The sequence below is a fragment of the Cuculus canorus genome, chromosome 8 (assembly GCF_017976375.1).
Source record: "Cuculus canorus isolate bCucCan1 chromosome 8, bCucCan1.pri, whole genome shotgun sequence".
In the NCBI taxonomy this organism is placed as follows: Eukaryota; Metazoa; Chordata; class Aves; order Cuculiformes; family Cuculidae; genus Cuculus; species Cuculus canorus.
Window position 1 is genome coordinate 73,119 of NC_071408.1, and position 271,130 is coordinate 344,248.

At 42.7% G+C, this 271,130-nt stretch overlaps 5 protein-coding genes and 2 long non-coding RNA genes across 22 annotated transcripts; 2 read left to right on the top strand and 5 right to left on the bottom strand.

Moving 5' to 3' along the window:
* Positions 1-4,397: 4,397 nt before the first annotated feature.
* Positions 4,398-50,450, top strand: ABL2 (ABL proto-oncogene 2, non-receptor tyrosine kinase). 5 transcript variants are annotated; one of them, XM_054073698.1, is made up of 12 exons: positions 4,398-4,657; positions 37,635-37,805; positions 38,566-38,861; positions 39,519-39,791; positions 40,570-40,654; positions 42,336-42,513; positions 43,119-43,303; positions 43,569-43,721; positions 44,350-44,439; positions 45,649-45,822; positions 46,458-46,691; positions 47,007-50,450. In XM_054073698.1, the coding sequence occupies exons 1-12, from the start codon at positions 4,495-4,497 to the stop codon at positions 48,143-48,145; spliced, it is 3,141 nt and encodes a 1,046-aa protein (XP_053929673.1). In that variant the 5' UTR covers positions 4,398-4,494; the 3' UTR covers positions 48,146-50,450. The 5 variants fall into 5 exon arrangements, with proteins under 5 accessions (XP_053929673.1, XP_053929671.1, XP_053929672.1 ...); XM_054073699.1 differs by lacking the exon at positions 4,398-4,657 and adding an exon at positions 33,682-33,966; XM_054073696.1 differs by having other exon boundaries at positions 46,458-50,450.
* A 137-nt stretch (positions 50,451-50,587) lies between these two features.
* On the bottom strand, positions 50,588-61,276 carry TOR3A (torsin family 3 member A). Its single transcript, XM_009560154.2, has 6 exons — positions 61,024-61,276; positions 60,545-60,658; positions 59,527-59,792; positions 58,167-58,339; positions 56,024-56,148; positions 50,588-55,516 (listed from the first exon to the last, which is right to left on the bottom strand). Exons 1-6 carry the CDS (start codon positions 61,274-61,276, stop codon positions 55,266-55,268), a joined length of 1,182 nt encoding a protein of 393 aa, XP_009558449.2. The 3' UTR covers positions 50,588-55,265.
* A 4,123-nt stretch (positions 61,277-65,399) lies between these two features.
* FAM20B (FAM20B glycosaminoglycan xylosylkinase) lies at positions 65,400-92,314 on the bottom strand. Of its 2 annotated transcripts, none has more exons than XM_054073273.1 (8): positions 92,228-92,314; positions 83,833-84,363; positions 80,682-80,768; positions 78,156-78,265; positions 75,642-75,813; positions 72,794-72,985; positions 70,485-70,544; positions 65,400-69,037 (listed from the first exon to the last, which is right to left on the bottom strand). In XM_054073273.1, exons 2-8 carry the CDS (start codon positions 84,207-84,209, stop codon positions 68,806-68,808), a joined length of 1,230 nt encoding a protein of 409 aa, XP_053929248.1. In that variant the 5' UTR covers positions 84,210-84,363; positions 92,228-92,314; the 3' UTR covers positions 65,400-68,805. The 2 variants fall into 2 exon arrangements, with proteins under 2 accessions (XP_053929248.1, XP_053929249.1); XM_054073274.1 differs by having other exon boundaries at positions 92,233-92,288.
* Positions 92,315-93,630: 1,316 nt separating this feature from the next.
* Positions 93,631-103,506, bottom strand: LOC128852832 (uncharacterized). 3 transcript variants are annotated; one of them, XR_008450883.1, is made up of 5 exons: positions 103,326-103,506; positions 100,014-100,267; positions 99,034-99,188; positions 98,408-98,559; positions 93,631-96,844 (listed from the first exon to the last, which is right to left on the bottom strand). It is a non-coding gene; the product is annotated as an uncharacterized LOC128852832 (long non-coding RNA). The 3 variants fall into 3 exon arrangements; XR_008450882.1 differs by having other exon boundaries at positions 99,034-100,267; XR_008450884.1 differs by lacking the exons at positions 99,034-99,188; positions 100,014-100,267.
* A 4,970-nt stretch (positions 103,507-108,476) lies between these two features.
* LOC128852911 (uncharacterized) lies at positions 108,477-116,609 on the bottom strand. 3 transcript variants are annotated; one of them, XR_008451026.1, is made up of 3 exons: positions 116,456-116,609; positions 111,288-111,374; positions 108,477-108,567 (listed from the first exon to the last, which is right to left on the bottom strand). It is a non-coding gene; the product is annotated as an uncharacterized LOC128852911 (long non-coding RNA). The 3 variants fall into 3 exon arrangements; XR_008451028.1 differs by lacking the exon at positions 116,456-116,609 and adding an exon at positions 113,695-115,814; XR_008451027.1 differs by lacking the exon at positions 116,456-116,609 and adding an exon at positions 111,523-112,195.
* A 2,320-nt stretch (positions 116,610-118,929) lies between these two features.
* On the bottom strand, positions 118,930-235,467 carry RALGPS2 (Ral GEF with PH domain and SH3 binding motif 2). Of its 6 annotated transcripts, XM_054072705.1 has the most exons (22): positions 235,362-235,455; positions 233,981-234,118; positions 210,381-210,512; positions 206,595-206,702; positions 198,535-198,585; positions 193,564-193,647; positions 186,555-186,644; positions 184,348-184,440; positions 180,297-180,423; positions 179,774-179,797; positions 155,801-155,938; positions 154,810-154,900; positions 152,567-152,634; positions 151,771-151,906; positions 150,950-151,101; positions 141,644-141,698; positions 138,670-138,747; positions 137,001-137,106; positions 136,184-136,276; positions 128,935-129,040; positions 127,596-127,687; positions 118,930-125,298 (listed from the first exon to the last, which is right to left on the bottom strand). In XM_054072705.1, the coding sequence occupies exons 3-22, from the start codon at positions 210,435-210,437 to the stop codon at positions 125,269-125,271; spliced, it is 1,779 nt and encodes a 592-aa protein (XP_053928680.1). In that variant the 5' UTR covers positions 210,438-210,512; positions 233,981-234,118; positions 235,362-235,455; the 3' UTR covers positions 118,930-125,268. The 6 variants fall into 6 exon arrangements, with proteins under 6 accessions (XP_053928680.1, XP_053928681.1, XP_053928684.1 ...); XM_054072706.1 differs by lacking the exon at positions 233,981-234,118 and having other exon boundaries at positions 235,362-235,467; XM_054072709.1 differs by lacking the exon at positions 179,774-179,797.
* ANGPTL1 (angiopoietin like 1) lies at positions 155,957-177,473 on the top strand. Of its 2 annotated transcripts, none has more exons than XM_054072712.1 (5): positions 155,957-158,863; positions 165,429-166,276; positions 170,757-170,950; positions 173,108-173,378; positions 174,525-177,473. In XM_054072712.1, exons 2-5 carry the CDS (start codon positions 165,451-165,453, stop codon positions 174,710-174,712), a joined length of 1,479 nt encoding a protein of 492 aa, XP_053928687.1. In that variant the 5' UTR covers positions 155,957-158,863; positions 165,429-165,450; the 3' UTR covers positions 174,713-177,473. The 2 variants fall into 2 exon arrangements, with proteins under 2 accessions (XP_053928687.1, XP_053928688.1); XM_054072713.1 differs by having other exon boundaries at positions 165,432-166,276.
* Positions 235,468-271,130: the final 35,663 nt, after the last annotated feature.

Here is a 271,130-nt window from a genome sequence, read left to right on the forward strand (position 1 = left end):
TTTCTGCTACAACACCAGACACCCAAGCCCTTTCCTCACCTCACACAGGGCCCTTCGTTTGCTTACTCTCCCAGTGAGCATCAATGTTTAGACTGGTGGCTGACAGGATCAGAAGAGTTGTTTGAATAAGGGTAATGTTGAGATAATAAAAGCTTGATCATGCTGAGGAAAGTGCCGAATTGGGTGGTAGGATGCAGTGTTTGGGGGAAGGTAGGTGTGTATGGAGCTTTGATTTTAGCCACAGTGGAACAAAGAACAGTTACTAAGAGAGGAAATTTCATCTGTAAAGGGCTGCATGTGAACGCTTCTGCACTGTTGGGCAAAATCTGTTAGAAAACCACCCTTCCCCAGAAAGCTTTTATGTTCATAGACTCTCATTGAACAGGTATGTGAGTACCCCAAGGTATCTTGCATGCACTGCCTGTACATTCTAATTTAAATCATAGCAATGATTTGAAATAACTTTTAAGACAGCCCTGAGAACCTACCTATTGTGCCATGAAAGATCTGGTCAGAAAGTACATGTTAAGAATTGTCAATCTGAGATGAAAGGGTGAGAGCTTGTACACGTTGCACCAAGAAACAACATTCTCCTCTGAAATGGCTCGGCACTTACAAGCTTTTGATGTTTACTGCAGGGTAACTAACCCTGTGTCAAAAAGCCTTTATCAGATTGATAAATCTTTCTTTTTTCCTTAATGCCTTTCCCCAGAAACCCTCCATCCACACTAAAAGGTGGCCACTTGGCTTCCAGGCAAGTGCAGCCCTGGTGTCAGAGGGACACTGAGCAGCACTGCCACGGGCCATCTAGTGGACATCCCACACTGCCTCTGCAGATATCCCAGGGGACTTAATGGCTTGCTCTGCTATTACAAGAAAAGCAAAAAAATCCTGACATGTTGCATGCACATATCCCTTACTCTTGAGAATGCTCCAAATGCCTCCATCAGGCCTCTATTGTTGTAGGCACTTAAATACCTTAAATAATGCCATCCAGGTCCTAAATACACCAGTCAAATGTTTAACACAGATCTGTTTCTCTGGGCAGCTTTCATACACCGAAAGTATCTAAGCTGGAAGAGCAACAATTACTCCTAGAATTAATTTTCAAGCTACCGACACAGCACTGCTGGTTAACTTTTCCTGATTTACAAACAGAAACTGCCCAGCTGACTCAACAATTCACTAGGCTCAGGAGCCTCCAATTTGTCCACAGGCTTCTTCTGGTACAGAACCTGAACTTTGGGTAAATGACAGCAGCACTCTTGTGACATGTAATGCTGAGCACATAAGACAGCTCAGCCAGCAATTATTGTGTGATTTTTGGAACACTCTGTGGATGTGGAGCAATGCGTGATCAGTGCTTAGAAGAAGATTCAAGAAGTGGGTATACAGTGCATACTTAGAGTCAGTTCAGAAGCAGCTCTAGAAATACTACATGTCTCATCAGGCATGCTCCTGTAACCTCAACACTACCTTTATTCCTTGGTCCTTTTTATCCCTTACTGGAACAGCTCATGAGATGCAGATTGACTGGAAGCCCCAGATCACCAGGAGGACCGTAACCGTTACTGATGCCTCATTAATGCACGGTGCCAGACCTCTTCAAACGAAACTACCTTCTGAGAAGCAACATGTTCCTGATACTCCACCGGGCTGATCACCTCACAGCTGATAATAGGTAGCATTGCTACAGATTTTACCTCTTCAAAGCACTTTGTTACCTCTCCATGCTGAATAACGATGACATGCTATGAAGTAAATACTAATTAGCCCCCATTTCAACCAAAAGTATCAGTGTGGCTCAGTGTCATTAGTGATTCAGTAGCGCAGATTCATTTTCAGTTTGGGGAGTTCCTTGTTTACACCTCCACTGCTCTTCCAGCAGGCACTCTAAGAGTGGTTGGTCACCAGCCACGGCTCAGCATCCTCTCTTCATATGATACCATAGAAATGCTTTTGAGCATTGGTCCTTTTGAGAGGACCAAGCGGGTACAGTCTGAGAGTACAGCTTGTTTAGCACACAACCAGCAACGGCTGAGGCACTGGTTCTGAAGATTTTTTGATGGGGTAGAGCTTATTCTCAAAATACTGCTGCACAACAGCAAATGGTTGCATGACATGCTGCAGACCTCTTGACCTTGCAACAGGCCTTTTTGGGAACCCCCTGCTGACTCCGTTTCTGTGCGTCAGACAAGTCCAACGCAGTCAGACAGTAACGTAATCCACAGCGAGCTGGTATAGATGCACAAGCTGCTGGTAGAGAGAATGAGGGATTTAATGAGCTCTGAGGAATAAGAACAGCGTTAAAACTGGATTCTCCTTAGTGTGCTTAGTATAACAGTCTTGTGACACTGGCATCTTCTTTTAAAATGCCAACGGGCTTCCTCTGGAGAGTTCTTTGGGACCAGCAATTAAAAGGCATTAGGAAAGAGAAGAAGTATGAGCAGATCTATCCTACGTGGCAACTGCAAATGGCGCAAGGGAGTTCTGTTTGTTGTCTCTCTACAGTCTCCAGAGAACATATATTTTGTTTACAAGGCAAACCATTTATAAATGCCAAACCCTGCAAATTCTAGCTGGAATGAGACCAGGAAATATCTCCATTGCAGAGTTTACCCGTGTGGGCCAGTTCTGCCAGAGGCAGTCCATCCCACAGGGACACCCTCTGCTCATGTGCACATAACCATGCACACATGAGGTCCCAACTTGGCAATACTCACTTCATGCTACACCCCAGATGTTCCCAGTGCTATTTTAAGAACTATTTAGTTGTGTGTTATTAGCAAGCCTGTCTGTAATTCCTGATTTCCCCAATGTATAGTCCATTAATTTAGTGAGCTAAGGCATTTTGGGCTTCACATGCTCCTCTCTCTGTTTACTCCAGCCTGAGTCAGAGCTCACACCAGCCCAGGTGGAGGACCCACTCCTATTTTAGGCAGAATTATGATCGCAGCAGGGTGCAGTTTGAGTGTACCTGACAGTATGGATAGCATTTTGGTAGCACATCATGACCCTGGAAAGGTAGAATATGACCTTAGAACTCCTGTCACTAGGAATTTCATGCCAGAAAGCTGTCTTTCATGAAGCTTAGGAAGGAGCTTCTCCTCACCTGCCACCCCAGGACAGCCACACAAAGGTCAGCCACAGGTTGCTGAGGCTCCTTGGAAGCTGGTTGCGTCTAAGGGTCACCAAGCCAGGTTGTCACTGTCACATCAGTTCTCAGTGATGCGGTGAAGGTATCTGGGATGAGCCACCTTGTGGCTTATCCACCACGAAGGAACATTGCCAAAGCATTGCTGAAAGAGCAACTGGCACTGAGAGTGAAATAATTCCAAGTGTCCAGGCCCTCTACACCACTACGAGCACCACAGTTTTTAGATTGAAACCTCCTCCCTTCTGCTTTGGAGAACCTCAAGCGACTTTTACAGAAGCGCAAAGCTGACAGTTTATCAGTTAGTCACAGAACAGAGTGTAAGTTCAGCCGTCTGATGACAAGACGCTGCTGCCAAGCACACCCGGCTACCAACACACCTGATGTTATTCATACAGCTGTGTCACCTTTTTCCTCCACGCCCTCGGCTAGGAGAGCAGGAGCTGGAGGAGAGCTGGTCCTGGTGGCAGCTCAGGGCCTGGTGAACCATGGGGATGCCCATGGCTTGGGACCAGCCCACTACCGCTCCTCTCTGCAGCTGTTACACAACCCAGCCTTCACAACTCACATCTGATGAGGTTCACAAGGGAACCGGCCCAGCATTAGCCCACAGTGCGCGTGTGGGGCCAGCACCCGGCTTCACCACCCATAGGGCAGCCTCGGCCACAGCCAGAGCACATGGTCAGGTCACACGCCTGGCCTCAAATCTGGCCAAGACGCAGGGCACAGCCCAGCCAGTGACTGAGCATCCTGCTCCTCACCCCACACTTGAGTGTGTTCCCTCCTTGGGCCTGTCCCCGAACCAGCACCCTGCCGGTGACCCTGTGTGTGATGGTGTTCGTACCCCTGTGTGTGACTTTGCCCATAACCCTGCAAGTGATGGTGTGCACATCCCTCTGTGTGACCCTGACTGTGCCTATGTCCCTGTATGTGCGACCCTGCCTGTGTCCACATGTGTCCCTATGTGTGTCCCTATGTATGTCTCTGCATGTGTGTGACTGTGTTCGCCTGCATCTGTGTCACGCCCCCACATATTCCTGTGTGTTCTTGTATGTCTCTGCACGTGCGACCCTATGTGTCCCCCTGCATGCGCGTGTTCCTGCACGTCCCCTGCCTGTCTTCCTGCATGTCCCTGGCTGTGCATGCCCCTGCCCGCGTCCCCATCTGTTCCCCCGCGCGCTGCGGCGTCGCCCGCCTGGGCGGACCCGGGCGGACCGCGGCGGCGCCGCTCTGCGTGCTCGGCCGCGCTCTGTGGTTAAAGATGGCGGCGGGGGGCGCGGGGGCGCGGCCGTGAGCCGCGGCCCGGAGCGGCGGCCGCAGGCGGGATGTGAGGCGCGTCCATGGGGCAGCAGGTGGGCCGCCTCGGGGAGCCGGGCGCCGCGCTCCAGCCGCCGCCGCAGCAGCAGAGGGGGCCGCGGGGGAGCGGCGCGGGGAGGCAGGGCCGCCGCCGGGAGCCTCCCGGGCGCACCGCCGAGGGAGGCTTCAACGTCTTCACCCAGCACGGTGAGCGAGGACGGGGTCGCCCTCACTCCCGTCCGCCTTTTGTTGTCGGGGGGCGGCGGGGCAGGACCAGCCCGGGGCCAGACCGATCATCGGGGCCGGAGGAGCCTCCCCGGGGGCTGAGGCCTGCCCCGAGGCTCGGGGGACCACCGGGGCCCAGCGCCCGCGGTGCTGATGGCTGTCAATGAGAGGGTCCCTTCTCTAGGTTTATTTACAAAGGTAAACGCTGCATGTGCTCTCTATTTCTGCTTACTGACGCGTTCCCGACGAGCCCTCCGTGATCCCTAAGGTGCTCCTGACTCGCCCTCTTGAATGTCTAAAGTGTTCCCGACGTGCCCCCCCGAGATCTCCAAGGCGCTCCCTGCTTGTCCTCGGAGATCTCCAAGGCGGTCCAGACTTGCCACCCCCGAGGTCTCCAAGGCGCTCCCCTGCTTCCCCCCGAGATCTCCAAGGCACTTCCCTGCTTGCCCCCCGAGGTTTCCAAGGTGCTCCCTGCTTGTCCCCCGAGATCTCCAAGACGGTCCAGACTTGCCACCCCTGAGATCTCCAAGGCAGTCCAGAATTTCCCCCCTGCCCCCTGAGATCTCCAAGGCACTTCCTGCTCGCCGCCCTCCCCCCCCCCCCCCCCCCCCCCCCCGAGATCTCCAAGGTGCTCCCTCCTTGCCCCCTGAGATCTCCAAGGCGCTTCCCTGCTTGCCCTCCGAGGTTTCCAAGGTACTCCCCGAGATCTCCAAGATGGTCCAGACTTGTTACCCCTGAGATCTCCAAAGCGGTCCAGAATTGCACACACACACACACCCCCCCCCCAGATCTCCAAGGCACTTCCCTGCTTGCCTCCCCGAGATCTTCAAGGGGCTTCCAGATCTCTGTGTTACTGTGTAGCTCCCGACAGAGCAAGCAGTTTTGATTTGAGCATGGTGTTACAGCCCCTCTGATTCTCGGGTGAAGTTTTTGCCTGTTCAATTCTGTTCTTATTGCTGCAAACTGGTACGAGAAATGTTCAATGCAACACTAGTTTCTGTCATCTCTCTTATGAGGCCCCTGCAACTTCAGTTCCCTGTTTAACTATGGTTTTCTTTATGTACCTATTTAGCAACATCTTAATATAAAGCACAGGTTTTGGAAGGTACAGTCAACCTGTCTGCCTCGACTCATAGATGCACGGATGCGTCTCCAATCCCAAAGACTTGAATCTGCTATGGATGCTGGTTTGGCTTTGGGTGGAGAGAGAAGTCAGTGTTTGTAGAGTGAGGCTGCTTCTGACAATACGTGTTTTCTTTTGCTCAATAGAATGAGCATAGGCAAAAAGATAAAGGAAAATGCAACCAGCAGCCTAAATGTAAATATAATTCGCTATGACTGCTGACACATAAGTATCTATCAAAACAACAGCTCACCACTAAATCTGGTTCTTTAAAATCTCTGTTATCACAGCTTTTGAGCTCGGGGAGCAGTATCAACTTTAACATCAAAACAGAACTCTGCTTGCTGAAACGCCTGACCTGCTATTGCTACAATTAAGACTAAGGATTACTCTTTTATTTCATCTTTCAATCATAGTGTCATCAACTTCATGTTTTACTGTGTCGTCTTTCTATTTTTGTGATTTCAAAGGCACTTTGGTGAAAACATTACTGTAAAATAGACTAACACTGTGAATTCTCAATGTTAGGAGCAGATCTCAGAAGTCATGCACGTACCCTGCTTCTTTTGATGTGCTGAAGGCAAAGTGAAATTGCTGTAGCAACTGTGAAGTGTGACTTAAACTGCAACAGCAGGCAGCAGCACTCCTGCTGATGACAAGCTGGTTTGGTACTGTAGGGACTGTTTGGTTCTTGCCCTCACAAGGCAAGGAGGGAAAGGACGTTTGTCCTTTGGGAAGCATGGTACAGCAAGTGGGGACGTGTAGTTACTTCAGAATGACACAGTTGGGCCTGACTCCAGTGTATCTTTTCAGTTATAGCTGCATGTTTTGGTAGTAATTTAGTTCAGGATCCTGAACAAATCCTTCTCGGTCCTCCCTCCGCCCTACAACATTTTAAAATTAGAAGGGAGGCAGAATTATTTACATGTAGTGGCAGGGAAATGGAGAGAGAAAGGTTTCTTAAGCATGCATGTATACCAAGAAGACAAAGTGTGTGCTCTGGCAGCCCTTCTGCTCTGTCTTCATGGAACTAGAAGCAAGGGTGAGCCTGGAAAGCCAACACACTGAATTTTTACAATTTCTCTGCTGTTTATGTTGCATAGGTTCAGCAATAAGGTAATGGATATAATTTTACTTAGGTTTTTGTTGCTTCTGTTATTTACTTTGAAGACTGTAAAGGAAGATTTCCATTGAAAATCAGATCATAGAATTATAGAATGATAAATGCACATGTACTCTGGCCATGAATGGTCTCATGTTCTACGCAATGGTCCTAAATAATTAAACCACATTTAAAAGTCAGAGTTGGGTCTAAAATATTGTTATTTCATTCTACAAAGTCCAGATAGATTCTTCCTTGGCAGGCTTTTTTATTTAATTATGCAAGAATTGTAAATGATTATCTTTCCAATGACAAGGTGTGTGTTCCTGCTCACAGTTATGTAGTATCAAATATCATGGTAGAATAGATTGAGTTGGAAGGAAACTTGAAGATCATCCAGTTCCAACCTTCAGCAATGAGCAGACATCTGCCACTGGATCAGGCTGCCCAAGGACCAATCCAACCTGGCCTTGAACACCTCTAGGGATATGGCATCCACAACTTCCCTGGGCAGCCCGTTCCAGTGCCTCACCGCACTCATTGTGAAGAGATTCCTCCTTATGTCTAGTCTAAATCTGCCCCTCTCCAGTTTAAAGCCATTCCCCCTGATCCTATTACTCCATACCTTTGTACAAAGTCCCTCCCCAGCTTTCTTGTAGGCCCCTTCAGGCCACTATGAGGTCTCCTCGGAGCCTTCTCCACGTTGAACAACCCCAACTCTCTCAGCTTGTCCTCATAAGCGAGGTGCTCCAGCTTTCTGATCATCCTTGTAGCCCTCCTCTGCCTCAGCTGTTGTTGGCAAATGTCGTACTATAGCAGGAGCAATGTGAACCTCACTAAGTGCTCTCATCGAAGCTTATTTTGAGGGGTTGCTCCTTGTTTATGAAAAGGATGGAAATAAACAGACCCATTTTGCTACAGAATCTTGAGGAACAGCTTGTGCCAAATCAATGAAGTGTAAAATCTCTTATGCTATGCTACCAAAAACCTGGGAGAACAGCATTTTTACACAACTAACTTGAAGTGTAGTTGTCCTTGAAAAATCGAGAGATTGAGTTGAACCAGTTTATCCCAAGCGTGTTTGCTGTGTTGGTTGAAGGAGAGAAGGAGGAGCAGCAGCACTGCATGTATACAGGCACTCCCTGCTTCAGGAAGTATTTTTGGAAGAAGCAAGGAATTTCTGGAAAGAACAAGGAAGTCTGTATTGTGGAACCCCGCTATTCTATCATGAGAACAGACACCTACACTCCTGCGGGTTTCAGTTGACCAGACTATTGAATTCTGTGAGTACTGCAATGAAGTTGAGCAAAAAAGTCCTGCGCAAGCTGGTAGACTGGTCTGATTTGTCAGCCGTGAAGCAGAGTTCTCCAAGGTGTAAAGTATAGTTGTAGATTTTGCAGCCTTTTGCCATTAGCTTTGCAAAGTGTCACTTTGCGAGCATTCCTAGCGTGTACACTGTGACTTGTAAAAGCAAGCACATTGGTTGCTACTAATATAGCAGAAAGGGAGAGTGTAAGGGGAAGGGTTATTCACATGCTATAGTTCCCATGTACCCTGCACCAGAATTAACCAGTACTGCAGGGACGACAACTCCAGAGGGAGAACCTGCAGCAAACACTAGTTATGATGGAATTCTTACTGATCAGAGCAACCAGGAAAGAAAAGTATGTAGTGCCCTTACAGGATGAACTTGCTTTCCCTTTCAGAGAAGGAATACGAGAGGGAACAGAGAAGTAGGTTATCTCCTTATCCTTTCAGTAATTTATTTGAGGGAAGGTACACAACTGATGACAACCAACAACTTCCAGGTTGCATGGGTTCTACTTGGCTCTTCGTGTGACCTTTGAAGAGGGATGGTGATGGGCTCTAATTTTCTTTCTGAAGAGCAGTGATAACTGCCTACTGTACCAAGATATCCTCTGGAATGGTGTTAGCATGCTTTTCATCTCCAAAAAGACTTGCTGAGTGTCATAAAAAACATACTGCAGGAAAATCAGATTATTTAAATCCTGGCTGGGAAGCCTTTGCGATACCTGCTTGCAATGCTGTTGCAGTTGCCTTGGTGATATATTTTGGAGTAGCAGAAGGCTCTGCCACACTTGAGCTTTTGATCCAGCAGGCGCAGGACATTTGTTCCCTGTTTTGCTTTCCAGGGGAGGAGTTCATCAACCTTTTACTGTGTACATCAAGATCAGGTGAGATAAGCCTATACTTTTAAAAATAAAATTATCATTAAAGCTCTCCTAGGGCAGTTGGAGTGCTAAGCCACACGATAAAAACATTCTAAAATGGGAAGAAGCATAAATAACACCATCCCTTTGAAATTCAGTGAAACTGAAGGGCTGGATGCAGGAAAATGGAAAGAAGGAGAGAAAATAGGGGCAGTTTAACAACTGCACTTTGTGAGCCGCCTAAAATGTTCTTTATTTTTCATCCCAGTGAAATGCAGCAAGCTCAGGCCAGAGCTGCTTGCCTGCAGACTTTCCTGTCAGTAAATGCCCTGTGCAGATGAAGTATAATCAATGTATTCAGCGCCTCTTTGTGCTGTAAATCAGAAATGTTGTGGGACCATTATGTATAAATAACTCTTCACTAGTTATTTGGGGAGTAAAGGGTAGTTCAGCTAAGTGTCTAGAGGAACATTTGTTGAAAATGAAATTACGTAGGCATGTTCTCGATCGTGTTGTTCTCCATGTTCTCCTCTAAATTATTCCTGCACATTCAGTTGCGTTCAATACTCATTTTTATACCCTGCATTAAGTTGGGATTTTTGCACACTGTGTGGTGCAAATGAGAGGGCTCTGCCAGCTCAATGGAAGAGACAATGTAATCCCAAATACCAATCCGTTATAATTCCTGGTTTGTGTGTATTCCCTATGTACTTTTCATATAGACAGATACACAGTCTGGAGAAGTTAAGACCAAAATGAAGTTACTTAAAAAGACATTAGTCAGAACTGACTTAAAAGTCCCAACTCAAAGCCCAGGCAGATCTCTGGTATCTCAGTTCTCTGCGTGCAGCAGATGGTATGGTACAAGTTGTTCCAGCAATATTTCACAAACTTGCTCGTGCTTGCAAATACAATGTTTTGCAAAAAAGAAAAAAAAAATTGTGATTTTAAGGGTTTTTTTTAAATAGGGACATGGCCAAGTGAACAAATCGGTGGGAAGTGAACGTGTAAGCTGTTGGACACAAAAGCAAATTGTCACAAGTGGCTTAAATAATCTTTTTTAACGTAGCAGGACTGACGGCTCACATAATTAGAGCTGGAAAGTAGTTGGACTGTCTCCTAGAGATGCTGTAGCAGAGTTGGCTTCAGGAATATTTTATGGCTGGTACTCATTACAAATTCTGGGACAGCAGGCTTGAAATCATGTTTTTACCGATGTTCGGGAGAAGTGACCTGTTCTATGCCCCACTTACTTCAGCATATGTCATGGTTGGTTGTTCTTAAAGCAGGCCAGTCCTTGCTGAAGTCAAATCGTACTTCTTAGATCTTTTTTTTTTTACAGATAAAGCTAGATGATCATTAGAGTGATTTATTCTAGCCTGTTTCTCTTAGCAGTCACAGCTTAATGTTTCTAGTGTACTTGTTATCTAATATCTGCTTTACTAATGCTGCTGACAGCTGACTGGTTTATGCTCATAAGAAACTATGTTAAAATCCAACTAATACAAACCAAGAAACAGCAGTTTATACATGCTCTGGTAGGGATGCATGTGAAAGCTATTAAAATACAGTTAGGTTTTGCTCAGTGACCTACTGTTTGTTTTCACAGAATGGTTTGGGTTGAAAGGGACCTCAAAGCCCAACCAGTTCCAACCTCCCTGCCATGGACAGGGACACCTCCCACTGGATCCAGTTTCTCCAAGCCCCATCCAACCTGACCTTGAACACCTTCAGGGATGGGACATCCACGACTTCTCTTGGCAACCTGAGTCAGGCCCCGCCCGCCCCCCCCCCCCCCCCCCCACCCCCTCCCGCCTCATCGTGAAGAATTCCTTCTTAATTCTAAACTAAGTCTTCCCCCCTCCAATTTAAAGCCATTCCCTCTCGTCCTATCACTTTTGTGCCCATTTAAGAAGTCCCTCTCCAGCTTTCCTGGAGGCCTTTCAGGCGCTGGAAGGCTGCTATAACGTCTCCCCAGAGCCTTTTTTTCTCCAGGCTATTCTCACTTGGTTGTGTTTCAAAAAGCCGGAGCAGCCCAAAGCCTGAATTCCTGAGTTGCTGCTTGCTGGGGAGTTGGTGGTCCTTTCAGCAGTGTGCAATTATCAGTGATGTAAAGCTTGCTAGCTGGGTGTGGATGGCCCCTCGACTGTCTTTGCAGGTGAAAGCAGGCACACGGGTTCCTTAAGAGCGTTCAGAAAGGTGTTAACTGGTCAGGAAATACTTCCTGGGGCTGTTTGGACCACCAGCTCTCTTTTTCACTCTGTGTAGCAAGGAAAGAATCAAAAGCTTGCACTGTGTCGGATGACACAGTTGCCTTGTTAAGTCTAGGGTAGTGGTTCCCTCGCCATCACTGCATCATCCATGACATTTCTCTGGTTTTGTGGTTATGAAATACTTTATTTAAAGGCTGATCTTGGTATTACCCATAGAAATTCTTCTCTTTAGAATAGGAGACTCTTACAAAACCATTGAGGCTTCCTGTTGGTAACACGGTAAACCGCAACAACAAACCTTAGTTAGATTACCCATATCTGAGGAAGTTTCATGTGCTTTGTGGGCTTTCTGTGAAGATGCGTGCATCTCCCAGTAGGAGTGCTGATCTGTAGCTCTATATAAATTAACTTTTTAATAGGTGGCTTTCAGTACCAGGTGACTCAGCACAGGAATTTCAAGAAACAGTCCAAAACTACCATTGCCTTTTTTGAAGAGGAGCCAGAGATGCACAGAAATATTTCATGAAGAATTCAATTGCTTTTATTTCAATCTTCCACTGCTCTTCAAAGGCTGTTTAAACATCTTTATTAAACAAATTCCTTTCCTTTCTCCTGTCCCTCCCTCTCAAACATTGTCCTGAGGATCATAATCTTACTATGATACTTCCATTAAAAATAATTACCTTTGTTAATAAACTTGGAGCTTCACCCACATTGATTTAAAAGTATTTTATGAAGGTAGTGATGTGAGAATTGGGACTACAATTACGTAAAAGAAGTAGCTCTTTGCTGAAGGAAAACTAATTTTCTATAGGAGAATTCTGCATTCCCCCATCCTTTAATTTGATAATGTTACTTGTTTGGATTTTGGGCTCTTTTCTGGTTTCTCTGGTGGGTTTTTTTTTTTTTGTTACTTAATACTAAAGTGAAACTGAAATAGCTGCCTCTTGTTCTAAGCTGTATATGCACAGGCATAGGAACCATATCTTGCTGCTCATAAGGTGGATGAGAACATCCTGGATTTATGACCCTCTGATCTCCTTCCTTTCTCCTATGATAATCCAAACAACAAAGCATCAGGCATCTTTGCTTTTCCTATTTGTCATCATCTCAACTAAGATATGTAGGATAAACAGCTATGGAGATTATCTCCAGAAAGACAGATAATGCTGGAGAGGAAAGAACGGGAACGAGCAACAGAAGAGAGAAGGATAAAAGCTCACAGCTTATCCCTAATAGTGCATTTTGATACACTGGAGATTTTATTTTGATTGTTTAGCTTTGGAGATAATGTTTTACAGTATAGTCTTGGGTGCGTTTATTATGTGTTGATTGAGACAGGATAGCCTTCTGAACTGATGTGTGATGAGTTAGGATTGGGTTGCTGATGAATGTCGCTGTAATGGGCAGGATTCCAGTGGGGGAGTTCCCTCACAACTGGTGACTGATACCAGGCACAAAGGCGAGGAGTTCCAAGCTCCTGGAGCACAACCAAATATTAATTTTTAGGACTATTCATTTTGGAAAGTGTCTCCTCCTGTTCTCTTCTTACCAGAGGTAGAAGCGAGTACAATTGAGTAGTGAATACAGTGAATACTCTTTGTAGTTCATGTGTGGGATTTACAGTGAGTTGCTATAAGATGCTAATGATGACTGCTGTTGCAGGTTAAGCATGCTCAGCATCACAGCTAGTTTTGGAATGGGTATCAGGCTTGCTTCTGGTTAAAAGAATTGATGCTAATTTTGTCTCTTATGGTGGTAGTATGTGGCACAGGTCACCAAGTGTTCCTGGTTTTCAGATTCTGTGTTTAATTAGACCCATAATTTTTTGACAAATTGACTGTAGAGTAGTGTGCCTGTATAGTAGGAAGACCAAAACATTTGGGAATTGCAGAGTGGAGGAACACTTCCTCATCACAAATCTGCACGCACTCCAGTACAGCCTAGCCAAGAAGTTTGTTTAAATATTGTCATATCCAAGTAGATCAGTATTGCCTCCTGCAGTTACTCTAAACATCAGGGGCCTAAACTGTGTTTACAGAACACAGATCTCTTTTCTAGACAAAGCCCAAACCCATTCGTACATTCTAACTCTGTAGCCTCTGCGTTGTAACGATGACCCCTCAAACCTGAGCTGGCGTTTAAATAAATTAACATAATGTGGCTTTCCTTAGCTTACAGGGTCAGCTCAGTTTCTCGAGATTATTTCAAAGCCTTTGCTGCTCAGGGTTCATTTTGCTAACTGGCAGTATCATGGAGTTAACAAGACTGTTCAGTTTTACTGCTGCTATTCAGGAACCTGTGGGAGGCTGCACAACTGATGGGCATATCAGTTTTGTGTTGCTGCTCTATTAGAGTAGCTGAGACCAGAAGTAGAGACAAGATGCAGCTATACCAGTATATCTCAAATTTACTTAATTTTTCCCATCTTCTTCTATTATTATTTAGATTAGCCTTGAAGGGATTTAAAGAGAAATAATTTTGAAGTGTTCTTTCTGGTTAGGCAATCCAATATGTCAGAACTTGCCAATTAATGGTGACTGTTTAGCAAGAAAAACGTCTGTTTTGCAGACTTTTTAATGACTGATACAAGTTTGGTCATCCAGGAAGAGTGAAATGGACTCTTGGAGATCTGAATAATCTTGAAGATCTTCTGAAATAGTCAGTGGCATCGCTTCCTTCTGCCATTAGGTCACTGGGTGCTGCAGAACTCAAGCTGACACTGGCCTGAGCTGGACTGGACTGCCTAAGCATGAACCTACTCACTCCTATTGTTTAATGCAGTTTTTTCTTAGAATACAGAATTTAATTATATATCTTTCTTTATGTCCACCATTGACTATCATACAGGTGAAAGAAACATCATCCTTTGAGTGCTGATTTGTGGTTCCTTTTCTCTTATAAATTAATATTTTTTCATTTATAAATTGCCAAATAAAAATTTTTCATATACTAGTTGGAAGCTCTCAGGCTCAAATTTAAGATATTAATATTAAAATACCAAGTTCTTCAAATTTGAGCTTTAAATTGCTGGATATCCTACATGCGCTCTTTAGAATATTGTTGATATTAATAAAGTTGAGCCTGGGTAAAGTTCTTCTTCGAGTGGCATCTTGATCAAAGCATAAAGACTGTGGCAAGACCTTGAACAGATGCTCTGAAAGTTGTTTCTTTGATTGCTTTGTGGTGATATCACTCAATTCTGGTTTGTTTTCAAACCTGCTTTCTTACTGACTGGCCAATAAGGAAGCCATGATGAGCTTTGAGTAGCCTGGCATAGGTATGCTGTGAAACAGAAATCTGGCAGGTTTCATTCTTGCTTTTGTCTTAATGGTACTGGATCTGGTGGGGCAGAATTTTTTTTCATTTTTTTTTTTTAAATTAAATATATTTAGCTTCTTTAGGGGTAGAGTGTTTGAATCAGAGTGACTTAACTGCATGGTGGTTCCTGCACTTTAGCAGCTAGTTAGAAGTACACATGTGCTTTGAGAAGGTGGAACAAGACACAGTGCAAATCCGTCAAAGCTAAGCTTGTCTGTAGTCCTGTACAGACGTTCTAATTCTTTCTTATTCTGATGTAAGTCTGTGTAGCTGCATATGTTTTATGTGAAATGATTAAGCTAAATATGAATAAGATACTTATTACGTGTCTTTCCATCAGCACACGAGCTGCACCGTCATAGCAGAGGTGCATTGACTTTTTCAGTGTGCCTTGTTAGTGTTCCTGCTAAATAAAATGTTGTTTTTTTCATTTTAGGGTTTGGTGGCAAAGCACGTAACTGCTTCTGCGTCAAGCGTAGCTCTGGGATAACGCTCAATGTTCAGCGTGGTTGCACTCGCTTGCCTGGCAGGCTATGGGTACTGGCATGTCTTAAGGCAATGTAATTACAGGCTGTTAAGACTGGAGCGAGCTGTGCTCTTTTTCTTCCTTTACCCACTGGGAACTGTATCCCCAGGTACTGATTATTTGTGTGTTTTCTGTTGCACATCAGATCTTACAAAGCTACACTGCAGCCGAAACACACAAGGCATTGCCAGCAAGTGTTTTGTTCTGAACAAGAACAGCACTTTACTATAAGGAACCTCTTTCACAGCCTTCCCGCTTTCTTTACCTTTCCCTTCTCCACACAGAGCTCACCTTGTTCTGTTTGAGCTTTGCAGTGTGCTGTGTTATCAGCAGGAGCAGATGAGTGTGAGTGAGCAGGGCAGAACTGCCACAGTGGGTGACGAGCCTGGGCAGCACGCAGCAGGCTGCGGGAGTTTTAAAGTTGGAAGGGAAAAAGAGCAATTGCAGTAGCTTATGGAAAGCATTACTTAGCCTACCAGGAGAGGGGGCTACAATTCCTTCACTTAATATATCTATTGCAAAAATTTTTTTCTGTTAGGAGGAGAGAGGTTTGTTGTTTGTTTTTTTTCCAACATAGCAGTATTACAGTGAAGAATGTTTAAAATAACTTGGTTTATGAAAGCAGGCAAGATCCACTTATCGAAAGGCAGATGTAGCTGCCTCAAAATTTAAGGGAGTAGGCGTTTATTTTGCTTTTGCCTGTAAGAGCTGGACTGCTTCCTTTTCAGCTGTTGTATTTCTGTTAAGCTTTATCCTACATAACTCCATCTGCCAGTAAGAGGTTTTCCAGCTTGATTGTGTGTTAGGGTGAAGGCAACCTTTCATATATGAAAAGCTGTTAAATCTGATACTTCTGTTGGGTAATCTGAGCCCTCAAATTAAGAGTCACTTCTTATTGCTTCTGTGCACTTCTGTCTGTAACATGGCAATAGTGCTTGCTTGTTTTGTGGAGATATTTAGACTTAACTTTTGTGTAAACACAGCAGAGTTATCTGCAAGCTAGATGCTCAGTCACACACTCTTGTCTCATCCAGTGTAGGCTGTTAAAGAAATGTGTTTGTTGTGGTTCTAGCCTGTATTTCAAAACACTTCTGGGATGATAATAGGTCTGAAAGACATTAGTGTTTAGACTTGAAATAGAATCTCAAAGTGCTGTGCTGGGTGTTGTCTGTCAAGGTTCCCTAAAGAGGCTGAAGCTGTGGTGAATTAGCAGATAGAGAACTTCAGTCTACCCCATTTAGTTGATTAGCAGCAGACAGAAGAGTGAGTTATTGGCTGGGAGGGAGGATCTCTGCAAAGAGATCCTAAGCCTGGCTTTTAGGGTTTGGGTTTGTAATAAAAAACGAAATCACCTGACACTGCATCAGTGACTGCTCAGCTGAAGGGTAGTTGTTACACTAAGTTGGGATGCATTTGTGTTTTTCTAAAAAGTCACTTATCATTCCCTTTAATACTTGTCAGTGAAAGGCCACATTAAAAGCAGCAGACTAATCAGTCCTAAACCAGACTACTAGAAAGAAGATGTGAGAAGTTTCAAATACAACTGAGACAGACTTCCTGTCTTCCATGCTGTCGTGTAAACACAAAGGCACAACTTCTGGCATGCTTTTCTTCCCTGCGCTTTCCTAATTTGTTGTGGGGTTGAGGTCTTGCGTGCAGTTCAGGCCTCGGCATCTGGCTTTGTTACATCCATCCACCCATCCATCCGCTAGGTCCCCTCACAGAAATACTAAGCCACTCATCATACGGTTCCCCCCATGCTCCATTCCAGGCTTCTAATGTTTGAAACTATAAAACCTATTATAGAAGCAGCATCTTGTTTTTTCAATAGAGAACCAGGCTTTAGTGTGTTGAATAAACTGCTCTGGTGCAGTAACCAAACAGCAGGTTACCCTGCCAGGGATCGCTCTTGTGCATGGTTTGATAATGATCCTGTGTGTTAGAAGCAACTGTTATGCCATTTGAAATGAGGTTGTTTGAGGCTTACAGGGAAACTGAACTGGATGTCCAGGAATTGCTGCTGGTCACAAATTAGGAAGAACAACTATTTCCTTTCCTGTGAGCATTTAATATTCTTACTCAGCTGCCTGTATCTTTGTGTAGAGCCTCATCTGTCCTGAAAATGAGACAGGTGATGCACACTGTCTTACTGACTCTTTGCTCTTGGGGAAACAGGCTGTTCCCAAATTCCTTGCCTTTGCTGAGAGACAAAGGATGTTGGTTCCTAAAACCAGGAATACAGACCTGCAGGAATTGAAGAAAATTGTTTCTCTCCATGAAGGTACGGTCTTTTAAAAGAAATATATATTAAAAAAAAATTATATTGGCACCAGTTAAAATCCCTGCAGTTAAGAAAGCGTTTCTGTTTTTTTTTTTTTTTTTTGTAGTAGCTAGCTATTTAGTCGTACTTTTTTCCCACTGGTAGAGTAGTAAGTTTTTATAAGGAAGGCTGTTTTATCGTACAGATGAGCGAGAGGCATGAGCACACAAGATGGCTTATGCAGCAAGCCTCTAGCAGAACCACTAACGCAGCGCCCTTTCCACAGGACCATGCTTTCTTTTCCAAGTTTGTTTGCAGACACTTTTCTGTTGTGCTTTGCCCTATGACAGATTTTCTTCCCTTTTTGATGCTTGAACTTAAAGCTACTTGTTTTAAGCCTGCTTCATTGGTGTGAGGAAGTGTAGGAACTTTTGTTTAGAGAGCATCAGTAGTTGAGGCAGTAGCTATTTTCAAAGTGTTGTATGTCTTTGTAAGCAACATTACTGGTCAGATAAGAGAGACAGTAAGGAAAGCTGCAAGCATTGTCCTTGAAGAAGGATGGCTGATTGACACCAATTTAAATCCTGCTCTGCTATAGCTTCCAGTCTGATAATGAGCAAATTACTTTGTTTCTCTGCTTTAGACCACCTTTTGCATAGTGCAGACTTTGCCCTACTCTGTAGGGCTATCAAGGGAGTGAAATATCAAGACTGTCAGGCACTCTAGATATGAAGTGCTACAAAATTACCCCATGTAGTATCAAGTCATAGTATTAGTGCACCCTGAGATTGTTCCTTAGGCTGTGAATTTAACGCATGCAAGAATAAGCATTTACTGCTGGTGAAGAGTACAGCCTGGTTAGCGCTAGTGAGGGTATCACCCACAAAATGGGTACAGCCTCAGCAGAAGCCGTGGATCTGATACATCATCTTTGTTTTCTCCTTAAATTACTAACAAGGTGTTTCAGCAAAGAGTGTGGATCTTGTGGTTAGTTGTAGACATCCAAATAGGCTCAGCTGTTACCTACTAGGGGGGCTGGAAATGATCTTCCTAGAATTCATATCCTCATCGGAAAAATATCATTGCATCTTGTCACAAGTCTAGAGAATTCAACCCCCAGAAAGCAATTACCTAGATCTAGAACAACATTGCTGTTTGGGATGAGATGCTCATGCTGCCATTTCCCAACTGCCTCCTGTGTGACAGAACAGGCCCATCACTGGATGGCATGTGTTTGCCCTCAGCTTTGTGTGCCAGTATTCATGCAATTTTAAATCTGGAAGAATACAACTGCACATCTCCAGCCTGGTCTTTGAGGAGGAATGCTGAGTCCTTTCAGCAGCGTGCCTCTTGGGACAGCTGCACACTTAGACCCTGCGTGTCTGCCAGGGTCTGCACTCTCCACAGTGTTCCCCACCCCACATCTCCAGACAAAACTGGGCGATGAACCTCAACAGCTGCAGAAAGCTCAGCTTATGAATCTTAGTGAGGGTAAAGAGCAATTTGAATTGTTTCTTTTCACAAACCTCTAATGATGGTGATAAGGTCTATCAAGTTGTCAAGATAATGCTGACTTCATTATAGAGGCGGAGTTCTAGATTGAGCCTGTGTGGATGACACCTCCTTCTAAGCAGAAGCACTGCTCATATAGACCACAGTGTTTTCCTGTGTTCTACCAGTGCTCTCCCAGGTCTCCTTTCTCTTTTCCCCTGCTCAGGTTGCACCTTTCTTGCACATGCTGATTTTCCCAGTTATATTTTTTCCTTGGGAGAAGGCTCCCACCCTTACATGATATTCTGCCTTCATAACATTGGCAAAGTGCCTGATAAAACTGATTGGAGACCAGAATGAATGTTTTTCCTTCCCAGTTTAATGGAACAACCTGCATTTTATGTATTTGTCTTAGATTACAGCAGCCACCTGCATGTAGTAAGAACAAAGCCAAGACTGTTGATTTCCCCATAATTATATTATACCTGTCATCATGTAGGAAGCCCTGCCCTTTCTTTAGGGGTAAAATCATTAGATTCCATGTGTTTTAATTGGGTGAATCACTTCATTTCAGTCCTGCTGCTAGACCATATGTTTATTGTGTCTAATGTAATTTCCCTTTAATGAGGCCAGCCGTAGCTGTCTAAAATATTCACAATACATAGTTTCCAAAAGACTTTCCAGGGATTTTCAGAGTAAGATTACTTGCATTAATCTTTTCCTGTGATAGAGAAGGTTTAAGTTGATCTAGGAAATACCTCACCTTGAAGTAAACTTTTACAGGGTGCAGCTGGCTTGAATCTCAATTCTCTGAACAACAACATGATAAGGCTGAATGGATGAAAACTTGTCAAAAGAGCACTTGTCCTCGCTACCACTATGCTCCTCCTTTGCTAGTCCTGGTTCTCACCTGGCGCTGTGGTGAGCCAGTCCTGGGAGCTCAGCCGGCAGTAAAACTTGGCAGTGCTGGTTTGGTTTCCTGACCTGGGTAGATGAAGCGCTTAGGGATATGACTTAGTAGTGGACAAGTATGGTTGGATTTGATCTCAAAAGTCTGTTCTAACCTAGGGCTTCTATGATTTTGCCCATCCGGTGGATGCTTCCCATGTGCTTGTACTTGCAACAAAGGAGCAGCTGGAAGCAAGGGAAACAAACACGGATCTGGCAGCAGCTGTCTGCTGGGTTCACTGCAGTCTGCACCCTTAAAACCTGAGCAAAACAGTTCAGGGTCTTTTGTGCCTGGGGGAGGGCTTCGATTAATCCTGTTTAGGATTGATTAAAAAAAAAAAATCTAACAGACTATACTCCTACACCTAGCATTATCTCTTTAGCAAAGCTACTATCTGAAATGAGACCCTGAAATTTGCCCTTTTAGAATCTTGGAAATTTAGAAATGGGTTAACTGAAATGCTGAGAGAGTCAAAAGCAGTATCTCGTCACAGGACGTTACTTCCCCAAGTTTCTAAGAATAGGATCAGCTCTTACATGGTTCAAGAGTGGTTTTCTTTTACATATATTTTACTTCAGTGCTCATCAAGTTCTTAGCCTTAGTGTCTTTCCTACTGTTCTACGCATGTACACTTTGAATGAAAAGCTGGTTATAACCCAATGCCCATGGACAGGAACTCTCTGTTACTGTCATCGAGTTGGCAAGACTGACAGCTGAGGGAAAACGCTGGCTGTCCTTCAAGCTGAACTAGGTGTGAACTTCAGGTTGGGTAAAGAAATGGATTATTTGACCAATCTTTCTACTCAAAGTGTCTCAGTTATGTGAATACATCTCTTAATCTTGTTTCTGTAGTAATTAGGAATTAAGTTCTTACACTGCTAATCTGCTGCTGCATTTTAATTAGACCTGATTCTCAATATAGAAGTTTTACTCAACAGTTACGGTTGACACTACTGAGAGAACAGGCCGTCCCAGATGCATCAATTCTTTTAAGGGCTGATTCTGCTTGGTGTATTTGATCATGGCAATTTGATGTTTGCCATTACTCATCTTTTCCAGCTTCAGAACCCGAGGTGTGACCCTGTATGTTTAATTTACTTGTATTTTTAGTGAAAAAGAAGACCTCCTACGCTGTGCCAGTCTGTTGGGTATTCACCAGTCTCTCATCTCTGTGTTTCAGTCATGCATTTTTGTGCTGTTCATCTTCATGGGTGCTTCACTTGGTCTTTGCAGGTGCTTCAGAGGTTTTTCTTTTTTTTCAGGGCGTGGGCAATCTACTGTTCTTAATGAAAGCATGACCTTAAGGGATGCTTGCCCCAGAATCTCTGCTGATCCTTCATGCAAGAGCTTCAGCATTCTCACTGGAGGCACTTAAATGTGCTGCGTGCTTCCAGGTTTCCAAGTTTCATCTCTTGGTTCAGTTTTTCAGCCACTGTCCATACAGCCTTTATAAAAACTTAAGATTGTTATGCTTGTGCAGTTTACTTTAGATTGTAGGAGGCTTGGATCTCAAAGCAGTATGTCCATATGAACAGCTTTCCTTGCCTCACTTCCCTCACAGTTTTTGACAATTTTGGCATCTGCTTAGTTCTACAATCTATCTGGGAAACCATTACTTCTAGGCAGCCTGGAGTTACATTGGTTTTAAGTGCTTAAAGTGGCTTGAAAGCAATAGGAAGATTGTTTCTGGCAATGATGTAGATGAGCAGGAATCATGTTAATCCTGTAGATCCTTCAAATAACTTTCAAATATTAAATGGCTTCCAATTCTATACCGTCTTTCTAAGCTGGAAGACCCATGTGAAACCTATATGGTACAGCAGCTTTCAGTCTGGAGTTAGTCGTGTCTGCTTCTAAGTGCTCTGCTGCTTGCTGGACAGCAGTTCTTTAGCTGAGACGCGTGTTATAGTTTTACTCAGGGAATATTTATACAAAGAAATTTCAGAGCTTAATAATGTGTCCAAACAGCAGAGAATTCAATAGAGGACGGCACCTGAAAGGCAGGGGTTTAAGTTGACAATGCAGTGGCATCTGAGGAAGCTGGCAGCAATTGTCTGTCTTGTAGTAGCACTATATAGGTCTCTGTAAGGATGAGAGGGAACCCCTTGGCTGGTAGCAGTACCTACATGGGATGGGAAATGTTCTGCTTTCTAACTACTGTGTGCAGGAGAGCTGCAGTTATTCTGAACACACTTAAATGCAGGATTGCCATAGGTAACTGCTGTAAATCCTCTCCCAAGCTACCAAAAGGCAGCATTCTGTCCCTCTGCTTTAAGAGCCCAAGTTGTAACTGAGTGCGATTTCACCATCTTTTGCTTACTCAGATGTCCAATTTGGAGGAGGTTTGCACTCATGAGGCTCAAGAGGAAGAATGATATTGAGAGGAGCATTTGCAGGGTTGCCTGTTGTCTCAGAATTTCCAACTTCAAGACAGCACCTGGTGTGCTGGTGCAGCAGCACCCTAGTGAGCCCTGGTCCCTAAAGAAGGGCTTAGTGTGGCTGATTCCTGAAGGGATACAACATAGCCCTGTGTAATCTGAGCAACCAGCTGTCCGCACAACCTACATAGGCCAGCAACAACTGGGAATGTTTTTCTATGGAGTAGGAGGAAGAAGGAATGAGGTGGAACTGTCAAATTAGAAAAAGAATAAATCTTTATTTGATAAGATAAAGGGACCTTTCTTGGCCTTTCAGAGCAGAAGCTGTGGGGACGCTGCAAGCAAGTTCCTTTCTAGATGGCACAGTAAGACTTTGGTCTTGATATCAGATCAAAATTCACATTTCATAAAAAAACACTCCTACATTAAGAAGTTGTTTCACATACCTCGATCAAGGCAAGCTGCATGGTATGACTAGCAAAAATCTTGCCATGAGACTGAATGCAGCTGATGTTCTTTTGTCAGAGATCTTAATTTAGGTGATGTCGTCTTGCACTTCATTAACTTCCCTGTTCCTTGATTGATGGCACTACATCATTCCTTCTATTGTCTGCAAGTACTCCTAGGAGTTGTATGCGTGGTTTGATTTCTGCTTTGTATGACTTGAAGTTGTATTTTTGTCTTGTTCACACACATTCTGTATCAGTGATAACTCTTGAGAGGCAGTTTCTGTGCTTTTCTATCAGTCACTGCTACCACTACCGTGTGTGCCAAAGCTCTTATCCATGCCACAAGGGGAAAGCAATACTGACGCCTTCTCCCAGTCAGAATATGCTGTACTCCTTGGCTCTACAGAAAAGCACATTACTATCCACTAAAAGTGATGTTCTAGATGAATGTGATTTAGGAACTGCCCTGTGCTTTAGAGGGAGAGGAGGCAAGCTGCTGAGTGAGCAGCAGTGTTAGACCTCCCACTGGGAATTTCTAGCTCTTTCCCTCTTCCTTCCTCCCTCTGAATATAGATAGAGTAAATAGAGTAGATGAAGCACTGAGGGAGGTGGCACCCAGCAGCAGAGGCAGTAACAGAGGCTCCTGCAGCCTTCAGTTAACAACAGCTGACAATATACTGACCAATCCTCTGGGCATCCCAGTCGTCCCACCACAGATGCTGGCAGCAGGAGATGTCTTAGACAGCTATCCAATATTAAGTGGGAGGAAGGCTCTTTAAATAACCAGTAGTGATCTTATTCCCTGGCTGTGTCAACACCGAGTTGTTGTTTCAACCTCTGAACAGGAAAAATTAGTGAAGTAATTGTATGCCAAGCAAGTGACAAAATGTAGTAAGTTTTGTTTTCTCTAGTTGCTGGACCAGTTTTAGAGGGCAGTGTGTACTTTCCTTGTCATTTTGTGTTTCTGTTCAAAAACCTCCAAGCAACAGATTAAAATCAGAACAAAAGAGGACTAGATTTGGTTAAAATCAGGAGTAGCACGCTATTGGACTTCATCTCTGAAGTAGCCCAAGAAAACACTTGTCAGTGTATTGGCTTTGGAGGATCTGCATTTTGAGGGGCAGAAGCAGAATTCGTCCCTTCCCCCTCTCATTGTTCATCTTGGCAGGCATTTAAGTTAGTGCGCGCAATCCCAGTCTTGAAAAGCCAGCCTTACTCTTATGATATAGCGTGCCCTGTCTCCCCTTGTTCCAGCTGAATAGAAGGCTTTGTGTTACCAGTTCCATAAAATAGTGTTTCATTTAGCTAGGATTCCTTCAATCCCCATTATGATCCTAGGTAAATCCATACAACTATCTTCCTCTCCATATTTCCCCAGCACAAGGAGGGAATGTCTGCAGTGTTACAGAAAAACAGTGTTCGGGTTAGTGTCGTGAATTGGCAACAAATCTTGGCTCTTGTGGGGATTTTTTTTGTTGACAAATTATTAGATCAATTGCAGCCACCTCCTTTCTGACGTTTGTCTTGGGTCAGAGTCTGTCCTTGCTAGCCTGATCCTCTTGCTTGTGTGATTGAAGGCTACCCTAAGCATTTTCAGTGCAGTTGCTGGTTTTTGAAGTGGCAATCTTTAACCTCTTCAAAAGATGCAGCCTAATGTTTCTGGGTAATTAAGTCCTTTCCACACTGATGTTTTGTTTGGTTTTCTTTACTGCTCTGAAAACAAATTAGTAGAAAAAACAAACACCCCCCCAGGATTTTCTACTCTGTTTGCGGTTTCAGGCACATAAGTTTCCCCATCTCCTGGAGTGTTTCTCCCTAGAGCCAATTCTGTACCTTCTTTAACCCATCCCCCAGTTCAGCAGTTGCCTTTACAAAGCCATTTTTTAATGTTCCTCACCATAGGATAGCAATGTCTGCTGGCTTGACCAGATTGTACACTGTACCAAGCACTGATTATAGTATGGAACTTGCTGAAATGTATTAATAGTTTTGTTTAGTGAAGAGGTGCTAGGAATGAAGCAGCTATCAAAGAGGAATAAAGAAAGGTATTTTAGTCAATTTTAACTTTTCATTAATGTACCTGCTTTTTAATTAAAAGCTGCCATAAGACTATGACAAACAATGCGAAGGAGGAAGAAAGCAAATAGCATGATGGTAAAGTTGCTAATAATATTTGGTTATTAAAGACACTAGAGACTAAAGTTGATTGAAGAATTGCCAAAGGCTGAGGTGGTACAAGGTTCAGTGGAAGATGCCACAGAGGAAAACGGTTCAAGCTTTGTGTGCGAGGTATTTAGCTCTGAGCTGACTACTGCAGCAATAGAAATAAATCTTCAAGCTGTAATAAGATGGTATCATGACAACATTTGGAATTCTAGTCCAAAAAGCAGAGCATTGGGAACAGAAAAATAATTCTGCCCCTGCACAAAGCTGTGGTTGGGATTCTGCATGTAATGCTGATCTGGTTGGTTATCTGGAGGGGTCTGTGGTAGAGCTAGACAAAGCTCAAAGAAGCGCTGTTTAAAAGGTGTCCAAAGGTGGCAATATCAGAGTGCCCGAGACAGACTCTTCAGCCTAGAGGAGAGGCGGCTGAGCTAGAATAAGTTCAAGGTCTGCAAAAATCTCAAGTGAAAGCATGAACAGGTAGCAATTGTTCAGCATTGGCTGCTGTACAGACTGAAAAGCATCAAATGAAACCAGCATGTTCCGTTCAAAAGAAATAAGAGCGCATTGCACAATGCGTGGTTGCACTGTCAATAACATTGCAGCAGGGTGTTGTTTATGTGAGTTCAGTTTGCATTGCTTCAGATGGGAACCGGACAAAATAATGGAAGCAGCCTGTTAGGAAGTTATACTACAACGTCAGCTCTGGCTCAGAAAGACTGAGATGCAACGCATTGGAGGCTTGGCAAGCATTCTGGAATATCATTCCTTTCCCCAGGCAGCTCCTGTTGGTAATGGTAACAGCAGGATGCTGGGCTGCAAGTGTTGCAGTGCTGTTGTTGCATGCCTAAAGGATCCCAGTTGTCAGTCAGCAGAGTTGCGTTTGACATTCTGAAGTGTTTTGTTGAATCTAAGAGGCTGGACTTCTTTTTCCTGTCGTATGTCCTTTGAATGCTCTGTTGCTTTGGTTTTAACAATCAAGAAGTACTTGTACTTCTTAAAAAGAAAAAGTGATCTCGGCATCTAACTTCACAGTGGAAGCTACCACTACTGTAGCAGACGTGCACAAAACGCGTATTTGTATCTTAGCTGCATGAAATTCTTTCATGTTGAGTATGTTTGCTTGTCTTACCTCTCCAATGGATTATTGTTAAAACACTTTTCTTCTGTCCGAAAATACTAGATCTACTGGAAACATCCGTCCCAAACCTATTAAATTATATAAGCACTTTCAATCCAGATCCACTTAACTACATGAATAGACTAAGATTATTAAAATTTATCCTTCTCCATAATCAAACTGATTTCATTAGTACACCAGCAAGTCCAACAGTGATGGTTTTGTAGCTTTGATTGCTTTTAGAATAGGCATGTTGAACTTGCTCAGTCTTAACTTTCTTTTACTTCAAAGCTGTATTAATTCTGTCATAACCCAGAAAGGATTTTCAAAAAGCATAATTTCAGTGAGTACATCTTTGTCTTAATACTGGACTTAGACACACAAGGGCTGAACAGTGCTGTTAGATTTGAAAAAGCAAATGTAGTGACAGAGGCTGAAACTGCTAAGCTATTGCGGGTGAGCTGGGAATTCTGCTGCTGCTAAGGCTGGGGCTCATGTTACCCTGGTTGTTCCGCAGCTGTTGGAAACAGCGCTGGTGAATGGGGTCCCTTGTCTGGTGAATGGAGCCAATTACAAGTGCCTGGGTCTCACCAACGGGAAGCGGCGCAACAGGCAGTAGCTAAGTTTAGTGCAGTGGATGCATTTCCCTGACTTCATACGTTCACATTGTCCCCCGGAACAGTGAATCAGCCCATAGGGCTGAGGAGAAGCAAAGCAACCAAAACTCAGGGCTCAGCTGAGCATCAGACTCTGACAAGGATCATCAGGATCTCATCAGGATCTCCTGACAAGCATCTGCATTAAGGGTTTTCCCCAATTCTGAAGTTAACAAGACAGCATGCAGTTTTTGGGCAAGTATTCATGCTAAAGCTTGGCTTTTCTTGGAGGAAAGGAAGCGCTGTTTTATTTTCTAAGACAAATATATTTCAAAGGAGACAAGATCACAGGAGTATTTTAGTCAAATGAAGTAAATATTTAAAAAAGGAAACCCCTTCTTTGTTGAAGAGAAGAAAATGGCTGTGGACAATGGCTCGAGCAGCACATTTGTTGCCGATAATTGAGGCTGCCAGCTTTACGATTTATTTTTAGTGAGAGGATTTGAACACAGGAGTACTGTGTAGCTGTGGCAGTTGGTGCATATTCAGTGTGGGTGGATGGAACTGAGAAGTCACATCTGTGCTAACAAGCATTTTGGGATTGCATTAAAAAATTAAACTCATGTACTGGAAACTGAAGCTCACCTGGGGAGCTCTGCTCTCCGAATACTCTCCGAAAGGTAAGCAGTGCTGCCTCGCCGAGGCGCTTACAGAAATAATTGCTTGGGCCTCAAGTTGTGACACCATTTCAGATTTGGGCTGTTAGATTGGCATGGTCTTTTGCTCCCTAGATTACAAGTCAGTGAGTTAGGCTCTCCCTTCTCCTTCCAAGTTTTCCCTCTAACTAGGAAGGCTAAAAATAAATTTCAATAAGCCAGCTGAGAAACAGTTTAATGCAGTCATTGTTCCAGGTGACAAGTCCTAGGAGAGCACCTAATGCTGCAGGACTTTACTAATGAAGTGTAATTATGTCACTTGAAAAGCAGCTTGGATGTTTATGTCATGTTTACTCAGAGGTGTGATCAGTTAGTGCATCACATCTGCCAAACAAACCTCTTGCCAGCAGGGCTTAGTTAGCGTAGGTATTTCTGGCTCGCTTGAGGGTCGGTTGGGCCATGATTTTTCAAGTATGCTTTTTGCAAAAGAGCCCTTACTGCAAATGTTTGTCTTTACACTGTGTAAGTAAGTAGCTGTTTGTTTTATTTGCATAGAGGTAGATAATATCTTTGCTTTGATCTGGCCAGGATTATGACTCCTCAGGAATTCTGTTGGAGTAAGTGTAACTCACATTAAGCAACTTCTCTCTCAAAGGACTGATTAAAAAAAAAATGCTAAATGGCTTGCTGTAAGCTGTCAGAATGTTTGGCCTTCCCACCTTTCCTGGAGAAGGGCTGGGTGACCTAATCCTCCTTATCCTTCATACTGGAGAGGTTTACTGGAACTGAACACGACAGCAAGGATGTCGGAGAGACTTTTGATCTGCATGTGTGCAGTTTCCCAGTTATCTTTGAAGTTATGGTGCTCCTTCAGAGCACTCCTTTCCCTCAAAGCGTCACTGTGGGAGTAGTTACTCTCTGCTCGAGGCAGGATTCAGAGGAACAAAGACTGGAACTTATCGCATCAGTACTCAATGGAAATAGGTATGTAATACAGAACATTTAAAACTGGTGGTTTCCACTTGTTTCTAGATACCAGCAGCTGCAAGTTGCCTGGCTTTACAGGAGCTGAGCAAATCTTTAGTAACTAAGGTAACAAACTCTTAACAGCATTCGAGATTTTGAGAAGATGTTACACCTGTAGCTTTTTGTTGTAAAATCTCTTTTGTACTTAAGTTTAATTGCATTAAAGTCTTTTATCACTGCAGGAAAGTGCAGTGGGTCTTCTTACTGTTTGTTGGGTTTTGGTTCACCACCCAGAGGCAGTCAAAAGAAGTCAGATTGGTACTTTGAGAAGATTCCAGTGCTTCTGGCCATTCCCAGTATCTGTGGCAGGACACACCCATTGCATCTTTTAATAACTGTTAGGTCTGTCTCTCCTCACATCTCTGCCAGGACAAGTTCCTCACCCTGAGGTGCTTAAGCATATCAAAAACGCTGCATCATTTTGCTAGCTCATGTATCCCAAAGTCACTTCTCTGCCAGAGTTCTGGGAGGACAGAAGATCTGAGCAGTATTGAGAGTCAGTCTATTGACTTAGCAGCATTTGTTCTGAGAATGCGCAATGCTTGATCTGCTTTGAAATTACCTTAAAACAGCAATGCTACCAAATGCTTCAGTAGAAGGTTTGGCGACTTAAAGCCTATGCGGTGGTCAATCTGTCAAGAGTTATGCGTCTCACATTCAACAAGGAATGAATGATTTTCAGATGATTTATTTGGAGCTTGATATGTTTCACACTGGATTCTGCACCAAAAAGGTGGCACTTTATCAGAAACTGGCTGAGAAAGAACTAGGGAAGTGCTGTGTTAGGTTGATATTGGGAGAAATGGAATCACATCCGTCACTGACATCTGAGCAAACAAGGTGAGGGACACCTCTCTCTGATATCATTAGTAACAAAGGGAGGGGGGTAACTAGAACCAGTGGAACAGAACACAGGCAATTCTATCAACACCGGTGTGTTTGGTTTTTAAAAATCTTAGTGCAGCTAACTTCTATGGCTTTCAAGTAGAGAGAGAGCATCTTGAATTCTTCATATATGATGTAACTAAATCAACTGAAATCAGTGTGTCTCTCCTCCTAACAGTTAAAATTCAGTAACACTGAAAATCCCAAACTTTGGATTTTTGTGTCAAGCTAACCAAAACCCACATCTTCAGGTAAACACTCACCATTTTATCCATTAAATAAGCACGGGGTGTGTCACATGAAGGAGTTTATCATGTTGCAAAATAAATCTGCTCCTAAGAGGTGAGAAGTATAGAGAGCTTTTAGGATTTTCCATATACTTCTCTCTCTAATACCAAAAAATCACTACTAACTTTTTCTGTTTCAGATGGATTTTGATAAATGAGGCAAGACAGTACTATCAGTTTGGCTTGAAACATTTCTTTTTATGTGATGTGAACTGTTCATGATGCAATTTTGTCATTGACTCTGAAGTGTCTTCCCAACTCTGTCTCTCCCAGCCTGGGACCATAAATAGAAACCCATTCCTTGCCCATCCCAAGTTCTTAGCTTGGAGCTGTGTTTCTTGGCTTCTTGTAGTGGGTTGTTTACAGCACTTAAATGTTGCACCGCTCTGTGGGAGGCCCAAAGACTAACTATGGGTCTGCACTTAGCTTGAGCAAACCACGTTATTAAGAGTCTGGTTGCTTGCAGGAGAGGAACACCTGGAATGGCATTCAGTTAGGTTGCCTGCATTTTACCAAAGCCATATGCGACTCACCTGGCCCTTTTAAACTGGTGTTTTTCGTGATATGTGTGTCAGCAGAAAGACTAGGTGGTCTGTTTAGGTGAGGGCTGAAGTCTGCTATAAGGTAAGGAAAGCTGATAGGTCTGCTTCTGTGCTACCACATGATTAGACAGTGAGAACTTGGCCTGTTCATCATGGGTTTGCTTTTCAGTCCATAGCCTGCCTTAAGTATTGTTGGTTGGTAGGAAGTGCTGAGACTTGGCTTCAGAAGCAAAGCTACTGTAGAACTTCATACTATTCCAATTGTGTCAGCAAAATAGGAAACCCACTTGCTGCTGCATTATCAATTTTGTTTCCTCATATTCATTAAGGCAGAAATCCTCCCATTAACAAGCTGGGTAAAGATCTTGAAGTCTAGTGATGTAGATTTTCAAGATGAAGTGGAAAGTGTCCATTATACTAGTAAGAATTAATTCCTTGACAGTCTGCTTTCTATGCTCGAAGTTGACCAATGCCTATAAAATGAGTCTTGTGTGTAAAGTAGCAACAGGGATGTTTATATTGGTGTTTAATTTGGAAACTCAAAGTGAAAGGGATCTTGTTGGCCTTGTGTTCAAGCGTCCCTTCGTGACAGAGGCATGTGAGAAGCCAGGAGATAGAAGACCACGTGTGTGTGTATATATACAAAAATATGTACACCCTAGGGGTTTTGGTATGAAATCTAAGTTATCAGATTGAGCCCATACGCTACAACCAGTATTTGCCCTGTAACCCTTTCTCTGTCTCCCTACATGTGACAAACCAGTCACTTTAGCCTGCCACCAGCAACACTCAAGTACTTTTCAGAACTGTATTTCCATTTACACATGGGTTTAAGACAAGTAGACAGTTCATAAATTCAGAGTACAAGGAACTTTTTAGAAGCTCCTTGTGCTGTACCTTTCAAAGCAGCAGCAGCAAGATTTCCTTATACTCAACTTTTTCCCACTGCTGGAACAATTAAAGAAACGCTTCTAAAGGAATCATTTAGGTTGAACAGGAAGGTTAACCAGTCTTAGGAAACAGCTTTGAAGGGCACCACGGGGAATAGTCTAAAGACCTGGGAAGAGCTGCTGTGCCTGAAGGGGGAATTCTTCTTTGGAGGAAGCCGACTGTACCAGAATTAAGATTTTGTATTGTGCACTTACTGTGAAGGGAATGGGAACAGGATGCGGATGTGGTGGAAGCAGATGCCAAGGTAGTGGCCTACAGTACAACACAACTCTAGGAAAATCAGTGTAAAAGAAATAACACTGCTCCAGAAGGTAGAAAGATGCCTGGTTTCACTCTGCCTGGGTATGTTTGACAGGACCTTATCAACAGCTACACGCTGTGCAGGGACACACAGTCTGTCGTTCCCACTAAGGAAAGCCTTCAGGAGGCAGGCTGGAAGGGTGCAGGGACAGAATTGCTCTCTTATGGCCCTCCTATGGCCAAAATAAGACTTGCCTGCACTGCCAGCCAGTGCTGGCCACTGCTTGATTCCCACCAGGAGCTCATTAACAAACCAGCTAGCCATGGGGCTCTGGGCAAGAGTGCTTTGCTGACAGAGGCCAAAATTGATAGCATCCACAGATATATTTGTAAATGATGTTATTAATCCAGCCTAACTTTCTGCTAATCCTCTTTTGTTCCAAATCCCACTTACTCAGTTGTCCTGTTTTAACTAGCAAGTAGATTTGTTATTTCAGCTAAGGCTATCACAGCTAAGACTAACTTAGCCACAAATCCATATGAAGCTTGCCATTCCTGATACCATTTCAGAAACACTTTTACCACAAAAGACACTTTTAGCAAAAATAGTCGTAAAAGCCCAAACTCAAATAGTCTGAAATCAAGTTTTGCTCAAGTTATTACAGCAAGAAAAATAACAAGTGATTAGCAGTGATCAACAACCAGTTAAACAGCAACAGTTTGTAAAGGCACCGCATGTAATCATTACCATAAGAGTAGGTACAGCAATTAAGAGAGGTAACACCCCAGATCCACAGTCACTGGGAGGGCCTTTTGCAGCAGCGATTTGGAGAGGCTCTCAACAACTGGGAGCCCCATGCAGTGCCTCCACTCGTTGGTGAGGTCTCCCCAACCCTTGCTGCAAGGGACTTAGCTTTTGTACCATTGAACAAACCACTTACATCTCCCCAAAAACGCAGAGTCTCTGGCCCCAGCTGCTTACTGCCTCCGTTTTCCAGGCTTTCTTGCACCAAGAATAGCATAGCACAATCACACAGATAATAAAACACTTTCTCATACGCTCGTGTATTAAGAACGGCGCAGCACAATTCTACTGATAACGGCAATATGAAAAGTTACAGATTGAACAGGACGTAATGCAATACGAACCATCCATGGGTCACCCACATTGCTCTAGGCTTGTGAATCGGGCCCTAGCTCTTAACCCACCTAAGAAGTGTTTTTGTGACAAAGCTCATCCAGGTGTCTCTGAAGCCATACTGTCTTTCTCTACAAGCTCTGTTTATTTGTGTATAACAGACGCACTGAGGTTAGCACAAATACTAGTGTAATTATAGGAGTGTTTGGAGCAAACAAGAGGGGAGAAAACAGCCTGCAAGAGGCAGAAAGAAAAAGAAATAGAGCGTGGGAGCTCTGAAGCAAAGGCATCTCAACCCATAGCTACTAGGTACGGCGCTCCAGGATTCATTGAGCTTGGTTTTGGAGAAGTCACCCACTCCTCAGAACTTCAGGAAGACAACACTGTGCAGTTATCCTAAGGTCGCCTAGTTATTTTTTTCCACATACATTAGGTGAGGACGGCAGGGGAAATAACGCATCACAGACCACATAGGGAAAAGCAACATCTTGTCACCACTGTACAGTCACCATTGCATACAGTGCTTTTCCACATCCACAGCCTTAAAAAACACAAATGTTTGAAGTAATGGTTGCTCATTTCTTACCTTTAGGCTGATCTAAGTCTTCATCCCACACTGCAGCTGCCTTTGTCAGAAGAGTGGAGTTAGTTCAGGGATTATAGAAATGCTCCTTTTTCTTAATGGGCTACAACAGCCTCTCCCCCTCTGTAAAGACCAAACCACTTCCTGCTGTTTCCCGGCTGCCTTTTATACCCCTCTGCAGGCCCACCACCCTCCCAGGTGTGAGACTTCTGTGAAGATGGCTTGTTCTTTAACCCTTCCTTGTCCACATGTTAGGAGGAGCCTGTCCTGCTACGAGCCTTTGTTAGAAACAAGGCTCCTTTGTTAGAAAACTAGAGTTTTTAAAGAATTCATCAGAAGAATCTAGTGTTTTTTGAGGGGTAACTTGGTGGTTTCCTTTGGGAAAGCTCTCCTGAGTCTTGCTAAATCTGCAAATAAGTGACTCAGACTGGGTATACTGTGCTGCCCTTGCTTTCTGTTTCTTTCTGAAATCTTGAAATGCTCAAGAGCATTTACTTGTTCAGTGCTTATACATCTCTTAGACGTGTATTTTCACCAACATCGTTTCCTGTTGATTCATGTAAATAGTGCTCCAGCAATGGTATGTGGAGTGGAAAAATGAATCGATCTGGGCAGTCCCCTGAATGAGTGATCTGTTTTGTGATGTGTACAAAGGAATTTCTCCAGGGAAACTGTTCGCTTTCTTCCCAAACACTTTGTTGCGTAACTTTTAGGGGTACAAAACTCTGTCTTTCTAGCTCATCTCAAAATTGTTTCAACTTGCAGTCCAGTCCCCACATCCTCTGTTTGTTCAGTGTTCCCTGGGAAGCTCCACCCTCACTTCCAGTTAATAACCACATTAACCCACAGCTTGATTTTCCCAGTTTCTCCTTCGCCTGCTCGGCAGCACTTGCTTTCTCCTTCGCTGCCAGCCTTGCGAGTAGAGGTCCTCTGCACGTGGTGGCATTTGTGCCGGCAGTGGCCACCCAAGTTTTCTCGGGTCCAGCAGCCGCTTCTGCTTGCTGCAAAGCACGGCATGATTGTGGAGACGGTCCTCTTCCAGTCTAGCAGCTATGGCAAAGAGGGCAAGCTGCTCTGCTGCCTTGGCGAGGGAGCCTCTGAGCCTGGCGTGAGTTTCACAGGTATGGTGTTCAGGGATACAATGCTATGCCATCTCTTTCTTGTCTTTCTCCAAGTGCTTCACGGAGCATGTGGATCCTTCCAAGTCTGTCTTTGTCTTGTAGTATGAGACCAGCTGTGGGCAGAACTGAGATTGCTTGCTTTTCTTTGGTTTTTAGGATTATTAAAATGCTTCAGTTTTATGAGGAGTTACACAGTTATTATTTCAGAAGCAGAGAACACTTCAGCACTTGATAGGATTCTAAAATTTAGGATTTAGCTTGTCTTACCTCCTGCTCTTGGATGGAAGGGATTGGTAACGTGTTGGCATCACAGGGTGGGGGACAAAACACCCCTTAATTGTTGGATGAATGGGAAAAGCCTTCGTATCCAGAGAGAAGCAAATTGTATTGTGAAAATAAAGAAAAGGAAGGAGATGGATGAAGCATAACCTCCTCACTGACTGTGTATTACTTGCCCACTAAATGGTGATACCCATTTTCCTTTGCATAGGAAATGAAAGTGGTCATGTATGATTTATGGTTAGCCTTTAATGGGAGCTGATACAAATCTAAACTTCCCACCTCATTTCCTTACTCATGGTGAATGGAGCTTGCAGACTGTTCAGTTGGAAGGGCGTAATTTGTGATATGCCTTGGTCATCTTAGTTTCCTTCATGAGGTCTGTGCGATCACTGACCTGCCATATCTTCACATATTGGATGTTATAGATCCCACAGTGTACTGAGCAGCATGTGTTATTGTGTAACAGTAGCTTGCAATAGATGCTTTTATGTCCTGGTAAATTCCCCTTTAGTGGATATTGGGTAACCTTTATGGTTACTTAAGCATCCAAGTCACTCTAAAATGAGAGTGAAGAAAGTTAGCGAGACGTGAACTCTTAAAAGCATTTGATTTTTAGGTAGGCACTGTAGCTAAGTGATTGAAGCACCTAATCAAACGTTAACTTCTGCTGGCTTATTTTGGTACATAAAGTGGGTGTTAAGAACATGTGCCAGTCTCCTAGGCATTCCCAAAGAAGTGGTAGTAGTCCCACATCTGCTTTGACTCCTCGTTGGCAATGCAGCACAGCACCACAAACGGTTTCATGTGGGAAGAGCTGCTCAGCACTGAGCTGCGGGTGGCATTTCTGCTGGGTTTGCCTTGGCTCAAGGGCCTGCAGCTGGGCTCGCTGTGGGCAGGTTTAGCTGGCCACCGGATGTGCTGCAGCGGCTCTGAAGCTGAGCTGATAGCTGGCAGTCAGCTTTGCCCATCGAGTGCTTGGTGAAATGCTTAACTCTGTTAAGTAGGAGTTGGATGCTCAATTCGTAGGCTTTTCTGGCTTGAGAAAGAAGCTTGAAGTATGCTTTGGTTTAGAACAGATGCATACATTTTTATTTAAAGCCTTTCACATTTGAGCAAATATATCATTCAAAGTAAGCAGTTATTTAACCACCATTAAGGTAATTTGGAGCTGCAAGGTCAGATATTTTTTTGGAAACGCTGCTGACTTTTGCACTTAGCAGAGATGCACAAGTCAGATTTCTTGTGTAGCACATTTGCCGAGTGACAAAGGCACTAACACAAGTCAGTGGGTATAAAGAATGTATTCTCTAAATAAATGTGTATCTTTACTCCATAAAGAGAGATGGATTTAGGAACTGATGTTCTTTCCTGGTGCTTAACGACTGGTCATGCACATGCACACTTCTTGCCCTAAAAAATTACCATGGGGTGTTGCAGCAATGCTACAATGTCAGTAGCTGAGCTGACACTGGGATTTCCTCTTTTTTCCATGATAGCACCCAGTCTGATAGGTTAGTATATTGTAAAACTAATTGCAGTTGATAGTTAGGAACAAGCAGCTTGTGTAAATATTGTATCTGCAGATAATGAAACCAAAGAAGTGACGTTTTGGCAGCTTAATCTTTGGTCACTTCTGTTCTTGTGGGGAGAACCTTGATAGGGTGCTACTTTGGCAAGACTCAGGAGGTCAGTTATTCAGTAGCTGCAAGATGAGCAGGTTAGGCAAGCAGTTTAACTCTGATTGATCATCAGAAATGCAAGCAAAAGCCATTTAGCTAGATGTTTAAAAACAAAACAGAACAAACTTCAACCATTTACTTTCTCTCATACCTACCATAGAGTGAAAAAATCTCACGTAGATGCTGGGAACACCTCTAATGTCCTCGTTTTCCAGGGCTGAGCTCTGTCCTGTGACACAGATTTGGCATCTGTTTGCTCGTTACTTGACAGAGGCCTCTTCCTGTTTTGTGTCTCACTGACTTCCCAGTTTTCCCTTCCTGTATTGCATTTGAGCTCTTTGTTCTCTTTGAAAATGCCTTCTAGACTAGCTCTCACTCATGAATGTAAGCCCCACGGCAATGTGGGGAGGTGGGTATTGCACACACGTTCTCTGGTGGTGGCCTGCTTAAAAACATTCTGAGCCAGACTTCTCACCCCCTCAGAACTGGGCCAAAGCAATGACTGTGAAGTGAAGAAAGCATCCTTCTTTTTAAAGAGGATTTTTTATATTTGGGTGCATTTAAGTAAACCTTTTTATAGTGGACTTCCATAAGTAAGTTCAACAAGAGAATTTGGAAATGTATATTGGGACAGGAACGTAGTCAGTAACTTACATCAGTTGTGCCATCAGAGAAAATATCTTTACACCTTTACATTTTTTTGCACCCTTGAGCAGCCCATGTGTATGAAACCACATCATCGTGCTTTCTCTTATCTTACTGTTGAAATTTACTTTGCTGCATGTTTCTGGAAAACCTCTCTATGGGTTGGAAAGCCAGCGATGGTCTTGGCATAGCACTACTGTGAAGTGCTCAGGCAGTTTTGCTTTTTCCTGCAGTTCTTTCCAAATCCCTGTGTATTTAGTTTGGTTTTCATCACTGCAGGAGCTCTGGGGACTTCTGCCTATAAAACAAGTCTGATTACTCCCCTCACTTCCTTGTACTATCAAGTTTTCATCAGTTGTCTTTTGAAACAGCAAAACAGGACGGCCTGGGTGTCAGAAACACTGCTGCTAAATACCTGGTGTCACCCTTACTCCTTTCTGTCCCTCTGAGTTTTCTACCTCTTATTTACACCATCTGGAAATGGCAACAAATCACCATCACCATCATTTCTGCTAAGACTGCATCAGTTACTGCCCCAGCCTGTACCCAGTCTCGTGTGTGCCATAATTCAAATTGGTTTACTTGCATTTGTTATCTTGGTTTCAGATCCAGGTTGTCTTCTTCAGCCACTGAAAAAATAAAGATATAACACGCAACATTTCAGCATCGGAAGCTTTCCTTCACTACTTCACCTAATAAAAAAAAGCACAATTAACTTCTCGCCCTTTTTTTAAAATATGAATGCTTAAATACTTTCCAATAGAGGTGTATATAAATAGGAGTATATTTAATACAAAAAATATTAAATAGGAATTTTATATACCTAGCTCGCTACTTGGTATGTATAGGGAGTTAATCACCTTCTCCAGCCCCTGTTCAAAGTAACCTATAGAATGAAGAGTCAGCAAAGTGGGGATTGAAAAACAGTGATCTAAGATGTGCAGCGTGGTGTTCCCTTTCTGTAAAAAGCATGTTGTGCAGCAGCAGCTTTGCTCTGCTCTACACTTGGGTTTGATCTACTTACAATTGTAGACAAAGAAATTTCCTCTTTTCTTTCTTCAGAGGCTCTGCACCGCCCCTACGGTTGCGATGTTGAACCCCAGGCACTGAATGAAGCCATCAGATGGAGCTCCAAGGAGAACCTGCTTGGAGCCACCGAGAGCGATCCCAATCTCTTTGTTGCACTTTACGATTTTGTAGCAAGTGGTGACAACACACTCAGCATCACCAAAGGTAAGACTGTGAATCACAGAGGTTGAAAAATTAGCAACAGAAAATAGAAAGCAGGGTCCTTCTGCAGACAGGAATAGGCATGAGCAGAGTTAGAGAAGATTATTCTCTGAACTGATGATTGTAAACAGACGGTCTCTCTCTCACTTGTGTCGGAGAGACACCTGCTGGGCAGTTCTCCTGCTGAAGATACAGTTTTGTATAATGCTGCCCAACAGTCTAGCCCAGCCAGAATTGTTCTGTCCTAGGTTCCACAGATCACTGGCCCTGTGAGATGCCAGTTATTTTAGGGAGGAGCAGAGGCAAACCTTCATGTTGTTGATAGTAACAGAATTCAGCACTTTCAAATAGGGCAAAATCAAGAATTGAGACTCGCACAGAGGTTTTTCTACTACTGTTCGGTACATATATCAGAATGTGACCTGCTGCAGAATTGTTTTAAATCATGTGCCATTTAAGGCTTCAAGAAGAAGACAAGTCATCCCTCCAGGAAAAGAAAGTCTTTCTAGTTTAAAAAGCTAGATTATAGGAAGCTTTACGAGTTCCTTCATCACACTGCAGTAAAGGAGGGAACAATATCCTAGATATTCTGTCTGAAACTTAGCTTCATAAATGCTTTATATATAGCAGTTTGGTTATATCTGGTGCAGATTTTTGTTGTTAAGTTACAAACCTAGGCTTACTTAGCCGGTAGCAAGTGTCTCCCTTGATGAGACGTAGCAGACTGCACTGTGCTTATTTTGCTTGTTGTTCCTGGTCATAGGTGAGAAGTTGCGAGTCCTGGGTTATAACCAGAATGGTGAATGGAGTGAAGTACGTTCAAAGAATGGGCAGGGCTGGGTACCAAGCAACTACATCACACCAGTGAACAGCCTGGAAAAGCATTCATGGTACCATGGGCCAGTGTCACGGAGTGCAGCCGAGTACCTGCTAAGCAGTCTCATCAACGGCAGCTTCCTGGTTCGTGAAAGCGAGAGCAGCCCAGGGCAGTTATCCATCTCGCTCAGGTACGAAGGACGTGTTTACCACTACAGGATCAATACCACCTCAGATGGAAAGGTAAGGATCTCTGGATAAGACCGTGGGGAGAGGAAATAAGGATACTAATTAAGAGGTGGTACAGAGTGGCAAGTTGCGGACTGTTAACAGAGGGGTGTACATGAGAGGAAACAGGTCCACTGATTGATTAATATCAAAAAGATGCCAAGAGTTCGGTGGTAATTTACTGAACATCACTTTGGGAGAAGTGCAGATGGTACCTGTCCTGGCTGAAAGCAGCTAGGGCGCAAAGCAGTTGTGATTTGATGTGTTATCTTTCCATTGATCCATTTTGAACAAGCAGGGCTTTGGTAGGATGGCAGTTTTGATCACCATTTTGAAACCTTGTTCAAATATCAGTGTAATGTCTTGAGTGATGTAGAAACTGGCCGTTTGCTTGGCTATATCAGTTCCAGTTTCTACCCCTGTAAAGCATAAGGCAGGAGACAGCACTGCTCTCCAGCTATAGCTTATATCTAGCTGCCTTCTGCAGGTAAAAATCCCACAGGTTAATATTCATTTGCCCAACAACATCAGAACAAATACTCTAAGGTTTGGTTTCCTTACCTTCTTTTTCTTTAAGCCTGGTAGAATATTTTTACTGTACCTGTTTTCTAGTGTTACTGAAAGCTTCCAGCTGCCTTCATTTAAGTAGATTTCTTGGTTTGTTCCTAACAGGTGTATGTGACAGCAGAAAGCCGTTTCAGCACACTGGCAGAGCTAGTGCACCATCACTCAACAGTAGCAGATGGACTGGTGACAACTTTGCATTACCCGGCACCCAAGTGCAATAAGCCCACTGTCTATGGAGTGTCTCCCATCCACGACAAGTGGGAGATGGAGCGGACTGATATCACCATGAAGCACAAACTTGGGGGAGGGCAGTATGGGGAGGTGTACGTCGGTGTCTGGAAGAAATACAATCTCACGGTCGCTGTGAAAACATTAAAGGTGAGTTTTCAGATTGTTATGTACTGTTTATGTGGTCACCATTTATGGTGAGAGTAAAGACATTGTAACACTCTCAATTACATCACTTAATGGCATGAATATCAGAAAATGGAGTGTACTATCTGCATAAAATTTATGCTTGAAGGTAGCTTTGCAGAACAAAGCTCATCAAACTTGCAGCAGTGCATGTGGCTTAGAAACAATTTCAAATTTTGGCCCAGCAAGCACCTGCAGAACTGCGTGTCCGAAACAGATCTGTAGAAATGGTTACCAAGTCCACTTCCCTCCCCTCAGAAGAGCTGTGGAAGATATAAAAAAATCAAAGGTGTTGGATATATCTTCTACCGCCTCTCCCCTACTCCTGGAGAAATTCAGCTCCATTTGTCTTCCTTTTCAAAGCCTTCTGTTTGTTTCAACATTAACAGCTACAATTCTATGTACTCCCTAAGTAAAAGATCTTACAAGCTTTATTTTTATAGCAAGGCAGAGGAACCAAATCAGTGATCCCAAGAGTCTTCCTCTCGCCAGCCACAGCTGCTCTGATAGTCATAATATCTACCAAACAAGAAAGCCTAGCACTTTCTGTGTCCTGCAGAGCCATCACTTGGGCATGCTGCAGGCCAGCCAGGCAGCTTTTTGGGGGTATTATATTTTGCTTTGGTAAAAGCCAGAACAGTAGGATGGAGATAAGGATGCCATCATTTATATTCAGCTTGGATATGTGGTGTAAAGTAGACCTCAGTCATGAAGATGAAATTTCCCCTTTGTGTTTATCTAGGAAGATACCATGGAGGTGGAAGAGTTTTTGAAAGAAGCTGCTGTGATGAAGGAGATCAAGCACCCAAATCTAGTGCAGTTGTTAGGTTAGTTAAATTCCTTGCTCTTTAAGTTCTTACTTGAGTTTCTGACAAAATGAAATCTGTCTTGTTTAAAAGCGGTGGCGGATTTTCTGTGCTTATGTAACTTTTTGAATCAGGTCAGGTTATGGGGTGGGATTTTTGACAGCTTAATCCTTTATGTTGTTTTGGAGCTAAAAGATACTAATTTTAAACAAAACATCAAATGTAGTCACTACATTAGTAGACAGCTTTGCTCTTAAGGCACGACTATGCATTGTATAAAAGTTTGCAATATCAGCCTCCCATTAGTTTGTGCCCTTGACCTCAGGTATGCTCCAGGGTTCAGTTATCAGGGTTGGATTTTGCTGCTGTGTTAAATCACATTTACAGGGTTATTTTCCATCACTTATTTTCCTGATAAAACAGAACAAAATGATAAGAAAATTCAAAGTGAAAGAAAACAATTATATTGGAAGCACAACAAATACTTCTCAAATCAGAGACAATTGTAGAAAAAGCTGCACTAAATAGAAAAATCAGTCCATAATTAAGCAGAAGACAACTCGATCGCTGCTGTTGTAAGGGACACTGTATCACCAAATAAGTACAGGAGATTGAGGCAGTGGAGATGCAAGTCAGATCAAACAGGACACAAATGGAAGAAGTCTGCAGGCTTCACAGCTCGGCTGTGACCTGTTTGTCTCACTGGCAAATGCATGAAATGGTCACTAAATAGTCTGCATAGCTCTTAATTCTACATGTACAAAGATTCTTACAGAGACACGCTAAACTAGTGTTTAATTGCCTTTGGACTTCTGTTGCGTTCAGGAGCAAAGCTGTCAAGCCAAGCCTAGGATGAAAGGAGAAATGTGAAGAATGTGAAGGCTTTTAATAATGGCAACTATTCTGTACCCATTTTAAAAATGGGCACAGATGAAGTGTCTGCCCAGCCCTGTCTGGTTCCAGAAGCAGAGACTGAAAGATTTCTCATTCACCGAGAAGCATTTTTGCTCTTTCTGATGCACAGCGTAGTTGTGTTTCACTTCTTCATGTGCGTAAGGACGTAAACAGGCAGCCAGCAGTACTGCAGGGAGAGTTCAGAGATTTAGCACGAGTATCCTGTTGCCCTGCTCCTCTGCTAATGCATACTTTGTACGTGACTGCAATGACTGTAGCAAGTAGCCATGTGAGGAATGTGTGAGAATGCTGCTTTAGGAGCAGGTCCCACCGTGCCGATTGCTTTCCCAGCTAGCACACACAGGAGTGCTTCACATTACTCAGTAGTGACATTTCAGTCTGGAAATCTTGCCAGTTGACAGGTACCTGCTTCCAGTTGGTCACTCTTTAGCTTTATGAATGAGGACAAAGGAAGCAAAACAAATCATAGATGCTCAAAATAACTCCTGTTTCATTCTGTAACCCTCCAAAGAACAGAACCACGCCTGCGTCTATATAATGTAGAAATAGTGGCGCTATTGATAGATGTATTTCTCTCTATCTTTATAGTGGATGGAGAGATAAATAGACATAAGCACTGAATTTTAAGTTTGGCTGCACTGGTCCAGGTCTTGTAGATGGGAGCCTTCAGTTTTCAGAGAAACACTCATTATACAAAATGCAAAAAAGGGGTATTAAATCAGGAACAGCCATAAGCTAGGAAAGAAAGGGAAACTTTATTTATGTGCTCCCTCCTCCTGACTGCTAGGTGTATGTACCCTGGAGCCACCCTTTTACATTGTGACAGAATACATGCCCTATGGGAACCTGCTGGACTATTTACGGGAGTGCAACCGGGAGGAAGTGACTGCTGTCGTGCTACTCTACATGGCCACCCAGATCTCCTCTGCAATGGAGTACCTGGAGAAGAAGAACTTCATTCACAGGTGGGTGAAGTTGGATTGAGCTGGTACAATCTAAGATTGCAATGATGAACAGGCTATCAGCAAGGTTGCCCAGGAATTATTCCTTTTGGGGAGGCTTCTTCCAGAGCTAGAGTTCACACTGGATTATTCATTGGCTGGTTTGATATCAGTACTATCTTAAAATACCTCCCCATGACTTTTATAGTGGGCTTATATCCTAGTGCCTGACAGCTATGAAAGTTGGTATTGCCCTGTTCTGACGTACCCTCTTTGTGCAAGACATTGTCAACCCCAACTCCTATTTTAATCCAGTCAGATAAAGTAGTGACGTAAAGCTGTTACCAGCATGTGATGAGCTGCTGATCTCATCTTAGGAAACATAAACTCATCATAACAGCTATCAATGCAGGGAATGTAATAGAAAGTAAAGAATGAACCCTACTGCTGACTTACCTTATTGCTCCTAAAAATAAGTCCCCTCAATTTCTGACACTTTGCCTTTCCTTGCTGTCTAAAAAGAGTGTTTCCCAAATTGGAAGCAAGGGACAGGCTATGCAACCAGAAGACTGTATTCAAAAGCCCTGCTGTTGCTCCAGTAAAGAAGTGTGTTTTTTTCCTTTATCCAGGGACCTGGCAGCACGCAACTGCTTAGTTGGAGAAAATCATGTTGTGAAGGTGGCTGACTTTGGCTTAAGTCGACTTATGACTGGAGATACCTACACAGCTCATGCTGGGGCCAAGTTCCCCATCAAATGGACTGCTCCAGAGAGCCTGGCCTATAACACCTTTTCAATCAAATCAGATGTGTGGGGTAAGAAAACCCCACTTCTGTGGTCTGTGTTGTTTTATTTTGGTTTTCTTTGCCACCCTAAACAGTAACTTGCTTTCTGGCTTGGGCAGAAGCACTCCGGGAGGAGACAGTTGTGCACCAGCACGTCATGTCTTCACCTAGGCTGGCCTGAAATATTTGCAAGAAAGAGATACTGCCTCAAGCTGCAGTACAGGCCACAATGTAATGAGCTGTACAAAAAGAGGGCAGACTTACGACCAGGAATTCTTTTTTTCTCCTTTTGCAGCCTTTGGGGTGCTGTTATGGGAAATTGCTACCTATGGGATGTCACCCTACCCAGGCATTGACCTCTCTCAGGTGTATGATCTGCTGGAAAAGGGCTATCGGATGGAACAACCTGAGGGGTGCCCTCCAAAGGTCTATGAACTGATGAGAGCATGTGAGTATCTTCTTTGAGTTTGGGAGACAAAGCCTGGAAGAGGTAGGAGAAATCTGTAGCTAACTGAAATCCTTGCTTCTTATGTGCCAGCCAAAGTGGAAAAGGCCCTGTCACCTGAGATGTACCTGGTTACCGATGCAAAATGAGTCCGGTCTCTAGGGAACTAGGATTCACTCCCAGAAACTGTCATCTCCAAGTACTGCTAGATGGCACACTGTGGCAAATTGTACTGGTGTTTTGTTAGTAGAATCACCAAATCAGAAGGAAATGTAGTTCTCTGCAAACACACCACCTGTGCAGGAGACACGTGGTCAAGAAGGCTGCATGAAATGCATCCTCCAAGCACACCATGGGAAGCTCCGCAATCATAGACTCATAGAATAATTAGATTGGAAAAGACCTTCGAGATCGTCATTCCTCCTCTCAAGACCTGTTTGGTAGGGTGACCGACTGATGCTATGAATTATAATGAGATCTGTGAATGACTCTAAAGTATGTGCAATAGTAGATCAGAGTTTCGCTGCAGTTGGGAAAGCTTATGTATTTTCTGTCTCCTTGGAAAGAATAAAAAAAATCATCTCCTACCTGTTTCAGGCATTGAGACTTACTCTGCTTTCTCACATTGCAGGTTGGAAGTGGAACCCACCAGACCGACCTTCCTTTGCCGAGACCCATCAGGCCTTTGAAACCATGTTCCATGACTCAAGCATCTCAGAGGGTGAGAGACCCTGCTGCTTTATTTCTGAAACAGTACTGGAGTTTATCCCCCAGATTGAGGTGTCTTATGGATGGGCTCTTAAGGCTCATCTGGTAGCTGTGGAAGTTGCAAGAGGCTTTGTCCCCTACTTAATTTCTTAACTTTAAGACTGCAAATACATGTTTTTAGTTGGTGCACAAATACAAAATAAACTTTACGCTTATACCTGTGCAGGTGACTGTATAGTAATTCATTGAGCATGAAAGTGCGAAAGAATTAGTTTGGAGAATATTGTCTCCTCCGTTAGAAGAAGCCTCTTGCTCCCCGAACTAGATTAAGGAGTGATGCTGGGAGACAGAGTGTGCGTCCGTTACTGACTGCAGCAAGTAGGTCACTGAATGTTACTCTAGCAGCTTTCATTTTTAAAAAGTATGCCTTAGTCTTTGGATTTTCTACTTAGCCACTTCTAGCGGATCTGTGCAACTCAGCTCTCAAACGTAATCAACTAGGAGGTAAATACTGGTGAGAAGCGTGATAATACGCAGGAGACAAGCAGAAATATCTGAGCAGCTTCTAAATTTTAAATTAAATAGGAAGCTGATCCACCCACTCCCCTACTACAGAAAAAAACCCACCAAATTGAATTCTACCAGGAAAGGTCTATAACAAGCACATCAAGTAGCCCACACAAATGCAGCCTGGATGGGGCCAGGAGGTCGTGGGGCTTTTCTGGATTCTTTTGATCATGTACCTTGTGCTGATGGTGGGAAGGAAACACGAAATCTTCATTTCTAGGAGGGAGGTGCATTGCTTAGCCTCAAGAAAAGCAGCTTAGATCTAGATCCGGGGAGGACACAACTTCTGGCAGAGCCCAGGAACATCAACAGGAGGCACCTTAATTAAAAACAGAGGCAAATGCATTCAGTGCTAGCTTTAGCTCTTGAGCAGCCCTTAACCCAGCAGAGAGCTCTCATACAGATTCTACTACTTTTTTTTTTTTCTGGATTTATGAAGGTGTAAATGAATTTGAAAGCATTATGAAAGACATCTTACTTACCCTGAATGCTTCTGGACTCGAGCAAAAACTAAATCCATAAAATACGTATTTCTCAGTCATGTATCTCTTCTTGCCAGTCTGGATTTGCAGTAAAGATCCAGATTTTGTTTTCTTCTTCCTCTGTTATTCTGTGTTCCGACTATTCCTTTTATTGTTTGTTTTTCACCTTACAGAGGTAGCAGAGGAGCTTGGAAGAACAGCTTCCTCCTCATCCATTGTTCCTTACTTGCCCCGGTTACCTATGCTTCCCTCCAAGATGAGAACACTGAAGAAACAGGCAGAGAACAAGGAGAATATTGAAGGAACACAGGATACTGCGGAGCACTCGGCTTCCAGCTCAGCACCAGGTATGGCACTGGGACAGAGACAGTGAGGCCATGTGTTCTGGGATAGGTTTGCTGCTGATATGAGTTGCCAGAGAAACAGAAGAAAACAGAACAACGTGACATGGGAAGGTGCTTTGCACTGCTCTGTTATTAGGAATATTGACCAACTCTGCATCATAATTATTTACTAGCAAATAGAAAACACTGCACCATATTTAATATTCTTTCAGAAAATTCCTGTGTATTTTTTCTTTTAAATTTGGTGTTGCTGCTTTTTTTGAAACGACAGCTTCAAAAGTAAAGTTGACAATGCAATGAAATTTTCTTTTATGCTTGTGGTGTTTGGGGAAGGAAGAAAGAAAACTGCAGGAAGGGAATAAGGAACTGGAAGAAAAGAGCAACTTCACTTTCTCCTGAACTCTCTCCTAAGTGGCCTTCCCAGTATAGACAACAGACAAATCATGCATGCAGAAGTAGGAAAAAAGTAAAAAATCAAAAGCACACCAACCTTGCATGAAAATAGAAGTGCAAAATTCCTCTCTTGGTCTCTGCAGAATCTGGGCGGCTAAATATGCCAGGCTTATAAAGCCGCTGCAGGACAGGGAGGTGGAAATGGAAATTAATCTTGCAAACTCACTTTTGTTTCTTCTGTCTAGGTTTTATCAGAAGCACACAGCCAACCAGTGGGTCTCCCGCACTGCCTCGCAAGCAGAGGGACAAGTCACCCAGCAGCCTGCTGGAGGATGCCAAAGAGACCACTTTCACCAGGGACAGAAAAGGTGGCTTCTTCAGCTCCTTTATGAAGAAGAGGAATGCTCCCACGCCTCCCAAGCGCAGCAGTTCCTTCCGGGAGATGGAGAATCAGCCCCATAAGAAATACGAGCTGACCGGTAACTTTTCCTCTGTTGCTTCTTTGCAGCATGTGGATGGGTTCTCTTTTGCTCACACACAGCAGGACACAAGCCTGGCGCCGCCCAAGTGCTATGGTGGGGCCTTTGTGCAGAGGACCTTCTACAACGACGATGGCATTGGTACCAGCAGTGGCGGGGGCGTAAGCACTGGTGGTGGGTGGTCGGGCATCACTGGTTTCTTTACACCACGCTTGATTAAAAAGACGCTGGGTTTACGACCAGGAAAATCCACTGGTAACGAAGAAGCTTCAAAACCTTTTCCAAGGTCAAACTCTACATCTTCCATGTCCTCAGGGCTTCCAGAGCAAGATAGGATGGCAATGACCCTTCCCCGAAATTCCCAGAGGTCAAAAATTCAGCTGGAACGGACAGTGTCCACCTCCTCTCAGCCTGATGAGATCACGGGGAGGGCCAATGACCTGCTTCCAAAAAGGTTTGAAGAAGGCCCTACTTTGACCAGAGAGAGACCAAAAGCAAAACTCTTGCCGAGGGGTGCCACAGCACTCCCTTTCCGAACCCCCTCTGCACTGGAAGAAAAGGAGGGTCCAGGCCTAGCAGCAGCTGCTAAGGGCAAAGAAAAAAACAGTGGCCCATGGCAAGGGGCCCTTGAGGATGGTGAGAGACCAGGGTGGTCATCTCCGGTGAAGGCTGCAGCAATACTTCCAACCACTCATAACCACAAAGTGCCAGTCCTAATCTCACCCACTCTAAAACACACTCCAGCAGACGTGCAGCTCATTGGCACAGACTCTCAGGGTAATAAATTTAAGCTCTTATCTGAGCATCAGGTCACTTCTTCCGGCGACAGGGACCGGCCCAGACGGGTAAAACCAAAGTGTGCTCCACCTCCACCACCAGTGATGAAGCTCCTACAACAGCCAGCTGCCTGCTCAGATGCAGCAGAAGAGCTGAGCAACGTGGCGGGATCGCAGCACGGACTGGAATCAAGCGAAGGGAGTAAGAAGGCAGCAGCACCTGTTGGTGGAAAATCTGGGAGGCCAGTGGTGCCTCCACCTCAAGTGCCTCTGTCATCGTCTTCCACTTCCCCAGTGAAAATGGCCAATGGCACGGCTGGCACGAAGGTAGCGCTAAGAAAGACCAAACAGGCAGCTGAGAAAATCTCCGCAGACAAAATCAGCAAGGAAGCCCTGTTGGAGTGCGCAGATCTTCTCTCAAGTGCCATCACCGAGCCGACACCAAACAGCCAGCTGGTGGACACAGGGCACCAGCTGTTGGATTACTGCTCAGGCTATGTGGACTGCATCCCGCATACACGCAACAAATTTGCCTTCCGGGAAGCCGTGAGCAAACTGGAACTCAGCCTGCAGGAACTGCAGGTGTCTTCAGCAGCTGCTAGTGTTCCTGGGGCAAACCCCGTCCTTAATAACTTATTGTCATGCGTCCAAGAAATCAGCGATGTGGTGCAAAGGTAGCTACTGTCAATTGGGGTAAGAGAAATACACACGGCGCGGGGGGGGGGGGGGCACTTTTTTCTGTACTGATGCTTTCAAAAGGAAAGACTGATACTTGAGTATTGTGAAGTACCTCAGATCACTGAGTTCTCCTCACGTTTACAGGTTCATCTCAAAGAATGGGGATGGAGAGGGTAGGTTGAAGCTGTAAAGGACGGAACATCAAGTATTTGTCCCTACTTAGTCAGTCTGATCTGCTTGGTATGGCAAGGGAAGGAAGTTCCTTGCTTCTCCCTTGGAGAGGCAGAAGAATCGATGGCAGGTTCTCGCTCTGGGAAGGGTGGTTTAATGTTTGATAGCTGGAGTACTGGAGTGGCTGCAGACCGCTCAACTGTACAGATCCTTCCCATCTGCACTAACACATGCTTAGGTCTCCTGACAAGGCAAAGGAAAGGCACTGGGGCTCCGTTGGTACCTACTGCTGAGCAGTCCGAGCTGAAGCAACTCTGAAGGGGGAGGTCGTGTGTGGTTGAGGGAAAGGTCTAATGCACTGACAGTATTCGGAGCTGCTGGAGGTGGATGCACTAGCCCAGATGGCTTACTTCCACAGCGCTGCTGCTGATGAAATGAGAACTGCAAAATTAGTTAATATATGAAGCTATCCCTTTTCACTCCCGTCCACCTCATCCATCACACGTTCTCATCTTTGTTGTATTGGAAGCGTCAGGGATGCTGGGCAGACTTACCACTGGACTACCCTGTCCCCGCCACACAGCCTTCACTCAGTTGATACCTATTTCTAGTGGTCTAGCACAGGTGCTGCTTGATGGTCTTTTGTGAGTAGTTTGGGGCTCTTGCACAACTTGCCAGTGTTGTTATTGGGTGGGTGGGTTGTTTTGGCTTTTTTTTTAAGCTCTAGATTGTTTTTAACTTGTTACCAGGTTGACTCCCCAATTCACTTTCACCACCTTGAAGACCCATGGTAGGGAAGGCAGAGCTTCTGCTGCCCTTCGCCGTTCGTTCTCCAAATTCCTTTGGCAGTCACAGCTCAGCGGGGGCAGCTGGAGAGCCAGAGAGTGCAGCCTTGCCTGCCTGCCCCACGCCCTCACTGCTGCAGGATTCCCTGGACCAGTCCCTACTGTTGGTGTAACGCTAACACTTCATACCGATAGCTTCCTGGGCCACCTTACAGTGCTTACTGGTCTCACAGGCTTTCAGCTTCCCTGCATATGAAGGTGACTGGGTACGTCAGCACATGGGGGAATCACAGCTGTAGTTGGGGGGTATTTATTCCTGTATTTTTAAGGCTAGGCCAGAATCTCACGTGGTGGCACAGGGAACATGCACATAAACTGTGCACTCCTCCGCCTGAGATGTGACAACAAATGTTACGGCTCCGCCTCAAAGAGCTCCCACTAGGTTACGGTCTCTGATGCCTACTGCCAATGCTGGAATGACAGCAGTCATGTCGTTGTGGCCGTCTTCCTTGGTCCTAGTGCTGTTTGTAGACTGTCGTGGCCTCAAAAAGCTGGACTTCTGCATATACGCAGAACTCCTTGAGATGTAAACGTATTGGCAAGTAGGAAGACCTCAACTAACTGTTGGCTTGAGAGAGAAAGAAATCAGGCCTGATACCTGGCTCCAAATACGTTACTCTGCATGCTGCTCACTTCACACCATTAGTGATGGTAGAGGACCTGGCTTGCTTTGCACCTTAAATCTTTGATTTTTAGCTAAAACACTTTTTCAACTTGTTTTTAACAAGTGTGACTGTGCTGCTTTTAGTTTGAGCGTTTAGCGTTGAGCTGGGGCACAGATGTGATTTTTAGGAGAGGGGCACTTCCATGTCTGTCTAGAACCATTGCCCGCTGGTGCTTGGGAGTAGGTTGGGCTGTCTCGGTGCACGTCCCTGTCTTTTTTTATGAACATAGCGAGACGGTAGCCTGAAATATCTTCAGAAATGGGTTGGCGTGTGGTAAAGAAGGTTGTGTCACGATGCATGAATACTCACCCAGGGAGCAGAATGTGATGTAAATTTGGCCATGTGAGCTACACTGTCCAAGTAAATGAGATGGCGAAGAAAAAAAAGCAACCCCTCCACTCCAAGTGAGAGGCAGTAAAGTGAATTAATTATCCCTACAAGTTGGTTTTACTCCAGTGAGCTGGTTCCTAAGTGGAGGCAAATGAAAGTACAACACAGGTAACTTATCCTGAGTAACATGCTTTTTAAAAGCAGTGCTCAGCTGTGAGGCAGAATATCAAACCGTTATCTTGTAGACTTTGCTGAGGGCTTTGGTGATTTACCTTATCTCTTTCAGTCATCTTTACTGAAGGTGTACATGGCTGCGCACCAAACTAACTGCCTTTGGAAAGGTGACCTGCAAAGGAAAGGCAGCTTGAAGTGTTGCTTCACTTGGCCTTTTAAACAATCAAAAGGGTTGAAAAGGTATGAGAGCTTTCTTCGGGGCAGGGGGCAGAAAGGCGGCTCTTGTTTGCCCTGCAGACAATCACGTGGTTTCATCATCGTGCTGCTCCTCAGCCTAGGACAAACGGACTGAAACTGGAGTGATTCTCAGGGGAAAGGTATTTTAACCAGAATATTTTAAGGCTATTAGTCCCACTCTGATGAGTATTTTGAAAGAAGCCTTTTTTTTTTTTTTTTTTTGTGAATACCAGCCTTCCAGAAAAGCTCCAGCAAAAGTGACAGAACAGCAATCAAATCCTGAAATTTCTAACTACTAAACCTCCCCTCTTTCAGCCCTTTCTGACCCTTCCAAAGAAACTGTGCCCCAGCAGAGGACTGGTTCCCCCTGGTCATCCCCACTCCCTTTCAGATGCTGCCTGGTTTCTCCTCCCCATGGCAGAGGCAATGAGCAGTGAGACAGGACAGTGGGCAGGGACAGCTGAAGCATCCACCTGCTTTTGCAGAGTCAGAGAATGGCACCAGCCAGAAGGAACCTCTAGCCACCATCTGGTCCAGCCCTCCTGCTCAGGCAGGGACACTAGAGCAGGAGCATGTCTAGATGGCTTTTGAATATCTCCAAGGATGGAGACTCCACAACCCCTGTGGCCAACACAGAAGCCTATTAAGTGCTGATCCTCCAGTGGCAGAGACACAGGACAGTGGAATTTGGGGATTTGCCTGTCATTGCTCCTGTGGAGAGTGGTTTTTTCTGCTCTTACCTGTTGTCTTACTCCCATCAGGTGGGTGGGTCATGGCAGAGGCAGTTCTGACTTGGCTCTGGGGGATTTTCCCCTAAATAGGAATTGCTGCTGCTTCTCGTGCCAACAGTTTTATTCCCAAACTAGAATTTCCCTTACCCTCTGGCAGGAGAGCAATACAGTCATGTCTGGGAAAGCTGGTTCTGCTGTACATTACCGTTCAGCTGTTCTTCCTTCCACAGCTACTCTGCTAAAATTGTTGCCGTTCCTTCTCCCTTTTGCTAGGTCTGGCTTTCTGCTCAGCCTTAAAGGTCTTTACTGTAGCAGCTTCTCTGCTTGCAGCCTTGCACAGTATGTTCAGAGTAGCCCAAGGATAGTGAGCCTGATTATTTGTCCCAGTGAAGAACATCTCTTGCTCCACTCTTCATGGTTGGGACAAGGCATGAGCTCCTGTTGTGACTCCTTTCCTCACCCCTGTTGGGCAGCCTGGTGGGGCGAGGACGCAGTTGCAGCCAGGCTCTCTCACTTGCACTAGTATGGGCCAGAATTTAAAGTAGTTGTCTTTGCACCAGGGGATGGCGTCACATAAGGCCTGGGAATGCCAAGCACAAAGCACGCGCTCACTCGAGTGAGCTGATGCGGGGCACTTTCTCTTCCCAGCTCCTGTGGGGACTCATAGGAGCAATTCTCCTTCTCCTCTTCCTGCACTGTAGACTCTCTGTAACTGCCACAGCAGTGCACCCAGCTGTCTGACTGGCAGCACTTGTTATTAATCATCTTTTTCATTAGTGCTGACAGGAGTGAAACTGAATTAAGAGTCTGGCTCTTGGGACTGCACCAAATTTAGCCGCTGGGAAAGCAGAATTGGATGGAGCAGCAGTGGGGAAGGGGGTTGTCTGTTCCCGTCCTCCTCACACAGGACACTTCTCCTGACCACCACTGGCCTCTGTGGTGAGACACAGCCAAAAACACATGTGCTGACATCCCACCAGGTGTGCTTATGCAAGAGTTTTATGGCACACGGCTCTGCGGGCAGCAGGAACCAAACCCCACAGTGTGGGGCAATAGCTGCACAGAACTGCTGTGCTAACAGAGCAGCCTCTCCCCAAAAGGCAGTGGGTGGTGGACAGGGAGGGTGGGTATACTCTGCAGTCATAAAGAAATCCAGAGCCGGATGTCTGTGCTGCTTACCTAAGGCTTCCCCAGCAGCTGAGGCACTCTGTGTTTTGCTTGTTGGTGCTCTTGGGCATCAGCAGCTGTGACAGGTGCTCATGAATCCAGGTGATCTGGTTGTGCAAACATAACAGGCTGCTATCTTCTCTTTTAAAACAATCAACCTGCCCTGCTGGTAACCAGCAGCTAGCAGGACAAATGAAGAGCAGTGGCTGTGGCAGGCTGGGAAACCTCCCACTCTGGTGCGAGTGGCACCATCTAGCGTGGATGGGCACTGGGGTTGCACCCCTATGGCACATAGTGTGGAGCAAAACCTTCAGCCTCTTCCCTGGAGGTAGGAAATCAGAGGTTATGGGACACCCAAGTTATTTGTAATACCTACATCATAAGAAGTGTCTGTACCAAAGCAGGTCATCCTTCCAAATGCGTCCATTGTGCATGGGAGGTAAAGCCCGATCGGCTCTGCACACTGTTTGTTATCGGTAGTGAACCCGTTGAGGGTAGAAATGGATTAAATGACACATGTTAATCACCAATCACTCTGCCAGTGTTGTCAACTGTTTTTGTTTTTAATTGTTATTGTAATATATTTTGGTTGTTTTTCTAATTTAATTCTCTCACTATCGTCTGACTGTGAACTGCGAACAGTGTTAAACTTGATGTAAATAAGGCCCTTTGAAGGGCCTCTTTGCTTGTCGTTCCACAAAGTTTTGCCAATTTGCATTTTGTTTTAAATAAAGGTTGCAATATTTTATTGGCAAAAAAGCAACTGAGTATGTGCTGGGTTGTTTGGGGTTCTTTTAAGGAATATTTAAAGCTGTTCAGTACTGACCTGAAGTTTTTTTATTTTGGGTAGAAAAGACAAGATTACTGTCAACCTTTAAAAAAGGAAAAATATTTAATCCTGTCAGGTTGCAAAGAAAAGCAGAATCTTTACGCCTTTGAAATCAAACGGCTGTGGAGCAGTGGGAGGAGAGCAGTTGTGGCTGTTGGAGTTGCACAATCAAATCCTGACTTAATTCTTAAGCATATGCAACTGTGACGTGGCAGAGCACAGGGTCTTGCATCATTAGTTTGACAGTTGCCTTAGTTAGTAACTCCACCACCTCCTTAATGAGTGACAGCAAGAATGCTCAACGTGTCAACTTCGTACCAGCCTGCGCTGGCGGGATGGCTGACAACGTGACCCCCTCCCACTCCAAACAGCATCAGTCTCACCTGAACAGCTGAAGATTCTTTTCTGTTTTAAAAATCCCATAGGTTATCCTGGCCTATGCTGCCACACTAATGGTAAGTGAACTGTCTGAACACTGCCCACGTTCTAAAGCAGAACCCGAGCTGTGTCCTGTGGGGCTGTGCCCTCCCTCCCCAGGTGACTTCCCCAGGCACATTTCCCTCTGCTCTTTCACAGGCTGAAGCTTGAGGTATCACACGCATGAGTACGAGATGGTCCATAACCACGTCTCTGACCACAGAGCCCTAAAGCCCAGGTAGGTTTAAACTAACTCTGCATCAGGTAAGCAATAAGGAAGCAGCTGGCTCCTTTTCCTGCCTTGGACAGTGAAGCCTCCTTAGATAACAGAGCTGGTGTGCCAGGAGGGAAACACGGACTCAAAGTCTGCAGAACTAGGAAGTGTCTGGTCAGTCTTTTCCCAGAGGCTGTGCTGCTCATCCCTGGCACCACAGAGAGGTTCAAAGCTTAGAACAGATACAAGGTCCTCGCATGGGGTCTCTGGGGAGCTCATCCCTGTCCTTGGCATGTGCTGTTTCACCTCAGCACTCCAGCATAGCTGTGTTGGAAGGGAGTTTTGACCCAGAGGTCACAAAGTGATTCCCGTAACACGGTTGGAATTTTGTGGTCCTGCTGTAACATACTTATCACTTGGCAAGTACCCAGACAGCAAACAGCCCCTTAGTGTAGTAATGCTGATACTAGCCAAAAATCCACAGCACACAACATTCTGGAAAGAAAAGAGGTTAAAAAAACCCCAAGCTCACTGCATCCCTGAAAATCCAAATTCAGTTGCAGCCTGTTCCTCCAGCCACCATCCTCCTGAACTGCGCTTTGCTCTCAAAAGGGGAATTAAGTCTCCCCTTTTCCGTTTTGCAGAGAAGCAAACGGACTCCTCACCAAACTGCTAGAAAAATGATTTCAGCAGTTCACTTCATCCCTGCGGCTGCTTCCATGCAACAGAAGACTCCGATGAGAGAGGGACACTGCAAAGCGAGAGGCCATGGGCTTGACATCTCCAGAGGAGATTATTCAGGTATTTTCTCTACGTGGGGGCCTCCCTGGACAAACCACAATCCTGGCACGCGTGTCCCTGAGCAGCAGATGCCTTGTGATTACAGGACAGCAACAGAGGAAAGACCTCAACTCCAGCGAAACACTTCTGTGTAATCTGAGAGCTTGTAAAGTGACTGAGAAAATAGGACAGGGATGATGAGGATGTGGCTTCCAGACCATCTCAACAGGAGGAGGCTGTCCAAAGCCTTCATTACACGACAACAAACCAGAGGCTTGGACACCCCCACTCATGTGAAACAAAGCATCACAACCAAATCACCACCTCAGGCACTACCTGCTAGAAGAAGCGACTTTAAAACAGCAGGCTGTCCCTGTGTCCCACGATTTAGGCTGGGCAGGCCGCACCTCCTTCCCTGCAAACAGCCCTCAGAGTAGTGAGGGGTTACACCTGTCCTTGTGCAAGTGCAAGGGCCGGGCAAGCTACTGCCCTGACCTGCAAGGAGAGCAGCTCCTGGTGTGCAGAACCACCTTCACCACTGGTGGTGTCCCACCTGGTGTTCAAGGAAGGAAGTAATTGATGCGTTGGGCTACAGATTTACAGCCCTGTGCAGAGAAAAGCTTCTCCTCTTTGGGGACAAACACCATCATCCTGGCTACCTCGTCAACGGCTGCCTCTGTGTATGGAAGTCCACGGGCCAAGAAGGCATCCTGTACGCAGAGCTTCACGTGGTGGTACTCCAGTGGCAGGAATGGCACGAAGAAATCAATGAGGTTCTCTTTGAGGAGGTGGCTGCAGACATAACCGTTCTCTGTAGCAAAAAGCAAGACAAAACAAACATCAGAAGCTTCCTCTGAGAGCTGGCATCCCTCTGTGTCTCCCGGGGAGGGCTGTTAGAGCTTATCCAGCCAGAGGTGATGAGAGACAGCCTTCCTCTTGTACAGAGCTGGCCAGCACTTAGCCTGAACACAGAACGTCACCACAGCTTGGCCACTTCATGCCAAGAGGAGCCTGAATCCCCAGAGAAGTTTTGACACATTGCCATGGTGTTTGGCTTCCTCTCGCAACATGGCCCTTTTCAGGACAAGCAGGATTCACACCTCACTGCTGCAGCGGCGCTGTGCTCACGTGGACAAAGGAAGGGCTTCACACTGCAAATAACCCTGGGATGTGGGTTTAAATAAAGGCTTGTTCCACAGCACACGTTGTTGTGCAGCAGAAGGTGCCTGGTGCTGTGTAACAAGGAGAGAGCCGGCTTGGAGGGGCGGTTTTGGGGGCAGCCTGCTCACACCACCCCGCAAGAAAGCCCAGCTCTTACTTGCAGGCTCCAGCAGCTCCAGCTGCAGCCGCTGCTCCAAGTACTCGATGGAGATCTCCTCCCGCACCCGGCCTGCTCGCCAGAAGTCCAGGGCTACCTCATTGATAGTATTGCCGCCAAGATTGCTGTGGACACAGAAGGGAGCTCATTCAGTTATGCCGTTGGAGATACTACTGAGGGCTGCCAGCATCCTCTTGGACGGACAGGCCTCAGCAGTTCTGTTAGCAATGAAGAGTTCACTGTGTAGGATCGGCATCTGAAATGCCAGCATGTGGAGGAACCACCTTTCTGCCCAAAGAACTCCTTTCTATAGGCATCGATAAAGCTATCTTCCTTTGCCAGCCCAGAGCCTGGGGCAGCAGCTTTCTCTCAGAGGGTGTGTCCAGGAGCCACTGGAATCCTCCATCTCTGGCAGTCTCCTGTCCTGGATGGGAGGCCATGGACCTCGCAGGTGACACTTGGCTCCACAACAAAGAAACCACCACTGGAAGTCCGAGTTAGAGGGCAGAGCACGTGGCAGAAGTCCCACTAGAAGTAAAGGTCCAGGTTCAAGTCCTGGCAGCCCAGGACTTGGCAAAGCATCCTGTGCCTGAGGGACAAAGCAGAGCGGTTCCCACGCAAGGACTCCACAAGACCCTGACACTCACTGAGGCTCCCGGGGCAGCCTCTCACCCTGGAAAGCAGTTCCAAGCCAGGCAGCCCCTGCATGATGGCAAGGGGTTTGCAACAGCCTCGGACAACAGATCCTGCCCTGAGCGCCCACCACCAGTGAGCTGGCCATACTGGGAACCAGCAGGCTGCAGGGTTTGAGTGGTGGGAGGCAGAGAGGCACTGGGAGACATGGATTCTGCGCCTGTCTTTCCTCTTCTCTTGGAGGCTCTGGACCCATTCCCCACATGGAAGGGAGGCAAACCTAGTAAGATCGCACTTTTCCCCACCACCACCACCTTCTGACCAAGGACAACTGGCCAGTCCCACCCTGTCCCCACCACCCAAACCTGGCTGAAGCTGCAGGACCAGGCTGGTGCCTAAAAGGTGCCCTGAGGCAGAGCCAGCCCCCCCGCAGCATGCCTGTGTCACCCTGCCACCAGCTACGATGAAACCTCCCCCAGGATTACAAGCTGCTACAGTTCGAGGCGCCCTGCTCCCTCTGCTTGATGGCACAAAGAGTCTGACGTCCCCTCTGCATAGCTTGCCAGGTAGGACACAAGGTCACCTCACCGCAGCCAGCAACATGTCCACCCTGCCCTGAGCAATAAGGGACAATCTGCTCCTTCCACCACGCAGGCAGGACTGAAATGTGCTCAGCTCCTCAAGCACTCGGTGCAGATACAAATCTTCCATGGGCAAAAAACTTCCCTGGGGAACCACCAAGATTAGAGTTGAGAATGCTTGCCTGGAACATGGGAGACTGAGAACAAATGCTCTGTCCACCTCCAGCCTGCAGGAACACTTCTTCCCAGAGCTAAGCTGAAGGCTGTAAATCCTAAACTGAAGGGAGCCCAAGCTTCTTGTCTTTCCTCAGCGCCTCTCACTGGCTATGTAAGGCATGTGCCTACCTCACATCTCATTTTGGAGATGTCCCGTTTCTCCGTTCAGATGTGTCCCACCTAGCCCTGGATCAGGGACAGCACTGGGATGCACACATGCCATAAAATCTTTCTCCCCCTTGATGAGCAGGGAACTGGCCTCCAATCACTAAACCTGAGGGTGAGCCAGTGCCAGGGTCAGCCCTCACAGCATAGCAGAGGGATGGCACCCCAGCCTGCAGCCACCCCCATCCCACTCCCAACTAACAGTGCCCACCAAGACCGGCAGCCTCAGCTTTGCTCCCTGGTGTCTGGGATCTCCCTGCTCAGCTCTCCAGGGTGACACCACGCTCACTCCCACTCCCACTGGTTGCTTGTCTCAAAGCCTAGATGCTGGCTGGGGTGTCCCAACTAAGCTGGACCTCAGCTCCTCCTGCAGACGCCCCGTGCCCAGGGAGGATGCCCGGCATCAATAAGCAAATTGACCACGGAGGCAACAGCCCCTTGGACACCTCTTTCCCCTCCTCTGCAGTCTGAGCTCCTCATGTCACACACCTCAAGGGACAAATTCCACCACTTTGTTCCTCCCCATCCCTCTGGGGCCCAGAAATTACCTAAGGAAGAGGAAGATTGATCTCCGGTAATCCATTTTGTGGCCATCATGTCGAGCCATGAAAGGCTTGATGGCATCCAGGAGGCTGAAATGAAGCTTCTCTGCCTCATCAAAGATGAACAGGGACTGCTTGCAGAGCTGCACAGTCTCACTTATCTGCTTCTCCAGCTGAGCCTGCAGAGCAGCGGGAAGGAGTGTGAGAAGCCCAGCAGCTGGCACCAGCACCAGGAGATTGGGCAGAGGGTGAGCCTGAGGGTGGGTTAACCCCGGCCAGCAGCTGAGCATGGGGAATGGCCTGAAGCTCCGCCAGGGGAGGTTCAGGCTGGATATCAGAAAAAAATTCTTCACAGAAAGAGTCATCGGGTACTGGAACAAGCTGCCCAGGGAGGTGGTCGAGTCATCTTCCCTGGAGGTGTTTGAGGAACAGGTTGATGAGGTGCTTAGGGACATGGTTTAAGGGAGTGTTAGGAATGGTTGGACTCAATGATCCAGCGGGTCCTTTCCAAACTGGTGATTCTATGATTCTATGAATCTGAACACCACATCCCTGGCTCATCCTCTCCCACCCAGCAGGACAGGGCAGAGAACAGAAAGAGCAAAGGCATGTAAATATGTGGGTCAAGATACAGATCATTTCATGACTGAGGAAAAGAGAAAGAAGAAAGAAGTCAAAGCCAGTGGTGCAAACGCAATATCTCACACCTACAGCTGATAACCAGCCAGACTGCGTAGTGGCTTCCTACCCCAAAACCCCCTCCCCTCTGTTTTTATTGCTGGAGATGATATTAAATGGCATGGAATGTCCCTCAGATCCAGGCAGCTCTCTCCTGTGTGTACACCCCCCAGCTTCTTCCACACCCCAGCCCAGTGACTGCAAGGGCAGAGTGGGAGAAAGAGAAGGCCTCGAGGCTGTGCCAGTGCTGCTCAGCAGTAGCCAACACTGCTGTGTTATCATACAATCAGTAAGGTTGGAAAAGACCTCTAAAATCATCCAGTTCAACCATCAGCCCAACACCACTGTGCCCGCTAAACCACGTCCTGAAGTGCCATGTCTACATGTTTTTTTGAACACCTCAAGGGATGGAGACTCTACCCCTGCCCTGGGCAGCCTGTGCCAATGCTTCACCATGCTTTTAGCAAAAAATTTTTTCTAATATCTAATCTAACAGTCTTCTGGCACAACTTGAGGCCATTTCCTCTCATCCTATTGCTTGTTACCTAGGAGAAGAGACCAGTGTCTTAACACTGTTCTTCTCACAAACCCCACAAGCAGTACGCTACAGCCTTCTGCGAAGAAAACGATCTCCATGCCAGACAGCCCCAGCACATCTGCACAGCAACACCGTGTTGCTGGCTCTCACCTTGTAAGAGTCCATGTATTTGTGATGGGGGAAGTGGAAGAGTGAGATGAAGACCCTGACACACATGCTCTCCAGCCCATCCCGGTACAGGTGACTGGCCAACAGCCGGGCCACAAAGTTCTTGCCTGTGCCGGACCAGCTGTGGAAGGAGAGGACCAGAGCCTTCTGCGGCTGTGGGCTCTGCAGGAACCCTTGCACTGCATGGATGACGATTTCTTTGGCCAAGTGCTGTCCGTGGAGCTGCCTGTTGAGGTCTGCTTCCAGCCCTGCAGGAAAGAGAGCAAGAGCTCAGCTTGAACTTGCAAGCCCAGCTGCTGCCACTGCTGCAGGTGGGAATAAGAGGAGATAACGTGGCAGGGCACCAAGCTTGCACAGGCGCTGCCTGTCTGAGCACAGCCCTGAGTGGTGCTACAGCCACAGGGTGAATTGGACAGGCTGCCTGTGCCCTGCCCGTGTCAGCTGCTGACTGCTAAAAGACACAGATCTTCCACTGACCCGCTTTTCCCTTTGGGAAGCGGAGGAGGTATTTGATGGCTGGAGAGAGCACCGAAGCCCTCACAAGCTCCCAGCAGAGACTACGGATACCAGAAGTCTCAAGGCAAGCAAAGAGCAATGACACCTGCCCAGGGCTGACACACAGGGCTTCCAGGTACCTGCTCAACTGGGGCTGGATACTGGGCCAGTTTGGATCCCACTGTATATGCCTGGGAGCTACAGGATTGAGGGAGGACTCCTGGCAAACCAGATCAGATACTCAGTACAGCGGGGAGCAAACTGTCTTGCAGTCTCATAACTACAGGTGAATAACAAGAAAGAGGACTTAGCTCAGCCACTTGCCTTCCCGTAAGCTGAGCACTCTGCTCAGAAATGCTCTTTACTTACATCACTTGTTAAAATATACTTTTTAAAAGAAAAAACCCACAACCAACCAACGAGAGAGAGAGAGAGAGACAGACTGCAGCGTGAGGTAACAGAGACAAACGCTGCTCGGGTCTCCCCTGCCCAGCGCAGCACCTACCCGTGATGTTGTTCACTATCCTGCAGTCTCCAGTCTTGCAGCACTTGCGAAAGCTGCAGTACCAGGCAGAGAGGACCTCCAGGTAATCATGGCCCACCAGCGGCAAGCTCCAGCCTGGAAAAGGCACCAATCTGAGCCGAGCCGAGCCAGTGAGTGTCTGTTTTGCATTTTGCGTGGATGCTCGGCAGAGACGTCTAGCGGCAGCCGCCCCGCCTGCACAGGAGCCCAGACACTGCCCTGCCAGGCAGCCCGGGCTGCGGGACAGGGAGAGTTAAGCAGGTAACGGGCTCGGGGGGGAGCACGGGTTTGTGGGACCCCGGGGTACGCCAGGTGAGGAGGCGGATGCCCGCGGCAGCGACTCTTGGGAAGGGCAGGACAGCGTCCACGGGGGCTGCGGACATAGAACCCTGGGGTAGGAGGAGCGGGGTGTTCAGACCCTCTCGGCACGGGAGAGGGAGGGAAAGGAGGAAGGTGGTTACCTGGGCTGCCACCGGATTCTTCCTCCTCCACCTCTTTCTCTTCACAGCCCTCCTGCCACACCTTGCACGCCAGGTACCGCCAGTACTGCTTGGAGAGAGCACCCACAGCTCCCAGGTGCTTCTCGACATCTTCATACCTCGCCCTGCCCCACAGTCCCTCCTCTCGCTCGGGTCCCCGCCGCACCCCTCGGCCCCCCAGCCCCCCCGCGCCCCCCAGCAGCAGCAGGAGGCAGCAGCCCAGCCCTGGGCCCATGGCGCTGCGATCCCGCTGCGGTGGAAGCGGACCCCGCTCCGCCTCTACTGGGAGTTCGCGAGCTGCCAGCCGCCCTTAACCCGCCCGAGCTCCGCCCTCCCTTCCCGGCTGGCGGCAGCTGGACTCGGGGCAGAGCTGCGGGGCGATGCCACGGGCTCGCGCCCGCCTGTCCCGTAGGAGGCTCCGCTGCGCCCGCACCGCTCCTCCCACCCGCGCCGCCCCGTGCGAAGCCTGAACCTCGTCCTCTGCCAGGACTTCCCGCCCTCGCTGGAGAGATGCCGAAGGAAGCTGCCGACACCGCTCCCACAGGCGTACACACGCCTGGGGAAGGTCAATAATCTGTTTTTTAAGTAGATCGTGGCTCAGCTGAAGTTTTGCTGCCACAAATGCGAGAGGCTGTGGCAGTTCTTTTCATCTGGGTCATTTCCGAGGGGACACAAGAGCAGCCGCGTCCCCGCGGGAGCGGGAGGCGGAGGGGGAGCCGCGCTGCCTCAGCGCCTTTGCGCTGCTGCGGAGTCCGCGCCCCAACTACAGCACAGCTCTAGGAGAAAAGGATTTGTCGCTGGCCCTGGGATGGGACGCCGTGTGGCACTGGATGTGTGTCGTTCCTCACGGACCCCTGGAAGTGTTGCTCTTTACACCTTCAAACACCAGACCATCCGAGCACTGACACGGAGGGTGGGCTCCGCTCAAGCGTCCAGGATAAAAACCCTTTCACATCAGCACAGAACCACAGTGAAATCGCATCTGAGAACTGAGGTACAACCCATTACCGCCACCAGGCTCGCTGCCACCACATAGTGCTTTCCAGCAACTCCTCCAGTCAGTGGTGAACCCCTCCTGTGTGGGGAGCAGCGGGCACGGCCACAGGGCCGGCTGCCCATCTGGCAGGAGATCCCAGGGCCTCGTGCAAAGCCTGGCTTTGATTATGGAAACAGGAACACTTCGAGCCCCCAAAGCATAGCTCGTAAGGGCTGCCATGTTAAGTACATGGAACTCGGCTGTATAGGGAGATGAAAAGGGGATTAACCCCCATAGAACCTGCATTTTACCTTAAGCTGTGTCCACTGCTGGCTCACTGTAAGAGATTGACACCACTACATCAGGACTAGTCCACTCTTAACTTATCCTAACCAAGACGAGGCCAAGATACTTACGACATGGAAAGAATTTCAAAGTTATCCCGTATGCTCAGAAAAAATAAAATAAAGAAGGACACACTATGCAATTCATCCAGCCTAGCCCTTCACTCGCTGAGGTGGACGGGAGCAGGATCCAGCCCTGCCAAAGCATGGAGCGGAGCATGTCCCCATCTGCAGGTGGCTGTATACATTACACATTGGATTAAAGATGCTGGCACTATCATCGTCGCCCCCTCCAGCTTCAAAAATGATCAGCGAGGCTAAAAGCTGAAAATCAGTCGCAATAACTTAAACAGAACTAAACCCAGCAGGCATTAAAAAAGGCAATTAAACCCCAAACTTGCTTTGGCCACAGCAAATGAAACCATCAGACATCCTAAAAATGAATTGAAGCACCTGAATTGAAGCATTTACACATATTAATAGAATAATCATAGCTGTAACATTCAAACTCCGCTCTCCCAGGATATGTGCTCCAGCTGAAGATGCTCATCAAAAGGGATAGATTTCATAAAAAATTAGATGTTTCCATGTTTCAAAAGGAAAAAAAAAAAAAAGTTGGAAAAAGCAAGTCTTGAAAGATAAAAATAATTGTCTGACACCACGCCAGCTTCATGGCACCGTAGTGCAATTCCCGAGATGTCAGCCTTGCTCAGACAGGGCGCATCCTAAGAGCCAGAGGGAAAGAGTCATTGCTCAGTAACCTGCCAACTCCACCTCTTTGAGCTGGCTCTGAGATTAACCCGGCACTGAAGTGAGAGGGGAAACCCACCACACACTGAATAATTCAGTTCCCTGTGCAGGGCCTCCTACATCACCTCGTTATCCCCCTCATTAGAAGGGAAGCTGCAGGAGACTGGAAGAGACCCCCGAGAACTCACTTGCAGCCAACCTGGGGCTTGTGAGCATAGCAGCCACTGCCCTAGAACGACTTGCTGAGATTCTATCCCCCTCTTTTTTTCTGCTTTCTTTGCTGAAACACCATAGGATTTGCTTGTCACCAGCTGCCAGCCTTGCAGGAAGAGGCAGCTGCAGGGATCTGCGTGGCCCCTGTGATGATGCTAGGATACAGGACTTCTCACCTCATGTCTGGTTACTCCAAAGCTGTCCTGTGAGCAGCAAGCACCTGAATAAAAAGCCGTGATCTCGGCTCCAGTCAGGTCCCACAGTGCAGGATTCATCTAAACAGAAAGGAAAACCAGCACCATGAATATGTGGTTATGCCTGCCTTATTCAGCACCCCCAACACAACTCGGTGCAGGCAAATACTTGGAGGGAACCTTGCAATTCAGGATTTTATAGTACAGGCTGTATCCATTGGCCAGGGAAAGACTGTGTATCCATCCTTCCATGGTTTTTCCCTTTTCCATACAGCAATTCCTTTTGCACATCCGTAGATGCACTCTGACAGAAGGCAGGACGAGGAGAGTCTCTCCAGCAGCTCAGTAGAACACAGCTATGGTTGATCACTAAGTAAATGACCTGGAATAAAGGGTGTAAGGGGAGTCCTTCTCCATCCTTCCTTTACTTTTTCCCCACAAAGTCCTAGCTGCAGTCTCTCAAAAATATCGAGACTCCACAAAGCAAACACAACAGAGCACCAATGCATGGGCTGTATGAACCAAGAACTTAATGTCTAGTTTTTAGAATCAATAAAAAATTGTATGGAAAGAATTCAGGAATAGTGCTCATTTCCAAAGCCCTTTGGTTTTGCATTGGTTCAGAGTTTTTTCTGCTCATTCTTCTGTAAAATTATGTTCCTTACATAATCAGAAACACTTTAAAATCTTCCAGTTGGATTAATTCTCACCCAGTTACTAAGGCCAAGCACTCTGGAATTACATGGCAGCAATGCAGCAAAGTGCTTGTAAAAACAGCTCTCAAAACTGGCAACTTCAGCCGTTTGAAACTTAAAAGCATCTCCAGTTTCTGCAAGTCGTTCTACACAAGCAGGAATGCTGTTCTGCTCCCTGAGCAAACCAGCACCTCAAAAATAGAGATGGATGTGATGAAAAATTGTCACCACACAATGCTAGGAGACAAAAAAACCAGAACATCCTCCCCCTCAAAACCCCCAAACCAACTCCTCTAAAGCTCAGCAATGCTGAACCCTGACATTTCAGTGCAGAAACTCTAGTTTATACAAAAGCCAGTGCCTTTGGTTGTTCCACACCACCACGACGGTGCTCCGGGCCAGGTCAAAGACCATCCCCATATTCCCAGGAGAGGCACAGCACCTCAGTGGTTTGTGGTATCCTGTCCCCAAGAGCCACACAGAGCCTGGCAGTGGCTCATGCCATCCTTGGAAACACACACCAGCTCTTGGTTGCTTCCTCGCTGATGGAAGCCATCTGGATGGGGCTTTGAGCAACCCAATCCAGTGAGAGGTGTCCCTGCACGTGGCCTGAGGGGACTGGAACTGGATAAGCTTTGAGTCCCTCCAACTCATATCGTTCTATGATTCTGAACCATGAGCATCACCTCCCACCTCTGAGACACTTGCTGCAGTGGGTTATTAAGGAAATACGGGCAAAAAACTCTTTTAGGAAAAGAGTTTGATGGCCGTTTACTTGTCCTGTCCTATCAAAGTGCTTCAGTAAAAGCTTAGAAAAGCCAACAGGAACACTTACCAACTCAGCATTGACCCTTGGCTCCATACAGTACAGCCAACCCATGAGGACATCACTGAGAAATCAGCCCAGGTGCTTGGCGGATGCAGGGCCATGGGATGCACTCTCAAAAGCTCTCTGAAGACCACTTCCAGCCAGGTGTGTTCTTCTGTATAACTTCCGGACACACTTCTTAAACACAACCAACAAGGTTCTTCCAAACAACCCACGCATTTTGCCCCATCCTTAGATGCAGATTACTGGGATAAAAGCCACTGTTAACTGTTAGTGCAGGAATAACTGTAAAAGATCAGTGACAAAACCTTTTAAACATTCAGCCCACCACTCGCTGGAACAAGAGAGGGACAGGAGACAAATGACTTAAATAATCCATTGATGTTGCTTTATTAAAATCTTTATTCACACAATGTTGCTTTATGCGGAATCTGACCCCGGGGGATATAAGTAGAAAGTCCTGATTGCATTCTGTTTTCTTATTACAGCTTCCATTTGTGTGGCTGCTCCCAGGGGCAATCCTCTGACAGCTCCAAGAGGGGTTACATTTCCAGCAGCTCGCTCCAGCTGCCACAGCAAATAAATTACCTTCTTAATAAATTAGTGTTTTTCAGTTGAAATTTGTTTGGCAAGACACACTCCAGTTCATTAGCAGCTGGAAGAGGAGCCGGCTTCAGCATCTCCTCCAGCCCAACTGCTGACTTTGGAAGGAGGAGATAAATAGCAGATGGCTGATGATGCTCTCTCTTTAATTAGTTCTTGATTGCCGTGCTTCCAGCGCTCTGATATTACCATTATCCACAATACAACCATTCTGTAACATCTGGGACCAGCGAATTACAGCCTGCACAGCAAAGAATTGGAAGGTGTCATAAATACTTCACTGACAGAGCACAACACCTGTCTCACAGGTGATGCTATTTGTTAGAGGTTAAAGTAGACCCTGTTTGCATGTGGGTGCTGCTTCCGATTCCCTATGCAATGGTTACAAGTGATTTTAAAATTTCTCATGGTTCCGTATTCAGGAAAAACAACACTACTGCCAGAACCCCAGAGCTTATCACAAGGCCAGAATCAGATCTTCCTGACTTTGGGTAAGAAAGGAATTTATTCTTCCTTCCTGCTGCAGAACACCAAGCTCCAGTGGTGCTTACAGTGACCAGAATCATCAACATGACAAAAACACCAGCCGGTTCTTGCCTCCTCCTGCTGCTGCCAGATGCCATGCCCTTTTTTTTTTTTTCCCCCACAAGTAAACCAGTGCCATAAATCTTTTGAAATTCATACTGGGGAAAACTCATCTCCCTGAGTTCCACCTGATGGCAAAAGCTTCAGCTTAGAGCCCCATAAAGAAGCAATACATATGCCCTGAACACTGATCTATCTAATTTCATAAAGACAGACTTTGTGGAATCCCTTATTAAATCAAATGTACATCATCAAAGAGTGATCATTTATAAACCAAAACTTCAGATGTTGGAAGATCCTTCCCAAAATATTAAGTGCTCGTGATTAAGCTCAGAGAGATGAACAGGTTTTTAAAATGCTGCAGAGCCACTACCACATGCTTCACTGTCTCCCCTTTCTGTATATCATCTTCAGTTTCTTGGGAAACAGTTCATGCCAAAATGCCTCAGTGTGTATTCATTCTGCTTTACAGTAAAAGCACTCCCTAAGCACCTGATTGCTGCCCACTGTGTTTGGCTCAGTCATTGAACCCGCAGGCCGGCCAAGCACCAGGCTAGCCCAGGAGCGGGCAATTCCTGCCTGGCTCCTGCCCATGCTCGCCAGCCACTGAGCGCACTCCCTCTTGCCCTAAGGGAACCCACAAGGCACAATCCACAGCGGTGGGTTAAACTCACTGCAGAACCATGGCTTCCAAAGCATGTGTAAAGCAATAAACAGGCACCAGCTTAGCAGCAGTGTCCTAAAAGCTGTCTGTGCCTTACAGCTCTGGCTGCTAACACCAATAAACAGCGACAGGTGCCACCCTGACTGTGGGGCAGCCAAGGCCAGGAGAGATCCAAAACAACATAAAATTCAATTTCCGGTCAGCAGTTTCATTCTGCTTTCAGTGCTCAGGTGATGATAAAAAGACTTCAACAAAATAAACCTGCATTTATAAAATAAACTCTTTCACCAACACCTCTATGATGAGACACAGCAGCAGCTCTTGACCCACCTTCCACACTCCTGTAGTGCTAGAGTCTCACAGACAAGGAAAAGGCCTTAAAGTGACATTGTGCTGCTCCTATTCACAAGTCCAATAATACATCATCACTTTGAGAAGCGAGTTCTTGCCTTACGCCCAAGGACCACGTAGTCTGAGCTGAAAATTGACGTAAAGCTGCTAAATTTGGAAACGTAATGATGAAGCTGCTTCCCTCCACAGATTCAGACCTACCACCAGGTGACAAGTTTTATGGCCACAAGCTCATCTGCAGTGCAGGGTGATGCAGTGCTGAAAGATGATGGGACTAGCAGTGCTACAAGTCTGCCCTGAAAAGCCAGCTTACACCAATTCTCTCCTATCTATGGCAAAACCATTAGCAGTGAGAACCCCAGGATGACTGCCCCAGTTGGAACATGACAGACAGTAGGGATTACAAGAAGCAGCTGGGGAAGGCACAAAACTTACTGACAGTGCCCACAGCTTCACAGCTCAGCCACAAGCCAGGCCAGGTAGACAGTGGGACTGAAGAACTGCTGGCATCCACACAACTGTGGCTACAACACGGAGCAGCAGGAAGGTCCCTTCACAGGAGATGATGAGGAAAGAGCACAGCTCAGGATTCTCCCCACTCATTGGGGCTTTACCCTGGGCTGTGGGGATGTCAAGCAATGCTCCCTTTTGCCAGCACAACACACCTCAATTCTCCACGCTGATCTGGGTGCACAGCAAGCAGCACACCCTCACTAATCAGAGCCTGCTTCCAAGGACAGGCGCTGTCCTCCTCCTCATCTGCAATACAATGAAGGTTTGCTTACTAGGGACACAGGGCTGCAAGGATATTTTCTCTACTTGGAGCTTGTCAGATTCCCTATAAATGGAAAACAAGTGACAGGACACATGGAAACTTACTTTAACCGCTTACTTACCAAGTGCTGTATAACCACCCTATCCTCCCCTAAACTGCCAACCCTGTGGATAAATCTTTGATAGGACCTCAGCGAAAACACTGAAGCATCAACACATATGAGGCAAACCCCATTCCTAGCCTTTTATCAAAGAAAAGACAAGAGAGCAGCAGGGGTCCCCTTTCCCATCCCTAATGGCATTGAGAAGAACATCCCACCCGTGGGGGGTGGCACAACTCTTCAGTCTAATAATTGTTTTATTCACTGCTTCCTCTTCCTCTGAAGAAACAGTAAACCGCCTAACCAGCTCACAGCTGATTACGTACAACCCTGAATCAGACTGTTCATCTCCGTTTGTCCCCTCTTGATTCAGTCCACAAATTAGTGCCTGTATTCCATACACTTCCACCAACACCAAGAGCCATTTTCATCCAGTGCCATGTCCACTGCCGGCAATGGACACACCACAACGGCTGCGATGCCATTACGGGTACTGAGCCATTCAAGGCTCCAACTTCCCACCCCTCACTTGCTGTCAGCCCAAGGTAAAAGCCAGCATCACCCCTACTCCTCTGGCTTATGTCAGTCCATCTTGGCCACAGCCTTTCCAAACAGATTGTGCTGTTTTTCTATCGCTTTTTTGTTTATTTTTTTAAAAAGGAGTTTCATCTGTGTTCCACCACAATTACAAATGAGACAGCGTCATCCTGTCTTCCACCAGCACAACATCTGACCCAAACTGGTCTGTGCACTGCTTCACTGTAGCCAGAACGCTGAGAAGCCGCTGGTCTAGAGCATCCAGATGAGGGTCCGAAATCACTGGAGAGATAGGGTCATGCGACATAGCAGTTTTTAAGGCAGACTTCAAAACTCCATTCTTCAAGTAATTGAGTCTGTTCCAGGTAGAAACTCGGATGCTGCAAAGGAAAGAGACAAAGATGTCATCACATTGAAGTCCCATCAACAATACCGAAAGCCAACCTCTTGAGGGAGCCTGACACATCATGTCTTTATTTGAACAGAAAGGAGTCTTATTACAAAAGTGGTTCGGGCATGGGAGGCTCCAGGTATAACTGCATTATGTACAATATCCATGTGAAACTGGAAAACAGAAGGTGAAGAAAGAATCTAACGTGGTGTAATTCCTACGTTACATAGGAATGTTTTCAGATGCTAGCAAGGAGTTCTTCAGTCCTGAGGCCTCCTGGACACAGTTTGAAAAATAAAGAAAATTAACAGTCCAATTAACCAAACCTCATGTCATCTCACAAAGAGATCACTGACACACGGGTAATCACACAGGACACGGATCAGTTGACTGAACCTCCACAGAAAGTGAATACCACAGTGGTCTTTACTTCCCTGGCCACTGAACTTGTTCGTGTCAGCCCATCTCAACTGTCTGGTTCTGTGAAGTCTCTTGGGATTCTCCCCCAGATTTTTGTGTTTTGGCATCACTGGTGTAAACTGAAGATTTTTTGATTGCCTCCAAAGAAACCAGCAATTTAAGTGCTGTAACAAGCCTACCGTTAAAACAATTACACATATGACTTCTTATATGGCATTTGTCTGGTATCAGAACGAAAGGAAATGTGAAAAGCAGGGAACCTCAAAGTCTCTGACACAGATAAACTTCTCTTCTGGCTGCATTTGGGGGACTCTAGGTGAGAAAGACTCCAAAAGTTCCTCATAAAAAAAGAAATAAAGAATGCAGTTAAAATTGATGTAGGAGAATTGATGTAAAGAATTTGGAAGTTATTTACTTATTACTTATATTCTTATTATTCTTATATACTTATTACTTATTCTCCACATGGTGCAAGAATGCTGCAGACTGTAAGGCCAGGTGTACTGTAGCACCCACAGAGCCTTGCTTATTAAAAAAAGCCAGAGCTCCGGCCTTCTGCAGATTTCCCAGGTTTCACAGGCCCCAAGGGATATGAGAGACAGAATCCTTCAAGGACAGGCTCGATGAACTCTCAACTAAATGCTTAATTTGGAAGGTTTAAAGGAGTTAATGTTATCTTGAAGTCACAGATGCAGGAAACAGATGTATCAGTATTTTCCTTCCCGGTACTTTTATCTGTTAGTGAGAAGCAGCAATGGCCTGGTGAGAGCTAGGCCACAGAGGACACAAATCAGCCAGTAACAGCCTCTAAAAACAAAATTAACAAACCCACAGCTCACCAGCTGCCTTGGGCAGCAACAATACATCAAACACACACAGTAACTCAAAAAGTAAAGGAGTATGTACCCCAGTGAACATTTTCAGGTTGCCAAAATGCATCAAACTTAAGTATATTACAAACTTAAGGGGTAGCAATCACATGAGTAAAGTGAACAGCATCCCTACGTTTCACTTACATGCAGCACTGATAAAGAGGAGCCAAGATGCTTCTTTCTTCCAGGGCAGGGTTTCCAAAGCTGAAAAGCAAAATTAAAACCAAGTGAACCAGTTGAACTCCTAACGTTGCTCTCAACATCAACACATCTGTAAGGAATTAAGAAAAAAAAATCAATACTGGCCAATTTCATGCTCCAACAGATGAAATAATTTAAATTAAAATATAAACAGGCCATGATCAATTACAGGTATAAGTCTCAACGGCATCCACTAAGGTACCAGATAGACAGAAGCCACACCAGTGTACTCAGTTCTCTATCAGACTAGAGCATCTTAAAAACAAATTTCAGAGGAGTTCAGAAATCTTGTGAAGCCAGGGAAAGGAATAATTGCTCTTCTGGATATAGAGAGTGGGAGCTTTGTCTGTCTGACACAGTTGGACCAGGAACGAACAAAACAGCAGCCATATGCTGCTTCAGATGGCCAAGCTTAGCTCACCAAACAAGGTGATCAACTTTAACACTCCATGATCACAGTTGCTAAGGGAGGCCTGCCAAAAGGATTTAACGGTATTTCAAGCTCTCTCTAAATGCATGATTTTTTTTTTTTTTTTTTTTTAGTTTCACCTCCTCACAAAACTGTTTTCAACAAAGAACTCAGTCTAAGAACCTGGCATTACTCCGCTCAAATAATTCTGTTACTAGTAGCTTTAAAACTGGAACAGGCTCCCCAGAGAAGCAGCCACAGCACCATGCCTGTTGGAGTTCATGAAGTGGCTGGATGATGCTCTTAGTCATATGAATCAGTTTTAGGTAGTCTTGTATGGAGGAGGCAGCTGGACTTAATGATTCTTAAAAATACCTTCCAACATGAGGTCTTATATGATTCTATGAAAAACCTTGTCCCCCTCTTCCTCATCTCAAAGGAGCTGAAAGAACTTTACTTAAGCTTTCAAGAAAACAATCTGTGTCTGGGCCTGTAAAGCCCCATCAGAAATGCTTCCCTACAACTACAAGGATGTACAACAATGCTCTGACATGACCTTCAACCATCATACTCACATCCACGAGTAACACATTAACTTCCGCCCAGCATGCTGCCAGAGTGTTACAGAAAGACAATTTTTGCCAAATTCACCTAACGCAGTCTGAAAGTAGCAGTAATCAAGCAGTCCCAAAGGGGGACACATCCTGCTGACACAGCCGAGAGGCTCTTCCTGTACAGGCTGAGGCATAAACACGAGACACCCAACTCGGACATAGCAGATAAACCAGAAACAAGAGAAGGAAAAAAGGAAGGAATCCACTACACAAAAGGCAAATGGAGAAAGAAAAGGTAACTCCAAGTCTTCCAAGGATCTGTCAAGATCAGAGGTCTCAACTGCTGTGTACACACAAGTGGCATGCAAAGTGCCACAGAGCAGAGCCTGGCACAGGCATCAGGAGTTGGGCCCTTTGCAGAAGGGGAAACTGCCCCTGCAGATGGCAGTGCCCATCAGAAAAAAACTCAGGAGCCTCTGGACTAAATCACGAGGAAGTGAAATAGGTTATCTTTGTTTCTAAGAAAAATTAAGCACATGACTATGATTTAAACAATTTTTTATGTTTAATTTTTTATTTTCAATAGGATTTTTAACTTAAACTATACCACCCAACATACAAAAACTGCACTAAAGACAGAACAACTCACATCTTAAAAACATAGGGTTAAGAGCAAAGTTTAGCCTCAAGGAGGACTTCTCAACAGTTCCTCTCAGTTACCACATGCTTCAGTTTTGTTCGACAGCAGTTAATGTCCACACTCACATCATGACCATATTTTGTTCTCAGTATCAGTTCTATTTCCATTTTAAACTTTAACCTTTTAAAACCACAGCAGACAGGTGCATCAGGCATCGAATGCCAAATTATTCAGAAAAACCTTCTGAAAAGACCTACGTTAAACACTCGCTTATACTCATTAGTAAACGATATAAATCATAATTTTCAAATCTTCCCTTAATTAAAAGCATACAGGAAGGGGTTTATGTGGGAGACACAAGCAAACCTTTGTAAGTTCCTTGGGGAAAAAAGGTCATACTGTGCTAATCTGGGCATTTCTGCAATACGAGTAAGACTTTGCCCAAAACAGTTATATTATCTAAAGCACAGGATAAACACCACAGCCTTTGAAGGACCCTGATATCTGGTGAGCAATTTGTGAAGGAAAGCTTTGGATTTCTAGCATAAAAGGTATTAATGAAAAAATTCATGAGAGAAAATAGAGATACATAGCAGATAAATGTGTGCCCCTGGGCTCACCACTGCCTGGCCACCAGGATATCTCTTACCTTTTGGCATTATCTAAGAGGATGAGCATACTGGCTCCTTCATCATCCTGGAAACTCTCGTAGTGATGTCGGTCAGCATTCCCAATCAAATAGTCAAAGATAGCGGTGTCAACGACATCAAGGAGACGGGGGCCCGAGTCATAGGGTGAAGTCTTCTTCACCGCATCACAGTAGCTTTCATCATACTCCCACCTGGAACCATGAAGAGAAAAATCACATCTTCAAGGAACACTCCACCACTGTGCATCAACAGTATTTGCAGCTGTCCCTTGATGCACTTATGAGTGCATAAAGCAAAGGTGAGTGCAGCAGCCAAGGCAATGTAAAGAAGAAAGACCCAGACAAAAGTGTTTTCTTAAAAGAGTAGATCCTGTATTGACACCCTAGTGTATGGAGAAAACTATGGTTTCAGTGCAAGGTTACACCACCATCTTCTGGCACAAAACAAGGTCAGAGTCTGCCTCCTCACTGTCCAGGCTGCCTCACGTCACGATTACCATCACAACTCACCTCCCCTGATTTCCTAATGAAGCAGTTCAAGCACTGTGCCTACTTCTATTGCCCTGATCTCTTCCATCAGCCTTGCTTTTCAGTCATTCTCATCATGATTACTAACGACCTCCCTCCTCTATCTGGAGAAAGGCCTCGTATCTTTTCCTTCTCCTTCGCTCACAGTTGTCTTCCTTTTCCCTCTTTCCTTTCAGAGCCTCTCGCTTTCTTCTGCGGTGGCAAGATTTCAAGCTTCCCTTTCTCCCCTTTTCTTCTACACAAAACCCAGGCATGTACTTGTGGTCTATAACACAGATGTCACGTCTCAGTTCTCCAAATCCAGGATTTTACGTTCTCTCATTTTCTTCATCACAGTTTTCAAAGCTATTCAACATGACCACCAAACAATCAGGTCTCTGCTTGTATATGCTTTCCATCTGACAACCTAAATAACCAGGACATCTATATTTTCCATGCAAAGACTAAAGCAATCCTTCACAAAATAGCAGTTAAGTTGGAAACGCCTTAAACCATCTGTGAACTGGAAACAGAAATGGAGGAAACACCAGCTGGAGACACTCACTGACACACTCAAAACTGCAGTGTCATAAAAGCAGGGAAAAGATCAGAATTTAACTACTAAAGCTGCCACAAACCCCACCTCCTCTTCTAGAAGCACCCAACTTCCCATCTTTCCTCCCGTTATCCAAACCAGAGTGGCCAAAATTTTATCTGCTCAATGTTTTTGTTAACGCTGCACACACTCCTCAAATGCTGTCTCTAATTCTCTCCTCCTTTTGCGTAAACTCACATGCAACTTACAGCACAAGTCTACGAGGCAGAAGTGTCAAAACACACTCCTCCTTGTACTGGATACCTTTCTTTTATCCTATACCCCTCTATCCCTAAAGCGTTTCTCTCATTTCACTTCAGATCAGTACTTAATCCCCTTGCAACAATTTTTCAGATATACTATATTCTCTCCTCTCATTTTTCATTCACTCTTTCAGGACAGACCTTTCTCCGACATTTATTTCTGATCATTTAAATTGTATTAGCGTAAGACTTAGAAGGTCAGGGATTTTATCTGTTGCCCATCCATTAAAAATTATGTACACTAATGTGACTCTGTGAATTATGTTCCAAGGGTCAGCTCAGGACAGAGTAGAAGCAGGCAGATCAGGGAAAAAGAATTCCTGCAGTTATTTTTCCCCTAATTACCAGACGGAGAAAAAGGAGAGTGTGACATCTAGAATGTTTAATGCTCCTGATGCTCTCAAAGTGAAAAGCACAACATGACAAGGAGCAAACCAACAGAGCCATGAAATCCCATCTGAACGAGGCAGAAGCAAGTAAGTTTCAAATATAGCAAATATCAAATCTGCATATGTATCGGGGTAGAATCCTGCATAAACAGGCAGGCAGTTTATGATGAAGAGCAGTCTCTCAAAACAGAAACACCTCCAGGAATTGCAGTCAATTAATTACTGCAATTTAATGTGCACTATATACAGCCAGTGTTGACCTGTTGAAAAGGAGGTAACATCTGCTGCTCAAAAATCAAACTGTATATTTATCACTAAAACAATTCAATGAAGCCATTGGATGAGATTCTTTCTGAGGACAATCACATTATTGAAAATCAATGGATAATGATTACATCAAGGACTAAAAAATCTCTTTCTAACCATCTGTCCAGGATGCAGACTTTGAAAAATTTACCAAACTCAAAACCATCCGATCTGGTCATGGCAAAACCCATCTGCAACCCAAATACTCAAATAAGTTACACCTACTGTACAAGATTGCTAGATCCAATGTTTGTTCTTCTCTGAAAGCATCATTTAGATGCTGAGCATGGTCCCCGAATATTGGTGGTATTGAAAGCAAGGAACAACTTTGCAGTGCCTTCCTACTTATGCTAAACCAGTGCCACAACTTCTGAAACAAACTACAATGACCATGAAAATCAGGCCTGGAAGAAAACAGCACAGTGTTACTGTATTTCAGTGGGCCACACAGAGAGACAGTGACAAAGAAAGGTCTGGTGACACAAGAGAAGAGTCAAGTCTTGGTTTGCCCAGGACCAAGATTTTCAGAGCCTGGAGTGACTATGGTGGGGTTCTGCTCCAGGCAACAAGTAGAAAAAGGATAGCACTTAGTATCATGGAAAACAATGAAGATCTCTCTCTTGCTCATTTTAATTTAAATCTCAGCCCAGACTCCTTGACTTCTAGTGTCATACCAGGAGAGCTGTCAGCAAAACCCTAGGCTTTGAGAACACTTGCTCCTTAATAAGCCAGGGTAATTCTGGTACAAATCATCATTCACAGAGAACAATCCTACCGTGTTCTCATACCTGGCCAGTTTGCCTTCACGGTAAGTCCTACCCCATGGGTGCCGATGCTTCTGTAGAGGCCAGACATCTGGTAGCCACAGCGTTACTGACCCCTCCATGATGTCCCCGTCTGCACAAGCTGGCTCTGTTTCCCGGCAGTAGTAGCACTTCCCATAGAAGCAAGTGTTATTACCTTAAAAAGATAATAAAGAGGTTTCAAAAGAACAGAACTTAATCCAAGGGATGCCAAAGGAAATTCCAGAGCATGCTGTTGCAGCAAAGCATTCCCGGCAACAGGATTTCACTGCACTTGACCTCATGCTTCCTACCTCCGAGAGGGAGAGGCTCAAGAAATTAAACAGACATCTATTCATTCAAAACAACATTAAAGACTAATATTCAAAGGAGAGAGTAATTATATGAGCTAAAGTTCTAATAACACTGAGACTTAACACAACATTGCATTATCAGCAAGGTCTTGTGATTCCCTCTTAGTCCTTATGACCTTTGCAACCTTAGCACTCCTTGTTTTTTAAATTTCAGGCTTCATGTTCCATATTTCTCACTTTTTTTGAAAAAGCTAACCAAAAGGGACAACTGAAAAAAGACTCTGCAGAACTCAGACGGATGTGGAGCCCTGAGATCTCCCACGCCTCCCAGTTACTTGAGCTGACTCAGCAGGGGAAACACAGATGACTGTCATTGTTATATGACCTAGGAACACAGGTCATAAAAATCAAAGGTTTCACATGTGTCTTCTGGTAGGAGAGGAACAACAAAATCCTGCAGTCTTTTGTCGCTTAAGGCCTATGTAGCCTGTAGCGTACAGTGATCTACAGAGACTACACTTTCAGCTTAACATTTTCTATTTCCTCCTTCTAAATTGCTTTCCCTTGATTCTCACCGAGTCAATGCCAGTTGCATATTCAAAGATTTTCTTCCAACACATTCTTCACCTATGTCTCGCTCCCTTGTGATTCCACTTATTCCTTGTCCTTTCTTCCTGTGGCTCAATATCCAACATACTCCCCACACCAGGCCCAGCTCACTGACAGATGTGGTTTTCACTTTCCATCCTTACATCATGAGCCTAAATCCCACATCACAATTCCTTAGCCAGCCAGCATTCCTTTGCAGTCCTCCATCCAGAACAAGCTTTTGCGCTCCTCGATTCCCAGTCCGCCAACTCAAGGACAGCAGAGATGATCATTTATAACACAGAGCTCAGAGCGGACCAGATCTCTTATTTGTATGGAAAACCCTGCAAGTCTCTCTTCCTGTCCATGGCCTGCAGCAGCCCTAGCAAGAGACCGAGTTCTTTGAGATTCTAGCAGCAACTCCAGCAAATCTACTCTGGGTATGCATGACTTCTCTCCTCTTCAGAACCTCAGAAACCTGGTGAAATTTAGCTTGACAACAGATCACAATCTTCTCCCCAGATCCACCCATTTCTTTGGCTCATGCTCTGCAGAACAGGTTGTTCCAAGGAAACCAGGCTTTCCAAGGAAAGGCAATGAAAATTATAGAATCATAGAATGGTTTGGGTTGGAAGGGACCTCAAAGCCCATCCAGTTCCAACCGCCCTACCATGGGCAGGGACACCTTCCACTTGGTCATGTTGCTCAAAGCCTGGAGCCTTTTCAAGTCAGCATTTCTGCTAGAGAACTGCTTAGTTATCTTGGCTGAAATTAGGAAAAGTAAAGTCTGCCTAAGGCAGATGCCCAACCTGAATGCAAAAAGAGTTCAGCCAGGCAGAGCAACTCTCATCTGAAAATTATACTTTATAACAAAGTGTTGGGTAGACTTAGTAGGTGAGACTACCAACAGTGCTCGTCATAGAAATAAGCACAGGCACACAAGTTTATCAGCTGCAATGAACAATCACCTCTAGAGTCCTCTTATTTAAAAAAAAAAAAAAAGTAATAATTGGATATTTTATGAAAAGCCCGAAGGAGTTGAGGCTGCAGTGTAAGTAATTTCTCAGTGCTTAATGACCACTTGGTAGGAGTTCATGTTAATAATTCCCATTACGTACCCTTCACAGCATTATTACTGTAAACAACACGTGGATGTTCTGACACATTCAGTTATGAATGCTCAGTAGACTCTGATGCAGCACAAACATTCAACATCACCCGATGCATCAGCTCTGTAAGTTATCCCAAAGCACCACTGTGTTTGCAGTAAATACAATCCCCTCCCTTTTTTTTTTCCTTTCAGGTCTAATCATAGACTTTTCTAACCAACTCTAACAGCAGAGAGAAAATTGTTACTTAAAACCTAATCTCTGTAAGAGCAGCAAGAGGGAACACAGAGCAGTTACAGAGGAAAAACTGCTTTGAGAAAATCAAGTCCTCCTCCCCCACCAAATGGGGTTATACAAGCATTACGATCTCTCTTGACACAGAGAGAGACTTATCAGCTTCCTGCATTGCAGTTAATTGTTCTAGAACTGTGTCAGATCCTCACAGCTCTTTTTCCTCTATTAAACATGCTGTTCTTTACTGGGCTGCCCCATCCATGGCATCCACTTACCCACATTCATGAAGGTACCTAGGAGCTGCTCTGTGGCTACTGGTTTGATCTCTGTACGTAGATTCACAAACCTGCCAACCACCAGTGGTGCTCGCCGGAAACCCAGAATCCTGATTGGGGGTAAAAAAAAAATGACATGAGAATTTGCAACATAGGCAGCAGTTCTCAATTAAAACAAAACAAAACCACAGCCTCTGTGCCACTGTCTGAAACTGCGACGACTGAGACCAAAGAGTAAAACTGGAGCCCTGCAGCAACCTCCTCTCTTCTCCAAGGCAAGGTAAGGAAACTCATTTTTCTTAAGTGCCTGAATGTTAAACTTGATTTACAGGCCAGCGACACTCCTTTATTAGAGCATTTGCAGCCCAGCAACACACAATGCACCAAGCTCCAAGTCTCAGAAATCAGACCTCATAGCAGGAATATCCATCGTCTGTCTTGTGTGCAGGCTGATGCAGTAACCATATGGCCCTTGGGCTAGTCACCTGGGAAGATCGTTTATAATTCAGAGGAACTACTATCTATTAAAATGTTATGTCTACATCCAATTAAATTATACTTGAAAGTAAACAATCTAAGAGTTCTTTTGCTTGGCATGATGGGGGAGAAGGGAAGAGAGAAAAGCAGATAAGAACTGAACGCTTGAAGTGTCTGGAAACAAAAAGAGAGGTGGGAAGAATAATCATAAAACTGGCAGTCACAAGGCCCATGTTCCACTACCATGTCTGCCACAGTCTTTGCTCTCTGACCACAAGTGACTTGGGTATTTGCAATGCAATTTTAAAAGGGCTTCAAGGAAGAGCACTGACATCACAATGTCAGCCCCCACACTCTTAACACACTTCTGATACCCTCTTGGTAGTAGCTGCATCTCAGAAAGAGGGACTGGAAAGGGACTGTCCCTTCTGAAACAGGGACAATCTGCATTACACAAAGATACTGGGAAGGTCACTCTAACAGCTGCAGAGTGGTTGCTTAGACATTCAACGGGTCAGTCCCCTTCTAGAGGTATAAAGTACCTCTAAAAAAGGGCCACACAAAACATCTGCCTGAACAAATCATGTATGCATAAGGAGAAAATTCATAGCCAATACAGAGAGTTACATACAGCTTGAGAAAATGTGGGTGTTCCAAGTAAACAAGCAGAGCTCAAATCTGGAAAACCTGTCACTGTGTTGTCAAATCCACAGCTGAAAGGTTACTACCCTGGCTGGCACAGACTCCCTACCAGCTGGCGGTAAATGTACAATACGGGTCAGGTCCTTCCTGGAACAACAGCATCCTTGGACAAGTACATAGCTGTCACTGGTCAAAAAAAAGGTACATACAAGTTACGTGAGCAGATTGCTAGGTATTCTTGAAGAATACAAAGGTGCAAAGAGAGGAGAAAGGCCAGTGAAACAAACACAAACCCACAACCAAAGAGACAACAAGGAAGAGCTAAGAAAGGGGCTGGCCACTAGAAAGAGGCTTTGAACTGATGCTTTACAATATCCGCCTTTTTCGGGGAAAGGAAGTCTTACGTTTCTTGAAAGCACAAATGGACAACAGCCATCTGGCTACTTCACCTTTTTCTGGTCTTAAAATGCCCTGATTTGGGCTCACCACCTCAAGACTGCAACAGCAGCAACGTGTATTACGCAAGTAGTTATTGCCAAAACTTCCTTCAATGTCTTCTGTCCATTGACAGTACAATGTGTTCAACAGATGAATTTGGAATAACAAACCTATCTTTTGCTGCCTATGAATTCAGTCACAGTGATAAGCCTATTATTTATGACCTGAGAAACCTCAGTTTCAGTTCAACCATTCTATTCTTGATTACACTTGTCCCTCCTTATTTCCTTTCCCAAGACTCTAAATCCCTCCATATAAGAATTTTTCCCATCTTCAATTATCTTCAGAAACCTTCTCTGAAGTCACAACACAGGTCTCTTATAACGAGACCAGACTGCGCTCACTTATTCTAGATGAAACTGCACCACTAACAATATTTCATAGCTATCACATTGAGTGTTTGGGGTTCTCTGTCCCATTGTTTGTTGTCCTGTCACTTTGTTATTCTTCTGGCAATTTCAACTCCAGCTCAGGTCCTCAAAACCACCTGGGTACCCCTGAATAGGATTAATATATGAATAGCTTGTTTTCTCTAGGATGCATTGATTCATATCTAGTTTAGATTAAACTGGACATTGGACATTAACTTTTTAGTGTACTGCACATTAACTTAGCACACGCATTGAGCATTTTAGACACTTCCGCAAGATTTGGCTAAGCACTTTCTTCCATATAAAGTATCAGTGGTTTCAGCTCTCATCCTCCTCAAATTGGTCACAAAAACCTTAAATGTTAGAATCTTGCACAGATCTTTGAAATTAAGTTTTATTTTTGGCTTCACTGTGCTCTACTGGCAGGCTACAAATAGCTCACATTTGAGGTGTATTCTTCAAGCATTTCCTTATGCCCCCAACTTTGAAAAAGCGTTTACCAGAGACAATAAAACAAGGTAACCCAGCAATTCCGTACCTATCCAAGTGAAAGGCTGCCACTTCTGCGTTGTGTCTGTCATAGCCAGCGTATGGTTCTCCTTCCACTACATAATCCCTCGCATATCTGTAATTGAAATAAGTCAAATAAAGCAATTCATGCAGGATTTCCATCAATTTCGCTGTTCAGAGTAACAAGTACAATAACAGCGCTATGTTAAACAGACCCTGGATCACTTTCAAAATGACTACCAATGGGAGAAGGAAAAGCATTAATGAGATTAAATAGCATACAGACTGTTGAAGTAGTAAATAAGGAGGGAAGGTCAGCAATGTACAGTGGTCTCAAGAACTTGGGAAGCGGTGCCAATTCAAACTAATGAGTTTTAATTCAACCATATGCCAAGTCACATCTAAGAACAAAGAGCACAGACCCAGCTACAGAACAGGGGACTATTTAAACTGGAAACTGGCAACTCCAGAAATGATTTTAGGGTTAGAATGGATTGTAGACTAACATGAAAATACAATTTGATATTGCAGAAGAAATGCCAAATGCAATCTTTAGGAGCTAGAAGATCAGCAAGTGAGAACATGAGGACAATTCTGGACATAAAAGACTCTTTATTCTGGTGATGAAAAGACATAATCAACATCAAGAAATAGAAATTAGATACTCATTACAACAACAGTAGTATATTTTGGTGAAGTGGTGGGCTTTTTTTTTTTTTTTTTTTTTTTTAATCGATATTACTTAAAACAGTCAAGGCAAACACAAATTTCTGAGATTCATAACAACTGATCAGCATAAAAAGCCACTGACAATACCAAGTAGACAGATGAAATGCACTAAGTTTTCAAATAATGTAAGGCCAAACTAGATACGAGATAACCTATTTTCTCATTTCCACCTATGTATCAAATTGTGTAAACTTCATTATTCCCAACAGACTTGGGGTTCAAGCAGTAGCAGCGACAGTGTAAAAGAAGCCAGAGTGCTCTACTTTGAGATTTTAACCTTGCCTAGAGAAGATCTCTCAGGCTAAACAGTCCATTTCATCAGTCTGAGCAAATGCCTTAGCTTCTCAGCAAGGCAGCTCAAAAGAGAACTAAACAGTGCAGGGTGGTATGCAGTTTTTCGGACGAGGATCCTGACAGACTCCTGCCAAATCAGAACTCACACTAAAGAAGCCTCTTATTTCACATGCCCCTCTGGCGCATGATGGTGGCAACTGTTCATCATCAGTAATGTAGGTTGGATTTTCAGTAATTTTGAAACGAGATAGCTAACTCTCAGAATCCGTCCTCGAAGTCAAGTCATTTACATGTACTTAGAGCAGACTCTTGAAAATACGGCCGCATTTTGAAAGCTGCAGAGCTAAAGCTTACTGGTAAAATACAACCAGGTTCTTGCTTCCATGCACAGCAGGCATTTAATCCTTTCTAGAGCAAAGGTGGCGAATCGAGAGAATTCACTCTTCCCCAACCAGTAAGTTCTCTTAACACGTTTTTTTAGTAACTTTCACATAGCTTTCAGGACAAAACTAGTTAAGGAGACTACCCTGCAATGACAGAACAAGACTCTACCCACAACCCTAGCTGGTCAGCCAACAGAATGCTGGTCTACCACTACGGCTAGGGCCATGCTGGCCAGCCCTCTGGTAAGCATCCCCAGCTACACGTGGCCTTGATGGAGCACAGTCAGTGTTCGCCTGCACAGACATTCCATTATGGGGATGTAATTTAATGCGAAAGGCTTTCCAGCACTCACTCACACAGAAAGCACTGTAGAAATGCCACGTCTTGCTACTGCGTTTATTGGACGAGCAGCCTGTCGCACCACTGAGACTTTGGTGAAAGGTTCGCACTGTTCAAACACAGCCTAGCCCCACAGTGAAGCTCCAGTCAGACCAGTACTTGACCATACAGAAACAGAGCTGTCAATTCATGAAGTGAAGGACAGATTTCTTTTCTCATTCTCTAACTGCTCATTAACATGACAAAAACTTGTTCATGGGCTTGCTCAATCCCACACTCTCTGGAGAGAGAACAACTCATTTCATGATGATAGCAGTGCTCTCCCATCAAACACACCTGCCGTACTTTTTTTACACCTCCCTCTCCCTGAAGGCAAACAGTTCAAAAAGCTTCACAGACACACACAAGACTCTTCAAAATTGATCAATTATGTCAAATTTCCCTGCAGATCTCTGTAAACAGAGGCCATAGCAAGGAAGTATTACCTGCCCATTCTTACATTGCTTCTCCAGTATTTGCTATTGGCAGATGGAAATCTCGGGGCTCTCCCTCTGACCTACCAAGTCATTTTTACAGTCCTCAGGCTCCTACATCAGACACACAGACCTACTTTTAAGATCACCATCACTTTTCACTCCTTCCCTGTTCCTGAACAGCATTCCCTTCACCAGTCTGATGTGACCCTTACTCAGAAAGAGCAGGCAAGACTTGTCTCCACATTGCCAGAACCTGCACTTCCACAGGTAGGAAGATACCAGTTAAAAACATCAGGTTTAACCAACATTCCCTCCAGACTGAACACAGCAATCATTCTTTTAACCTAAAGACAGGCTGTTTTGAGCATCAAACCCATGCAGCCTGAGAGAGAGTTGGCACAGCAACCACCCAATTGTTTAGTCTGGAGAAGAGGAGGCTGAGGGGACACCTCATCACTTGCTACAGCTCCCTGAAAGGAGGTTGTAGGGAGGTGGGTGCTGGTCTCTTCTCCCAGGTAACAAGCAATAGCACAAGAAGAAACAGCCTCAAGTAGAACCAGGGGAGGTTTAGATTGGCTTTTAGAAAAAAAAAAATCTTTACCAAAAGAGTGGTGAAGCTTTGGAACAGGCTGCTCAGGGCAGTGGTGGGGTCTCCCTCCCTGGAGATATTCAGAAAGTGTGTAGACGTGGGACTCTGGGACATGGTTTAGCAGGCACGGTGGTGCTGGGCTGGCAGCTGGACTGCATGAACCTAGAGGCCTTTTCCAACCTTAATGAGTCTATGACTGATATCACTAAAAGATCAGCGAGGTTCTATGCTGTCTGTCACACAAGTAACACGGTGGCCTTCCCATTCACATCTAAACATGTAACTTAAACTTTAATGCAACAACACAGAGATTAAAAAAAAACAAACATCAGGCAGTTATTAATTCAGTTACTGAAGGCAGTATTTACCTCTTGGGTTTGAAGACAACCTTCTGTCCTCCTTCAAGTATGAGCAAAGCTTTCAGTTGGGTCCCTTTGTATCCCACATCAGCTTTTATTATTTTCTTTGTTGTCATGGCATGCATAACAGCTCCTAACTCAGGCGTCTCCTCCGGATACACCTCCCGGGGTACCACCCACTGGGCTGCGATCTCCCAAGGGGACTGCAGTGTGTGGTCGAGCCGGGGGTCCAGTTCTACATGGAGGCTTGCCATCATACGGTGAAAGGCGCGCTGGTCCTCTCGGTTGGCAGCTGAGGTGTCCAAGTTGTCAATGAGGAAAACTTTCGTGAAAATGAAGATGACAAGGAGGATGGCCAATAACACAACTCGCTGCTTTAGCTTCATGGTGACCTTCAACCCTTCTCCTCTGACCCCTTCTTCCAGACGTTACAGGAAGTCTATCGGAGATCAGGGTGAGGAAGGGGATGGTAGTTAACGGATTTCATTCATAACTTGCATTGTGACAGAAGTATCACCACTGAAGCATCTTCTGGTGCCCCTAAAATTAAACAAAGCAAACTTACAAAACTGCATTCCTGCAGATCCCACCAAACTCAACATCAAGTTTATTCCTGGGACATAAGTCTGCATTTATACACGTGTATCTTGAAGTCCAGACGTTTCTGTTGAAACACAAAGGGTTTGCTGTCTTCCCACAGCCTTCCAGTGATCTGCACAAGCGGGCAAATTGCCTGATAGCACCTCTACACGTCTGAAATCATAACATCTGCAACTACCACAGGCAAGACTTCTGCCAAGAACTGTAATTTAAGTCAACCTCTCTAATTTCACAAACAAATTTCCACTCGTAAGAGAATTCATGACTGCTGGTTTCCTACAGGTTTGTCCCTCAAGAGCTATCTCCCAGGTAGATTTTGACCATGGGTGAGAACAGCTGTCCAGCCCAGGGCAAGGTACGAGACAGAAGGGCAGAACAGACTTAATTTGTTAACTGCCTTTCATTTGTTGCTGTTATCGCTTACTCAGATTTCTTCCATTCTTAAAAAAAAAAAAAACCAAGCAGAGGATGGCACCTTCACTTCTTTGTGGTTAGTGATAAGTCTTCTGCAGTCACCTGTAAAACCAACAACCACAGGAAATATACACAGTGTCTGTAATCTCAGCAGAAAATTAACAGGAAGAAACTCCAAACACTAGTACTGCCTCTTCTCAGAAACCTCACTTACAGCAGAGTTGAAGCCACATTCTGTGCCTTCAATAGACTGCAAGACGTCTGGCCCCTCAGCAAGCCCGGGTCAGCACAGTATCAGCATGCAACAACCACATAACACACGATCAACTGTATTTCAGTTATGAGGACAAAAATCATCTTCAGAATATTAGTTGAATGAAGTCAAAACCCAAATGGAAAGAGATACTAACACACGTCTTTTAGAAATGCTTAGAGCCAGCTGATATTTCTCTTTGCGAAAGCTATGCTAATCATGAAAACCACAAATGGCACCCTGCGCTGTGGTAGGACTACATAGAAAAGCCTTCTCATGCGATTGAACAATAAGCGTATAAACCAATCATTACTAATTATGTCAGCAGAGGAACAAGCTGCACAGGCTAAATTAATTTACCAGCAGGAACCACAGAACTGTGACTTGCTGGACAAATGTGGACTGCAGCCTCCTTCAGTATCTTGCTGCCGTGCTGTCTTTGCGGAGCTCACAGGCGTACCATGATTCCAAGAGCCCCAAGCATATCACCAAGGTACATCCCCACCAAAGAGTGGGGCATCTTTTGAGCAAGTAGTCAGTGCAGAACCAGGTTTGGCACAGCGTAAAGCCACACGCAAGCCCAAGGACAACCCTTGCAGCAACCTAAACGAATTCAGATTAGGTCTGTAGCAGACCCACCCTACTTTCCAGCTGCATGGCTCTCCCACCTTCCTGTGCATCAGTGTTAGAATTCCTACCACCCAGCTGCAAAGCAGTGCAACGGTCTGGCTGCCGACCCACCCAAACATCAACCACCACATCTGGTTTGTGTGTGAAGCCCCTACTGTCCTGAGGTTTTGAGCCTATGCGCAGTTTATCACCTGACAGCAACACACCACAACTGGTGCAACAAGGGAGGGGCAGCACAGCAGCTCCAACAGGAGGTGACCTACTGAGTGTCTTCAAATCCAACCTATCTACAGGGGGGCACAATAAGCTGTTCAAGCCAGCACTGCTACCTAAAGAATGGCCCTATCCTCCCCATACTACCCTCCTTCTCACAATGAACTCATGAACGATCTGCTCACTGTTAAAGCTTCAACATTTTTATTTACTAATTTCTGGCTCCCCTCAAATCTGGTCTCCAACATTGTTTCACAAGCATCCAAGGACACACCATGAGGCCAAGAATGAGCGTTTCTCCTGGCAGCAGCACCAGCAGTTACATGTGGAGGCAAAACTACAGCCCAACAAAGGGTACACAGCAGAACTGCTCAGAAACAGCCACAGATCCCAACAGGAACCAGGAAATTCTGTAACACACTCTCAGGTCTCCCATTTTCAAACCCACTCCTTCCAGTACAGCCACCAGTCTGAGCACCACTTTTCCTAAAGGCACCATGCTGCAATGATGAAGAGGCACAGCCTTTAGCCCCATTCACTGTCTGAATAGTCTTGCCTGAGGTCTCAGCTCAGTTCAGTTTGACCATTCCCAAGTTACACATTCTGTCTCTTAAATAGTTCCCATAAAACCTGTCCGCAGAAGCAGGAAAGAAAGTGAAAGTGTCCCAATCACAATGAGTTAAAACTGAAAAAGTTGTTTAATGTTAATAGCAACCAGAAAACAGTAAGACAGAACCCCCATGAAGGGTAGGGAGGAGGGTGAAAGAAGGCTATCAAGCCTCAGCGATGCTTCAAACCAGCCCTACGGCCCCGTTAACTATGTAACACCAACCTGAACCTAGGGGAGAATAAGCACTTTTATTCATAGTGAAAGACGACAAGCCACATGTTTATATGGAAATCAAACCAAATTACTGTTCATCTCAGTCCTGTTCAGGCAGCCTGTATTTCTGCAAACAGTGTGGCAATCTGCATATTACACAACGCAAGTATGAGGATGAGAAGCACAGGCAAGGACAAGAAGGCCCCGCAGCCCGGTGTTGGCCAACGAAAGCACAGGACAGAAATATCTTGCACCTTTGGAGTGCACCTCAAGCTGGTCTCACACTTTCCCAGACTGATTTTCAGGAATGCTGAGTTTCTTTAAGGGAATTATTCTTGGGCTTCAGGGGCAGAACATCACTAGAGCCACCCTTATGTTAAAGGTCATTAACTTAATCTTTTGTGACAGCTTTAAAATGAATTTTAGCTGAAACACTCCAATAATGTAGACACAATAAAAAAATAGGAAAAACGAAACATTTGCTATCAGATGTTTAAGTAACTCCCTTAGCTGCACACCAAGTCCTCACTAAATGTTTCTCCCGAAGTTCCACAATTACTCCTTGATTTTGCTCTGTGCAGCTTTAAACAGGTGAGTTGGCCTCGGCTTTTATTGACATCTGTCCAAGTGAGTCATCAACTGTCTTTCTCCAACAAACAGCAAACCACCCTGAGGTTGCTACATGATAGATTTCACAGGCTGCCAGCAAAGCCTGTACACCACTCCTTCTGTACCAACACTATGCTCCTTGCTGTACAAGCCAACAAAAATGAACTCCTTGACGGAGAAGTGTACCACGGAGTAAGAACTTACACTTTATTGCTTTCAACTGAAGATGGCAAGACTGCGAATGTCAAGGTGTTTAAGGAAATGCTTACCCTGTTTTGGAAGAAGTTAACTGAAAAAACAGGACAAGTCTTTGGAAAGCTCAGGAAGCACAAAAGTGGTCCTGGAATGAGGACAGAGAAGCAGCTACAGAAACAAATAAAATAGCAACAACCCTCCAAAGTTTTAAAAAGGGAAAAACAGTGAGCTGTGAGCAGAACTCTGGAACAAAGAGCAACAGGGTGAACGCAGGGTTAATCTCAGGTGGAGATAGTTCCAGAAACTGGCAGGGGTGAGACGATAAGGCAAGCATCTTTGTGCTTGAAAAAAAGGGGCAACGGGACAGAGCAGCTGCTTCCTTCTACGTAAGAGTTGTGGGTACATGGGATGCATTGGATGATACCAGGCACTCTTTGAACCAGAAGGCATGAGAAGGAAAACTCAAATTAAGTTTTCAGAAGTCAAGTACATCTTAAGCCCCCAACCAGAACTAACACGATACAGCAACAGAGATACCCACAGTCCCAGGACAACACGTTTCCTCCTCCTGTTAGCCTGCAGCCCCTGATCTCTTACCAACGACTGGCAACTCTAAAAGCGAGAGTTCCATTTTCTTTTTTTCTTTGAGCTTCTATTTAGCATCACCTTCTGCTACCTTTATTAAAAAGCAGACATAATCCAAAGAGGTTTGTTTCTTTACCATCCGATTTCCATCTCCGTGAGAAATCTCACTTTTCTCTCTACCATTTTACCATATCCTTGATTAATTAAAAAAGAAAAAGGTGAGAAATAAACAACCACACCAGCGTATTAATAGTGCTGTCAACTGGCACGTCCACCTATGAAGTGGCCCCTGTTTGTGCTATCCCTTCAGGATATCTCCTGATCGATGTTCTCTCATTCCAGCCAGGTCTGTATTCTCAGCAAGTAACAAGCCTCCTGACACAACGCAGAAACAACAGGGTCTTTTCAGCATTGCAGGGGGGTTACTATGTACACAAACACCTGAACCAAGCCATGTCCACTTGCGTTAAATACTAACACCACAGCACTTCACTCCCAAGTTCAAAAAGCAGCTAGAAACTTGCCTGCTGTGAACAGCAGCAAAGCCACAGCCACTGTTATCAACCTACAGCATCAGCACAGGGCCACAACCCCAAAACCCATGTTTATTAGAGTTACAAGATCAATGCTGTGCCACATATAACCTTATTTTTATATTAGACAGCTACTGTCTCAAGAATGCTTGTGCACAATTTGAAAGGATTTTGTTACGCTCCAGATGACAAATAGGGCCTGAGTTCAGTCTGTCAGCACAAGGACACAAAAAAAATCATAGCTCAAACAGACACCAACCTGAAATAAATAAGAGTTAAGTATACTCTAACTCCTGTTTAAATGAACGTTTTTCTCATCCTAAACACACTACGCCTTCTAGGATCTCCTGTCAAAAGGTGTTAAATATCGCAGAAATAGCATATAAAATAGTGATGTTTTCCTCTTCCCAAAACACATTTCAGTCTCGCCAGATTCATCTTTCTCTCAATCCTCCCCTCTCCTTGGTGACCCTGGCTTCCCCTCTCCAAGGAAGCCTTGCTATTTCAGGTTTCACAGGCCAGCTCCACAGACCTTGGCTGAGACTTTCCAGACACGTTCTGTCACTGCTGCTCTCTATACCCTGCCTAGTTTGTACAAGAGTTTAGCAAACCAGCAATCGAGGCTCTATGTGTGTTTACCTCTCTGCTATTTCTCCATCTCCCTTCAATCAAGCCCCTGATATCTATAGGAAAAATCTTTGCGATAGTCTCTGCTCAGACTTTCCTTCCCACATGCACAACTGCATCCCTGCTTGAGAGCTAGAGACAAATATGAAAGATCACATGCGTTTTAACTACTGCATCATTTGTTTGTAACTGCAAAAGTCAGTAACTGCCCAATATATTCTCACACCACTTCCAAGAGAGATGAAATAACTGCGTCAATCTGTCCGCCCACCTTACTCCATTAGTAACTCTAGAATCCTTTACCTGTGTTTCTGCCAAATTTGTCAGAACTTTACATAAAACAACTGGACAGATGGAGGACAGAAGGCTCAGAAAGCCAGGGACAACTTGGAATGCACCCTCCATCTCTGCCAGCAGCCTGGGCACTCAGCACATGGGAACACCTGGCTCACTGGCTACATGCGTAAAGATGGGGGAGATTGTGACACCGGCTACTGGGGGACCAAAGGTGGCAGGAGACAGGCAGGAGTTACTAGGGTGGGATGTGGCAAACAACTCAGGAAACCAAGTTTCATTACTTCTCCTCACAGAACAAGTTCCTTCAAGCAGGGTTTTGTATGGAAACAAAGTTTATATAATCACGCTTTTCACCGGTAAAATCTTGGCTCCACTGGCTGATTTCAAACACATCTGAGAGAACAGTAGATGTTTTGAACAGGGAGTTTGTATGTTTATTGGAGGCTGGCAGCTGGGGAACACTGAGGGAAAGGCTGCAGCGTCAGCTCAACAGTTTTATGTTGGCCCTGGCCATCTGGGCAACCAGTATGCATGCAGCTGGTGCATGGAGGGAGCTGGAAACACTGCACGAGAGAGAAGGAATCAAAAGCAGTGTGAGGCAGAATGGTAAGGATAGGAACTGAGGGCATCAGAATGGAGGGTGCTATGACCTGAGCAGAAAACAACAGAAAACATTTCAACACTAAGGAAGTAACAGCCCCCCGCCCCTCTTACTAAGGTGCCACCTGCCCACAGCAGGTGAACACACACCAATAAAGTGAGCTGGAAATGTCTGAGGGAGCCTTGTTCACCTTGGAAGCGAAGCCAATGCAGTGAGAGAATTCTGTACATCCTTCTCAACTTGAGGTTCTTAGGTTTATTTGAACTATACTATAGATGGGCACCAAAACCTCAATCACAGCCTGTGCATCCATCCAACATGTAGCAACAAGCAGCCCACCTCTGCGATAAGGCACGCCGATCCATTTCCTATCCTCCCAAGAAGAGAGGTAGTAGACAACAAACCAGAGGAGAAGAGATTTGAGCTGGAGATTAATCTTGTCCCAACCATGTAGATCAGAGTGAAGGACACAAGCGGTCCGTGAAGTCATTTCCAAAGTAAAAGAAGACTACAGTATTAACACCTGTCCTGTAACAAGCACCAGGCAAGACACACTCAGGTAGGCTCTGCTCCTGCAGGGAATTCCATCTGTCACTGCTCTCTCTCTCCGCTCAGCCCCCAAGCCCGAGCAGCTGCTGTGGGACCAGGGCCTTGGCTAGGACAAACCAAGCCAGCTGCAGGGATAGTGCCTGGCTTTATCAGAGCGGAGCTGGTGGCAGACAGCACTCTCTGACAGGGAAATCCACAGCCTTGACAGCCAGGTCCAGCCGGCAGCACTCAGTGCATTCCCTGCAGCTGGAAGTGGGGAGCACGTGCCCTGTCATAGACTCATAGAATTCCTAAGTCAGAAAAAAGCTTTGAGATCACCAAATTCAACCATACCCATCCACTGCTAAATCATATCCATAAACGCTTCATCCACCCATCTTTTACACACCTCCAGGGATGGGGACACAACCACACCTCCCTGGGCAGCCTCTGCCAGTGCCGGAGAAGCCTTTTTTTCTGATGTCCAATCTAAACCCCCCCTGGTGCAACTTGAGACCATTCCCTTCCATTCTATCGCCTATCACTTGGGAGAAGAGAGCAGCACCCACCTTAGAATCATAGGATCACTAGGTTGGAAAGGACCCGCTGGATCATAGAGTCCAACCATTCCTAACAACCCCACAGAATCACAACCTCCTTTCAGGGAGCCGTAGAGAGTGATAAGATCTCCCCCCAGCCTCCTCCTCTCCAGGACAAACAACCCCAGCTCACTCAGCTGCTCTTCATAACACACGTTCTCCAGACCTTCACCAGCTTCGCTGCCCTTCTCTGCGTGTGCTCCAGCACCTCATTGTCCTTACAGGGAGGGACCCAGAACTGAACACAAGATTCACAGAACTACAGAACACCCCGAGTTAGAAAGGACCCACAGGCTGAAAAGAGCTGGGGTTATTCAGCCTAAAGAAGAAAAGGCTCTGCGGAAACCTTACAACAACCTTCCAGTATCTGAAGGGGGTACAAGAAAGCTAGGGAGGAACTGTTTACAAGAGAACAGAGCAATAGGAGGGGGAAGAATAACTATAAATTGAAAGAGGAAAGATTTAGAGTGGACAACAAGAAAAAATTCTTAACAATGAGGGCGATGAAGCTGAGGTTGCCCAGAGCAGTGGTGGCTACTCCATCCCTGGAGATATTCAAGGCCAGGTTGGACGGGGCTTGCAGCCCCTGATCCAGCGGGAGGCGTCCCTGCCCATGGCAGGGGGTGGGACTGGACGGACTTTGGGGTCCCTTCCCACCCAAACCATTCCAGGGTTCTATGATCAACAACTCCACCGCCTGTCCCGGCACAGGACAAACCCCACACTCACCCCACGCGAACGAGCACGTTGTCCAAGCGCTCCCCGGGCTTTGCCAGTGGCGGCTTCCCCGGGGAGCTGCTGCACCGCCCGCTAGAAGAAGAACCTGGCCCCGCTGCCCTCCCGCCGCCCCCCGAGCGGGAGGAGCCCGCACAGCGCGCCCGGCCCCGCCGCACTCACCGCACCCGCGCTCCATGGCCATGGCCGCGGCCGCCACCTCCCCAACATGGTGCCGCCCGGCAGCGCCGTCCCGCGGCCAATGAGCGCCCGCCCCAGCCCCGCCCCGCGCCCGACAGCCAATGAGCACCCGCTCCGCCCCCGACAGCCAATGAGCGCCCGCCTGTAGCCCCGCCCCAGCCCAACAGCCAATAGAAAACCGCCCCGCCTACCCCGCTCCGCAGTCAATTAACGTCCGCCTGGAGAGCCTCTCCCGCTCGACAACCAATGAGCGCTTGCCTCGAAGCCCCACCTCCCGCACGACAGCCAATGGGAAACCGCGCTGCTACCAACGACCCCCTCGCCTCGAGCCCCGCCCTCCCCTCGACAGCCAATGGAAAACCGCCCCGCCTCCGCCGCGATCAATGAACGGCGGCCTCGAGCCCCTCCCCCGCCCGACAACCAATGGGAAACAGCTCCGCCTCCCGCCCCGCCCCCGGCCCAGAGCACGCGGCCGCCAGTATTGATGGCGGGTTAACCCCGTCCTGCCCGGGGGCTTCAGGGCGGTTTGTGGTAGAAGCGGGGGAGGTTGGCATTTTAAATGCGTGGTAAGCAAGTTTAGCTTCTGCCTCCGTGCAAAACGGTTCCTGTAACCGCACAACGATAGCCAGGGGCATTGGGTTTCACAGAATCACTGAACGGGAGGCTGGAAGGGAGCTCGGGGATCACCCGGTGCTTGAATCCAACAGCCCAGAACGCTGCGAGCTGAGCCTTCAGCGTCCGGGGTAAAGGAACACACCACTGCCTCGGGGAGGTTATTCCCATGTATGTTCTCAGGGTGAAAAACCTGGAATCCAACCAGAATCTCCCCAGAAGTAACTTACACCCATCACCCTTTGTCTTTTCCGTATGGCTCCTCACAAAAAGGGTGCCTCCGTCCTCTTGGCAAGATGCCCTTTACGTACTGGAATGATACCGAAAAAGCCAGCAAATTTGGAGTTTCAGAAAGCGAGCATCCTCTGTCAGGGCTGGGCAACACGAGGAGGGATGTCCATTGATCCTGTGCAGCGAGAAAGGAGCTGGGCCACAACAGATTTCCCACTTGCATATGCATATGGATAATTTTTCCCAGAAATATTACTTTACAATTTTAATGTTATTCTGAACTTTACAACAGTCAAAACGCTTGCTAGTTTGGAGCTTTGGCTCCAGCTCTGTCTGACCTTGCATTTGAGAAAGGGAGAGACCGCGAACAGAGGGCATCGCAGAAGCCTCATCTGTGCAGCACAGATCACGTTGAACACAAGGTGTTATCATCGTCAAAGAATGGGCAGGGTCTGGAAAAAGACCATTTTGAAGAAAAACGCGTTCTAACTTTAAAAGAAGATAATTACTTAGATAAAACTTAACTCTATTTTAGCTTAAACAAAAAATATCCCACTTTTTGTAACAATAACTACTGCTTGTATTAGGAACATGGTAATAAGTCTTATCTTGATACTGAACAAGAGTCAACAAGTAAGTCTCCCAGTCTTACTTCATGTGGTAGGTTTCTCAGTCCTCTGATCATCCCTTCCTTCCCTGGAACCTCTCCTGCCTGGCCACAGCTTTTTTTTTTTTTTGTGTAGTGGAGACCAAAACCAAACGCAGCACTCCAGGTGCAGCCTGACAAATAGAGTGAGATAATGACTTCTTTATCTCTGCTGGTGAGGCCCTTCTTGATGCATCCTGCTGGCCTCCTTTGCTACTGCAGCACACTGTTCACTCATGTTGAACACAGCTCTATTATACCATATTATACATTATTATTATTATACTATGCAGCCCTGTTATTCTACATATTAGCACAATATTTGGTCCTAAACAGCATGCCTCCTCTTAAAATTCACCCGTAGCATGAGTAGAATTTGTATATCTGTGCCCATGCTGTTCCAAATAATGTTGTAATTTATTTTTTCCCCCCATATTTGCACATTCCCAATTAAAAATAAGGCTCTGGGGTCACTTTAAGTCAGCAGGCATTACTCAAAGTTCGGCAGGAAAGGCACCGTCGGTGCAGTGCCAACCCATCTCCATAGGAATCGCCCCCAAACAGTATGGAAATTTTCCCAGAAAAATATTGCAGCAAGGAAGGCAGCAGAGCAGGGGGTGACAAGCACAGCCATTCTGCTCATGAACACCATCCTAGGCATATAGGCACTACCCATGCTCTCTTAACTACAACAAATCCTGTGCATCCAGAGCCCCTCATTGTCCAGAAGACTTCCCTTCAGTGTTGCTGCCCCCACTTGCTGGTTTTGATCATTTTTTTGTTCCTTTTACCCACCCTATTTCCACCTATTCCTGGAATCAGTCCCTGGAAGATCACTCCTTGCCTTTCTTCAGACCCCCTAAGGACACCTCCTGTAGCTCTTCAAATCACAGAATTGTTAAGGTTGGAAAAGACCTCCAAGATCATAAAATCCAACCATCACACAACACCACCGTGCGTACTAAATGTCACGTCTACAAGTCTTTTAAACACCTCCGGGGATGGTGACTCCATCATTTCCCTGGGCAGCCTCTGCCAGTGCTGCACCCCTCTTTCAGTAAAGAATTTTTTCCTAATGTTCAATCTAAACCTCCCCTGGTGTAACTTGAGGCCATGTTCTTTCATCCTATCACTTGTTACTTGGGAGAAGAGACCAGCACCCACCTTGCTACAACAAACTCCGTACCCCCAATCCAGGGCTTCCTCAACTGCACCTTGCTTTTTATTGCACAAATTGTTACTCAAGACTGAATACTATTCATTTTTTTTCCTTTATTTGAGTGGGGGAAAGGGAGAAGACTTTTGCCTGTCAACTTGGAAGATGGTCTTGTCCACAAACTGCTCCATACCCTTGGGTGAGAGATGCTAAAGAAGCAGCTCTGAAGGCCACGTCATCAACAAAGAGTGCCAGATCTCTATTACCAGGGCAGTGAGAAGTAGTACAAGATTTCCATTGTGGAAGATCATGATATGGGAAGTGGGCTGCTATACAGCGGCTCCATAGCTCAGCTCACCTCTGCCAAGCTGGAAGGGAAGAAGTTCATCCCCAGTGGGAAAGCAGTCATGGGCTTGTCTGTCAGGGGAAAGGGGATCTTGCAGAGAAACATGATGTGGTTATATCCCTATCCAGCTAGCTTCCACCAGATCTCTTCCCAAGACAGAAAAAGTTTCTGGAAAGCAATCCCTTGCAGAGAGATGGAAAAAAAAATGGTGGGAATTTTTCATCTTGCACATGGATCTGACCTTTCTTATGCAGCCCATCCCAGATTTGTTAGGTACCATGCATCCTAACAGCACAATTTATATTACCATTGGCTGACTGTGACTTTACAAATGCAACACTTTCAGCTACTTTAAGATTGCAACAAATACTGCATTTGCAGACTGGCCTGTCTGAAGTGGAAAATAAATGTATTTCTTTCCAGGAGGTTTCCTGTCCTCTCCTCCATTTTTAAGCCTTGGAATAAACCCCCTTTTTTAGTGGGACTTTTAAAACCCTTTTGCAAAAAGTCATACCTAGCACCTTATGGCTTCCTGCTCGAGTTTCCAAGCACTGCAAGCAAATGTCTTCACAGACATGCATACACAGGATACTTTCCTTGTGCAATGTTATTGCTAAAGGGAAAGATACTTAAATATATATATTAATAACGCAGTTTCATTGTTAGAGAATAGATCTCCACTAATTCCTCACTGAAATAAAATTTTAAACCTAACTACAACCATAGTTTTCATTATTAATTAGTACATTAATATTTAAGCACTGAACACTTGACTACAGGTACAGAAACGATATGAGCTAGAAGCGGTCAAGTGGATTAGGTTATAGAAAAGACATAGAGCTGGGTATGGGATGGCAGACAGACCAGCAGGGCAATCATAGAATCATGGAATGGTTTGGGTTGGAAGGGATCCTAAAGCCTATCCAGTCCTCCCCCCCACCATGTGGGTGGGCTTTGAGGTCCCTTCCAACCCAAACCATTCTGAGATTCTTTGATTCTATGAATTATGGCACCTTGGGTGATGTTGCCTCAAGCAGATGAGGGACCACACCCTCCAGCTTCTCCCCAGCCAGCGCCAGGTAGCAGAGTTCCAACGTGTCAGTAATTTAATAGAGCACCATGCTGCCCTGAAGCACAACATTAAGGCAGCCACACAAGCGATTAGAAATCTCTTTGCAGTGAGGAGTGTCAGGCTGATTTATACAATTAGACTGTAATTTTTGTAATTAAATATTTGGGATTTTTTTCCACCAAAACTTTGTTTTGAACTGGAAAGACAAAAGCACACATTTACCACTTAACTTTCTTAATTGCTTTTAAATGTCACTGCAAATCATACAGTGTTTATTTGCAGCATAATTGACAAGCAGCACTAGCATGTCACCGCTCCACCTGAGCAGGAAGGGAATTACAGGCAAGGGAATTGCGCTGCAATACACATTCGCATTGCGCCAACCGATTTTATGCTCTCTGCCTCCCTCCCAGCCCCTCTCCATGTGTGTCTGTACCTTTGCTGCTCAGCGCTCCTGCCCTTTTTCCTGCGTGGGTGTTGCAGCCAGGTCCCTATGGATCCAGCTGCTTCACAGTGAGGGGGATGAGTCCTGCTCCCTTGGAAGGACAAAACAAAAAGCAGTCAAAGAAAGCCCGGACACTGGTTGGGGCGTGTTCCTCTCTGCATACTTCCCACCAGAGGCTGTGCTGGTGGGAGAGGGAGAACTTGGGGATCATTAAAATCACATCAGAGCTGCACTCAGACCAAAAACCTGCCCACAGCACTGAGGGGCCATTTCAGATTGGTCAGTTTGGTCACTGCAAAAACAAAACCCAAGGAATTAAAGGCAGTTTTCTGTGCTTTCATGGTTTACACCAAAGCAATGAAAAGTTAAAAATTCTTCTTTTTGACACAGAGTATTTTTAAATTAAATGGCAAGTTGGGTTTGGATCTTTCATGCAGCATCAGTGGCCAGAATCAATTTTTACAATGGTAGAATCTGGTAAATAAAAGCAATGTGTATTATCTTGAGCCTTCTGTAAAATACTGGGGGTCAGCACAGCATGGGACAAAGAAAGGGAGAAGAAAGGCTGCCCTGCTTGGAAAACGAACTCCACATAGTGAGATTGTGCCAAAGAAAAGGAACAATACCTACAGTAAAGTGATGTTCCCTTTCTCACTAGAAATAATAGAAGCATTAGAGATATTGGATTAAAACAACTGCATTCTCAAGCTTCTTATAGCAAGTCAGTGTGCCCTGGCAGACCAGAAGGCCAACTGTGTCCTGGGGTGCATCAAGCATGGCATTGCCCGCCAGTCAAGGGAGGGAATTGTCCCACTCTGATCCACATTGATGTGGCCCCACCCTGAGTGCTGGGTACAGCTCTGGGTGCCACAGTATAACAAGGATCTAAAGCTACTGGAGAGCGTCCAGAGGAGGCCATGGAATTGGTGATGGTTTTACAGGGGAAGCCACAAGAGGAGTGGCTGAAATCACTTGGTCTGTTCAGCCTGGAGAAGGGGAGGCTGAGGGGAGACCTCATCATGGTCCCCAGCTTCTTTACAAGGGCAGGAGGAGCAGGCGCTGAGCTCCTCTCTCTGGTGACCAATAACAGGACCCGAGGGAATGGCAGGAAGATGTACCAGGAAGGGTTCAGGCTGAATATTAGGAAGAGGTTCTTCACCCAGAGGGTGGTGAAGCACTGGAACAGCTTCCAGGGAAGCAGTCACGGTGCCAAGCCTGACAGTATTCCAGAAGTGTTTGAACAATGCCATCAGACACATGGTGTGAATGCTGGGGTCGTCCTATGCAGGGACAGGAGTTGGATGGGGTGGTGAAGCACAGGCACAGGTTCCCAGAGAAGTCATGGATGTTTCATCCCTGGAGGTGTTCAAAGCCAGGCTGGATGGGGCTTTGAGCAACCTGACCCAGTGGGAGGTGTCCCTGCCCCAGGGCAGGGGGACTGGAAATAGATGGGCTTTAAGGTCCCCTCCAACCCAAATCACTCTATGATTCTGTGGCATCTCAAAACACACTCCAAAGACCAAGACAGTCAACTAAGTGGCATGCAGCAAGAACAAGCGAAACACAGAGTTGTTGCTCTGCCTATTAAAAATGCACATTTACACATTTTTAAACAGTAGTCCAGATGGGAAGGGGGAATGATTAGCGTCCTGACCTTGTCTCGGTGTGGAGCAGCTCCCTCCAATGGTTCTAGCTGTGCAGAAGGAAGTGCTTTGGGAAACTCAACCTGTTACAGCAACATTCTTCAGGTCTTGTAGAATATTCCTTATTGTTCTCTTTCTGGCAAACAAGCTTTTGTGGGTTTAGCTAGAAGATAATTATAAAAATAATTATTTCTAATAGAAGAATTTTTTTTTCACTTTTTAATTAGGCTTAGAAAAACATGAAACTTTTCATTGGAAAAAAACCCCAAAGTTTTCTCTAACAGAGGCCATGAATGAATCTAATTACTGGCCTATAGTATCAGGAACAAGGTGAAGCAAGACCTGCAGAATGTCCCTCCACACGGCTCCACAGGGTGTCAGTGTTATTTCGGTTTTGGGTCATTTTACACTGGAATCAGATTAATTTTCTCACTGTATCGTTTTTGTGAGTCTGCTCCTTGGAGAGCTGCTGCCACCCCATCTTGCTTGTCAGAGCGCGTCCCCTTTCCCCCCATGGTCAGCACAGGAATGAAATTTATTGAAAGGGGGAGACGAACTCAGTCACGGTAGTCTGAGGGCAAGGGAAGGATTTCAGAGAGATTTGAGTCAGCGCTGACGTTCCCCACTGCAAACCTACTATGAGTTCACTGGTGGGATTCCCACTTCCAGCTCAGTGATGACCTTTCCACAAGGGCTTTCTTTGGCAGATCCGTAGCCACGACCACGAGCGCCTCTGGTGCTTCAAGACTGCTCCAACACATTCTGTGTTTTAAAGCCTTTTGAGAGCTGTCTCTGAGGCAGAATAAAGCTGTTTCAGTTGACCCTTGCCAAAAATTCTTTTCCAGACACATTACTAATATGGCTGTGCTGGAACAAGGTCCCACTGTACTCCGGCAGCTGTGCCAGATGTGTGGTGTGACGACACACAGTGTCCCCACCGCCCCATGTTCTCCAGGTGACTGCTCAAGCCAGCTTCAGTTCTTCTGCAGTGGCTCTGCTAGGATGCTCTCTGAACCAGTGCTCCCATTCTCAGCTGTTTTCTTCGGCATCCCTCAGCCCAGCCTGCCTTCTTCAAGACTGCTACTCATACAATAGTTTTCCCTCTAACCTGTAATTCTTGGAAAGTTGTTGGAGGCAGAACTCAGTTTGTATGTACAACAGGGATGAATCCTGGGCCAGGAAGTTTTGACTGTTATTAATCGGTTCTTTATCATATTATTCTAAAACAGGCCACTACTCATCAGTATTTAAGGACACCATCCCAAAGAACCTTCCCCGAAATCCATACTGAAGAGCGTGCTTGCAGAGGGACAGGCAGCAAACAGGCAGCATGCTGGGTGCCCAGCCCTGCGGAGGATGAGCTCTGCCTTAGCTATTAGGCAGTAGTTTGACTAGCAGCAGTGTTTTTCAGCAAAACCATCAATTTAAGTTGCCCCTCTGCCGAACTTGTCACTATTTATCCTCCCATTCCTGTGCCAGCCCTTCAGTTGTGCCAGGACAGTAGCCTGGGAGGCTGTGCAGTAAACTGAGCTGCAGAATTGACCTCAGTTAAAAATCATCTGGCAACAAAGTGAGTAAGTTTTATTTAACCCTGATTAATTATCACATCTAACTCACCAACTGGCTGCACAGTAGTTATGGCTGGACGGGAGGAGCGGTGAATGGGAAGGAGGGGCTGGCTGTTCAAACCAGCGCTGCTGGCAGCAGCGATGTTCAATCTACACCTTGGTGCCTGACCCACATTGGAGAACAAAGAGAAGTCCCGGAGCTCAAAAAATCGGAGCGGTCTGATTTCCCATAGATTTCAGGATTTGTGTGTTCCTCCTACACAAGCAACCAGTTGCTCATCTCTGATGACTCTGTCACAAGCTCTGCAAGCAGACAAGCCCAGAGGTTGGGAACAGGGAGTTGGACTTCTCATCTTCAAGTCAATACTCACTTCACAAGCTCAGCAGCTCCCAGATGTTCATTCACAGGATTACAGTTAGTCAGAAGCTGGTCGATGGGTCCTCCACTCAGTGGCCAACATTCACAGCTATAGCTCTTCTCAGAGACCTTTCTGTAAGGATGACCACTACCTCTAATAAATGATGACTGCTTTTCCAATTTGAAGCAGCTGGAGGAGTTGGGACATGATGGGAGCAGGTTACTCAAGGGGATAAGGACCTTGCGTTGGACAGGTGACCCGATGGGAGGCCAGGCTCTGGGACCTCTGCCAACTATTTCCAGCACAGAGGCAGCAGAGGGGGATATTTTCTCTGGTTGCAATTCTCAGAGGGAAAGGGAGGAAAGATCATATGCCCCCAGTATCACAGTTTAGTCCCAGCCCGGCTCAATTCAACAACCAAAATGTAAGCAGTTGGGCTCCCAATTCCCTTTCCCTCCACTCCCAGGAAAGGGAAATGAGAAGAAAGACTTGTGGGCTGGAAACTAAGACTAAAACATCTCTAATGAAATAATAATGAATAAAATATTATAAGTTAGGAAATGATAAAATATATAGAAATATATGAAATTGCTCCCCCTCTCAATGATTACATCATCACAGATGCTGCAGAGCGGCACAAGGAAAAGTGTCCTGGGCTGGATTCAGCAGCGGAAGGGAGCTGGATTCAGGAATACATGGGTTAAAAATACAGATGAAGTCCTCCACAGATGTTGGCCATCAAAGAAGAGAGATTGACCCTCATGATCCCTCAGTTTTATCCTGAGTACAACATATATGGGATGGAATTCTCTGTTGGTCAGTTTAGGGTCACCTGTCCTGCCTGCCACCCCATGCAGGTATGACCTGTTCCACCCCTTTCACTTACGGCTCTGCCAGCTCGGGGATGCCCTTGGTTTCTTTAGGAATAAGTCTAAGCAATGGCCTTTCTGCATCCCAGTGCCCTGTGTTATCACTGCTAGAGACAAATCCTGTTTGAAAAACATGCAGTTAACTATTAGAAAATTATGTTACTTAGATGAGACTTAGCTGAAAAGTTAGAAAACCAATTCTATTTCAGCTCAAATCAGAACACCCTAAAAAAGCCTCCAGGATGAGGAGCATCTTGCAGACCTTCCCCAAGAGTGCAGAGCAGGCGTTGCACTATGGGTTTGTCCTGCCTGGACACAGACAGCCAGTGCTTTCTGCGCTCCCCCACCACTGCAGAGAAGGGCACCAGGTGGGCTGCTGGCCTCACAGCAAGGCCTGCTCCTTCTTGAAGCTACCTGGTGGTCTGCAGAGCATAAAAAGATTTCAGAACAGCTGCCGTAGATGGTGGTAGAGAAGGAATATTGAGTGGGACCACTGTGGCTATTTCTTAAGTCTTTAAAAAAGAAACATCATGGCAGCTATTTAGTACGGTTTTGAAAATTCAAATATTGACAGAAGGAAGTTTTCCAAAGGATGCCAGCAGCTTTCGCAGCAGCCCCAGTAGCAGAAACACACAGTGGAGTCAGATGTGGGCTGTAGTGCAGACCAAACCCACAAGCTCCATGCCGGCGGGAGAGCGACCAGCTGAGCTCCAGCAGCTCCTCACCCATCTGTAAGAGGTTTGACTGTGCACTGGAGCAGGGGGGTGACGAGGGTTGGAGGGTGGAAGGCAGAGGCTGAAATGCCCAGAGGAACTACAATCGCACTTGCCAAATTCTGCATTTTATTGGGAAAGGGAGAGAGTGACTTCACTTTTTACCTCCCCTTCCCCACTTCCCCTGCCCTAAACAGACAGATGTGGCTTTGCGAGAAATTAATTACAGATGGAGGCTAAGAAAAATGGGAAAAAAACCCCTCAACCACAAGGCTTTTTCCTCTGCAGACTCGAGGATGGATGGGGCGACATGGGAAAACTAGCAGATGGAAAACCCATTACATATGTGAGGTTTGGAGAATAAGGCTGAGGGACAATTTGAGCGTTGTAAATTTTAAGTTTGGGGGTATAAATGCATTGCTTAGCAACAGAAAACAAATAGGAAACAAGAAGCCTCACGAGAGGGACGCTTAAATATTTTAGAATCCCTGTTTGAGGTGAAGACTACATTACCAGAGACCGGAGGAGCTGCTATCCTCAGCAGCTAGAGTCAATATAGAAAGAAAATGAGGACTTTAATCTGATTTCAACACGGAAATGTATTTAACTTATTTGGGGCAAGAAAAATAGGTATTTGTTTACTCCCATACATGTTTTGCACAGTGCATATGTGACAAGACCAGAATACGTGGCGTTGTCTTTAAGCTCTTTGCTACCCAGGGAAGATTTCTCATAATGTTTTCAAATAGAATCTTGCAGGTTAGAAGAGACCTTTAAGATCATCAAGTCCAATCCTATAATAATATATGCAGGTGAGCTGCTTTACTAGGGTGTGCAATCATTGCTACCATATACCTGAATCTCGCTACATGGTCCAATGCCTTTTTATGCTGCTGCATAAATGTTCTCCTAAAATTCCTGACATCTCAAAGGATGGCAGAGGGCCTCTGTCTCAAGGGAGAGAAGAGAAGGGTGAAAAAGAACAGATCACCTGGAAACAAATGCTGCATGTTTTACACTACTTCTTCACCATGACAAGGCAAGGATAAAGGGGAAGGGGAAAAAAAGAAAAGACACTACCAGATTTGGAAGGTCAAATGATACCACTTTTGCTTTTCTTTTGATCCACTGAAACACTAGAAATACAAAGTAAAGTGAAGCACAAAGCTTCTAAACAAGCCTGTGACCGAAGCCTCAACTCCTGCCGCAAAACACCAAGCAAACTCATTACAGATTAAACCAGAAATTCACGAGAAACCAAAACTCCCTTTAAAAATTCTTTTTTGTTCTAAGAGTCTGTAAAAGTAGTTATTCAAATACAAACACACACACATATAATAAGCATGCACACATTTATACACAAAAAAAGTAAGCAACAGGTAGTTCATTGCCTTATTATGGGGTATTAGCCCATAATTACCTCTGGGGCATGTAGAGTGGGTAGGAGCGCGTTCCCATCCTCTCCCGCATTGCTGCACATGACATCATGCTCTTTCTTTCACGAGGGAGGTCCATATTAGTGGAGTTCGGAAATAACCCAGACATTCCTACTTGGTTTGCCGCTCGAGCTAAAAGGTATACTCCAGATCCAGGATTGGGTTTTTTTTCCCCATCTGAAACACAACCAAATAAAACCCTTGCAAGCGTTAGTTATTTCAAGAGTTAAAAACAGTAGGAAAGTTCCTTGGCAGCTTAGGACTTCAGCCTAGTAAAACCAGCTGTTCATATATATATACACTTTACCTTCAAAATTAATGACAAAAATACAACCATAATGGACATGCCTTGTTTAATCCAATGGCCAAGAATATGGAGAGCAAACAGTATTTGGAGAAAGAGCATTCTAACACAAGACAAAATAGTTTGTCACTTGCACATTTCTAATTTGGAGAACGAGAAGAGATTTGTAGTCCTCCAGAAAGGGGGGACAGAGTCCAGTATCAAAGGTAACTGAAATATTCGCCTACACAGGCAGTCAGCTGCAGCCTTAGGGATACCAGTGAAACCAGTCCAGAGCTTTTTTAAAAAACTAATCTAGGAAATCTGGATGATGATTATTCTTTACTTCAATTCAAGACAGAAGGAAGCCTGGATGGACTGCCTTGGGTCACTGCCTCCTGTCCTCTTGCCTGTCTTGTAATCACACAGTTGTTTTAAAGGAGCATGTTTTGTTTGCTGTTCGAAAAAGGTGAAGTAGCAACATACAGGCCACCTGAAACTGAAAATGTAAAGAGCTAACATGACAAACATCAATTAATTTGGAAGATCTATCAGAATACCACAAGCTAAGGCTACCTTGAAAGATGAGGAAAATAGGTATTTCTATATAGGTCTGTGGTGGTTTTATAAGTAGCTCTACATCAGCTGAAACTGTCATGGACAAGATCCAAAGAACTGATTCCAACTGTGGTAAATCTCTTAGCATTAAGAGATGCTGAAAATCCAACCAAATACCACTTTGCAGGCGTGCTATGAAGATGATGTAAATCAGAAAACAGTGTCCACTGCTACACATCTGTACACCTGCCTGAAAGCCAACACTAAGCTGTTCCTGGAAGAAAGGCTCTGGGGAAGCGGCTTGATCTTTGGCCAAAAGAGTCATGTAAGAAAAACTCACACAGAAGAGATTTCAGATAGATAGTTTGAGCTTGGTCTGAGGGAGGAACAGAGACCCTCATCATGCTGATGGTCGAAATGCAGTGTGCTGAACATCCATGAGCTTGTGTTCCCCTTTCCTGCCTCCCTATCTAAACCCATGCCAGCCGGACTGCCAAGATTTCTTTCCTCCAGCGTCCTTGCAAAATTTTTCATGCTTTGCAGACCCAAGCAGTGAAAGGGCATCCAGTCCCCAAGTTAAAGGCTAGTTATTAATCACTCACACCTCTTGTTTACCACAGTAAATTTGAGGAAAAGAAAAAGCCTTCTGCAAAAACCCGCTTTTTAGATCAGCACCAGCAGATGACCTTAACAAACGAGGCCTTAGCAGCTCCCAGTGGTTTTTCTATATCAGTTAAAGCCATTTGACAAGACCGTAAATGTGTGCCAGAAACTGATGGGCTCCTCTGAGTGCAGACTCACCACTGCTGCTAGTGCTAATAACGCTGCTAACCTAGGGCTAACATTAGCTAAGGAGTTTTACCAAGTTCCCTCAGATAGCCAGATTAAAAAGGCATTAAAAAGGGAAGAAAACCTGGAGTCTTACACAAAAAAAAGCCCTATAATTTCCTCTGTTGTCCCGTCTCCAAAATTTACATGGGTCTTCACTGCACAATGCAAGAAAGCAGAATAAATCACAAACTCATCGTTCCACTTTTCCCAGCTGCTTTTCCTTGCAGTGAACCTTATTTTTCCATACTATTCCCATCACGGCTGCATTGTGAGCCTGGCTGGCATTTTCTTTTGAGAGCGAGAAGGGCATGGAGAAGGCGTAATGAGGAATGAGCCTCGCTTTGTTGGATTCTTTCCTGGATAAAGGTAGGAACTCCTAATGAACCCGAGGCTCTTCCAGCCAAAAGTGTTCCCCCGAGCAAAGATGTGACACCAGGTCACTTGACATGGGGAGCTTAACAAAAGGAAAAAAAAATCTCAAGTTTTCTTGTGCTCCTGAGCAAAAATAGGCTGCTAATAATTGCATTCGAATCGAAGAGCATTAGTGTGGAAACTGAAATCTCATCAGATGTTCCACTGGAAAACAGAAGGAGTGGCTTTTCCAAGCGCGAGACAGCACTGCTGCTCTTGGAGAGCACGAAGGAGTGCACAGCCAAGGAGCTGGGCGGGTTTGCCTGGCTGAACAAGCCCCACTTCTTTTGATGCTGCTGAAACTTGCCCCTGTTGCTGAAACCCTGGCTTTGATGGATGCTTCACGCAGAGGGGATGGGGCAGCAGAGAGGACGGGGAAAGGGAGCACACGGAGAGACAGGAAGGGAAAGGGGCTGCTCTGTTCCCGAACACCCTGCCTACCCCATCCCTCGTGAAAAGGCTCCTTCAGCCATACCTATCTGCCAGTCTCTGATCTGCCTTTCAAGATTATGATGCTCTGATTTTATTCATTCCTGCTGGAGGTTTTGCTTAAATATAAACAGCAGAGCATTTCAGACGGAATTAAAAAAATACAAATAAAAGAAATAAGGAATTCCCCAAAGCTCCAAGCACATTTTAAAACACGTTAAAAAGGACACAACAATAACAGCTTTATACATACCACAGCTGCAGTGATTTGGAGCAAAAGTAAGGAACCTTGAATGTGCTAGTGTTTTGTTTTAAAATATGCCCCATAATGTTCACATTCACAACTCACTATAACACTAACATCTCCCCTTCTTCCCTCTGAAGGAGAGGGAGAAATTCAGTGATTCTCACTTTCCCCACCTTCATTTCTGCTCCTCAACGTGTCGGGCGGGCTGGATTCTGGGAGACCAGAGGCTTTTGGGAGGTCCCCAGGACTCCGGGAAATACAGGCAGCTTTGCATTAGGATTTACAACCAGTAGTTGAAGAACAACTCAAGAGGTGTTTTATTACTTGTGACGAGGGACTATCAAAAGAAGCCACAGGGTACTTTGCCAGCTGTCTGGTGTTGTTTCTTCAGTTCTTATTGGCAGCAGTCTTGGTTATGGCTCTATTTTTCTTTCTCCTCCTACTTAACTTATCTTTCATCTTACAGCCTCCAACATTGACTTGATTGCAATGCACTGTACGTTAGAAATTAATCCACAGAAATGCTAAAGAAATTTGAGCTGCTAAATGTAAAAAAGGCAGCAGCTCAAGCTTCTGACAGATGCAGGCCGAGATAGTGCTCCAGCACTTTATCACAGCTCTGATTGTGCAAAGAGAAAAAGAAATCCTGGTCTTGAACTTAAGGGCTTCCAGCGATCTCAAGCCAAGGATGCTCAGTAGTGCTTCTCTTTGATTCTGCCCTGCCAGCACAAGGGCTACAGCAAGATGGTACAGCAACAAGAGACAGGACTCTCTGATTGAACAACCCACAAGCTCCCCTTACTGTAAAAGGTGGCCATGACCACAAACCCATAAGCTGTATTTCCTTTTGACCTTAATGTAGGTGCTTTTCTTTTTCCTCTGCTCAGGAAAGAAAAGTTGACTGTCTTTGCCTGAAGTCAGCTCTGCAAGACTCTTGAGCTACCGGTAAAGGCTCTTCCGTACAGAATTCGACATTTTGATTTTCTGCTTTGAAAGATGACCAAAGGATGAACACTTGTTCTTCGCTAAGCACAAGGCTTTAACAATATGTCCCACCTTGTGATTAACAGCAATGACTTGGTTTCTTGACTTTTTTGACATGAAGAATGGAACTACGTGACAAGTCAAATAGTATGTAGAAACTACATTGTATATACTGTCACATTCTTGTGCATTTAGCATCTCCCAAACACAGCCCCAAGCCCCCTTTCCCTCGACTGTGAGGGGTCTGGGTACCATCTCTATGAAGAACAAAGCAATCTGCCACTTTAAGAAATGAAGGTGAATATCTACTGACACTCATTTGCACCGTGTGCAAATAAAGGGGCCCAAACCAGAGCAGTTATGTTTTATAGCACCACAAATGTCAATAGAGATGGACTAGCTGCCTGTGTAACTTAAACAAAAATGAAGAGAGAGAGGCAGTGCGCACCGTTGATCTATACTGGAGGACTTTGAAGAAAATAAAACCCTATAAATCTCTTCTGGCTTGTATGTACAGATGTTTTACTTTTTGTAACACTATTTTGAGTTGGACTCATATGTTGTAAATCAAGCTGTAACGTTCATTAAATATATATATATGTGTGTGTATATATAAATAAAGACATTTTTTCCATCCCTTCTTCACTGCAAGCAGTTCAGCAGGGCAGAGCACCTGCCCTCTGCAGTGAGCACAGATAGCGAACTTGACCCTGGCAACACCATCAAGTAGAGGATCTCTCTGTAAATGGCTCCTCCTCAAGCCAATACAGAGACTTCCATAGCACCTCTCCAAACAGGAGGTACTGGTGTATACAAGCCACATCCACTTTCTGAGCTGACAATAAACACAGGCCACTGGACGATGGGATTTTGTTTCCTCTCCATTGAGAGCTACCAGGCATTTTAGTACCAAACCTGAATTTCAAAAGAATTAACAATATTTCTTTAACTTTTTTTTTTTTTTTGGTAAATTCTGTCCTCACCAAGAATGCTGAATGTTTATTAAACTCCCTGTTCACCTCTTCCACAGACTGCACTGCTTATAGCAACTGTTCAATGCTATATGGGCTGCTAGGTAAATGATCAGGTAAGCCCATGCAAACTTTTTTCCAGTCCTACCGTTACTTCTGTATTTAATCCTGTTTCCTCTTGTTTTGCAATGCCTTTTCTTTGCCTTACAACCATATTAACTCACTACTACAATCCTTTCTATTACCAAAACATTTTAAAAAAATAACCATGCTTTGATGTAATAAAACATGAAAAAACCTGAAAAGATGGAAAACCGCAGCCCAATGTAAATCATGATGGGACGCTGATAATAAAAGAATCTTATTCATGCCAGATAAAGCAACAAATCCTCATTTAACACACCAAATAATTTATCCTTACCCAGAAAGGCACTCAGTCGGACATTCAAACAGCCGTCTTTGTACGTGGAGAGAAGCTGCCAAGTCTCCATACTTGAATGATCTCATAGGCCCTGGAAAAAAAAGAAAACCAAAACATTTTACCATATTGGCTGAAGACACAGGGGCAAAGGATTGACTTTAAAGCATTTTAGTGGTTTGGGTCCTAGTAGAGATTTGTAGACAAGCTTTGGGAAAAATTATGACCCCAAAGTCACAGAAAAATAAAAGACCTAAACAAAACCTTCCTTAAGTTTTCTCGCTTATGATAGTGCTATCAATGACCACCCCTAAACATCTGGTTTTGCTCTCTCACGTACTCATACCAACTGTAACTCACACTTGTTTCACAAACAAGGAAAAGGTACATAATGAATTATAACCACTGTTGGAGAAGTTAACGTGTAAAGGCAGCACACTTTTTTCTCTGAACCATCAGACAAAGGTGATTGGTTCTCACCCGCGACGCCTTTCCCTGCTGGTGTCAAAAAGGCATTGTTCGCTTAGAAAGGAAAGGAGAACAGGGCACGGCATGGACACAAGCAAACAACAGGACATCGATCCACGTGTGGCTACCTGGGAGAAATATCTGTGTGCAGGTCCCTTGGCCTGGGCTCAGTACTGAGCGCAGACACTGAGCTCAGCGTGGTTCACAGCTGTGTACGCTGGATCTAGTCCTCTAAGTGGGTAAATTTCCATAGTTCAATCAGGCTGTGAATGATGACAATTTTACCAGCTGGAGACTGGCTATGTTTGGGGTTTCTGAAAACACTGCGGTGCCTTTCATCATTCGACTGCACATGCGAAACCAACTCTGAGAGAGCACATGAATTATGTCTTAGTGTGCTCAGGCGAGACAAAAGCGAGCAGAAACCTCAGGTTTCAATAGTAGCTGAGAGGTTGGCCATTCTCCTTTGCCACTTGCTAGGTCAGGATGGGCAGAATTTCCAAATGTGCCACAAACTCCCAGTTGACAAGAGAGACTCAAACAGTCCTTTATACCACTGAAAATTATGTCCCTTCGACTGTTAAGCCAGGCACTATATATGCATAACCAATCTTAAAAAAAACACAGGCATAAATCACTTACTTTGGCTCACATAGTGTGTGAACTGCACAACACTGAAAAACAACAGGGAGAAACATTATGGAGAGATAACATGAATTTTCCTGAATTATCTACAGCTTAACTCAGTATTTCACCATACTGTTTTGCTGCTGCTCTTCATAAATGAGGAAGGCAACATTAGCTCCCAGACTCAATTCTGTCCCAGCATCCCTCACTCCAGCTCAGCCTCCCTGTGCTGCTCCCAAGCAACAGCCCCCAGCGTTTCACAGGCTTCATCTGCATGATGGAAATGGCACCGATATGGCCATGTTTTTTTGCCTTTGAAGGTGTGGGATACAATCTCAGCTCTGTCTACGCATGGGGATTGACCAGAGTTACCACGTGTGCATGGACCGAGCCGCGCTGGGCTATCACACCTGCAGGTAGCTCCCACTCGGCGTACAGCTCTGGAATCTCTCTTTCTCCTCCCCTCTGCATAAATCAAGCAGCAGGGAGGCTCAGAAACATGACGAATACATTGGCTAGAATATCTCCTGCTGTAAAGACAGAGGGAGGAAGGGGGATACTAAACTAGCCTTGCCTTGGATGGAAAAGCAGCTGGAATTTAATGTTCTTGGAAGCCAGCCCTGGCTGCTCAGACATGGATCTGCCAGGGAAGTCCCCAGTGGAGGCATTGCTCATTCTTCAAAACTAAAATGTCAAGAGAAAGCACTGGAAATCATTAAGCACTCCGTTCAGTATTTCTTGAACGATCTCAGGCAGGGGGCAGGGAAAAAGGCCTCTGAATTGCCAACAAAACTGAAACAAATTCTCAGTGTTAATACAAAACAGAGGGGAGATCGTCGGGAACCTGAAGTGGGATTTTGCTTAATCGTGTCAGTCTGAATTGATAGGACATCAAGGTAGCCTTAAAAAAAAAAATGGACATGAAGGAAGAGAGAAAAAAGCAGAAAAATGAGAAAAGATAAATAAAGAGGATTTTGTCAGGCCTAGGTTTTCAGAGACTTTGCTGCTCAAACCCACCTTGCGTGACAGCCACGTCACCTGCATGTGGTGAGCTGTGCTTAGTCACCACGTGGAAGAGAACTGGTGACCAAACAGCAGGCAGCAGAGAAAGCCTTCCACTGGAGAAGAACCAGCAGATCCCACAAAAGCCACATCTCCCTGGCACAAACTCCACTGGGAAATACATAAATACTTTTCCTATAGTTCAAATTAAGGGAAAAAGGAGGTCATTTTGCCATCTGCTATTGAAATGCAGCTTTAGAAGTGTGTGTGACAGTTTTAAGCCTATACTCATCCAGACACACGTACCAACTGGCTCTTATGGAAATGCATTTCTGGAGCTCATAATTTTCCAGCCCTTCTAGGCTGAGGGAAGCGTTTCTGACAGACATGCCTCTCCTCCGAACACTTCAGTAGGGAGGCACCTTCCAAAATCACTGACAGAAAGGCACAGCTAAATTCATTAAACGCACTAAATTTTGATGCTGTGCTATGGAAATACACACCATGGGAATGATCGCCTTTCAGTGCAAACACAAATGACTAAGTCGTGCCCACTGAAATAAGAAAAACCCTTGACTGTTATTGTGATAGCAGAGGCAAACTTGGTGAGTGGCAGGTTACACTGGATAGGGTTTTTTTTTGGTTTTTTGATAAGACTCGAACATACTAACAAAATAATGTTCTGTATTGTATGAGTTGTGTAAAGTGGCTGCTTACTTTTGGCTGATCCAGTAGGTGCCAGAAACTATTTCTCTTTTTTCTGTATGATCTGTAGAGCAGTTTACAATCCCTTTTTGATGAAATCTGTATCAAGGGAAAAGAAAAAAAAAAAAAATCACTGTTGTACCCAACTGAAGTGTTAAATTTTGCAAATCAACTGAGAAAGTTGATTCTACACCAGCTAAACTTGATTTTTTTTTTTTTTCCAGTTGGCATTAGTCACATTTCTTACAATAGTGGAGAGCACGGGTAGCAACATGTTCCACCGAGGACTGCTGCACGTTGACGGAGCATTTAGTCAGTGTCAAGGCAGCAGAAAAAAGGACTGTAGGCTGCTCCCCATCAGCCGGAGGGTCTCTGCCTGCAGAGCTGTGACAGGGCAGACAGAAGGGGTGGGTTTGCAGCAAGCTGTACAAACACCTCTGCCCAACATGCTGCTGGAAAGCTCACGGAGACCGAGAGTAGGGCGCACGTGAATCCAGCAGCTGCTGCTCCAGAGCATCAGAGGGGATGGAGAGGATCCCCAACAGCAGTCCTGAGAGCAGCCTGGCATGGTCATGCGACTTCTTTGAGGGACGGGGGAGGAAACAAGAGAAGCAGAAGCCTAAGGGATGAGAGAGGGTTTCCCAGATTTGTTTATACACACGTATTAATGGACATGTTCCAAAAGCAAAGAGAGAGATTGCTTTAAAAATCAACGAAATGAGAAACAGCCTTTGTGCATTGGGATGAGACACCTCTTCCAGGTAGAAACAGCCCACGCTTATTCCAATCTAGCAGAATACATTGGATCTAGATTGACAAATTTAAAATAAAATAAAGATTTCTCCTCCCACAAGCTGACTGCTACCGCCATTTTCTTCTAAAGCAGCAGATCATCAAGACAAATATATTCACAGGGATTTCCTGTCAAAAGTCACTCTAACAAAAATGTATTTTTACTAGGAGAAAATAAAGCTCACCAGTGGGATCAGCAGAACACTTTCCATTTAAAATGAAGAGCATGGCAACTTTAATTTTAATGGAAATTAAAGCGTGCTGGCACTTCAATGAACTATAAAACTACTCAAGGGCTTTGTTTAATTTTTAATACAAAAAAAAGATGCTTTTGACCGTGTCAAAGTGACAATGCTTTTACAGATGCAATCCCACTTTCCGTGTGTGCCAAAGGAACCCTTACTCTTCTCAGTTCACATGACTTAAATTTGGTTTACCGCAAGAAATGTGTTACGACTTCAAATCTTTAGCCTGATCCTTTAGGGAAAATTAAAAGAACATTTTTTGCAAGTAATTGTGATTACTTACGTACAGAATATCTGTTTAGCTGTTGTTCTGATTCATTTTCTAACGCTGACAAAGGAACCAGGGTCCATCTTTGGAGATGCCACATCAGTTAAATCAGTAAGACCTAATCACTGAGACCTGCACATTTTAAATTAAGATAAACAGAAGCTCACAGGTATTTGAAACCTCAAGGTCTTTGATGTTTTAACACCAAACCTTGATAATTTTCATCTAACACACTTGAGTCTTGATTGAAGGCATAAACTAAGGAAATTCTGGGCTACCTGTGAGCTCCCAGAAAGCAGTGGATTTCAGTAAAAGTTGCACCACGCTAGTCAGGCACACTCGTCCCTTTGCGACCACTGGACTCTAATTACTTACAGACTAGAACTAACACTGCTGTGATGAGAAGCTCCACATGAGCCAGCAATGTGTGCTCGCAGCCCAGAGGCCAACCGTGTCCTGGGCTGCCTCAAAAGCAGCGTGGCCAGCAGGGCGAGGGAGGGAACTCTGCCCCTCTGTTCCTCTCCTGTGAGACCTCACCTGGAATACTGTGTCCAGTCCTGGAATTCTCAACATGGGAAGGAGATGGAGCTGTTAGAACGGATCCAGAGGAGGCTACAAGGATGATGCGAGGGCTGGAGCACCTCCTGTATGAGGACAGGCTGAGAGAGTTGGGCTTGTTCAGCCTGGAGAAGAGAAGGCCCCAAGACCTTATAGCGACCTTCCAGTGCCTGAAATGGCTCCAGGAAAGCCGGGGTGGGACTTTTTAAGCTTGGAGCAATAGGGTGAGGGTGAGTGGCTATAAACTGGAGAGGGGCAGATTTAGACTAGACATAAAGAGGAATTTCTTCACAACGAGAGTGGTGAGGGCCTGGCTCAGGTTGCCCAGGGAAGAGGAATTTCTTCACAACGAGAGTGGTGAGGGCCTGGCTCAGGTTGCCCACGGAAGGTGTGGCTGCCCCATCCCCGGAGGTGTTCAAGACCAGGTTGGATGAGCCTTGGAGACCCAGATCCAGTGGGAGGTGTCCCTGCCCATGGCAGGGGGGTTGGAACTGGATGGGCTTCAAGGTCCCTTTCAACCCAAACCACTTTGTGATTCTATGATTTTAAAAAGTACCTTTAGAAGATGACATTTCCTTCAATATTTCACAGCCTGAGATCATTCATAAGAGCCCACAGCCTGGAAGAGACCTCCTCCATCACTCAGCGTTGTCTCCTCCTACTGCAGACATCCAAGGAGCAGAATCAATTCTTTCATGGTCTGATTAAGTCCCACCCCCTACAATCAGGGGCTTGCTCCCCACTGTTCCTTAGAGAAGCTGCAGCAGGAACTTTCCCTCCCTGATGGTGTGAAATCTATCTTTCATCTATAGCCAGTTTATACGCCTTTGTTCATGTGACAATCTTCTGTTGTAGGTGTTTCTTGCCATTTGTTGTGTTTCAGGATGTGGGTTAAAGAGTCTTTTCAAGTTTCATAACATGGGAATTATACATTTTTAGAATACTGAAGTGAATTAGGAAGTAGATGTAAAATAGCAACTTAATCTTAAAATATGGAGTGCTGGGTGCCTAAATAGCTCTCTAAACCAGCCACAAGAACTTAAAATTCATCCAGTTACGAGCATTCAAAAAGCACTGATGAGTTAATCCGATTTGTTATTTCTTAATCAGCAGCAGTGGCACTTTAATCTAATTGCCTGTGACATTTCCATTGCTTATCTTTGACAGCAAAGGAACAATACTGGGCTGATATCATCAGAGCATTCAATGCCATTACCTAAATAGAAGTGACAGGCAGAGCAATTCATTAATGAACTCGTGCTTAACTGAAGGACTTGATGAGCTCAAGGTGAACCAGTCTGATGGATCACAAAAGCCTCCTTTGGATGCTCTTCATACACATGCAGTAGGAGGAAAACGCACTCACTGTATCTATTTGTTTACACTCAGCACTGAAAAAGCAGCACTTCAAGGATCAAAAGGCAACACAAAGCACAGAGTTATAGACAATAATAAATGTATAAGCCTTGCAGGATTTTTTTATCTTCTTTCACTCCTGAGAAGGAGCATATGGGGGTGAATACAGAGGTTTATGTACTTTCCTTTTTGTACTTGGATCTAATCAATCATCTTTTCCTTACCTCTTTGTTTTGAAGAGAATATTTCACTCGTATTTCCCCATGCCACTTCTATGCAAACCAAACTGCAAGAGGACTGGTGACTCACCCTTTCTGAGGCCGGCAGAAGACCTGACAGGTGCAGTAGTCATCGAAATGTATTATTCATCTTCAGTAAACCACTTTTTTTTGAGCATTACCTGATGTGCTCTTGGAAAGTCTTCAGCTCAGTAAGCTTTGCCTAGAGATGGCTTTCTCACAGTGGTTTTGATATTATAAGCTCCTTTGAGTGAGAAAGATTACTCGGTCCACATGGAATCCCACCAAAATCTCTGGGGTTCCACTTCCAAGTACGTGCACTTAGAGCCCTGGCAGTACCAGCATTTAAATGATTTAGCTTTCCTGATATTTTTCTTGGTCTGACTGTCTGAGAGACACAATCAGGCCACCGATGGCTTTACCTCCACAAATCATGAGTGTCAAAATCTCTAAATTAAATCAGGACAATGGATATACTTTTGCCAGGAACACTGGAGCGGATGTGCTCTGACAAGTTCTTCCTTGATTATTTTATGGCTTTGGGAGCCATTGGGAAGCACACCGGACACAATCTCAGCAGAGCTGGGTTATCTCCAGGCAAGCACTGTTACTGCTGCACACTGAACAACACTCACTGCCGTGCCTCAGTTTCCCCATCTGCGGCAGAAGGACAGGACGACTGCTATCAGTTTTCTCTGCAAGGCCCTGATGAATCCCATGGTGAGAGCAGAGGTATTAACTGCTTGCTGATGTAGAGAACTGGGCAGTAAGGCATCCCCACACTCTTGAGAAACAACGTCCCCTGAAATCTCATAAGCAAATTACTTAACTTGACAGCTTTCACTCAGCCAAATGTGATTGGGAGAACAGCAGCACAAGGAATCTGATTAAGCAAGATGTTGTGCAGTAAACATTTATCAGACATCATAGTAGCAAGCGTGATCTGTCTTGGTATAACGGCTAGCAGATATCCTCAAATAACCAACTGGCTGAGACATTTATCCTGAAATAGTTTCCTTATTACAACACCTCACAAATTAGATGTGAAGCTGTGTGCAATAACCTTATGTGTAGACATTACATGAAGTATTTTACCCCTAAAAATAAGTAATAATATACAGATGTGTCTGACATGATGAAAAACAAGATTTTACACAAAGCCTGGAACATATTTATCAGTGGCTCTAAGTCCAGCATTCTGGCCACGTTGGTTCTGCTCTTTCTCATCTTTTATGCACAGCTCCAGCCCCTTTCTGAAAAACATTCTTTATAGAAAAGGGACCAAAAGCACTGGATCTCCCCTCCCTCTGTTCACTCCTCAAACACACTTAGGGGTTTAGGAAATATGTCAGCTTCGTAGAAAAGGCTTCAGGTACAACCTTGCTGCCAGCTGCCAGTTGCAACACCCTCCCACTGCTTTGGCAACGCCAGCGCTGCAGGCAAGAGACATCCCGAATGGACTCACATTTCTCTGTGGCTGTGGAATTCAGAGACCAGTGGAAGCAGAACTCTGAGTTAAATTAAAACTCAGCAAGTATACAAAGAACATGACCCTTATCTGGCGCTTTTCTACTGTGTGTCAAAGAGGTTCAGTACCAAAGAATGTGCTGCAGGATATGGTCTCTCCAGTCCCTCATGCTGTCAAACAGAGGCTTCTGGGTCAAAACAAGATTAGAAATAGTGTAGGTATGTGTTACTTTTAAAATTATTATTTACTCTTACCTGAGAAGTCCCAACAGCTGTGCTGACCATGGGCCTGCTTGGCAATCTAGATGGCTGGATCCAGCAAGCTTCTGGAGGAGGGTTTTCAACGCAGATCGCAGAAGTTTTTATTATCGGAAGTGTCTTAATTTTTGTCATCCATCAAAATATGTTTATATCTAGGAAACAAAGAGATTAACAATTAACAGAAGCATTTCCATTATTACAGCCATCATCATATTAAAACAATGACACTACAAGGCTTTCAATACATCAGCCAGGTATCAAGCGTCAGGAGCTACTTACCCTGCTAGAACTTGACTCCTCACCTGCACACTGTGGGTTTACTCTCTTTGGAAGCGTCTGACTGCTGGAGGGGCTGGAGAACAAATCTTATGAGGAGCAACGGAGGGGCCAGGGGCCGTTTAGCCTGGAGGAGGCTGAGGGGAGATCTCATGGCTGTCTTCAAGTACCTGAAAGGAGGTTGTAGCGAGGTGGGTGTTGGTGCCTTCTCCCAAAAGACAGGTGATAGGACAAGAGGGAATGGCCTCAAGCTGCACCAGGTGAGGTTTTGATAGGATATTGGGAAAAACTTCTTCACCGAAAGGGTTGTCAGAGGCTGCCAAGGGTGTGGTGGAGTCCCCATCCCTGCAGGTATTTAGAAGACTGATGGATGAAGTACTTAGGGATCCAATTTAGTTGTGGGCAGGTATGGTTGAACTTGATGATCTCAAAGGTCTTTTCTAACCTAAGGATTCTATGATTCTGTGACACAGGTATCAGAGACGGGGTATGAAAACAAAAGCAGCACTGGTGCAACATTCTGGATTTCGTACTGATAGGAAACTGATTACTGAGGTGGGAGCAAGTCAGGTTTAGGAACTGCCTAGACACAGTACTTTGGATATGTAGCACAAGCTAAAGTTTGTAAAATGCTTGCTCATACCAGAAATCCCCCATCAATAAATAAAACAGATCACAATTATCCCATTTAGACTGCCTTGCACTTAAATAAACCCTAGATACATGTTTATACTCATTACGAGCTTACTGCTGTTTCAGCCTGGGAAAACTCAAATTTGCATCCTCTTTTCCCAGGTCTATCATATAACGCTACTGAGCTATTCACAATACCATAAATTTTACTCTAAGCCAGTGCTTTGAGATTGCTCCTGAACAAGGCAATGGCTCCCTGTTCTCACGCTCGCTCACTGCGTTTCCATACATCTCCGCCTACAGAGCGAGCTGCTCTCTATATTCCAGACAGTCGTGCTAAAACACTGAAGGAATTCTGCTCAGTCAGGTAGTGAGCAACACAACCACCATTTACCCTTGCCTGTAACATGCATCTTCTACCTAATTGTTTAGACGTGTCATTTGACCTCAAACTAATTCAGCTCTTCATCCCTTTTCCATAATGAAAGGGAAACATTTTCCTACCTGAAAAGAAAATGAAAGATATATTAGCACTGGCTGCTGGCTGTACTCTTATATGAGGTCTCTTTTTAGCTTAAAAAACAGCTTGGACTCGTTTTGTGTTTTGCTGCATACGCGCACAACACACACACAGTTTTTTAACTTGAAAATACATGCTTTTCCCTTTACAGGTCTCCTTGCAGCAGGTCCTTTTGAATATTTCAGAATAAAAACTGCAGTATCTTACACACTGGGACTTTTCACCAGGCCTCCGACACCCTCTATCATGTTAAACATTATGTACAAACCACTCTTTTAAAGGGCAAGATAAAGACACTCACTAAAGGCTGGCTTCACAGAGCAGCAATGAACAGTCTCCTGTACCGGTTCCAGGAGACAGGCAGCAGGTTTTACTTTGGATTTGTGTTTTAAGTACCAAATGCAACTAAAAATGGGGAAAACCATTCCAGAATTCTATGAATTGTTCCATTAAGGCTTACAATCTCACAAGGATTTCACAACCTCACCCCACAGCATCACCCCTGCACCGTGTGATCCTGTTCAGTCAGGCTTAACAGAAAGGCACAAGAAAGTAGAGAAAAAAGGCACAGAACATAGAGAAGAAAAGAAAGCAAAGACAAAGAAAAGTGAACACAGTTCAAGGCTTCGAACTCTATTAATTTGTTCTGCATTTTCAGTTTACGTTCCATGCAGTTGCTTAAGTTAAGAATGAATCTGCCTGATGACTGCTTTCAGCGAGTTTAAATTTATCACATCTGTAAGTATAGAGAAACAGAAAAAAAATCTGATCCACTACCCTGGAGTGAAACCCACGTCATTTAACAGAACGATCTCTGAAATCAAACATGAATCTCTTAAACAAACTGCATTTTGCTGCTAGTTTTTTGGGTTCCTTTTGTATCAACAGGCAGTGGATGTACTTACATTTCAGAGGGTCACTGGAAAAAGCTACTAAAATCCCAGCTGACCTCAGCATCATTCTGAAAGCCTCTCAAATTCTGTGTTGCAAAACCTGGTTGCAGCATCAACGCAGTTTTCTAACGAGAAAATAAAACGTCAGACACAGGCCACCGTTTAAATCATTTATTTCAGTAGGAAAGTTTTTTTGAAACCTGTACTTAAATTCATATGAACTAGCTTATCCAAACACACATTTTCACACACACACACACAGAATAAAGTATTAAAAAAGTGGGAGAACAAAGGCTAGAGGACAGCCAAACTGCACATCACTCCATGAGATCATAGTGCAATCTCTCTGCCATTGTGACACCTCATGCCTGCAGGGAATATTACAAATGGCTCGTGTTCACTGCGCGACAAACTTGACCCCCCTTCCAGTGACGGTTGGTCCTCACAGGACTGTTATCACAAGTATACGCATGATTTCCTGGTGCTTTTCATACTTCAGCACAGCAGTATCGGAATGGATGCTCCCTGTACGCAGGAGCCAGAAGTGCCTGGAAATGACACACCCAAGAATCCTTTCTTTCTTTAATCAATTTATACACTGCTTTTCAGTTTTATGTGTGAACAGCTTAGGAATGGTAAAAAATGCCTTCAGAAAACACATGTGAAGGCCAGAACCTACCCAAATAGAGAGAAATAATAAGCTAATAAAGCACAGAAAAGAAACTGAATACTCAGGACACTTGAGTCGCTCCAGAGCGGAACCAGGTTAATGGCCACTACCCCACGTGAGCTGCAGGAACTTGCATTTCATTAACACCTTTTGTCTCAGCAACATAAACTTCAAGGAATCTTGTCAGCTCTGTTCTGCAACAGGCATAGCTAAACGCAGTAATGTGCCTCTTCTCCTTTGAGATAACCCTTCTATTGTCTTTGAGGAGTCTTAAAAAGCATGAGATGAATTTTCAAATTATCCTTCCCTTTCCAACTTCCAAATTTAGAAACGCTGCAGTAAAGCTGCTATGGTTTTATAAGGATGCGTTTCAGGAAAACAAATATTTAGTTGCTTAAGAATAACACATTCTTTCTTTCATTTTCCCTTCCAGAATTTAGAAAGTCTTGCTACTAAAGCAATCTCTAGCAGTTGCTGCAGCAAGTACAGTACTCTCTACATAGTGTTTGCACTAGAAATACAGAACGCAAAATTGAGTTCAGGGGATATTAGGAATTATCCAAGCCTTCTCTTGCCCCAAACATTTTTTTTTTCCTGTAGTTCTTATTTTACATTAACAAAAAACTTGTAAGGAATAAATTTTCTCATAAGAGTACTCTGCAATGTTTAAATCAAAATGGGAGAAAAGCAAACTCCTTTCTAATAATGTGAGCTCTTAAGCTCGCGGGGTCTAGACCATGACTGGGATGACCTTTTGCAACTTTCCTCCCTACTAAATCTATTTAGAGACACACTAAAGTAAAAATAAATTGATTTTGAAGAACTTTGAGCTACTTCTGATAAAAGCTGAACAAATCCAAGCTACTAAACACCTCTGTGTTTTTCCCAAGAGGTTACACAAATACAGAAAGAAAATACTAAAGCAACTCAAGCCACAACTACTCTGTGTTGATCAAAACAACAAACTCCTGCAGAAATGCGATGACTGTAAGGAATGTCACCCCTCGGTACACTGAGGACACTGTAGGCAAGTCTGCCACTGTGGTACTCTCAGCACGGAAATAAAGGAATTGGTCTTCAAGTGAATAATAAGGCACTGACAAAAAGTCCTCCTTAAATCCAAGCACTCATCCTCTCAATCCATGACAAATTATAATGATGGTTTTAAAAAAACCAATAACTCCTACCAACAAGTAAACTGTCCACTCGTATGGATTCTTCTAACAACTTTCCCAAGCCAAGTCACCCTATGCAGAAGCCACTTTTAGAGAAAAAAAATAAAGAAAAAGGACAATACTTAAATAACAACAGAAGTTTTCAAACTTCCCCTCGTAGGGAGAATATGCCATTAACGAGTGTGGCTGGGTACCAGCCTGGGTGTCTTGATGCTTCCAACAGGCAGGAGCCTACAGCCAGTCACAGAAAAGACTGGAACTACTAATGCTGTGAGTTACTACACCAAAAAAGGGACAAAGAGTGAAGAAAAATGCTGCTGCCAGAGCCAGAAGAAACAAACATCCCATGCTTTATCTTATCTTGATTTGGACAAGGTTTGTTGCTGTTAACTCAAACCACAAGATCACTTTGTGTCTTACCAAAACGGACCTCGCCTCCTCGAGTGCCTTGGCAGCACAGGAACCGCAGTTACTCCTGCTGGGAGGGGAAGCATTGCCTTTCAACATCTGTTGTGTCTGACACTAACAGGAGAGGACTGTTGCTGAAAATGTATAAACGCAAACAGAGGAGGCTGAATTTGCGAGAAATATTAGATGAGATGAACTTGCTTCTAGCGTGGAAGACATAACTCATAAAATCCTGCAGTGGGTTTTAAAGCTTTCTTTTGCTCCCAGTGTGTTTTCAAATACGCATACTGCTACGAACGCTTCTCTTGGTAAAAGTTCAAGTGCTCTGCAGTTGCTTTTTGTGAAGGGAAAGTGAATCCTCTGGCTCCCCAGGAGAGACTCTATTACCTCAAGCAGGAGCTAACACACCTGTGTGACCAGTGGGCTGCCGATGCGCCAGCCGCAGAGCCAGCAAATGATGCCTGCCAGCACAGCGCTCTCCTTTCACATCCTTCCTAAGGAGGGTACGATTTCCACAGTTGTACAAAAGCGCCAACACCAACATGCTTTTAAAAGTGGGTGCTATAGCTCATTCATTAAGTACTCGTGCATTCATTTAGTATTTGTAGTTTTAATGCCTATAACTTGCCTATAACTTGCACCTAAATACACAATGAATCAAAATAGCTCGACTAAGACTCCCTTGGCACAACATTTCTGCTAATGAAATGTGTCTGGGATGAGCGATGTTTACGCAAATGATCAGAGTTTTAAAAACTATCTCCTTATTTTCTTTCTAGGAACAATGGAATAGAAGGTAGGATTGGAAAACCTAGCCAAAACGAGCACAGATTAAGTTAGAAAGACAAAAGTTAGCAGTAAGTTTGCAACAAACAGTGCAATGCTGTGTACTTCTAGTGCATCACACCAGTGTCACGGACCAGGCAGCCCCTGTTGTTCCACCATTCCCTACCACAGCAGTTGGCAGTCAGCCAGGGATAAGCATCTCCACGCGAAGTCTTGTTAGGAACATCTACTCCAAATGCTTTTTCCTCATCTCCCTCCAAATCAGGGGACTGTTAAGGGGCATCTTTAGTTTCAAAATCAAAAAATTAAGAAATGAAGTGACAAGTGTTAGCTGGAGTATTTCAGCAGGTATTAACAAGATAGAGAATTAGAGCAATACAATAAAACAGAAATCAAAAAGATTTCTATAGCTGCCAACTATCATAAGAAGTCAGGATGACAGTCTTACCTGAATACCATGAGCTCATTCCTGTCTTTGTTTTCTCAGCAATGGCTTTAATTATTATTTTTTTTTTTTAAATCCCCTTTTTTAAAAAAAAGGGCACTACTACATTTCTTAACAGCATTTTTGGCTTGTCTGAGCCTTTCTAAAGCTTAGCTAAGGCACCTTTCCCTTAGGGAACAAACCCACCACCCTCCTTCTGGGGACCATTTATCTCAAAATATGTAACAATTCAGGATTTCTGTGTTGCCCTGTAGGATGTGTGGCTAAGCAAGAGATAAACAACAGGGAAGTACTGAATTGCTCACTGTAACAAGTGCCAGTAACAGTTTCCCTTTCGTCATCAGTAACTCCAGCTATTCTGGCTACACATTTTAAGGAACTCCTCCCACAATATTCCATCTCTCCCACGAAAACCAGCATATCTGAGGGTAGAAAATCAAGAAGGAGTAGGAGGCCTAGGAATAATGAAAGTTGGTAACGGCAGCAATTTACTACATGATCATTTGCGAACTGTTTTCCCCCACTATCTTCCTACCACAAAACCCTAACTCAAAACAGCTGGAAAAATTAAATAAAACACAAACGACACCTCCTAACCTGGCTGTCTTGCTGTCTTTAGCAAAGCTGCGTGATATCGGGCTGTGGCTCCCAGCATTCACTAACAGAAGGACAGATATAGTTAAGCTGCAATGAACCTATAATAGCTTATTTAAAATTTCAAAATCCACAGGCTATTATCCACAATGCTTAAAAGAGTACACACACTGTTAAAAAATCACATCAAGTTATTTTTTAAATGAAAAAAAAAACCAAACCCAAAACAAAAGTTGTGCAAAGTCTACGACAGTAACACTGCTGGCTACGAAGATGCTGCTTTTACTCTACACTCAACATGGGCAAACTTGAGAGATGTGTAAATTGCAGACGGATTCAGCACCAGCAACCCCTTTCCAAAACAAGCGACTTTGAGATGAGAACAGACCATGCATTCCCCTTTAAAACCACAAAAACAATTGCAAAGGGACACAAATCCCTGCGGTGCTTGTGGTGCAATCCTGACAGAAGCATCCTTCTACTGTTTTCTTTCAAACAAGAGCCAGTTCACAAGAACAATTCTTGGAAACACGAACCACTCCGTTATCCTCTATGCCACCACGTGGTTGGGGTTGGGTTGTGTTTCGGATTTTCACTGTGAGACCGGATGATCCATTTTTTTTGCCCACCCCCCCCCCCCCCCCGAAATCAGAACTTAATCATGGCCATTCAGAGATTAACTTGACTCTAGATAAAACCCCAAAAGTAGATTTATAGGCTTCTACTCAGATGCAATAAACAAACTGTACATTTTCAAAATAATCACTACTAGTAGAAACCTTTATTAGACAGTCAGAGAACTCGGCCACAGACTGGTAGGTAACTTATTTCTTTTTAAAAAGGAGTGTTCATGGTGGACTCTGCAAGCGTATTTACGGCCACTAAACCACAACGGCAATGGAATAGTTACTACTTTTTCACAGACTTCGAAGTTCTGATATCCGAGTCATATTTTGGACAACGTTTCCTTGCTTTACAAACATCATACTTCCAAAGATTAAAGAAAGACTTATCATCCAGGAAACTACATCTAAGTGATGTCAAGGAAACCCAAATAAAGAAGGAATCAAAGTCTTAAGCAAAAAACCACAAATATAAAGCATGGCTCCCTTTTTACAACTATGTTTTTCTCTGTGAGTAATTTCAGTGACCAGGAATTATTCCTGCCAAGGATGGAATTTTGATAGACCCACACTTTTTCTCTCCTTAGGTTATCCTACCTTCTAATAAATCACCTATTTGCCTGAAGATCAAAAAGGCTTCTGTACGTAAGGTCTGCTTTAGGCCATGTTATTAATACCACACAACGTCAACTATCTTGACCAAGACAGATAATAAAATCAATTATTGCCAAATGAGAACATGAAAGCTCGAAATTGTGCCTCTATCTTTGTATAATGTCAAACTTTTATGTGATATTATGAAACATCATACACTGACAGTGGTCCCTAACTGATAATTAACCGATACCCAGAGAAGTAAAACAAGTCAGTGAACTCTACCCCTGGTGGTGTTTTTTTTTTTGTCATTCAGCCTTCGGATGCAGGAGACTGACAGGTGTAGAAACAAAAGGGAAGAAAACACTCAGTTCTGACCCAACAGTGCTTTCAGTTTTGTCTCTTGCGCGCACGCGCACACACACACACACACCCCGACCACCCAAACCCCTTGAACTACATTTTTAACCAGGAATTAGGTAACAACGTACCAAAAAAAAAAAATGTTTGGTGTGTAAGTGCTCAGACTTGGTGCCACTCTTTGGGAATACGGCTCCCATACAGTACCAAGGGCTGCAAACTTACTGCTGGTGAAAGCCTGCAGTTGTTCCATTTTTGTGTAGGTCTGAGAGAAATAACATTGCTCCAGGCTGCGTGGACCTGGGCCAAGCTCCCATCGAGCACTCCTGGTATAGTCTAAACCACATCTCTAGTACCAATTTTACCCGGTTCATACATAGCTTTTGATACAACTCTTCAATACCAGCTTACTTGTTTTCTTAAGAATACCTAAAAAGGTGAGTTATTTCCAAAATTAGTATAAAGTTAAAAGAAACTCAAACTAGCTACAATCTAATTAATTCAAGCACAGCACCGCCAGAAGTTTCACACACACTATTTGGTGTTTCATGTTGGTTTTCCTTCCACTCTTTTAAGGCAGTGGTTTCCACAGGTCAATTCAGAGAATATAACGAAGCATGGTCCATGGCAATTCATGTTGCGACTCCATGTTTAGTTTGGGGGATTCCACCCCCCAACCACTAGTGGTTTTGTTCAGGGCTCCAGAGTTCAGAGATCAAGTGGACAGGCTCTGTTCTGGCACAGAATACAGCTGGCACATTTTTCATCAGGACCTCGTTCTCAATTATGAGATGGTTCAAAGTGTTCTTTTGTTGTCTTGAATTAGCCTATTATTCAAAGGTCATCAAGTTGGCAGGAACCTGAAAACAAAAATATAAATGAGAATCAATGTTATGTTGGGTAGTAGTGATTTAGATTCAACTGCTCCACTGAATTTGAACAGCCACCTGTTCAAATGCACACTGTTGATGCTCATTTTGTCTGAAAAACAGGGGAGGAGGAACGCAACTGTCATTCAGCAGGACAAGTATACTTAGAGCTACAGAAATCCCAGGTATAACCAAAATATTGAACTCCTAAGCGGTTTATAATTTTATTATATGGCCTTAGATCTTACTAATTTTGATGACATTTAAGTTGTCAGCAATGCAACCTCAACATGATAAATCTCAGCACCAAACTACACAAGCAGAACCCTCTCACTGGAGTCCCAGCGAAAGAATTTTTGGCACACAGCTCAGCGATTGATGTTGGCCCTCTAGTATTTTTAAGACTAATTTGAAAAAACAAGGCATAAACACTTGCCTAGGCTTTTCCCATAGGAAACCTGAATGCCTGCTGCAGACATCACTCTCTTTCATGAAGATTAAAGCTAGTTTGCATTACATTAGTTTACATCCTCATTTTCTCCTCATCAGGTATTTGCCTGACAGCAACATCTCTCGTTTATTCAGGTTCTTAAAGAGCCACCACATTCCTGATGACTGTCAATAAATACCCAGTTTGGTCAGATTTGAAGCAAGCATTTCTTGCTTTGCATTCACCAGTTACCTGTAGAAACAATAACGACCCACTGGGCTAAAGTTCCACCGTTAAAATTAAAAATAAAATCTATTAAAGTAGTTCCCAGTGTTATTCAGCTGGTACCTATGTTCTATTAAAAAACACATTTAAACATGCAGTCCTTCTTAGGCAGCCACACTGTTAACAAGCAAAAAAGACCTTTGATTTTAAACAGTACCATAAAGCATCTCTCTAGGGACAGCACTATTCAGGAGTCAGATTACGACCCACAGAAAAAATTCACAGGATCTTTTCTCCCCATCATTTTTACTCATTACAAACTGACCTTTGTAATCTACGTTTGTATGAAGCACTGCTTCTTCTATAAAAGCAACTGTGCTGCACAAATCCACATTCAAACTACACAACATGCCAGAAAACAAAATATGCAACAAATGATGGCAGCAGAGCCTTGGCCTTTTAGTGGTAGGTTTGGGGTTTTTTTTAATTAATCCTCCGCTCCTCCTTTTCTTTTTAAAATCTCCTACACTTACCTTTACTCTGCTGTCATATATTCCACAGGGGCCCTGCCAAGATCCCCAAGCCTGCTTCTTCTGCACAAGCTAGGGGCTGACTCCTTTAAACAAGTCTGCATTAAATTGTATTGTTAAGCCTTAATAAATAAAAGCTGTCCTCAGAGGGCAGTTTTCAGGCTTGCCTGGAAGTCACCATATTTTTGCAAACTCTTTGCCACTATCTGCTACTATTCCCAGCCAGGAGCTGCTGGGAAACTTCTACAGCCAGGAACACAATCTCCTCTCCTTCGCACTGTCTCAAACCCTTTCGAAGTTGCTTCTGCAACCCTCCTTACGCCTTAGAGTCTTCTCAGAAGCAGAGCTGAACAAGAAACCACAGAAGGATCTGGAAAGGTCTTCTCAACCTTCTTCCCCCTTGAAATTCAGTAGTACTTTTGCTTTGGGAACTCCATAAACGAATGTGCAAAGGAAAAGGGAGATTTTGGGAAGATAAAGTGGTAACTTGAAAAGGATTTTGCTGATTATAAGGGTCAGTAAAAATTTACAGAAGAACAGAATTTAATAGGGGTTGGTGTAGTCTTATCTTCGTTTCTGATTGACAGAAAATTCTAGTCTTGCTTTTAAAGCCTGTCAAATGTACCCAGGACTGAACAATGTTTTTAATACATTTTAAAAATACATACAAACCACAGAAAACATGCATGCCCAACACCTGACAAAACAGCACAACAGGGGAGTTATCTGGACTTGACATTGAATGCCATGATTTACAGCTTTTTCTATAACTGTAAAATAGCCTTTTAAAAACAAAAATGACAAAAATCCTACCACTTGGGCAGATATTTTAAGAGCTTTTCTTCCACTTCCTCAGTTGCTTTAAATTAGCCTCAAGATAGCGCCAAATCTTTCTTCATTACCAGACAAGCACTGAGGATTTGTTTGCAAAGACACAAACAGGAAAGCTAAGGCAAATCAATAGGCATGTGAAATCAATGTGCAGGCTGCTCAGAGTAGATTGTTCTTCACCCAGAGCCATCAGCCACAGCTCAGTCATTCGGAAGGTCTGTCAGTCTGGAGATCTTGACAGCTCATACTCCTTTTCAATGTCTTGCTCTCACCTGTTGTCTGTTGCTTTGGCAGGCAGCGCTCAGGTGTTTAAACCAGAGCATTGCATTCATTCTGTTCCCAGCTTGAAATTTATATGAATTTCCTGAGAAAGGTAGAGAAAAAAAAATGATAAAGAAATGAAACAATATTACATATTTAAATCCTATCCATATTCAAATAAGTCTAAATTAAAACTTTATGAAAAGAGTTCATAGAAGAAGGTTTATATAACTTTACACTTTGTCTGGCACAGGTGCAACTTAATTGTTTGACCTAGTGCAAGAGAAATTTCAGCTTGCCAGTATTCCCTTCCAACATTCTGGATTTCAACCAACGTGAGCGTCAACTAGGAAAGAACAAAACGTTTCTCAGAACTATACAACAAAAACGATTTTGTTCATTGCTATTATTGCCATTTGTTTATAATATAATTTCATCATTTTTAATGAAGTGCAAGACAGCACTGAAATGAACTCTAGAAAGCTACATTCAAAAATATTTGAAGATTGTTCCTAAATATCCACTCTGTTCAACATAATCCATTCCAGAGCAGTATTTTCAGTGCCTGGTGTTACACACTGCTTGCCTGGGCTCAGAAAGGCCAAGTATTACAAAAACATTTCAGGTTGCTGCTGCTGAGTTTAAGCTGACAAGCATTTGTAATTTACATGACTATATCAGTGGTACTAGAATAGATGCTCAAAAATAAAATGTATTAAGACTTGAAGCAAATAAACAATGTTAAGCTTCTGTATCAGAACTCCTGAGGATGCTTTTCTTGTATACTTCGAAGTGCTATGGAAAAGTAACAACTTCTTCACAGTTTAAACTGAAAGGAAGGTGCTACGTTGGAGTAAAGGAGAGCAAAGTCTCTTAGGTTTGTGCTTTTTTTTTTTTTTGGTTTGGTTTTTTTTTTTTTTTTTTTTTTTTTTTTAACCTGTTAAGAGCACTACATTTGAACAGATGGTTTGGTTTGGGGTTTGTTTTTCATTTGGACAGGAGAGGGGACCCATCAAGCACCTAGCGCGAGTACCGAACTCTTTTTATTGTTACCTACATTTTCACGTATGTGAAAATGCCTCTGAGTGGTCTAAATGCAGTTTAAAAGAACACGGATGAGTACTTCCAATAAAAATCACAAGTGGATTTTTAAGAATACAGAGCGTTCTTAGAACTTAATGAAGACTCCAAGGATTCTCCACAGACAATTGTTTCCATAGCATTCTAAAGACAAACATGAGCTGTTGGAGAGCAGTTGAATTAGTGAAAGGTAACATCCTTCCGGTTTCATTTAGTTGCTTATGAATACCTCGGCAAAGCAAATGTTCATCCTGCTGCACCCCTGCTTACCCTTCTCAGAATCGGTCAACAAGAAGAGATCTGGATGTTCAGGGTCATCTGCCATCATCACCATCCAGCCCACCACCGACACGTTCTTACTCGGCGTGGATTTGAACTGAAAACACAAGTAGACATGTAGACGAAAGGAGGGCAAGAAGCTTCAGCCACACCACACTGAACAGAACAAGTATTCAAAAGGGCAATACTTAGTGACGCTGTTAAATACACAGAGTAACTGCAAAGGAAGCATAGCACTTCATAAACTTAAAGTTTATGAATTTTAAATGGAATTAGTGAAAACAGAACTTACCACAATGAATGATATTCAAAACAAATTAAAAGGAATACCATAATTCCCCCAAATGTGCGTCAGATATCTAAACTGCACTGCATGCATACTACAGCATTCCTAGCCACATCACTGCATGTGTGCAGGAAAAATTGCATTAACAAATGCACAGCTAATCCCTCCGCTGTTAACAAACAGAAGAACTAAACTTGTCTGTGTCATAATTATACAATGTTAACACACATTAATTATCACAGTAGCCTGGAGTTACACAAAGCACAAGTCCTGTGGACAAGATAACACAACCATGTAATTATTACAACCTGACAAACGAAATGGATCAAATAAACATTACATGCTCATTTATTCACAAGATGTTCATAACGATATTTTCCTGTTTGACTTATTGCTCACACATTGACATATAACTTTGGCCTCTCCCAAGCACACCACTTCTATCCTACACTAGTCCCTTTCTTGATAGCTTCTTGGTCACACCCTCCTTTTCAGTCTCCCAGCCAGTATTATTTTCTACTTCTCGGCCTTCTTCCTCTCAGTTCCAGGCTACTTGTCCAGTAACTCCAACTAATTTCCAAACCACAAGCTTCCTTCTCCCTGGTCTCCCTGCTTATCCATTAGCAGACCCTCACAACTAACCTCTTATTGCTTGCTCAGGCAGTACCGACTCACTCCCCAATACCTCACTCATTCCATTTCTCTCAAGTCCTTAATTGCCAGATCTCTGCTTCCCACATTTATGGGTCCAACACAGACTTCCCTCATCAATCCTAGCACTCCTGCCCTCTGCAGTGCTTAATCTCACTTCTCTGCCCAGAAGTCCAGCTCTGCTAGATGCTAGTCCTTATCTGATGTGTCTTCCACCTGTCTACCTAGATCCCCATTCCAATCTCTTTATTAGCACCTATTTTGACCACTGCAATTACCTTAAAAACAATAAAGCTGAAATGATCTCAGGGACGTTTCAATTTATTAAAATTAATTTACAGTTGTAAAATACTTTTACTTTTTTTCATACCAATGCCCCACAGTAGATTTACAATATTAAGCACTGAATGTCCTTTGCTTCATTTTAGAACCACAGCTTTACCATTACAAATCTAGAACTCTGTTTCAGCAAAAGGAAGCATTACTGCTGCTAAGTTTGAGGATATCACAAGCAAAGCAAGAGGTTATAAGTATATTCTCTGTATAGGAATATAATCACTTTATAAATAAAATTCCAGTGCAAGTCTAATATCAACTATTCTAATCTGTGCCATAGATCACCTGGAGACCCTGAACATCAAGGTGAGTTTATCTGCCTGGGACTTGTGCAACAGGCTACATTTAACAGCTTAAAACATATTAGGACTTAAAATGAACAAATGTTAGACCAATATTTGAAACAAAAAGCATTTAACCAAGTTCAAAATAATTTAAGAGCCCTGTCTCTCTGTATCTCAGAAACTCCAGAACGCACCATGTGTCTACTGCCCTCTCCATGTTGCTATAGTTACCCTTGCAGGAATCATCTATCGCAAGTTCCTACCAGTCATGTTCAACTGACATTTGCATAACGTCAGTGGAAATATGAAAGCTTGGAAACTTGGAAGAGATGCCTGGACAGACAGCTTCAGCACAGAAGTGATGATGACTGCTCTTAGGAAAGACCTGCCTGCCTGGCTGCAGAATGGATGCCCTTTTTCTGGTACTATTATGGATAAAACTATGGGAAAAGACCATTCCGCATAAAACCTGTAGAACTGCATATATTAAAGCTCAGTAAGTCTACTGTGTTTGGGAGGCAGACACATTTGGTAACACCTCATACGAAGAGGAAGTAAATCATAAAGCTCTGTCAGACAACATTTCATTACAGTAAGGGCTGGATAATGCAACTTCTTTCCAAAAGGAACCCAAAAGCTCTTTGGAGGTTCCAGTTAGCAATGAAAAACATTAAGGAATTTTATTCGAAAGAAGGAATAAAGACAGGGAAAGGGAACAAAATAAAGACATAGCTCATGAGTTCTTAGAAAAAAAAAAAAGTACATATTCAGGATTTGCTATGGGCATTGCCTTGAAAAAGAAGATGATACAGCTTTTACCCTTAAAGGGATCTGCAAAATGCCAACTTCCAGGCAGTACTACAAAGCCATAATAGGTGATTTTCAGAGAGGTGGGAACTTGAGTCCCAAGCAGTTTTAGCAGGTTACAGATCAACAATGCTCCTCCTGTACTGCACTATTTCTAGAATTTCATTGAAATAGCACATTTGCACTTTCCCATCTTGGTTCTATACCATAACAGTAGGTGTACAATATGTGATATTGCCATGCAATCAAAACTGCCAGAACTTGCTTGCTTTTGATTTTATTAAAAACATCTAGTTAATCATGGTACTTCTCCAAAAAGTAAAAAGCTCCACACAAGGGAAGTGTTTCCTGCCAGCATCAATCCGTCATCACTCGAAATGTATGTCAGTTTTCCATCCCTGTGCACGGCTGGATTTGTATTCCATGTTTATGTAGTCCCCCAGGGCAGTTCATTCTCCACCGATGCACAGAGCCTTGCTAACAGCAAGTCTGCTTTGTTAATATGAAGGGAATGAAAGCCTCATTGTAATTTAACGCTCCTGGTCCCTCTTTCCTTTTTTTCTACAGGCACCTAGAATGACACTCACTATACAGATCGAAAACTACATAGCTCTGGCGCTAGGCTTCACATAACTGATTGTTTCTGTTTGGAGCTCGAAGGCATTTATTTATAAATCTTTGAATAAAAAAACATGAATTAAACTGCGAGCAGACTTCTCACTCCAACCTTTTGGCACCTAAAAATTTCCTCCTCCTCCAAATCTCCCATTGAGATTTTACGGCTTTCTAATAATTAATTTTCTCTGTGTCTGGACATACTTCCTAGAATGACGGCCTTCTTTATCAGAGTAGTGCGGTGAAAGTGTCGGAACTACAATTACCGAGTTTCCTGGAGTGCCAATAAATGGGACTAATTCTGAATATAACATGCAGTAGAAGGCTTGGGATGAACAAGGGTTCATGCTCAAGTGTGAAGGCTCAGAAAGTGTCTGTTGCTTTTCCAAGTACCAACAAACATGGAAAAACCTTTCATGCATGCTATGTTGTCACAGAAACTGGCAAGATTTTTCCAGCCTAATCAAAACGCACAGGTTTTTCATGGGTGTAACTCACATTTTTCAGAGCGAGTCCTTCCTTTAAGACTAATTTCGAGTTGGCTGTTTGTACTTTGTCCTTTTCTAAAGGTGTGCAAGTTCTACAGTTTTATCACAGAAGCCTGTTTGTAGGTACTATTTCAGCACAAGAGATAAAACCTTAAGCATTCTATATACATTCCTTTAGATTCTCCTCTACTACAGCTCAGGGCCCTGAAGCTCACATGCTCATTATAGACAATTTTCTACTACCACAGAAATAACTGTAAACTCTTCAATACTTAGACTGTTAAAGATAATGAGCTTTGTATTTTTTCTTAGGAGATGGACCACAAGACAATTTGTCACATCCAGGTATCTCCTTTCCTTTGGGCTACATTCACATCTAGAACACAGGCTATCCTGGATGCAGGCCTTTGACCACATGCTGTGAGAAGAAGAGCTGGCTTGTCCGCATGCATAACAGAGGAGATTTCGTGCCCTTTTTGCTGGATTACACTGGGATTTTTATGAGGTAATTTTCCACAGAGGTTGGCTATTATAAGCCTGGAAGAGCTTTGAGTGTTGGCGCATTCCAAGTCCTCAGGTTCAGCTGCCTGAAGCAATAGCAGCAGCAGAACAGTCAAAAGCATGCCTGTAATCAAGACACATCTACTGTGAGAGCTTTAGCCAGGAAACTTTATATAGCAGCCTGGCTTTTTCATTGCCAGCGTTCCTTCCCATGTGACAGAAGCCCTGAGAAAGGAAGCTGAAGACAGATGTTTATGCAGCTCCAGAAGATGCCTGGAATATTTTACCTATGCAAATCTCAAATGTATCAACCTTTGTATTGGAAACCTGATTTGAAGTAGACGGCATCATCCTTTTTATCCATTTAATGTGGACAGTAAGAAACCAAAACCTAGATACAGCCTCAAACTCCTATTTTGCAGAACAGACCTCACTGGACAATATTTGTACAGTGATCATGCACTCACGCACGAGCTGCCTACAGATGGCTGACTATGGTTTATCCTCTCCATTAACTTTCTTTCTGAAAATGCAACCACATGTGAATTGAAGCATGACACTTGACAAGTCATGTTCACAGACTCCAGAACAAAAATCGCTGCTTTGTACAATAACCTTCTAGTGAAATGGACAGAGATCTGATCAGCCGATAGCCAGGCTAAAAGTACAACACAGCCTGACTGGCTTAACAGCTCCTGAGCACCTATCACTAGGCTGTTCCACAAACTGGAGCCTCTCCCTCTAATCCCCCAGCTTTGGTCCCCCACCTTAATTCCAGCACAAAGGTTATTTTCTATGTTATAACCACTTTGGGAGAACAAGCTTATGTGCATTTACCGTGAACTATTTGTTTAAATAAAAGAGAGTCCAAACCATAGCGAATGGGTATTCAATCATCTTAACCATGATTGCACCTGGGAAACCAAATCAGAGACCTGAGCCTCAAAACACGCTTTGCATCCACAACAGAACAAAATACATTTGCTGCCCTAAAAAGCTAAGAGCAAGACACAGCTGTCTATAGACAAATCCAAGGTTGTGCTGGATAGTTCAGTTCCACAAAGCTAACTGTTAAAAACCCAGATCTCCTCTAGTAGTCATTGCTTTCTACTACCACTTCCCCACCTCCCTTTCCTGTGAACAGTGTTGCTCAATCTCTGCTCAGTATTCGCAAGCTGTAATGCTGGCAAGCTTCTGATGAGTAATCCTGCCAGGGCCATGAACTTGAATGTCACCTAGCAGCTATCTGCAAACCTCGTTATTAGTCTGTTGGCACATCTGTGGACAAATAAACATGAGAACATATGGATGCGAGACAGATTTTAGCTTCTCAGGCACGAGTCTCTGTTCACTGGTAATTTAGTCACTGTAGGTATCACAACACATCAGTTGTTGACTTGGGGAATATTGAAAGTCAACTCAATAGGCTGAGAAAACTTTTGGAAGGTAAATGGATATGACTGCATTTCAAGACAAAAGTAAAGGCTTTTGCAGTAACAAAGACTCAAGAGGATCAGATACCAGATGTCAATGTTTACATTTTTTACCTTTTTGCTTCATTTACTTCCATAAAGAAAGGGCAAGACCATTTACCTGATTAAATTGTTATTCTGACGGAAATATATAAGCAAATGGACCACAAAAGAATTCTATATGCTTAATTTCCAAAAAACAAAATTACCAGATATACCTTTTTTCCCAAGTCCTCTAAACACATATGTTATTTGTTTTAAAATATTTACACATAGTACTGAAAAAGCTTCTGACTAAATAGGTACAAGCATGGTAAGTAAAGTCTTTTGCCGTTCAGTATGATGACAGACAGTGGACAAGAGAGACCTACAAACACAAATTCTATTCTTAAATGAAAACAAAATTTTGGCATAAAACCTAAAGGGATCGTATCAGTAACAGGAGCACAAAGTCTGACATCCCCAAAATTTTCTTTTCCATTTCTCAGCGTTTCCAGAAAAAACAAGCAACAAACTGTTAGTGACATAATGCCAGCACCAGTTCTCTCTTGGTTCTTTCTTTTGCTTTAATACTTTGCACTTCTGCTCACGGTAGCTTACAAGTCTCCTTTTTCTTTTAATGTGAGAGACTCATACCATAAGGTTTTCACTGAGAGTAGAGGCAAATGCAACCAAACACACACAGTTCTCTAAAGACACTGAGGAGGTGGTGTGCATGGCTTACAGGGCTTTGGTCTGGGCTAGTTCTGTCTTGCCTGGCAAGCCAAATCAAGTAGAAATTCTTAACTTCACCCAAGTGATCAAAGCTGGTAGAGGTGGGGCAGATGGATGATGGCAAAGAAACTAGGCCAATATTTCTATGAGTAGTTAGATATTATTACATTATTCTGAGTATTATAATACTGCTTTCTAAAGAACTACTTTTATTAAAAAGTGTAAAATCATCTCTGGATTTGTAAAATTACATAAGCTTTATGCAAAGCAAATGTTTTCCAGCGACAGTTGCCATAAATTAAACTGAAACACTGGCCAAGGCAGCTAGCTATTAAGTAATGGTTCTCAGTAGTGAATGAACTCAGACAAAGATCCAAGCATCTCAAATTTTACCCAGCTTCTTAACAGAATCTGTTAGCAGCATCCTCTTCCATTAAAAGTAATCATTGAAAAGAGAACTATGCACACGTGACATCCCTGGAACACCTACTGAAAATCCTTTTATTACTTCCCCACCTAAGCAAAGTATTTTTAGCTTCTTTCAAATAAACCTGCATGGAATAAAAGAAAAGCCAGCATCATATGGTATGCTAACTCTCTGCTTAAGATGTGAAGTGTCTTGTACTCCATTGTAGCTAAGGGATTTACAGGATTAAACAGAAAAAAGAAGTAGTCTAATTTTATATATGAAATCAGGACATGCTTAATATAACATATAGTGACTTCTCAGTCTTTCCACATCAATGCCTGTTTGGATTTCAAGCAGGAATAAACTGCTGCAAGACTCAGAGATCAAAGATATCACTTCTACCTTGGAAAAGCAGACAGACCCAATGACATAGTTCCTCTCCTTAGAGACCAACACAGTCAAAAAGACCCAAGGCATATGCAAAGCAGATATTCTTGGTGTAGCATATAAACAGGCATGATATTTCCATTAGGGCAGGTCTGTATGAGGTGACTGACTGGAAGACAGGACAGCGCTGACTAGAAATCATGCAAGTCCTAAACTACTCTTAGTGTTTACATCAGGAAATCGCATTTGAATTTTGGCAGAGGATAGTGGAATACGCCTCATTTACATACATGTTTCCTCTCTGTAGCCTTCAGGGATTTTGCAGCATAGTAAAAGAGTTGGGTTCCACACAGTGCTACCCAGTATTTTGTCCAGGATGCTACCTAGAAAGAAAAAGGGAGAGAAAAAAGTGCAACAGGTTAAGTGAAATGTTTTGTGATATTGAACTGTGAAGTAGCAGGCATCATCCTGCAAGAATAACTAATTCTCAGACAAGCCATCAACCATGTTTCCAGAGTTGCTGTTTCGAGTTATTCCTGTGGGCCTATGAATGCATTAAGAACCTCGAAGGCAGACAGAACACGTGCCTCTCCTCACTAATCTGAGAAAAGTTTTCTACATTTTACTCTCTATCTCCTACAACCCTTATTGAACACTTCATTGAGTTAAGAGTACAGTCGTCCCTTTCTTTTCAATTTTAAGTGCTGCCGAAAGGTATCTCCTATGGTTGTGAATACGTACTTGGATTTAGAAGATAAAATTCAAGCATTTGCAATGCAAATGCTAAGGGTTATCATCTATCGATAAATTGTTAGGATTCACGTATCATTCAGGAAGACAAAGCACGCTCCTTTCTTTTAAAGTTATCAGTAATGGTAAGAAATTTTATATAGCCTTACACTTCTCTTCTGCTCCCTAGATTATGGGTACAGCCTTATAAACTGGATAAAATCACTGAACAGAAGAATGCAAACTCTAACACTGATCCCAAACCTTAATCAGCAACGCAGAGGAGATCTCAGATACGAATTTAATTGCAAAAGGACACTTTATTGTATATATAACTGGGCAAAGGAAGAAGGTGGGAAAATGAGTTAAAAGTCTTACTGTAGGTTTTTTGCCTTCTTTCAACAAAGTCTTCCTCCTGAGAACACCTTGAATAGTAACTGCTCCTGGATACAAATGAACAGCCAGATCTTCAGATTCTAGAGAGCTAAAAGGAACACGTGAAGACTTGTGTGAAAAACATTTTTCCTAAAGTAGTTTTCCAATCATTACCACAAATTAATGCAACCAGCTGTATTTTAATTTAGAAATGTCACCTTTTTATTTATTGGACTTCATTGTGGAAAAAGACTTTGGCTGTTACAAGGAATTGCTGTTGTGGAATTTACACTCACAAGCAAAAGTGATCAGAAAAATTAGTTAGCCAAACCAATAATCCTTAATTAAAAAAATTAAAACTCAAGACATAATGAATACAGGAACAATTAATTTTAAAAAGCAAAAGTTTGAAGTACATTCACACTGTAGCTATACGTGTTAAAACCTCTCTTTCAGCCCTTGCAAGAAAAGATTATTTTTTTTGTTAGAAACACTGGAATCATTAGCACATCAAACCCAGAGCATAGCTCAAACATGCACAATCTTTACTACATCTTAAGGCAAGAAGAGTGGGCAGGAACAGTAACACAGAATAGAAACCCAAACTACAGCTTTAAGGTGTTTTAATGCATCTGGTGCTCCACTAATCATCTAACCCATGTAGGATCTAAGGGCAATGGGCCAAAACAATTGCCAAGTACAGCACTGTGAAAAGAAAACTTAGCTTCATTAAAATCATGAAGCTGACTGACGTACCAAACATTTTCCATCAGAAAAAAAATTACAATAGGAATGATTTCAGTGTCAGTCAGAGCTCAGAACTGACTTCTGACCCCCGCAGCTTTCTAGAAAAGGCAAGCAATCAAACAGCACCTGAAACTCGCTTTAAAGTAAGCCAGGATTTGCTGCTTCATGCATCCTAACATTCATGTAAGTTCAAAGTAAACTGGAAATCTAGCAAACATAGTCATTGCAGCACCTACCGAGGATGATGGTATGGAGACAAGTTTGGACATCAATAGATGTGAGTATGAGTTTAATTCAGTGAGACAATGCTTTCTTCTTGACATGAAAAAAGTTTCACAATTAACAGCCATCCCTTTCCCAACTACCGTGCCACGCAGCTGGAGACAGCATTTGTATTTTAGTTAATCAGAATAATCAGTTGTATTACTAAATCAGCTTGAAAATAATATGTATAATGATTTGGGGCCAATTTTAATGAGTTACTCGTTTTAGTCATATTTCTTATTTCAGGCAAGAGGGGAAAACAAATTCAATACTGAACTTACAGCAAAAAAAAACGTCTCGAATGCCATCCATTAGCACAAGAAGCAGCTTTGTTGTCCACACAAGAACTACCAACACTGCTAACACAGTGGTGGGCAGTTAGAAAGCTACCTCTTATAAAACATTTTTAAGCCTTCATATAAAGATCCAACGGTTCAGAATTTGAATTTGCAGACCAGAATGAACAAAAGCCGTTATGGAGAGACAGTATTAAGTCAGAAAAGAGGAAAGCTTTAAGCCTGAAGATAAAGGTCTCTACCTTTATTTTGACATGTCAGTTAGAAAAATAACATCAGAAAACACCCACTTAATTATTAAACCAAACCAAATCACCAACACCAGAGGGAAAGTTTGACGCCTCCGTGTGCAGTGGGGATTGTACCTGCTGGCCTTCATGTGGCCTCGATAGCCATTTCGTGACACTCTTGTCCCCGGACCGAGAGAATGGTACAACCTGTTCCTGTTGGATTCCATTATAAATTGTACGTATTACATATACTTTTATTCACACAAACAGCATGACTGCTAAAACAGCACAGTATTTTTTTGTGTGTGTATGACAAAGCCACTTCTTCCACACAAGAAACAAAGGCTAATTTGATTTAGAACAATGCATGCAGGGGTGGGTATCATGGGTTTTATTTCATCAGATGTCCTCTTTGACAGTACTTATAATACTGAAGTCTTTTACTAGCAATGAAGGATAATAAATTTTGAGATCAAAGCCTGCATTTAGTTCTTAGAGATTAAATCAATGTAAAGGAACCATAATAACAAAACTCGCATGTCTTCAAATTCTGACTATAGATATTACTACCAAAAAATGATTCAAATTCTGTGAGTATTCACACAAGCTGTCGGGCTGGAAGAAATCAAAAGCACTATGAAGGTACCTGACACTGCTTAAAATACTGTTATATTAAGTAAAATTGAAGTTAGCTAAGCAACATTTTAGCTCTCCAGCTCACACAAGCTTTAAACTTAATATCTAAGTTTCGCATTTTAGAGTCCTGAACCTGATCTATACCGTTATCCACAGCCAGGACTAGTGGTCTAGATCTGCCCTTTGAACGCTGCTTTGCTTCACTGAACCTTGTTTTTCTGGATCAGGTCCCCTAGGTGACTGAATTCCTTTTAAGTCAACAGAAGCATATGCACCTCTTGTTTTTTAGCTGCTGTTTTTCTAGTTGCTCGTATTGTGCAGAAAGACTGAACATCAGCTCTAGTTCTGCAGAAGCAGGCAGTTAAGTACAAGACTATGAGAATTTTAGAGGCAAGTCTTCTACGCTGTATAAATCTAACAATCTGTCACCTGTGAGAGGGCTTTTGCATTTTCTGGGCAGGGCTGTCTTTCTCAGAACGGGAAACCTAAACAAGCAGCATTGTCATGTTTCAGTCTGTACTCAGAGCAGCACACAAACAAAACAGTCCTAAAGAAGGGACACAAAGTTCAGCAGCATTAAACAAGAATGGGTTTTGTTTGCTAATTTTTGGTTTGTTTTTAAAGCAGCTCAAACTATTGCCTTTGCTGTAGGAAGAATTATCAAAAAGGTACTAATGAATTACCAGCTACTAATCTATCCCAGAAAATGCTATCATTTGTTTTTCAACATAATTGGTATCTCTGAATTTACTATTTTTGCTTTAAGATACATTCAAGGTATAGACAAATAAAACAATAACTAAGATGAAGGAAAGAAAACATATATTTGTGTGTGTATATTTTGCATACAAATTAAACGGGTTTTATTCTTACCTTTAAGCTTTTTTTTTTTGGCATAACAAGGAGACTATTACTCTTGCATTCAAGCTATTTGAGGGATGTCTATTCAGAGACACTCAGGATGACAAAACTGAAGTTTCTCTTAGTATACCGCCCTTAATGTGATGTAACTGTCAAGACTTGGAATTGAAAGTCCTTCAAGCAATTTTCATTAGCCCAAAGGGACATCCCAATGCTGAACACTCTTATTCAATTTTCAAACTAAGTTTCTGTTGCGCATTAAAACAGTCAGTGACACTACTTCTCATCCCTTCCCCATTTGCCAGTTACATACAACATTCTGGAGGGCCAGAGAAACCAGGAGTATTTGACACAATTCCTTCTGTTACTGGGGAATCTGTCTGTGGAGTATCTAATTACTTAGGCACATTATGCAGATTTAAGCCTTCCTAAATAAAGATCCTGTTTCTAAATCACTGGGGAATACTGAATTCCCAATCGCATAGCACAGGGAGTAGTCATTAATAGCACTGGAAGTATCCCAGTTTTGCCAGAAGCTGTTAGTCCCACACAACTAATGCCTCTCCCTCACTTGAACACTCTTTACTCTTTTAAAAGAGTAGAAACTCACGGTACAGAACAGAAACGGAGAGATGCCCTGGCTAATTTTCTTAAATTAATATTCACATTTCAGTGTATTACCTAAATACCTAAATTACAAAACATGCTTCATCATCTTACAAACCAAAGAACAAACACAAAGTTGCTACATTATCTCTGGGAATTTCACACATGTTGTTTTCAATATCTGTAAGAAACCCATAAAATAAGGTCTGTAGTAACAGTTCCCAACTATGCAGTTCTTTGATCAAAATTTCTAGCAAATACAACTCGATAGCATGGCAGAAGAAGTCATCTACAGAACTTCTGAAGCTGAATAACCTGAACCTGAGTTATGGAATCAAACTACACGCTGTACAGTGCATTTCCCCGAGTTGTGGAAAGATGAAATTTCCACCGTTTACAATATTAAGGTACAGCTGTAGGTCTTTTTCCACGTTCTCGAATACACATGGGAAAGGACTTAAGTGGTCACTGTCACCTGAGAATTTTCAGGTATTTGGATAAGGAGCAAGACATTAATTCTGAACCACAAAATCTGACATTAGCAAAGGGCATCACTGTGCCTTCCCCCATAACATGGGCAAGTGCCAATGAAGTGAAGAGCAGCTGCAAGAGACAAGAGAGGTGGCAATGACAAGGACAAAGGGACCAAGGATGGGCAAAATGTTTTAGGGAAAGTGAAAACTGAAACAGGTAGGTCACATGAATAGCATACACAGGATATGCTAATATACAAAATAAAAAATCATTTGGGGTTTAATGGTACTCTGGTCAAGCTATTTAGAAGAATGCGGTGATGACTGAGACAATGAGACAAAAGCCCTATTAACCACAAGTGAGCAGAAGCTACTTCTCTGCTGCTTTAACAAATCCAGTGAATTCAATACAGCTTATTAATATACTTATACACAGAGCACTAAAATAAAGCATCACTTTCAGGACTGAGTGTCAGCGTAATTAGCAATGTCTGAAGAAAGAAATGCAGTTTTTGAGTGGCAGCTTTTCTTACCTTTCAAACGCTGGCCAGGAAGTCTCTTCACTGAGTTCAGAACCATCACTGCTACCTTGAAAAAGATAAGAATGAATGACAGTTTATTTCATCATCTACAACCCAACTATTTTAACTTTATCTGTGTTTCCTCAGAATAGTTAAGATTTAACATGTAAAACATACTTCACTAAAATACTAAAATGAGAATACTTTGTCATTTGCACCAGACATTTCATATTAACTGAAGCAGACATTTGAAGGCCTAGGTCTAGAAGAGTGCTAATAAAATGGGAAAGGGGTTTTCAAAATTTAAAGAACATCCTGAATGCACATTGGCCTGATCAACACAACAAGTGTTTAAAAAGAAAGGTCACTTATTTAAATAATTCCTTATGAAATCACAAATGGTCATGGCAAAGAGGCGCAATTTCACAACAGCACAAACTCATGGCTGAACCTCCAACATCAGAAGGCTTTGCTAATTTGAGAAGCTTTAAACTGCTTTTTAAAGCTATCTCACACTTATTACGAGATTACAACAGCCTTTCTTTCCTTCTGTGCTTTACAAGGTAATATAATATTACTGCAAGTATTTTAACTGGAACATCAAAATTAGAGGAAAACCAGAAAACCCAAGTATCTGATGCACTGGCTCATGGCAGATCCACAAATAAAATACTAACTTTGCAACTGCAGTAAATCCTATAAGCCCAAACATTAGTATTTAAATACAAACACAAGGTAGAGCTACATGTAACCTTCTCAGGAAAACAGTAAATACACATCACTATGCAAACACTTGTTAACAGAACTCAGCAACTTCTGTTACTAGCCATACTACAAACAATGTTCAAGCTGTTATCCTGCTAGCTCTTCACCTTTCAGACCAGATCAGCTTCCCATACCAGCTACCTACCCTCGCCCTCCACTTCAAGCCAACACACGTTTTCAGCTGCAGATAACAACTCCTCAGTCTCAGCCTAATGCCATGTCAGGCACTGCTAAAAGCCCACCTTTCGGCACACTAACTTGGTGGGTTGTTTGTTCTCCTGAACACCCGTATATAAAAGGAAGAATTTATTTACAATGATTTTCAGACAAACTGGGGGGAAAAAAAAAAAAAGTGAATCAATGTACTTTACTTCAGGGCTCCCACACAGAAGCAAAGGCTGAAAATGGGAATAAGTTCCCTGTAATTTTACATGGAAAATCAGCAGGGAACAGTGGGAACAGTGGAGGCCTGGAGAATAAGGATGATCTGTACAAAGGTAAGTGTGGATATCCACTGAATAAACACAGAGCAAAGATGGAGGCAATAAAAATTCACATGCATCAAGGGTAATTTCAGCCAAGAACCATGAAAACTTCAGCATGGACTGAAGTTCTCTCTGTGCAGAATCCAAGGGACAATGCATGCCTTTGCCTGCAAGCCAATTCAAGTGAGGTGCCTCTTTTCCAAACATTAGCTCAACATCCTCATATCAACATGATCTCTAAGGGACACGAGGTAATTTGTTCTCAGCTTGTCCTGAAATTTTCCTGAAGGAAGGTCCTAACCTAGTTCACACTAACATTATTGTAAAAGGGACTTGGAGAGCAGAAGAAGCTAACAGACATAAAAACGATGTTCCAGTGGAGCTATGCTCCTAAGCTAGGCATAAAGGTCAGCAAAAAGGGGAGCACAATACTCAACATGCAACTAATTATTTTCTAGATGTGTCTTTAAAATTCTAGTACTTCCATTCTAAGATCACTGATCCTTAAAGATTCAACTGCCTAAAAGGTTGCAGCAACACATAGCTTGCCCATAAAAAAAAATAAAATAGTTACTTATACTTCAGTGACTCCCTCTGTAGCTGCAAGGACAACGTATTGAAAAGCCATAATTACTACAGATGAGTATGTGTTCTTACTTCAAGGGACTGTCTGCAGAAATTTAGAATCACAGAATCATTAATGTTGGAAAACACCTCTAAGCTCGTCCAGTCTGACTGTCAGCCCAACATCACCGTGCCTGCTAAACCATGTCCTGAAGTGCCCTACACAGTTTTTGAATGTCTCCAGGGACAGACTCCACCACTGCCCTGGGCAGCCTGGGCCAGTGTTTCACCACTCTTTCAGTAAAGCAATCTTTCTTAATATTCAATCTAAACCTCACCTGGCACTGTTTCCTCTTGTCCTATCACTTGTTACTTGGGAGAAGAGACCAGCAAACAGTACAATCTATCAGCAAATCATCACTCTGGTGCCACAAGGTGGGTGGGTAAGAAGTAACTATAAAAATGATTAGAAGTTCTGTTCAGAACAGTTTACATCTGACCTGCACCATGGAAAACTAAGAGAATGTGTGTACTGAACTCCACATTGTTCTGTGCATGTTTATACAGGAATATCACCAGATGGATCATGAAGCATTCCAGGCAAAACTGGAGTAGCTGGTTAGAGTAACCTATCCAGACAGAGTCTGCTGTTATGGTAGAAGTCTTTGCAAAATCCCCAGACAAAGCTTATAGTTTCCTGGATTAAACAACTGTCACTTAAAATTTTCAGCAAATTCTATATCCCCATCATAGTGAAAAGCTTAATGAGTTATTTCCTTCAAACAGAAACATTGCCATACTCCGTGAGGCAATATGCAGTACCTTCACACAACAAGAAATGTGGTTCAGGGATGCGCAGAGAATCAGATATAACAGAATTCAGGGACAGGTATATAATAAGCAGGTATTTTGGGTAAGACCTCCCAGGTGACTGTCTTTGAGGAAGACTGTTCATAGCAGAATAATGAGATCTTAAAGTTCTGTAAAACTTCTAGCTGGAGGAATGACAATCCAGAAGGTTGGTTTTAAGAATGATATTTCTCAGCATGATGACTTTGCAAGAAAGGGAATCCAACATCTTGGACTGTTGCAAAGACAAGAGTGTGTTTCCCGAGCCATCTAAACACCAAAGAGCACAAATAACAGACTGGCACAAATAGGAAGCGAGTGTCTGATACCACTAGCAGGTGCAATCGAACTCAGCTGCAGGTTGCATTACTCTAAGCAGATGTAATAGCCCAGAACAGCAGGTCCTGGAATGTTTGTTAGCAGGCCTGTCCCAAACCTGCCCAAGTAGAGAATCTGAGCCATTTGTTGTGTTAGCCTACTTATGGATTTTGTAATAATTCAGGCTGGAAGGGACCCTGAGAGGCCATGTGGACCAACATCCCACTCAAAACAAACCTAACTTGGTGATCGGATTCCTGAGGACCTCATTTAGTCATGTTCTTCAAGAATGCAGTGTCAACAATCTCTCTGAGCAACCTGTTACTGCGTTTCACAACCTGCATGTGAAAAAAATGCTCCTTGCATGTAATCAAAACTTTTCCTGTTGCTACTTTGAGCACCACGTTCTGCAAAACAGGGCAGTAATTCCCATTTTCTCTAGTCACCCAGCCAACACTGAAGTTATAAAGGACAATTAAAGTCTTGCTTATTTCCTTATTAATATAAAGCTAAATCTATGCTATAGTAAGAAACACAACATCAGTATGATTAGAGCTGTACTTGATTGAGGCCCACATGACAGAAATTCACAAAATTAGAACCCACTACCAATAACATATTATGAAGTATTTTTTAACATTTAAAACAGGTGGACACATTAAAATTTTATCCAAAATGATGTTTTGATGGCAACTATATTAACTTTGCAAAGAAAGTTAAGCGCTAAGTGCTGTGCAGAATGATTTTAAAGCTGTTGTTTTTTAGAAAAGCAGAACAATACAGAACAGAAAAGCTGAAATGTTGTCTTTTCAGAAAGTTAAATGACTTTGGGGGATTTATAAACAGAAAGTTTCATTTGTGAAGTTTAATCTATACAGATATTCCCCATCATACTTTTAAAAGCAATGTTAATTTAACAAGAAGTGGGCCAAACATCACAGCTATGGATTTAATGCTTATATGGATGCTTATATAGACTTTAAACAAAAATCCGAAAGAGGCTGAATTTTGGCATTTGAACATCTCTTTTTAACACCTATATAGATTATCTCTAACAGTATTTTTTTAGATTCTAATAAAACTCCAAAGGATTTTTTGTATGACAAGAGTTCTGATACTAAAAAAGCCTTTTCCTGAAAAGCAGAAGCATATACATACATCCCTTTCTCCAAAACAAAACAGAGGTGAAAGGAGCTGTTTTTAACTTACTAAAAGTTTGATCCCTAGCCAAATTCTGTTTAAACATTAAGTGCACTATTTGACTATCCTCTCAACCGGAAACATTTCATTCATTCAGTACTTTAAAAATATATCACCTTCTTAAATTCTTCTCAAGTATGTACTCAATATTTGAGTTTTTCCAACAACCTCAAGCAGGTCTTCAGGTTAAACTTCATAACAAGTCCTTGGTAGATCAAATCCTTTCTAATACGTAATGTTCTACGCAGGTTTTGGTTTTATGTAAGAAGCCGCTTGACAAACCACTACCTTCTTACTTCTTTCTGTTTCTAATAAAATAAAAAATTTCTTGTACAGGATAAAAAAAAAATTTAGAGTTCTTTTTATCTTTACTACATAACAGGAAGGCTTCTTCCTGTCTTAGGAATAATAGCAGCTGGCAAAATGTTTTTTTCACTAACTGCTGGTGATTATTGGAGAAGTTTCAGGGCTGCGCACAGAGCTCTAGCACTGCCGCTGAACACAGACATGACTTTCTGTTCACGTCTGTAGATATGCATATGCATACATCCATGCTACAGCCAACAAACAGCAGGAGGCTCCATTCCTGGTTATGTGATAGGGAATGCCTACACCATTGCACACCCAATTCGTCCCCGGTCATGGCATCCACTCATTGCTGAAAGTCTGAGGATATTGAGCGTTTAACACAGGCTTCCTTTATCCCAAAGTTAGTCCCCACAGTTAAACAGGTGTTAACATAAACAAACCAACCCTGAAGAGTTTTTAAAAGTACTGAGACTAAAAATTCTTTCCCCTTCTCAAACCTGCAGCTGACACTCTCTTGGCTCCAGTTCCAGCGTGTTTCCAGAGCTCTAGTCACTAAAGCTGATCACTGACCTGACAGAGCTTGAAATTCTAATGTGAAAACAGGAAAAAAATTGGTCTGGAGACGTGAACAGCAATTCCTGTAGCACATTACAGCCCAGCTAACATCATGGAGATGGACTCCATGCCTTGAAAGTTATGTTCTGCTTTGTTGAGTCTACCACCATAGTGAAAATCCTCATGTATTTGAACCAGTTCATTACCATTTAACTATTGTACAATAAAGTTTAAACGGTTCACCTTTGGCTTGCTAGTTAACCACATCAGAACACTGTGAAGCCTGGCGAACGACTCCGGTGATATAGAGCCAGAGAATCACACAAACATCTAGCGCCATCATTGGTAATGAGTTTTGTCATGAAAAGCTAACAAATAACCAAATGGAAAAAGATAGGGTAAAAAAAGGGCATCTTAATTTATCCTACTTTTAGGTGAGGAGGTGACAGCAGGCAAATACACACGGAAAACAGCTGGTATGAGTGTGCAGGTGCTTACTCCAACCCGGCCAAACGCAATGCTTCAACCTTAGCAGGGCAAAGTCACTCTTCTGAGATAGTGTATTACAGTGACCTCATCAAAATGTATGGACCACAGAACACAACTACAGTACCAAGTCGCAGGGATTCTCAATGAACTTTCACCGCAAAGCAAAACCATCTGTCCCAGTTACTAAAAGGAGACACTCTGGATTGTCTGCACAAAACAGACAGTTTCAGTGGTATTCACCTGTCCTTATTTTCATGTGTTATCTCTCAGAAACCTCTTTGCAGTCAACAGAAATAAAGGTTTTTTTTAAGAAGTCATGTAACCTATTTTTAGTCACTCACCGAGGAATTAAATGCATCACCTCCTTGCAGAGCTTAATTCTTTGTGATTATAAAAAGCCCCAACTGAATAGCTCAAATACAGCTGCCTATGAAGGTCTAAAACTTAGAAAAGACTGTTTCCTCCAGAATCCAATACAACATTTCCTGTCTGCTATTGTATATAAGACTGGTCAAGTATTTCTTCCTTTTCATTAGGATAGCCTTGGCACTGCTGGGAAAGGGTGTCTCACTTTTGTTCAGGTAACAGCCACCGATGTTATAAAGTAAAACGGTAACAGAACCAGATGTACATCTCCCTTACTGTAACAGAACACAGTACTGTCTGCTAAACACAGTTTCATAGTTCTAGGAACAAGAACTGTTTTGACCCAAGTAAAATAAACTGACAGAGAATAAACAGAGACTATTGTCTTTAATTTTGAGTTCTAGGTTTTTGCAGCATGAGTTGAAGATATACAATCAACCTCCAGACCCTGAAAGTAAGAAAAGCATCCAATAAAGATCCCTGACCATGGCTGTCACGTTACGGATAGGCCTATTTTCAGGAAATGCCACTTTCTGCATTGCTGCTCCTTTAGGAATCATTAATTGCAAACTAAAACACGCACTAAGCGTATCCTTCACCTTTGAAAGATTACAGTCGTGAAAATTTTGGTATGCTATCCCCAGAACGGATCATCAGTCTTTGCCAGCACCACACTATCAAAATTGTCGATTGCCACTAGGAATGTGTTTTTACTTTAGAGATGCTCACTGCTGGATTAAACTGCTCAGTTTTAGCATGTTTATATGGAAAACAAAACTTCATCCAGCCATGAATCTCAAGCCTAACGATGCTCTAACAGAGCTATGTCACAGATCGAAAGCTTCTGTCACAGGGATAACTGAAGAAATCCAAGTGGAAGAGTCCTCATATACCTGAAGAAGCCAGTAACATGCCTATAAATAACTAAATTGTAAAATGATCACAGTAATCTGCTAACAGCAAAAGCAACTCAGATATGTGGCCTGATAAAAAAAATACAGAAATTCATATCCTCTAACAATTTAGATAAAGCATCATAACAGTACAGTGCTGCACACAAACATCCTACATACACTGTTGTTAAGTGCTGCTTTCTGATATTTGTTGTAGCGGCAGATTATATCAGATCCTCCAATATGCAAGGCCTGGAAAGCTCTGCACACCTCTGAGCCCTCAAAACACAGTAGTGATACAAAGCAGTATTACAGTTACCTTTAAGATCACATTCAAGCTGCTGGAGTGTCAGAAACGCTGTGTTTGAAGAAGGATCAGTTACCCAAAAAGTTATTCCTATATAGGCTTATATCTAAGAAAAGGTAGTCCTGTTATAGAACAACAGGTTTAAACCCACATTTATGGGCAAAGTGAGGGATAACACTCTTCAACACACACAGAAGTTTTCCTGATTATCTGTTGAAGCCGTGTTAGAGAATACGGTAAACCTCCTCTCTGCTGCAGTGACTGTACTATTTCCAAATACTGAGTAAACAGACTACTTCAAACATGATGGAGGAACTTAGGAGCTTCAATCAACCTCCTTAAATCCTGCTGAAGCAGCAATACAGAATGCCAGAAAACTTATATTTTTAAGAATTCTTCTGTAACAGATACTGCAAGCCTCCAGAACTTACTCGCTGCCTCCATATGTATTTCTAGCACCTTCACTAAACTTTTGTGTCACTGTAATTTTCACGGTCGAGCAGCAGTGAAAATAATATTGACACTAGACTGTCAAAAGAATGATAAAACTAAAGAACCCTAGGGAGGCTGACGGTGGAAGAGAATGAGAGTGGGGAATTTCTAACCACAAATGCTGATCTTATATAAAATCCATAATTGATTTATAAAAGTCTGTTTCAACTTCTTAAGGTGACTACATTGAGTTGATAAGTTCATGTCTGAACTCAGCAAGAGAATAGAGCTAAAAAATTCTGAGTAGAAAAACCCTGTATCTTCCAAAATGTCTGGGTTGTTACTGGTTCTTAACTGCACCTCATGAAAAACTGCCCGTCAGCTCTGGCAAACCTTCCCTGTGAGACTCTAAGGAGGTAAATAATTTACTCTGGAAAAAAAGACCAACACAGAAGTTTCTTAGATATTTAGACAGGAAACATCAGTAAGATAACTGCACTGAGGAAAGGTCAATGCTACCTGTCAACAAAGGTCACAAAAGTCTGCTTTCCCTCCTGCTGTATCCAGCATAATGCTGAGAGGACTGCGTTTAGAGGATAGCACATGCAGGAGGAGCTTTAGTCTCCTGTACTGTGCAATCCATGAGAATGCAAGCTGTGTGCATGCTGATGAGCAGTGCCCGTCCTGCTGGATGAAGGTCAAATAGTTGGAGCAGAGAGCCTGTAGAAAACGGATAGGCAATACATACTTAATGGTGGAAGCTGTATGATGTGAGCAGGTTCAAACTACTTTGGTCTAAGCTAGTTCCACAGATTCACTAATTAACAATTTTTTTAAACTATGGTCTCTAGATGTTTGACTTTTCCACATGAAAAATATATAAAATGTTCACTCGGAGTATGTCCTTCTCTTCAAGAAAACACAGGAACAGCTCCTGAAAACAGCATCATTTGAAACTGTGTGACCTGTTGCTCTCCATAAAAGCTAAAAAGCATAACTGTTTCTTAAAATTATTTTATCCAGAGAAATGCGTAACACTACAGAAATCTTGTATTACAATAAACGCATAAAACCTGAACACCACTGAATTCTATCAAGGCAATAATTTTGAGAAAAAGGATTGAGATAGAGATTCCATTTCTCAACCCTGTCCGCAGTTAGCTGGATCCAAAAGGCACTTCCCTGCCCCTCCTAAAGGATCTGTGCACAACAGAAAGACAGACCAACTGTTGTCACATGAGAAACTCGGGAAGCATAAGTTCTCAAAAGAATACCCTAAATATTTGAAGATAAATAACTTGCCAAAATGAAATACATTCCGACATTTAGACATATCTGCAAGTTAATTGCTACCCACTGATGACAAAAGTAAGGAGTATTTACAAACTATGCTCTTAAATCATCAGCAATTTACAATTCTCACTATCAGTTTTATATGGTATTTTAAATATAATTCATACCACAAAAAATTTTAATTTAGATTGACCTTGGGGGCAAGGAAAGATAACAGGAAACAGTGCCCCTCTGCCCCATCAAGGAAGAAGAGGAATAACAGTTGTTGTATTGTTAAAGGCAATATTAAGAAAACCCTGCCTTTTTTGTAATTTGTCAGCATGCAGTTCGTGCTGCAAAAATGACACTGCCCTTCTCCACCTACATTGCTCAAATGTGTTCTAAGACAGAATTTTTATGTTAGAGCAGTACCGCTGCTTCTACTCTGTCCACTAATCACACCAAAATCTTTATTCAAAGACCATGTACCACACGGGTATGTTTACAGTCCTACCTATCGAAATTCCACTGGAAAGGGTGGAGCTTTCTGCCTGCCCTCGGGATGGGACATGGGGCTCCATCACGCTGTCATCCAGCAGATGCCTTGGTCCTGCGTTGGGGAATGTTGCGCTTTTAAATTCAGTCGTGTTCATTTTGTGTATGAAACTAAAAATAAACAAGGATAGAAATGGTTACATTATCTTTGATACATTTCAAAAGCTGTTGCTTTAACATCCCAAAGGATTGCAGGTAGCATGTTCTGAATACCAAAATAAATCATGGCTCAAATCATAAGCAGTTGTGCACAAAATATTTTATCTACAGGAATTGCTAGCTTTAAAACTGCACATCGCTCTCGGAGCGAAGAGAAAGTCAGAAGTACTTTAAAAATTACTTTCAATATCCTAAAGTATTTTCGTCTCACTATATCACTTACATAATTGAACTCTAGAATTTCATTCTAGCTCAAAAAAGGTTAACTTACACAAGTTAAGAGATGAATTATTGAAGTTACAATCTTGCATTTTTAAAAGATGACAAAGGAATTAATGATACAATGATTAAGATATTAACTAGAAGTACACCATATATTTAGAAAAATCCTGAAGCTGTTACTATACAATGTTGTACGAAAGACTACAAAGGAGGTCTCATCATAAAAAAAACAATAAAGCAATTATTTCAGCTTGTGTTTGAAAGAACTAAGCTGGCACTGAGTTAAGACTGTTTTGTCATTCACAAAGAGCCTATTTCGGCTACTCTTATCACCATTAACAGCTGCATTGTCCTCCTATTCACAAAACCGAGGCCATTCATGTTAAATAAAATGCTGACTTGTATCCCAGGCTGTGACATTTCCTATGTCCATGCGGTATCAGGTTCCTCGGTGAAGGGGGTGTTGGTGGCAGCAAGGCCCCTTCAGCTGCAAGATTCTTCCGTCCACTTTGCGGAGACGCACCGACTTCAGACCCTGGGAACAAGAGAGACTTTACTCCCCAGTAACTTCAGAACTGCTGCCAGGGTTACTTCTGGGAAAACCGTGACTGTCGCACAGAACTTCCTAACCTCGATTTGTAAAAGATAGCCTGTAATAACAATCACTCACATATTGATTTAAAAATCCATATACTTGAGTATTTCGCACAGAAGTAAAAATAAGCACACTTATTTTGAACAGACCCTCTAGTTAAAAGTACTTTCTAAGTCCTAAAGGCAGCTGCATTAGCTACAGTGACATTAAACAGATCCCATTGAGTCTACTCAAACTCCTATGTTCAACTACTTTCGGCATCAATCAAAAATTGTATACATTTTTGGAAGCATACTATACCATGGAAAGTTCAGATGAGGTCCCTTCTGTCCAGATGCAACAAATAATGAATATTTAATAGCTCTTCACCCCAAACAATACTAACATGCTAGTGCCACAATACACACAAGAACCTGAAAAAAAATGACTCAATTCCCTGAAAGAATTTCTTTACAGATCACCTTCAGACTTTTATTAAAAATATACAGTGTTTGTACTTCACACTTCATTATTAGTCTCAAGCAAATATCATCAATGCTCGCAACTCAAAAATAATGCATTTGACAACCTAAACTCTTCTCACATTTATTAAGCATTTACCTACTAAATCTTCTCTGGAGGCAGCAGAGTGCGGGGTGCTGGTCCCTGGTTCGATCTTTAATGAAAGTCTGCATTAAAGAAGCATCACATATTACTTTATCACGAAAGAGAAGCATAGAAAAGTAAGGTTTTGAAAAAACAGCTTTTTAAATTCCCAGTTGGAAGCTGCTTGTTTCTACAGTTGCGAGAAATACGGTGAAGTTAACACAAACCAGGCAGAACTCTCTTTAGCACAGGCTACTTCCAAACAATCAGCTTTCTTTTACTCAAGGGAAAAAACCCCTACTACTGCAACAGGGCCCAGGGTTCAAAAAATGACCTGCGAGGGCATTGTAACAGTAAAAGAGTCTCCTGCTTCAGTTCATATAGAACAGGTCAGGTTTGCAATACCACACTGAAGGAGAAGCAGACTCTTGGCTGCATCCATAATTCAAGTTTTTCTGTAACAGGCACTTTTTGATACTATTTCAAAGAGCACCACAAGTAGGGCAGACTCCCGGAGCAGAGAACTCCACGAAGATCAAACATGCCATGTCCACAAAGTTTGCAGAACTAGGATCGTTGAAATTAGCAGGGCCAGAAAAGCATCTACTTAATTTGAGGGAGAAAAAGTTTTGAAGTTTGACAGCTCCTGTCTCTCCCATCCCCAGAAACTTCAGCAATGATTCATTACAATTTAATTTTTTAATTTTTTAAAATAAAATAAAATCCTTTGGGAAGAGAACAGATGCATTCAAGCCACAATGGCTGTTCTCTTAACTTCAGCCTTTTTTCTGAAACCCTAGGGAATTAAAAAGTATAACAGTCACTTATAGTAAGAATAGTTCTTCAAAACACAGCCTTCCCCAATAAAAAAAATTCAGTTTGGAGATGTACAAAAGCCATAGTGTAAAAATTCACTTTTGAGTAACAGTCTTGTTTCTACATTATATGTGATTGTCTCCATTCTTTTCCCTGTTATGAAAATGTGGGATGAAGAGACTGTAGCTCCTTCAGTAGAGTCCTAACTAGTGAAGGCAGAAGAAGGTAGACCGTGAATTCATGAAGACAATTTGGCACAAAGAAGCAGACACTGCAGTTAAAAAAAAAACACCCCAGGTTTCTTTTCTTTTCTCCTTCAAATGTTTGACCGCAGAGCTTTAGTCTCAGTGATAAACCAGCAATACTTCAACAATCAGACTACAGAACATTTCAGCAAAATGGTAAAGCTGGATGCTTGCATACAAACATGCACAGAACAATTTACAAATCTTAAGATTGTAACACGTGAAGGGCAGCCAAGTGTCTGAGCCCTCAGTCACTGCTCTTTGACATAAACTGAAGGCTCCCAGACGGCTGTTTTTTTAATAAATCTGAGTTACGGCTACTAACTGGTAAAGTGTATTTGTTCCTCCGGCGTGTGTACCCCTCCCACCACTTGAATGTTGCTACACAAGCAACCATTCAACCCAACTGAGGTGCCAAACTTCCAGGGCAGGCAGGATGGGAATGGGTGGGGAACCTCCTCAAGCTGATCACTCAGCGAACAAAAACTTTCTTCATAGGCCACTGATTTGCTGTTGTTTTTTTCCTATCCTCAGGGCTTGTTCCTGCCTCTTGCCAGAGATTTCTATCCCCCAGTTTTGCTGGATGACAAATCACCTAATACAGTAATAATCTTCCAAATAAGGAAGACGAAACCTCTCTTTGGGGCAGTATACTTGGGGGAGGAATGGGTAAAGACACAGATGACAATATCTTGCCTCTCAAAAATCAAGGGTTTGCATTTTACTCACATTGTATAACTGAATCAAAGAGAAAAATATAAAATGACAATGAAATACATATGAAAGTCTTAAGTCATCCCAGTAAGAATGTGGGACTGGACACATAGGTGACTTCATTCTGATGGAAAACGACAAAAGCTCTCTCCAGTCATGGGTTTCATTTTGCTCACTGTTACATGTAAGCCGCAAGTACTGAGCATTCAATACCAAAAACCCCAAGAGTTCTACAGGACCAACACAACAGATCAGACAGACCTGAAAACCAGGGCTTGATGCAATCAGGCACAGAAAAGGAAGGAGATGTGCCATCCAGCACGCTGAAAACTGTCTTGAGCACAGGACCCTGCTGCAACCTTGCAACTGGTATGTTTGAGATGCATAATCTCCCGATAAAAGTGCAATCTTAAGGTGACAGGTTTTGCGTTATAAGAGTTATTCTGTAATGTATTACAGGCAGTTATAGCACTTCATACTTACTTGTAATTGTCATCTTCTACAAACTTCTGTAGTTCTTCTATGTACTGAACTGAGTTTAGATATTTTTGGACATGAGGCAACAGAGGAATATCTGGAGAACAGATGACATTCATTATCGCTGTACTGTTCATCAGTAAGCAAGCTTATTTTCCAGAAACTACTTAATCAGGATCAGATCTCTTGCCTTTATTATAGAGATGGAGGAACAAACTACAGTCCCTACTGATGCCGAAATTTTTGTCCTCCATAGCAATTCTCATGCGTTGACCTGACACACCTTGCATTCACAAAGCTGGGTTTGTACCCTCCTAGAGCTGCTCTGCTTATCAGAGCTCTCATCACGGAAAAGGGACAAGAGCATTTCTGGATCCTGGAGGGTTGTATCACTCCTTCACAGCCTATATTCTCACTATATTGAGCTTCCAATGAAGCCAAATCCTGTGTTAGTTCATATTCTACCATCACAAACACAGCCTTATGACTTCACTAGAACTTGAAGAGAGCTATGAGGGAGACCATCCTTCAAGAAACAAATACATTATCTGATCTACGGACAGAACTATAGATGTCCAAAAGACAAGCTGGACATATTTTATTACCTCCAGTAAAGTACTACTCCAAAAACAATTCTACTATCTTTAGAATTCATAGTCATAAAATTATGAAACACAAAGATGTATAAACACAAGTTTATAACATACTAGTAAAACTACTGTTAAGTACAACATATTCCACATTTTTCATCAGAAAATACGTACTGCAAAAAATGTGTGTGATGTAAGAAAAGGGCAATTCTATTTTGTCTCCTCACACTGATGCTCTGTCATAACAACAATATTAGAATAAATTTAAGACTCTTGGCCTGAGAGGGTGAGGAAGAGTGTCAATGGCATTCAAATGGGCAGGGCCTTACTTACGTGGTATTATAGAAGAAAAATAAAGCTTTTTAAGTTTTTCTCTTTAGTACTGCAATATTTACATGCTAGCTTACCATATTCACATGACTGCTGTAAATCTGAGATAATTCGGAGAATGTTGTTCATTAAATTTGTTCTTTGCTCACTTTCCAGAATGCTGCCAGTTGACGGGTAAGCAGAGTCAATATATGTCAAGTCTGACAGATAAATACCTGAATAAGATTAGAATGAAAAGTTTATTTAGTGTCTCACATTTAGCAGAAAAGACTCAAACAGTACTTTGAAGAATTTGCTGTCACTGACTAAGGTGCACGCAGGCTGACAACAGAATGGCCTCAACAGTATTTTGCATTTACCTGAGAAATCGTTTTGACAAGATCTCTGAGACCCTTCACACCTCAGAGAAAAACAGTAATAATGCCTGGACTTACAGGAAAGTGCATCACTGTGTTACCCTTGTCTGCGATTGACTTTGCACTCTCCTCAATCACTTAATCCTCAGTTTTGTCTCCTTTATCTCAGCAGTATTTGCAGCTGAGGGTATGAGCACAGCTAGGCTTCTGTGTGCAAGCTGTCCTTCTCTGTATGACAAACTGCAATGGGAGGCAGAGAGGATCCTTCCCTCCTGCATCACACCAGGACGGTACTAGCTGACTTAATCTTTAACAGTGTAATTTCCAAATCTAAAAGTAATTATGAGTACATGCACAACTAATCATCTTCTGCCATACTGCCAATTAAATATTTCCTCAACAAATAAGAAGTATACTAAACACACACTGCTGAAACACATGATCAAAATTACTAATTGTTTTAGGAAGTCCACTACTTCATTTATCCAATTCAGCAATTAAAAAAATAACAGAAGAAAAACTCAAGTTATCTGTAACTCTTTAAGCTGAATAGAAACTCAAACTCAACTTGCAGCAATACAGGAAAAGTCAGCCAGGCAAGAAGAGCACTCACTGAAACACAGTACAAGCCCAGAGATTCAGAGGAATTGCATCTCCGAAGATTCAATAGCCTTAAGGTAAGTCTCAAGTCTTCTACCCGCTTTCTTCCCCACCACCACTGCAACCTTACTCCTCTTTCAACCCCTCGATCATGCAGAGAGGAAAGTCCTTCTCCTTACAGACTAATACTGTAGATAAACCACTTCTTTTAATCTAAACTCAACTCTATTTCTTGAACTTCACCCAAAGACTAATCATTTTCTTCTCAACTAAACGAAACACATCCTGACCAACCCTGCTATTAAAAGGAATTGCCCTTCATCCCCTGCATCTCCACAATATACGCATATATAAAAATAGAAATTTAACTAATACTTGAAAGAAACTTATTTCGGTAATAAGAAATTTCTGAAATTATATTTTGCTTCACTCTCAGCCTCGTATAACCAGAATCGCAAGTTTGGCTTTACAGGTGGAAGAGCTATTAATACAACCTCACAAGAACAGCAGTTGTGTTTGTATAGCACCTCACCAGCACAGTCCTCAAGCGTGAGTTAGGAAACTCTGGGCATCACTCCAAAATCAACACATACACACACGTGTGCGCACACACACAGAATCAGATTAAAATACTTGTGGTTGAAAGGTGACATGTAAAAAAATGAGTAAGAAGATATTAAACATGACCTGATACACTATTAAGTATCTCATTTTTCTATTTTGTTAATGTAAGATTATTAAAAACCAGAAAGGATAATCGGAAACATCAGAGACATCACAATACCATCGTGACTACCCAGAATGCATTGGCTATCCTTAATCTAACTTTGCTAAGCAATGGCCAAATACACCTTAAAAATCCCAAACCTTCTCAGTCTTCCACAGAAAGTAAACCATGCTTACTCATTATAACTGAAGTCATTCACTACAAAGAGGCATCTGAAATTTTATGCATGATTTTATGAACCAATGCAAATGTAGGATTATCCTTTGGAATGACTCACCCAATTAAGCGTTGATTTTTTTCATTTAGCTAAAGCAAGAGCTCTTCTGTAGAGCTGTTCTCTAAACTTGACGCATTTCTATGAAGTCCGCAATCATTCTCTTTCAAATGTAATTGGCAAATCCTTTGTGAAGAAACCAAAAGGATCAATAAAAGCAAACTGAGTGCACTTCAGCACTAGCTGACTATTGGGAGAACTAAACCTGCATACCTCACAGGGCACAATCTCTCTGGCTTTTGCTACTTCTAACATCAGTCAGATGTTATCAAATATTCTGATACCTACCCAAACCCCTCACACACACAGTTTTAATATTTTCCACGTCTTGGAGACTTCATATGTTTAACAACTGGAACTGTTTCTTATTAAGTGAACGTCAAGAATTGAACGCGACATTCTGCTGAACATTCTTCTAGACTATAAGTGTTTCATTTTTCCTGTTGTATCCAGCCAGGCTGCCCCTTTTATTCCCAGCAACACAAATGGAGTTTTATCAGCCTGAAAGAATCTTTATTCTAACTGAAGCCTAGTACTGTAGTAACTTGAAAGCCATCTTTAGGCAGCATAGTAAAAATGTTTGATTTGTAATTGCCTGCTGAACTCTTGCACAGGCTGCTGCCATATGGTACCCTCCCTTCTGCTGGCAAACAATCTTTCCTTGTTCTGAACTTCTCAGCCTCCCTACCCCCTCCTTTTCTGGAGGGTATGGATAGGAAATCCGAAGGAGGCGTTTCTTCTGCTCTCAGTGTGTTCGCGGTGACATCATAGGTGGGCTGAACGTCTAAGGCGAGTGTGTGTGTGTTTAAAAAAACTGTCCAAAAGTGATGTATATGGAATCTGGGTCAGCTGTAGCTGGTTAGTGCACTTCTGCATGTGAAAGTAACACGCTGCAGCTTCAAACACCATTTCTTTCTCTCTTCTGGAATAAAAAGTACTGGAACATTACTTTTTTCCTTTTTTTTTTTTTTTTTCTTTCCATGATTAGTTAGCTTGGTTATCGTATGGAGAAACCCAGTTCCTCAGTCCAGCTTGGATGTAGCAGAGAAAGACAAAAGCAGTTTTCAACTCCAGCTGCAGAATAACAATCCACAGCAGAGGGTAACATAGGAAGAAAAAGCAACTTGGCCTCTGGATTTCCCATCTACCACAGAAGCAAAACAGCTGGAAGATTTTTTTCTTGGTAAGTTCTGAAGTTATTCTTACTTGCAAAAGTTTTATTTTGAACTATTTGTGAATCCTACATACAAATCCCTCAATGCGATTGTGAAGAAACAAATCTCTCTCAGCCTCAGAAAAGTTTGACCACTAAAATAATCTTGCTTCTGTGGCATTTGGTAGACTTCGGAAACTTGGAAAGAATTAAAAAGGACTCTGCATAAGGGCAGAGACTAACGCATTGCAGTTGTGAGGATGAACGGGTTCTAGTTGTTTAGCTGTAAATCTTCTGCAGATCTCGTTATATACAGTTACAGAAAATTAGTGCTCTTGGATCCTTTGCTAAGCATGTAATTTGGGTATTGTGAACGCACTCATGTGAAATTCTGATCCTACCGGAAAGCAAAAGCCAAAAATCCTATTGACTTCAGGGAAGCTGGATTTCACCCAATGCCAGAGCACAGACCTAGCATTACTAGAACAAGAAAATGGATCCCTCAATAAAACCACTGTACAAAGTCCCAAGCAAATCAATGCACATCTGTAAGCAGCCATCATTGTATGTACTTTCAGCTGAATTTTTTATTTGTGGTACTTCTGAGCGGGAGCAGCAGCCTGACATGTAGAGCCAGCTAAGAAACCAGCCATACACTGATGCAGAATACAATGGAGTTTGTAGCACAAACAATTGTACAGCTGAAAATCCAAAGAGATTGCTGCAGCAGGCATTGATTCCTCCCTGTACCCGTCTGGGGAACAGTGGAGAAGTTAACTGTACCTCCACTGAGCAGCAGTGCGCTTCTTAATAAAGGCTCATTTCATGAATGTGAAATGCAACCTAAAAGGCAATGCTACGTTAAGTGGAAAATAACATGTTTTGTTACAGTTGTTCTTTGGGGGGAGGGAAGGGGAAGGATGCAGTTGTAAACCAAGGATTAAAACAAGAAAGCTGTTTACAAACAGAAGAGGAAAGTATAGATAAAAACCAAAAAAGAATTGCTAATACATATTTTTCTACTTTTTGCCTTTCTTCATGCTGACTTAGAAATTAAAATACAGTAAATAATCCAGAACAATGAAAAATAATTTATGTATTTGTGTTAATGAACTCTCACAAACATCTGACACATGAGAGAATGAAGGGGGTGACGCTGAAACATGAGACAAAGCATCACAAACCCCAAACTTAATTAAGGTTTAGTAGCTATGGGAGGGGAAAAAAGTCTGAGGCCGCCTTTACAAAAAAGAAAGATGGATCCTTTCCAAGTTCTTGAGCCATTTTTTCTTACCATCCTTTTGTGCTTCTCTACATATTAAAGAAAACAATCTAAACAACAACCCCCATTTGAAGCCTACATTGTGCGCTTTGGACACCAATCTCCATTCATTCATGATTAGTCAAGCTTTTGATCTACTCCATTAGAACAATTCTGAAATCTTTCACAAATCAGAACAGCTGAGTCAATAATTTTAAAGCAATAAACTGGCCATGTGCAAAGTTTTAACTCTCTCTTTTGCTGCCTTCCAATTTCACAGTTAACATTTTGAAATGCTTATTTTAAACAAATAATGGACTACTAATCTTGTGGTGGTGCCCCAAGAAGGATCTGAGGTACGATGGAAAAATATACCATTTAAAAAGTTACAGAAATTCCCTCTGAAGAGTGGAAATTCTGAATCTTTAAACTTCTGCCAGTACATACATTGCTTTATCAGATTTGCATTATTTTACTGGGCTTAGTTTGTGGTTTGTAACATGCTCTATTGGTCTGGTCCTTAAAATCTCTACACCAATGAATGAAACAAAGCTTCCCCTAGCCAACATTGCTAGATGCTTCATGTCTTCAGTAGCTCTTTCACAAAGAATTCTGGAGCCCTTAAACAACATTTCCAAACAAAAAATTCCCCCTCCACACCACCTGCCTGGTAAAACGGTGCAAACACACACAATGGCAAACAAATGTAAAGGAACCCTCACAAAAAAAAAAAAAAAATCACAAAAAAAATCTGGAAGTGTATGATACTTCACTGTGTTTGCAGAATATCCAGTATGACAAGATTTACAAATCTCTTCTGCGGAGAATTTCTAAGAATCCATCAGTTTTAGGAGTGCCACATTTTCAATGATTATTTCAAAAGCCCCTGAAGATTTTTAGACTGCCTTTTAGAGAAGGAATCAGGTTCCCATTAATCTCGGAGAAGTAGGATCCTGTGACTCGATATATCATGTATCAGACTAACAAAACCCAAGAACATATTATTCCTGAATCCTGGTCAATATAACTGAAAGTCATCCTGTTATTTCAGCAAAGGCAGAAGAACTCAGCAGAAAAGTAGTTGTTCACATAGAAGACAGTAACTTACAGAAGTACACAGATGCAACAAAAACCCACATAAACGCTTCTCCTATAATAAGACTGCCTTCCTCCCAGCAGTATTACTTCTGATGTTATTGACCCAGTTTTAAGCTACAACAACACACAGACTATACATATTCTGTGTAAAGACAGGGGAATACAGTTGGGTTTAGTGATTTTTAGCTGCTTCAACAAAGCTGAACAGAAAACAGAGCATGCGCAGCATCAATATCAGAGCTTTCAGATTAACTGGTACCACATGTTGAGGACATTTATTCTCAGTATTATCATCTACTCTCTCTAAAAATTCTGTTTCTCTTCTTGGTTTATGTGTTTATAAATGAAAGTTTATATAAAGAGGACACCGTGGTAATGATCACATTCTTTCAATAAATATTCTGAATAAAGATATGTACTGATACCATGCTTTCCATACAAAGGGAATCCTGTATGCGCTTACCTGCAACACTTCCCTTACATTCAGTATTGGCAACCTACGCTGCCCAGGGAGAAACCATTTTCATCACTGCTGAAAGAACAGATTCTACCTTGTGTTGTGTATCTCCAAATTCTACATCCTGCTGAACGTGAGAGTCACAGCAGGACAGCAAAGAACAAATAGCCTGCTGTATAGAAAGTTAAAAAATGCCAAATATATGCTAGCTTCCACACTTCCTCATCCCTGCAACTCCAATATTTGCAACTGACACAATATTTTGGGGCAGTAACACAGTCCATGTCACAGTAATTTCTCAGTGAAAGTTAAAAATAGTAGTTACTGGTTTATTTTGCTCCTTTAAACCGGAATTTCGTTCCTTTAAACATTTCTAAAAATAATAAATCAAAGCCTATTTTGGAAATAAGTTTTTTTTTCACATGGGTATTAGACTGGAAAAGAAAGAAAACAGAAGAAAAGGAGGGGCATTAAATGCAAAATGGTATTGCAGCCCTACCCACAGCTCTGTATGTTTCTAACACGATGACAATGAAGTTTGTGTTGCTATGAATTACTGCACGTTTTCTCCTGCAGAAGCAATAAAAGATCAGCACGCCAGAACAATGCCACTTCTACAGAAACCTGAGACCCAGACCTGGGTGACACAAACATGACAGAACCAACAGAAGCAACAGTCTACTTCAATTTAAAAAACACAACAGTTTTCAGAGAGTTAAAAGGTGTATTTTAAAGCAATACTATCGGTCATCCCCATCTCACTTACTTTCGAAGGTCTGCTTTTGGTTATTTCGGCAGCTCCACTCACCACAAGCAACTCCAGACTCACAAGAAGGGTCTGAGATTGGTTCTGTCTAAACTAATCCCTGAGCTTCAATGGCCTTACATCGTAACAGTGACAACACTACCTAAACACCCAAACTTGGGTATCCGTAACATAATGCATCTGATTAAAAACCCTAAAACAATTTCCCAACTGTAATATTTGTCACTTCTAGGCCTTAGATATTAGGCTATCACTCTGTGATATTTTGGATAAACAGTTTGTATTTTTTTAAGCTGCCTGCCCAGAACACCAGGAAATTTCTGAAACAGTATTTTCATTTCCTTCTAAGCTGACTGAAACTCCAGGTAAATATCCTACTCAGAACCTATTCTTGTAGAACAAGTTAGGCACTAAGCTGCTCAAACACGCCAAGCAACAGCGCAAGATGTTTAATTTGTTCAACATCAAAATTTCCATGGAAGCACGTACATTCCCTACCATGCAGATTCTCTGAAGGAACTCAGCCCTGCTTATGTGAATTTCCCAGTTTAAGACAAGACACCTGAATTATTTCAAAGTCCTATAGCAAAACCTTATGCAGCTGTTGCATTTGGTTATGCTGCATCAGACCATTTAATTAATTTCATGGTCCCACAGCACGTGGACACAAGACTTTAACACAGAAGCACAGAAATTCAAAATGAACACATTTAATATTAAAAGAAATGTGGGAAGAGGACTGCAGTGGAACACACGGTCAGAAAGAGGGCTGTGCTGCAAAATGTTTGGGTTTGAAAGATTCATTTAAGTTTTAATGTATTTCAGGAGAAAAATGTGCTGCTGGGGGGAAAGCCTCCAGCCATTCATTATTTAAGTAACTGTACAGGGTCTTTAAAAACTACCGAGAACTAAAGTCTTATTCACCGTTTTGGACTGTGTAGTAGCTATCGCACACTACGAAAAGAGTAAAATATTCATCCTTAACCATATGTCATGAAGCCACTTGCCCTGCAACTGCAAACATGGAACATAACAGTATCAATACAGAATTTAGGAGACATGAAGAGTTTTCAAACTTCAGACAATTAGTTCAGCTCATCTTTGTCGAGTCAGAAATCACAAATAAACCCATTTCCCATGTGTATACCATGATTCATGTGAAAAAAATCAACCTAATGAACTTCCTACACTCAGCACTGTTTAAGTGATCAATATTTTAAATGTCTGAAATTAGCAAAGAAAAACACACAATTAGCTCTGGAGAAAAGTGATGCTTTTTCCTACCTTTTTTTTTTTTTAAAAAAAACCCGGAAATTACACTTTGAGCAGAGAAATACTAACAGAACTTTTAACCAAGTTCTGTTTTTGAAAAAAATATTTACTAGTAGACACCAAAATACTTAATACATACTAACAGTAAACCACATGGAAATAAATTTTAAAATATTAACTTTACAAAGCTTTTATGTATTCCATTTATTTATGTTGGGTAAGAAATTATTTTCAGCATTTGTTGAACGCGAGCAACACAACTGTCAGCCAAACAAAAAGTGGTTTTTGCGGCAGCAGCGGAACATTCGATCAATGTCCCTGGATATAATTCCTGACCGTACGTACAGCATGGTTTGAAGCTTGTAACCACTGCTCTTAGTGAAAGCCAAAAAATAAAGGGTTGATATGTTTACTGTGAGGCTGAGCAGACATCGTCTGCAGCAGTAATATTAAAGCCATTAACAGAAAGTAACCTGACACAAAGATCACCTTATCATTTGTAAATGGGAGTGGGAACGTAAAGGGAGCAGCACTGGTCTGCTTCTCCTTCAGGGAGACCCTTCAGGATTGCCAAATGCACTTTGCAGGAACAGCACAAAAATGATTAACTTTCTCCAGTTTTACTTCATTTCTGTTTGTAATACACCAAGGCCACCGGACAAGGCCTCGCACAGCCACTAATCACAGTCTGGAGAGGAACGCCAGATCAACAGCCAAGATAAGAGTCAAGAGCGATTTGCCTGACAAAGCAAATTAACCATGAAAAATGAGAGGTTTTCCACCTGATTTAAGTGCTACCTTTGTTAATCACCTCAAATATTGAAAAAACAAAGTTAAAACCCCCAGGTCTCTAAGAAATTCTTGGATCTCTATTGCTGCCTTTTAATCCTTTCCACAAAGTTACAAGAAATATATTATTTTCTTGAAGAGGCGAACAAAACACTTCAGTACAGTATTTATATCGATAACACATCCGGTACTTCAGGATTATTTGAAGAAAGATGTTCTCAAAGTAGTGTGATGACCATTTAAATGTTCACCTCAAAAGGCAACTAAGTAGGAACAACCAGTGCAGGAGAAACTGCATTACGGGCTTTCCTTACAAATTTAAAGTTACTTGAATACGTAATTTTCAATGTTTAAGGCAATGTTACGCTAATCTCCTGCCTGACACCAATGCCCAAAGCCAGTGTTTGATACACCTGTACTTTCCAAGTCTGTTGTATCTGTGTATATATGAATAGGTACGTGTATAGCATTTAACAAGTCATACATGTAACAAAACTAAAAGAGGACCAGAAAGGCTTAAATAATCCACATTCCAATATCTAAATGAAGTTTCAAAAATCCTATCAGTCATCACTGTTCCCCTATTCCCGCTCCATGCAGATATTCTGGAAGCACTCTGCATGTTCTATATGCTTGTATGTTTAACTACAGTGAGTACACACCTAAGGAGGCAGATTTATTATGAAAGCATAAAACTTTCTCTGCAGAACATTGTTTCTGAAAGTTTACCCATTAAAAAAACTTCTTTATTAAATCCAAACTCCAAATTTTAGGGTTTGCTGGTCAAAATGGAAAGCTGTTCTTTGAAACTAATTCCAAGTAACAGATTCCAAAGACTTGTCTGCATACAGGTGAACATGGCAAACCCACTGATGTGTTTAGGCAGTTTAAACAATAGTTATGGCTCCGATTGAATTATTTTATCTTTTATCTGTTCAATACTGTCTTCTAGCAGTCATCCTACTTGCTTCAAAATGAAGATATTTAAATGGACTTTGGGTGTGCTCCTGTTTCTGCTTCTGTCTATCGGGCGCTGTACAGAACAATCTACACCCAGTAAAACATCCCAGCGGAGGCACCCTCGCTCAACAGATGGTGGAGAGGAAGGGAAGAAATGTGGTTACACATTCTTGGTCCCAGAACAGAAGATCACAGGGCCAATTTGTGTGAATACTAATGGACCAAGTACTGGCAACAGAAAGGACGAAGTCACACGAATGGACATCGAGAACTTGAAGGATGTGCTGTCCAAGCAAAAGCGAGAGATTGACATTTTGCAGCTGGTGGTGGATGTGGATGGAAACATTGTGAATGAAGTGAAATTACTGAGGAAAGAAAGTCGTAATATGAACTCTCGGGTCACCCAGCTCTATATGCAGCTCTTGCATGAGATAATTCGAAAGCGTGATAACTCACTTGAGCTTTCCCAACTGGAAAACAAAGTCCTTAACGTTACAACAGAAATGTTGAAGATGGCAACAAAATACAAGGAGCTTGAAGTAAAATATGCAGCACTAACAGATCTTGTAAATAACCAGTCTGTGACTATCTCGCTGCTGGAAGAGCAGTGCTTGAGAATCTTCTCACGACAGGACCCCCATGGGTCTCCCCCTCTTGTTCAAGTTGTGCCACAGCACATTCCAAACAGCCAGCCATATGCTCCTGTTCTTCTGGGAGGCAACGAGATACAGCGAGACCCAGGTTATCCCAGAGACAGAGATGTAAGGCCACCACCCGATCCAGCTACTTCTCCTACAAAGAGTCCTTTCAGAGTACCACCACTGGCTTTAATTAATGAGGGTGAGTTACCTATCGCTATTTACCTAACTTGAGATTTCTCCATTTCAGAGGGAAACTGTCTAGGCTATAGAAACAGAACTAAGAATTTAAAGTATCTGGTACAGCCTGCCCTTTCTCCTGCTTCTGATCTCCCTTTCCCCCAAGGATAGCTTTAGTTTGCCAAACAGCCTAATGCATAAGCTAGAGCTGCATAAGGCAAATTTGTTGAAATAGCTGATACTCAGAAATTCAATCTGAAGAATTTACACCTTTGAGTCACAAAGTATTGGGGTTTCTGTCTCCATCTGGGTTTCAGTTATGGAAAGGAAAACTCAATATTACCATATACTATCTAGTGTTTAGCCCTGTTTTTCTGAAGATGCCTGCTGGCTACATGCAACAGTAACCGGCAAGGGTGAATAAGAGAAGCTAATTAATCTTAAATAAACAAAGTAATTTTAAGTAGTTGTCCTTTATACTTAACTCATACACATTTTCCAGAAGTTAATCATCCACTAGAAGAATTGTACTCATTCTGTTCTGAGCTGCTTTAAAACAAACATCTAAATCCACAAACAGCGGTGCATCCAGTCTCTAACAGTCTGGTTGAAATAGTCAAGCGAGTCAGATAAGTTTGAAGGTATAATTGAATCAAGGCTGGATCCAATTAGATGCACTCAGCTTTGAAAATTTAAAATTGGAAACTACACCCAAGTAGGGGATGGCAAGGTAAACGAATACCATAAGCATTATGAAAATACATTCAGGAGACTATCACATCTTCACGTGTTACATTCTTCGGGTCATTAGACAATTTCATTTATCACTAGAAACAAAAGCAGTGACAAGAAAATTAACCAGCTCCGAGCTTCCCTGAATTCTATCATTATTCTCACTTTACTAACATTTTGACACAACTGTGATGAAAAAAAATTAAAAGTTTTCTCAGGTATCTATTCAAGCACTTGCTCTTGGCCTCTGTCAGCTTGCACAGCAAAGGGTTTGCTGTTCAGTTTTTTGGCTTTCAAATTGCCATTAGTCACAGCTGGAAGTTCAGCTTGGCTTCTAAGACGAAAACAAACACTTATTTGTGACTGTTCTGCAGCATTACAACCAACCAAATGCTGATGTAAAGAACAACTATTTTTATTCAGGTTCTGCAGAAAATTCAGGCACGGGTCCAACTAAAATGCCAGATGTCATGAGAATTTAAGTTGCACATTGTGATATAAAGAAAACATCTAATACAAAAGTATTACTTGAATGTTTGGTCAGACAGCAGAAGTCTAATTCCATAAAACAGTGACTTCCTGGTTTTCACTAACCCTTCACTCCTAAAAGTTAAAAGTTTTAATCCATTTTTGCAAGGGAACAAAAATCCCAGGGAACTTATTTTAATAGTATTCAACTTCCTTTACTTACTATTAGGATCTTGAGCTTTAAGTTCAATTGTTTCTTGCTATGCCTTCAGAAATGAGGGTTGAGAACTGCTACAGCTTGTAGAGCACCCATCATTAAACCACAAAGTTCTAAATTGCAGCACAATGTCCAGTTATTATCTGAGTTTTCAAATAAGGCTAAGCATATCTAACGGTGCAAAGAACCAAGAGCGTCCATGTCACAGAAGAATGAGCTTTCTGGTTTAAAGACCGTGACTATTTATAATGTATAAAGCTGTCAGAAAAAGACCAATGAAAACCAAACAACCCCATTCAGAAACAGACCTGTTGACAACTTGGTTATGGCAGAATAAACTGGACAAACAATTAGGAGCTTTCTCCCACTGTGACTGATGAAGTTTTACCTAACAAATACTTGCAGGCAGCAGAAGTCAACATGCATCCTAATATTGTGGGTGGAGAGTAATACTCCAAACATATGGGGAACAGAAGGATGGGATTTTATTTTCTGAAGAGTATTTTGGTTAATTTGCATTAAATTGCTCTAAAAATTGAGGAAGAATAATGTTCCTGGAAACCACAGCTTTCATTATTACCTTAATTCCTGGAAAAAACACCAGTGTCCCCAGATTTTGCTGCCATTAACACTGCAAAAGGTAACTTCAAGTAGAAAGAGTATTTGAAATTTACACACACAAACCCCATGCTGCTGCTGCTGTCTCTCAGCCAGCAATGTAACCTTTTTTTTTTTTTTTTTTTTTTTTAAATATATCATAGAATCATAGAATAGCTTGGGTAGGAAGGGACCTTAAAGATCATCTAGCTCCAACCCGCTACCATGGGCAGGCACATCCCACTACACCAGGCTGCCCAAGGCCTATCCAACCTGACCTTGAACACCTCCAGGGATGGGGCATCCAAAACTTCCCTTGGCAACCTGTTCCAGTGCCTCACCACTCTCATGGTGAAGAAATTCTTCCTAACATCCAGTCTAAATCTGCCCCTATCCAGTTTATACTCGTTCCCCCTCGTCCAGAGACCCCAATCACACAAGCAGTGTGGAGAACCTCCCAGTTTCACAAGTCTCAGCATTCGCACTGAACAAGAAATAGATCCGTTTTGCTATTGTGAACTTAAAATAATTCCATACAAAGAATTTACTTCTTGAAAATGATTCAGTGTTGTATACCAAAAGTTATGGAGTTTGTGGGATTTCTTTAAACTAAGGGGAGAAGTTTGCTACACCCTTACTACAACATTAATTTATGATTAGTGCATAGAAACATCCGAGTATCAAAAAGCAGACAGTTTGCATCCTGTGGCCTTAATGCCAGATAAATTCCATGAGTGATCAAAGTGCAGTATATAAACAGAGCAGTACAACTCTGTCTGCCTTCAATTCTACTTAAAATCACTCCCAAAATTTGCTTGTGTCTTTCATGGAAAAAAAGGAGCCCTTGATTCCTCCTCCAGCAGAAATTTTGTGCAACAATACACTGCAGATACAACTGGACTATTCTTAATATTCACTCAATATTACAAAAATACTACTTGCCTATTTAACCTTTTTCTATTACAATAATTGCTTTACAAGACTACTTCTAGAACAAGCTCCCTGCTCTGTTATAAAGTGCCCAAATTTACTTTAAATGGTTCAAGGAAGGGGCAGGACACCCAACTTAGCCCAGGAAATTATCAACCCACTGGACAAACTGCCAACATGCACAACCCATGGGGAGATTTTAATTGTGAACAAGAGAAAAAGCGCTCACGTTCCAAAGCGACAGTATTCCTTTCCTAAGCTACCACCGCACGCACTGCAAGAAGGACACAACATCCCCACACGCCTACAGTACAGCATGTGGCAGTACTTACAGCAACAGCTTGGTGTCTGCAACATTCTGGGTAGCACTGTCACAGCCAGAACCTCCAACCAGTCACATTCATTAGATACGAATGATTTCTGCACTCTAATTAATATGGAATGCTTCATAGATGTCTTGCTAATTGCATACCTACGCAAGTGGCAACTATAAAACCTATAAAAAGTGCAACTTTCAATTTTCTTGTCACGCAACCTTAACCTCTAAAGATGATCACTTTCACTTGACATCTATTTTTGATTAAAGAATAACCTCAACAACTATCTTCTATGCTGCTTTGCACATCAGCTTCTTCCATGACTGATGACTTTTCTCTGAACTTCCAAGCAGATTTGAAAAAGTCTTCTAAAAGGAAAGGAAAGCTGTAGGTAATTTATTTTCACATCTACTGAGTACGAGTTTTTGGATACATTTAGGGCATTCAGCACTAACTAGCCCTCAGAACATGTGCTGCTTTTCATTAGTAAATAGCCAATCTACTAAATTACAGCAGCACTGTCAACAGCAAGAGCCTTTTTGTAGAATCACAGCCCTGAAAACAAGTACATGAGCCCTTTCAGCCGCTCAAAAGTCCTTCTCCAGTGCTTGCACATTTTCCTCATCACTGTCCATTCACATGCTTTATGCCAGGATGACACATGAAACTTAAAAAGACTCCTACCCATAGCTACCAGGCAGTCCTAGAACTGGGTTCATAAAGTTCATAAAGACAAAAAGTCACACAGTACAAGAATACTCTTTCACTCAATTCCAAATTGGTAGACTTGAACAGGAAGCATTTCTTACAGTGGCTTTCAAACTACGTATTTGTGTACATGTGCGTCTGAGTGGCTTGGTTTGGTTTTGTTTTACCTTTCCACCAGTTTCAAATGCATGCACCAGGATGCTTTTACCTTTTGTAAAAGTGGTACAGGAGAAAATAGAAATGAAAATCATAATGCACTTCCGGCATATCAAGACTCAGAGTACAAATCTTTGACACAGTAGAGTTAAAAATTGGGTGTTGGTAACCAAAGTATATTACATGTTTAGCAAAATGAAGGTTCTGTTTATTTATATACACACAATTTAACTAAGACAGTAACTTTTCACACTGTTTTTCCATGGCAGTTCTACCGTAATTGAAATACTGACTTTCCATTACCATTACATACTATTCCTGAACAATGTGCACTCCACAGCCAAGCCTGAATGATCACAGTATTTCTGTTCAAACAGGTCCATTCAAAGACTGCCAACAAGCCAAGGACTCTGGGCATTCCAACAGCGGGATTTATATGATCAAACCTGAAAACAGTAATGAGCCAATGCAACTGTGGTGTGAAAACAGCCTGGACCCTGGAGGCTGGGCAGTTGTTCAGAAGAGGACAGATGGATCTGTCAACTTTTTCAGGAACTGGGACAGTTACAAGGTAAATTCTGGAATGCAGAAAACCAGCTGCTTCATTTCAGTATGGCAGTGACGTTAACTATAGCAATCAAGACAGTGCAAGTATTTTCAATGCAATTCTTCACTGCAAATGGTTGTACTGAATGTATCTGGAAACAGCTGCTGGTTAGAGGCTGAAATTAACTTTACAAACAAAAATAAGTGAAAGGAATGGCCAAGGCTCAGAGGCGAACATATTCCAGTGGCGATGTCCTATTGCACTCAATGAATTACTTAACTTAGAATGAACTCTCTCATTGTCTGAAGCAGCCTGGACTGGTAAAGCACAACACAACAACGGGGGACACGCATTATCCTAGACAGTGACAGGGAAGTCATGTATTAGAAAGACCTAATTAAAAATACAATTTCTATTAACACACTGAGAACTGCAGTAAGAACTTGACAAGCTTGATCTTCTCCCTTACAAATAAGCAAAGCTCAGCCACTGGAATTATTAATTTAAGCACAAAACAGATTTGTGTGATCTCAACTTCAAAACATTCCTAATAATAAAGGTATAAATTATTTCCTTTAATTCAGGTTAGAAATCTGAAGATGTAGGGCTGGTGAAGGAAAACGCATTCTTATGTATTACTGTGATATTATGCATTAGCAGGCAGAGTACGTAGAGCGACAAACATGCTGTTTTGGAGCAATTACATGCTAGACAGGAAATGTGAAAATCCATTGAGTTTTTTTAAATATTAATCACATGCTGACTTCACACACCTAGGATGCAGCTTTTCCCTACAAAGCTGCACTTCAAATGGATCTACAGTTGCCACGTGCATTGTACCTGGAAATAACTGAGTAACATTAAGTCGATTAGCAATCTAAAAGTAATGCCATACAAAGGAAGTGACAAAAGATTATGACGAGGATTTGAACTTTTTGCATTCTTGGATTTTAATCATCCCTTAGCAACCATTATTCAAAGTCCTTACTTGTCAGTAAAGATCTGGAGTTTTTTAAATATGTTATAAGGTCGTTATGGAGTGTCTTACATACTTACCATTAGTGTTTAATAATGACTCCATCTCAGGCAAGCCTTTGCCTCAAGAGGTTTCTCATTAAATGGCATGGCTGAAGAGAGTGTTCTTATTGCCTAACTCTAAGCACCTGGAGAAGCCTCCGTGTCATTGGTTTTAAACTAAAGGCTGCACCACTGACAAGAGAAATGCCTCCCATGCCCACACTTCTGCTTCTTTCCCCATCTTCGTGTGGCTGCACAGCTAAAATGCCGACACAAGGGAAGTGCTGCAAATGTGGCCGTGGGCCAGGGGAAGAGCACCACTACCATTTTTGGCAGCAGTGCGATGCTACACCAACTTAAACCACTTGTGAAACTGCAGCCTGAGTTAGGAGCCTGCACTCTTTATCTACAGGATGGAGGCTTCCCCCGAACATGATGGAAAGCAGGAAATCAGCGGCAGATCTTACAGAACTAACAGCCTGAGATGGAGGGCAGGGAGACCTCAGAGGCTAGGAATTGTAACAGATAGCTCTAGTGTGTGAGGTACCTCCCCTAGCTGCAACACCAAACATCAACAACACTGGTTTACTCAGGGACAGGACACAGCACACATGAAATGTCACTTCACAGGTACCATGCTGGTACTCTGTGACTGGAAAGAGGTCAAATAAATCTAGTAAAAAGCATAGATGAATTATGTGATTAAATTTACAGTAAAAAAACAACGCTAGATGCATTAAGAAGGCTACAACAAAGTAATTTACCTTGAACACTAAGACTGCTGAACCATAAATACCTTTTCCAATATGGAAACACACTCCCTTACATGCCATTATTCACACATTCTCTCAGATGCCCTCAGCTTAGTCAAAAAATACCTTCTTTATTTCCCTGTTCTCTCTCCCTTTGCCATAGTAAGACAAGGAGATCACAGAAAACAGCCATCTTTACTGATTACGGTAATACCCCACACAGCTCGCAGTCCAGTTGAGCAAATGGCCAAGTGCAGTGAAATAAAGCATTTAAATGCGTGTGCTGAGCTATCACTCAGAAGCCTAAAGCCTTTTGGTACACAAGTTCTACTGGTTCATAATATTCCTGCTGATTAAAACTTTGACCAAGAAGTAGAAAGCTAACATCACCTTCTGATCCTCTTCTGTACAGAAAGGCTTTGGAAACATCGATGGAGAGTACTGGCTGGGACTAGAAAATATTTACATGCTCACCAATCAGGATAATTACAGACTATTGATTGAGTTGGAGGACTGGAGCAATAAGAAAGTCTATGCAGAGTACAGCAGTTTCCGTCTGGAGCCCGAAAGCGAATTCTACAGGCTACGCCTAGGAACATACCAAGGAAACGCAGGCGATTCCATGATATGGCATAATGGAAAGCAATTCACAACACTGGACAGAGACAGGGATATGTATTCAGGTAAGGAAACCAGTATGCATGTGACAAGTGAATACAGCAGATTCCAATACTGATATCACCTTTAAAAAAAGAAAGCAATACAAAAAAGTATGTAAATTCTTATGAAAGAGGCTTCAAAGCGATAATGATAAAAATCCTGCTGACAGGCCCATGTGAGCAAGCTTTCTATTTAGCTCAATGACATCCTTATTGCTTGCATGTGACTGCAGTCAGAATACATTAGCAAGTGAGTAGATGAGATCCTAGGAAGAAATGTTTTCCTGTGAGGATGGGGAGGCCCTGGCCCAGGTTTCCCAGAGCAGCGGTGGCTGCCCCATCCCTGGAGGGGTTCAAGGCCAGGTTGGATGGGGCTTGGAGCCCCTGATCCAGTGGGAGGTGCCCCTGCTCATGGCAGGCGGTGGGATTGGATGGGCTATAAGGTCCCTTCCAACCCAAACCATTCTGTGATTCCATAAGTAGTGCTGTGGCCACAAAACAGTAATCACCATGACCTAAAGCCTCTGAACAACGTGAAAGGAATTGCAGTTGTGCACAGGCTTAGTGATCTACCAGGGCTTGAGAAAGGGGCAGATCACCGTTTCATTCTCCTTAAAGGACTCTTCATTTCCATGCTCTTCCTCCAGCTTTCCCCTTAAAGCCTCAGCAGTAAAAACGCTGAGGAGTGCAATACTTCAACTGCTTTTCTCAGCTGTCAATAGCCATAAAGCTGGACAGATCTTGCAAACTCATCCAAGCCTGTAACAGCAAATACATAAGTTACAAGCAAGTCTTTGTGGAACTGTGCCCTGAATGCTGCTTGGGACTGTATCAACTCACACTGCTTCCACTGAACTATTTCTAAACACTACATAATCAGAGTTCCTTGAACATTAGCTCACAGACACGCACCGCTGGTAGTCTGGGAAGAACTGAGCTCCTGGGTTTTCAGCCATCACATTAAATACCACGTTAATGATCATCCCTCCGGGCAACAGCTGCTGCTAAAACAGAATTTATCATTTCAGCCAAAGCAGCACTTGATTATGACCACAACAGGCTATGGAGTCCTTCAAAGTTCCCTCTAAAACTAAGCCAGACCATGGAAGCGTTTGCTCCCCACCAATTCTCTTTAAAGCTTAGGTTCACCCATTTCTCTCTCTTCTGCAGGAAACTGTGCTCATTTTCACAAAGGTGGCTGGTGGTACAACGCTTGTGCCCACTCCAACCTCAACGGGGTGTGGTACCGGGGAGGCCACTACCGCAGCAAGTACCAGGACGGGATATTCTGGGCTGAGTACCGGGGAGGCTCCTACTCCTTGAAATCAGTTCAAATGATGATCAGACCTATAGACTGAGGAGCGACTCCCACAGTGCTCAAGTGGTCACGTATTCAACTTCTCAGCACTTGAGTTGCAGAAAAATAAAATATTACTTTTTAATCATTATTTTGCACAATCTGCCCCTGCAAAAAGCAGGTCTACAGTTTTCCTGTCCCCCTTTTTTCCCCTGTTGTGTTCCCTCCTCCTTTTTTTTTTTTTAGAAATTTTTTCTACTGTGACAGACGGTGTTTTTTAAACACACATTCACAAAAGCAGATGTTTGTGCTTGCAAAGCATATTTATCTTTGTTCAAGTCCAACATACTTAATGTAAACAGTCATTAAAGCTGGTAAAAAATTCCAGATGTATGACAAGATATAAGCTTTTTCACTTAAAAAGCTTATGCTTTTTCAGGTTAGCTCAATCCTTAAATGTAAATATGTGAAATTACATTGTCTTGCCTTAATGTGAAAATGGATTAGTTATTTAACAATTTATTTAAAAATGTCGGTATTGCTTTCAATGAAAATCTAACTTCACATTACTGTTTAAGATTTACTCCATGAAGTTACACAAAAAACTGAAGACCTTCTAAGCTTTGCCAGCAGAGAGAGTTTTGCAACAAATAATTATTTCAAAATGAAGCAGTGAATTAAACAACACACAAAGTTTCTTACTGCTTCATAAAATTCCGTAAGATCTGCATAACCTACCTTCTGTAAAACACTTAGGCAAAAATGTTCCTAATCTAAGAAAAATAATTGTACGAAATAATGGATAAGCTTAAGACAACCAAATTGCTTAGGATTTTTTTTTTTTTTTTTTACCTTGAACCTCCATACTCAAACATCCTAACTAAATAAAAATACCTCTTGATACTTGGAACTTAAATAGCAAAATGAAAAGCCCCGATATTAAAATCCTGACCTGACACTTGGAGATGCCTGCCCTGCTCCAGCTAGGAGCAGTGAGGTCGGATCAAGCGCTCACACATGCTAACTTAGAGAAGGACCAAGCCTTCGAATGCTGGAAGTTTTCCTCCAACACAGCTTTCTGCTGGCAGAGTGAAACACAGATTAGATATGTGCTCTGAGTGTTTTCTCCCTGCCACCGCAAACTTGGGATTGCTCTTATAACATAGAAGTTTCCCTTCCCCTTCACGTATTCAACTTCTGATACTGTCTATATCAAATTTCCTACTTCCCAATATCATATTTCCATTGGAATTTATATGCAATTTAAGAAATTAATTAGAAAGTACTTTCCCAACCTTTAACAGAAGCCATACAACATTCTGCATCAAAACTAGACAATTCCAACAGTTGCAAACAACAAAATATTTGCTTTAGGTACCACAGCCTCTGACACTGAAGCATTTTCCCAGCATGTAAAATTATTTACAACTGTACTTAGCCCCACAGCTTACCTAATTTAACTTGATATTACACAAAACCTAAATATGCTGTTCTGAACTGTAACCAAGAGATTTGTTTGGCACCTCCATATATGCCTTCAGGATATTAAGGAACTTTGCCCCTGTTAATATACTCCTCCCCCAATAGCTAGAATAATCATCTAGTATTATTCCTACGTTAAATTAGTTGGTACCAATTGCTGTGCAAAACCTTTTTTGTAATTCAGAGGAGAGAAAATAGCATTCTGCTTTCAAAACATTCTCTAGAGAAGATAAAGCTTCATTGATAATATCTGGCTGCAAGGGCTATAATTAATTCTTTGGTCAGAGATCAAAGTCAACAAGTTTCAACAATATTTAATTGCGGTTGGTGGGGGTGGGTGAAGAGGTGGGGAATCATACCCAGCATATTCCATTACTCATTTCCAAGAATTTTAACCAACAAAATAGTTACGATCACAATTCTGAAATTGTTCTTCATATAAAGAATACTTGTTTGTTACAATTATCATACAGACCTCATTGATTGAGTGTTCTATAAAATGATTTTTAATTGTAAATGCTTCACTTTCAGACTATGTGTAGTCTATCCTTTTTTTCTATGGCAGCTGGATAGAAAAGCAGTTCAGGTAAATTTGAAAGCTGAAAATGTCCTCCAAAACATTCTTTTAACGAACACTTCTGACAGCTTTGGTTCATTCAAGCTGGAAGATATTTTACCACAAGAATCTCTGGCTTGCTACAAGACCAGTGTTTGTTTATTCAGTGCAGCCAGTGAAATGTGTATTTTGCAGAACCCTCTAAGTAAAATTAGCTTGCACTCAGCCTTTAAATTAGATCTTACATATTGGACATCTAGAAAGTAAGTCTTCCCCAATTTAAAGCTGCAGGAGGATCTTAACTAAACATTACAAAATGTACTCAGAAAGCTCTGGCTGTATAAATGCTGTGCTCTGAAAGGACAAACTTCAAATTAAAGTTGCCGATTTAAGACTATGGGGAGGGAAAGCTCAGCTTGTAACTATCAGTTCTCAGCGTTTGAGTTGAATTTTCTAAGCAGGGTAAAAGAGGTTGTAGCATCCCTCGAGCTCACTGCACTGGATGTTCAGAAGCAGTCTGTCTGCAAAGGATACAGCTTTCACCATTCCTGTGCTATGAGTCTGAATTTAATCAAGCAGGCCTTGAAAAAGTCTAACCTGTACTAAACCTGAAACACTTTTCACCTATATTTCCAAAGTCTATTATAAGCATTATCACCAAAGTAGCTGAATATTCATCAGATGAATACTTCAATAACCTATTTTCAGCTTTTTTCTTTCTGGATATACTTCCTGAAAGACAGCTATAAAAATGTTTCATGACGTAGTACTGCTTAGTTAAATAAAAATCTTACTTCAAGAAATGGCTCAGTTGTTTCCTTGTGCAATCTCAAACTAATTGGAACTCCGTGATAAGATTACCTTTGAGAACAGAGTTTTATTCTAAGGTAAAATATCACATCACATACAAGGGTCCCATTTGGTTCGGCTACTTTAGCTGGCTGTTTGATCCAACAGCGATGACATATCCCACATCGTGTGATGAGGGCCAAATGCTGAAGGCTTTTATTGGTGTCGCATGGCTCTAAGCACGCACATTTAAGCTAGTGAGTCCACCCTGACCATTTGCCGCTGCATTTCTAGAACTCTGGAATCACATCACACTTATTGCTGAAAGAACTGGAAAACATTATTTTCCTCCACCCAAGCTCAATGCGGAAGGACACCTTGATCTTGTCTGCAGTGAGCGTGCTATGGTCATAAGAAAACAACCTGTACTTCTGTGGGTCCACTCCCATTGCAAAGAACACACAAAAGAAGTATTTAAGCTGTATCTCACAATGCTAAAATTAGAGCATTAATCCGCACTCTTCTGAAGAGCATTTTAGGGGAGCACAGCAACTGCAGGACCTCCACACCAACAGTGAAAAAAGCCCCACTCCACCCCTTCTTTTAGATGTGAGAGGACATGGAGTTTAAAATTAATACCCTCCCCAGCATACTCCACCATCACCATTTCCAACTGTGAGATTTAAGCACATTTCTACACATTTTAAACCAGGAGCAGAACTGATCTCGTATTTGATTTTACACCAGAAGTAACAGCAGAAAAAGATCCTTTCGGGAATGATAACCCATAACTGGTAAGCTTAAACCAGTAAGTTAACCCAGCAACTTAAGTTACTTCTAGTCCATATGACTCTCAGATCAATCAGTACAAATGCTTCGGGAAGGAAATTTTAGGAATAATACTCCTGCAAACCTGCTCTGGTCTTACTGGAGATTAAAGCTCTGCTCAAATGAGAAAAATCGGAATCAACAGCCAATCGTCCAAGATAGATCCAGATTTATCAGGACTGTAGTTTCAAGACAATTTTGTTCTTTCTGCCACTTACTTAAACCTTAAAAAATTAATTTTAGAGGCAGTGCACCAGTGGGCATGTGCTGTTTCTTTGGAAAATGAGAAGAGGCTTGAGGACATTCTCCGTGTCAGCAGAAAGAATTTTTATAAGAAACCAGGTCACAATACATTCTTTAACTACAGCAGGTCACAGCAAAGAGTATTTCTTTTTTTTCTAGGCAGAAAAGAAATACATATTTCACTGTAACAAACTATCAAGTGAAGTCTAAAGCTTATGCAAAGGCAAAACTGAGACAAGAAGTTGCTAACGTATTGAGGAAAACATCCTTAACCGAACAGAACTGAAAATCAGGGCATCTAGAAATCTGGAAACTGCATTTCCATACCATATTCCATGCGTATATACCGTATGTGTAGATATGACAGGAAAGCTATAAAATGACATGTTTAATCACGTCACGTTATGCTTGGCTTCTTTTTTGCCCCTTTCATCTCGGGCCTGGTTTTAACAGCAATATTGACAAACAGGGCAGCATGGGACAGTGTGCTCCATACCAGCCACTTTCCTATCCACACTTCAGACAAAACACTCTTGTGCCGACTCTTCCATTCGAGGCACAACTACCAACATCTGAATACCTGAAAATACAAGAGATTAACAGCTGTTAAGACCATGTTGGAATCAATGGATGATCCTGGCAGGGATATGAAAGGAACTCTACAGAACTATTACTGTTTCTATTTAAATGTAAAGCATGCAAAATTCAACCAGCTTCCCATAACCTGAATATATGCATTTCAGAAGTATCATTCCAGATTCCAATATCAACGATAGTATTGTCACTCATATGCAACAACTATGTATTATGACAGACACATAGATCACAGCATACAGATCATTAACCTTGAAAAAGTTAATAGTACAGCTGAATTAAGGAAGCATCAAACTTCAGGAACAAAACATTACATCTTAGTGAGCCTTAGCGACCACAGGACGCCATCTGGAATTCAGGTGTAAAAGCAACTCCTATCTGCAAAAATATCAACTACTTTTTCGGGAAAAAGAAAAAAATGGGTAAACGTTTCCTTAATTTTAAGCGATTCCTGACATCTTAAGATATCAAAGAAAAGCCACATTTAAAAAAAAAATATATCACACCAATTCCTTTAAACAAACTACACCAAGACACTAAGTAACAGTAGATTAGCCCAGCAACAGAAACAATACACGTTAAACACACATTTATCTGATTTTCACATAGATGGGAATATAATTTACTCACAATTAGTCCATAAAGCTGAGTCAGCTGTAAAAAACGTTTCTCCTGTCATCTTAATACAATGAAATACAGCACTATCTCCAGATTTCAGCATGTTCCAAACCTTAAGATCTACATTTATTTTCTCTCACAGGTTGGCAATTTCTACCCTCTCATAAATTAAAAGCCATCATTACTATAACAGTCAAATATGTAGCTCTAAGAGTGCCTGCAGGCATAACAGTTTAAGTACTTCTCCAGATGTCTATCAGTATCTATACAACATATGGGAAAATAATCTCCTAGAAAACTGATACTACATGTAAAACCTGAAGCATTTGTGAGGTTTAATAGGTATTTTCTTTCTGAAGGCAGTGAAGTTATTTCTTGCCCTACACAGGGTATCCAGAATCAACTAGCGGGTACAGATTCTTTACTTAAGTAATAAAATAGTTCCACAAATGCTTAAAAGCTGGTATTTAGTTTATGTAATTACTGAAGAAGCATGTTTGTCATCAGTGTTTCCCACTACAAATACTCATCTTACCTAAATAGGGAATACAAGGAGTCATCTTCAAGCTGCTGATATAGTCTCTAAGCCTCTTGTAATTATCTTCTTTACTCATAACATACTCAAGCTTTTCAAAGGTGGCTTTATCCTTACGACTCAGCAACTAGAAAAAAAGAAGCCAAACCCAGATGAGTGCTAGGTTTGATGATTATGATTTCTCTATTACTCTTAAAAGCATGGATTTCCACAACCCCTTCCCTCCTTTTTTTTTTTGTAATTGGTTTGTTTTCAAATACAACTACTTCAAAATCAAGGCATTTCCTCAAAGATGAGTACTCAGAGTGCTCAAAATGAGTACTCAAAATGCAGAGTAGTATTTCAGTTGTTAAATTCAAACTATCCTTCTAAAACAATAGCCAAATATGAACTCTAGGGTCCTGGAGGATACTTAATAGGTTCTCATTCTTGAATTGAGAGCTATCTAAACAAACTTTTCCAAAGAATAAAACAATACGATTAAGATCTGGTAAATATCTTTACCTAAGCATCAATTCTAGAAACAATAAATGTAGATTTACACATATCACGTACTTGAAGGTCTGGAAAAGAGTAAGGATTTCCTCCATTTCTCTCTACAGAACACATTATGTACTACACTGCCAACCAGTAACTTTACTGGCTCTTAATATTACCAGAATGCCCACTTCAAATGCAAAACTAAGAGTTATGGATCTCTTTCACTGTCCATTCTGCCTCCATCCCCACTGGTCCTTCCTTTAACAGCAGTAACAGCAACTAGGCTTTCTTCATAAGACTGGGAAAGTAAGTTAAGACATGTTTAAAACATCTAACTGAACTACCACTGCAAAACCCCATTAAAGGTTTAATTTCAATTCAGAGCCAGAATTTAAAGAAGGAAAAAAACCCTGTCTTATTTAAAGTTCCCACTGAACACTTTGGCAGAAGCCTCAATGCTCTAGTCCCTGTGACAATTTTTCCCCTACAAGATACCCAATACTGCATAAATACCAAGGGTCAGATTGCCATATTTTTATGCATATTCCCTTTTCTCTTTCAGTTAAAGATCAACCAGCACGAATATGATAGAAGTGACATGTCCCTTCTGTAAAGCTGTAAACACTCTGTTGAAATAACTGCTCTTCCTACTCACACTGCCTATACCCTAGTCTTCATTAGGATAGCTAATATACCACCAAGCTAAATGCTGACTTTTGGAAGAAAGTCACTTTTTAAAAGTGAATTGTTTGCAAAGGCATGCTTATCTCTGACATTACAGCAATTATTTTACATCTTTAGCTTTGGTTCCAATATTCGGATGAACAGCATCTCATGTTCATTAAAAACACAGACATCTGCCAATTCCAGGACAAGGAAACAGCAGACAGGCATGACTTCTTTCCAATAGAACATGACAAGTTCTACCAATAGAACATGACACATCTTTTGATCTCCTCGTAGACGGTCCCAGTTTAATCAGCCTACATTAGCTTGACTTAAATAATATTCTAAAATATTCTGCCATCATTTGATATCTGGAAGGCTTTTGTAGTTTGCAGATGGGAAGGTAAGACAAGGCTAACACATACAGTAACAGCCTAAATTCAGACTTGAATGAAATTAATGGAATTTTCCTCCAAACATGCTGATCTGCACGATCTTGTTTAAGTTGGATACATTATTTTGGGCTCTGTGAACAATCCCTAAGCAAGCTGATCCTGTATGACTTGCCCTGGACTAACAGTGCAATTCACATCAGGTCTCCACTTCCCACATTCGTGCAGAAAGTACATAGTATGCAACACTATTAAAAGTGTTTGTGTGAGGGCAAGTAAGGACCCAGCAGTTACTTTGCCATTTTTGGAGCTGCTCCTTTTTCTAAATAACTTTGATTCCTCTGTCTCTTATGCTCAAATGATGCACAGAACAGGAAAGAGATGTACATATGCAGAGATAACTAAAGCAAAGGCTGACAGTTTACAGCAGTGGGGCAGGATTCAAAGCATTCCAGACTGGTCTTTGCTTTCCAATTCAACTGTCCCAGTGCTGAAGATGACCTTTGTGAAATGCTATAAAGGAGAGAAGAGGTTTCAGGGTGCTGGCAGAGCAGGGCAGGATTCACGCAGGTTCAGACATTAAATGATTATTTGCTTACATTACCTGAGTTCTCGATGGTCATCTAGACTTCCTTTACATTAAATGGAAAGAAGTAGAAGATTCTAGTCTATGTAATTTCTTGGAAAGTTTCGTAATTCTTTTCAAGTTTTGAACAGGGCAAATCACACTTTAGAAGCATTTATTATTCTCCAGAGTTCTAAGGGTGTGCAGGCAATGAGTGAAACAAATTTCAGACGTACTGTCAGAAGATATGAATTTCATCTTTTTTAGGAACATTAGATTATCAAGCAAATACTTAATGGCTCCCTTCAGCTCTAGATTTTTTTTTTAAGGGACTGAATGCACTTCTGTTATTTTCCCGAGTTTATAAGTTTGCTGATTGCTACCAACTGTCTCAGAGAAGAAGAAATCCTTCCTCGACGAAGGTTTTAGAAGGTTACCATATAACTTACTTAAATGACTTGGTGACTCAAAGAATGGCTTGGTGTGCCTTTCCACATGTTTTTTCTTGCTTTTAAGACAGAGAGAGGCAAAGGCTTAGAATTACTTCAAGAATTTTTAAGTTGAACTTCCAATAGAAAGACATCCCTATCAGTCTGCAGCGCACACTGCTAGGAACTAGGACGCAACTTGAATTTAAAAAGGCTTCTGTAAAATGATGAAAAACAGACATGCCTGGGACTGTATAAGAAATTAATCGTCTCTAGAAACATGGGAGAAGTTCCCTGGCATTCCAGAGGTTGAAAGGGGGGCAAACTTATTAATGGCATAATTATGGTAGTAATTAATATGCTTATATTAATACACTGTTATAGTTGAACCTGTTTGGAGCCACGCACAAAAAAGATTTGGCATCACAGTTACAAAAACTGTTGAGGCATCAATTTGTTGACATGACAAAACCAGAAAAACAACAGCTCTTGAGATCACTTTGAAGAGTTAACTTCATTAGGATTTCCTTAGATGGATTATTGGTATTTTGAAACAATGTCTCATTTAATGGTGCACTTGCAGAACGTGCACAGAATTCTAGATGAGTGTTTTGGCAGGAGTGGATTATATTCAATTTTGGTAACATTTATCCACTGAACATTACCATCTGTCAGCTATGAGACAAAGAAACACCTTTTGCAACATGTGAGGATATGTTGACCTGTCTTCTCAGTGGAAGATCATCTATATATACAGATGCCCGCACAGGAGTATTTCAGCCACCTGATTATTTCTATCACACTTGAGAATGTCACAGTTGATCATTAAAACAGCTGGATAACTACACAATGTGTAGCTGAATCAAGCACAGGATTTTCTCAGCTCTGAGGTATCCTTCAGAGTCATCCTAATGCTCTTCTGATCAAGGTCACAACTACACAAAAATGATACTAATTTCAGTCAAAAAACAGGTGTCAAACAAGAATGTTTCCAAAGAAGAACTGTAGGAAAATCAGACCAACAAACATACTGTGTAATGCAGTTGTTATAGATGTGAAAATAACCCTGAAAACTCTGAGGAAAAACACTAGATTTAGCTATTGGTCAGAGAAACTACAAATCTCTCCATGGAAAGTGAATCAAGAGGTTTCTGGACATCTGCGCTCCATAGCAAAAAGCATTCCAACAGTATAAACCCCTAAATGATTAAAGTATAAGCCACTTTGGCATTCATAATTTTCCAGCGACTAAATACAAAATAACTTCAGGCCAAATTAGAAGCCTCTGCGTTTAGCAGAATATGCAGGGAACTATTTTTCAAAGGAAAATACTTATAAGCCAGAATGGAAAGAAAACTTGACAGGAAACCATAGACCTAAGAAGCAATAGGAGAATTATGTACACAGTACAAGATTAAAAGTATCTGTAGTAATTATTGCATCCTTCAAAACAAGCTATGGAATGCTATATCCTCCTATGAACAAATACTCCCCCCTTCGTTGTCCTGCTGCTCACTTACCGCCCATGTTTTCGTCAGCCTGAAGATCGGAGCACTCTGTAGGCCCGACACAACTGCCATGAGAGCGTGCAGATTGTTCAGCTCGTACAGTTTCTGAGGACAGAAATACAGACAATAAAAAACCAACAACATTCCAAGTGCTGTCCATTATGGATACAGAATAAATAATCTCAAAATGAAGAAATCCTGCATGTTCTCTGGGGAAGAGTCAGTTACAGTGAACTGCTGATCACCTTTTATGGCACCTCCTAAATTCTCATTACTGCACCTATACAGGTTCAGATGAGCCTACTTCATCTGTTTCACAGTCTAAGAGAGCTCTTCTGAAAAAAAAAAAAAAAAAAAAGAGTCTGTAAAAGCACACACCTTGGGGCATATTACCAGATGTACCAGAAATACTCTGACAATCAAACCAGTGAATTCCATTCATAGCATTCAATGGAATTTCAGAACTTAACGTGCTGTAAAGCGTAACCCAGTTGTGAAAGATGTAATCGTGGCAGTAATTAATACTGTAAATGCAACTGGCACTGCAGATTCATGTAGCTACCAAGACTGCATCAAAACACCCAAAAATATTGTTTCAGGATGAAATCAAGCAGGTAGATGTCAAACACCATGCACATGGAGTACTCCTCTCACTGAAAGACAATTTTTGGTGTATGACAACAGAAACCAACCAGCAGAAAGGAACGATGAAATAGAAACTGAATGCAGAAAACATCAAGCTAAAAGAATTGTATTAGAAACTCTGAAAAAAACATTGTGCGTGATTGCATTTTCTTACATATTTGGAATTTGCCTCTCCTTTTTTTTCCCCTTTGTCTCCAAACCCTTCAATCTGCCTTGGCCAATTAACTGCTGGCAGTACTGTTACAGCAGCTTTAAAACAGCCCAGAAGCAAATATTGTTCCTTAAGCTCCTGTGCAATATCAATTATTGTGATAGCAATGAGCACCCAGAGCACTGAACTACATTCAGGGATTTTCAGAGGAGCACACAAACTCAGGTTTTATCCCAACAAAAAGACGATGGACACTCAATCACAGTATTGCAAATCCTGTTTAATCTGTTTGAAAAATTCACTAAGGTAGGTTAGGATTCCAGCTAGAAACAATACAATAATATAAGGAACGCCTACTATTCAAGGAATGGTGGAAATCGTTTTTCCTCCTTTAAACTCATCTTACCCATCTTTCCTTGATTAGGAGGCCTTTCACAAGACAACAGGAAAAAAAGTAGACTAATTTGATTCTGGATAAATGCTGAGTATCAGAGGAGACTATACATATATGTATGTATATGTATGTTTTGGCCTCCTATATATGGGAGGCCAAAAGCGACCCTGCAAGGATGGTTTTCTAGGTAGCTGTTTTGGAGCAGGGCCAATAATTATCTCTCCACTGAGCGTGCTGCCAGGAGCTAACAGCATTTTACAGAACAACGTCCTCAGGTGGAAATGCCATATTTTAACGTCTACTGCCAGGTCACCCTAGCAGCAATTTCAGCCTGGGTGCCCAGCACCCTACTGTTCCAGCAAGTCTACTGATGAATGAGAGTCTTCCCACACCTACGGAACAAGGGTTCCCCTCTCCTCATCCACTTTCAAGGGGATTCTTTAGTAACCTGGTTTGAGTACACAGAAGTCAGCATTTGTTGACCCTTTTCTTATTAACGTCAGTCCAAATGGCTTTCAGGAAGATATCACAGGATGAGAGCTCTAAAACATTTCCTGAGCTCAGGAGTGCTTTTGGAACAATATTATTACGTTGACAATATTTGTGCCACAATTGGAATAAGAGATAACAGATCCTTTTCTTCCAAAAGTAAAAGCAAAGAAGCTATTTCTGTTCTGATTGGGGTTCTTTGAACTGATTCCATACATCATTTAGGTTTAACCATACCAGAAAACTCAGCCAGTAAATTATAGCATCTAAATAAACAGGATTTTAAATAAGGCATCATAGCGTTTCCTTAGCTAAGCCATTTTTGTCAAGGATGGCTGCCATTTTAGGACTTTGTCAGTATTTGACAACTCTGTTTCATGCACAAGACAAACAGCTATTCATGTCAACAGATACAACCACAGCTAAACCAGGTATCAAATAAATATTTACCCACCTGTATTTTTGAACTAACCAAGTTAAATATAATAAGTGTCATCATGGTGAATCCCACAACCCCCACATCCTCATCCAAATTCTTACCTTCGCAGTTTTAATATAGTGGCTCAGAACCTCAGCTCTTATTTTTAAAGTCTGTGCATGCAGAATCTCTCTAACAACCCAGAAGCTTACCTGAAAAGGATAAAATTTGCCTTTTTAAAATACAGAGCTTCAACATTACACTTTTAATATTTTTATTTCAAGAGTAATACATTAAAAGCCTCACAGCATTCAACTTCCACATATAAAGTGAATACATACTAGAAGATGCAATCGCTTATATTATCAAATCCTAATCAATATAATCCAGATAACTAATAAAAAGATTTCTTCAAAGTGTTTTTTACCCTGTTATTCTGCTCATTCCTACCCAAGACACCTTCTACCATTACACGGTGGAGCAGTTTCTTAAATTAAATTAATCAATCCAAGTTATGTTTAGAATTGAAATTTCACCTTGTTACTCTGCTCACCTTTCCCATTGAAAACTGGTAGCCATGCTCTCCAATATTTGGTTGGAGAGTGCATGTTCTGGTCCCTGCTTTGCTCAGGAAGCGTGTGGGTGGCTAGAACGGGTCTTTGTAAAATCTGTCACATTAGTTAGTTGGGATCTGTTTTTCTGAAGAGGAAAACCCTTCTGCTGCCAGTACATGTCTGTACCCTCTGCAGAATCAGTTACACACAATCCATGTAGACAGACTCCGTTTCAGGGTAAGTTTGAGCATGAGATCTCACAGACAAAGCAAACAGCAAAAACTCTGAAACGTCAAAGAATATTCTCCCATGAAAATAAAATAATGAAGAAATTTTATTAAGAGAGCCTACAGAATGCAGGAATATAAAAATGAAAATTCAGTTTCATCCTTCGGTTTTGCTGTGCTACAACTCCAAAACTGCACCACCCAACTTTCAGATACAGCTTCAACCACAGCTCACTGACATCCCCGAATTCTCAACACCTCTAAAACCAAAAATCAGACCAGTATCACCTGAATAAAATTGGGAGATAATTAAGGAAGGTTCTGCTAAAACCTGGGGTTTATAGTTCGTAATCTTTGCACTGGCTACACCAACTCCCTGCTAACGCACAGGACACCACCATACTCACTAATGAAATTTTACAGGAGTAACTTCCCCGTTGTACAAAAATGGCTGTTTGAGTCAGCACACTATGAAGGATGCTTGCTGCATTTCATAGCTACACGAACGCTTCTTCAAAGCTGTACTTTGAAAATGTTTTACTAGGATGGCTCAATTCTAATCTTCTCTCTCCTCTGCTCTCCCTATGCCCTCTGCCCTCAAATGCTTTAGCACGAAGAAGAACGATAGCAAATAAACACCTTAAAAACTGTAACAAAACAGGAGAAATGAATTAGTGAATGTTAACAAATACTGCAGATACTGTTCATGGACTTATTACAAATCAGGAAAAAAATGATACTATTAGCAAGATGCAGCGTGACTGATACTTAGAAAATAACTTCTGAAGAAATGTACGCTCTCATACGTAAACATCTTTCAACCCGTCACGCTGTTATGATTAAGAGTGATGCTAAACTGCTTCTTGTAAACCAACTCTGCATATGTAGTCAGGCTCCCGCCCAAAACTTCAATTAAAAAATTAAATATCCTGTTTATTATGTTTCACCTTGTATAGTACATCAGTTCTTTACGCAGGATAGTACAAGAAGATCCACACCTCCAAAAGAATTACAGTTTCAGTGAAGTTAGTGACCTGACGAGAACTGGGATGTCAAAACACAACAGCAATTTGGAACCAGAAAATGGAAGAATTACACAAAAACCACAGAAAAGCCCACAAACATCTTGCATAACAATTGCTTCCCTTTGTGCTGTTTGGGTACAGCTAAATTAGCCAGGAAGGAATTAGCTATGGAGCTCAGTTTTCTTTTTCCTCTCTTTCTTCTTCCTTTTCTTTTCTTTCCTTTTTTTTTTTAAAAAATAAAGTATTTCCAGATACACTGCTACCCTGACAAATATAAAAAATGGTTCTGTGCAAACAGCATTATCGTAAAATACGCAAGAACTGAATAAGTACATGCAGCTCTTCAAAATATTGTCAGAAAAGTTAAACATGAGTTTGATGTTCGGCTAAAGTTGCACACCTTGAGGAAACCAGTGTTTCCCCTGACCAATGAACAGGTTTTTAATGAGATGCTTTTCCTTTGAAAATCAAGGGAACATACATTTTTAACATATTTTCATATCATAAAGAATCAGGTAGACAACACACGTATGGCTGTGCCTTAAAATCCCAGATCTCTTCAGTCTCAGGTTGACAAAGCCTCAGCAAAACAGGAGCGTGCTTGCAGTAGGCCAGACTATGAAATGCTTGCTCCAAACACAGAGCAACACTCCATCATTTCCGAGAGGATGAGAAGACAAGCCAACTACTGTGTTGGCTCTGACTCCTTTGGAATTTCATGGGTATCACTGTGACAGAAGCGCCGTGCTGCACAAGCACTGCTGTTTACTCAAAGCAGCCTGGGTTCCATCCCAGTCCCAACCACACTCAGTCTTAGCACTTCCAAGTTGTTGCAGGAAAAACAAATCAGGACAAAGCGCAAAGCTCTCTTCGAAGCTCAGAGCCGTCCAGTCTCTTCAGGGACACAGTAAGCAGGAGCTAAAGAATTAAACACAATTATTTCCACTCCAACCGCCTCCACTCCTCTTTGCCTTTATACTGGCACTGATGGTTTTGGCTCATCTTGTCTATTCACGACTATCTTTAGACAGCACCAATGTACTGCAAATATTGAAACAAACAAAGTAAACCCTTTTATTTCGATTGGCTATTTTTTTATTTTATCCAGGTTTGTGCTTCACATAAATCTTATGCATTTGTATCATATATATTTGGTGAGTATTTTGCTTCAAGTCCTCTCTCACAGCAGTTTAATGTTATTTCTCATACTATCCCACCAATATCAGTCAGACGATGCACAGCCTCTGGGCATCAATGCCTTTGATACCAGTTCAAGATAGCATTTAGCCTTTGACATAATTTGTGTATTTATATTCTTGCCTATTTAGGCCAACATAGAAAAACATGCTTAACTTTTGAACGTATCTTGTCTTGAATCAGAGCTTAAGCTATTCAATTATCCCATGTTTGCCTCATCTGAAATGATGATTTTGTTGCACTGGTGCTCTTACGTTCACAGTCATTGGTTCAAAACTAATCGTGCTATCTGTGCTAATCAGCAGATAGCAAATTCAACACTGTCTCTTTAAAGGGACTTTCTGGATCATTAAATACATACATCTGCTGAAAACATCGTCATGCTACACAAAAACCACGTACATAAGCCAGACAGCAGTGACTTTGCATCATGAGAGCCAAGCTAGAACCCCTTTCTTGTTTTGGTTTGTTTTCAAGGCAGCACATGAACCTCTTCCCTGCTCCATTTTTTAGTTTCTGATATCCCTAGTAGAATTTCACTATCCCACTTCACTGCAACTCTGCAGCACTACAATATTAAAGACAAACTTCCTCTCCCACATAATGGTTGCATTTGGCTTTTAAAAAAAACCCAACAAACCACAGTTTTGCAGAGTTAATAAAATAAAGTTTGCCTAAATTTGCCTGCCTGAAAGATGGATCTTTTGCTTTACAATTGTTCCAATGTATTGAATCCAGTTAACAAGCTTCTCTAATACATTAAGCTCTTGACAGCACAGTTCCACCCCCATTTAAATTAAAACCTCAAGAAAGAGGTTTTTAACGCAGAGAATTTTATAAACAGAGAGAAGAGTTACCTTTATATAAGCTACAAACATTTTCACATTGGTGCCATTTTCAAAATGGAAACAATGATGATTTAGTAAGTACGCAAACTGCGTGATTTTGCACTCTGACAGATTTGCAAGTTGCAAAAGTTCCATACAAGCACACAACTAAATTTCAGAAGAAAGCTGCAAACGGCAGAGATGGAGGTTTTAAAAAGTTATGCAAAGAATTTACGTATTTAAAACCAATACTTAATAGTACATTTGTAGATCTAAGGAGTACCACACAGCTATGTATTCTTCAAGAATAAGAATAAGGGTCCTGGCACGGAATGATGCAATTGATTTCTCTTCCCTGAACTCGATCTGTTTTTACAGGCGCCACATGTAATTTTCACATAATTAATGCTGGAAATACCCTGCTTCAATCTCAGTGGACTGCAATCAACTGCACATAATCGCTGCCATTTCCAAAACACTATCAGCAGATCAATTTGCTGTGAAGCAGCTGTTAGTGATTTAATATTCTCTTTACTTACAAAGTGAGAGCTGTTCATGATCTTCTTTTGGCAAGCGGGGGAAAAGGAAAGAGACAGATGCTCAATGCATAACTTAAACTCAGTGAAATTTCAAAGGTTAACAAAAGTTTGATGAAATGTAATCCTGCCTGATAAAGCCAAAAGTCACAATGATTTTCCTGATTACTTATTAGAGGCCTAAGCATTAGAACCCCCAGGTAAGTGGGGCAGGTGTCCAAAAGGAACCGCACTCTGCCGAGCAAGCACGTGGGGTAGAACTGAATGCCAATAAGGCAAACCAGGCTAGGAGGTGAAAATTGCTATCCCACAGCAGTTCTGGGGTTTCACTGCTTCTGAAGGGATGGTGAATCCAAAGATGACATTACTATTGGAACGAGCAACTCCTCTGCACTGATACATTTGGAAGTGTAGGGCCACACCACATCCAAAGTTGTTCAGAGTACTCTCTCAGTAAGTCAAAAGTTGAGGCGCTAATGTGGATAATAAGAACTCATGACTGAAATAATACTCGCCTCTTCTGCTCCCCCACATTCCGTCCTGTCTCCCCCATACAAAGGTAAGACTGACTACTTTCCTTGGTGCCAGAATGAAGGCTGAGGTAACTCTCTGGAAGAGCTTCTTGGAAGGGCTCTGTCCCTCAGCCACCAAAGCTGCAGGCAGCAGCTTCCCAGAAAACTGCTTAGAGGCAAATTAACCCACTGTCTGAGCAGCCGTTGAATAGCTGGACTGCCTGCCTCTTTATTACCTATTCTTTGACTCTTCAAGGCAGAGTGTCTCCTACAGGCTACTATGACTCCTCTAGCAAAGTTTTTCAAATGACACCTTAAAGAGAGCAGAAACAAACAAGTAAAAAGAAGACCTAGAAATGCCTCAAAATCTTTGGGCTGTAAATACAGTCCAAGAGACAGGCTAAGCGCTGTGGCACCTGAAGGAAATGGTGCCAACAATGCGAAAAACAGAAGGAGATGCTACTTGTCCTGTTTCAGGTAATTTAATGGTGAATTTCAATGGCTCCAAGTACTTGCTGGCTGTCTGTTAAAAAAAAAAAAAAAATCCTTTTTCATTTCTTGAACCATAATCAATGGAACACAGCCTCAAACTGGCCTGTCTTTATTGCAGTGGTGACTCCACAGAACTCACTGGCACAGCAGAGATATGCTCTGGATTTTGCCCCAACTCTTGTTTCAGGGGCATCTCAAGGACAATTTTAATTTCCAGCAACGTATTTCCTTTAGGCGTTAAAAGCGGCAACAACAGGCATCTGAGTAAGGGAGTCTTCTGTAGCAGCCAATGCAACATCTGAAACCCAGTAAGGAAATGAAAGCCAGGAAGCGATCCTGCCAGCATAGGTCTTTGTTGGAGCTTAAAGATGACAGAAAACAAAATTTTCCAGATATTAAGAAGACTTAAGAAATCATTAGCAAAGGTATTTACAGTAAAGGAATCTGTCAGCTGACAGAGAGGCACATCCAACTCTTATGGCTGTAGAGAAAGTGCATAAATAGAGTGATGCTTAATTACAAACCCTATGACAAGAAAATCTGCACCTATATTTGTGTATATCAATACAGTGACATCCAAATAGAACCATAAACCACGCATCATGGCACCTGTCTTAAAGGTAATGTATTCTGTTTGGATGTCTATTGCTTTTCTGGCATTCCAGAAAAACAAGCTCCAGAAATGGGAAGTCCACTAATAAGTCTTAGTCCCTTTCTGGCTGCATCATTTCTAGTGAGGGCTTTGGATACAAAGCCAAAGGGAAGAAGGGAGGGAGAGAACAGCATATGAAACTCTGCTGACTGGCTTTGAGCAGTTGTCCAAGTGTTGCATTTCATTCAAGCTTCCTTGTTACAATACTGAAAAAAAATAAACAGCAACATGGTTCTTTCAGTCCACTGGAATACACTGAACAAGCTCAGACACTACAGACCTTTCAGAGTCACCTAGTTTCACAATTCCATTCAGACTGACCTGTCTTTCAAACAAAAATAAAAATCCCTTGAAACAAAGGAAGCATAGCAGAAAAAGGAAATTAAGGCAGATGAAAAAGCCAGTGACTGAACAATCACCTAATGCGTGCTCTGTGGTAACCAAAATACATGAGGTTCCCCTTAGCAGCCATCACTGCTTTCCAGGAAAACGACTACCAACTACTATGAAGAAATGTATTACTGAGAGGCAGGTATTTTTAACATTCCTTTCTCCTCACTGCCTTTGTTGCACACACAAGGCCAGTTTTTTGCATGGATTTTTATAAAAGCTAAGACTGAACAAACCCAAGATTATCACCCATCAATTAATAACCTAGTGAACTGGTTTGGCAAGTGTTCCACAGAGTTAAGGACAGAAACATTCCTTAAAATCCAAAATGATCACAAAACCAAAGTCATTAGAATGAATAAGAAGGGGAGACTTAAGATTACAAAATAAACTAATAGGATTTTGCCAGCATGACCGAATTCCTGCATGTTAATCTAAAAATACTGCGTTTATGGTGGTGGTGGGGAAGCACTTTACATTTTCTTGTTTCATCAATAATTGATTTAAACAAAAGTTAAACATTTCAAACAAAGCCACTGCTATGTCTTCAGTACAGTCTTCACCTTGCTGTACATCTTGAAGACAAGGGACTCCTTATGGCAGATACTTTAAGTTTTGAAGTAATCAGCTGTGATCAGTAATAAAAGTGATGTGCCAGAACACTTAATTCCCCAGACTTTAAACATGCACATGTAATGACACTGGAAAAAATAACTCACGTGATTGAATCTTCTGGTGAAAGCAACAGCATTTGGTGCAGAACTGTATTTCTCTTTTTTATTCCAGCCACAGCTTGCCAGCTCCTGGGAGAACAAGGGTGAAAGGTAATTTTTTTAATTAGCGCGTAACAGGCACGCAGAGCCAAGAGTACAGAGTGAGAAAGCCTAGTTTCCAAGTGACTTTTCAGAGCAATAATACGTTGAAGTTAAAAACATATAGTTAGACTTTTTCTCATTTCTTCTGTAAACGGAGATGCCACAAGTGTCATGTACCAATTTATTCGAATTATTAGATTTTTATATTCATCTTTTGATGGATTAGAGACTTTTTCAAAAAAATTCAGCTCTTATTAGAAACCAGTGAAATAATTCAAGATCCATTTTGTTACTGTAGAAAATCCTGCTTTAACTGTGAATCTGAGCTAGGGAGACCAGCACGTTCTTTTGGTTTTAACTGCTTTCTGAAAATATTTAAAGTCTACTGAGAAGATACACATCATCAACTCAATTTAGACACGTCCCATTATTTTAACCTATCACGTTGCAGTAAAGAAATACTAGAATCGTCACGTTTTGCAGCAACAGTACAAGAAACACTAATTCCAGTTTTCCCTCCCAAAGGAGCCAATTTTATTTCAAGTTGAACAATACTTAAGAAAATAGTTTTGTGGAGTAAAAAGGGGCAAGGAGGCTTACTTCAAAAAAACAAGTCATATAGTTCCTTGAGTCACCCTAAAATACGGAGGCTTCAACAATTAACAAATCACTTCTGTAAGGCCTGGAAAAGCCTTAATTTTATGACATAGTTACAACAGCTCTTACTTGTCTGTAAAACTTATTCAGCAGTTGGGCGATTACACCATCTTACCTGGTACTTCCTACCACTTAATACACAGTTTTAACTAAGATCATAAAAACCTAAATGTACCAATGAGCTCTCCTGTTTGTATATAACAGCAAACAATAGATGCAAATAGATCCAGCACATAACCTATTCCACGGTGCTACAATGAAAAATATCCAACACAAAGATAGCTTAACTATTAAAGTGGCATAAGAGCGAAGTACAGGCTTTAAGTTTATTCATTCATGCTTGCATTTCACATTGCCCACTCTGAAGGATTTTCAGTTTTATCACCACACTGAGAGCTATGCACCGGGACCAGCAGTGCTATGTATGTCCAGCTACCAAGTGATGTAATATGATTCAACATGCAATCAAAATTATGCCATTTAAGACAGTCATAGATCAAAAAGAATTTGCTATCCAGAAATTCTAAATTCTAAAGGTTTCATTTTTGTTTTTAATCAGGAATTTCTTAACGTCTTTTCAATCAAAGTCCCAAAACTACTAATGAGCCTTGTGCCAGTTCAGAGACTGCAAATTCCTTCACTTGTTGAAGTTTGTGGCATGCTGGTAGTGGTTAGAGAAGACTCCACAGGCGCTGGGAAGAATGTGGAGCCACTAGCTTTTTATTCAGGCCTATTCCTTCAAATTTCACTAGGAAGTTCTGCCACCAAACCCCCAATGGAAAACACGAGCATATTCAGCACAGGGATGCACACGCCCATCTCTTTACATCTGCACACATCAACGACTACGCATAAGACAATCAGGCAGCCCTGAGCGGCTACCTGAAGAGAGGAAGAGAGGACCAACAGAGAATGAAGACATCTGTGACACTTTTGTTTATATCTCTACCCCTCTGCATCTCCTAGTGCTGCAGCTTCCATTGGGATAACAATCACAGCTCTGCACTTGGGAGAATATAGGCTGATTCATCTTTATTGGCACGTGATGATTATACTTCCTTGACAGCAGAAAAAAATGGCTGCCATCACAAGTTTGGAGAAAGTATGGCACTTTCTTAATAATTCAGGGCATATCTGTATACTTTTCCAATCCTCACTACTCAGTAAAAGCAGCGATGACGCCAGGGGGCACTGTATGTCCGAGAGCTTACATGGTGCAGACATCAGAAGTGGACCTGACTTAGCTGGCACAGAGGTTTGTGGCACTGACATGGTTAGCAACAGAAACGGTCATTTTAAGTAAAAAACATTAACAAGAATCTTTAGATAAGTAACAGTACTAACATTAAGGTCAAATTTATATTTATACACTCAAAACTAGAGGTCCAATATGTCACTCAGGCTGCGAACTATATGTATATATACTTTTGTTATTGGAAAGAAGAGGTCTCCCTGTTTTGACAGACTACTTAGGACAACTGAAGCCTCTGCTCCAACAAAATCTTGAGATTTTTGCTGTCTGAATGGAGAGAGGAAGCGGCAACTGGCAGAGAATAAACATTTTTGGTAATTTATTTTGTTTCCCAAAAATTAAATTGGACTTTCATCTCCAGTTATTTTAAAAATTAAGCATCTTGGAATAAGTCTCTCAGAACTCTTATTTGGGAAAACAAACAAAAACCCATTAAAGGCTAAAAATATGAATTCCTACATCATTCTACAGATTTTTGGAAGTAGACAGAGATTAACAGCCTGTTTAACAAAGATTTGTTGGTGCGTTACAACAATCTATTATAAACACACAATTTTTCAATCTTGGCACAACAGGAAAGATTTTGTTCATCATCTCCAACCACACATAGAGATGAGAGCTGTGAAATGCGATTCTAAATAAGAGTATCTACGGGCATTGATACAAAAAACCAAATTCTGTCAATGCCTTTTAGTCACTCATTAAAGCCTCCATTTAGATGCCCTTTTACACAGGAGCAATCAGCTCAACACCATTTTGTTTTCCACTTACAAATTCACCAATGTTTGAGTGTATATGTCAAGCCACATGTAAAGATTTACAACTTGAATCAAGATACGGCACACAGTCTGGTAGACACTGGGGAAAAAAAAAAAACAAACTTGGAAACCTACAGCATTTCATTACTCTGCTGTCAAGACACCTTTAGGCAAACTAAGTGTTCCACCTCTGTTTTCCTCATCTGCAAAAGAGGAGGAAAGGATTTCAGTTGTGTCTAGCTTTTCCAGACCTGAGAGTTAATCTGTATGCCCCTTTTCACACAGGGGATTAAACACCTTTTAGAAGCGGATCAGATAAAAGACGACAGACCCGTGCCTACCTGTGAGGGAGCACTGACAGGCAGATCATACTCCCACGCTGTCAGTGCCTTCAACTGCTTTTCTGCAAGCACTTGACAAGTGTCAAACAGCTCCCCTTCCTCCAAGGGATATTTTTCTAGTGAAGGCATTGCATGAATTTTTCTTATTCAGCACAAGCAGATTTCTCACAAGGAGTTACACTCTAGACATTCACCTGCTCTCTTCTGGTTTTTCTTTTAGATAAGTTTCATTATTTCATTCTGTTTTCTCTCTTTATGGCTTACAATAACTATCTAGAACAGCCAAGAAAATTTTATGTGCATTCTTGACACGTCTTCTCATCTCCCAGAGACTTTCTGTAGGTCTGCTCACACAACAGTCCAGCACACAGGAGCATGAAAAGAGTAAGAAGTTACAAGCTATAGGTACTGGATCACTGCTGCCATCTCTAACTTGCTTGCTTGCTTCCTTGTTGTTCACACAAGTGACTGCCCACCCTGCACAGTGCTGGAAGCAGACTGCAAAGAACAAACTACCATCAACCTCGAGCAGTGGAATTTCTTTATCAGCAGGTCATTAGTAAAAGTCTTAACTGGTTAAATTGGTGGTTTGATTTTTCAATATCCACTCCTTTGAAGCTCAGTGCAACAAGAAATGAGGCACTACATAAAAGCACCCAAAACCTATCCAATTTCAGCACTGGGGGTGGGGGAAAAACTAGACAGCGGTAATGCTTAACATTAGAAAAAGCAGTACACAAACACACTTATGAGGAAAATATTTAAATGACTCAGATAAAAGGGTAAAATGCTTTAAAGTTTTGAAAAAGAGATATCCTATTAGAAGATCAGGATAAACATATCCTGCCAATCAAAAAGACTCTAAGGATGCCCAACTAAAAAAAAACTAGAGAGATCAAATGGGAGGCTTTTCGAAGGATTTAAAACAAACAAACAAACAAAAAACCCAATCAAAAACCTCACACAAATCCACAGGGGCTGGGAAGTAGCTTGCTGAAATCATGAAAGCTAAATCACTACAATGTTTTCAAGTACGGATCAAAAGGAAGGCTTCAAATATTTGTGGGTACACAAATGATTAAATAATAACCACAACCAAGAGATTCAGCAGGTTTCTCCACTCAAAGCAAAACAGTCTTCAGTGTGCCACAAGAGGGACGTGACAAAAGCCTGCTACCAATCAAACAGCTTCCGATAGTCTAAAGGTGACTGATGAGCTGAAAAAGAGTCCCACAGTACTGGTAGAGTGGACAATAAACTAAAAAAATAAACCTTCAAAAGTGCAAAGCAAGGCCCACAGGAAAACACTCATACAGAAATAAGGATACACAAATTCAGCACTTATAGTCACTGTGAAGACTCTGAAAACATTAGTTCAAGTCAGGCTGCAATCAGAAAGGAACATGGCATTACAAACAAACCAGGAGACAGAAATCAACCTATTGCCCCAATACACCCACAGATCACATCCATCTTGAACACAGGATGCCCTTACAGCCAGTTTTCTTTTTCCTAAAAAGATAGGGACGAGTTAGGGGAACATAGGATGAGGTACGGCATGAGGTATCAGGAGCTGAAATCTAAAACATTATCATCAGAATCGTCAAAACAAGACATTTATCATTCAGAAACATTAAATCTCGGCTACTTCAACTCTAGCACTAGTTGAACATATTTAAATAACACTCCATTCCCAAAACAAACAGTTCCAGACATTTTTGTGTCATAAACCCATCTGCTTCAAACTGGGACAAAAAAAAGAAAAATAAGATTTATTGACATAGTTACACTTTGCCATTACAGAATTTATACAATGGCACAACTTTTTTTCACTTAAATTTGAAAACAAAACCAGTGAACTGCTTACCTCTGGCTGAATTGCTTTAAATACAGGGACATCCATTAGAGTTATCTGACCCTGAAATTAAAAAAAAGTATCTTAAGTTAAGCTTAAAATTAACCTTGCATTCCATTAAGTTGCTGTGCTGTATGAGAACTGCATTTGTTCTGCTTCCTTTTATTTGCTTTCCTTTTTATTTTCCTTTTCCTTTCATTTTGTAGCTAATTTCAAAGGGTTTGGCTCCTACCACAGAACCGTCCTGCAAAACCAGAGAATAAAGTGCTTCTCACAAAGAGTGAGAAATTATTCTCAGGAGCATAATCCTGCACTCATGTATGCAAGTCACAGCTTGAACTCAGAAATATAAGAAGCCATCCAAGAAAGCAAAGAACTTCAGTTGCACAAGGGCAGTTTCTCTACAAACTCTGAATCTTAGTTTAGGTGTTACATAATTCTAGTGAAACAGCCCTAAAACTGTTGAATCGATACTTGGACCATATTTGTAAAACTAGGCTAAGTAGTTGTTCAGATGCACAGCAATAGTTAGCATTAAATACAGCCACCTTGCTTCCAGCAATCAGAACCAAAAAGTACCTTTTCATTACACGACATCTGTTTAGCTTTGAAAAGGGTAAAGAGGAACCTGGAGTCAAAGACCAGGTTTTGCTTTTAAAGACATTCACAGAGCCTTATTTTAAGCATACAATTTAGGGCCTATGTATCCAAAAGAAAGAGAGCATGTCTTTCACAGAGCATGAGGTAGCCCAGAAACACCGCTGCCCTCTGAGTTAGCCATCACAACTACCCTTTTAACAAGGAAGCCAGGGACCTTCCTCAGTTTCCTTAGAAGCAAACCGTACAGCTTTCTTCCCATTTTCCTGAAAACCAGCACTTCCCTCACTTACACAATGCAGTGGTCCAAGATTCTCACAAACCGCAGTTTCCATGGAATGCCATTGTTGGGTTGCACAACAGCTTCTCAGATAAAGACTGAGAGCTCAGAAAAATTTTAACTAGGAGACTCTAGTTGAAAGAAAGCAGGTGTAAAGAGATGAGCCTGCTCTAATGAGCCCCAACCTGAACGACATGATACGTGATGTGTTGTGCCAAAGATGAGCAAATCCACGTTTTGTAGCAACCTCCTTGACCTCTGAACCTATTTTTAGATAAGAATTTTAGCAATCAAACATGATGACAAAAAAACCACATATAAATCAAGCCCAGGCTCTGTAACCAATGCACAGACACAATCAGCTCGCATCATGCAGTACAACACCACAGAGGGAATAAGCGCTTTATGAACCTCTGTACAAACCTTCTTGCCTGGGCTCTGCTTTAGTTGGCTGCTCATTCTTCCAAGCAATATGTTTAAACTTACACTAGATTTTTCTAGTCTTGGATTAAAGCAAGATTAAATCAAACCATTTTAATGAATCCACACACTCAAATACAAAAACACTCCCAAACGTGCATGTCTGAACACCTTTGTAACAGTAAAGCCTGTACAAACTTTGACATAAGACATTCTTGGTCCTGTAACATAAATACTCGCATGTCGTCTGAAGCACAAGATTTGTACCTGGTATTCATGAATACCCAGAAGCTAATTTTCAAGTTGGCATTTAAATAATGTTCAATCCTACTACTAAATGTAGTTTAACAAGCAAGTGCATCAGCTGCAGCATCTGTCTTGACAGCACAAATCATACTGTACCTTAAAAGATTAAATAAAGCCAAAGGTATCAGATAAACATACCCCTCAAGCTTGCTTTAAGCAGCAGTGATTGCTAATAACAGAAAAATCAGGAATACAGGAGGCCAGAACACTCTCTGCCTTCAAGACAACTTCTCTATTCCCTTGCATCCATAGCAACTACAGTAAAATATATACAATACAATTTTGCCAAAACCAAGAGATGCCCTTCAAACCGAAAGCAACCTTGCTAACCGAAACCATTCTATTCTCTTATTAGGAGTCCTATGAAAAAAATTACTTATTCTTGAGGGAACAAAAATGGTTTCTTTTCCTAAAGTCAAAGACCCTTTCAGCATTACTTTTTTTTTTTTTTTTTAAGAACATCAAGGTCAGAAATGCAGAAATCTTCACACAAAGCCTTTTTTGACAAGGACTGTTTCTATCTCACCACAAGAGTACTGACAAAAAGAAGTCATTCTTAGCAAGGGAAAGGGACACATTTGTGAGACTGTGACCAGACAACAAACTATTCCAGCTGTGGTTAACATAATTTTGGTTTTGAAGGGTTTAGAATGTGTGTACAGGCAACACTGGTAATTCTTCGTGCTGTTTCCCACCTTTTCCTAACCCGAGCAGGTTATCTGGGAAAGGGCTAGGACACTGGAACACTGACAAGAGTTCCACCTTGCCAAGAGCCACAAGACACCTGACAACACCCTGCTGTAGGTGAGGGCTACACCCGAGAAACTTCTAAACATGTCAGAGATGTCAGTCTGGGTTACATTACACTGCACCTGGGTAAGCAACACAGCTTCATTTTGACGATTTAATAGCATGTCCTCTTGAGAGATCTACATACAAAGCTCTATTTGAGGAAACAAATAAGCAAGGTGTGTCTTACAAGAACAGGGCAAGACACCCAACAAGTAGAGGGAAGGAGATTTTTCACCAAAAGCACGGTATTCAAGAAGGGGACAGGGAAAATATAGCTAAACAACTTCTAGAATTAAAATGGACTTGAAGGTAATAACCAAGATACACTCAGAGAACACTTATGCTGAAAAGAGCCAAGGCAAAACTTTAGTTGAGATGTTGGACTTGTTAACAAGTCCTTCCAAATACTCAAGTTATCAACACACAGCTTCATGTACAGGCAAAGAGATTCACTTCGCTCAGGCAAGCTTGTCAGGCTAGAAATTAAGACTCGCATCTCTTTGTGTTCCTTTGAGGAATACAGAGAAGCTCAATGAAATGAAATTTTAAAATGCACCCCAATTCCTTCTGTCTTCTCCATGAACACATGTGGATCATCCTCCTTCCAAACTTTGTAGTTGCATTTAATGCCACTGCATTGACCTCCTCTCCATGCCCCAATACGAAAGTTCCCATGTGATCTGGACTACAACGCCACCTTTCTAGTTCCCAGCTGTTCTCAAGCATGAACTCCTCATCAGGCTACTTGCTCAACAAGTTTTCGTGCCATGTACCTACTGTGAGGACAGCATGCTGCCCGTAAGGCTCCTGGACAGAGACTCTCATTGTGAAAAGAAAAACTAAGTTTCTGTCTGAGATGCAAAAATTGAAATGCCTACACTTCAGTTACTGAAGAACATTGCCATAATCTGACTCTCCTTGAAGCCACATTGGTTCAAGCAGCACTTCATAAATTGTTCCTTAATCTGAATTTTTAGAAGGAATTGCATTTAAGCCTTCCAATTTGGCTTAGCACTGTCTCTCTGGGCTGTCAGAATGATTTTCATCACTGAAAAAGTAGCTAAGCCTCTGTTAAGCACTGCATCAGTAGGAGAATAATTCTGCTGTCCAAAAGGAACACTTGGGGATTAAAATTCCTGTGTTGAAACTCTACTTGTTTTCTCACAAAGTCTGCTCCAGAACTTCTATCGTTAATAGCTCCTCCACACGCTATAATAAAGTTGCTTCTTCTTGCTCTCACCAGGAGCACGTTTACTCTCTAGCATTCTTTTGTAAAATAAAGCTAACAAGCAACACACCAGCAGAAGCCTTTTTTATCAAGAGCTCCTCGGGCTTCACTTCACACAAGCTGCTCTCAGATGCAGCAGACAGACTCGCCTCAAACTCCCCGATCCACCAACAATCAGCCTCAGGAGAGGCCAAAACCAACATTACTGCCAGGAACCTGGTTGCACAAATCGCACCAGTTGCTGTGCAGGAGTTTGCAGAGGAGACCGAATCTGCCAGTCCTGCACCAAAGAAAGTTCTCCTGGGGAGAAGCTCAGGCCAATTGAATTTATTTTCTTTTGTTCAAAGGGGCACAGATTGTGTTTGTTGAACCACACACACCAAGACCTTTTTGCACTTTTATTACACACGTGACGCATTTCCAGAACTCGAGATCTGCTTCCTTTACAAAATACGCTCTCATACTCTTTTCAGATATAGATAACTTGATATTTAACTGTCATAAGAAGCCCCTGAGAAAAATTCCTTGTTTCACCCAAACATTTTTTTAAACAAGGTTTGTATATCGTTTTTAAATTTAACAATATTCTTTTTCTCCAAATATCCATTGGACAAATATTAACTGGAACAAAAAGTAACAGAAATACACATACATCTTAATGCAAACTTACTTCACAGTACTTACAGAGCCTAGGCAAAGAATAAAGAAACCTTCTCAGATAACTAGGTGGAAAAAAAAAAGCAATGGATTTATACAGCTGTGCTTCCCTTAATTCTACCTCAAATATTTACACCACCGCGGCTAAGTTGAAGTATAAATTGGAAAAGCGAGTTCAAAAAGTAATAAACATTCAAATAATTAAACAGTAGCAGTCTAAGGAATTCAAATTTAGCGTGAAGCAAAAAACCAAATATTTCTTCAGCCTGAGGTTCGCCAGCATCTTAATTTGGAGCTCCTGCCCCCAAAGCATGCTCCCTTTTCCTTCCAGTATCACCAGTCCCTCTTCCTACTGCCACTGCACCAGGAACATATCCCTGCCCCTCAAATTGTGCCCTGTGCACTCGAAACCACACTTCCCCTGCCATGAAAATGGACTGCATTCACGGCAACTGTGTCTGCCCTGTACACACACAACGGCTCCCTCGTCAGGGCCAGACACCAGTGGGGAATCCTGGCACCAACTTGCTTTGTGGCTTTGCCATTTAATGAAGAAGTGAGCAGTGATCAGCCTAAAAGCAGGTATTTAAACCAGAAGCAGTCTCCTCACTAGTTACAGCTAGAAAGTCCTCTGTGAAATCCTTAGCAGAAAGCAAACGTGTTCTATTTCACAGTCATTGAATGGGATTCTTCTTCCCCAAAATTTATGAAACATGCAAGCATTCAATACAACCCCTGGAAACTATGTTTTGGGTAAGCTGCAAGGGGATAGAGAAAACTACAAAACTGCAACAGCAGCAGCTATACCTGAAGATCTCACCTGTTTCAGCTGTAACTTGGCCCTTTGTAAAGCAGATTTCAACCTGACAAAGAGCTTAGCACACCCAATCAGTAACAACTCCTACGTAGCAGTAATAATTTCCATTGCTATTCAAACTAGACTCCTTGAAGGGCTGGAGTAATGGCTCCAGAAAGCTAGCACAAGGCCAAACAAAGAACCATTACATGAAACAGCACAGGACTGCGCATTCAGGGTAGTGTTAGGTGACTGCCAAAGCAAAGAACATGGAAATAAAATCACCAGAATTACTTACACTTTGGCTTCTCTTTGGCTTGGTAAGCAGCCTGTTGAAGATACAGAATTAACTTTTGTAGCCCAACTTGTCACTTACCCAGTGACTAAAGAGATCAAGTTTTGAAATAACAACAATGCATTTAACGCAGTAGGAACTGAAGACGTCTCTGTCTCTCATACTGGTACTGAAACCACTAGCATGAATCCTATTTCCAGTATCTCTCAAACTTTATTATCTTTCAGTTTTTCCCCTTCCAGCATAATTCTAGTTGCCCCATCTGTACATTTGATCAAAATGAAACACGACATAAGGTGCAGGATGAGACTTCCCAATGCTGATCCTCGTGTTACCAGTCAACCTACATCTTTACGTAACCTGTGCACTAGAATTCTTTTTCATTTGAGCCGAGGTTTTCCAAGTAGCTCTTGTGCACCAACTTGCTTTTATGGCTATTTTACTGGCTTTATCACATTCTCTTTTCTCTCCATGAATAAGGTACTGACACAGCCCACAAATTAATTCCTCGGTTCACCACTTCAAAAACTAGTATTGACACTGCAGCTGGTAACATGTCATTGCTAAGTCACAGATGTCAGCAATCTGCACTGCATCCGTTATACAAGAGCTATCACTAAGCTAGAATATTTCTCATACTTTGAAAAAGCACGTGGTACCATATCCACACCCAGTCTGAGGGGTACATACCCACTATTATAATGAAAATCTTACTAACACAGTTTTTTATTCTCATCAGTGCTGGTATCCTCACAAGCTTGGCCACATCGCATCCCTCTCTGCTTGTCTTCACATTAGTACCAAAATCCAGATGAAGACTTATACTTCTCTGTTATGGTAGGACTGAAACCAGGAAGAATAAGGAAATGGCCAATAAAAATAAAATAACAAGTGTAGGAGTCAAAGGTGCTTCTCCTCTAAGGTACCCAGGTTTTTGGCAGATTTACTTATTTCTACAACCTTCAGCAAGAAGGATCAGAAAATGACAGTATTCAAAGCAAGAAAGCCCTACTAGAAAAGCAGAAAGACTTGCCTGAGGAAACAAACGTTAAGGAAGAAGTACAACCGTGTACAGAAACATTGAAAAAGAAATGAAATTAATTATAACCTTGCCAAAGGGCTGAACACAGACTAAGGAAAATTTTGCTCGATTGTTCAGAATTCAGATATTTCAGATCCATTTACAGCAAACGAAACCTGATATGACGAACTAGATACTTCTAAAAGGAACAAGGCTAAGAGTAAAGATGTCTTCTTTTGGGGAATCGAGAAAACAAAATATGCCAGATAGCATAAACCAAAAATAAATAACTGTAAAGTGAAATTCTTAATTAAAAGATTCTCTCCAGTGGAACTTTACCCAGTTTAAGGCATAATATGAAAACAGTAAAAACACTGGATTTTAGTAAAGATTTTTATCTAGCCAAGATCTACCAAGTAAATTTAGAACACACATGAAAGCATAAAGTTTCTGCACAAGAGAGATGAGGATTATTAGTAGAAGTACTATGAAAAGTGATACAAGGCAAAGCACCTGCATACATTTTGCTGTCTTAGGGAGTGACAGCAACTTCAGAGACTTGGTGATCTACTCTGCTGCTTAACAGCAGCCACCACTGACTAAACTGCTGAGCCATTCAAAGGTACTTGTAGCTATACCTGCCCGAATGCGTAATTCCACTTGAATCCATGCCCCTCGCCACAAATTCCCCAAGTACTGAGGTTTCCTTTATGTAGGGAAATCCTAAGATAAAACTGAAAGGGCAGCCAGCCCTAAAAACATCTTCCCATGAAAAGTAGGAGATTCGTTGCCCAGCTGTTCCTGACCATGGAGCAAAGAAGAGGCCTCAACTATCGGAATGAACCTCAGTCAGGAATAAATCCCATCAACTATCCAAGAAGAGTTTAATGCCCAAGTACTGCTTCATAATCCAAATGCTTTAAATTTTCAGTGTGCTTATTAAAATTGATTTAGCCATTAATAATTAACAGAAATAGTTATTAATTATCAAAATATAGAACAAATTAAAGGGAACATTTTGTGATACTACCACGTATTGATAATCTCCTCAGGATAACTCATCATGAAACTGTATTCATAATTCAAGTAATAAGCAAGAGTAATATCTTGTTAGCTATCTTTCTAGTAACACACTCGAATCACTTAACTAGAGGGACCATTTGACATCTTAACCTCTACAAGTAAGGTAAAACCAGAACAAAACAAAACAAAAAAATCATCCCATGTTTTGGTTAAATGTTTTTACTCATTTGTTCTTGGTGCTGCAGGATATCCAACTCATTGTTCTGTACCACTGCCCCCAGAAGAAGAAAACGCTCCTCAGGTGTAAGAATTAAAAGAAGTTAAACATTAAAGCACCTCCAAAAAAAAATACAAGTGTAGTACATTCTTTCAATGAAAATATGTATGTCAGAAATAAGCTGCATCATGTATATTTATATATTTTAATCTTTGGTCTAAATTACATACAAGAGTGTGAGAAGTGCCTGGACAGCACAGGCAAAACCAATCCCTTAACACTAAACAGAACATGGATAATAAAGAACTAAAGCAGAGGATCCACTTTTGAAACCCATGGACAACAGAAGTTAAGCAAAACCATACATGAATGGGGAAGCAGAGGGAAAGCTGCCAACAAGATTCACACACAAAGTAACAAAAATCAATTGCATTCCTTACCGCATATTCTTCTGGTGTAACCTTTAGAACATCAAATACCACTGCATCAAAGCTCTTTTTCAGTTCAGATGAACCTTTGTCACTCAAGGATTCAGAGCTGCTACTCTTCTGCAAAAACAAACAAAACCACTGGTGATATTTGGGTTCTTTCCACTTTTTTGCTTTTACACTTCAAAATTTCTGTTCAAACATCACTGTTCACAGAGCTTTTCTACTGGGCAAACTATGAATTAGAAGTCAGTCACTGGACAGACTTTCTCCCGACAAATATGTCTAAAATGAAAGACTTGCGAACTGACTTCAAGGGATATCAAATCTGTTCCTCAAAACACAAGTCAAATTTCAGCATGTAAATAAACTGCAATTTTGTTGATGGGACAAATAACAATAGAGTCACACTGAGTTTCAAACAGAAAAAAATACCACTACCGTGAGGAAAAAGACAAGGTCTGCCCCAGAAGGAATAGTTCTACATAGAACATAGAATAGTTTGGTTGGAAGGGACCTGAAAGACCATCTAGTTCCAACATCAAAGAACAGTATCAATCCCTTCCTGCTTCTCTTAGCAGCTGTAAAGCTCACAGCGTAAATCTGTTAAGTTACATGCATGTTCCTGCTGAAGACACTTAGTATTAACAACTATTTATTAAAAAGAAATGCTAGTAATTCACACTTGCAAACAATACAAGAACCTACAATACTATTCTATGAATCTTTATCAAGAGTAAAGATTTAGCTTCCCTGCAAAATAAAAATATGGTTCAAAAAATTAACACTTGATATTAACACTCCATATTGGTTTCATAAGTTTCACATATTGTTTTCATATGCTTCATATGAAAACAATACACCTATGCTGTTAGTATTCACTTCCTTTAGTGCACAGAGGCAAACCTAGATTCTGTTCAGTCCTTACAAGAAAGGAGGGGTTTTTAACATTGAGATCAAGACATTCCATCTGGACGTATGCTTCACATCTGAGCCCAAACGCACTTATTTCAGAAATATGCACACAGCACATGATCTCTTTGCTGCCCCACACTCTCTCTGAATACCTGAAAGGCTGTGTATGCTTCTTGCTCCTTAGTTCCTTCTCACTTTCAGAAACCTGGCGTAAAGCAAACTCTCGACTAAAAATGGAGAAATAAGATGAGGGACATGGACAAAACCATCGTAAAGGACCACAGTTACTACAGACAGCGAGTGTACCAGGTTTAACTCCTCCAGCGAACAGCAGGCTTGCCTAAAGACAGTAGAGCACTGGTGTGCTTCTGCAACAGCACAGCCTTGACACAAGTGCTAACAGAGATCCTACCACAGCCTTGCCCATACTTTCCTTCAGCGAGATTCAAGACACAGAAAACTAGTACTGGTGTTCAGAGCTCAGTCTCACCATTGCTGGGAGCTCCAGCTCAGCTGTGGTAAAACATGCTGAGCACAAACCAAGACCTGCCCAGTTTTGCATTGGAGAGCAATGTATCCTTTAAGGACTTTATCCCAACCACCCTCACAGGCGAGACCTCCTAGAAAGCTGAAGTGATTAGACTGTGGTCCCCATCGTGACCGCACTTTCACAGCCCGCATAACCGTACTGCTAACATTAAAGGTTTTCAAGACCGTGGATATGGGTCATTTTTACAGCACACACATGAGCAAGCACTTCACCAGCTCACATCTTGGGGAAGCCAAGCTTCAGCACTGCTCCACTGTGCCGATGCCAAGGCAGGAGGGAAGATGGCATACAGTCACTGGTGCTGGTAAATAGTTCTACTGGGCTAATGTCTTCTCCTGAAAACCCTACAAGGCAGTAGTTCAGGGGTACTTATATGTTTTGACTTTGGCTCCCCACTCAGCGAAACAGGAACATTTGAACCTCTGGAGAATCCAGTCAGCTGAAATAAACTCCTGTCCATTTTAAGCGCTTCTGTTATAAGGATATGTAAAGAAAATACACACTCATTTAATAATCATGTCTGGGTTTAGTTAGGTTCTTTTAGCAGTATTATCTCTCTGAAGAAACTTAATTTTGAAAACACCACCAAAACCTGCAAACCAGACAGGCATCTTCAGTAACCAACAAACTTACAGAAACATTTCAGTTACAAGTCCTCCCTCCTCCCATTAGTCAAGATAGGAAAAAAACCCCATCACTTGCTCTAAGTAAATTCGTGTAAATTTCCCAAAATGTATTTCACTCAATGTTATCAGACATCACATAAACATTCAAGGTCATCTCGTTGTGTAAAAGCAGAGCTCTCCCTCCAGGACATTTTCAGTTGCATGCCAGCGAATGGCCAATCCATTCAAAATGCGATAAAGGGAAATACAAGAATCTGTACAAAAAACCCCATCAGTCTTGGAAGCTAATGCCATCTTTCTTGTTTAAATCTTGACAACAGGTGTGAAATTGTGCTAGAGATTATTTTATTCTTTTTGATAACACAACACTCCAATTTTCCTTTCCCCTTGTTTGCAGCACTTTCCATTTCCATATGCCCATGGAAGTGCACAGATACAACTCTGCTATCAAAGCACACGCGTAAATATATAAATAAAACACCTTTGGTATGGTCCAAAGAGTCATTTGAGGAAACAACTGTTTCCAGGACCTTTTGGCTCTCACCACTACTGACTTTGTAGTGTTCTTCAGTACTTTGTCTTTTAAACAAAAGACAAATGAAGAATCACGGAAAAAAGACAAACTGAAATCCACAAAAGCAAAAAAATGTTTCTAACTGTGACAAAAGCAATAAAAATAATACGCATCAGCAATAATGTAACCGTCTCCCTTGAGCAGAAAGCTTAGGTCAGTATTGTCCATCTGCACATGCCAAAGCATTTATTGAGTCCCACTAGAGAAGACAGACATTGTGTCTGGAAAGATGACTCAGACACTGAAGGAAGATTTTCACTTCCCTGCATCCCAGTACTACAAGGCAATAACAAAACAAAACCAACCCTGAACAACCAATCCAACAAAAACTTAAAGAAAGAGTAATTTGCAAGAGTCTTCTGAGCAATAACAAAAAAAAAACAAACAGATCTTGCAAACTCTCCAACACCGTTAAGAATTTAGGAATCCATCACAAGTCCCAACAGCCCCTCCTGTGATCCCAGCAAAAAGAAGTGACGGAGTTCTGGTGCTAACTTCACCCTGCCCCTTTTCCTTAGCAAACAGATGACAAATGGAAAACCATGCTAACTTCAGGCTTGGAGGCACCAGCCCAGAGGCCGGTCTCCAACACCTGGCTCAGGCACAGGCTCTTAACTCACAAGCTGTTAACTTCTAGAGGGCAGAAACTCTGGTGGGCAGGAGGGGACCCACACCAGTGGCTGAATACGGTCCAAGGGAGAAGGGGAACATTCTTATTCCGCTACCACTGTGTCAGACTGCCTCCACACACACACACACACACACACACACACCTGTCAAAGAAGAGAATGTTTCCCACAGGCCTTGCCAGCCCAGCTTGCTGCACTAAGAGCATCTATTATTGTTAAAGCTTGAAAATAAAAGCTTCCTTGTCTAGCGGTGATGGAAGAGACCATAAAAAAGGCAGCTTTGGCTAGGGCAAGGCTGTAAATACTAGATCTTTCTTTATTTTGGTGTACAAAGGTCAGAACAAAGTTACTTACATCTGAACAGGGGCATATGAAAGCAACACGCAAACCAAGAATCTGCTGCAAGAGATCGGTTAAGAAACCACTTACTTTTTGGTGCATTTACAAAAAAAATGGAGTACTTATGGTCTTAAATCCACAGTACTTGAGTTTTGGAATCCTTACCTCTGAAGCAGTAGCCGCAATATTAATACTGCTTGCCTGTCCGTTCATTAGGTCCATACTGCCCACACCATCAATCTTCAGACCTGCATTTACAGCAGCAGGATCATCTCCAAGGCAACTGAATAACCATTCCTACAAAGAGCAGAAAGTCATCAGTTTTAAACAAGACTCAGTATCTAAAACTCACAACAAAAATAAAGTACTTCCAAAACAGCCAAACCACTTTGGAGCCCAGACTTTAAATTCACTCCGTAAGATAAACAACTGAAGGTTCCACTACAATCCATTACTTACTGTCAGTACAGGCTTCCACATTCTTTTCCATACTATTTTCTATATACCAGGTATCAACATGTAAACGCGTTTATTAACCCTAACTGAAAGTTAGGCTTGTGGCATCAGTTCATGTATTCTCTTCCTCCGATTACCAACTTTAAGAAGTATATTCCAGGCATTAACTCTATTACATATCTGTTATAGGAAGTTATCCAACAGTTTCCTATCTTATACACCTACTCACCAGCTTCAAGTGAAAATTCCCCCACAAAAAGCAATTTAAGAGTACAAGTGGAATTTACACTTTTCTCCACAAGTTACCCAAATTATTGATTAGTAAGGAAAAAACCCCACAAACTCAACCAAAAAAAACCCCAAAACCATACATAAAGGAAAAGTCCACACACTAACTCTTAATGCATCCTCACAAGAACACTATTACTTTTACTTTTCATTTCTACAGAGAGAAGGCTGCAAAGAACTGGAAACCTTTGGCATCCACTACAAAAGTAGTAAAGACTATCCAATACCCAAGTGTCAGAGAGAATAAAAATTGTTTTGGGCTTAAATTTCATGAGATGCTAGTGCCCTCTAGTGTGAAAATGATTATAAACCGTTTTTTAGAGGTGTATTTTTATAACAAGCGTGACTGTTCCCCAACTTATTACTTACGAAATTCACTTTAGATATATAGTTTAACTCTGAACTACTACACAGCCTGCAAATAAAGAAGGTAAGTAGCAGCTAACTGAGCAATACCACACAACAAGACAGCATCTCATGCTTAAGACCTCTACATAATGAAATAAAAAAAGTAATCCAGAAAGCTCTTTCTCCTCAGGACTTAAACCAGGTTTGTCAGACAACAAGCCTGGAAGGCAAGAAACTGCAATATTTAATTAATAAAATATCCTCAAGAGAAGCAGTAACTTTAAAGTGTTGCAAGAATGCCATACAGGAAGGAGAACGACTGAACGAGCCACCCCAAATCTCAGCCAAACACTACAGCTTATAGGTAATTTGGGGTACTCACAGTCTCCATCTGGTCTACACTGAGGTGTACTTCTGCCATTCAGAACAGTCATTTACGTGCTACCGTTTTCTGCTTTGCTTTTAACAAAACCTCATGGGATTGTTTCGTTCACAGGGCAGAAGACACTACCTTTCACCTCAACGTTATACTCCCAGCACACAGGCTATAACTAAGACTATCCTTCCTTCACTTAACTGCACCCAGATTTTAGCTGGTATTATACCAACAGACCACATGAAGGGAAAACCCACATCATCATTGGCTTGTTAGTGTCACTGCTGTCCTGTCCTTTCCTACTCCAACCACCCTTCCGATGTCTCATGTGGAGCATTTCCAAGCGTTCAGCTCCCCAGTACCTCTTCCTACAGTCTTTTCACTTAGGAACGAAAACCAATTGATGTGTCCTAATTCTTATTTATGTAGTGACAGTAGAGGACAGAGGTATCACACCTCCAAAACCAGTTTCAATCTCTCCATGTGTTCAAAGTGTACTCTTGTCCCAATTTAATCATAATGTCTACTGAAAAAACTACCCTTTCAAGATGTGTATTTTTTTTCAACCACTGTAATTATAAAGAAAAGAATTGATACTTTGCCCAAGTTCGTCATGCTGTATGGCCCATAATTGTATCAACAAACCCAATCTTAAACTACAGGTTATATATTTGACCCTTGTCTCACATACTCTTCAGTGGTTCACCCTCCCCCTACTAATGGGGAGTGACACTGAAGAAAACTAGAGAAGAGCTGTTTCTGACCAAGGAAAGGAAAAACTGAAGTTTGGGGTTTGTGTTGTGGAGGATTTGGACGGTGCTATTTAAAAGAAATCGTGCATACCACAGAAGCCTATGGAGTTTGCAGAGCAGCCTCAGATACACACGAGCCAACCATCTTCTCTGTAAGGAACAGAGTTAAAGCCCAGTTTCCCCATGATCGGTCTCACATAACACATACCCACCCGTGACAGGCCCTAGCAACTCCTCCCCATTTCCTAATGCACTGTCTCAAACCTTAGCCTTAGCATGGTAACACAACAGCTCCAGTTTACTATCTGTCGCCTAATTTACTCTGAGTTTTGCTAGTATGTGCCCATCCATTCTGAGTGGCATTTATTCCCATGCCATCCAAACACCGTGCATCTCATTCACCTAGCAGCAGGCTAAATGGGACTGGTGACCCTGGACACTATGTGACAGACTTCCTACCTCAGAGGACTGTACCTGGAGGGCGCAGCGGAGATGCACACCGATCCAGGTTTTCCTTTGCTACCTTACTACTCACTGCAATGAAAACTCTGAGAACTCCACCCCCTATGGCTGAAATTAGCCACCATGCTGAGAAGAGACTCCCACGAGGCACAGAAAATAAGAGAAAATCACTTAGAAAAGCCTGACAAGCAAAGGAAACCAATTATAAAATACAACATCTGCCAGGCAAACTGTATCATATACAAACTGTCCACATGATGTTAATTTTGTTCCCACTGCTGCATTACAACAGCATGTTTGAATACATTTATACTTTTTCCCCCGTTGATGGAGATGGAGTAAGGCGCAGAATTAGCATTGAACTCCTATAAACTGGCATTTACCAACTTTAAAGTTCCAGAATTTGTAACATTAAAAAAAAAAGCTACAGTAGTCATGAGAACATCACCACTCTCATAACAATGAAAAGTCACAGCAACAGCTTCAGCCAGTGTATTGTTTAAGATTGATATTGGATGAAACCTAACAGCGGAATAAATACATCATTTGCTTGCCATACAACCCTTCTGCTTAACACCAAAATAAGGATAAACGCCAATATGAAACAGAGATCAACAGCTCTCAGCAGCATAGCTGTATATGCAGAATGGCTGTTGTCACACTGCAATAGTGAGTCACACGTTAGTCTTCACTGCGTGCCCTGTGTATCCGATTACAACGGAATTACACTGAGCAATTTGAACTTTCAGCCTGTTTCTGCTTGTCAATTCAATAAATGCCTTTGTGCTCAGAAATTCATTAAATATGGAACTGAAACTGTCTTATATGATGCAAAAAATACTTAACCATGTGCTTACACCAGCCTGAAGACACTACCTACCTCTTCATACCATGCGCACAGTACAGTAAAAAGCCAACTAAACACATTGATAAAAGGATTCATCATAGCCAAAGAACGAAAGTGTCTAGACTAAGCAGGGTCTGCTGGCTCCAGTGACTGAGTTTTTCTGCAGATTCACCCAAAGCTGTATTTAACGATCATTCCACCACAGTGACTGACCTATACACCCCCAAAGGGAAGGCGGCTTGGTGGAGAGAAGGGCAAGCGTTCATGAAGCTTGGAGTAAGGCCGGGTGTGACCAACCGCAGCTGTTGCAAAGAAGCTGCCTTTATATCAGCACAAAGGGGACCAGAGGGTGGCCTTTGTTTTAGATAAGCAGCTCTGTCAGTTGAGCAGATCATCTGACTGTATTGCAGTCCAGTGAATTGAACAGCAGTGCAAATGTCTCTCCCAGAGTTCATTCAAAAGTGAGTGTCTCACCCCGTTCGCTAGTGAGTACGTGGCTCAGCTCAGAGTACGCAAACTAAACTAACAAAGGAATTTCCAAGAGAGCAACAGGTTGGAGCTGGCTTCAACCCACATATTCCTTCCTGGTGACCCAGCAGCGTGATGGTGAGCACATTCTAGAGACCAGTAAGGGGGATCACACCGGTGTCGTGCTGGAACATTATATTGCAATTGCTGTATTTTGCTAAGAATAACCGGCATTTGTATTATGATTTCAGAATATTTTGTATCAGTTTGCTAAATCCAAAATCCTGTGTAACACTAAATACCTTCAGATAACTAAATTTAATATTTAATTTAATACACGCTCCATATGTGGAATACCTAAAAGAAGCTGGTCAGAGAGTATTTTACTCACCTAAGCCTAAACCACTTCCACAGAAAAAAACAGGGATATTCTTGTCTCAGCTTGAGTCAAATATATGTCAAAAATATACTGTACAAAGAGCATTTTAAAAGACAACTCTAAGATTACCTTAAAAACTTCCTGTCCCTAACAGCACAAAAGCTTTGAGGAAACACAGCCACAGTACAATTTTATGAATGACTCAGAAGTCACAATGACCAAGATCCTCTTTGTATTCACAAGGTCTGTCTAAAATGTCATTTTGATTTGTTTCCCCACAAAGAAAACCAGAGCATTGCATGGAATAATGACCAAATGTGAATGTGAAGGCACTACCCGACTTTGAGGGCCAAAGTATGGTAAGAACCAGAAGACCAGTTCAAGGATCAACCTGAGCTCTTGATCTTGTGGAAACCCTCACTGCTATTCTGACAACAGTACAGAAAGGCTTTCTTTCTAAACAAGAAACAGAAGTGCATTGGGCTGCACTGAATCTGCACTCCCCCGTGCACAGTACAGCCTAGCATGGAAACATGCCTAAAGACGGAAAGAAAGCTTAGTGTTTAAGAAAAAAACCTCAAACCAAACAAGCCTACAAACCAAAACACATTGAAACATGAAAAACACCCCACAACAAAAAAAACAGACAAACACACACCAAAGCCCCACAATTAAGCAGGAAGTCAGGAAGGAACAGGCAACAGGACAAAGAATGTCAATCCAACCGTGAAAGATTTTCTCAAGTCAAACCAAAGCGCAACTTCCAAACTCTATTCTTCAGCCTTACACTCAACCCGCCAAAACTAGAACATCCAACTAGGTTACTGCGCTGTAACAATAAAGATAGTGTGTACATAGCACTAAAAATGAAAAATGAAAGCCATCTAAACACATGCTTTAAATTCAGTTTTCAGTGAGCATGATAATGCTGAGAGGTAATACAAGATAGCAAAACCGATAAAAACAAACTCCCACAATGGACATGAAATAAAAGCTCAAGCAACTTAATACAATGTCAGTCTCCTGCAGGAAACATATGACTGAGATAAAGAAACCCCAGATCCAAACTTTCACACACTAAGAAGTCTCCAAATGAACAAATCTTGGCAAAGTTGCCACTAGTGAAGACTGAGATAAGAGGCATGAGTAGAAACATAAGCTAGAGACACAGCAAAAAACAGAGACAGAGGACCACAATATTAGAGCAGAAAGAGATTACTAGCAGCTATTAAATGCACAACACCAAATATCAGAACAAAAAAAAATTGGAAATACAGGAAAACAACATTTTACAGGACAGACAGAACTACCTGATGGACAGAAGAATGACAAATGAAAGTTAATTGCTAGAGGATCTTTTGGGCTGATGCCTGTAAAATTCCTGCTATGAATTTCAGCACATCAGTTGGAAGTGACTGCCACTGATGCCATAAGCATGAATTAGCTACATAAGATCAAGATGTTTGCAATTACGGAGAAATCCTAACTCCAAAACATTTCACAAGAAACCTTGACCCTGTCCGCTGCAATTCTGGTCACCTGGCTTCCAACAGATTTTTGAACGAAATATATGCAGAGAAGGGCTTCCAGGCTCATTGCAGGAGTGGAAACCAGGAGATGTTATCTTGCTAATGCTAACAAACTGAAATCTGCATGAGGATATGCTTGCCGTGTTTAAATATCAGGAGGACAAACCAGAGTTAGGAATAAAATGTAAATTTATGCTCAAAATCAGAATACAGCAATCTGGTTCTTGAACAGCTTCCAGAAAATGGTATTAAAAGCAAAAAACGATAACTGCTTAACTCGATACCAGACTCCTTCCTGAAAGAAATCATGTCATATGGTGCCTGCATCAGCAGTAGAGCTAACCCAGTAACACAGACTCCTTTCTTCATCCATTTGATTAGTCCTGCAGCAGACTCAAAGCACTTCTGTATCCTCATGGAACTCAACCACTCAAGTTATGTCACACATCCACTCTTTCCCCCTAAGCATCTGTTACACAACAGTCAGAGTAATATCAGCTGTTGGAGCTCCAAGACAGATAAGATTAGAATCCACAGAATTGCATCAAATGCAACAACAAAAAAACCCATTTTAGTAGATTTGACAATAAAGTTATAAATAAAAGCAGCTTCATTTAAATATGGTCTTTAATTTAGATTCTCCTCTCTCATCCTAGAAAAGGCTTTACCTAGACAAGCAATTTAGTGAAATTGTTATTCTTAAGCCACCCACAGAGAGTTTTCACCATTATGTGCGTGCTTTCCTTCTGAACAAAGAAGTAAGATGATTTTGGTCATTCTCTGATTTGGAGGGCCAAGGGAGGCAGCAGGAAGAAAAGAAAGAGAAGTAACATTAAGGTAACACACAGTAAGACCATCTCATTCATATCTTACTCAGTTTCCAGCTATCAAGATACCTTTCTGGTGCTCCAGTACACAGTGCTCTCCCCTTTAACCTCAAGAGCTGGTACAGGTCAGCTTCCATTTCCTCAGATGAGATAACGAAAAAACGTCAAAAATGCAGAATATCCCTCTCCAGAGGACAAGCTACTTATTTACCAAACCCTATTACAAAAAATAAAATTATTATCTCTATTTGTAATCAACCTGCAACAAACAACAAAGAAGTTCAACTCAAAATGGAAAGGTTTTTAAAATGAATTACACAGAAACAGGACCAAGATTCTTACCAGTCCAACTTCTACCGTCTATACCCACTGGACTGACTCACAGCCAAGAGTTAACTGGTAGATATCATAGCACAAGGCAACAAATTTTAGCAGTAGCCCTGGTACACAGCTGCAAGCAGTAGCATATCCTGGCCCTCACACAATGCAAGCATGAATGAAGCAGAAGGAAAGCAGCGTTGCAGGCAACAAATGGAGTAAGCCAAAAATGTGACCACGTGTATATGCCATTTAAGTTTAGCCTGGGGTTGCAAGAGTTTTGCTTTCTTCCAACAAAAGCTCTCTCCAGAAGAGCTTGAGCATTAGAGGACAGAACGTAGGTTCACTAAGTAAATAACAGCTGCAGAAGTACTGAAGAAGTTTGCTTGAACTGCTTACAAATTACCAGGTTCCCAGAGCTGCTTTCTTTGGAAATGACCTACAAGCCTCTATTCTGTTTTGCAGTTTTTTTAGAAAAGATGTTGCACAGAAGCACATTTTATTCCTTTGGATCAGACTATTATTTCACAGTTGCTGTCAGAACAGACTGAACATCTGAAGCTATGATGTATGGTTTGTTTTTCTTCCCATAAGCCAAAAGGGGAAGCATCAGGGAAACAAATTATTTTAGCACATAAAGTACATGGGGCATAATAAGATTTTACCTTCCTCTGCCTACCTCTCCAGCAATCAAGCCTACCAACAGTTTAGCCTGTTTGAGCAACACTCCAGACACAAAACAGGAGCAATCACAACCTGGAAAACAGTTTTGAAAGACAGGAACTGCTGGTATTTATTTCCATGAAGGAGAAATAAAAAGAAATCAAAGAAAATAAATAGGAACTATTTGAACTAGAAAGCAGATACTTTCAATTAGGTAGCTCTATAAGATTACAACCTCTCCACAACTGGCTTTTTCCAAGCCCCGCACTATAAGGCCACGTAGCTATTGGGTTTGCTTGCAAACAAGAGGAATAGCCAACAATCAATGTCAAGTTGATTGACTGATGCTTAGTTCCGAAGTACTTTTGTTATGGGTTAGATGCGCAGGCAGGGTATCCATGGAACAAGGAAGAATACATCCGTAGACAACATTCTGAATAGAAAAATCATACTTGAGAGTGTGCAACAGTGGCATAACCTCCAAGCTCCAAGTACTCTTTTCAGAGGCACTCGGATTCTTTGTTTCTGGATAATGCAAACAAAACACAACTAGGGAAGCATTATTATAGACCGTGCATCAGCAAAAATAACACAACACGCTCACTGTGAGAAGTCTCTAGAAACTGCCTTTTACAAATTTTTAATAAGGCAACACTAAAAATTCCAGCAGAAGACAAACTTGAAGAAAATCACTATACATATCTCCAAATGGACCCGTGTGGGTGGCATTCCTTTTCTCAGAAAGGAGAAAGTACAGGAAAAAGATTTAGGGAGAATATTTAAATAAAACTTGACATGCAGCTGCAGACTTGCAAGTTGTGAAACAGAGATGACACCTGACAGCATGAGCTTTGTTACTGGCAACAGGCTACAGGAACTCTGTCACCAGCAACCACCACAACTCATGCACCAAAAGCACCAAGACCAAGGATCTAGACTGAATATTCTGTGTAAACCCACACATCACACGTGGATGTAAAGATAACTCAAATATCCATGCAACTCATCGAATGATCTGTAGGCCTAAAGTGCTACAGTCAAAACTCAACAGCCAAATAAAAACCAGGATAATCAAACCATACGGGGCCAGATTCTTAACACACGGGAGATCACAAAGTGCCAGCTTGCTGAGTAACAGCCTCCAAACCCACAGAACTGAAGACTCAGTACATGCAGCTGTCTCAACTTTCTTTGTACAGTCAGACAAGAGATTTACGTTTAGGAAAAAGAAGGCAAAACTCCCCCCAAGTTGAATACTTGACTCTCTTACACAGGAAGAAGAAAATAATGTAGAGAGAACATTTTATCCTATTGTAAAGCCACTAATAAGCAACGACGATCTTTCTTGAACAAGACAGATAACATCTCTGTCTGTTTTAAAATTCAGCTTTCAGAGAGCCGAGTGCAGTCTTTACCAATAACACTTGTGATGACAATATTTCAACAACGTTCTCTATAATTAGTCTTTTTTAATACCATGCATCTATATGGAAGTTTGTACCGTTGCTATAGAAATAGTGCTAGCCGGAAAAAAAATTAACAGCATATGAATTGCCTGTATTGGGTATGACAACAATTATATGGAACTACAACAGACATTTGGGGAAGAGAATTGGATTTTCTGCCTGTGCCACTCCCCTGCATTAGTTTACGAAAGCGCATCAGGCTCATAGTATCCAGCTTCTACAAACCAGTTATTTATCTATCCAAGCATCCACATCTTTCCCACATTAACTCCCTTTGGAAGAGCCTCAGTAAATCAGGTAACTAACGAGAGAGCAGGTAAAGAGCCAGATACCTATAGTTTAATACTAAATACTTTTTCCTCATCCAAGACCAGTCACTAACTGCCAACCACCAAAACATCTGCCTGATAAAACATGTTAAAGAAACTGAGCAAATCCAAGTTAATTCACACAAATCCAGGACTTCAACAAACAAAATAGACATTGGAACCCTGTTTTAAATGTTCAAGAACAATCAGATAAATCTACTGAGGATTTGTCAGCTGGCCCAGCCAGATGTCAAAGACATACTCAAAGCACCTGCAGTTGGAGCCCAAGCATATGTTCGCTTCAACTGAAATACTTCAGAGTGAATAGTTCCATGAAGGCAGATACTGTATTTTTGAGATGCTATCAGCCTTATTTCTTTTTAGCAGAACAGAAGCTTACAGTAGATTGCAGGGAAATCTTGCTTCTTTAGATACTCAAGGCAGACAGGAATTTTATCTGAAGGCCTGAAATTCTTGTATATCCACCTTATTTCTTGTGCACTAACAACAACAGTTGAATCACCACAAAACCTAAATGCAATTTCAGGTAAACAGACACTATAAATGAGAGCCCTGCTGGAGCTATTTCTAAGCCATCTACCTACATTATTCATGAAATGATCTGTTCTCGAGAAGGAATGACATAAGAATTATCTTCAGAGTTTGTAAAATTTGCCTAACTGATGTAGAACACAATGGTTTCCAGAAGACATCAAAAAGAGACCAAGGACACTAAATGGAAGATCTTAGCAAAGCACAAGAATCAACTATGCTAAAACATTTCTATACCTCTAATGGTAGTAAAGGCAAGCCTCAAACTCTTGTTACAAAACAGGGAAAAAGACAAACGCAGGAGGAAAGGTTTAATTATAAAGTTCTCCATGGCACACATGAGAACTTTAAACCAGGGACCAAGGAAATAGCGTAATTTCTGAGCTGACTTCCTAAGGAGGTAGAGACACACTGTGTGGTTTGCGATCCGTGCTCAAATGAGGAATGCAACAATCAACGAACTGCTAGAAAGGTGCATACATCCTTTTTCTCTACACTGGATTTAGCAGCAGTATGATCAACACGCCAGGAAAGGATAACACAAACCTGGAAATTGTTTCCTGGCATCAGAGTGAAAGCACAAGATGCACATGGACACACAACGCTAACTGCCTGCACGGTTTGATGGGCACAGAAAGGCTGCGGGCACTTAAGCCAAGCGAGTGCAGCTAAACAGGCTCAAAGCAGGGACAAGCATTTCCTACCAGATCTCACAGGAAGCATGGGGGATCCTGCAACGTTAATATGCTTTTAAGAGCACAGTGACTGCTGACAGAATAACAGCATTTGCTGGTCTTTTCAGTACATAGGAGTCAAGTGCAGCTCTTTTACCTGCCCCCAGCCCTCAAAATTCCAGTATGCCTTCGATACAGTCTGTCAAGCAGGACTTTTAAGATTATTCCTGCCCTATGAACTCAGCATTAAGTCCACAAGTGAAATCCTATCCAAATTCCTATCCAAATCCTATCCAAATTCCAAATATTGAATATCTTGGATATTCAAGATATTCAGTGCATGACTGAATACTTCTCACTCAATCCTTCAGGTTAAGAAATGCAGCTGTGTCCACTTCCACCAAATCGATGGATGCATGCATGCATTAAAAACTCACTTAAGTGCAGATACATGCAAGCTGAAAACTTGGGTCCGAGAGCAATGACAGAAAGACAGCCTGTACATGATATAGTTTCGGTAGAGATTTGGAGGAGAACGGTGTTTTGCGCGTAAAGCTACCGTTTAACAGCAGATAATGCTATTTCTTCTTAAGCAAATCATGCTGTTTACTGGTTTATTTAACTAAAAAGAAAATTACATTCATCTTTGTTAATCTTTTAACTGATAAAAAGTAAATCTAGAATGCTGCAATGCAAGAAAACCCACACTATAGCATGGCATGGTATCACAATTAAGAATACAAAAAACATTATTATGTGACCATTCAGTGACATGAACTGTACCTTTAAAAAGCTCACACCAGCTCCTTCCAAAAAAAAAAAAAAAATCCACTATGAACAGCATGAACTGCTCATTAGGTCAGCACTAAGGAGATCTCTGGTCTTGGCAGGCTGATTTAGAAAACACTTTCCTCCCCTTCTATGATCACCAAAACTGGCACAGTGTGAAAACAAAGGGGCAGTGCAAATCTTGGTTAAATCTCAATCAGAACAAAAGCAAAGATTCTCAGATCCTAAAACACCTACCCAGGTAAGCTATTCTGTTCTCTATGCGACTTTCTGGAAGTAAACGTTGCAGGAGTTCTGCCCTAAATCTTTCACTAAAGTAATTTTTCTGTCCTCTTCTACAAGCAATGGAATCTTCTGGACCAGACTAATCAATACCGCAGGTTTACTCTCAAGCAGCAGAGATTAGCCACTCAGGGCAAACAGATGAAAGCTAGTTCTCCACCTCATCTAAATGAAAATACAACACTTCTTTGAGCCCCTATCATGCCTTGCTTTAGGAGTTTTAGTTCAAATAATTCAGCCACCCCAATAGACGGTTGGCCAAGATGAACATTTTTCATTTTTGCTGTCACACGATTCACCTTGAATAAGAACATGTAAACACCTTGAACACGGAAAAAAGGTTTATGACTAATGCAAAGAACTGAAACGAGTCTGAGAAACAGTTATTTAGACATTTGGAATCAGCAGCCAAAGTCAAAATTTATACAAGGATTTGATACCACTCCATCGTTATTGACATTAAACTGTCCTTGCCCTGGAGGTACAAGGAAACCTGTCAACGTAAGAAATGTAGCTGGATACTGCACGCCAAACAGGGAGAAGCCTTGCTTGAAACAACAAGAAGCCCCCACGAAGAAAAAGCTGTGTTGGCAAACAAACTGAGCTGGGGGAAGCTGGTCAGGGAGCCCATGTTGCCGGCAGGATGTTTTGCTGCCCTGCAGAGGCAGGGCACAGCCCACAGGCTGCTAGTTGGAGAACTCTTGTGCAGAATTCAGTGTTTACAAATTCTGCACCACTTAAGCATTTCTAATGCCCGATTATTGTGAGTTTAAGATGAGTTTCGTTATCAATGCAATATTGCACCAAGGACTGAAATTGATTCCCAGTTCAGAAATTGTGTAAATTTGCAATTCCAGGAGGTTGGTGACATACAAGATATACTGAAACACTTCACACTAGAGTATTTTCAAAAGGTTCTACCAATAAAGTGACCAGAGCAACGGTACAGACCAGATGACCCCCAGGTGTCCTCCCTAAAGTATTCTACTTCTCTAGTCTAGGGAGAACACAAAGGCACTGGCCATCTAATTAAAACTGTGTAGGCTCAGAGAGAAAGAAATATATCAAATATACTGATCAACTAGAATCAAAACCACACACTTCATTTCTTGCTCTACCGACAATGTGAATTTTATGTATAATTTTTAGATTCCAAAAGTGGATAAAATGACTTAAAAAAAATTTGAGATCTGTTTGAGCGTGTTTGAATCTCCTGTTCGTTTCCTTCTAGAAAGATTTGATAAAATTTGGCTTCAAGCCTCCAACAAAAGCATTCTACTTCATCATAAATACAAAGATGATCCTACAGAATAGGCAGAGAAAGCTATTTATAAAAGCATCCCTTCAAGCAATCAACTTGATGTATGAGGATGTTCTCCTAGCTAGGAAAAGCCGCACTGCGATGGATATGTAGACAGCCCAGATGCTGTTATCCGTGCAGCCCCTCCTCTCCAACATGAACAAAGCACCAGAGGCAGACCACAGTCCATTTGGCCCTTCCTGAAAACACACAGGAGAAAAGCAAGACTGCCAAACAGGCACACAGATCAGTGTTAGAAAAGTGTTAGGTTCAGATGTAAGAAAGCCTGCACACACCAAAGTGAGAAAGAAACGTACTTGTGACAGAAGGCCATAATCCAGGAACAGGAAAGAAAAGTTGTGACCTCTCATGTAGTGAACCAGAGTCCGGTAAGCAAGTAATGGCAAAACAGACGGGTATCACAGTGGGGCAAAAGCAGAGAGAGAGGATGCACAAAGCCCATCCATAATCCACTGCCCCTAGCCATGCTATGACTTTGACAAAAGGTGTCACTGTGTTTTGATAGCTGGTGATCCTGCAAGACTTCATGGTGTCACCACCATGAGATTCAACTGATACTGCCCATGAGGATCTGGAAAACCTGAACTACAAATAATTTGGTGAAAGAAATGAATACACGAATAAATTTTTCTACGGTTAAAATACATATATATTAACTAAATAAATTCAGATCTTTCTATGTTGTTTCAAAGCCAAGATCATCGATGTTAATATATAATTCGTTTAAAAACAAGCAACACAAATTTGTAATTCATTTCCCCATTCTACACAACCAGGAAGGGAGTTTCCTCTTACCTGATAAAAGAATGGCTGAAAAAGCCAGTAAATGGGCTGCACTTTAAAACTATTCTTATTTTTCAGTTTCATATTCAGCTTGCCAAGTTGAGGAGATTCATTTTGCTCATGAACACTACTTAAGCAGAAAGGCGAGCCAGCTACATCCCAAACAGAGTTTCAACCTTCCTGTTGAAACACTACTGAAGTCACCAGCCACAATACAGAGTTTTTAGGCAGGTAGTACACTTTTGGAACAGCTTTATCACTTAAAAGCTAAGATATTTTAATGAGCTGCACAAATTTATCTTCCACTACCTCAAAGACAGAGGAAAACAAGCACAGCAGAACCAGCAAACACAGTTACCAATTTAAATCAAATATTTGTAAAATCATTTACAGTATCTTTCCAATCTAAGAATCTATTTTTTTCACAAACAACAGATTTTTCCAGCTGAGATGCGCGTGGCTGATAGACACCGTAAATCTGACAGAGCTATTGGAGAGCAAGCAGCAGGGTTGCTCTGCACAGAGACTGCTGTATAAGCCAGCTTCCCCGCTGAGGGAGGAAGCAAACTCAACATCAGCTCACTCTGGGACCCAACTGCATGTTCAGCCCAGTCCCAGAAAAGAACATGTCATCTCCAGCCTCAGTAAGACCTTTTTTTCTCTTCCAAGATGCATTTTCTCATTTTGAGGAGAGTTACATTAAAAATGTCAGCCCCCTGTGCACTAGAGACCACGCCAGCAATGAATTCCAAAAGACTGCAATTTTTTTCCTATAAGCAAAGCATTTCTACAAACATTAGGAGAACCATAAATACAAGTGAAGCTGCAAAGAAATGCTGATCTAATGATCAAATCATCAAAACACCCTATTGCTCTGCGGAAGAAAAGATATCTAATTCCATTAATGACTTGGAACACACTAGGGAAAGATGACATCACAGAAAGAGACCAGCAACAAAAACTTACGTTGCCAAAACTCGTTGCTTGTCTTCATCTCCTCCTCCCTCACTCTGACAAGTAAAATCCAGAAGATACCCATGACACTCAGTACCACTCCACACAAAAACCTGACACCTATAAGCAAGACAGGAACTCCAGCAAATCCCAAGACAGCAAGGAAAGTGTCTCTTTTTTCCTGTTCCCTGGAGAGATCTCACTTGTGTCCATGTCCTTAAGCATCATTACTGTCTGATTCTGTTCTCCATTTAAGACAATCGCTTCATAGAGAGAAGGGAAGAAAAAGCAAGAAATAAACCCATAGGTTTGGGGTTTTTTAAAAAAAAAAAAATAGGTACAGCAGAAATAATTAAACACTTCAACTTCTCTAAAATATACCTTTGTTTACAAATAAATGAGGGATTTAAAGTTTTGTGGGCCCAACAGCTAACCAAGTCATCTTTAACGTAGCTACTTGCATTGTTTATTAAAAAAGCTTCCTTTTCTAGCAGTATCACTTAATACAGACTAACTACAGTTCTGCCTAACTTAGCATAACACAAATACAACACGCCTCCAAATTATATTACTATATAGATTTGCACAACAGATTTCATGTTTTCCTATGCTACTCTCTACAAAAGGCTTTTTAGCCTCAGCAGTACTCTTTCCATTAACATCTTCATTGTCTCATAGCCAAGTCATAAAATTCAGATCAAGAATTATTCCTTCACAAAACTGCATCAGCCTCTAATCACTACCACGCATAGCCTTTGTTACTCTAATCCTAAACTTAAGAATTCATACCCACTTTGTTACTCTAATCCTAAACTTAAGAATTCATACCCACTCACTCTGGTCTGAGAACAACCACATGCTCCAAGTGTCCAAATCTGCTTCCACACCCATGGGTGTTTCCTTTTTTTCCCATCAGCTAATCAAATCATACAGGGAAGGCACACAATTTCACAGGACAAAGAGACACCCAAGATTTTACTAACTTTTCCTAAATGCCCTGGCATAATGTTACCTTAAGCACTTTAGAACTTTCCACTGCATGTACACAAAAACATCTCATATCACGTAACAACAAATACACACATACTTCTTTTCGCTCTCCCAGTCATATAGGATTTGTTACCAAGAAGAGAAGAAACTAAAGCAGTTCCAGTAGTTGGTCTCTAATAGAACTTTTAACCATCTCTCTAACAACCCAAATTCCCCAAACACTAGCTTAAAAAGATTTGCATTAATAAAATCTTTTAAGAGAAATGAAATTACCTTGTCTGCAACATGAGCCAGGTCCCAGTGACGAAGCCTTTCCACCACTAAGACAGCTTCAGAAAAGAGTCAAGATTGACTCTTCAGAAGTACTAATGACAAGTCACAACATGAAACACAGTTTGAGCTCTGTTATCACACCGACCCTATCCACATTAAAAAAAAAACCACAGTCAGCAAGTTATTTAAGTGCCAGGGCAAGTCATTACACGAAGCCATTGAGGGAGCTATCTGCCAGCAGGTCATAAAGCACACTATCTGCTTATGAATAGCTGCTGTTCTACTGTACATCAAAAGCAGTTTTCAACTTCTTTAATATCACTTTAATACGCCTTCAACTTTATAAAACACCGTACTTCTGGCACTAACCTTAAGTGAAAACAGTATCAAGCTTGCCTGTTTGTTTGATCTCCTGATTACAATTCAGCTAACATCATTTTCCTCTCCAATTCCCCTTAGAAGTACTCAGGGTGGGCACTTTGAACACTTGCACAGATATCGCCAGTAGAGCTGAGCAACATCCACCAATGAAATAACTTTCTGCCAGCATAGCTAGATCTACACAAGAGTATATAAAAATAACTAAAGAATCACAGTTTCATACTGCGATTATATTTGGTACTATCTCCTTGGGTACACCGTCCTACATAATGGAATACATACTTATTTACACTACCATGACTGGAAATGCCATACAAAACACTAGATCAGAAAGAAAGTTACTGGCCAGTAGTAAGGAGAAAAGCATTTTTAGCAAGGCATATCACCAAGTACACAAAAATCTAGTATCAAGGAGTTATCAAAATAAATGAAAAAAAAAAATCCAAGATAGGCCCAGGCTGGGAGGGAAAAAAAAAAAAACAACAAAAAACCACCAACCAACCAACACAGGAGGATTAGAAGAAATCACATATGATCAACAGAGCAATCAACCAGCACAGGGTGGCTAGCCAACCACTTCTCAAACAGGAAGCAGTAAAACCATTTCTGCTGCAGAAGGGCATTTGCTCTTACAATAGAAAACATTTTCATTAGGAACTGCATGCCTCACACTGTGCATGCACAGCATATTAGACAGTAAATAATAATAAAGCCTTATGCCTAGGTAATGTTTATCGTCCTACCACCTTAAGGCAAGGCCCAGGTTTTATCTGCTCTAACAAACAACTCGAGTTTCAGGCTGCTCACGGTCCACTGCATTCATGGTTCTCAGAAGCAAAGGGTTTCTCTGTAGCTAAGAAGAAATCTTGCCAAGCCTTCAGTAATTTCTCACTCAGAGCTCCAAAAGATTCCTTGAAGACCATCTCAACAGCATGGAAGGTTTAAAGGTTTTACTGTCCTTATACATTATTCCTTTCCAAAACACTTGCTGGTATATTTCCATAAAAGTCTGATCAACAAGACTATCGCACTTATTTAAGGGTACTTACCAGACAAGCTCGGCAACTAACACCCAAACAAGCTGCGCAGTCTATAAGTACATGACTATTATTCTAAAAATAAATGCAATAGCTGCCACTACTCAGGTACACTTACCAATAAAGCACGTGGGAAAACTGGCTGCTAATCAAAGACAAGACTGTTGGCAGGGTGGTCTGGACTTGCTAGCAACAGCAGCACAGTTCAGGTGCCCTTTAACCATACAGAGAAAGTTAAATTATGTGACAGAGCAGGAAAGGAAATACAATGATTGTGAGTCATGCGCTTAACCAAATGCTTTATCAATGCACCACACGATATTACAGTTACTAATTAGTGACAGCACAAAACAGTGGTGCATTAATGACAGAGAGCAATCCAAATCTTTGGGGCATATTTTCTTTTATTGATTTAGCACTTCAAACAATTTATATGCATTTTGAAATCCAAAGTGTGTCCTTAAGAAACTGTGCGGTGCTACCAGCATTCCAACTTTTCACACAAGCAAGCTGATTGTGGATGCTTTCAGATACCCCAAAACACTTCGCAGGCTTCTGGATTACTTTTTCCTTGGTCAAATGGCTCTATCACCAAGTTCCCAGTAACACCATCATTGTTCCCAACTCATTCTGCCAGCCTACTGTAAAAGATGCAATGACTGTTAAGTCTAGTTCTATGCAAAAGGAGTTTTCAGAAATGTCACAGGGATCCTATAATGCATCAAATATTTCTGCATGAAATCAGAAAGCAAGTTCCTCCCAAGTTCCCAGACTTGCAAACCCAGGTAGGGATTCAAGCTAGAGTTGAGCTTATGCCCTAAAACTAGAATTCAGCACTCCACAAGCTCAGCTGCAACCAGGACAACTGATCCACTTAACTGATCTCAGCTGGTTTACAGGAACTCCGATTTTGTACTTGCAAGTCATCACCATCATCAACTGCTTTATTCCCATGCCTTTCTCTGCCATGACATCAGCACAGAATTTTGTATAGCTGAAGAATGAACAGTTTGGAGTAACTATGAAACTTAAAAACTAAGCAAGGAGAAAAAAAGCCTAATTTCTTAGCTAAGTTCCCTGACATAGTTCACTCTCCCAGTATTTCTGCCAAAACAGTGAGCAGTCAATAAATAAGCTGCCCTTCTGCGTGTGTGGTCACAACCTAATTCAATCACAAACCAAGTTAAAATAGTTACAACTATGAAGGACTCCAGTTATCAAGCATGTAACAGAGCTTAGCAGCAATTAGAAGATCAAATAAACAACTTGGCAATCAAACAAGCAGACTAGAAACACAGGTTTTACACAGTTCACAAACTGGTGAGCTACATGGAACTAACAAATCACAAGTCTGCCTGTGCTCACACGGCTCTTTAGATAAAAACTGAGACATGAAGCTTAGGGAGAAAAATTCAGTAAATTGGAAATTTCAGTTTTTCATCGGAGGCTTCTGCCTGCCTATGCATTCACCTGAAAAGGCTGTACCACAGCAGAAAATGTGCTTTCTGCCAGTCCTGTCTATTCACTTGCCGGACCAACTCCAGTCACTCTATGACATTATACCACTAAATTTAAATGAAAATATAATACTATAGTTTAGACGATTATCCCAAACCCTGGGCACCTTAATAATGTGATAAAAGCAATCCAATTTACAAACTGCATTAAAATCACTTTTTTGGGATCTCTGCCAGTTTTATCTGACCACTATTATCTAAGAAATACACCTCCAACTTTTAAAAAAGATCAATATTCCTCTTCCGCAGCACAATCAATCTGAGCCTGCTCAATGAGAGCATATTCCACAATCTCAAAGCTGTCCCTTAATTAATTATGAGGAAGGAATAAATCAAATAGCTTTTAATGCCACACTACTACAACAACGGCCAGAGAGCTGAGACGCAGTCCTAGGTCACTTCAGACTTAATTGCTGGCAACACCATAGCTCCATTAAAGAGAAAGAGAAGTAACATGTACATACCCCAAAGCATCAGTGCCACTGACTCCTACTGAGACAGCTCCAAAGCCAGCAAAACCTGCACCACATTCTGCCTCCAGATCACTTTAAAATGGAGTTACAACATGAAAACCAGCGAGTCTCAAGCTTCTCCACTGTCACTCTGAGCACTTCAGCCCTCGGACAGCCCACGGATATACAATATAAGAAACTTCAAGTAAAAAGATCCACAAGCTCCAAGAACTTACTAATCTCGGCCAACCACATTTCAGCAGAGGACCCCACAGCAAACTAAACAGCCAATCTCTCCCTCTGCCATTTCTGCATTTACCTGGCATGCCATTCTTCCTTAACTGATCCAGGCTCTCCCCAAATTAGATTTCATTACTTGCACTCAAAACTGTTATAACCATGTAAAACCAAAGGGAGGCGGGGCAGAGACTACTTCCAGCCGGCTCTAATCAGGTTAGGAGGTCTTAATCTTCTGGTCAAAGATTTTACTGCTTCAGCATGATTTTTAAGATCAAGTCATAAACTGAAGTCGCCAGAGGGCACTAACGCTTCTACCTAATGGCAAATGCACTCCTTCAATTAGGAAGGCTGATAATTACATCGACATCAGCATGTATATTTTATCTGGATTGAACTTCAGCCAGCTTGTTCTAATCTGTGATCAAATCTCACCTACATGCTGATGAGGCACTGAGCTACATTAACTGTTGTGGTAACACCTGTGATATCTGCGGGAGACTTACAGTCTCCCCACATTGACCAGAGCAAACAGGGCAGGCACACGCCTCTCCCAGTTCACTTGCAAGCTAAAGCTTACCTTGCCTAGGGAAGGTATTTGGATGCACACTTACAGATGAAATCCTGCAATAGGCATGCAGAGCAGGTCACAAGTCCAACACCTCAAATAAACAGAATAAATAACTATTCTTAAAAGTTTGCACCAAAATGAATCCTACCATAGGGGACTTCAGGCAATATCTCTCTCCACTAGAAAAAAGGGGAGGGCTTGCACTTAAGCCTCAAGTACCAACAGGTGCACTGTTCCTTAAATTCAGCATCAAATCGACTGCCACTTACATGCTTAATCGTTAACAAAGGAAGCTGCTCTCTACCACTAAGAAATAAGCAGGTTTTTAAACCACAAATACGATGCGTGTGAGGGACTGACAAGAGTGTTTTCTCTGCTGCACACCCAGAGAGTTCCTGGGGCAGGACACCACGACTTGTTGATGCACCCGATACAGTCACAAAGAGCCAAAACACAGCCTGAGTGGTGCAGCCCTAGGGAAACAAGGGGAAAGCTTCTGAGACCTGCAAGCTGCTTTTTTTTCCCCAGCCTTATGGCCCCTCAGTTCTACCTAAACTGTTCTCCTTGTAGTTGGGACTGTAAGACAACACAGGCAGGGGAAAGACAAGGGAATCCTATCCTTACTTACGGAGAGATACACAATAAGCACGGAAGCCACCACTTCCCTGCACTGAAGTTGCAGCCTTGGAAAAGCTACACTGGCAATAATGCTGGGATAGCAAGGATTCTGGGAGCATTCTCAAAGCGTCTCCGTGGCTTCAAGAATGACAGCATTTGCACCATTTGACAGTCTACAACTGACGTGGAAACCTGTAGGGAGTTTTGAAAGACCAGCTGTGAGCATATTAGAGAGCAACACACCAAACAGTAAGCCCAAGAGAATAAACATTAACTTTGTGCATGTCAGAAACGTTGTATTTTAAAACACTTAATACTTGCCCACTAGATTTCCCAGAGTTTTATTTTGTTACACTCTAAGACCCAGTGAATAGGTCAGTTTTCCTAGACAAGCTCTCCTATAAATGGAAACACAGGTGGGAAACAGTCTGCCCTTTCCTCAGCCAGCAAGCTGGTTCAGTGACCATCTTTTACACCATGCTGCTTTCTGAAAGTCACAGCAAGGAGCTCCAATGTTCAGAACATACCATGCTGCTGAATATGTCCTCCTCTTCTCCAATTTTGAGCCTCCCTTTTCTCCCTGCTTTTTACAGCTCCTCCTGATGGCACAAAGCTGCTGCCACAAGGAGTTGCAAGCCCTCTCTGACGCCCCACAACCACCTTGCTCCAGCTCGGATTTCTGACGTCCTCATTCTTGCCTGGCAGAACAATGGCTGATACCAGCTTGCCCAGAAGAAGGACTCCAACACCATTTTCCCTGGAGTCCTACGAGGCCTTTACGGATCTGTGCATTCTAAGGGACTAAACCAACAGTGTCTCCTAAAACACCCAGCTGCAACATTAAGACTCTTCTTGCTTCAGCAATCTTTTAAGGTGATCAGCTCATTAAGCAAGAAAACACAAAGCCCATAAAGCTTCTGTTCGTGCAACAAATAGTACACGTACACAGATATTAAAAGATTATTTCTACTCCAGCAGTTCCAGGTATTTAAACATAAAGGTTATTAATGGAAATGTTTTCTCCTTATTTTGAAAATGCATTTTGAAGTGTCAATTCTAACAAGGGCTGTAAAACAACACTCAAAACAGAAATACACCATGCCTTTGATGTCTTATACTTTGACAAAACGCAACCAGTTACGCTCCCCACCCCTAAAGGAAGTTTCCAACTCTGTTTTATTTATTGAATGAAAGGAGGAGCCCAAATGACTCAGTTCCAAGCAAATACAGAGGAAAAGATTAATCCCTAATCTCAAAGAAAAAAAAAAAAAATCCGGAGAAGAAACTGTTCAAGATGGAGGTGTGTCCTTATCAATTCAAATCTTTTAATATTCAAAGACATGTCAAGCAGAACATTAGCACGCTGAGACTTCATTAGCTTTCCGAAGCCATAAACACATCTATTACAAACATAATCAACTTTAAAATCAAAGTTTACATCAGGAACTGAAGCTAAAGAGTTAGCCCTTTATCTTCATATTTGTTCACTGGTGCTGAGTAGCACGAAGGTCAATGAAATATCTAAATACTGGGATTTTCAATCTGCACAGTTACCAGCAAGATGCAAGCGGAGAAGGGGAAGATCTCTCCAAAAATTCTGCACAAAGGCAGGCTTCAGTGGCAAAAAAACCCCACGTGACAGTAAAAACGACAACTCCATGAATAGGGTTAGGGGAGAGGTGTCCCCATTAGACTGAGCAATCAAACACCGTTCATCAAAATCCAATAAAACAAGTTACAAGGTAGGACATTTCCAAAGGGAGCTAACAGACACAAAGTGACTGCTGTTCATCTTCCTGCAAGGGACTGCTTGTCCCCCACCTCCACCACACCACACAAGCACTGCAGGGCAGCATACACCTCCAGTCTTGCAGGGAGGAATATTTACTTTCCTACTAGCAGGATTGCTCTTCCCATGCAGACTCTCAATACAGATGTCACCAGAGGGCACTCTTTCAACTCCAGTGACCTGGCTTTCGCAAACTTCTGAGCAAGACTGCAGACAGCCCACGCGCAGGGATGCGCAAGGACTGCAAAAAACAATAATAGTTTTGCTTCTGCAAGAGATTGCCCTTAAAAAAACAAAACACCACCAAACATCAATGAGACATAAGTATTTGTCCCAGAAGCGTGAAATATTTCTCAGAGTAACCAGAGCATTGCTAGTAAAGATCACAAGGAATTATCGACTTCTATACTATGCTATTCAGTGGTACTTGATGGTACCAATGCACTCAAGCAGTTTCGGCACCCGTGTGGATCAGATCAACTTACAGAAGCAGAGCCCAAGCCTGTACAGCCCAAGCAGAGGTGCCCATGAAGTCCTCTGGCTATATAATCATAGATACTAAGCCTTACAATAACACATCAAAAAATGCTTACACATTGTCAAGAGAAAGCTCTGGGAAACATATATTTCCCTATTTCTCACTGTTCTGTGTTTGATGCTGTTTTAAAGATGATCAACAATTAAACCATTTATATAAAGACAGTACAAAAGTATCGGTAGTGTCAGTGGTCTGTGTGTTATTTTTCATGGCCTGCTAGGACGTAATAAAGATTAAAAAAACTAGTGAGCTGCAGTTCAATTAACAAGACATGTGCATAAACCACTATAAAAAACACAACAGGCCACGAACTGCCATTTGATGTGACAGAAAGTTAAAAGCCTGTTTTTCTTAGAAACAAAACACTGACACAATACTACTAAAATCAAGTCAGCACCACAGGCAGGCAGTGACAAGAAAAGTAAGAAAATAATCATTATGCATTCTATGACATTTTCCAGTCTCGAGAAAAGCTCAAGAACCATAGAACCGCAAAACATTTGATTGCCCGCTTACCCACCTATCCCATTTGGATAAGATATAGCCTTCATTTCTTCTAACTATCCGTGACAGCAAAGCCCCTTTGTTTATAATAGGGACAAAAGGGGGGGGTTAAACAAGACGTTTGCAAAGGCACCTTCTGTCAACACAGGGATCTCTGGAAGAGATAAACACATCCACAGAATTTCACCAGATCAGTCACTACTATTAAACACAGAGGGTCAAATTAGTTCAAACTATCATCTATCATTATCACACATCTGAGTTTAAAATATATCTATACAATTGCTTTTCAAGCACCTGCTCCCAGAAAAGCAACATACCAGACCCTGCTGATGTCAAATAAACAGAATCTGTTTGCCCATCCTCTAAAGCAGATCCCTGCCTCTTACAAGGCAATGCATTCCCCGTGCTCTGAACTTACGTGGGTTTATAGAAAAGCAACGACAGGTGGTGTGGGGACCCTGGGTGCCCCCCAAACCCTGCTTGTGGGCTCCCACTGCCCCAGCACCTCAAGAGGGGCTGGCTTCCAGCCTCCTTCCCAGCTGTCCAGGACCTCACAGCTCCAGCACCCTGGAATCCCACAGCCCCGGCACCCTGGGAGGGACTGCCCAGTTAGTGGGTCCCTATGGCCCCACCACCCTGAACATTGAAATGTGACGGCCTCAGCTCCCAGGAGGGCTTCCCAGGACGCCGGTACCTGACAGCCCCGGGTACACCCCAGGACATCACGGCCCCAGCACCCCAGGAAGGACTGCTCGGTTCCTGACAGCCCCGGCACCCCAGGCACCGGGTCCCAATGGCCCCAGCACTCTGGGAGGGGCTGTCTGCAACCTGGTACCCGACAGCCCCAGCATCCTGGGAAGGGGCTGCCCGGTTCCTGATAGCCCGGGCATCCCGAGCAACGCGTCCCCAAGGCCCCAGCATCCTGGGCTCCGGGATGCCGAGAATGGGTTACCCGGTACCTAACAGCCCCGGCACCCCGGACAGAGGGTCCCCACGGCCCCAGCATGGGGCTGCCGGTACCTCGCAGCCCCAGCACCCCGGGAGGGGCTGCTCCGTCACCGGGACCCAACAGCCCGGGCATCGGATTCCACTGACCCCAACATCCAGGGAAGCGGCTGTCCGGTTCCTGAGAGCCATGGCATCTCCAGCACCAGGACTCCACGGCCCCAGCATCCCAGGAAGGGGCTGTCCAGTTCATGACAGCCTTGGCACTCCGGGCCCCGGGCCCCACAGCCCCAGCACTCCAGGCACCCAGTCCCCACGGCCCGAGCATCCCGGTCACCGAGTCACCACGGCCCCGGCGCCCCGAAAAGGGGTTGCCCGTCTCCCCCGCCCGTTCCCCGCCGGCACCACCTGCGCGACCACGGTCCCGGAGGGGCGGCCGCCCGTCTCACCTGCGGGAGGGGGGGGGCCTGGCCCCGCGCTGCGCCCCGCCCGCCACTCCGGGGCGGTGCCGCCCGCCGCGAGCACCGACACACCGGAGGGGGGGCGCACTGCGCATGCGCGATAGCGCCCAGCCCCGCCTCCTCCGCCCGCGCCGCACGGAGCTGCGCGAGCACCGCCCCCACGCGCGGGGGGGAAGCGGCGGCCTCGTTATGGGGTAAACCCCGCCCGTTTCTGAGGCCACGCCCACCTCTAACTTCTGAGCCGTCCTGCCCGCCTCTGGGGAGCCCCGCCCACCTACGGGGCGCCCCGCCCTCCACTCGAGGGGGCGTTCCCCCCCCCCCGCGTCCCACCGGCCTCCCCACGCGGAGGGAGGGGAAAAGGTCGCCCTGTCCCGGCTCGTTACCCGAGGGGATAAAGGGGAATGTGCTTGCACGTCGATTATTTTCTACAAACGTTCTGATCCCAGAGGAGCAGACACTTGGTATCTGTTAGAAACACCCGAATGTCTACCTGGAGGTGCGGATGGTTAACTTCCATCTACGAACACCCCATATCTGCTCCGAGATGCAGACAATATCATTTACTAACACCTTAATATCTGCCCAGAGATACAAACACGATATCTACACACACCCCAAAATCTGCCCCAGGATTCAGACAATATCATCGACGAACACCCAAACACCTGCCCCAAAATGCAGACACTTTATATCATCTACAGGCACCCTAATATCTACCCTGAGATGCAGACAGTGAATATCACCTACAAACACCATAATATCTGCCCCAAGACACAGACAATACCATCTACAAACACCCTGATATCTGGCCAGAGATGGAGACATATACCATCTGCGAACTCCATACCTGCCCTGAGACACAGATGGTTAATATCATCTACAAACATCCCAGCCTCTGCTGAGGGATGCAGACACTGAATCTTAAGAAAATAACAAACTCAGTAGTTAACCAACTCAGGGTTGGAAACGTGTGATGAAAGAAGAAAAGGGATATCAGATGGGGAGGAATTTGTGATTGTTTAAGGATTACCTGAAGGACATCCTTATCCTAACTGAGGATGTGTTAAAGTAGAATTGTGTAACCTAAAGGATGGATGTATTGGATAGGTATAATGATTGTATTAGCTAGGAGGGATTACAAGCATCACTTTATTATCAATAAGCCTTTTGGGTCTTCAGTAAGTGTGCTGGTTTTGTGGATCTTCCACCTAGCACCCTGCGCAGGATAAAAGCAATGACTCCTCTCTAAACAAACTACTATTGATTTCAGGAGGCAGGCTCAGGAAAGGTGTCTGGGGCAAGGAAAGGGAGTCCACACCCTCTGCCTCAAGCATTATGTTGTTAAGAAATCCATACATTGGGAAGGAATGCAGTGCAAGGAGTTCCTAGATCTCTCTCTACTCTGGCAGTCGCTGGGAAATGCGTAGCTAACAGGAGGAAAGCCAGGGAAGCTCGAGCCCAAGCAAAACACTACAAAAATTAATAGCTGGTATTTATGTATGTTCAGAATGCTTTACAAGCAGTATCTACTCTCATCAGCTTGTGAATTTACTTGTTTTCATCCTGTCATGGAGTGAGGATAGTTGCTGCTTCCTTCACATCTTTGGGAGATGGAACCAGTCGTATGTTCATGTAATCCACTGCTGCCATCCAATATAGTGCCACCAGCTACGCATTTTTAATGTGATATATATAGCCACTTGCTGGCACCCACATAGAGATGCAGACCTGTGAGAGTATAGGATATAGAGTTCCAGGATCCAGAGTACATTTGAGTAGCCCAGGCAGTACCTTTAGGTACAGTGCTGTTTTCCCCTGTCTTAATAAAGCCTTGTGCCTGCAAAGAGAACATCCTTTGCTCTTTTTTTTTTTAAATCCACAGTAATCTGGCATAGCAGCAAACTCATTTTAAACCAGGCTAAATTAAAGGAAAAGAAAATGCCTAATGCCATCCTTCTGCAAGGTTTTTGGCAGGTAGGTCAGTGAATGGAAAACCAGTTGTGGTAAACAACAGTTCTTAACGTACAAATAAGAAAAAAATATATAGGGAGAAAAGACATCTTTTTAAAAAGGAAGGAAAGACACCTCAGGAGGAGAAAAGCAAAGGTCAGTTTTGGTAAGCATAAAGCAAAGTGAAGCTCCTTCTTCACTAAAGCAGGAGACAAACTGCTTTGTCTCATAAAACAAGCTTCTCCCTATTATTTCAGTGGTAGGGGCTAGCTGACATGAATTTTGAAGGATATTTTGAGTCCTCTCATTAAATGCTTCCAGATAAACTACATAGTGGGTTGTGAGGAAGAACCAATGTCAGAAAACTAAGAGAAATTAAACAAGAGACTGCATAGTCATTCAGAATCATGGTGAAAAGCCAAGAGAGTCAGGTATTTTAAAGGTTTTGTTGTAAATACCCTTAAAAATAATCTAGAAAAGGGGCTGTACAGAAGGAGGCATTTGTAAAGGACACAAAATTACTTACGGTTGTGGGGCAGGTTGTGAAGATACTCAGAGTGACCCAGCTGTGTAGGAAGACAATATAGCGATAAATTCAATATTGACAGTCATCAATGCAATGCAGCACGTACAGGAGGAAAGAAAACAGGTTTTACATTACAGAAGGGGCTAAAACAAAGGTAACAGTTTAAGAAATACACAAGCATCTTAGGAGAAATCTCTCCTGAGCATACAGGCATCGTCATGGACGCAACATATGAAGATATGAAATGGAGAAAAACAGATGTCTTCCCATCATTTCATCTCAAAGAGAGTTTTAAAGAACAAGTGTGGAGGAGAACGTACGTTAGACTGTGAAGTTGAACTGTCCGGTTCCACTTAAGTAATGAAATACCACAGTTTACAGCTTCATGTTTCATTGCTTTTCCCCTATGATTCCAAAGTCTTTTCCAAGGTACCACCTTCCAATATTCCATTGCCCAGTCTGTACACATATTGATTTTCCCCATTATACTAAATATTCCATTTATTGCATTCATTATTAGTTGAATACTGCAGCTGTGCTGCTGAATATTCAAACCACAGGAAGCATCAGAAAGAGAGGAAATAACTAGATGAAAGCACGTGGCAAACCTGTTGGTTATAATGCAGAAAGCTGCTGTCAAAAGTAATGGGAAACCGCTGTCACTTGAGACTGGCAGCCTGCGGGGGAATGGGTTCAGAGGGCCAGACCTGAGCAGGCATGGTCATGCGAATCATGCCAAATGAATGTGGCTGAAAATCTCACAGCCCACATAACATCACGCTTGCCGCCACCACTTTCACCTGGGAGAATAAATTTAGAAAATATATTTGTCTAGCAGATAATTATTCTTCTGACTCATTATTTACTATAGAGCTCAGAAGTTATTTTTCAGACATACTTATCCTGAATTTTATTAGCAACGATTATTTATATCATTCACTGCTCAACAAAGAAGCCACAATCCTCTGCAAGGGTGTACCTACCTTCACCACAGATAGAAACCCCTCAAACTATATAGGATATAACATTTCCTTTTGAAAGCAACAGCTCGCTATCTACCAATTGAGAGGTGAAAATTTATCCGTGTATTTGTAATTTTGCAGATCAAAACCATTTCTCCATTAGGCAACATAAACTGTGTGGGCTTCAGACACAAACTGCAATACTTTCACAGGGGCAGCGACAATGAAATGTTGGGACTGCAATCTGAAGCACTTGCTATTGTAAAAGCAGTCTATAAAAATGCCATCAGAGTACAGTCACTGTTTATTGTACTTTCATTAACAGGCAACAGAATAAGCATTTTAGACTAAAAAATGTCAGTCATTTTAATGTAACCAGCTTTACTGGTATAGATTACAATAAAAATTATCCTAAGGATTTTAAGGAAAACACAGATACTATTGTATTTGATTACAACTGATCATATCACGCTGCATATGAAGCTCTGTGATTAAAAGCATACATTAGTATAAAATCAAATTAATTGTGTTACCTTTCAGCCAAGCTTCCTGAATGCTGCAGAAAAGGTACTTCTTAATCTTGTTTTGGTAACTAATGATTTGAAAGAGCATAGCTTGCATTTTGGCATCTAGTTAGCACTTCATTAATTGCTAATTAGTGGGTACTAAGCAAAGTCCTTCTAGCGTTGCCTGAATCTAGTAACAGTTATTATCATAAAAAATTATTAGTTAAAATCACTTTGATATGAGATGTCCCGACCACATATCTGCCAAAGAACATAGTTTCCTAAGGGATGAAACTATAGTAGAAAAATGTTTTATTTCCATAACCTGTAAGTGCTATTTATATTATTCTTTGACTAAGTCATTCCATGAGCCTTACTATGCTAATTCACATGGTACATCAGGGCCAGGGAGGCTAAAGAAATGCAAATTATTGCTGAATTTACATGTCAACATAATAAAATTGCATATTTTTTCATTGAAACTGTATAATCACATCTCAAGACTGAAACACAGTCCGCAGTACCCAATACCATGATTTTGTTATTTCATGCTTTTGGAGTGCTTACCTACAAAAGTCTGAGTTTATAAATGTAGTGCTTTAGATTGAGCAATTAATATCCGGGTTCCAGTAGTTTGTGACATCTATTCCTTAATATTCCTGCTTTTTTGATCTGTGGTTCTCTGTGGCGTTCATGCCTTTGTTACAGGTAAAATAGAAGTCAGAACAGGATAAATGTAATATTGCTCTAACTATCACCGTTGTCCTCTTCCCTTTTGGAGGATGTTTATGCTTAAAACTTGCTACACACATATTGTCTTCAGCACTTTAATAAGGAGGACAAGCTTCCTCCTCTAATCATAATAAAATGCAATTTTCAGTGGGTTCAGTTAAACTTGAAATCGAGCATAAAAAAACATTCTAATGGATAAAAATGTCCATAACTAAGACATTGGTCCAAAAAGACATTAGACCCACTGCGTGTTCAGAGTCTTCGGTTGAAGGAGGAAGATGTTACCAGGAATGCTGCCCTGAAGAGTGGATGCATGCTTCGCGGCTGCTCTAACGCAATGCATGATGTGCCCGCACTCGCTCCTGGGAGCATTGTGATTAATGCTGGAACACCTCCTCAGGGATACACAGCTGCTTGTTTCTCAGTTCAAGCAATAGCGAAGGGATGAGGTGGAATTATAACAGCAGTCTGAATTATAATAGCAGTCTGAACTGGTTCTGGGATTTTCTTAATATTTTTTGAGATCACAGCCCTTTAAGGAGTGTATTCAGGCAGCAGCTTCTGAATTCATCCAAACACCCAGATAAATATAAAGAGAGATGTAAATAAAGTTTGTGTATGTGTACATATGCACACTCAAATGCACACATGCTGTAAGAGAGCTTCCTTTTTACATCCGCAAAGCGTTATTTTCCCAAGGTTGAGAAAGGCTCTCCCACATGTCTCAGCAGCGAGGAAGCTGCATTCAGATTGTTATTTCCTCACTGTCTCTCACACAACCTACGGATTTTTCCACAGGAAGAGAATGCTGTTCTTTACGTGCTGCCTTCCTACGCTCCAGATGTACGAGAGGCAGAAACCCTCTTTATATTATTAGAGCCTTAAGAGGAGCCATTTGCAACAGGGGCCGTGCTGATAATACCAGGGAGGGAGCTAAAGGCAAAGAACAGATTGGCAGCGCAGAGGCTGAATACAGATGCCCTCTTTTTCCTGTTTTCCCAGTGCCCCTGTACGTCACAGGAGACAGTGCAGCATTAGAGACAGTGCTTCTACACTGCTGAATAAAAAGCAAACACAATTTTTTATGTTGTATAAATATCCATCTACACATTTTCCATAAGAACAGAGATGCTGGGATGCCTACATGATTTATGCACAGTATGGAGGTAGCACAAACACGATGATTTACAACAGGTTTTAATGACTATCTGAAAGGAGAAGATCCCAAATATGGAAAATGGCAACTGTTAATTGAAACTAGTAATATTTCATCTACATAAACAAAGTAATGATCACGTCTGCCACAAGATTTGAAGAGATTTATCTTCCAGGCTCCCTAATATGGTTACATCTGTCCTCTGCTTAAATCCTATGTTCTTGCCATCTGCTCCAATGCACTTTTTTCAACCTCAAGTGGTGATTAAAGAGCTATTTGGAGAAAAGGAAAAAAGTATTTTTCAATTTTTGAGCCAAATGTTTAACAACTGGAAACAAAACCACAGACCCACACCCCTCCTGGCTCTCCATTGTTTCTGTGACACGAAATGTTATTAGAGAGATGTGCAACTTGATTTTCCAGGAATCTTTGCATTTGACCACACAACAGGAAACATTGCACCCACGGATTCAATATAGTTTCATTATAGAGTATAATAAATTAGGAGCCGATTAAGTTAATACCATTTAGTTAACTGGTCAAATTGCTGTTAAGAGGTAACGTTATAGAGGCAAATCGGGAAGCGTTCTGCTTCAAAAAGAAGGAAATTTTCTAGAATTCTTCAGCTGCGCCAGGGGAAGCGTATCCAGTTATAGTCCTCTGAAACGTGCTGTGTACTCACTCTCGTTTGTATGAGGAGGACCAAAGAAGAGCAGCTCCACAGATCCTGTGTGCCTGCCTTCTGGGCAAGCCCACAGCCTGCCTGGTCCTCACCTGGGGCACATAAATTGGGGCAGCTCTTTACCCTGTGTCTGTCATCTGCTGTAGTCACAGAATGGTCAGCCACAATACATCTCTTAGTGCTTATTAGGAGACTTGAAGTCCATGGAAGGCATTAGACATGTACTGAGCATTTTGTCGCTTGTTCTGGTAGAGGTACAATGCAATGCTAATACTGTCATAAACATACTAAACATCTACCTCATTCCTTCTCTAGAATTTCCCTCAAAATCTTTTTTGGTTGTTTCTTCCTCCTATAGAGAAGAAATGATGCATTTCCCCTCATCATTCCCCTGAGCTTCATAGGAGGTAGCTGGACTCAGTACCTATGCTTTTTAGCCTTTGCTCTTTTGTCTGGTTTGCTATGCTTCTGCTGCCCCCTGCAATTACAACTGCTAATGCTTTGCAAAGGTGGGAAAATAGATTTTTCTGCTCTGTTTGTAAAACATCGCCAAGTATTTTCAGAAATAATGCAGAATGAAGCAAATACAATGTCGTTTTTTAACCACAACTAATAAACCTTGTCTGAAAATCGAAGAGTATAATGTCTACCAGTGTAAATAGGTGCAGTTCTGCCATCTGTTACTGAAGAGCTTGGCTATGAAGCATGTGGGTAGTCAGCCAGTTCACCTGTGGATTTAATAAATACCATTGCTTAAAGTACCAAAATAGATAAAACAGATAGTTTTATAGCCACTATTTTCAGAAAAAATTTACATAAAGGTCTTGGAAAATCCTTTTGGAATAGGCAGAGCAGCAAGACATCATCTGTTGAAGTCTTTATGTCTTACTCTGTAAGTCTTATCTGCTGGTCATCTCTTTGGCATCATGTTACTGCATGTAAATTGGCTTGTCAGGAGCTGGAGTCAGGTGGAATAAGCACCCCATACCTGCTTAAATGAAAACTAGGAAGCCAAGTTATAATATAGTTTTAGTTACTCATTTTCAAGTGAACAAAAAATGTAGAGATAATGTCTCGGGGACTCCGTGATTTCCAGGTACTGCATTTTTTGCTGTGTATCTTTAGCATTATCAGGATGATTGAGTTCAGTTACAGGGATGGGACAGCTAGAAAATGCTGATTGTTAGGACTTAGCAAACAGTATTCAAGAATTTTTACATTAAAAGACAAAACAACACTTAGAAAAAGATCTCCATAAGGCTTCAATATTCTCTATTAGAGCCAAGAAATCCACGTATGAAATCAATTCAAGTTTCTAGATTTGAATTCTCTCTTAAGCTGTGCAACAGTTTTCATACCAATATAAACATTATGGGGAATGTAGAGACATCTAAAAATTTCATTTTAAATAGAAAAGATGACCTGACACTTTCACAGCCTTTTAATACCCATGCTGAAAAATCATTTTAGCTTTCATCAGAATAGCTTCTGGTTAAATAAAAAATAGAAAAAAACCAAAGAAATTTATTTTAAAGTAAATAAGAAGTCAGTCTGTATGAAGGCAAGCCCTGTTTCTTGAGAAAAATCATCTGACACGGAGCACTCAGACTGGAAGATCTAATATTTGTAACTGTGCCTTAGCTGGAGATAGCTGTGGGACTTCCAAAATTTTGAAGAGATCTTCCTGTATACTCTGGAAAGACTTCAAAGGGTTAATTAAAAAAATACAGTGGGTGTATCTTAGCCAGCATTCACCTAAACTTTTACCGTAGTCTGATTCACTCTGTAGCCATAAGTGACTTGTATGAGCTAATTTTCATGTACATATCATCCTTTCCTGCTGATACGTGTGGGAAGTTGTCATTTAAAGATTGAAACCCAAGTCTTACAAGTCTAAACCAGATACATTCTGAATACGGGAGAGAATGAAATTCCTATATAATTGTTTTTATTTTATCTTCTATTTTTCAAAAGAGGAGCCCTGTATTGTAGGGACAAGGAACACAGTCCTTGATACTGTTCTATAAAGAGAGCTTCTGACTGCAAGGATTAAGTTTGTGGTTACTTACTTACTTTAAATATATAGTGGTAAATTTTAAAATGTAAATAATGGGAAGTAAACACACACCACTGCTAAAATCTGAAAGTTTATCGCTTTACAGTGTCCTCTCCAGTTACTGCTGTGCGCCACATATTACATGTAAAAATACATACCTGATACTCAGAGGGGTGTTACATCTTGAAAAATGACATACCCGTTACAAGTTACCCTCTAAGAGATGAATGAGAAAATACTTTGCCACTGATTTTTCTAATGTGATGTAGAATTGGAATATTTTATTCCATATCACATTTTATGACATTGCTGTTGCCAACACACTACTGAATGCTTCTCAGCACATTATAAACAGCAACTAAAATTGGACCGATTTGTTGTCTTGTTCTCTCCACACAGAAGTGTAAATAAGCTATATTGTTTTGCCGCATGTTGTTTTTTAGGTATATCTGCAGGTACTTTTAGTTTTCACTAGAGAAGATAAAATTAGAGAGGTTTATGTTGAACTTGAGTCAGAAATCAGAGAATTTTGCAATGGTCTTTCTTAACAGGAACCCTTTCTAAGGTTTCACCCTGGCCACCTCTGCCTCCTGCACAGAAGAAAGGTGCCTGTATAGCAGAAAGCTTCTTTGTGCCCAATGACCGCAGTAGATCTTGCCTCCAGGACTGGGGTTCTCGTAGAAGCACTGAGCTTACATCACTGAGTAACCTCAGGTAAGGATTAACACTTTGAATGCAGTGTAATACTCTACGACACAGAGGAAGGTTGATGTGCTCCTCATTACTTATTTCACCCATGTCGCATCTTTTAAATAACTGGCATTTAATAGCCACTGTTCATGACGATGTTGCTTGTCATTAAGTAACTGTCCCCACTCTTTCAGCCTCATAACTGACAAGATAAGGTTCAAATCTGCCTTTCAGGAAGCAGGCTGCTATAACTGAATGCATGCTATACTTGGGATTTCCGGTTAATGACAATTAGCGTACCCTGGATAGCATTTGGATACCAATTAGTCAATGGGGCTAGAAGGCATGAGGTTTGAGACTGTCCGTGCAGCCCGAGGCATGACGCTGAGGACAAAAAGAGGTACCAGAAAGCAGCGCAAGAGCCCAGGCAGGGATACTTTTCAGTGAGTGTGCTTGTATAATGACAGGGAAATAAAGAGGAAGGAATGGGAGATGCCTTCAGCTGCGTGGACACTGCTGCAGTCACTCCTACCAAGCCAATCATGACTTCTACATACTATTCAAGCAGACTGAATTTGGGAACCCCTGTCTAAATCAACAGCAGCACTGGTGGTTTTTATGGAGATGAGAGGAACATGATGAAATGTGGAATTAGGGTAGGGGAGGATTTTTGCAGAAGGACTCAAAATTAAGCACATACTGGACCTCAATTATGGGCATATTCCAGTAACAGTAGAATAGAATACTAGCATTGTGTAACTAAACGATGCGTATGGGAAACACAAAAAGATCAGTGGTATTTTCAGCAATAGATCCTTAGCTTAAATACTAATTTGCATTTTGGCTTAAAAAAAAGTGTATCAAAAGAGGGTTAGGCAGCAAAACCTAAAAGAACCACAAGAGAGGACTGTAAACCAAGAGAAACTAAAACTAGTGTGTTTAAGCACTTTGATCTTCTGGGAAGGATTGGAGGCAGATTTCTCACCTGCTATTCTCCCATCTCTGGCTCTGCTCTGCACTCCACAGTTAAGCATGGGAGCACAGCTCCTGGCACCACCTCTGCTTGGGTAGCAGCTTCCCAGCTTGAGCAGCAGCTGGATGAGGGCTTCTGTCCTACCTCTCGGGAAGACAGGAGGCCAGGCAGTGCGAGTCCTAAGGAAACGCCTCTGCAGCTTTACACAGCAGCGAGGCTTAGCCGAAGCGGGGAAGCAAATGAAACACATCTTACACCCTGTCACACTACGAGAAGGAGAAAATACCTTGCCAAGTGACAAGGCAATAGGAGTTTGCATTAAGTCTTTTTAGGTGAGCATTTATGAAATGTACTACTTTGGCTCTGGAACTCTGTGCTAGAGAACAATAATTTAGCAGCGAAACAAAAAGATTAGAAGACATTTTCAGGATATACTTGTAATAGTATATGACGACAGGGAGAAGAACTACAGGCATTAGTGTCAGTGATGCTGCTCAGCATAAACTGATCACTGACTAGAAAAATTTCTCTTCTTCATATAATTTGCATAAAGTTCAAGTACATTATGCCTTCTGCTGTAGCATTTAATATAGGCTACTGTTGGAGGTAGAGAAGATCCTCAAGACTAATGGTCCTTGGTTCTATCTTTGGTTTCTTTTATTGTCAGCTACTTATATTATTAAGAAAGCAGACTAGCAATTTTGTTTGAAAGCAGACGGAACAAGCATGTTCATACATGAAATTTATGTTGCTGGGTATTCAGAAAAAGAGCATTAAGAAAGGATCTTAAGAAAAAAGTCTTTTGTTTCTCCCTTGTATCCTCTAATCCCATGTGAGCTAAGTGCTTGGGGTTTGGAGTCATACGGTTAGGAAACATCTTCCAAGACTTTCCATTTCAATTTAATCAATATTTCTTCTGTTGGTTTCTTTCTATTCAGTAACTTGAGACAGGTATTTAAACAAATTGCTAGATGGTTGCAGGAAGTTTGAAGTGTACTGACAAGATATTGCTCAGTTTACAGCTCTTATCTGTTGAAAGCAGCAGAACAGAATGAAAGCAATTAGACTTACTCACTGGTCAGTAAGAATAAAGGGAACAAAAATGCATGTGTGCGATAAGCAGGCAACACTTGCAAAACAATAACAGAGTATGCATAATAGCTCAAGAAACATCCTTAGGGGAAAAAAAAAATCACTTTACACTTCTGGTTTTACTAGGAATGATATAAAGAGAGAGAACCACCAGCAGCTGTGTGTAACAGAGCTAGCTTTTCAGGAAAACTCACAAGGCCAGATCTTGCCTCCTACTTCTTCATTTGTTTTCTGTTCTTCAGACCCATGGAAATACGCCAGGAAAAATTAATTGGCAGAGGACTGCATTATCTCTTCTGCATAGTTCCCATGTAGTATCTGAAAGAAAGCCCATGCAGCTAGGGAGCTGGCTGGAAAAGATGCCTGCCTGGGGAAAACTTGTCCTTGACTCTCACATATCCCAGAGGATATGCCAGATTTCAGTGGGACAGCTCTTTATTGTTGATCTGAAGAATTCTGTTGCTGAGATGTCCTTCTACAGATGGAAAGCAGGGGCTGGTCTGGGTGGCAGGGTTTTTACATACTGTCGAAGTTCTGGGCAGAAAGAGGAATGCTGATACAACAATGGGTTTCTTCAGCTGAGAAGTACTGATGGGTCACTGGCTGAATGCTAGGTCACTCAGTCTGCAGCTGCCTCGGAAATATTGTAGAAGGGGATTTGATCTAAGACGAAGGGACAGTATAAAGTCCTGACTTGCTCCCACACAGCCACCCCCTCCTCTACCTTCCATTTTAGGAGTTTCCGAGCTCTTCGTACCCAGGGAGGAGGAATAATGCCTTTAAAAGTAGACATTCCCCGCTTTAATATATTGTAGACGTAAAGCTATGATCCAGCCTGCCGATTTACGGAAGAAATATGAAACAAACAACCTTCATTTCAGTTTCCCATTAAGTAATGCACATCCATCTCCTCATCCAGTGGAAAATCCCACGGAGTAGGGAAAACACATTTTGGAGTTTGCATTGATAAATTACTTAAAGTGGCTCTCCAGTCAGGGTCTGTGAGGCATGTGGAAGGATCACAGCCTTTGTGTCCTCAGTCCCCCGGCTCCTCGGGGGAATTCTGCATCACTTCCATTAGCTGCCATTGGAGTCCTCTCCCCTCCTCCATCATTTCCTGCTCCCTTTGCTCTCTCTACCACTCCTGCAGCACAGCTTGCTGAGAAACGGTTGTGCCTTAGCTCCCTCCCAGATGGCCATGCACTAATCCCCCCTCCCACGCACAGTCATGCAAAGAGGGGAGAAACTATAGATGTGAAAGAAATGCTTCACCGAGCAGCAGTGCCTGCTATCCCAATTATGTCTGGCAATTAAAAGGTGCAAAAGAATCATGCTAAACAGCATCACCGCTTGACTCCCCATTCTCTGCAATATCTAAAGAGCTCTCATGTACCCTCGGTTTGCACAGAAAGATTTTCGAAGGGAGTCTTAGACTGGGAGACAGCTTGCCATCACCTTTCCTCTCCACTTATTGTCTCTAGGTTTTTTTTTACAGGAGTTTTGATTATTATTTTTACTCCCTTGTCTATTCTGTTTGGTTAAAAGAAGAATCAACCCTGGAATTTACTGAAGAGTGAGGGATGTGAGGAAAAAAAAATCATTGAAATCAAATCACAATTGGGAAACTAACTTTTAGAAAAAGCTCTTCTCCTGTCTGTTTACAGTGAAGCTTTTTTTTTTTTCCCCCGCATCCTAAGAAAGCACATCAAGAAACATACCATGTGTCAGGTGCTTGCGATAGCAGGCTGTCAGCTCACTGCCTAGCAACTCGCTCACGCTGCATAGGGATATCCTGGCATTACAGACACTGTCACGTCTCATTGCCTAATACGTGCCTTGATGCTGTCTCAGTTGCTAGCAGTGTGTTACATCAGGTTCCTCGCTTGGGAAATACCGAGCTGCCCTTCCGTGTCATCCGGCCCAGTGAGCTCACCTAATAACACCAACAGGAAAAGCAATCTCATGGCTTATCCAGGTAGCAGATTTTCTACACTGCAGAAGTCACAATGTATTTACACAGGATTTTATGCTAAGTAGAAACTCAGCGTCAGTGTAGCATGAACATCAGGCTCCTTAAAATGCCGACAGGCATTTTGAAACGTATTTCTCAGAACCAGTTAGTGATTCCCTGTGAAAGAAAGCTCAGATCTTTAAAGCAGGAAATAAAAAAACCAAAACCCAAGTATGTAAACAAAAACCTTTTGCTTTACCCGTGCAACAGTAGCTTGGTAGCGCGATTTGGTGATTAAAGAAGGCAAGCAGCAGTTAGACCCAAGAGCTCCTGGGCAGGAAACCAGTGGTGCCAGCCTCACTGGTGACAGCATGTCACAGAGAGGGACTGGGACTTCAGTTGAGCCTCACATGCTATTGACGATCACCTTGCAGCGCACGGCTTCTCCCTGTGGGGCATTTGATTCTCCAGAAATTCTGTTGTAATACAGTGGAACAGGAGGAATGAAACTGCATACCGAGATCCTATATTATTAAAACCACTTAAGAACACATAAGAAAACCTTGATTTGAAGTCAGTAAACACCAGCCAGATCCAGAGGTCACAAAAATGCCAGTTTTGCAGGGGAAGGTGTTTGGAAAACAATTGTGCTACTATCAACACATCTGTGTTAGGGCATTTTGTCCCTGGAATACAAGCATCTCAGTGACATTTCCAACTGTGACAAACAGCTAATGGTTTTTCACTAGAGTTTTGCGCCACAGGCTTTAATATCACACCAAAGAGGTGACTTTAGTAAAACATGTATGAAGTGAACTAGATGTCTTCTCTCAACTGCGTCTTTCACTAAACGTGAAAATCAAGAAATACACTCTAAAACTGTGGATTTTATATGTGTATACAACTTGGAATTGGCCCAGTGCATGTACATTTTTAACTGACTACACATTCCTGCACAGCTGTCACTGGAAACAGATGAAGGTACAGAACCTTTTGAGAGCACGTGTTTTCCTGCAGGCAGCATACCTAGGGTGGCATTGCATCTAAAAATGGAAAGCAAAGTCTCCAACTGAATGACCCTAATGGGAAAAAAGCATCACAGAGACTTAAAAACTATAACTGATTATAGACCTGGAGTAGTACTGACAGGCTGGAGGCAAGACCATTCAGAGCAGAAGAGCCGGACAGTCCCTGGAACCTCTCTACTGTTCTCCTCCATTACAAGCACAGCGGTTTTGTTGTTGTGGCACATCTGGCTCCACGTATACACTAGACAGCTGGACAGAGAGGCAAATGGATTTAGTTAATGCCCATAAAATTCAATACAGGGCCCTCAGACGTGATCAATAACTCTTCATCAATAAAACATTAAAGCTTCTCCCAAATAACACATAAAATAATCCTCAGTTCATCTTCTGCTAGTTTGTGCATCGGGAACAGTATCAGTACTGATGTGACCAAGAGACAAATCTTGCCAATCCAAGCAGAAGACTGTCTGAAATATGTTCCACCATTGTACCTAACACACTGTATACTGCAGTGGAACATGGAAAGATGGATAAATTTTTAGGAAGCCAAAGTCTAAAGCATCTCTTTAGAAAGAATCTTCCTCTCCATTAATTCTTTTGTAATTACCCAAATATGTGCATAAATTCTTATTTATTTTCTCAATAAGCTGGCTTTAATACAATTATTCTGATAAATGCCACGTACACAGTTTTCCATGAGAAAATTATGTTATTGTATTAATCAGTACAGTAAAACAAGTTGTCAGTGAAAGTGGTCTAAACTAATCCATTTCAATTACGTTTGTAACAAGGCATGTGTGTGCTCTTGGCGAGTTATTGTGTCTTGGCTGAGACTACAGTTAACAGGCTGAAAAAAGTACTACCTGGACCCTTGTGAAAATGACTCTGGAAATTAATACTCAGATTCCATCAAAAAGTGTACATAAATACCTTCTGATAAAAAAATAAAGCCAAATCATATAAGAATTTTCATCTTTAAGCACAGAAGAAACTTGCTATGATGCTATTTTTATCAGTAAGACCCTTCATTTGCCTCAGAAAGGTTTCAATAAGAACCAAACCACTGTCAGAAATGCCTGCCTCACAGCATCGATGTACTCGGCACGTTAGTGCATCTGTAGACTAACTGCTGCATCGCTTTCCTGAAGCCTCCTTGTCCCAGCTGATGTTAAAAGCATTTGAAGAGACGAAGGAAAGTAGAAAAGCACGTGTGATCGTTACGCTTACCTACCCATGAAACGTAGTAGTGCCTGGCTTTCAGTCTTTGGCATGTGCTGCACTTAGTACTTCAGTTATACTCCTCATTCCAGAGAGAAACTAATGTCAATTGTTGCATCTTTCTCTTGGTAAATTCTAAGTATGTCCCTATACTTTGCGGCAATGTGGTGTATATTGTGGCACTTATGAAAGACACACTTCACCATACATATCGGCATTTGCATTTCGCTCTGTAAGCCATCACCAACATGTTGCTTTTTATCAGCTTCATTTTCAGCCAGGAATTTGGTGGTACAAATAAGGGGTGCAGACATACTCGAAACACTCAAATAAAGGCTGAAGAATTACCCATGAAAATGCATAAACTTTTGCCAAAAAATAAATGCAGACAGTACTTGGACTTCAAACAACAGAACTGGCTCACAGATCATTCATCGTTGTGCTGACCTAATTAATTTTCCAGATCCTGCTAATAGGTTTTGAACTTGTTGGTCAAAGGGGCCAGCAGCATTGGTATGCCTAAAATCTGACCCAGCGACTGCATTTCAGTGTGCAGCCCATCGTGCTGTCTCCATCCGAGATGAGCACACTGGGCGCGGAGGAAGAATTTTTCACCTCAGAAGCCTTTGGCATTGCAGTGCCTTGCTGCTGAGCAAAATCAGAGCACAGCAAAGTCCAGTGGCAGCTCAGCGTGCCTGTCTAGACAGCTCCAGCTCATCCCTCAGCCTTGCCGTGCAGACCAGCCCATCCCCTTGCAGGGCAGACAAGCCTCTCAGTGACTACTTGATTCCTTCTGTCCTAGACAGCAGATGGGACCCAGGGAGCAAATTAAAGTCCTTTTGGCCGCAGTGGCCCCAGGAGTTTTGCAGAATGCAGCAGTGCTCCAGTCATGCCCTTTCCACTGCCTGCCCTTTCCCGTGTCAAAGGAGAAATGGAGGTAATTCCAGCTGCCCACACAGCTGTGCCCTTTCCAGGCCTCTGCTGGCACCCAGGAAACACCTTCCACACCCAAACAGCTTTAGAACCACTTGGCTCTGCTGTGCAGTACTGGAGGGTCTCTGGGCAGGATTACCCTGGCTGAGCTCCACTTCCCACATCTCGCCTCGGCACGTGGCTCTCGCCGCTAGCCTGGCTGAGGTGGGAATGGAAAACATCTGCACATGCTGACAAAGAAACAAGGGGTGCCTGTTGGGGCCAACACAGCTCTGCTTATGCCTGACTTGGGAATGGCAGCCCAGTTCTGCACTAAAATGCTGTGCTGGTGCGTAAGAGACCTGACACAGCTTTATTCCTCAGCACAAGCTGATGCGGGAACGCCCAGCTCTGGCAGCAAGTTTGGGCTGCCATGCAGACCCAGACCTGTGCTCGGCACAGCACGTACCCAGCCTCATGCCTTCAGCACAGTCAGGATGTGGCCATTCAGACTACAAAAATACCCCTGTAAAAGCACCTGGCAACCTTCTTATTTTAGTGTTACCAAAAGGAAGGAGAGATATCTCATGTCTCTGATGGGTTTGCAACTTTGGGTTTCTGAAGCCACAGCTACAGTATCAGGAAAGCAGAATATCAGCACATCCATGCGGTTTTACCAAGCTCACATTTGAAATGAAGTGCCCTTGCCTACTCCCATTGCTAACACAGCTAGCAGTTCGCACTTGGAAGGAGTTAGGTACCGGTTTTATTCTCTGCTCCCTGGGTCCTCACACAGGTTACTGTGCTCCATCTAGCTCAGGTTTCAGAGACAGTTGACTCAAAGATTTTCCAGAATCCATTCACTTCTTGAAGAATCCACACAACTGGGACTACACCACATTTAACTCAGAGGAAAGAATAGAGTGGATTTGGTACTCTATAGGTCACTCCCATGAGTTTTCCAGTTTGGATTAACCCACATTTCAACGCTTGCATATTACAGAGAAAAGCAAGTGCAACGACAAGCAATAGTGACAAAAAGTTCCTTTATCCAATTCCTTCTGTATTTTTAAATCAAAATAAAAGCTCACAAAGTTCACATTCAAATAGCTGGGATCTATAAAACCAGAAAAGTGACCAAGTATCTCTAAACCTGACCCAGAAATGGTCTCCCCTAGAGTTTGGTCCATGACCACTCGGCTTGTAGTCATGACAAGTTGTGACTCTGATGCCAGACAGTGGATAATCTCCAACTCAGAAGCACAAGGATGAGTTAATTCCATAAATCCTTTATGAAAAATAAGCTATAAATGTTTTAAACAAAAGTTAAGTGAAATGAAGCAATGCAGAAGGAAATGAAACATCACAGCACAGCAAGATTAGGCCTTCGGATGATATTAAGGCTGCAAGGTGACACAAGGCTTTAACCTGGCTGTCCTCTCTGAGCCCCTTTTTAACTCTGCTGTGCAATCACAGTTATAAACAGCCTTAGATGTGCAAGGAACAAACCAGATTTTTTGATTCACAAGAATGGATATTCGCTTGGCTGGTTCTATTGCCATACACCCTCACCAGGGCCTGTTGCAGATAAAAATAGCTGCAGATAAAAGCTGTGTAACTCAAAAAAGTCTGTGTTTGTATAGAAGAATTATCAGTCCACTAACGTGAAGCAGAATTAACAATTTGTCTTTAATTATTTTACATTTTAAAGCATGTGAACAGAGTGTTCTTGTTTAGCCTGTCTGAGGTAACACCTCTGTACAAGAGGTGTGAGCTGCTTGCTGCATGCCCTTGGTGCGAGAGTGCAGTCTGACACCGGGAATACATCGCAGGAGAGGCGAGAGGCATTGCAGACAAAGGATTTAAGGAGAACTACAGCTTCTCTGCCTAAACACACCCATTGATGTATGAAGGCAGAATGTTAGGGGCGCTGAACAAAGCAGAAAAGTTCTCTTTGCAATGAAAGTAAAAAAAATCATAACCCATGGAAAGGGATCAGTGCAAGGGTTCAGTGTCATGCCAGCCACAAGGAAGCAATTTGCAGTAATGCATTGCACTCACTACAGATTGGAAAGGAATTTAAGACCAAACCAAATACATGAACACATGGTCAGAAAATTCTCTATTTATGGTAGGTAGCATTTTTTTCTCAGGCATCCTAAGATGTTTACGAAGTAGAAGAGTGAAGAAAAAAAAAAAAAAGCTTTATAACCACGTAAATAAGTGAAGAGGAATGAACTGAAATATAGCTACTGTAATGGAATGCAGAGTAATAATATCAAGAGTATAAAAATATTACCAGGGGTCCACTTTAAAACAAAAGAAGCCCTAATACTCTTTCAAATGTGAGCATGTGGCAAGCCGCCCTCCTGAGAGCAGATGTAGCTCCACCGGATTTGTAACAGCAGAACGAGAAGTCCCATATGTGCTCAGGTTCAAAAGCACTCCCCAGATAAACATGATCAAACTGGCATCCAAACCTGCGAAAGAGGATGCACTGGATAATCCTAAGGAATTTGATTAAGTGCTTAAGAGTCTGTAATGCATTCAGGAAGCAATACACTACATTATTACAGGTACCAGTGTATCGATGTGTGGTGTAAACCCTTTTGGCACTGGAAGTTAATCTAAGGAGTGAGGTTGACCAAATGCTAAAACGAAACTTCATTGAGACAATACTGATATTGACTGGATGAATTATCTGTTTTGTTCCTGTAATAAAGCATATTAAAAAAGCGTTCATAGTTCCAGTACAATAAAGCCAGCGAATACTGAGTGCTCCTTCATGGAGCCAGCTGGGAATACTGATAATTCTCGATAAAGTCATGCTGAGGCCATCCTTCTGGATAGAGGAGCTATAAAAGTTGCACTCACAACTCATTTCCTAAAAACCTAAATAAAAGACATCTCAGAATCATAAGCTGCATGCTATAGTACTGAAAAAATGGTATGGTTTAAAAAATAAAAACCAACACAAGATCTCTATTGATGTAAACACACACACTTTGGGAATCATCCAGCGGGATTCCTGCCCACCAGCATCTATGTAAAACTGGAGTTTCTGTAATGTGGAACACTTCCTATTGTTCAGAGGAACTGAAGCTGCAAAAGCACGTATCAGCTGTCATATACAGAAGCTTCTAATGCCTTATAGTTCCCTGTAGGAAAATCCAAAAGCTGCAGGAAAAGATGTGTTTTTAGAAAGATGACTAAATACTACTGTATCTTTCCGGAATACAAAGAGATATGACAAACTCAAATATGAAATATAAAATGACTCAAGCTTATCAGAGCCTGGGAAAATAATTCCTGATACAGTTAGGAATTGCACTGGTTTAGGCAATTCAGTGGAGGTAAAACCCCCCATGATGCGCTTTTTGACCCCAGCAAAAATGTCCTCTTCCCTGCAAGGGAAAGCTGATAGGAGCTGGCCTCCCTTCTTGACTCGGTCTGTCTACACACTCCATTTGCATTTGAGATCTCTAGTTACAGACATTGTGCCATTCTCTTTTTATTTAAAGAATAAAAACTTATGGCACTGGTACCACTCCCAACACCAGCCTTTGTTTGGCTAGATATTCACCCTGCATGCACTTTATTACGTACAAACTTCACATTGCTGGGATGGTTTGGAATGAAAAAAATGTGACCTGTCAACCCCTGATGTCCATCAACACCAATGCAGCTGACCAGAGATGAGTCTTCTATGTCCTATAAGGTCCTCCCAGCTACTCTTCCGGAGATAGACACGCTGCTATTGTACAGATGAATGCAGAGCGAGGAAGGCATGTGGCTTCTATTTTAGTAATAAGTAGTTTGGTAATATGTGGTTTGACGGCTTATTTTTCAAGACCACAACAGCCCCGCTCACCACAAAGCTCAAAACAAACAGTCGCAAAGGTCCTCGAGCTATCCAGGAAAACTAATATCACACATAAGGCAGAGCAATTAATTGGCTGCTATATACGTATTGTACTGCTGTACAAAGTAACTGAGTCATTTGATTTGAGGATATAGGTGTTTCATTTTAAAAGCAGTCTTTCCTTGGCTAAAATAGTGATTACATATATTTACAAACAGAAGTTTTGCTTTTAACATTACTACTGTTGAGAGACGCTAAACATACACACCCTGTGTCTCAACTCTTCTTTTCAACTTGGCTTCAAATAGTATTCTTAAATATAAATGGTAACAATGCTCTGTTGAAAGCAATTTTAAAGACTCACGATCCACATTGTCACCCTAAAGGGAGATGAGGGGGATCCAAAACTGAGATAGAAGAATATTCCAGTTATAAAAGCTACGGCAGACAGGACAGTACAGAGTGCAGCACTCCAGCTGCATCTATTTAACTGAATATCACAGCCTTTTTAACTGAATATCAGCACAGACTTTCTGCAGTGCTAACATAGAATCACAGAATGGTTTAATCAGAAGTGACCTTAAAGCCCATCCAGTTCCACCCCCTGCTATGGGCAGGGACACCTCCTGCTGGATCAGAGGCTCCAAGCCCCATCCAACCTGGCCTTGAACCCCCCCAGGGATGGGGCAGCCCCCACTGCTCTGGGCAGCCTGGGCCAGGGTCTCCCCACTCTCGCAAGAAAACATTTATTCCTAAGATCTTATCCAAATCTCCCTGAGCTGAAAACTTAGCTGAAAAACTCAGCTCCCTCAGCTGAAAACCATTACCCGTCATCCTGTTGCTGCCTTTGTTGTCATACAGTGTATATATACATCTTTTCTTTTTCTTCAGTACTGAAAGCACAGAAAAATAAGTTTTGAAAAACACTGGTTTAGGATGCTTGTTGTGGAAAATGACTATTAGAAACTATACAAATCTCTGCCAGAACACAGCCCTTTGCCATGACTCCACCTCTCAGCCAAGCAGCAAAAAATAAAGACAACCTTTTAAATCTCTGCAGACAAACTGCCAGCACAGGTACCCACAGCCCAGCAACACTTCTGCGGAGTGGCTGGGGACTGGCGATCAGCCAGGCCCAGAGCAACCACGTGTAATAGCGCGCATCTGTTACAGGCACCTACTCGTGCTGCACATTGAGGCAGAGCAAGCATTTTCTTCTTGCTAAAAATACTTGCTTCCCCTCTCTAAGATGACAAAAGTATAACTTTACCTGACCTATTTTTTGCCCTTATTCATTCTGTGGAAACCTTGTAAAATTGACATCTAATTTCCAGGTGCTGTTTCTTTGCTTCCTAAATTATTCATAAGTGTAATAATTATCCCTTTACATCATTGCATGGGATGGAGGGAAATGGATGCGAAGATTACAGTCACATCACCACCCTCATATCTGAGCATGTTTACGGTATCAGGAGATCCCTCTACCAGTTTAAATCAATAAGCTGTATTACAACATGTGTTTTATGTCATGGCCTAATGATCTGTGATGCTGGTCTACTCTAATTATATCAGAAGAGACCTAGGGTAGAGCAGAAAAAAATACAGGGGAAATACAGAGCAAAATCAGGGATGCTTGACTTGTTTAGTGTAGCCAAGAGCAGTGCCAGAAGCCTTTGGTGGTTGGGGTGCACTGTGTGTGCTGGTTTGGATGTGGATTGTGAAAAACAGAAGAAATGAGAGGAGGTGAGAGAGGTGATAGGGTCTGTTAGGGACCCAGTGAATAACAGGAGGACTTCAGACAACTTGGAAACATTCAGAATTCTTTCAAAGTGAAAGCAAGGGATATTTCCATGCCATAGGATCTTCACAGGTGTGCCTGTACCAGCAAAGCTGTGTCTGCAGGTCTTCCTATTAGCAACGTGTCCAACAGTAACAGAGTTTCTGTCAATTTAGCTGTCCCATCTTCCAGGGCCAATGACAGGCACCCCTCTGGCTGAGTTGACTGAAGATGTTCTGCTTCACAGTTGTCCATCAACATCTGCCAGCCGGGAGTTACCACCCTACAGTTGGGCTCACAAAAGGAATCCTGTGAACACTCTCTCATGCTCTGGACCAAGCTGGATGAGATAGCACTAACCATTTTCATCAGCAGTTTAAATCACTCCATAGATCTTGCCTCAGGTGGGCTAGGGTACAATCTCTCCTGCCAGCATGCAAAGGAGGCTTCAGCCTCCAGGAAGGGCGCAACAAGTCACAACAGGAGAGTGAGGTCTTCCATGGTCACAGACTTTTGCATTCTGAATGTCTTTGCATGGCCTGGACAACATAAATGAAGGCAACAAAAACAGGTGGTGCTCAGCAGTGGCACATCCATAACCTGTAGCCTCTCCTGGAATATTATGTCAGCACAGCCTCACAGAGCCTGAAGCCTGCTGGACTGATCCGTACCCACCAAAGACCTTTCTGCTCTCAGAGCTCTGGGAGTGGAGGCATTCAGGCACTGTAGCTAAATCCATCAGGGACCATTAAATGGAGCTCCTGATCACCAGGATTTACCTCTCAGGAAGCTCAGCTTCTAGCGTTATAAGCTGCTTGTCTAGTCAGTGATGTGTGGGATGCACAGAACAGACACAGCCCATCACGCTGCGTGTTGCGCCTCTCCTGGAGATGCCAAGGAGGACAGGTCTGGGACGAAACCTCCTAAACCTGTCACACAAATGCCCAGGCTTCAAGAGACCAGGCAATGGTCTGAGGCAGCTGTGGGAAAACAGGGCAGTTAGCAAAACACTGAGAAGTTAAATCAGAACGAGATAAGGGGAGTCTGGTTGCAGGTGGAAAACAGGGAACTGGAGCCCAACTAAGCAGGACAGGACAAAGAACAAGTAATGAGCACCGAGTGATCTGGACAACTGCTTTCACCCTCCTGCTGCCCTGCCCATCTGCTTGGAATTTGCTTTCAAAACAAATCTCATTTTCCTTGTGTCTGTCCTGGTCCAGGCTCTCCTCCTGTCCTTTATGGATCCGGTGCTGTCATTCAAAAATCATTTAGAGCAGAAAAGCCAGACTGAGTAACAAAGAAAACTTATTGTCTAACGCACACATTCTTCACCCTGGTACGTTCCTTCCAGTTGTATTTTCCCTCACTTATTCAGGTCAGAGCCTTCTGGCTGGTTTATTGCAAACATTTAAAGACAACAATGATTTTATATGAGTGTCTGACCACGTTACTAATTCATCACATTTAGGTCCTGACATTTAAGTCCAAACAACCGCGTCCCGTTGGAGAACCCCCACCCCATAAAATACACGCGGTGACCTCCCCTCCCAGGAGAAGGAGGCCACCAGCACAGCGAGCTCTCCAAATCCATCCGTAAACAGCCGGATTCACATTTTTTTCCCTGCGAATGGTAAGTTGGACAGGAGCGGTTCGAACAGAAAGGGCTCGGGCTCCCCCCGGTGGCCAGGAGAGGGTTCCCAGGCTCCCTGCCCGTGCCCTCGCCCCGCCGGGAGCGAATGGAGATCTCTGCTTGGACACAGCTTGAGGTGTCACGGGGCTGGACACTGTTCTTTAGTAGCCTGTGCCTCAAAGGCTGCGGGTTAATCTTTCCTCTGAGGTTATAAACAGCCATTACTGATGTATCCCCATTTGTAAGTGCTGAACGTTTCTCTTCACCACCCTCCCTAGAACCTCCGGGCCGTCCATAGCACCACGACCTCTTATCTCTCCGCCGGAATCTGGGGTGTGACTAAGGTGGAAAACTCTTTTCTATCTCCTGTGCCTGCTTTTCAGCCAATTCTTTTATTTCCCCAACAAAACACCGCGTTCTGACATAACTCTTGCACCTCCTTTCATTGCTGGGGATGCTTTTAAGGCGGGCTTTTCCTGCCCGGGCTCTCAAGAACAGAACGGCTCTCCGGCTGAACGTTACAGTTTGAATGGCAGGGACTCTGAGAAACTTAAAGCCCGCTCCAGCTATACTGGTTGGGCGATGATTAAACAGTTCAGCTGTGACCTAGTTAATGCTCCAGTACACGCCAGGAACTCTCAGGCTCCAAGGCATAAACTTGTGACGAGGAAGGCTGGGGCAGACAGTGCTCCCCTCAGCCACCCCAGGCCTCAGGGTCGGCGCAGGCTGCGTGCATCGCGCCTTTTGAGTAGCCCCAAAACACGGCTTTGTGACTCCCTGGGCGTCAGGCTCTGGGTTAGAAACCTTCGTTCTCTTTCTCATCACTGGTCCTGTCCATTCTACCTGCTCCAGGCACTCTACCTTAATTTTTTGGAAGATGTGTCTCGTTTTTACCTCTCCATCACCACACGTGTGAGTATCATTACTGTGGTTATATTTGCACTTCAAAGTGTTGAGCCTGTGGCATTTGTTCCAGGGGCTTGAGATCATAATTAGACACACTGCATAATTTTCACCTAAATAGTCTAAAACATATGCAAAGTCTGAAAGATATTTTAAACCAACCTGTGCTGCATGTAAGCAAAACTGGGGTTTTTTCTGTCTGAAAATATTCCAAACCTATTCACTTCAAGCATTCCGTTCTGTGCTTTCTCTCTCACCTCTGTACAGAGGCCCATAGCTATTTTAATTGGAATTAATTTTCAACCCTAAAACTGCTATGACATTCCCAGCCATCAGACTACATCACATTCATCAATTAAGATTTGAAAATGATACACAAAGAATGTGAAAAAAATTCGGCTAGCCTTTCTTCTCCCACACAAAATCTAGCTAGTAAAACCAGTACTTCACAACATTTTATAGCAGCCATTTAATGTTTCAGCTCATTGGTGATAAGACCAGATAAAGGTAGATTTATATAACTCATACAATGCATTTAGGAAGGCACTACTGTGTTTTTTCTCACAGGAGAGGGGGAAATGGCCTACTTGCTCAAGCACTGCACGTGCATGAGTGTCTGTCTGCGGGGTGGCAGGAGGGTGAAGGAAAGGCGGGTTGTGAAGGACAGGAGAAAGAAGGCTTCCCGAGGGAGCCCAGGAGGGCAGGCTGAGCTCTGCCTGCAGCTGTGCCGCAGCCCGACTTGCCTCTGCCACCAGGACCGCCTCAGGGAATTGCGTTGATTTAAACACACAGCAGGCGCTTTAATTATCAAAATAACTGAAAGCTTCACCCCTTACTATCGCACACCTCTAATGCTGAGGGACCTGGGAATGCTGCGCTTTGACATAACACTGTTGTCACAAAACACCATTTTCTGTGCCCAAACAGCCCAACTCCAGCCCTTATGCTTGCCCTGCTCTGGGACACCACGCTGTGACGGTGCCTTCCACCCCAGCACAGCGATGACATGTTGCTGGACAAGCTTCTGTCGTTCCTAGCAGCTGTGATCACGTGTGCAATAAAAGCAAGGGAATTACCTGGGTGTGCCCTTTCCCAGCAGTTCAGTTTGTCTTCTTTTGAACCTCTGCCCCAGCCAAACGAAGATCCAGCGGTGAGGGTGTCAGTGCCAACCTCAGAGCAAACTTGGGGAGCCAGGCAAAAGGCTGCTGGAACATTGCTTGGGGGAACTGAAGCTCCTTCTCACTCCTCTCTCCCCTCTTCTGCATGATTTACAGAGGCAGTGTCCCTAACCCTAACCTTTCAGCTGCCCGTCAACTGGAAATAAAGAAAAAAGCAGATCACTTTCTGCATGTTAAACAGATGCCATGAGTGTTCCCAAGCCAGCAGCATCTCTGGTGAAACGTAACCTCGTTCTGTGTCCATCTCCTCCCTTTTGAGTAGCTCTATTAGTTCTTCAGGAGATTCCTGTCAATTTAGAGTATTTTTATAATGCAGGAATTTGATTTTTGTTTTTTTTTAATGAAAGCTTTTTCCCCCTCTACATTGCACAGGGAAAACAAAACCCTTCAGAGATACGACACTCAAATTTCTAAAGGGGATTCTTTTTACAGCCGGAACAGTTGTTATTTCAGTCTTCCCTTTTCTATGGCATATAGCAAAGTGGGAAGAGAAACGTTTTGGTTTTCCCCTTCTGCCACCAGTACATGACCTTTCTTTCTGGTCTGTGATTAAATCTTTGGCCAAATAGAGCCTGAGAACACAGCTTCAAACACTCCTGTAACACTCAGGAGAATTTTCAGGGAGAAAAAGACATTTGTAGTCACTCACCTTCCGAGGATGACCAAAACCCACAGTTTGTTTTTCACTTCAGTTCTACCAGGTAGATGAAACCCTAGAGAGAAACAAGCACCAGGCTGCCAAGCAGATTGTTGTGAGACCACAACAAACAAACAAGGAAAAAAGCTCCAGCTTTCCAAAGCTGGCAGGAAAGCTGAGGGACAGCAATGCTTTGATATTTTCATGAAACATTAACCTTCAAGCATAATTACTGCAGGCACTGAGATGGCGCCTGAAGGCTGCACTGCTGGGAAGAACTCCTGTAAAACTGGCCTGCGGAGCAGGAACGTGACAGGTAAACAGCAGCGATGCCGGCGCGGAAATAATGGGATACAGGTGAGTGCATACAAAGCATAGCTGTAGGGGATGCAAGTGCTGCTCCTGACAGGAGATTTTTGCCACTTTCCGCATGCCAGCAAAGGAGATAGTGACTTGTTTGACATTGCATGACTAGTAATCTTTGAAAGCAGACGCTACTGAAACATAATAAGCTGGACAGGGGAAATTAAACCAGCGCTGTCCCCACTAAAATCTAAATGGTTAAAACCATTTTGATATCTGACTTGGCCCATACTGCTTAAAAGCGCAATCTATTTGAAAATTGGGTTTCCAAATCTTCCTAGTGAAAAATCAGAATTTAGGGTGCATTATCTCCTACTGTTTGAGTCAGTTTTTAACTACTGGAAGGGAAGAAGCAGGCATTTAACCAGTCTTGATGATTTCTAATCTGCTATAAGGATTGATGCAGCGTGCGCTGAGCCTTCCCTCCCAACCAGCAGCAGCCACACTATCCTATTTGGAATTTAATGCTCTCTACATAGTATTTACTGCCCGTGAATGGAAACAGGCCAGGAGGGCCAGGCCATAGCATCACTGTCCTTCTGAAAATACACCTTGGGCTGGGTCCGACAAGGAGGGACTTCAGCTTGCAGCTGGGCTGTCTGAGGACACGGATGCAGCACCAGACAAATAAAAGTGTTGGAAAATACTGACTTGCTGTGCAGTTTTGAATAGCTCACCTTGCCTCCTTGACTTGGTTTCTTCCACTGGATAACAGAAGCAATGCTGCTTGCTAAAGCTGCTCCCATGATTACTTGATTGCTCTGGAAACAGGACGACTTTGTGAGTGCACAGAACTGCTTTTAGTGTTTTAGAGATAACAATACAAAACCAGCTTTCTCCAATGCCCCATTGAATCAAATAGAAAGGATTTCTGCTCATGACAGCTGAGGCTGTGCGTTCAAGCCTGCAAAGATGTTGCAGTACCACTCTGGATTTGCTCACATCATCTCAGAAATCTGCATGCTCTGATGACTAGGATAAATTTGTGCTTTAAAACAACTAATGCTTCAGCCAGAGCTGAGCTCACAGGATTTTGTAGCACAATTCTTGGCTGCCTTCAACTCTGCAGGAGGCTCATCAGGCGTCTGTGCTTGACAAGAGAGGCACCAGCAAGAAAGACTGCGACTCAGAAAGATGCATGTCTTACCGAATTTTTCATCTCCACAGTTTGCAGCATGCAATTCATAGGATCATGGAATCAGAATGGTTTGGGTGGAAGGGACCTCAAAGCTTGTCCAGTTCCACCCCCTGCCATGGGCAGGGACACCTCCCACTGGATCAGGGGCTCCAAGCCCCACCCAATCTGGCCTTGAACCCCTCCAGGGATGGGGCAGCCACCATTGCTCTGGGCAACTCAGGCCAGGGCCTTACCACCCCCTCAGGAAAACATTTCTGCCTAAGATTTAGATTAAATCTCCCCTCTTTCAGTTGAAAACCATCCTCTCTTTGTCCTGTCTCCGCACTCCCTGATAAAAAGCCCCTCCCCAGCTTTCCTGTAGCCCCTTTCAGTGCTGGAAGCTGCTCTAAGGTCTCCCTGGAGCCTTCTCCTCTCCAGGCTGAACATATTACTGAAATCCTCAAATGTAGATGAACTTCTGTTGTTCAGGACTGGATTTGTCCTGCTTGCCCAGCACACAGTTTGGACTGAGCTGCAAAAGGCAGTCACAATCTGCACAACACATGAAAATGTACAGATTGTGAACCCAGGGGAATGAGCACCCTCCAAAATACTGCCTGGAGTAGCACAAAAGCCAAGTCTCTTCTTGTTTCCAGTGAGCAAATAACCCAGGCCCTGTGGCTGCAGTGTTCCTTCTCCATGGGGTTTCTGTTGATTTGGAGCCTTTGGGAGAAGCTACAACTCCTGATATGGGTAACAAATTGTCCCTGTCTCTGTAAAGGAGATGCAGATTGCGTAGTGCTCCCGTGGCTCCAGTACAGTGTGCACGGGTGCATGCACAACAGCCTCACTCTACTGACTGGCTGGCTGGTTGATAGGGCAGCTAGGATTCCATTATGCATTTCTGCACTGCGAATCCTTAATTATAACATCCAAACCACACCACACCGTTGCCTTACCACATCTAACTTCAGTGTTTTCCTTCCTTTTCCCCCACTGAATCTCTTGTTTTTATCCCAGCCTGTAAGGCCATTTAGTTAATTTGGGAAGATATTCCAGTCCTTCCATGTTTGAAGAGGTCACCCAACTTTGAATCCTAAGCAGCCTCATTAGCACATTTGTGCTGTGCATCCTGCGGTAAAGTTAAATGCTAAACAAGATCTTGGAACTGCAGTTCGTGTTCCAGCACAACTGCCTTCCCCTTTGAAATATTCTTACTCAGCTTCCAGTCTGATAGCAATGTTCTGATCTCCATTTAAAGCAACAGCTTCCCCTGTGTTATCTAGTACTTGTCCAAAGCTCAGGTAGCTGGATCTGCTGCCTATCCCTTCTGGGGAAAGCCTCAGCTTCCTAACAAATGATAAACCGCACCTCGGTCACAGAAACACAGAGGTGAGTACTCACAGTCAGCCAGAGAGTCAGTGACAGGGGTCAGTTTGAATGTTGGGTATCTGTTGACTCCTAAACCACCCAAGTATAGAGCGGCTGGAAGCCACGCGTGCCCCTCTATTCCTCTCTTGTGAGACCTCACCTGGAGTATTGTGTCCAGTCCTGGAATCCTCAGTGTAAGAAGAAGATTGAGCTGTTGGAACAGGTCCAGAGGAGGCTACAAGGATTATCTGAGGGCTGGAGCAGCTCCTGGACAGGCTGAGAGAGTTAGGCTTGCTCAGCCTGGAGAAGAGAAGGCTCCGAGGAGACCTTGTAGAGACCTTCCAGTACCTGAAGGGGGTACAAGAAAGCTGAGGAGGGACTTTTTAAAAAAGCTTGTGGTGATAGGATGAGGGGGGATAGGTATAAACTGGAGAGGGGCAGAGTTAGACTAGGTATAAGAAGGAATTTCTTCATGATGAGGGTGGTGAGGGCCTGGCCCAAGTTGCCCAGGGAAGTTGTGGCTGCCCCATCCCTGGAGGTGTTCAAGGCCAGGTTGGATGGGCCTTGGGCAGCCTGATCCAGTGGGAGGTGTCCCTGCCCAGGGCAGGGGGGCTGGAATGAAGTGACCTTTAAGCTCCCTTTCAACTCAAACCATTCAATGATTCTATGATACAGTCACTGTTTGGCAGCCCAAGAACAACTCTCCACCATGGTTCCTACCAGACAGACTTCCCCTACACCACAGGCTGCTGCTGCCACGGGCCGTTTTGCTCTCTTTAAGAGAGAAGGACTGAAATGCCTTTTAAAGGGAAGAAGAGATTTGTTATTTAGCTACTCAGCATGTGCTTTGTCCTCCTTTTTATGTCCCCAGTACCTCAGCAGGACATATATTCAAGGGCAGTGTGCATGGGAAGCTGAAGTGGACTTTGTCACCCGTACAGATCTTGATGTGGTGTCGGAGGGGACAGGAGAGAGTTAGGGATGGCCTAAGGCACTCAGGGAAGACGAGTGTTTTACTGACAGCAATTTGAGGCATAGGGAATTGCAAATGTTCTGCGTGAAGCAGTTTGCTGATAACGCTTACAGCTCTCGTAGCATCTGCATGAGTGTATTTGCCCAAGATACTCCCCATACTTGTTTTTCATGCTGATAAGGGAGCAGCGGTTAAAGAAACACTTGTAGCAATGAGTGTGTTCGTGTAATGCATGCGTAGGATTCACTTATCAAATTCATTCCAGACTCACCCTAGCAGAAGCCCATCTGACAGCTGCAGCCCTTGTAAGCAAAAACATGCAGTGGGAACCTGGAGAAATCAGAAAAGAACGGCTGTACAGCCTGGTCCCAGTGCAGGGAGATTACACAGGCACCACAGACACCAAAACAAAATTAAGAACTTCCAAGTTACCTGCAGAGTCTTGGCAATGAAAATGCTAATCCTCACATAGAAGAACTACAGCTGGGTTGAAATAATACCTCCAGGACTCCTGACTCACCAAGGTTCTTCCCTGTAACGGCTGAGGTGACCTTTCCCACAGGGAAGGCAGCTGGTCTACCACAGACTGGGCCAGTTAAGCAGATCCCACATCACTGGACTCCTCCAAGTTCATTATCAGCAGGACTTTTGGGCTGCTGTTCTGATGAGTCCACCAGAACGGGCTCTTTATGACAACACACACACCATCTTTGCCCAAAGTCAACTGCAAATGTTGCACTGGAAGGTATAAATGTCTTATTGTCAATATAAATTCTCAAATTATTTAATTGCATCCTGCTTTGTGTTTTGGGGTCAGCTCCCAAAGCATGCAGTTGCTGATGCCCCAGAGACTGTGGGTCAACAAAAGCCCTTTTACTTTACACCAAATAGCGAAAGAGACAAATCCAGAGCAAAAGCTGCTTCTGTTGTTTGGGATCAAGAAGAGGTGAGGTTAGCACCAATTTCCCACCTGGAAGGGTATGGATTGCTGGGGAGCAGGAGCACAACATACGTACCACAGGCCTGCCCTGTTAGAGAGAATAGATCTGTGTCAGCTTGGCCCTGCCTGGGCAAACTGCAGAGAAAGGCATGGATGCAGCAACACTGCACAGAGCAAAACCACCAAGGAAACAGCCGCCCCGGTCTCGGTCTCCAGAACAGTGAGAATGAAACCACTCAAATACGCAGATCCTAGAGATACTTAAATCCATCTGAAACGAGCTGGCTGAGTATTTTTGAGCCAAGGACTAGACAAGCTCTTTGCCAAAAGGACAAATCTCACAGGCACAGTCTCATTTATGATCTTTTGTCTTTGAATACAAGAGCTGCTACCTGGGGCGAGCAGACCACGAGGGTCCCCAAATGATGGGGCATATGTGTTCCTGTCAGCTCATTTCTGTTCTGGGCAGCCACAAACTGCTCTTCCTTCCTCACCCAGCTCCCTTGCTCCTCTCAGCATCGCCGTGACTGCCTGCTGCAGCTGTGAGCAGCTGGAAAGCACAGAATCAGGGATGGAGGCCTCTGACTTGCACCTTGCTCTGCCAGCACAGCTCCGTCCTGACCCACAGCATCCTAGTCGCTCCTTGCCTGGGCTCAGTGGGCAAAGAGCAGCAGCTCTGCCAGCCCCTGGAGGACAGGTCTGGGGCAGCCACCCCACTTCTTCTAGGAACGATTGCAGCCTGTGCACAGCGTCCTGGCAGACGGTGGCGGGTGGGATGATTTAAGTAGTTTTGAAGAACTCTTGAAAAGCCGCTATCAGCATTACAACCATAAACAACTCTTTTTAGCAAGAATTTGTGATCTCTGTCACAAGCGATGCTTGCAGAGGCATCCTAGCTAATGCTCAGCTTCTGTCCCCAGCCAGAACAGCAAATGCTTTGCATACAGGTGGAAGCGCTAATGCACGTGATGCTATGCCAGCTCTCTAGAGGACGGTCACTACAGCAAGAAACGCAGTCTAGCCCTTCAGGAAAATTTCCTAGCAGCTGTCAGACCACCAGCACACTGGCAGGCATCTCATAAAACCACGTCAGTTGTGACTAAACAGAGCATTCCTGCGCGGGCAATAGTTAACTGTGAGGGGGAACAAGCACACGACCTCCTAGGTCTTTCCATCCTTCTCTTTTAGGCACATAGCTTATTCGAGCATCACAGTTGTCAAAGCAGCAGTTGGGGCAGATGGACTTTCCTTTTTAAGCTCCGTATTTTGCCAAAACCACAATCTGGAATCTGCCCACAGGGAATACACCTCTTCCAAGAAAAAAAAAAAAAAAACCAAACCAAAAACATGACAAGAAAAACATTGTGGAAGAAACAGCAACCCTTCTGCCCTTCAGTCAACCCCAGCGGAGACGCTAAGTATTTTATCAGCTTTTTTTTAGCCTAATCGGCTGATGTAGCCTTGACACTCTACACGTGGTGCAACAGAGCACAGAGCCAGGCACAGCAGGGCGCTACCATCCACAGCTTCCAGCGATGGGGAAAAAGGCAGCACTCCACCTAATCCCAGTGATGAGAGCCTTGATCAGGTCTAAGTTCTTCAATGACTCCTGATGCTATAAAGCATCCAACAATATAAATTAAAATTCTGCAGTGGCTCCTGGTACCAATAGGGAAAGGGAAGCCAGACCCTTTGTTTTCTCCCTTCCCACCGGAGAAGCCCAGAGTCTTTTGGAAGTACTGAAGGTGGTAGAGTACATCAAGATGTTACTGGAGAGCAAAACTCTGGCCGGCGGAATGCATCCTGTGTCACCACTGCTGAGGTAACGGGGAGGAGGGGCTCCGGGTCTGAGCTGAAGGGCAAAGCCCTGCCCTGTCCCTGGGTATGCTCCCACACGCCCAAGCTAATGGGCAGTCTGAAGGCTGTTCCCAGACTGCGATGAGAACTGAAATTCACCCAGCACCTTCTCAAAGCCTTTCCAAAGTAGGTTTCCACAGGACACTCCTAGCTGGTGTCTCCAAGTAAGGACAATTCTTGCTTACAGAGGCAATGCTGGCTCTGCAGAATGCTTTCTGCCCAGAAGTCGGCTGTGGCACGGGATGGGCACGCACCTCTGGCTCTGCAGGAAAGGCTTGCCCCACACCAGCAGCCAGCAAATGGCTCTTCCCTCCCTCCAAGTGCCAGATGAGGAGAAGGCCCAGCCATGTTATTTCTATACAGACCTTTTCACAGAGACAAACCCAGCTCCTCTAGATGGGAACGGCTGCTGCACAGCCGCTGCTCCCTGAGCAGGGAATGATCTGTTGTTCTCCCCATCTTGCCCATGGCTCACAGGAGTGTCTCAACCTTTAATGAGCTCTTGCCACCCAATTATCCACACTGTCCTCTTGCATACGTGTTCTACATCTTCCAACGGGATGAACGCTTCCTCCCACCCCAGCCAACACAAGTGCCAGGGTGTTTCAAGGCAACATCTCCCAGGCAGGTACCTACCACAGCTTTACTGTGTTCCACATCCTTCACCAACAAGTCTGGTTGGCTCCTGTGCTGCAAAGCCAACACTTCTGCACTGACGGCTGCCTCTGTGAGCCTTCAAGGGACTGCATCGCACGCACTCCGAGAGGGACCAACCCCGCAAGACACTGCTTGCTGCACGGCACTCTGCATTGTTGATCCTTGTTCATTAGCATTTGTGTTTGCTTGTAAAAGTACCGGGCTCCTAATCCTGAAAATGGATTTTATCTGATGTGATTCTGAAGACCAGGAGAATATAAACACATGGTTAACTTTGGGAGGTGAGATGTAGCTCCCATCAACAGAGCAGCCACTCTTACAGCAATAATTCATAAATTGATAGGTTCAGGTGGGGTCCAGCGTGGCACCTGCACGTTATCTGGCTCACTGGAGCTAAGAGAAGGGAGGGAAGCAAAAAATGGTAGGGGGGAGTAAATGCAGCCTGCAAATCAGCTGTAGCTCTCTCTCCTGCACTGCCTGCAGGGCTTCCCCCTTGCCAACAGCAACCACTCCCAACATGTTTCCAGCTGTAGACAGAAGCCTGGACAGTGGACAACAGGGAGTGAGAAATGTCATTCATCTCTGTGCAGATCACATTCCATTCTGCACTGGTTTCCATCACCACTGCACCCTCCCTGTGCTGTCGATACCAGGTGTTTGTCCCTCATGATCCCCCTCCCCTTTCCTCAGGAGTAACGCGACTGCCCTCAGGGTCCTGTTATAGCATGAAAGGTGCCAGGAGGGTGCAGGAACATCCACCCCAGCGCCCTGTCCCTGGCAGATAACCTCAACCTGCAACACTGCCAATAGTTTCTGTTTCAGCTGGGGCTGCTCAGGTACTGAGCTCGGCCAAATGCATCTACTGAGGGGGGGTTCAGGTCCACAGAACTCACATTTCCAGTTGCATCAGCAGGATTACAGGTTCCCACAGAGCTGAGTAAGGACAAGGCACTCACACTTGCAGCAGAAAAAAAAACCAACAGGTAGCCATGTTTCATGCCTACAACTAAGCTATTTGATCTACCTCTTGCAGCAAAAAGCAGGAATTTAATACATTTTCTGGAGTCATGAGGATAATCAGTGGGACCAGGAGACAGGTGAAGGACAGCAACGTGAGATGGGTTCTAGTAACAGCAAGGACTCTTCTCATGAGACTCAGATCTTCCCAAAGACACGACAGCAAACCCAGTACCGAAGTCGCTCTGCCCACTGGGCCTACATCCCATCCTCTCCCTCTTCCCACATGCCCGTTCACAGCTGGGCTTGCCCTGGGCAGCGCTCGGCATGGCCGAGGAGCGGCTGAAAGTGCCGAGAGTGGGCAGGAATGGGCATTTACAGACCCAGCTCCTCCAGAGACGCCGTCTGTGGGGCCCTCGTGCCAGAAGCATCAGGCACTGGGTTCTGCATGAACACGCAGGCAGACAACTCTTGGCATGGAAAACTTACAGCCTAAGCAAGAACAAGGCAGAACACGCATGGGGCTCGAGCAGAACAAAGCGCGGGGCCAGGGTGGAGGCACACAGCATTAGGGAAAGGTTTGCTGTGTGTATCTTGCAGGCTTCAAAGCTATGGAAAAAAAACCCATGCAAAGTGAAAACATCCCCTCAAGTACAGATTCTACATTCAGTAATTTCAATATGAAAGGTTTGCCCACTCCTTATGTACAAGATTGCATCCACATATGAAAAATAAATATCAGTTGCTCAGAACCCAGCATTTTATACCTGGAAATAAAAACGTTACTCTGCGCGTCCATGCCCCAAACTCTGCAGCTTCAGGCTAGTGCATGAGAACCTGTAAATAAGGAAAATGGAGCTGCTCATGTTCATGGGTCCAGCATGTGACGGAAAACACATTAATCAGTATGAGATAACTCTCTTCTCACCACTGAAAATGTTATTATTCATGAAATCCCACACTTGGAAGCAGCAGAGAGCAATTCTCCAGGCCTCCACAGCTCGTCGCTCTCCCACTCCACAACGCAGACAATTCCCAGCAGGCAGAGGGAAGGCTTGGAGCCGTCAGTGGGACAGGGAGATAGAGCTCTAGGACGCAGCC

Bases quoted from the DNA above. Each gene is read 5' to 3' on its own strand.
- ABL2 (XM_054073696.1), top strand. From the start codon at position 4,495: ATGGGGCAGCAGGTGGGCCGCCTCGGGGAGCCGGGCGCCGCGCTCCAG. The intron at 38,862-39,518 runs GTAAGGATCTCT...TGTTCCTAACAG, and splicing joins ATACCACCTCAGATGGAAAG to GTGTATGTGACAGCAGAAAG. The intron at 44,440-45,648 runs GTGAGAGACCCT...TTCACCTTACAG, and splicing joins TGACTCAAGCATCTCAGAGG to AGGTAGCAGAGGAGCTTGGA.
- TOR3A (XM_009560154.2), bottom strand. From the start codon at position 61,276: ATGGGCCCAGGGCTGGGCTGCTGCCTCCTGCTGCTGCTGGGGGGCGCG. The intron at 59,793-60,544 runs GTAGGTGCTGCG...TCTTTCCTGCAG, and splicing joins GATAGTGAACAACATCACGG to GGCTGGAAGCAGACCTCAAC. The intron at 55,517-56,023 runs GTAAGAGCTGGG...TTTTTGCTACAG, and splicing joins GGAGCTGCTGGAGCCTGCAA to AGAACGGTTATGTCTGCAGC.
- FAM20B (XM_054073273.1), bottom strand. From the start codon at position 84,209: ATGAAGCTAAAGCAGCGAGTTGTGTTATTGGCCATCCTCCTTGTCATC. The intron at 72,986-75,641 runs GTATGAGAACAC...TCATGGTTCCAG, and splicing joins CGTGAAGGCAAACTGGCCAG to GTGGGAGTATGATGAAAGCT. The intron at 70,545-72,793 runs GTAAGAGATATC...TTTGCTTTTCAG, and splicing joins CTCTTAGATAATGCCAAAAG to CTTTGGAAACCCTGCCCTGG.
- ANGPTL1 (XM_054072712.1), top strand. From the start codon at position 165,451: ATGAAGATATTTAAATGGACTTTGGGTGTGCTCCTGTTTCTGCTTCTG. The intron at 166,277-170,756 runs GTGAGTTACCTA...CTGTTCAAACAG, and splicing joins ACTGGCTTTAATTAATGAGG to GTCCATTCAAAGACTGCCAA. The intron at 170,951-173,107 runs GTAAATTCTGGA...TCTTCTGTACAG, and splicing joins GGAACTGGGACAGTTACAAG to AAAGGCTTTGGAAACATCGA.
- RALGPS2 (XM_054072706.1), bottom strand. From the start codon at position 210,437: ATGGACCTAATGAACGGACAGGCAAGCAGTATTAATATTGCGGCTACT. The intron at 186,645-193,563 runs GTGAGTTATTTT...TATCCTTTTCAG, and splicing joins TCACCAGAAGATTCAATCAC to GTAAGCTTCTGGGTTGTTAG. The intron at 154,901-155,800 runs GTAAGCTAGCAT...TCTGTTCTCCAG, and splicing joins ACAGCAGTCATGTGAATATG to ATATTCCTCTGTTGCCTCAT.